The sequence below is a fragment of the Heteronotia binoei genome, chromosome 16 (assembly GCF_032191835.1).
Source record: "Heteronotia binoei isolate CCM8104 ecotype False Entrance Well chromosome 16, APGP_CSIRO_Hbin_v1, whole genome shotgun sequence".
NCBI lineage: Eukaryota > Metazoa > Chordata > Lepidosauria > Squamata > Gekkonidae > Heteronotia > Heteronotia binoei.
In genome coordinates, this window is record NC_083238.1 from 42,149,115 (window position 1) to 42,437,472 (window position 288,358).

A 288,358-nucleotide genomic window follows, 5' to 3' on the forward strand; every position below is an offset into this window, starting at 1 on the left:
CAGTGACAATCAGCATTTCCCTGAGCTTGTAAGAAAGGGCCACAAGAGCTAAGCACTGATGCAACCCTTCCTGCCCTCCTTCTTATGATCTGCCTAAGTTCCCAGAATCAGCATTGCTGTCAGATGGTCATCTAGTCTCTGTTTGAAAACCTCCAAAGAAGGAGAAACCACCACCTCCAGAGGAAGCCTGTTCCACTGAGGAACCACTCTGTCAGGAAGTTCTTCCTAATGTTTAGCCAAACACTTGTTTGAACCCAATGGTTCTTGTTCGACCTTCAGGGAAAACAGAAAACATTTCTGTACCATCCTCTATATGACAGCTCTTCAAATATTGAAGATGGAGATCATATCACCTCTCAGTCATCTCCTCTCCAGGCTAAACATACTCAGCTCCTTCAATCTTTCCTCACAGGACATGGTCTCCAGACCCCTCACCATCTTTGTTGCCCTCCTCTGGACAAGTTCCAGCTTGTCTATGTCCTTCTTAAATTGTGGTGCCCAAAACTGAATGCAATACTCTATGTGAGGTCTCACCAGAGCAGAGTAGAGTGATAGCATCACTTCACTTGATCTAAACACTATGCTTCTGTCGATACAGCGCAAAATTGAATTTGCATCTTTAGCCATAACATCACACTGCTGAGTCTTGTTCAGTGTATGGTCCACTAAGACCTCTAGATCCATTTTGCATATACTACTGCCAAGACAAATCTCTCCCGTCCTATATTTATGCATTGAATTTTTTCCTGCTTAAATACAAAACATTACATTTATCCCCATTAAAATTCATTCATCCAGTTTTCAAGCATGTCAAGATCATTCTGTATCCTGTCTCTGTCTTGTACACGATACCCCCCAATCTAGTATAATCTGCAAATTTAGTAAATATTGCCTCTCACTATAATCCCCTCCATATGCTGCACTCATCATTGTGCAACTATTTGTGGTGCTGGACCACTGAGAGGTCCTCTTGGCTACCACCAGGACAAGGGTCTTTTCCACCTTGGCCTCACCTTGGCAGAATGCCTTGCTGGATGAGATTTGAGCCCTGTGGGGCCTTCTGAGCTACTGCAGGGTTGAATATCAATCTTGCTCAGGGAGGCCTTCCTCAATCTTGGTTGGTTGGCCCTCCTGGAACTCAACCACTCATTCAGGGGTGGAATTCTAGTAGGAGCTCCTTTGCATATTAGGCCACAGCCCCATGATGTAGCCAATCCTCCAAGAGCTTACAAAAAACAGCCTTGTAAACTCTTGGAGGATTGGCTACATCAGGGGTGTGTGGCCTAAAGGAGCTCCTGCTAGATTCCCACCTTTGCCCCCAAAGAAATAGGAACTTACAAGCTAGGAAAATGAGAATGTGGAAAACTCCAAGAAAAGTCTTTCCTGATACTGGATCCTTCTTTTAACTAGGGATCGAAGCAAACCAGGCACAAGGCTGACTGCTGAAACGCAGCTACCCCTAGTGATGCCGAGTGTGAAAATGAGGGACACCACAGGTCCATAAGCCCTCATTTTCATCTGCATAGTATTAAAAAAAGTATGGGATTCAGGACATAAACCATCCTCTGTATATCATACATATTTATAAGCATTTGTCACCTTCTTCAGCTAGGATAAGCCTTCCCAGCTGCTTTAACAAACTAATCTCCCCGAATCTTTTTTTTTTTGCCCCTTTTTACAGTTAGCTGCAATCACTCTGCTCCTGTGGTCATAAAAATCAAAGAACCTCATATTTTGATGATAATGTTATTCTGTTTTATAAGCCAAGCCTGACATTAACAGTTTTAGATAGACAAGCCCGAAACGAATAATTCAAGAATTTAACTTCGGGAAGTGAAATATTTACAGCCTTCTCATCACAGAAACAATGAGGCTGGAAAAGTGCCCAGCTCCAACCAACCTAGTCAAAAAGTTGACAAGAGAAGAATTGATTCTCCGTTTTGCCGGCAAAGCACCCAGAGTCGTTCAGCCTCTACCTTTAGCCCAGGCAACAGAGGTTTTATGGTGCAGTTAATAGGAGAACTACAAACAGAAAATTAATTTGGCAGGAATTGACTGTTGTCGCTGAATTCATGGAAGTGTGGGTCACCAAATAATCCTTCATACAGTGAAATAGAAAATAAAATTTTAGTTTTCTAAAGGCTGGGATATTTACCTTCCCCCCACCCCCCAATACAGAATTAGGCTGGGGTGGTGGGAAGTTATCCACTAGTTTTGAGTAAAGGAAGTCCCCTGTGCAAGCAACCCCGTACTGCAGAGTGGTAAAGCTACAGTACTGCAGTGCAAGCTCTCTGCTCTCGACCTGAGTTCAATCCTGGCAGAAGCTGGGTTCAGGTAGCCATCTCAAGGTTGCCTCAGCCTTCCATTTATTTTTATTTATTTATTTATTCGGGACTTATATCCCGCCCTTCCCACGAGTGGCTCAGGGCGGCTTCCAACAGTTTATCAAGCATAAAATTAAACAATTTTAAGTATAAGCAATTAAATAATTAAACAGATAAAACCTTAAAAACCAGTACGTTTCAATTTCATAAAACAGTAAAACCTTAAAACCAATAACATTTCAATTTCGTATCAACAGATGGCTAGCCAGTTACATGAAGTCTTCATCCCAGCTAGGTGTAGGCTAGCCAGAAGAGGGTCGTCTTACAGGCCCTGCGGAACTGAACCAGGTCCCGCAGGGCCCTCACCTCTTCCGGCAGCTGGTTCCACCATGTGGGGGCCATAACGGAGAAAGCCCTTTCTCTGGTGGCTTTCAAGCGGGCTTCTTTTGGCCCATGGATAGTGAGGAGATTTTGTGTTCCTGACCTCAGTGCTCTCTGGGGAACATGTGGGGAGAGACGGTCCTTCAGGTAGGCAGGTCCCAGGCCATATAGGGCTTTAAAGGTAATAACCAGCACCTTCCAAGGTTGGTAAAATGAGTACCCAGCTTGCTAGTGGGGAAGTATAGATGACTTGGGAAGGCAATGGCAAACCACCCCATAAAAAGTCTGCCATGAAAACATTGTGATGCAATGTCAGCTCAGAACGATTGGTGCTTGCACAGGGGAGTCCCCTGTGCAAGCACCAAGTTGTTACCAATCCATGGGGTGACATCACATCACAACATTTTTGCTGCAGACTTTTTGTTACAGTGTGGTTTGCCATTGCTTTCCCCAGTCATCCACACTTTGCCTCCAGCAAGCTGGGAACTCATTTTACTGGCCTCAGAAGAATGGAAAGCTGAGTCAACCTTCAGCCAGATACCTGAACCCAGCTTCCACCGGGATCAAACTCAGTGAAAGCAAGACCCACAGAGAGTTTGAAGTCCTGAGTTTAAAACCAACAACCAGGGCTGGATTAAGTAGGCACTGGTTTATAGGCTCCCATGCCTTTAGGGGCCCGGGCTGGCTCCACCCCTCCCGCAGTTTCCCCCCAGCTTGCAGTCCTCAGAGCCTGCACACACAGCCAGCAACTGAGCCACTCTTTGCCCGATTTGACAGGTGAGGCTGCTGCTTACCAAGTTTGTCTCTCTCTGACTCTTCCCCACAGCTTTGTCAAAGGGGCTTTTGAGAAGGTGCCCACAGGCTGTGGTGGGGGCAATGGGTGGCAGGGCGGGCACTCGGACTCAGATAATTTGCAATGGGACCCCTGAGATTTTGACTGCCTAGTGGCCTCCACAGGGTTTAGTCCAGCACTGTCAACAACGTTATTAGAGAAAGACTGTTGGTCTGAACGGTCTCACTAAAGGCCTCTGAGGGAGAACTCATTGGGGCCAGTCCTGACTAGGGCCACCAGTTCCAGGTTGGTGAGATATTCCAGGAGATTCTGTGGTGGAGTTTGAGGAGGGAATAGGAGTTAGGGCTTCAGAGTGGGATCTGCCAGACACAAGTTCTTGCTGCGGAAGCCAAATTGGGAGAAGCAATTCCAGCTACAAAATGGTTGCACTATGTCTACAGAATGAATATAGGCTGGAGCTTCCATAGCCAACACATATTCATGACTGTAATGGCTGCAGGTGGAGCCTAAAAGTTGAAGAAGGTCTCTTCACCGAAACTGGTCCTAAGCTTCTTGTTTTGGCTGCAGCATCCTTTCCTTTGTTATTCATCAAATTCGTGATCCACTCCAGGACTATTTTGAAATAGCATTTGGACTGTGCACTGATATTGTTTATGGACGTTAATCTTATGGACAGTGCCTATTTGTCAGCCACATTTATTTTCTTTGTTATAATATACCAGAGGTTGGATACAGAAATTGTTATCATACTTATTCCTTATTGACATATTGTGCTACAGTTTTCCATTGTCTACTAATAATTTCAAACTGTGGTTCTTACTTGGTTTTGCTTGAAAGCAATGACAAAGCGCCCCTTAAAAAGTCTGCCAAGAAAACATCATGATGTGACGTCACCCCCATGGGTTGGTAACGTCTGTTTATAATTAAAGGTAAAGGTAGTCCCCTGTGCAAACACCAGTCATTTCCGGCTTCGGAGTGATGTTGCTTTCACAACGTTTTCACGGCAGACTTTTTACGGGGTGGTTTGCCATTGCCTTCTCCAGTCATCTACACTTTCTCTCCAGCAAGCTAGGTACTCATTTTACTGACCTCGGAAGAATGGAAGACTGAGTCAACCTGGAGCTGGCTTCCTGAACCAGCTTCCGCTGGGATTGAACTCAGGTCATGAGCAGAGAGTTCAGACTGCAGTACTGCAACTTTACCACTCTGTGCCACGAGGCTCTCTGTTTATAATTACCAGGCCTCAAAATATAATAGAAGTCCTCCTCGTAATCGCCTCTGATGCCTGCAGGTTCCTTGGGCATCAGTGGAAAGGCTTCGAGGAAGGCATCCTGGCAACATGGCAGTACACCTAGGTTACTTCTGGGTTAAATGAGAAGTGATATGAGATACTCTAGCATTCCTCAAAAACTCTATGGTAGGAAGTGCTGGCATTATTTCTGGGCTCACAGGCAACAATGTCACACATAGCTGGTGATGTCATGCTCCCTCTCACGTGGTAAGTCTCTCACTTGGTAAGTCTATTCCATGTCTAGCCTGCCTCTATTCATCTATTCCAGGGGTGGCCAACAGTAGTTCTCCAGTTGTTTTTTGCCTACAACTCCCATCAGCCCCAGCCATGAGCTTCTATCCATGTGAAAAGATTGGACCACTACAGATTATTTTCAGATGTAACGCCCAGAAGGAAAAAAGAAAAAAATGTCTTGTAGTACTTTAAAAACTAATATTTGCTTACATAATCAGTTGATATTTATTTATATCCTGCTAGGGTAGCCAGTCCCTAGGGGCAGGGGATCCCCTGGTTTGGAGGTCCTCCCCCCACTAGAGGGTTATCAGAAAGGGAGAGGGAAGAAAATATCCCCTGGGCACTCCATTATACCCTGTGGAGGCTGGTTCCCCATAAGGTATAATGGAGAATTGATATGTGGGTATCTGGGGCTCGGGGCAGGGGCTATTTTTTGAGGTAGAAGCACCAACTTTCATCATATTATTTGGTACCTCTCCTCAGACCACTCTTCCAGGCTTCAAAAAGATTGGAGCAGGGGGTCCAATTCTATGAGTCCCAAAAGAAAGTGCCCCCATCCTTCATTATTTTTAATGAAGGGGAAGAAGAAGAAGATTTAAAAGGAATACAGTCCCTTTAAATGTGATGGCCAGAACTCCCTTCAGAGTTCAATCATGCTTGTCACACCCTTGCTCCTAGATCTACCCCCAAAGTCTCCTGGCTCCACCCTCAAAGTCCCCAGATATTACTTGAGTTGGACCTGGCAACCTTAACCCTGCCTTCCTCCCCAGTGGGGACCCAAAAAGTTTTACAATGTCATTCTCCCCTCCTCCATTTTATCCTCACCAAAATCACCTCGTGAGTGAGGTAGCTTAGGCTAAACCAGAGTGACTGGCCCAAGGTCACTGTGCAAGCTTTCACGTCCAAGTAGGAATTTGAACCTGGGTCTTCCACATCATAATTTAATGTTCTAATGATTATACCATGCTGGAAGTCATGATATGGTGAATCTGACAAAGTCAGTTCTGTCTAGTCCAACAAAGTTTACACCACAATACAATGGCTAGCCTTTGACATGTCGCAAGATGAGATTTTTGTTTTTCTTGTAACAGACCTGCACGGCTACCCCTATGGAATTTCCTCGGATGAATAAATACACAATACATTCTGCTGACAGAAATGGCAAAGTATTAAAGTCAAACACATAAAGCTCAGACGATGGGAAACATCCCCCGCCACACACACAACTAGCCTTGTTGGTTCAAAACAATTGTACTTGTTGAGGTTATTTGTCATTCTGTTCCATAAATACGTAAATACAGTATGTGAATATTTATTTTTATTTTATGTACCTCTCAGTTCAGGTGCACAGCTTAACAAAACTTCACTACCTTAGTCCTGTGCAGTGGAAATCATATCACGGTTCTGTTGAAGGGTCAAGTTAAATAGCTGTTCAGATGTAGATGTCAGAAAGAGAGATGTAAGCAACAAATGCAACACTTCCTTTGAAATCCATAGAACAAGTGATTTCTTTTAGATGGAGTGCACCCAAAAGGTTGTTTCCAAAGTCCTTCGAGCGGAGCTTTGTTCTGTCCATCACATTTTTATTTTGCCCCATGAGCTCAGAAGGCCTACATAATATTTCCATCTCCATTTTATGTTCACTACCCTCTCAGGTTGGTTAGGCCGAGAGAGAATGATTGGCCCACCATCAGCCACTGACAAGAGTGTGGATTTTGGCTAGCTGTTTCCAAGTCCTACTCTTACATTTTAACTACTACACCTTCACAGGAAGAACCAGAGTGGTGTAGAGTGTCAGACTAGCATCCAACCCCATAGCCAGGATTTTTTCCGGGGGGGGTGCCAGGGTGCTGTGGGACCACTAATTAAATTAAATTTAAAATAAACTTAATCAGGGCTTTTTTTGTAGCAGGAGCTCCTTTACATATTAGGCCACACTCCCCTGATGTAGCCAATCCTTCAAGAGCTTACATGGCTCTTAGTACAGCCTTGGGATGTAGCAACTTCCCTGACCTATCAGAGGTTGTATTATTTAGTGGTTAGAGTGTCTGACTAGGATCTAAGAGACCCATGTCTGAATCCCCACTCTGCCATGGAGTCTCGCTGGGTGACCTAGGGCCATTTCAGCCTAACATATCTCACAGGTTATTGCAGTGAGAGGATGCAATAGAAGACAGGAGAGCTGTCATCTAGCTGATCCCTTTGATCAGCATTGGAGTCTGAATGTAGGTTGGCTGGGAAATTGGCTTTGGCTTGATTTGATTTGCCTGCTATGCTTGGATTTCCTGGCAGCTTCTGAGGTGGGGTTTGGTAGTCCAATCAAGCCAAAAGAGCAGTGGTGTATCCCACCTTGGATCACGGCATTTTTTCTCCATCTGTTTTACCTGCTTTTCTGGGCCACACTAGGAAAAGCGCTTAAAATTTGCTTTCCCTAAACTTCCAAAAACCAAAGCCCTTTACGATTGTTCAGATCATCTGAACTGAAGGGGTGGCCAACGGTAGCTCTCCAGATGTTTTTTGCCTACAATTCCCATCAGCCCCAGCCAGCATGGCCAATGGCTGGGGCTGATGGGAGTTGTAAGCAAATAACATCTGGAGAGCTACCGTTGGCCACCCCTGGTAGAAGCTACAAATGTTTGCTGGAAATCTTTGGATCTGCTATAGTGTTGTTGCCTGAGGTGATTCTGTTCTCTCCATTTGTATTTTTTTTTTGGGGGGGGGGGACACAGATTATGATGATTTACAGCATAAATTACTATTTCATTAGTGAAAACCTATTTTAGAAAAAAAATCTCTGCTTAGCGACAACTTCCAATTTCAAAACCTTCCTCTTGACTAGTAAAGTGTGATTTTTTCTGTAAAATATAAAGGAAAGAAATCAGCAAAACACGCTGCCAAGTGAATCAATATTTTAATTAAATTTTATCAGCTAAAAAACAAAATAGAATGCATGTTGCTGACTCTGTTTACAGGACAGGGTTTGATTATGTTTGTGGCTGCAACTGATGACTTGCCGGCTGAAATATAAAACCAGAAATCTTAATTACTACTGTATATTCCCAGTGATCATCTTCCACAGGGTGAACACCGCACAGAAAATGGTATTTTAAAAAAATATATGAAACGTCTCATTCCCAACCACACTGTTGCTGATTTGACTGAATTGCTTATGTGCAGGGCTTTTTTTGTAGGGAAAAAGCCCAGCAGGAACTCATTTGCATATTAGGCCACACCCCCTGACATCACTATAGTTCCACACAAGACTTTTTGGTGGCAAAAGCCCAGCAGGAACTCGTTTGCGTATTAGGCCACACCTTTTGATGCCAAGTTAGCCAGAATGGCATTCCTGTGCGTTCCTGATCAAAAAAAGCCCTACTTATGTGAGCTCCTAACATCTATTAATGTAAGAATCACAAAATGTGAAGAAAACAAAAATGCAGCTTCAGGATTGTAGCGATCTTGTCGGAATATAAAAGCAGAGTTAATGGAGGTGCAGCACACAAGTGTATTTGTTTAAGAGAAAGGCTTTACTGTATAAAAGGAGGGAAAGGTTACATTTGGGACGAAAATAACAAACATCCTATCTAACTAGTTCCAGGTTCCATTTGGAAGCTAAACCTCGTGAGGCAATGGACACATTTACCATGTGTGTACAGTCTCGTTATTTGAAAAATCCAATTGTGGAAATCACCTCGAACATTCATCACAGTAGCCAAAGCCCACAATAAGAAGGATCTTTCCATATGTAATTATTGTAGCTTTGTCTACTGATGAATGTTTGTCTTGATTTCCATATAAAATACAAGTTCTTGCAAATAAGATTGTAAGTGCCTTGGAGTCAGGTTTGACCCCATTCCAAAAGCGATAACAGTTGTTAAGGATTGTAAGCTCTTTGGAGTCCAGTTTGGTCCCATTCCAAAGTGATAGCAACCAACAAGATTGTAAGCTTTCTGGATTCAACTTATTCATCCTTGAACATGAGGAAGATTTGAAACAGTGTACTGGATTGATCTGCCATAGTCCATACTTTATATTTGGGATTTGTCTGTTGTATATACTTGCACACAAAAGACTGGCAATGTTGTCCGGTGGGTAGAGGACCTCCAGGGCGGGAGAATCCCCACTTGACCTGGGGGCTTGGCAACCCTACCCCTGAGGGTCTCTGAGCAACTGGCTGTCATCTGCTTCCTTTTCCCTCTCTTTTAATTCAATGTTTATTGTTGAATCTGAATTGTTTATTGTTGAATCTGAATCTGGATCAGTGTATTTTTGATCTGTGGACACCAGGTGGTGGCTGGAGAGCTCCCAGAATTCTAACTGGTCTCCAGGTGACAGAGGTCAATTCCCTTGGAGAAAATGGCTGCTCTGGAAGGTGGGTGGTGAGGCATTATCCCCCCATTGAAGTCCCTTCCCTCCCAAAACCGCTCCCTCCTCAACCTCCACACCCAAAGTCTTCAGATATTTCCCAACCCAGAGCAGGCATCCCATGCACATTCCTCATTTGACTACTTGGCCAGAAGTGTTGTGAAACCCTAGGATGGAAGATTAGTATTGGGTTTCTGGGATTTTTATTTTTTTTCCATGTATTTAAACATGGAAACAAAATAAAAATCCCAGAAATCCAATACTAATCTTCCATCCTAGGGTTATATTGGACACAATGGGTCAGACCCTAAGGTTTTCCTTCCATAAATGGAAGTGCTTCTACTATAAACAGAAAATTTCATGAGCGGAAGACTCAGGGGTGGAACTCTAGCAGGAGCTCCTTTGCATATTAGGCCACACACCCCTGATGTAGCCAATCCCCCAAGAGCTTACAAGACTCTTTGATACCATATGGTATCATAGAGTTTTACCTCCCAAATTGCTAGACCATCCAGAAAAACCATAGGGTTTTCCCAAATGCTCCTAGAGCGGCTGGTGACGTCAGGGGAGGATCCCCCCACCAGCCCAATGTTGTCCAGTGGGTAGAGGACCTCCAGGGTGGGAGAATCCCCACTTGACCGGGGGCTTGGCAACCCTACCCCTGAGGGCTCCTGTCAGGCCTCTGAGCAACTGACTGTCATCTGCTTCTTTTTCTCTCTCTTTTAATTCATTCCTTGCTTTGCCAGGCTTGCTCAATTGCACAGGAGCTATAAAGCAAAACCTCTATTTTCTCCATTGTATGAGGCTCCTCCCTTGGGGAGGAAAGGGGGAGGGAGAGCTTGCTTTGCCAGGCTTTCTCAATCGCACAGCAGAGCTACTGAGCAAAACCTCTCTTCCTTCTATTGACTGAGGCTTCCCACCCACCCCAGTTCCTGGGGAAGGAAGGAAAGAGCCAGAACTTCCATTGCCCAGTTCCCTGAATCCCATGGGAGAAATACAAAGAAAGCACCTTTAAGTCCAATGAGTGTTAACATTTTAAGCATGTTTTAAGTTTTTAAAAATATATATTTGTGTTTGTCTGTGTCCTTTATACAATTTGTATCTCTGCTACTTAATCTTAAATAGCTACACACATGACCCAGCCCAACATGGCTTGGCCCAACCCAACATGGCCTGGCCCCTCAAGGTCTCATTTAAGTCCGATCTGGCCCTCATAATAAATGAGTTCAACACCCCTCCTCTAGCACCAATGTGCACCCAGAAACCATACAAGCATCAATGAAACTCTAGTATTACAACAGCAAAATATTCCAATACTGGGATAAGACTGTAAAACAAGACCAGTCATGTTCATCAAAATCAATTCCAACCCCCCTCAAAAACTCTTACCAGGTTTTAGCTTTACACGGCTCTCATTGTTAATGGGTGAACAACACAAGGAGTTTTCGCCCTTTTACTAAAGCTTCTAACTAGATTATTACATGAATTACATAAATAGGATTGAACCCTCTATAACAAGTGTGATTTTTTTTTCCTGCTGTGATTCAGCTCTTATGGCTACAGGTCAGGGGAGGTATTCCCTCCCCTGCCCCTTGACAATCAGTATGGGTCAATATATAAGGAAGTGGTAAAGAACATGCCTTTGACTTCATCTCAATTAACCTCCCATTTTTAAATGAGTGTTCGGCTTCCCTCAGTCACTCACTTCCCCTGTGGGGCACCCATTTAGTGGCAGTCCCTCCTGCACTAAATCTACACCCACTGAAGCAAAGCTTTTCTCTTTGTCAGAGTCTCTGCTGCCAAAATGGAGGCTTTATCGGCTAATGACAGCTAGCAGCGGGGGCAGCATGAACTGGCAGATGCTTTTAAAAAACCATTTAGGTGGTCATGAGGTGGGAGAAATCATTCTGTTCCAGGTTTTATCTCCTCACGTCAGAATCCAGCTTTAAAGCAAATCTGGCCAAAAAAAAAAAAATCCTGGGGAAAAAAGTAAGAAGTGAAGAAGAGCAGTTAACAGCCTTGTTTAAAATCATTGTAATAAGCAGTAGGAGGAGGGTGTATTGTTAATTGATCATATTGAAAAATGTTTTTTAAACTAAAAAATGTGGTAAGCGAACTGACTTGAGAGGTCAGCTACATAAGGCCTCCGAGCACAAATATTCAGCCCCTGTGAGCTCTCTCTTGGATGAATAAGCGGAGACAAAAATACCTTATGTAATACTAGAAAGGATCATTCAATACAATTAACAGGCGAGATATCCTAGACAGACCAAACAAAAGAGATTTCCGCATGAGACATTATAAATGTATGAGATTCATTCCCACAGTTGACAGTTTTAAAAAAGGGATTTGACAAATTCAACCATATTCAGGTACCCTGTAGAAGGAAAAGAATCTTCTGTTTTCCTGAGGCAATCCCTGAAGGGTACCTCAGACAAATTGAGGATTCAGAACTTTTTGATACTCTTGATAATGTTGTTGAGCTAGGAGGAAAGAAAAGAAGATTTCCCAGTTTCTCTTTCTATCATGTTCTGAATTTTTACAGTTCGGCACAGAGATGAGGCAGGGATGGTTTGGCCTTGGTTTTGACAAAATTCTCACCTTGTTACATTTGGTTGCTGGTGGGATTTTTGCAACATGTATTAGCTTCCAGTAGAGTGGCATGTATCCTACCACTCCGTCAAGCAAAGTTTGAACCCTTCAGCCTATGGTCCAATCTCCCAGTTTAGGATAGAGGAAAACTCCTCAAAAGGAACTCCCTGAGGTCTACAGAAATAGAAAATATGCGGTCAACAAAGTTACCTGGCAGTTATTTAAAGCTCTGTAAATTTCCACTTGTGTAGTTATTGAATGCTTAGAGTGGTTTTATTGTTTTCTGGTGGTAAGTGGACACCAAGTGGCAAGGACACCTATATTGGGCAGAGTAGTAATGCTGCAGTACTGCAGTCGGAGCCCTCTGCTCACGACATGAGCTCGATCCCAGCGGAAGCTGGTTCAGGTAGTCGGCTCGAGGTTGATTCAGCCTTTCATCCTTCTGAGGTCAGTAAAATGAGTGGATGACTGGAGAAGGCAATGGCAAACCACCCCATAAAAAGTCTGCCGTGAAAACATTGTGAAAGCAACATCACTCCGAAATCGGGAATGACTGGTGTTTGCACAGGGGACTACCTTTACCTTTAATTATAAACAGATGTTACCAACCCATGGGGGTGATGTCACATCATGATGTTTTCTTGGCAGACTTTTTAAGGGGTGAGTACCCAGCTTGCTGGGGGGGGAGTGCAGATGACTGGGGAAGGCAATGGCAAACCACCCCATAAAAAGTCTACCATGAAAGCAACGTCGAAAAAGATTGGTGCTTGCATAGGGGACTTCCTTTTTTTAACAAAATGGCAGCTGTATCATGAGAATGAGCTCATTTGCTTTATAGCTCCTAGTTTTGAGTTCTGCATAACCAATTCCATGCTCTTTCTTAGAGAAGTGTCACATGATTATGTCCTCCCCTGAAGATTACCTTGTGCAGCTATTTATCATGAGAAGAAAGGTTCTAGCCAGTGTTCCCTCTAAGCTGAGTTAGTATGATCTAGCTCAGTTTTTTAGCTTCCAACTCACACATTTTTGTCTTAGCTCAGGACAAATGGCCCCAGAGCAAACTAATTTATGCAGGAGCTCACAAACTTTAATGTCAGTAGCTCACAAAGCAGAATTTTTGCTCACCAGACTCAACATCTTATTAGGAGTATTGGGTCCAGCATCCCCTGGCAATCACAGGACAACATGACTTCAGCAGGACTCACAATGATACACAGCACATTAGGTGACTCCTTTGCATTGTGGGGTTGGGGCTACATTTGTGTTGTATTAGAACAAAGCAGGAATCAAGTTGCACCTTTAAGAGCAACCAATTTTTATTCAGAATGTAAGCTTTCATGCGCTCTCTTAAGCACACTTCATCAGACGAAGGGATCAGGTATTGTGAGCTGAAATCCAAGCAGTCTGGCAAACTAACGGGTCACATGGTCACATAAAACAGTGTGGCTAGGCCATTTGCTCTGGATAGCCATAAAAGGTAATAAAATTCTCTGCCAAATGGTGTTTCTACAAATCTAGGTGAATCACAAAAGGACATGTATATCCAACTTGTAGTCCACCCAATCAACTTATCAACATCAATCTATACATATTAAACATCATTCTAGTCTGCCACTAGAAAACAAGAATACATAAAATGAAAATGGGTTGAGTATATGTGATGAGATAAATAACCAATATCCCTTATTTGAGTATGCCAATATAAAACATTATTCTGATATGCTATTATAAAATGGGTTTAGCATATGTAATAAGATAAAGAGCCAATGTCCCTGTTCAGTCCTGGAGAGGTGTTTGTTCCAAGTTTCATAATAATTTGTAATTCAGCACTTTCTCTCTCCATTCTGTTCTTGAAGTTCCTTTGCAGTAAAACAGCTACCTTGAGGTCACCCGTTGAATGCTTTGGAAGGTTAAAGTGTTCTCCCACAGATTTCTCAGTTCTGTAATTCCTAATGTCACATTTGTGTCCATTTATCCTTTGGCATAGAATATGTAGAATATGTTGTATGTAGAACATCCCAGGCTCAATCTATGGCATCTCTAGTTCAAAGGAGATAGCAAGTGGAATGAAAGACCTCTGTTGAAGACCCCAGACAGCTGCTGGCACTCAAAGTCGACAATACTGACTTTGATAACCTAGGGTCTGACTTGGTATTAGACAGCTTTGTGTGTTCCCTGTATTTCCCACTGAAACACAGAAGCCTATCTTCATTGTAAGTGGAACCGACAGTGGGTAAACAGAGTTACTTACGTCTTCCTACTCATGTAATTTCTGATAGAGCTTAGTGCCTTCCTTATCTTTTATTTGGGGTTTCAAATAAACCCTGTTTATCCTCTGCAAATGTCAGGAACTGATCCTTCAAGGAAAGTTTCAGCAAACTTTGACAGGGTAAGAAAACAGAAGTCACAGCCATTTTGTTACAGCTTGGATGCTGACCTGATTCATGAAGAATTAAGTCGGGGTTCCCACACCACCCACCCGCTTGGATAAACTTAAGTACTTTAAGCATTGGCCAGGTCAAGCGACCCTTTAAGAAATTCAAGCGGGGACAAAAGCACACCAAGCTCAGCAGAAGAAATTTCCCTCCTTCTAAGGTAGCCAGCCAGAGAAGCTGAAAATATTCTCTCCATTCTTTAAGGAGACATTTATATGAACTTTGTTTTTTAAGTTCATTGGCTTGCATCCTGTTTTCGCTCAGCGTTTAGCCAGGCTGACCCTGGGGATTATCAAAAGAGCTGAGAGGCGTCTGCTCTTGCTTTTGGCTCCTTTCCTAGAATGTTTTGGCAGACTTGCCATCCAGAAGATAACTTCTTTGATCTCATTAGAAATCCTCTGTGTGCGCCTTCGCTGGGTTATTTTACTTGCGGCGGGTGTCGGATGGACAGGAAAGGGGTGAAAGAAATGGAACTGGGTAAGGACTTGCATTTCTGTGCAAGGTCAACAGTGACAAACCCAAGTGTTCAGGGTAGTATTGCTCATCCTTCTCAAGCATCTAGCCTAGGGAGAGAAGTTCCGTAGTCTCTGAAGTGAGAGGGGATTATATAACATATGGCTCAAAATTAGCAACACGGCAAGGTGAAGCTGTGGAGCATCCAGAGGACGTTCAGCCAGGCAAAGTTCAGGAAGCAAAGCAAGTCCAGGGGAAAGCACATAGAAAAGGTTTGAAAGATGGCTGTCCCAGACATAATGAGGTGAAGGCTTTGGAGGCAAGACCCTACTTGAATTTAGTCTACAAGCTGAGAAACTGAATGTCCACTTCAAATGCAAGACCAATGAGATTATAAGAGTCCACAGGGAAGCAAGGTTACAGTTACTCTAACTAAGCTTGCGATGCTCCAGTTTGGTTAACGTCCACTAAAAACAGGTTCAGCATTCCATTACTTCATCATTCCATTCTAGCCCTTTTTTAATCCTCTAACGGGATGTGAAGGGCATTTGGGTCAGACACCAATGCTGACCCTTGGTCTAATACCAAAATGTTTCTGCCACTGCCTACATCACCACTAAGGATACACTGACTATAGCTGTGATGACTAAATAATGCACTTTCCATCTACTTTCAGTGCACTTTCCAGCTGGATTTTGCCAGTTCACACAGTAAAATTCAGTCAGAAAGTGGATTGAAAGTGCATTATTTATCATGTATGATTGCTGTTTGAGCAGCAGCTATCCCCAAAGTTTCATTCCCTCTTACTCCTCCTCAGTGTATTTTTAATATTTTCCCTCTTCTTGCCAGCACTTAGGCTTTCTCTATGGGGCTGGCTGCATCTCCCATGGCAGCCATTTTGTAATTGTGCCCACCACCCTGTGTCAAAATTCCAAAGGTGCCCACAGACGCAGAAAGTTTGAGGACCTTCGGCTTACAGGTTCTCCACCTTAGGACAGCAAAAGGATGCACCTTTCCTCCAACTGGGGATGCAAGGACAATACATCCCACACAGGAAAGTAGGCTTGCCAATCCCCAGGTCCCAGTGGGGGTTCTTCTGCTTTTCCAGGCTCCTTCCCACCCCCAGTCAGCTGGCCGGCAGGGGGAAGCCCTGCCCCCCAAAGCCACCACGTGACTTTCCCCCTCTGGAGGCTCCAGTCTCCGATTGGAAAGGCTTCCTCTTGGGATGGGGTGTCTGTGTTATTTGGAAGAAGTTGGCTGCAACTCGTGAGTAGAGAGGCCAATCCCTCACTTCAGAGTGCCAGAAAACGAAGGGGGGGAGGGGGAGTCTGCTGAGCGCTTCATTATTCCCTATGTGGAGATCAATTCTCATAAGGTATAATGGGGAATGGATCTGGAGGTTTTGGGGGCTCTGGGGGAGCTGTTTTTTGAGGTAGATGCACCAAATTTTCAGTATAGTATCTAGTGCCTCTCCCCAAAGTACCCCCCAAGTTTCAAAACGATTGGACTAGGGGGTCCAATTCTATGAGCCCCAAAAGAAGGTGTCCCCATCCTTCATTATTTCCTATGGAAGAAAGGCATTTTAAAAGGTGTGCTGTTCCTTTAAATGTGATGGCCAGAACTTCCTTGGAGTTCAATTATGCTTGTCACACCCTTGTTCCTGGCTCCTCCCTAGGCTTCCCAACCCCCCCGCCCTGGCGGGGGACTCCAGAATTTATAGCCTCCTCCCCCGGTCTCCAAAAGTCCAGAAGCGGGGGGAGGGGGGGAACTTCATGCCACTCTCCGGAGAGAGCCTGCCTGATTCCCTGCACCCACCGAAGGCTCGGCACTGGAGTCCAGTCCTCACCCAGGTATGCTAAGCAAGAGCCGAAAAAGAAGGGAAGGGAGGGTGTGTGTGTGTGTGTCCTGTCCTGTTAGTAAAGAAGATTTGTAGAGGTGGTTGGTGTGTAAATAAACATTCCTTCCAGGCACAGAGAGAGGGAGATCTAGCAAACATTTTCTCGTCACACAAACCTGCTCTGTGCCTTCACTGCAGAACAGAAAGGCATGAGGTGTTCTTGATGAGATTTTGAATGATGCATGAACTGATAAACTGCCTTGCCCTCAACCTGTCAGCAGCAACTTCTGCAGAACTTTGCAGTAGAATACTTATTGAGAACTTTTGGGGTTGTTTTGCCTTTAAGAAGAAAAGCCTCTCTTCCAGAACAGGAAGTGCAGGCAAGGAGTAGTCTTCTGACGCTGTTTTGCTCTGCAACTAAGGTGCTTTCTAAAGCTTGATTTTAAATGATTTAAGGTATCGGTTTAGAGTGCTTAAGTTTTCGTTTTATGTGCTTCTCAGCTGGGCTGGGCTAAGCGCAGTCCCAGCCTTGTGTTCTTGTGGAGACTGTTTATTTTTTCATTGTCTTATCTGATTTATTGCCTCCTCTGCTTTTATTGCCTTTGGCTACCCCATGTTCAGCTTAACTTTGGTATATGCTGGCCCGGGTGTCTGGAACATTCTGAAGAAATTTGTCTTAATTTTTAAAACCTTGCTAAAACTTTGAACCCAGTGGCACCTTTAAGACCAACAAATTTTAATTCAAGGTATATTTTTTCATATGCAAGCATATTTATTCAACTGATTTGCAGATTACAGAAGTCATTTTCACTTGAGAAAATGGGTGTTAAAACTAACCTATTTTTATTTGCTAGCATTGTTTTGCTGAGTTAATTATCCTGCTCTCCTTCCCCCCCCCCTTAAGATATAGCAGGTTTTTTATCACAACAAACACACCAAACAAACCAATCCTATAACGACTGGGGGGAGGGATTTTCCAGGTAAAGATCAGATAGTTTGACAGGAATTGTATTTTTTGTGAAAAGGAAGCAATATAGTTTATTGCATTATGAATATGTTGGTTCTAGATGACTTTTAAACATATTTTTGAGCAATGTTTCCTCTAAGCTGAGTTAGTGTGAGCTAGTTCAGTTTTTAGTCTCCAGCTCACACATTTTGGTCTTAGCTCAGGAAAAATGGCCCCACATGAAATTAATTTATGCAGGAGCTCATGACTTCAATGCCAATAGCTCACAAAGTAGATTTTTTGCTCACATGACCCCACAGCTTAGCGGGAACATTGCTTCTGAGTCTCAGGTGTTCTAAATGCAGTACTGCAGATATTGTTTTGATATTGTGTTCTTTTCTAATCCCACTAAATGAAAAGATGAATAACTGATACTTGAAAGTATTTCCTGGAATTATGGCATATCTCCAGATTACAAAGTCAATTTCTGCTGGAGAAAATGGATGCTTTGGAGGGTGGACTTTGGGAGCATTGTAATCCACTGAGTTCCGTGTCCTCCCCAGGCTCCACCTCCAAGTCTCCAGGAATACCCCAACCTGGAGCTGGCAACCCTACTCCTGCCTCTGGTCAGTGACAGGTCCTGGCAACCCTAGAGCTATTCTATTACATGATGGTAACCAGAGCTGCTTATTAGGATTTTTGGTAGGGGTGATATATGCAAACCTCCACTCCCAATTGCTAGTCATAGAGGAGGACATAATATGCTCTAGTGTGCATATAAGAATTTTCTCTGGTGTGAATTATCTTAAGCTTCCAAATTGCCAAGTTCCTGAAGCATAAAGAGCTACAAATTCTTTTTTGTGGCCAAGAGAATGCAACTGAGAAATACCTGACCACAGAATTACCAGAGGTATGATAGAGCTACTTAGGCTTGTAATTGTGTTTGACCTGAGAAGACAGCAGTAACTAAGTCTTACTAGGTTGGGAATGGCTTCCACTGTTTAAGAGGGAAGCCCATATCTGTTTTGAGTTAAGTGACATTATTTAGCAAGCTTTCATCCAAATTTGTCAATTAGAATCTTATCATTTGAATTGAGTCTAGCACTAAAGTCTCTCCCCCCCCCCCCTTTAGAATCAGGTGTGCTGGAGTATCTAATAAAAGTTCTTCAATAAAAAATTCAGATTAATTACAGCACCTTGCTATATCTGATCATTTTTGCTGGGGAGGGATATATACATTTAGTATTAGAAGAGACCCCATTTTGAAGTGTAGGAGGATAGCCATTGCCCATGGGTTTGAATTTTTTAGATGGACACATTCAATTTAAGTGATGTAGAAATTAGGATTCCTAAACCCCCATGAAGGGTTTTAGAGGTGGGGTTTGATGCAGTGTGCTGGAAGTGATATAGAGGAGTGAAGTTCAGGAAGTGACATCACTTGACCTTTGACTTGGAAGTGATGTCACTTCCTTGCTCCTGGCTCCACCCCCAAAGTCTCCTGGCTCCACCCCCAAAGCCCCCAGATATTTCTTAAATTGGACTTGGCAACCCTACTCCTCCCCCAATGTCTCCTGGCTCCACCCCAAAGTCCCCAGATATTTCTTGAACTGGACTTGGCAACCCTACAGGAAAGCAACTTTGATTTCTGAAAATGGCCTTCTTTCTTCCCTACATACCTAGTCTCTATTGGCTCAACAACTCTTTCTCCCTCAGCAAGCAACACAGCCACACTTCTGGGGGAAGACTACCCACTCCAGTCCTTGCTGCTGCTGGACAAAACCACATGGCCCTCTTTGCCTTGCGATATCAGAGCCCCATAGGAATAAACAATGGGTTTTTGACATATATGAGGCTATCATATACGGATTCTGGCCGTCTGGTTCATTAACAGTCTACTCTGACTGGTTGTAGATAGCCCTTCAAAGTGTCTTTCCCATCATCTCCTACCTAATCTCCTTTAATTGTTCATGTCAATGATTAAACACAGAACTATCTTCATGCACAGCACCACTGAGCTGAAATTCCAACTACGTTGTCTGGTATATTTTTAATCGAACAGAGTGAACTATCATTGGCAAGGTCAGACTAAATGGCTAATGCAGAAGCACCATAATTTACAGGGCTTTTTTTTTTGTAGAAGGAACTCCTTTGCCTATTTGGCCACATACCCCTAACGTAGCCAATCCACCAAGAGTTTACAGTAGGCCCTGTAAAAGGAGCCCTGTAAACTCTTGAAGGATTGGCTACATCAAGGATGTGTGGCCCAATATGCAAAGAAGTTCCTGCTACAAAAAAAGCCCTGAACATAAATATATTCATAGGATTGGGGACAGACTTGGCTTGCCTTCAGGGAAATATTTCAGCCTTACCACAAGCCTTCTATTTTTAAAAAAAATGTTTTCTGTGCATGTGTCTGGAATTATGCCAAGCTTGATGTTGGTGTGTGTGGGAGGGGGGGAGATGAGATTTCCCCCTCACAAAGTCTTGAGGAGCCCACCCCCACACACTTGTTTTCTTCTACTAATGATCCAAGAAGGTCTTAATCCTATTTCGTTCTTAGGTAAAGAGAAAATTTGTTCTTTCATTGAAATGGTTTATGTCTCGAAAATTGTCTGAGTCAGACTTCATGCGAATGCAGTTTCTGAAGCTGCATTATGTTCCCCAGAGAGCACTGTGATCTAGTTCACAAAATCTTCTAGAAATCCCTGGGACAAAGGAAGCCAAATTAAAAACAACTAGAGAGCAGGCCTTCTCTATAAAGGCACCCCAATGGTGGAACCAGCTGCCAGAGGAGGTGCGGGCCCTATGGGATCTTAACCAGTTCCGTAGGGCTTGCAAAACCGCCCTCTTCCAACTAGCCTTCTAAGATGGAACCTAGTAGTAACATCAAGCCACCTTGTACAAACTGAGATTGTAGCACCATTAAGTATACTGTTTTTAGATTATTTATTTAATGCTTAACTTATGAATTGTATTTAATTGTATTATCTTGTTTTATTGTTCTATTGTATAACATGGTTTATACCATGTTATTTAATTGTATTATTTTGTTTTTATTGTTATAACATGGTCTATGACATGTCTTGTAAGCCGCCCTGAGCCTGCCTCGGCAGGGAGGGCGGGGTATAAATAAAAATTTATTATTATTATTATTATTCAATGCAATGAAAGAACTGCTCTATATCATATTATTACACATCTTTATATCAAATAGTGACATGTGGTTCCCATCTGTGGATATCTACATCTGTGGATTGGGGCCACACTGATGAAAAACAGGTTTTCCTACAAACTTGGGTGATTCTCCCCCCCCCCCCACAAGTTTGCAAAAAAAAGGCCTGAAGCCTTGAAAAAAATACATTGGGGTTCTAAATTCCCCCAGGTTTTTTTAAATGTTTTCTGTGCATGTGTCTGGAATTATGCCAAGCTTGATGTTGGTGTGTGTGGGAGGGGGGGGGGAGATGAGATTTCCCCCTCACAAAGTCTTGAGGAGCCCACCCCGCACACTTGTTTTCTTCTACTAATGATCCAAGAAGGTCTTAATCCTATTTCGTTCTTAGGTAAAGAGAAAATTTGTTCTTTCATTGAAATGGTTTATGTCTCGAAAATTGTCTGAGTCAGACTTCACGTGAATGCAGTTTCTGAAGCTGCTGGACCTGAAGATGGCAATTCCATTAAATCCCCTAGAAATTAGCTTGGCACACTCTCTGGTCTGGAATAGCAAAGCAAAAAAGGAAACAAAGATGGCATAAATTAGTCAAAATAAATACAAGGAAAGCTGCAGGAGACTGTGTCTTCTGGCTCCCTTCTTTGCAGTATGAGACTGTGTATTTATTAGGGCTGAAAGTTGTTCTCTGCCAACTCAGATTCTACAAATAATATTCATCAAGACATCTCCATTATGTTTACTTTAACATGTTGCGATGCTTTACCTGAGATTTTGTGGGAGAAGATCCAAGATGTTATATGACCAAATGTCAATATATCTAATATTGACCTGGATAGCCCAAGCAAGCCCAATCTTGTCAGATCTCAGAAGCTAAGCACGGCCAACCCTGGCAGGTAGGAATACCAAATCAGGAGGACAGGGGCAGGCAAGAAGCAAGCCACCTCCCTGAAAATTCCAACAATCACCAGCAATCAATACTCCCTCTAAGCTGTGGAATCTTGTGAGCAAAAATTCAACTTTGTGAGACACTGACATTAAAGTTGTGAGCTACTATATACATTAGCTCACTCTGGAGCCATTTTTCCTGAGCTAGGACACAAATGTGTGATCTGGAGGTTAAAAAACTGTGAGCTAGTTCACACTAACTCAGCTTAGAGGAAACACTGCTAGCAATGCTCCCTCTAAGTTTTGGAGTCCAAAAGGGGAAAAAATCTACTTCGTGAGCTACTGACATTAAAGTTCTGAGCAAACAACTTGGCTACTGCATAAATTAATTTGCTCTGAGTCCATCCTTCCTGAGCTAAGACAAAAATGTGTGTGCTGGAGGTGAAAAAACTGTGAGCTAGCTCACACTAACTCAGCTTAGAGGGAACACTGATCACCAGGGACCTCCAGTAGTCATTCATAACTTCCAGGGGTGTGTGTGTGTAATAGTCCTCCCTCCATATATATATAATAGCAGGGGTGGAATTCTAGCAAGAGCTCCTTTGCATATTAGGCCACGCTCCATGATATAGCCAATCCTCCGAGAGCTTACAAAAAAGAGCCTTGTAAGCTTTTGGAGGATTGGCTACATCAGGGGTGTGTGGCCTAATATGTAAAGGAGCTCCTGCTAGAATTCCACCCCTGTATAATAGTCAACATGGACCCATCTGCAGAAACTTAAATCCATAGACTGAGGCCATATTGAGAGAAAGATGAAGTTTCTCTAGACTTGGAGAGCTCCTGCCACTGACCTCCTATGTCTCTGGATCCACCGCACATAGTTTTTCCCTCCTCCTGGAGGCAACAGCACTGGAAGTGGGTAGGTGGGCAAGGAGAAACAGGAGCCTTTGCCACCCTCCTTCTCCCTTCTGCTGATGATACACTGGGTTTCTCAGAACTGGCAGGGTGGGGAACAAGAGCACTTTGTCTTGCTACATTTTGGACCTTAGCAGGATTGAGCCCTCATGGCACTTCTATGTCAACCATTTTAGCTTTTACAATGGTGGCAGCATCCCAGTGTTGGACACATGGATGCCATCTTGTCTAGGTTGGCCCAAATGTAACTGTGATGAGACTTGAAGGAGGAGGAGGAGGAAAGTTGGTTTTATACCCCACCCTTCACTATCTGAAGGAGTCTCAGATCCAAGTGGGCAGCCATGTTGGTCTGAAGCAGTAGAACAAAGTAGGACCTTTAAGGCCAACAAAGTTTTATTCAGAATGTAACCTTTTGTATGCATGCATACTTCTTCAGATGAGGGGATTGTCGGTGTATGGAGTCCTCCTTCCACAGCATGACAGGAGCAACAAGGAAGCAGGTGGATCTATCTGACAGGTCAGGTCAGAGTAACCTTGTCAGCAAGCCGGTTCTGGCTGGACAATGACTAAGGGGAAGTACCTGCTGGAGTCAGCAAGTATATGGACTGCCTTGATTGGCTGATGTATATATATAAGGACTGCATTGCCTGTATGTAGTTCTCTCACTCGAGAGGTGGATGCTGGCGGAGCACTTTGTCGCTCAGATCTATGTTTGTCACTGCACTAGTAGCTTTGTATATATCTTGTAAATACACTGTTTTAATATTAGGTGCTGGTGTGTGGCTCACCTTCCTTCCGGAGCTTACTATTGTGCGGTTCTCTATTCCTCACTCTGCACACACACACACACCGATAGGGATAGGGTACAGTGGGCTGAAATACATGTAGTTGGTGGGTTAAGAGTGTAAACTGATACAAAGGATCAAATGGCAAAATAGTGTAATAAATTGAAAGATCATTTGGTCTGGATAGCAATAAAAGGTAATAACAGTTGCCTGTTAATTGCTGTTGCTGAATGTCTAGGTAAAACAAAAAGACATGTATTTCCTAGTTCTTGTCCACCTAATTTATTTTTTAACATCTTTTAACTTTTAACATTTTAAAAAACCTTTTTCTGGACTTGCTTCTTTTTTATTTTTAACTTTTTAAACTTCAAAGAATTCCACCCCTGTATAATATGACTTTGAAGGAGTCTCAGAGCAGGTTACAATCATCTTCCCTTCCTCTCCCCACAACAGACACCCTGTGAGGTAGGTGGGGCTGAGAGAGCTAAGAGAATTGTGACTGACCTGAGGTCACCCCACTGGCTGCAAGTGGAGAAGTGGGGAATCAAACCTGGCTCTCTAGATTAGAGTCCACCAACTCTTAACCACCACACCCAACTGTCTCTCCAGTCTGCGGGCACCTGAGAGGCATTCCTTTAGGATTACAGCTGATCTCCAGATGACAGAAATCAGTTCCCCTGGAGGAAATGGCAGCTTCAGATAGCAGGCTATATGGCAACATATCCCTGCTAGCTCACTGCCCTCCCCAAACTCCACCCTCCCCAGATACCACTCCCTAATCTCCAGGAATTTCCCAGTCCAGAGCAGTGGCTTTCCTCTCATGCCATGGTCCTGATCCAAATTCAGATCTGCAGTGTTTGGAATATGTTTCCTCGCAGCTGCTGTCTGGCTGCAAGGAATGGGACCTGGGTTGGGAGCCAGTTTGGTGTAGTGGTTAAGTGTGCGGACTCTTATCTGGGAGAACCAGGTTTGATTCCTCACTCCTCCACTTGCAGCTGCTTGGAATGGCCTTGGGTCATCCGTAGCTCTCGCAGAGTTGTCCTTGAAAGGGCAGCTTCTTTGAGAGCTCTCTCAGCCCCACCTACCTCAGAGGGTCTATTGTGGGGGAAGAAGATAAAGGAGATTATAAACCGCTCTGAGACTCTGATTCAGACAGAAGGGCAGGGTATAAATCTATGTCTCTTTCTTTCTCTTTCTTTCTTTCTTTCTTTCTTTCTTTCTTTCTTTCTTTCTTTCTTTCTTTCTTTCTTTCTTTCTTTCTTTCTTTCTTTCTTCCTTCCTTCCTTCCTTCCTTCCTTCCTTCCTTCCTTCCTTCCTTCCTTCCTTCCTTCCTTCCACTACTGCTGCTGCTGCTGCTGCTTGTAGCTGAAAGTCTTGTGTAGGTTGGTTCTAACAGTAAAATCCCAGGCATAGTTACAATGTTCGAATTCTACCGGAATCCATGGATTTTAAAGAGTGTAACTCTGTTTAAGATTGATCCAAGTAGGCAGCCATGTTGGTCAGAAGTAGTAGAACAAAATAGGAGTCAATTGCACCTTTAAGACCAACTTAAGTTTTATTTAAAACATAAGCTTTCGTGTGCTCTAGGCACGCTTCATCAGACGAGGAATCCGGTACAGTGAGCAGAGCCTGGTAGGCAATGGCTCAGAATGTAAAATGGTACAGATTTAAGAGCCAATGACAGAATAGTAAAATTAACAAATTGAGCAGACCTTTGATCTGAGTAGCATGAGCATGTGCTCATGCTACTCAGATCAAAGATTTGCTCAATTTGTTCATTTTACTATTCTGTCATTGGATCTTATATTTGTACCATTTTACATTCTAAACCACTGCCTACCAGATAATTTTACTATTCTGTCATTGGATCTTAAATCTGTAGCATTTAACATTCTGAGCCATTGCCTACCAGCTATGTATGGTTCTGCTCACTGTGCTGGATTCCTCGTCTGATGAAGCGTGCTTAGAGCACACGAAAACTTACGTTCTGAATAAAACTAAGTTGGTCTTAAAGGTGCAGTCGACTCCTATTTTGTTCTGTTTAAGATTGCGCTACTAGAAACATAGCACTAATGGTTTGTGACTATCAGGAATTCTTCCACTTGAAACTCAAAATTGTGCTGTCCTTCCTAGAAACCTTAGCAGCACACCTCGCTCAGAATAATTCTTTCCCCACCCAACAAATGACCACCCTGTTGATTTCCTTTCATTTCTAACCATCATCCTCCCCTTAACGTGCACATTAAGGGCTTTATCTGCAGCTGTATTAACAGGATTACTTCAAAAAGGACAAATGCCGTGTTCTCGGATAAAAGTGGTAAGGATTATCAAACACATTAAAGAGTTTCATAGAAGTGATTAATAGGTAAATATGCTTCCATTCATCTCTGAAGATCAGAGGTTACAGTCTCTGATCTTTTTATATTATTAAATGTCACTATTAGGATTCGGGAAGTATAAGTGAATGCTTTCATAATGGTGGAGTCTTGACCGTGCTGATTACGAGCTCAGGGCATCGCTGGGAAAGGGAACGAGGAATCCGGCTGTGCTGTTGTTACAGTGCTTAAGCCAGTGATGTAGATCATATCGACCCCTGATGAATGACAGTGGCCACTGAGATGAATTCCTTTGAGATTCCATACAGATCTAAAGAGAGATCAGACTCAAGTGGACACAGTATGGATGGAATGACATTGCAAATTTGGCATGGCAGGGTGATTGCGCACAGGAGATTTGGCCCGACCTAGCCCCGCCTCCCATTTGGATTAAAAGCACACGAGCACATGAGCACATGTGCCATCTGAGCTGCACCCATACTCACCCCATCTCCAGATGCCTCCTATCCGCATCAAAAAGGTACCTGGATTTTCCCGGTAGCATCCCCCTGAATCGGATGTAGGTCACATAATTGGCTGCTGTCTGAATGCCATGGGGCAACTCATAAGTGGAAGAGCTGTTTGATCGTGCCAAGCTGTTTCTGGCAAGGTTGGTGGGTTTTTTTCCCTCTTAACCCCTCTCTGAGGTGTGCTTGTGTGCTTCTCCGAATGAGTGCACACACAGGGGCCTTTTTAAAAAAGACAGCCCTTTCCACAGCTGGTCTGTGGTTGAGCCGGGCTAGTAGTGTGAATGGACAACCAATGACCACTGCCAGGATCCTGCCACTTCAGCAGTGGCTGTCTGATAGCCCAGAAATGGTTCAAACTGAATTGTCAATTTCACAGTGTGAAACCAGCTGCAGTGTCCCGGCTTTGAAAAAGCCGGTTCTCTTTGATGTGAGCCACAGCAATCACATTGCTCCTGCTGGGAGATGCACGGGCTGCACACACACAAGAGGAGCATTCAGACTTCTCCTGTGGGTGCAGGTCACATGTTCAGACAGCTGGGAAATGCGCCCTGCCTGCGTTTTAGAGATTTGCTACAGGGAAGTTCTCAGTAGCTACTTAATCCAGTCCCAGCCTATCCTAAGATGAGGTAAGCACAAGCGGGACTCAGGACAGGTGCATGTGTGTGATTATGCATATTAAATCTGTAGGAGAGGCATGGCTGGGTAAGGCCAAATCTCTAGTGTGATCACACCCTATGTAGAGTTTAGCCCCAGAAGAAAAAAAGTAGGGGCTAACAGACAGCCCAGTCTCACTGGATACCATTTACACCTGATAATGACATGATTGTGAAGTAGGAATTTTGGGGGTCTAGTCTTCTTCCACAACCCTCTACAGAATCTCTTGTCCATCCCCATCAATTACCAAAGTTTTGAAATATGTGACTTTCTTTTCCAACATTTATGCCCTTTTTTTGAAGAAGAGCTCTCTGTTGTCCTTTCCATTTCATTCCTTCCTCATTTTCCTCCCCAAATATGTTTGGCATCTTTTAATTGTATGACGTTCCACAATATTTAGTATGTACTGTGCTTGGTTAAGATTCTTGTGATTTAGGGTTGATTTCCGGATTTCTGTTTGTACACAAACGTTATCTCAATCTTGTAAAGTCTGCTTCTAAATTGAGAAATGATTAAATTTGACTCTTGGAAATCACTTGATTCATGCAAGCTTCTTTTTTTTTTTAAAATGAGTTTTTAAACCATATGCTGAAGGAGAAATCAAATTACATAACAGACCACATTTTAATTGCCAGAAATCTTTGCTGGTCGTTGAAAGATCTAATGCTCATTAATTTGTCTGAGGCAATTAACAGGATGGCACTCCAAAGCTGCCCCGCTGGAGCTGAAAAGTAGAAAGGAACAAATGTAGCAAGAGGTGGATGGCATTATCTCCTTTTGGTTTCTACAGGAAGTATGTGGGGAGAAGCTATGTGACTCAACAGTAATGAAGTATAAAGGGTGGAAACATGTAAATCATCCCTGAATGCTCTGAAGGACTTATTGAAGTATTCTCTGATTTTCCAAGATAAGTTACAAATGTCCACAAAAAGTACTTTTGGTTTCCGGGAATGGCACCTCACTGCAGGGCACACTCGCAGACGTAGCTCCAGAGAGCAGCTCTAAATCAGGCGTTTGGATGGTCCCGCAGACGAGAGACCCTGGCAAAGGTCCCCCCAGCAGGTGGCTTGACAGGGGCAGTGTTATGAATGGCGGTTCAATCCACAGGTCCCTAGTCGCCACGAAGCTCCATTGCTACGACACAAAAAGTACTTTTCTAAAACTACGTTCTTGGCAACATGAAAGAAAACCCATCAGAGACACGGGGTAAGACCAAATTTTGAAAGCTGGCTGCTTTGATTGGCATCTCTCCAGTCTGATGTTTAGATATAGATGAAGGTGGAGTAAAAACTGGCGGAAAGGACATTAACTGTTTGTGATATGCAGATGACACAACATCACTAGCTGAAAACAGTGAAGACTTTAAATGACTATAGATGAAGGTTAAAGCAGAAAGTGCCAAAGCAGGATTACAACTGAATATTAAGAAGATGAATGTAATGATTCTTGGGGAATTACACCATTTTAAGGTTGATGAAAAATTCTGACTGAAAACCTAGCACTAAGAATTCCTCCAATCTCAGTGGTATTTCCTTAGACTACAGTAAAAAGGCAAATGCTATGCTGGTGATTATTGGGAAGGGAAATTCCTCATAATGAGGAAGACACAAAATAAAAGATCCCATGAAAATAAACAGTTAAACTTTCCTAAACATACCCAGGTAGAAAGATCAATTCTGACTTTCCAAGGTGAAAAATCCTGCATTGCTAAATGTAGCAAAAGAATTGGGATGGGGGAGCGGGGCACACAGAGCAAAACAATAAAAATCACTCATAAGTTTCAGTTCCCATTTGGCCTAGCTTGCAGGCTTAAACCTAGAGAGCCAGTTTGGTGTAGTGGTTAAAAGCTAGGGTTGCCAGGTCAGACTCAGGAAATATCTTAGGACTTGCGGGGGGGGGGGGGGGAGCAAAAAGCAAGGTTGTGACAAGCATGAACTCTGAAGGGAGTTCTGGCCATCACATTTAAAGGAACCATATTCCTTTAAAATGTTTTCCCTCTACTGGAAATAAAGGAGGATAGGGGTACCTTCTTTTGGGGCTCATAGAATTAGAGCCCAGGTTCAATCTTTTTGAAACTTGAAAGAGGGGAGGGATTGAGGAGAGGCCCTGGATGCTATGCGGAATGTTTGGTGCCTTTACCTCAAAAAACAGCTGCCACAGAGCCCTAATTACCCATGGATCAATTCTCCATTATATTCTATGGGAACCAATCTCCATAGGGTATAATGGAGTTTCCAGTTGACGTTTCCTCCTCGCTCCCTGCTTTCTGATAACACTGAAGTGGGAGAAGGGCCCTCGAACCAGGGGATCTCCTGCCCCACAATGGAGGATTGGGAACCCTATTAAGGCGGCAGACTCTAATCTGGAGAACCAGATTTGATTCCCCACTCCTCCACATAAAACTAGCTGGGTGAGCTTGAGTCAGTCACAGTTTTCTCAGAGCTGTTCTCTCAAGAGCAGTTCTCTCAGAGCTCTTTCAGCCCCACCTACCTCACCGGATATCTGTTGTGGGGAGGGGAACGGAACAAGTCTCCTTCAGGTAGTGAAGGACAGGATATAAAGCCCAGGGCTTTTTTTGAGCAGGAACACAGTTCCGGCTGGCTTGGTGTCAGGGGGTGTGGCCTAATATGCAAATGAGTACCTGCTGGGCTTTTTCTACAAAAAAAGCCCTGTGTGAAACAATGGTGACATCAGGGGGTGTGCCCTAATATGCAAATAAGTTCACGCTGTCCTTATTCTACCAAAAAAAGCCCTGATAGAGTCAATTCTTCTTCTGGAACTGATGCATTTCAAGTCAGCTTTTTAATGCTCACTTTTGTACAGAAAACCTTCAGGAGGGCTTAACTTTCCAATGAGCAGAGGCCAAAACCTTTCCTACCAGCCTGATGTATAGGTCTCTTTGAGTCCCTGCCCTTTGAATCCTCATTTTTTAAAAACTCTGTTTTATATTAAAGACCGATTATAGATCTGTGAGTTTTCTTTCTCCTTTTAAAGACAGGAAAAGTAAAAGAACTGATTGATTGTAGGAATGATGGTTCTGGGAATGTCTCTCAGCGGCTGCAAAAAAGAGAACTGGCAGAAGAATTGACAGGGAGGCTTAAGAGGCCAAAATGGGTCATTTTGATGGGTCTCATGTTTTATTTCAGATAACTTTAAGAATAAATTTATCTTTCTTCACACCTGTGATTGCTGCTGAGAATGTAAGTATTGTGTGATTTTTGGAACTGGAATTCCAAAAAAAGGCTGTCCTCTATCATCTTTGAAAGGCTTGATATGGCAAGTCTGCAAGTATCTTAAGTAAGAATTTCCTTTGTCATCTTCAAAAAAGAAATGCAATAAAATTAGGAGATTTGGCAGGACCTGCCTTGGGCCAGCCTCAGGGTTATGAATCCCTCAAACCAGCTCTGTGAATTCAACTCAGGGGATAGTTTGACAAGCCAAGTCTGATGGCTATGGAGGGTCAGAGGGACCAGGAAGGACTATGGTTGCCAACTCTGGGTTAGGAAATTCCTGGAGATTTGGGGTTGGAGCCTACAGCCCATATGATTTGGGGAGGGGAAGGACCTCATTGAAACTATTTTTTACAGAGAAACTGGTTTGTATTGTATTGAGAGCAGTTGTAATTTGGTGGGATCTCCACAGCCCACCTGGAACTTGGCAACCCCTCATCCCCATTGCCCACCGTTGCTCTGGTGAACAGCAGACAGGGAAATGGGGGGGGGGGGGCACAATGACATTCCACAATGTCATGATCTCATTTCTGGTCGCATGATTGGAATTGACGCCACCGTTGTCCCAGGATGCACTAGCATTTTCTTGAAACTCTGTGGTAAAGTCCCATTGATCTGGAAGTGAGAATGCTGAGAACGTGCATGAATTGAAATCCAGTCCTGTTGGTTTCCATCAGAAATTCCCCCATTAACGTCCAAATGCCTGAGGGAAGCAACCCTGCTTGGAAGTATGACCTGTTTTATTCAATGGGGCTTACTCCTAGGGGAAGAGGGTTTTTTTTCAGGATTTCAGCCTGAATTACCTGCAAAATTGGGCCCAGTGAATTCCCTGAAGGAGAATGCTGGTTTTAACTTGCCTTAAACATGTCATGCTGAAACCCCCACGGCTGGCAATCAGTCCCTGGAACACCTGACCTTAGCTCTTTTTCCTTGCTGCTGTTTTGCATCTGAGTTTGCATCTCTTAATAGTGCATGCAAGACTATAAATGTGTAACTTTCCTTATATTATGGGAGCAGGGCAGTGGAGAAAAAATAATACTGAAATTGGCATTAGAAGGGAAAGGAATATGAGGAGTGACAGCTGTCATTCAGGAAGATCGGGCATAAGAGACAAGGTCAGTTAGTGGACTGAAAACAATAAGTGGCAGGGGGGGGGGGAGAGAGATGGAAAGGATTATTTTCAGCATTGATTCCTGATGCTCGCCATCCCCGTTGCTCTGTGAGTGGCAGCTCTCGGCTTAAGAGTGGCACCGTGAATGGCAGCTGACGGGTTTGAATGCCAGACGTCCTCCTACTCTTTCCGAGTAATAGCCCTCTAATTAAGAATGTCCATCTTCCTCAGACCCTAAATACATCAGTTTAGATGGCTGTCAAGCAAAGGAGATAGCCATGACGGTGGAGAGGAGGAGCCATAAAACAGAACAATCACAGTTCAGAACGCCTACCACTGTTGTAGGTTTCTTCATTCCCATGGGTGCGAGGTGTAGCAAGGAAATGGCAGGGGAAAGATTTTTGTTTTCAGCTTTTTTTTCCTAGTGTCACTTGTCCAGAAAGTTTATAAACCAAATCTCTTACCCCAGAATACTGATGCATGCATAGAAAAGCATCCACAAATAGTGTGATGACTGTTTGACCATTTGAATTTGTGCTTTTGTTTGCTGTGCCTCCCTCCAGAATATTATTATTGTTATTATTGTTGTTATTATTATTATTTGGCCAAGGACCTGCCTTCCTTAGGTACTGTCTCTCCCCATATGTTCCTCAGATCTGGAATGCAAAATTTACTATCGACCCCTGGGTCAAGGGAGGCAAGACTAAAAACAACTAGGGAAAGAGCCTCCTCAATCGCTGCCCGCCATTGGTGGAACCAATTGCCTGAGGAGGTCAGAGCCTTGTGGGACCAGGCCCAGTTTTGCAAAGCCTGCAAGACGATATTATTTCAGTTAGATTTCAACTCAAATTGCCGAAATGCTAGCTCTAAAGGATGCCTAAGAATACTGAACGCCATCTGTAATTAAATGGGTAATTAGCACAGAATTGTTTAAATTGTTTGTATTGTTTTAACTGTTTTAATTGATGTTTGATTTAATTGCTTTATTGTGACTTCACTGCATGTTGGGAGCCACCCTGAGCCTGCTTCGGCGGGGAGGGCAGGATACAAATAGAATAAACTAAACTATTACCGGTATTATTATTATTACTACTACTACTACTGTAGATTTATACCCTGCCCTTCTCTCTGAATCAGAGTCTCAGAGTGGCTTACAATCTCCTTTATCTTCTTCCCCCACAACAGACACCCTGTGAAGAAGGTGGGGCTGAGAGAGCTCTTACCGCAGCTGCCCTTTCAAGGACAACTCTGCGAGAGCTATGGCCAACTCAAGGCCATTCCAGCAGCTGCAAGTGGTGGAGTGGGGAATCAAACATGGTTCTCCCAGATAAGAGTCCGCACACTTAACCACTACACGTAACCGGCTCTCTATTTCATCTTCTACATTTCATTTTAAGATACCAGCCTCCAGGTCAGACCTGGGGAATCCCCTGGAATTACAGCTCATCTTTAGACTACGGAGATCCATTCCCCTGGAAAAAATAGATTATTGTGGGATAGAGTTTACGGCACTGCACTCCACTGAGGTCCCTGCTCTCTGCAGGCTCCACCCCCAACTCCCCAGGATTTTCCCAAACTGGATCGGGCAATCCTACTCCCTGGGGTGGAATTCTAGCAGGAGCTCCTTTGCATATTATGCCACACACCCCTGATATAGCCAATCCTCTAAGAGCTTACAAGATTCTTTTTTGTAAGCTCTTGGAGGATTGGTTACATCAGGGGAGTGTGGCCTAATATGCAAAGGAGCTCCTGCTGGAATTCCACCCCTGCTACTCCCCCATTTCTCCACCAGTAGCCAGGAACTACTTGGCAACCCTAATATTTCCCAAGGAGCTGAGTGTAGTATAAGTCTTGTAAATCTTTCTCTTTTCATTTTATCCTCCCAGCCATCCTGTGTTATAGGTTAGACTGGAAAAGATTAAGCTTCATGGCAGTAGAGCCTGGTTTCTCTGTTCATAGCATTCTTGAATCACTACACCAGACTGGTTCTCAGTTTATGGCCTTGGCAGTTGTTTGGCTAAAAGCCTTGGATGTTGTCAAGTGTGTTTTTCACTCACTAGACTGAATTCAACAACCTGTTCCCCTCAAAAGACAGTTAGATGCCTCCAGGAAGCCCACAAGCAGGACATGAAGGCTCAGCAGGAACAGTCTTTTCCCACTACTGTTCTGAGCAACTGGGATTCAGAACTACACTGCCTTTGAGCGTGGAAGAGTCTGCTGTCATGGCTAATAACTGTTCAGAGATCCATTCTCAAGGAATTCATCTAGTTACCTTTTATACTCTGCCATTTAGCATCTTGAAGCAGATTCCATATGAGGAAGTCTCTTTCTCCTCTCTTCTCTTTGTTTGTCCTGAATCCATTGCCCACTGGGTTGCCAAGTCCCCTGCAGTCTCTGTTTTCATGTGCGCAGGCATGATGACGTCACTTAGAAGTGACATCATCGCACCAGCAACATTGCATGCTGGCCACTCCAGAAGCATCCAGGGAAACTCTATGGTTTTCCTGGATGCTCTAACAATTGGGGGGGAACTCTATGATACCATAGAGTTTTTCTCCCAAATTGCTAGAGCATCCGGGAAAACCATAGAGTTTTCCTAGACGCTCCTAGAGCAACCGGCATGCGACCTTGCTGATGCGATGACATCACTTCCAAGGGATCCCCCCACTGGCCCAATGTGGGCCGGCATTTTGGGAATTTCCAGGGTGAGAGAACCCCCGCCCAGCCTGGGAACTTGGCAGCCCTAGTTGCCCATCAACTTCATTGGTTGCTTGTAAGCTCTAGTAGACATTGAGGCCACAGCCCACTATGATCAAGATGCATGAAAAGTGGGCTGGAATATGTGAACAGTTAAGAAACATTTACTAAAACTCAGAGTTAAAAACCCAGCCAGAGCATAAAAACAACACAAAACATTGAGAAGCTTAATATTAGGGTGGGGTTGCACTAGAAATTTGCTGTAGCAGTCTCTCAGCTTTAAAAACGTAATTTAAAAAATGAGAAATGGATTTTCCATTAGGGTCTCTGCGCCCAGATAAATAGAGACCCTAATGGAAAATCCATACCATGTTTTCCTTTCAACTTTGTCTGTGCTGCAATGTGTTTCAGTGGAGGGGAGCTCAGTTTCACTTTCCAGTGTTCCTATAGACAGCTGAAGCTGTTGCCTCCTGGAGTTGCGTCCTTGCAAATAAAGGGTTGCTGCTCTGAGCCAGCTTATCTCTGCTGACTGGACCTAAGAATGGGTTCCTATTGAGTATCCTAACCTGGGAACCCACAGTCAAAGGGGGATATTACACTGAAGTGTCATTGCCAATCTGAGTAGACCGAGGGCAGGGAGCAGGGGAAAGTTTGCAATGCCCAGCCTTTTTATGTTTTCCTAGACTCAGAGCGTATTTTAGTTTCTGCTGTGATCTTTGTGCTTCTTCTTGATGTTTTATTTTAAAAATTGCATTGCCAAATCCCACTGTTCTACCTTTCTATTTTAAGCAAAATATTGCAAGAGTTTTAAGCATGTTTATATTTTAAGTAAAAAATATCTTGAATTGTGTTTCTCCATATCCTTTATAAAGTTTATATCTCCACTGCCTTTTCCCTGCAGCCACTGTGGCCGGATCTGCCTGTCCCGCATTGGTCTTGTCAGCCATTAGCGAGCCTGCAGCAGCCGTGGACTACTGCACCCTTCTTAAATCTTCGTTCGCGAAGTCAAGCCAAGAGAGAGAGAGAGAGAGAGAGAGATCTCCACTGCCTGACATATTTTATGACATGCATGGCTCAGTCCCCACAAAGTGTCAGATTTAAGCAGGACTTTTTTGTAGAAAAAGGCCAGCTGGAACTCATTTGCATATTAGCCAGCCGGAACGGCATACCTGTGCATTCTTGCTCAAAAAAGCCCTGGATTTGTCAGATATATTTTCGTCGAAGTATTTATGTCAGATCCAGCCCTTGTAACAAATGAGTTCAACACCTCTGGAACAGAGTGTTTGCATCCATTAAATGAACCACTTCCAGTTCTATGGACCATTGATGTGACTCCATATTCAAATACTTCATTGTTATAGCATTATGAGGAGAACTGCAAACTACCATTTGTCTCTCGCCTAAGTTTATAAAACGATTTTCCTTATCCTGCATTTTTCTTTCACAGATGTTGCACACATTTCAATGTCAGCAGCAACGTCTTTAAATATCTTGAAAGATGTGCTTTAATTTATTTCCAGATAGCATTACGTTTCTCTGCAAGGAGGGAAAAAACATTTCTCATTGTTTTGCTATATCCACATATCACAAAATAGCTCTGTTCAGTGCAGATCTCATATACCAATTTTCAGTGAGTTACATGATTATCAAAAAGAAGAAAAACCTATTGCCAGGCATTTGATGCAATTTTAAACTGTTAAACCTTTTGATGGAGTTCTCAGCTCCGCAGCTGCTTCATCAATAACAACATCATACCCAAAAGAACTCCCCCAAGAAGCTGGCATAGAAAACTATTGTGATGTCTCAATCTCATTTCTCAGCTTCTGGCAACAGCCAATCCATTTTGGATTTCTACATCTGTTTAAAGAGAGGGGTGAACATCTAACCATGACAGCATGACACAGCTCTTCTCAATAAACCCCCATAGATCAGCACCAGCACTTGCATCCAGAAAACAACCAGAAGCCACTGGAGGTTTGGGTTTTTTTGTGTTTTGTATTTTTAAATACATGGAATATACCTTCCTGTTGACAGCAGAAAGGAAGGGTACCATGGAAGAATTTAGATAAACAAACAAATTATAACGCCTGAAATACCAAAAATCAGTTCAACAACCCAGTTAACGTATTCTAGACCAAGTGAAGTTTGCAAATGCTTCCCTCGTGGAAGGGCATTGCAGCGATCCAGCTGGGAAGTTGCCAAGGCAGAAAGGATGCTTGTGTGCAGTAACCAGAGCTGATGAAAAATGGGACTTGCCAGTTGGAGACCAATATGCAAAGTCTGATCTCTCGGCACTTCCAAAAAAAAAAAAAATCTAGCTCTGCTGAGAACAGAACATAAGAGAAGCCATGTTGGATCAGGCCAGTGGCCCATCCAGTCCAACACTCTGTGTCACACAGTGGCAAAAAAAAATTATACACACACACACACACTGTGGCTAATAGCTCCATATTTTTATCTAACCCCCTCTTGAAGCTGGCTATGAATGAGCCAAACATCACCCCCATGGTCAACTGAACTCACCAGCATAAGAATCTCCACTGTGTCTGAGCCAACTGTTTCACCTTATTATCCAATCCATTTAGGGTTGCCAGTCTCCAGGTGACAGCTGGTAAACCCCCAGAATTACAACTGGCCTCTAGGTTGCAGAGATCAGCTCCCCTGGAGAAAATGGCTGCTTTGGAAGGTAGTCTCTATGGTATCCTACCTCACTGAGGCCACTCCCCTCCCCAGGCTCCACCCCCCAAATCTCCCGGTATTTCCAACCCAAAGCTGGAAATCCTGACCATTGCTGACTTTAAAGCAGCCACTGTTTAGGACCTCTAAGACCACACCTGGATTTGATTATTTAGTTGCCAAGAACATTCTTTATCCCTCTTTCTTCCCCAATGGGGATCCAAAGAAAAGCATTTAAATATCCAAATGCAATTCAAAGAAACAGTATAAAATAAACAAGAAAAAGGTATACAAAACTTCCAGTTTTGCATACTCATGGGCAGTCCATCCAGGCCACAAGTAGTAAGCCACAGACTAAAAGCAAGAGTTGGGATGGGCACAAACTGGGAAGGTCCCCCTGCATGCTAGAAACACCAAGCTTATATTGGATCTCCTGCTGACTCTCCTTGGATTTATGCAGTCCAGATTATGCCTCCTCCCAGGCCTCAGATTCAGCAGGAGCTCACAGGAGCACAGCTCCTGAACCTTTCTGAGGGTTCCCCCTCTCCCTCCCCACCTACCCGGTCCATTGAATAGTAGGTGCAGCTGCATAACAATCCCTGGATTAGGAGAGCGGGCAGGCAGCCAGCCACCAGGAGCTTTGCCACGCCCCCAGCAGCCCTCATCAACCCCTGGGGAAGCCCACACCACTCATTCTCCACTTCTCATGTGATCCTGGGCAGCGGGTGGCTTGCTGGCCTTTTGACTGGGGGTGGGCAGCCCAGGAGAGCCCCAGGCGAGTGAGGCCTGCTTGGGCTGGCTGGATCTCTAGCCAGTCCAAGCAGGCCTCGCTTGGCCAGGGCTCTCCTTTCTTGCATCAGGTTGCTTTTGGCTGCAAGGGGGGTGGCATATGCTAATGAGTTGTGCTAATGAGCTCTGCCACCTATTTTTCTACAAAATGACCCCTGCCTCCTCCAAAGAAGGTGCCCCCAGAAAAGTGCTTTCTGGGGAAATGACAGGTGATCATTTTGACAAGTGCAAGTATAGGAGGTTCAGGAATGCAAAGAATGGATCCTGTGCAAGATACATCAAACTCACACGTGATCTCCAGTTGACTCTCCTCTACCTGTCCTCCATGATTGACAAGGATTGGAGTTTTGGAGTCTGAGTTACAACCCCGGAAAGAAGTGTTTTCTGGGGAAAAGATAGGCTGTCATTTTGACAGGTGCAGGCTCAGGAGTTTCAAGAGTGTATAGAATGCATCCTGTGCAAGCTAGAGATATCAAAGTTTCACGGGACCTACCCCAGATGCTCCTCTCCTTGCCTTCCAAGTTTTGCCCCCCTGTTTCTTGAAGTTTTTTAAACATTTAGATTGAGTAGACACAGTCTGTCTGGAAATGTAACCATTCGCAAACTGCCACGAACAGCTGGAAATTTCGTGGGAAGTTCACGCTGGTTGACCTGCCATGAACTTCACTTTGCGAACCACAATTTGGCCAAAATTCATCATAAACTTTAATTTGTGTACGAGTTCATGCCCTTTCATAAACCAGAGCCATGTCCAGGCTTTAAGTACCTGTGTGATGGATAGCAAACAGAGACATGCTTAAAGGCAGTGCTGCTTGGAAGTGAGTGAGTTAGTTGACCTGATTGACAGCCCATGGAACTCACTGTGATTGGGGTCCTGCAGCTGTCAAGAATCCTCAGTAAGTGAAGGGTCATGGAACTCACTGTGATTGGGCAACTGCTTCTAATGATCAAACTTTGGCAGTTAGGAGTCAGAGAAGCAGTTGAAGAGGGTCTGCAGGAGAAAGCAGTGGTTCTTGTGAGGCTCTCAAGCAGGGGTGTCGAACTCATTTGTTATGAGGGCCAGATCTAACATAAATGAGACCTTGTTTGGCCTTGCTATGTTGGGCTGAGCCATACGTGTACCTATTTAAGATGAGATAGCAGAGTTTAGATATAAACGTTATAAAGGACACAAAGACAATTAAAGATTTTTTTTTAAAAAAAACTTAAAACATGCATAAAGCATTAGCACTCACTGATCTTAAAGATGCTCTTTTTGTATTTCTCTCATGGGATCTAGGGAACTGGGCAGCTCTGGCTCTTTCCAGCCTTCCCCAGGGGACCAGGAGGGGGAGGAGCCTCAGCCAATAGAAGGAAGAGAGGCTTGGCTCGGTGACTCTGTTGTGCGACTGTGATAGCCTGGCAAGCAAGCTCTTCCTTCCCACCCTTTCCTTTCCAAGGGAGGAGCCTCAGCCAATGGAGAAAATAGAGGTTTTGCTCTGTAGCTCCTGTGCGATTGAGCAAGTCTTGCAAAACAAGCTGTTACACAGAAGGAAGCAAGAAAAAGAGAGAAGGAAGCAGATTACAGCCAGTTGCTCAGGGGCCTGATAGGAGCCATATGGGGGCCTGATTTGGCCCCCAGGCCAGATGTTTGACACCCCTGCTCTAGCGTGTGTGACAGGGTGTTACAGAAGCAGAGTAAGTTTCAGGGTGAATGTGGCGTAGCTCTGAATATTGGAGACTGGTGGGAGACTGATCCCAGAAATTGTGTACCAAAATAGACATACATATTGAGAGGCACAAAGGTTCCTGTATTAAACCTAGTATCCCAGACTGGTAGTCTGGCAGAGTAGGACTTGGCAAAGGGTTATGAGTTGTCAGAGAGAGGCCCTCAAAGGTGCCAAAGACCAGAGTTATTGCTCTTATTGAGAAGAGAATAACTAGTTTGCCAGAGGAAAGAAATCTAGAAGTGAAATACCTGAGTCTTAACATAAGGAATCAGGCAGATACCCTCAAGCTTGTGTGCCTAGAGAAAGGGAAAGTTCCTCAGAGGTCTAAAATAATTATAAAGATATAAACCTTTAACATCAAGGTTACTTTTAGATGGTGTTTAGCCATCTGATGGAAACTCCGTATTTTGTGAAATAATTTGCCTGTGAAGGAGTTCTATATTCCTTTTTGTTCTGCCTGCCCACAGATTCTAAATCCCTGAAACCTCTGTACAAATCCCATTGCTTCCCTGCCAATCTGTTTTAAATAAATCAAATATTGTTTTGAAATGCTATTGTTTTGAAAGAGCTTGCTTGCCAGGCTATCACAGTCGCACAACAGAGTCACCGAGCCAAGCCTCTCTTCCTTCTATTGGCTGAGGCTCCTCCCCCTCCTGGTCCCCTGGGGAAGGCTGGAAAGAGCCAGAGCTGCCCAGTTCCCTAGATCCCATGAGAGAAATACAAAAAGAGCATCTTTAAGATCAGTGAGTGCTAATGCTTTATGCATGTTTTAAGTTTTTTTTAAAAAAAAATCTTTAATTGTCTTTGTGTCCTTTATAAAGTTTATATCTAAACTCTGCTATCTAATCTTAAATAGGTACACGTATGGCTCAGCCCAACATAGCCATATTTCTGAAGGGTAAAATTTTGACACCTGTGGTAATAGCAAAGGTGATCGATTTGTGGTGTTAGGAAAAAAAGCAGTTGCCTTCCCTTGTCTCATAACACCTAGTCTTAAACAGTGGGATAAAGCTGAGTTCAATCTCTAGACCGTGTGATTAACCAGTGTGAAGTTCAGAAGGAAATCTAGAACAACATCTGTCATACCTTCAGTGAAAGCCAAACATTCCTAAGTCTAAAAACATATCTTGTTTAGTCAGCAACATAAGATACAGTTCTGAGATTATATGCAACTTTCTGTCTACCATTCCAAATCCCAGTCACTGTGTAAATATTGATTTCCATCCCTGCCAGTTTGTTCAAATAAACCTAAACACTGTTTAAATCTTTAAGTGTGCCTAATGTGCTATTTCTGCAGGGGAATTTTGGTAAACTGATGCAACAACAGGGTGCTCATTTTACAGAGGTGACTAATAACATGGTCACCTTTCACAACCTGCAATGGAATGAATGTGAGAAACAGGTTGATTTTATAACAACCTAAGACAATGTCTCAAGGCCTCACCACAGATTCCATCTGATGGCACCTCAACCCAAATTCATGAAGAATCCCAACCAGAAATTTCATAGAAATGTTAAATAGCTTGGGGACAGAACAGAAGACTATGACATCCCATAACATAAAGGTCATGAAGCAGAGAAGATGTCCAGCACCATCTTTGGAAATCTACTCACAAAACAAACCAAGTCAAAGCAATATCTGAGTCAAAGTAGAGGTTGGTAACCTTATCTGCAAACTACTTTGCAAGTATGTTACAGTAAACTGTCAAAAGATCCTTTATCTTATCCTTAGGTTCAGGATATTTCTTATTTCTCAGCATAGCTGTGCAAGGTAGCAGGCCCTGTTCCAGTGACAAAATGTCTCAGCTCCAGTGACAAAGTGTCTCAAATGAGGGAATAAAAAGGTTAGTTTAGTGAACTTGCGAGGAGAGAGAAAGTGACTTTTTAATAGATGATAGATAGATAGATAGATAGATAGATAGATAGATAGATAGATAGATAGATAGATAGATAGATAGATAGATAGATAGATAGATGAGAGAGAGAGAGAATTTTAAATAAAAACTTTTCTATCAATTTAGTCTAAGTGAAAAGGGATAAAATAGTAAGGAGGGCAAATAGTTAAAAATCCTTTAGGTATCAACATGGTGTAACTTCTCAGCATTGTAGCTGCTCAGACCACTCAAGCATAGCTAATTTTAGTTCTGTTTCGATCATAAGGAGGACAAATAGTTAAAAATACCTTTAGGTACCAACATTGCATAATTTTGAAGTGTTGTAGTTGCTCAAACCACTCAAGTGTAGCTAATTTTAGTTCTAATTTTATTTCTATTTTAATTTGGCTGTAGCTGCTCAGACTTTTCATTTTAAAATGGCTCATACTTTCTTGGGCTAGGTTTACTGCAGTACAGAAAGGGTTAAATGGAAGGTTAAACAAAGGACAAAGATTAAAACTGAGGGCACAGGATTATCAAACTCTATTATCACTTTGGAACTTTACTACGCCTATAGATTAAATTACTGATAGGGCTTTTTTGTAGCAGGAACTCCTTTGAATATTAAGGCACACATATGTAGCCAATACTTTGAGAGCTTACAGGGCTCTTAGTACAAGGCCTACTGAAAGCTCCAGAATGATTGGCTATATCAGGGGTATGTGGCCTAATATGCAATGGAGCTCCTGGTACAAAAAAAGCCTTGCTAACACCAGAGACGAGGGACAGCAAGTTCACAAATAAGACTAAACCTTAGGCTGGTTTTTGTAACAGAAAAAGGAAAGCAAATAACAAAACAAACTGCAACAAGGTTTTAAATACAGTTAGAGCCTACAAACAAAACAGGTGTCAAATATTAAACTAAAACTAAAAATTTAAGTTAATTCTCACATTCTTTAAAGAAGGGATTTTCCCCCTACAAGAAAACAAGCAATTGTGTACCTCTATAACTGCCCATGGCTATCCAGATAGAGTCCCTTTTAATCCAAGTCTAGAAGGGCTAAATTAACATTTGAAATTAGATTAGCATTTGAAGTGAAAGGCAGTCTGAGATGGAGAGAAAACTGAAAGAAAAGGTAAGGAGGGTCAAATCCCTTCAGGAGACTTGGAGACTATTTAAAACTACTATCCTAGAAGCTCAGATAAAATGTATACCACAGGTTAGGAGAGGTAAAAATAGGTATGAAAAAGGCCTGCATGGTGAATGAACAAAGTAATGAAAGCTGTAAGAAGTAAGAAGGATTCCTTTAAGTGGTGGAATGTTAGTCCAAGTGAGGTAAATAAAAGGGAACATAGGGTTTGGCAAATAAAATGCAAGCTGGTACATGACAGGCAGAAAGGTACTATGAGGAACATATTGCAAAAAACATAAAGACCAAAAATAAAAAATTCTTCAAACAAATTAGTAGCAGGGAACTAGCCAGGGAAGTAGTGGGACCCTTAGATGACCAAGTGGTGAAAGGATTTATAAAGGATGAATAGGGAAATGCCAGATAAGCTGGATGCTTCCTTTGCCTTTGTCTTCACTATTGAAGATGGGAGCCGTTTGCCCACTCTGGAACTGCCAATTTCAGAAGGAGTGTTGAAAGACCTCAGTTGGATTGAGGTGATGAGAGAGTAGATCCTGACAAAAACTAACAAATCACCAGGTCCAGATGGCATATATCTAAGAGTTCTGAAAGAACTCAAATGTGACCTCGTGTCTCATGACAAAAATATGCAATCTATCACTAAACTTTCCATTCCCAAGAACTGTAATGTAGTTAATGTAAATTCCATCTTAAAAAAAAAAAAGTTCCAGAGGAGATCTAGAAAATTACAGACCAGTCAGTCTAGTGTCAACACCTGGTAAGTTGGTGGAATCTGTTATTGAATTAGTAAGCACACTGATGAGCAAAAGCTATTGAGTATCAGTATTGAGAATCAGTATGGATTCTTGTCTCACTAACCTTTTAGAGTTCATTGAGGAGAACAAGCATGTGGACAAGGGTGACCCAATAGATGTTGTTTACCTGGACTTCCCAAAAGCTTCTGATAAAATTCTTCATCAAAGGCTCTTAAGTAAACTCAGCATCATGGGATAAGAGGACAAGTCCTCTTGTGAATTAAAAACTGGTTAAGCAACAGGAAGTCGAGAGCAAGTATAAATGGGCAGTTTTCACAGTAGAAGGTGGTAAGATGTGGGGAACCATTGCGCTCAGTACTAGGTCCGGTGCTTTTTAACTTGTTCATTAATGATTTGGAGTTGGGAGTAAGCAGTGAAGTGGCTAAATTTGCAGATGATGACACTAAGTTGTTAATGTCATTGAAAACCAGGGAGGACTGTGAGACACTCCAGAGGGATCTGTCAAGGCTGGACGAGTAGGCATCAACATGACAAATGTGATTCAACATGGGCGAGTGCAAAGTGGAGCCAAAACCCCAGTTATAAATACATGTTGATTGGGTCCAAATTGGTGGTAACCAACCAGGAGAGAGATCTTGGAGTCATGGTAGATAACTCACTGAAAAGGTTGACTCAGTGTGTGACTATAATTTTTTTTTAAAGGCAAATGCTATGCTGAGCATTATTCAGAAGGGCACTGAAAACAAATCAGCCAGTATCACATTGCCCCTGTATAAATCTACATGACAAAACAATGATCAATGGTTGATGAGTGGTCCTTCTGTGCAGATCCAAAAATCTGCAGAGGCCACCCAAGCCTGGATTTATCTTTCTGCAAACCTAAAATGACTCTCAGATTTGTACTAAAATATAAAACACTGAATAAAAAAATAATTGGCTGGATTAAATACCTGTTTCCCTATTCCAGTATTTGAGATCCTTTCTTAAAAATTGGCTCTTTTCAGTCAGCTTTAAACTGCTCATATCCACAGCTTCACTCAGCCCAACTCACTCCCAGCTCCCTAACTGCTGTCTTCAACTCTCTTAACTGCCATTTTCAACTGTCCCTCTCACTAACATTCCGTCAGCTCCCATTGGTCAATCTTATGGAGAGGGAGAGCCTAACCTGTCCTTTCCACTACCGTTGAACTATTTTTGTAGACTGAGTGCATTTTTGACAGGACTGCCCAACATATCAAGAAAAAACTTTCTAGCCCTGACCTAGATAGCCCAGGCAAGCCTGATCTCGTCAGATCTCAGAAGCTAAGCAGGGTTGACTCCAGCAAGTACTTGGGTGGAAGACCTCCTTTGAATACCAGAGCCAGGAAGGCTTTATTCAGCCACCTCAATGAATATCCGCCAGGTCCCCAGTAGGGGTCAGTCACCAGAGGTCACCCATGACTTGCAGGTGCAGACACATATGCACACACACACACACACACACACACACAAAAGAAAATACAAAAATACAAAAAAAAACTTTCTGAGAGTTTGCTAGGAAACTAGCAGGCAACAACATTTTCCAGAGGCAGACCAACCTAATTGTTCCCTCACTTCTGATAAAGTTTGACATCCCTCCATGAAGGGCAGCTCAGCTTGTTGCACTAGAACAGTTGGTAAGAGTCCCATAGCCCCTCAGAGAACAACACGTTTTTTGGTGTATGAACTTTCAAAGTCCAAGTTCCCTTCATCAATTCTGATGAAGGAAGCATTGACTTCCAGAAGCACATACGCTCAAAACCAGTGAGGGTTACTGGATTCAAATCTAGGTGTTCAACATCAAAGTAAGTCTGTCCTTCACAGGAATATTGTAAAAATATTTCCCATCCACAGATTGGTACCATCTTGCCTGGAGGGGGGAGGTGTAGGGTTGCCAAGTCCCCCACGGCCTCTGGCGGGGGACTGTTTTTGTGCGTGCTTTGCATGTGCAGCACAACCAGTGAGTGACGTCATTGCGCCAGCAACATCGCACGCCGGCCTCTCTAGGCATTTTTGGGAAAACTCTATGGTTTCCCGGATGCTCTAGCACTTTGGGAGGTAAAAACTCTATGGTACAATAGGTGACATCATCGTACTGGCGATATCAAGGGAGGTTTCACCCTCTGGGGCAATGTGGGCCGGCAATGTGGGAACCTCCTGGGTGGGAGAACCACCCCCTGGCCCAGAACATGCTTGTATGTTCTGTCAGAGACACAGAACTAAAAATACAGCAGGGCAGGCCCATTGTTTTCATTGCAGCCCAATGAAAGTCCCAAGCTGCAGCTGACAAGGGCTGTGATCACACACACTAAATAATGCACTTTCCATCCATTTTCTAACTGGATTTTGCCAGTTCACACAGTAAAATCCAGTTGGAAAGTGAATTGAAAGTGCATTTTTTAATGGGTGTGATCGCTTCCAAGGTGGGTTTTGTCTTGGTTTTTTCAGGTATCTGGTCAGAAGAAACTAAACACAAGCAAAACTATAAGACTGGTGATGCGGAGACTATTGTACTGAGATAAAATAAAAGAGAGAGAAAATGAACTGAATATGCAGCGATTGGTCTATAAATACGAGAACAGTTGAGCGCTTGATAGCTTGATGAACTGTCCCATATGTTGTATTTTTGTCCATTATGTAACAGACAAATGGCTTATTGTTGAGTTAACTTAAAATTTAAAACCTTTAAAAGTCTCAAAACAATTACGAAAGGAGAGATGCAGGTTTCATTTCGCAGTTGCTGTGCCACAGTTCCCTTTTATTAATTCAACTACAAAACCCCATGTGGATTGAGAACTGTATATTTGGGCTTTTCAATATTCAATATTAATTAGAATTTTAACTGATATATGAATGGTTATTTTAAGCACTTTTCCTTTGTCCTCATGTCTGTTGCAGAAAAAAAGAGACCATCGGGTAGAAAAGAGCACAGCTTTTTTTTTTTTTAAAGCAAATTAACAACCTCTGTCTTTCAACAGCTAAGACCCCAATTTTCATAATCCCTTGCAAAAACAAGTATTTAGGCTCACTAAGGACAACTGTATATATTGTGTTTTCCCTGCACCTATGTGTGACCACGAGAAAAAGGTGAGGGTTTTAAAAAATGTTTTTATTTATATTTTGAAAAAGAACAAGAAGTGGGGGACTTGAAACCCAGTAACTATTTTAAAAAAAAGAAAAGAAAAGAAAAAGACAGGAATTGTGTATATAGATTGGAAATAAAAGAATATATTTACAGTGGTAGTATGGCAAGACGCAGGGCTTTTTTGAGAAGGAATGCACAGGAACACAGTTCCGGCTGGCTCAGTGTCAGGGGGTGTGGACTAATATGTAAATGAGATCCTGCTGGCCTTTTTCTACAAAAAGCCCTGCACAAAACAATGGTGATGTCAGAGGGTGTGGCCTAATATGCAAATGAGTTCCTGCTGGGCTTTTTCTACAACAAAAGCCCTGGGCAAGACGCATTTTTGACAGAGTTTTTAAACAAATCCTTATGAAGAACTTCCTGATAGAGCAGTTCCTCAGTGGAACAGGCTTTTTTGGGAGGTGGCGGATTCTTCTTCTTTGCAGGTTTTTAAAAAGAGGCTGGATGGCTATCTGACAGTAATGCTGATTCTATGAATTTAGGCAGATCACAAGAAGGAGAGCAAGAAGGGTTGCATCAGAACTGAGTTCTTGTGGCCCTTTCTTACACACTCTGGGAAATGGTGTTCGCCACTTTGGGGTCAGGCAGCAATTTTTCTCCAGGTCAGTTTTCCCGGAGGTCCTGGAGGGTTTTGTTTTGTTTTTCCATCTCCTGAGTGTGTGAAGGGGAAGGTATTTGTGAATTTCCTGCATTGTGCAGGGGGTCAGACTAGATGACCCTGGAGGTCTCTTCCAACCAGGGCTTTTTTTGTACCAGGAATTTTTTTGTACCAGGAATCCCTCTGATGTAGCCAATCCTCCAAGAGCTTACAGGAATCTTCGTATAGGGCCTACTGTAAGCTCCTGGAGGACTGACTACATCAAGAGTATATCGCCTCATATGCAAAGGAGTTCCTGCTATAAAAAAGCCCTGCTTCCAACACTGTGAATGAATGAATGAATGAATGAATGAATGAATGAATGAATGAATGAGATGCTCACCCTACAGTGTCAAAGCTTCTTAACATTTTGACTTGGGGTTGCCAAGTCCAATTAAAGAAATATCTGGGGACTTTGGGGGTGGAGCCAGGAGACATTGGGGGCAGAGCCAGGAACAAGGGTGTGACAAGCATAATTGAACTCCAAAGGGAGTTCTGGCCATCACATTTAAAGGAACAGCACACCTTTTTAAATGCCTTCCTTCCATAGGAAATAATGAAGGATAGGGGCACCTTCTTTTGGGGCTCATAGAATTGGACCCCCTGGTCCAATCGTTTTGAAACTTGGTGGGGGGGGGTACTTTGGGGAGAGGCACTAGATACTATATTGAAACTTTGGTGCCTCTACCTCAAAAAAACAGCCCCCCCCAGAGCCCTTGAAACCTCCAGATCAATTCCCCATTATACCCTATGAGAATCGATCTCCACATAGGGAATAATGAAGTGCTCAGCAGACGTTCCTCCCCCCCCCAAGTTTCTGGCGACTCTGAAGTGAGTGACTGGCCTCTCTACTCACGAGTTGCAGCCAACTTCTTCCAAGTAACACAGACACCCCATCCCAAGAGGAAGCCTTTCAATCGGAGACTGGAGCCTCCAGAGGGGGAAAGTCACATGGTGGCTTTGGGGGCGGGGCTTTCCCCGGCCGGCCAGCTGACTGGGGGCGGGAAGGAGCCTGGGAAAGTGGAAGAACCCCCGCTAGGACCTGGGGATTGGCAAGCCTATTTTGACTTCAGCCTTTCCTTCTAGATTTGGTATTGCAGCATAGCGTAAAATCTCACAATCCCAAAGATCCTTGCAGATACCAGAGGCAAAACCGGTTGACAGGAGGACAAAGCAGTAGCCAAGGAGGCCTTCTGGAGCTTCTTCTCTCCCCATATGGTCTACTATACAATTTCCATATGCAGCTACGAAACTCAGGCTAAGATATTTGCTCATGCCTGGGCGAGGAGCCCAGCCCAGCCGTATCATTCTGTTTGTTCTTTTTGAGTGATCTAACGTGATTTTTTTTTAAGGGTAATAGTGAAAATGAGATGCTAATAGAATATAATTCAATGTCTAGCACGTGGCTTTAGTTTTCTGTAGCTGAAGCTGCAAAACGAAGACATTCATCCTTCATTAACTATCAATCCTTCATTAACTAAAAATCCTCCCCAGCTGTCCTCTTGCCTCTTAATTAGCACAAGTCATCCTAAAGCCAAAGATACATATACAGTGTGTTCACACGACACTAAATAATGCATTTTACATCTGTATTTTCACTGTGTAAGAATCGCAAAAATCCAGATGTAAAATGCGAATGCATCACTAAGGTTGCATTTGTATTTCGGGACTGTTTTTAACGCAGAGATTCTGCCCATCGAAAGGAGTGTTGAAACCAGGCCTCAGATTCAGCAGGAGCAGCTCCTGAATCTTTCTGACGGTTCCCCCTCCTCCCCCCCCACCTACCTTGCCCATTGAATAGTCGGTGCAGCTGCATAACAATCCCTGGATTAGGAGAATGGGAAGCCAGAGGCTTTGCCACACCCCAAGCAGCCCTCATGAACCCCTGGAGAAGCCCATACCACCCTATCTCCACTTCTTATGTAATTTTGGGTGGCAGGTGACTTGCTGGCCTTTTGACTGGGGGGGAGGAGCCCAGGAGAGCCCCAGGCCAGCAAGGCCTGCTTAGGCTGGCTAGATCTCTAGCCAGCCCGCTTGTCCCGGGCTCTCCTTTCTTACATTGGGTTGCTTTTGGCTGGGAGGACATATGCTAATGAGTTATGTTAATGAGTTCCACCACCTATTTTTCTACAAAACAACCCCTGGTTAAAACCATTTCACAGAACGGAGAAACACACTGCATCCCAGAAACATGCATCAGAATTAGACGTGGCTATCCAGACGCATACAAAGAAGCATAAACTGAAATACTAAAAATCATCTGGTGTTACCAACAGAATTGATCTGCTCAGCAACAGTTAAAGTTGGAGCACGGAATAAACTTGGAAGCTTTCGTTAGCTTTAGTCCATCTCTAGTAACAACAGTGCCACCTATAGGGAAATAGCTTGCTCTTTTTTCCCCCTCTCTGTCATTCCTATTTCAGCAGAAAAAGAGAGAGAGAGAGAGCCGAATTTCAAATTTATTGATTTTGGTATTGTGTGTGTATTCATATATCTTTGTCTGACAGCTTCATAGCCGTTGTAAACCGGCGCAACTCCTTTGGCTAAGCTTGAAAGCTGTAGATTTACATCAGCCAGAGATATGACCTTCATAAAGAAAATATGACCTTCATAATAAAACACATTTTGACGATTCGAGACTCCGAAAATGAATGTTGTAGGGAAAAAAACCAAAATGTTTAGGTTCCAGTCAGGGCCACTCTCAACATCTGTCCCGTAATTTGGACATTTATTATGACAAGTTAGCAACCTGAGAAGCAAAGCTGGAGAAATGAATTATTGGGAGATTTCTTCCTGCTTTAAATCTCCCCCTCCAGAATACTCCAGGGGACCTGAGAAGGCCAATTTCCCCATTCTCTTCTATTTTCTTTCCACTCTCCCTTTTAACACTCAGTGCCTCGTAGAGCCCCCTCAAACCTCATCAAGCTGTTTGGGAGTTGTGAGAGTTTTTAAATCTGCAGACCAATATTTTTGCATAACTAGGTATGGCCTCCTCGTCTCTCTGGCCTGCAAATAGCCACTCAGCCATCAAGTCTGGGAGCTCCGTGGCGTGGAGTGGTAAAGCTGCAGGACTGCAGTCCGAGCTCTCTGCTCACAACCTGGATTTGATCCTGGCGGAAGCTGGGTTCAGGTAGCCGGCTCAAGGCTGACTCAGCCTTCCATCCTTCCGAGGTTGGTAAAATGAGTGCCCAGCTTGCTGGGGGGGAAGTGTAGATGACTGGGGAAGGCAATGGCAAACCACCCCGTAAAAAGTCTGCTGTGAAAACATCATGATGCAACGTCACCCCAGAGTAAAAAATGACTGGCACTTGCACCTTTACGTCAAGTTTGACATTAGAGGGAACAAGGAATTGCAGGGAGGTGAACACTGATACCCCCACCTGTTTTCTCAGTGGGAACCTAAAAAGGCTTGTGCCATTCTTCTCTCCTCTATTTTATCCTCACAACAACCCTGTGAGGTAGGTTAGGCTGTAGGGTTGCCAAGTCTAATTCAGAAAATATCTGGAGACTTTGGGGGTGGAGCCAGGAGACTTTGGGGCGGAGCCAGACTTTCCCATTTCCAAAATAAACACATAAAAATACAGCACTGCAGTTCACCTGAATAGTCATCATTTCCTCATCCCCCAATAGCTGCAATTCTAGTAAATGAAAGTGTAAACACACAAAAAGCAGCCAAAATGTACAAAGTCTGCAAGCTCACATTTTTGTGATCTCACTGGGGCTTTACTCACAGGAACTGCTGTTCTTCAGCCTAACACAGGCAAACAAAAGAGAGAGGTGGAATTTTCTTCTATCCCATAAACAATGCAAAACAAGCACAGAGACAGGCACACACTATTACTGCCTTTCTACAAAGACTTCTGAAAAGTACTCTCTCTCTCTCCCTCACTCACTGGGTCTGGTTCTTGCTGCTCTCTCTTTCTCTCTGTGAAACAAAAGCAAAACAAATGGAGGCTCTGCTTCCCACCCTTCCCCATGAAGTACTTTCTGCTTCCTGCTCCACTTTAAAGGGGCACACACACTCAAAGAGGCATTTTAAAACAGGACCTGTTTGCAGGTTTCTTAACCTGCAGAAGATCTAGAGGTACTAGTGGCTGTGGGGGCATGGCTTCCCCCTGCCGGCCAGCTGGCTGGGGGCGGGGAGAAGCCTGTAAAACAGGGGGATTCCCCGCTGGGACCTGGGGATTTGGAAGCTTATTAGGCTGAGAAGATGCAACTGTCCTCAGGGCATTTAGTGAGCTTTCAAGGCAGAGTAGGGATTCAACCCTGGGTCTCCCAAATCCTAGTCAGTCACTCTGAACATTACACCATGCTTGGAAATCCCACACACATAAATCTTGTCCCCCAAGATATAAGTTCTTAGGTTTTGAGGCAGGGCTTTTTTTTGTACTAGGAACTCCTTTGCATATTAGGCCACACACCCCAGTATAACCAATCCTCCACGAGCTTACAGTAGGCCTGTACTAAGAGCCCTGTAAGCTCTTGGAGGATTAGCAACATCAGGAGTGTGTGGCCTAATATGCAAAGGAGTTCCTTCTACAAAAAAAAGCCCTTTCAAGGGCAACTCCTATGAGAGCTATGGCTGACCCAAGGCCATTCCAGCAGGTGCAAGTGGAGGAGTGGGGAATCAAACCCTGTTCTCCCAGATAAGAGTCCGCGCACTTAACCACTACACCAGACTGGGTCTCTGTGCCAGGCCCTTTCCATAGCCACATGCTATTATTAGATTGTCCCGACCACACAAATACATTTTATTTTATTTATGAATCACAGTTGTGGGGCTCTATGTGATGTACAGCACTATAAAAACAGTAAAACCATAAAAACAGTGCCTTGTGGATATGGGGGAGGGAATTCAGTCAGAGAGCAAAGAAGGGTGCCAGCCATGATGTAAACCACCGTTGCCCCCAACCAAACGCCTGGCAGAAGATCTCTGTCTTACATCTCTGCCTATCATTCTTTGTCTTTCTTCAAGCCAGTCACTTTTCCTGGTTTATATATCTATCAGGGTAGCTCTGTCATCACACAAAAGAGGAGTGAGCTTAACACCTTCTTTCTACCACATACGTAAGTTCCAGTGTCAATGGGGTATTCCATCAGAATCAGCACCAGGCCTAGACAGTCTGGCACCCTAGGCAAAGGCTAACTTCTGGTGCCCCTTCCTGCGCTAATAATGTAACTGAGTCACGTGGGGGGTGCCCAATTTGGTGCCCCCAGAAGTCTAGCGTCCTAGGCGATCACCTAGTTTGCCTAGTGGCAGGGCCGGCCCTGATCAGAATGCAGAGGCCTAGTCTGATACATAATACCTAATATTTTTCTCTGGTAGGAAGGGGGAAAAAAAACGCTGCCAGCTTCTATGATAGTACATTAATTTCTGATATAACCCAAAGTGACAGCAGGTAGATCTAGGAATTGCTGGAAACTCTATGATAAATCCCAGAAGATGTACAGTGATGCTGGTAATGTTGCTAATGGCACATGCCCCCCCTGTCCTCGCCTCCAACCCTCCCACTGGTTGCCATATTCGGCCTGGCAACCCTAAGGGGGTCTAGGAAGTAATCTCCAACTCTACAGCCTGTTTAAATTGGCTGTGTTCACTGAGGCGGGTTTTAACAACAGCTCCACTGCAGCCCATGTGCTAATCTTCTCACAAATTGTTTCATGCCTTTTATGAAGTATTTATGCTGTACCAAATCCACAGTGGGTGTATTTGCCTGTATATTAACTGACTATTCCAGTCCATTTCATTCAAGTTTTTTTTTCATTAACACAGTTAATCTTTTGTTCATTATTGCATATTTATTTAGTGCTTTTTAGTGCTCCAAAGTCCTCAAGGGTAGTATGTGGTTCTGTCCACCTTCATTTTGACCTCTGCATAACCCCATGAGGGAGGTTAGGCTAAGAGGAAACAGTTGTTCCAAGGTCACCCAGCAAGTTTCACAGCAAGTTAGGACAATCATTTGCTAATTAGAGAAGTTTTTTTAAAAAATCCTGAACTTGCAGGTGTCAGGAGCCCTGCAAGGGTTAACAGACCTGGAAGAGTTACCTACCAGCTCCTCAGCCGAACAACCAGCAGCTCGTCCATCAATCACTCTCCCCACATTTCAGGCACCAGCTTCCACTGTGGACAATCAATCTCCTCCAAGCTCTCCACTTCCCATCTCAAGAGTTCGGAGCCGGCTTCGGAAGGAACTTTCAGAGCAGAGACATGAGGCACGCTGATGCTTCAGATCTTTCAGTCCTGAGTTTTAGCAGAGTCACGGCCACCCAGGGAGCAGGCTGATTATATCTTCCATATAACTCACACCCAGGACCTGGCAACCTCGTGGAAGCAACAAGTCGATTCTTTTGCTTGCATCCACGCTCCTTCCTGACTTACTTGAATTCCTTGGCACCCTGACCCTTTGGTTTTCAGACACTGACTTCAGATTCCGGTTTGTGATTTTGCTTTGGTGACTTGGCTCCTGCTTGATCTCCTGGACTTTGACCTTGAACTGGCTTTGGACTCCCGCCTGCCTGCACCCTGTGAACGAGACAGCAAGCTACATTGATACTACAGAAATGAGATTAGACTATTGTAACTCTCTCTACGTGGGGCTCCCCTTGACCCTGCTCTGGAAACTCCAGCAGGTGCAGAACACAGCAGCCTAGTTGTTGGCATCGAGGCCAACACAGGCATGGATGCATCCAGTGCTTCGTGAAATGCACTGGCTACCTCTTGAGTACCGGATCCGGTTCAAGGTGTTGGTCCTTACTTTTAAAGCCCTTTATGGCCTTAAAGATATGCAGGGACTTTAAGGCCCTTTGCGGCCAGGGGCCTGCACATCTTCGGGACTGCCTCTCCCCATATGAACCCCCAGGCTCTGAGGTCTGCCGCTCAACATCTTCTCATAGTCCCTGGTCTTAAGGACACCCAGCTGGGTTCAACTAGGGCCAGGGCCTTTTCGATCTGGGCCCCTACCTGGTGGAATGAACTCCCACTGGAGATCTGGGCACTGCAGGACTTATCAAGGTTTTACAAGGCCAGCAAGACAGAGCTCTTCCACCAAGCTTTTAATTAATCCAGCGGGCATCCTCTGAAAGTCATCACTTCCCCCAGCATTTTACCATTAGGGTGTTATGTTATGCTACTAGCCGTCAGCTGCATGCTGTTTACTGCCTATGTCTGTAATATTGTTTTACTGTGCTGCTCCTGTTTTGTAATGTCTATTTGGTGTAGTGGTGAAGTGTGCGGATTCTTATCTAGGAGAACCAGGTTTGATTCCGCACTCCTCCACTTGCACCTGCATGGCCTTGGGTTAACCATAGCTATCACAGGAGTTGTCCTTGAAAGGGCAACTGCTGTGAGAGCCCTCTCAGCCCCACCCACCTCACAGGGTGTCTGTTGTTGGGGGAGAAGATATAGGAGACTGTAAGCTGCACTGAGTCTCTGATTCAGAGAGAAGGGTGGGGTATAAATCTGCAATCTTCTTCTTTTTATGCTATTATTTTAACTGTTGTTTTATTGTTGTGAGCTGCCCTGAGCTCGCTTGTAGGGTAGGACAGGGTATAAATCTAAAAATTAAATTAAATTAAAATTAAGACAATTTTTACTTTTTGTTTCATTTAAGATATTTTACCACTTTCCAGTGTTTTAGAATCCACAAGGCAGCTAAATCAAGATACTTCTAGGGACCTTGCAATATTCATAGCAAACCAGATGTCCCTTAGAGGACATTTCCAGCTCTCCAGTTTACCTCACTCACGAGGCGAAGACTGAAGGAGCGGGAGCAGAACTAGCCGTTAGCGCATGTAGCTCCGCCCCCGATTCCCATCATGCCCTGCCCGCTCTTCCTCATCACGAGGAGGCAAAACGGCCCCAATCGGCGGTGGGAGCCACATTCTTGAGGCTTATGCAGGGAACCTCTGGATTTAGTTTTCCTGAACATGTTTTATTTTTGAATTCACTGCATGAAACTGTCACAAATGCTTTTAGAAAAAACAGACCCAGCTGCCTCAGTATTTAAGCCCAGGTTGTTTTCTCTCATCCACAGCGAGGCTTATACTGTAGTTAGACATTTGACTGCAGTTCAGAGAGATTTTAATCCAGCGGCAGCCATCTGAACCCGTATTCAGTTCAGCATCCTAAAAAGGCTCTCTCTCTTTTTTCTTCCACACTGGCAGCCCTTTTGCAGTTTGTCCTGCCAACACAGTCTTGTTGGATTCAGATCTGTTTAAGCTATCAAGGTTGCCAGAATAGCTGCAGGAAGTTAATTTACCAACAATTGAAATCTGATTATAGCAACTGTGGCAACTCCACTTTTGCCAGCCCAAGATTAAAGCTTTCTCTTTTCTAGAACACAAGCAAAGCATGCAAGATGAGAAACAGTCTACATTTTCAGGGCTGGTGGAGATCACAAAGAGATGTCTGTTGTTTTTTTCTTTGCAACTTTCTAGAGATGATTTGAACACTGAACTTCATTGACAAAAAACACCAAGGTGTTGAGGAGGAAACTAGATTGTGGGAAACGGCGATTCTAAGGACTGAAAAGGAGTTGCAGAAAGATCTAAGTAAGAGCAGGGTGAATAACTATTTACATTTAGCTTGTTGAATATATATTTAATAGTTAAAATGTTATATTGCTGTATTTGCTTAGTTACAGTTTCCACATTATATATTGTGATCTCATCATTGTATATTGATTTCAATGGGACTTAGTTTACAAAATGTTTACCCATTTCTGTTTTGTGATCAAAATTAGTGTTTTAGGGAAGAAGGAATATTGCCCAAACTACGCTAAACTGAACATGTGTTCCCCTTTTTTTCAGTCCTATTTGCTTCTATTATTTCCTTCATTTACTGCTCTTTTGGCATCATTTTCTTTTCATCAGGGGTGGAATTCTAGCAGGAGCTCCTTTGCATATTAGGTCACACCCCTCTGATGTAGCCAATCCTCCAAGAGCTTACAAGGTTTTTTTTTTGTAAGTTCTTGGAAGATTGGCTGCATCAGGGGTGTGTGGCCTAATATGCAAAGGAGCTCCTGCTAGAATTCAACCACTGCTTATCATTCTTGCCTCATTCTTCCCCCCACTTCCACTTATATATGCACATGGATAATCCCAGCCCGATCCATTTTATAGATCAGCTCTAACTGCTGAAAGGGTGGGGGGTTTTGTTCCATATTACTGAACACATTTCTAAAAAGGGCTCCATTTCAGCGCAGATATATTTCTGGATGGCTTTGAGTGCAGTTCCGGTGTCCACCACAGAGCAATGCCATGTGTCCTGAGGAACTATCTGTCTTCCAGACAAACCAAATTAGACCGGAACTAGTCATTATGGCATGTGTCTACGGTTGCTACCCAAAAGAACATCCCTGTATCTTCTCCTTTTCTCTCTTCTATAACATCTAGTGAAGGGAAACATATGACAGGATGCTATCATGGTGTGGCTTTCATGACCCCCTCTAGCAGTAGCCAATTAAATGGAGTGGGACAGAGAAACTCATGGTGCACTGATCATGCATTTTTTATATCTTGATGTTATGAGGGAAAGAGGAGCAGATGTGGAGGAGCTTTTCTTTCCCCCACAGCAGCTGCGCATATGTTGTCATGTCTATCTAAGGCACAAGTCTAGACTGCTCTGCTGATAGAATCAGCACCCGCTTAGTGTCGCATTAAGTAATTTACAGAGTTTTTCTAAACAGAGTTACACCTTCCTAAATCCACTGAAGTCAGTAGACTTAGAAAGGGTGTAATTCTGCTTAAGATGACAGCTTGGTTTCTGCAACCTGTTTAAGTAGAATTAATCTTCAAACCCATTTTTGGCACCCCTTTCTCCTCTCAGAAAGAGAGCCTACCTCTCTGCCTCGGGTTCAGGGTTGCAGGGTCAAGTTGTGACACATTGGGTGATAACAGACGGGCAGTGTGAAGCGGTTGGGAGGCGTTCTGAATTGGGCTGACTCAAAAAGAGCCACCCTGACGCTTCCACAGAAGCCGGACTGCTCTTTTTCTTCCTTGAGGAGTCAATCGCTTATGCGCTCAAGTGCTCTGGTTAGGTTTGGGTGAAGAAGGACTTCCTTTTATCCGTTTTAGCCTGACTGCTCAGCAATTTCATTGAATACCCACGAGTTCTTGTATTGCGATAAAGGGAGAAAAGTACTTCTTTCTCTACTTTCTCCATCCCATGCATAATCTTGTAAACCTCTATCATGTCACCCCGCAGTCGACGTTTCTTCAAGCTAAAAAGCCTCAAGCGTTTTAACCTTTCTTCATAGGGAAAGTGTTCCAACCCTTTAATCATTCTACTTGCCCTTTTCTGGACTTTTTCCAATGCTATAATATCCTTTTTGAGGTGCAGTGACCCTTCTTGCAGCTCTCAAACATCTGACATTCATGCCTTGTAACTCGCAGACATCTGACATTCATCCTATGTGGCTCTTGCGTTAAGCAAGTTTGGTCACCCCCGATCTAGAACATGGAATTAATTGTTCCACTTCCATGATATATGATGGAAAGAAATGATCATTATTATTCTTAGAAATTCAGTGGCATATGGTAGCCAAAATACAATTAAAAAGTAAACAGTAATGAATGTAATTAGACAATTCCTTTCAATCCCAGCGGTTGAATTCATATAATTCAAAAGTATATGAATATCTCTGAATTCATTTTACACTGGGTAGCTGAGGGATTTAAAAACCAGCTTCATGTACCATGAAACGAAGTGCAATAAATTACTAGTAAAATTAAGTTATGAATCAATGATTCCACTAACAGAGCAACAGGTTTGAAATAGAAAGCAATTTGCTGCAAGACGTATAGAACTTATACAGGGAGAATTCCTTTAAAATTTGAAACATCATCCCCATCTTCAACAGCAGGAACATGTGCACTAGTGAGAAGAAACCCTTGTAGTGCAGAGAGCCACTGTTTTCTGACAAAATCAGAGAAGAAGTAGAAATATAATCTCGAGGACTCAAAGCCTAATTATTCTTATAATACTCCAAAGAGCAGCAATGGGAATAAGCTCAATGGAAACTTTTAAAAAGTGTTTTTTTTAATAAGCTCTCTAAGGACTGAATGGGCAGGCCGCATGTAACGTCATCATTGTGGTATTTCAGCTGATCAGAGTACTGGCTTTCAATACTTCGAATGTTTTATCTCAGGGGTAGCCAAACTGTGGCTAAGGAGCCACATGTGGATCTTTCATACATATTGTGCAGCTCTTGAAGACCCCACCACCCCTTTGATGAGGTTGGAGAAGGCATTTCTCCCTTTAAATCATTTCGCCAAGCCAAGCTAGCTAGAAGCTTGAAGAATGCATTTAAAGTTGCTTTATTTCCACCTGTTCTTCCTTCCCTCCCACCCTCTATTTTCCTTCCTTCCTTCCTGTCTTGCAGCTCTTCCTGTCTTGCAGCTCTCCTGTCTTGCAGCTCTCAAACATCTTGTGGGTCCCTACATCTACAGATTAGGGCCATGAACCAGACAGGACAGTTCAACAAACCTGAGAAAAGCCCTTAGTTTGCAGACAAATTTGAAATCTGATATATAAAAAAAGAAAATGCCCTGAAATAATAGAAGCAGCACCTGTTCCATTAATAAATGGATACCTCTGAGATCTCAGTGGTCATTGTAGAGGTTGCTAAGTAACCGCAACAATATTACCCACTCAATGCACAGCAGCCAAGAAGGTCAGAGCGCCTGCTCCGACTGCAACGCCACTGAGGATGTTCTCCGCAGCTGAGAACAAAACGTCTGGAAGGAAAACTTTCTCCAGTAGAACACGGCACTTGAGCCCGAAAGATTCTACAAACCCTAATGATATTACCAGCCATGAAAACCTGAAATCTTTGATAATATTGGCTGACTTCAAGCCTTGGTTTTGTAGTAAGAGGCAGAGCTCTTTCAGAGGTTGCTTTGGCCTCCAAGTCAACCCTTCTGGAGATAAGAACTCATTGGGTCCAAGCCCAGCAGCATCCACTGAGTGACTCACTAGCATGAGTCATCTACACATTAATGGCAATACTTACTTCTGACTTGACTTGCGGCTCATGCTTGCCAAATAGATTGCCTACCACTATCCTTAACATCTTGCAGAGAAGGGCTTCTTTCTGCCTTTGCCACAAAAGCATCAATGAAGAGGTAGCCATGGGCTGGTTACAGATGGCTGGTTTAAGCCACCCCAGGGAGAGCAAGTGAGTGCCCCCCCCCCAAAAGCGTGTCTACACACACATATCTGCCTGCCATCCCTGTCCTGCCCCTGAGCTGTCCCCGACTTACCAGGAGCTGGCTTAAAAAGGCACCACTTTCAGAGTTGTGCCTTTTTGCTGGGGTGCCTCCGAGGCACCTCCCAAGTCATCTGGACATCTGGGAAGTGCCCAGAAAGCACTCGGGGAGCTGCAAATGGGGTACATGAGTGCTCTAGATGTTCCCAGGGCACCCGGGGCCCATCCCTCTTCACTCCCAGGAACTCCTTTTCCAGGAACTCCTTTTCCAGGAACTCACTTCTGGGTCAGCCTGATCCCACCCTGAGCAGCCATGTTAGCAGCCATGAAGACTTTCCCAAATGTCCATAGTATAATAGATTTAATATCTTTTTTAGAAGGCAGTGTGTTATGGCTAATGCTGATCCATCTATGAAAAGGCAATTGGTGCATTCATGGAGGAAACCCAGGGAACTCTTATAATATTAAGGCAAGGCTATCATCGAGTTACAACTGCAGACCCATCAATGCAGGTGGATTATACATATCTTTCTGCTAGCAATGGCCATCAGAGGATAAGAATGTAAAACCACAAAGCACCACACCAGGAAAAATGATCTGTCTAGCCCTATAGCACTAATTTAATATTTCAGGTAACAAACATACATTATACTCTGAAGTATCTCACCACCACTTTAAATGAAGTCTGTTTTCTTGCTTCGTGTTATTGGTGAATGATACTGCCAGCTCCCTTTAGAAAAAGAGACGGCTCTCTGAGATTGATAAATCCACATGACTCAGCTATCCTCGGAAGTTGCAAAACTAGCATGAATCTTCCATTACCTTTTTACTCATGAATTTTGTGATTTTTTTTTTAAAAAGAAGTAACCATAAACAAAGCGGCTGATTAATAGCAAAGCTGACTATTGGAGCATGCATGTGTTTCTGTTTACTCAGAGCACATAGACCTAACACACAGTTGTATGGATTTATATCATTGCCCTTTGAATGCCCTATATTGCCCAAGGTAATATAGACCTCGGTTTCACTAAGCTCTGCAAAAATTCTTCTTCTGGAAGAAGGAGGAGGAGGAAGAAGAGTTGGGTTTTGTACCCCACTTTTCTCTACCTTCAGAAATGTCAAGGTGGCTTACAATTGCCTTTCCTTCCTCTTCCCATGATAGGCATCTTGGGCTTGTCAGATTCTTAAACTGTAGGTCAGAGTAAGCACTTTTGCAACTTTGGAAGGCTTTACTATTCCGTATAAATTATTGGTGAGGAAGAAATCCCAGTCTTGAAAAAGAACTTACTTTTGGTGGAAACGATTATGGAACAAAGGACCCCAGGAGCAAGAGACTTCCGCATCTTTCTAAGAGTTTCATTGTCTTCCAGAGTGTTTTGTCTTGTTAAATAACTTCTTGAGCTCTCTGATTGAAGGACTTTTGTAGAGTGGACTTGTTTTATGAGATGTACTTTGCTACTGCTGGAGACATAGGATTTGAATATTTTGTATTAATAAATAGAGTAATTGCATATGGCTTTATATTTATTGTTGTACAAAACATATAAAGTTCATTGTGATATAAGATGTTGAATTGTATGAGTGCATTTTCCTGTGTTTTATATAGCTGTGCAGTGTTTTAACACAGGAGCCCATTTTCGCTATTGTTTCTCTCAGATATTAGTCATTGGAGAAAATGGCTGCTTGGAAGGGTGGCCTCTATGGCATTGTACTATGCTAAGGCCCCTCTCATCCTGAAACCCCGCCCTCTCCTGGATCCACCCCCAAAGTCTTCAGGTACTCTCCAACACAGTCCTGGCAACCGTAGGTTAAATGCACACAAATAAAGCAGACCTTTGTAAAAATGTATAAAGGTTTATTGAACAGACTTTTTGAAGGACAGAATGTTATTATGCAGTTCAGTCTCCACCACGTAGCAGCAAAGACAACAACAAAGCTAACTTTTTATCTAATACGTTCAGTGCCTAGTATTAGATGGCACACCTCAGAATACAAGAATCCAAGTCTTAAGCATTCTCTACATAACAGTCCACCGGGATGTAGAGCAACATAAGAGTAATAGCATGGCAAAATCATAACATTACCGCGGCTTCCCTCTGGCCTATGAACTAATTATAGTCATTGGCCATTTGGCATCAGGTAGTCTTCCAAACCCGATTAGGGAGCTCACTGGATGGAACTCTCCAGAAGATCTTAACATCCACTCCTACTTCTCTTCTCCCATCCAGTTACACAGCTGAACACAGGTTCTCGCGATTAGCCAGTTGCCACGTTCTTGAACCCAGCCTTGAAAGAGATAAGTCAGCAGGAAGGCCCAATTGTGGACACCTACAAGTTGGTGCAGGCCTGCTAAGAATCATGTTCAGGTGTGTTTTTTTTTTTTAAGAAAAAGCCCAGCAGAAACTCATTTGCATATTAGGCCACACCCCCTGCTGCCAAGACAGCCAGAACTGCAACCCTGCTCAAAAAAAGCTGTAATCACTTTAAGCCTTGAGGGGAATCAGTGCACTTTGCCTCACAGCTCTCCGTTACTACTTGTAAGTAATGAAAAGAGCTTTGACTCTCAAAGAGTTATACCTTCCCCCCCCCCCAAAAAAATCTCACTTGTCTCTAAAATGCTCCTGGGTTCGAATCTTGCATTTCTACCGCAGACCAACATGATTACCCACCTGAAACTACCCCTTAGGGTTGCGTTTCCTCACAATTTGTAAACACCAGGGACAAACAGTAAGAATTTTAGAGTTTTGCATGGGTGGCATTATTTTAGAAAAAATACATTTAGAAAATGGCTATGTAACGTTTGATTTTTGTCATTGCTTTCTTAATCGTGATTTTTTTAAAAAAAAAAAACCACCTTATAAATTAAAGACATTAATAAATGTAATAACTATTTCATCCTGGGAAAGATTTTGTTTCGGCATAAGAGTTGGTGTGTTGATGTAGCATGTTTAGGCTGTATCGTGTTTCCAGCCCAGCCCTCTCTCTGAATAAGCAGGACCCAAGCCTAGCCTTCTTTCTAATTTGTAAAGGTCATAGCAAGAGAATTGTTTTCCAGAATGTTAGCCCTCAAGAACAATGATTAGCAATTTCTCCTTGTAACCAGAACCTCCTTTCCCGTTAGCCCTTTATTGTGAAAATGTTCAATCTATTACAGTTCTGACGGCGCCTAATCAGACTCACCTGGACCAGCTAGCAGCGGGGAGCTTTCAAAAATAGCACTGCGTCTCCCCATTAGTATCACAGCAGTCATCTACAAAAGAGCCCTTTGGGTTAACAACCAGCCATACAAACGCAATAACGCTTCGTACTTGCCGATTGCCCACAAGCCCACGGGCAAGGGAAGGAAATGGTTTTTCACAGGGGTTTTTTGGGTAGAAAAAGCCCAGCAGGAACTCATTTGCATCTTAGGCCACACCCCCTGTCGTCACCATTGTTTCACATAGGGCTTTTTTGTAGAAAAAGCCCAACAGGGACTCATTTGCATATTAGGCCACAGCCCCTGACACCCAGAACTGCATTCCTATGCATTCCTGCTCAAAAAAGTCCTGGTTTTTCATGAGGAGAAGAGAAGGTTTTTATACCTCGCTTTTCTCTACTTTAAGGAGTCTCAAAATGGCCTACAATCTCCTTCCTTTTCTCTCCCCTCTACAGCCATCTTGTGTGGTAGAGTTCTGAGGGAACTGTGACTGGCCCAAGTTAGGGTTCCCCAGGGCTTTTTTTGAAGCAGGAACTCCTTTGCATATTAGGCCACATGCTCCTTTTATGTAGCTAGGATTGCCAAGTCCTCTTCATTCTCCGGCAGGGGACATTCATGTGCATGATGCACGCACGTACGATGAAATGATGTCACCCGAAAGTGACATCATCAAAATGGTGGCGCCCGTGCGGGGGCTGCTCTAGGTGCTTCCGATGCTCTAGCTATTTGGGAGGTTAAAACTCTATGGTACCTATTGTACCCGCACAGGGGCCGCCATTTTGATGACATCACTTCTGGGTGACATCATCATGCCAGCGACGCAGGGGGAGGTTCCCCGCCCGGAACAGGGGCTTGGCAGCCTATATGTAGCCAATCCTTCAAGAGCTTACAGGATTCTTCTTATAGGGTCTACTGTAAGCTCTTGGAGAATTGGCTACATCAGGGGTGTGTGGCCTAATATGCAAAGGAGTTCCTGCTACAAAAAAAGCCCCGGGATTCCCATTTCCCAGATCAGGTCTTCTGCTCACAGCTGGCCAGCTGGCCGGAGGGGGGAACCCTGTCCACAAACAGTGATATTGCACAGCAGCGTCCCCAACGTGATTACATCACCGAGAAATGATGTCAATATGTCAGCAACATAGTGTGACATCCCCTTCCCCTCCAGAAATGCCCCCTAAATTCCCCCAGTAAAAGTAGAAACTGGCAACTCTAGCCCAAGGACACCCAGCAGGCTTTATGTGGAGGAGTGGGGAATCAAACCCAGTTCTCCAGATTAGAGTCCACTGCTCTTAACCGCCAAGGTGGTGCCATGGTCGGATCACTTTGCCCTCAAGGCCCGTGTAGATATGCCCCCCCCCCAAACCTGTTTAGGCGAGGAGCCCATTATGGCTCGCCCGCGGAGCCTGATGGACCCGGAACGGTTCCAAATGGCTCTGCGGGATCCCTGGCCCTCTGGCATTTCTTTTGATGGCCTGGTTGAGTCCTGGAATAACCGGCTCTCTAGGGCCATCGAGGAGATTGCACCTCGACGCCCTCTGCGACCTCGGACTAGGCCTGCTCCATGGTATACCCCGGAATTACGCTGGCTGAAACAAGGCCTTAGACGGCTAGAGAGGCAATGGCGACGTACCCGTGACGAAGCGACTAGAACATCTTATAGGAAGTTTATGAAGTCCTATGAGATGGCAATCAAGGCCGCAAAGAAAACATACTTTGCGACCAAGATTGCATCTGCAAATTCGCGCCCAGCTCAATTATTTAGAATAATTCGGAATCTCACTTCACTGCCACAGGGCAATTCAAAAGCTAAGGAATTGGAGATAGGCTGTGAGGCTTTTGCGAAATTTTTTGCAGATAAGGTCCAATTGCTCCGCCATGACTGCCCCGCCAATTTAGATGCAGTAAGTGAACTTGAGGCCCAATGCGTGTCTTCTGATTTAATCTTGGATTGCTTCGACCCACTCAGCTTGGAGGAAGTTGACAGAATTCTTGGCACTGCGCGATCCACAACCTGCGACCTGGACCCATGCCCCTCCTGGTTAATTAAGGCCTGCCAGGAGGAATTGAAATGCCCTATACGGGACATTATAAATCGATCTCTTTCAGAAGGTGTTTTCCCAACATCCCTGAAGGAGGCAGTGGTCCGCCTCTCTTGAAAAAAGTTACATCAGACCCGGCCGTATTGGCACATTACCGGCCGGTCTCAAATTTGCCCTTTTGGGGCAAAATTATTGAGAGGGCTGTGGCGTTGCAGTTGCAGGACTTTCTGGAGGACGCTTCCACCTTAGACCCATGCCAGTCCAGCTTTCGCCCGGGCCATGGGACGGAAACAGTCTTGGTCACCCTCATAGATGACCTCCGACGGCAACTGGATCGAGGCGGCTCGGCGGTACTGCTGCTGCTCGACCTGCCGGCGGCGTTCGACATGGTCGACCATTATTATGCTGTAAGCCGCCCTGAGACACTTAGGTGAGAAGGGCGGGGTATAAATCCTAATATAAATAAATAAATAAATAAGCTGCTGACCCGCCGCCTCACCAACGCAGGAATCCGGGGGCTAGCCTTACAGTGGCTCTTCTCCTTCCTTGAAAATCGGGGACAAAGGGTGGCAATTGGGGGGAAGCTGTCTCAGAGACACTCACTCCATTGTGGGGTGCCTCAGGGGGCAGTTCTCTCCCCGATATTGTTTAATATCTTTATGCGCCCCCTTGCCCAGATTGCACGGAGGTATGGGCTTGGTTGTCATCAGTATGCTGATGATACCCAGCTCTATCTATTGATGGAAGGCCGGACTGGCGATGTCCCGATAAATTTGGACCAGGCGTTACAAGCCGTGGCTGGCTGGCTCAGGCTGAGTGGGCTGAAGTTGAACCCAACGAATCTAGATGGCTTAGGCTGAGTGGGCTGAAACTAAATCCGTCGAAGACAGAGGTCCTTTGCCTTGGTCGCCGTGGTCCGGGGAGGGAGATTCCCTTACCGGCCCTCGATGGTGTGCCCCTGTCAGCGGCGCACAGGGTTAGGAGCCTGGGGGTGCTATTGGAGCCTACTTTAATTATGGAGGCCCAGATAGCGGCCACTGCCAAGTCCGCATTTTTTCATCTTAGGCGGGCAAGGCAGTTGGCCCCTTTCCTGGAGGACGACGACCTGGCAACAGTGATCCATGCAACGGTCACCTCGAGGCTGGATTACTGCAATGCCCTCTACATGGGGCTGCCCCTGTGCCGAACCCGGAAGTTGCAGCTAGTGCAGAATGCCGCTGCCCGGCTGTTGTTAGGGCTCCCTAGATGGGAGCACATTCAGCCGGGGCTTCGGGGACTGCACTGGCTGCCGATAACATACCGCATTCGGTACAAGGTGCTGGTTATGACCTTTAAAGCCCTTTATGGCCTGGGACCTGCCTACCTTAGGGACCGTCTCTCCCCACATGTTCCCCAGCGAGTGCTGAGATCAGGGTCCCAAAACCTTCTCACAATCCCTGGGCCAAAGGAGGCCCGTCTGAAAGTGACTAGAGACAGGGCCTTCTCGGTGGTAGCTCCTTGTTGGTGGAATCAGCTCCAGGAGGAGGTGAGGGCCCTGCAGAGCCTTGAACAGTTCCGCAGGGCCTGCAAAACAGCCCTCTTCCGGTTGGCATACAAGTAAATTGCTATCGGAATGCCTGAACATCTAATCTCGAACATCAGACTATCTAATATTGGAACACTGAAGAACTGATTTGAAGAATGGCAGCATAGTATATATTGATGTGAGCTCTACGAGCTTTATGTGTTTTATGTATTTTTATATGTATTTTAAGTATTTTATTGTATAATTATAATTACTAATGTATTTTTAATATATTTAAATTGATTTTGTTGGTTTTATGTTGTAAGCCGCCCTGAGCCCGCCTCGGTGGGGTAGGGCGGGATATAAATCGAATTTAAAAAAAAAAACGAAGACTGAGGTCCTTTGCGTGGGCCGGGACGGACCAGGAGGGGAGATCATCCTGCCGGCTTTTGACGGTGTGCCACTGATACCAGTGCGCAGGGTCAAAAGCTTGGGAGTGCTACTGGAATCCTCGCTATCAATGGAGGCCCAGATAGCTGCCACTGCAAGATCCGCCTTCTTCCATCTCAAGAGGGCGAGGCAGTTGGCTCCCTTCTTGGAACGCGATGACCTAGCAACTGTGATCCACACAACGGTCACCTCAAGACTGGACTACTGCAATGCCCTCTACATGGGGCTGCCCTTATGTCGAACACAGAGACTTCAGGTAGTGCAGAATGCGGCGGCCAGGCTGTTAGTGGGACTACCTAGATGGGAACACGTGCGGCCTGTGCTGCGGGATCTGCATTGGCTGCCGGTCGTCTACCATGTTCGCTATAAGGTGCTGGTTATTACCTTTAAAGCCCTATATGGTCGAGGACCTGCCTACCTCAGGGACCGCCTCTCCCTATATATTCCCCGGAGAGCACTAAGATCTAGCTCCCAAAACCTCTTACAAATCCCTGGGCCAAGAGAGGCTAGACTGAAGACAACTCGGGAGCAAGCGTTTTCAGCAATGGCCCCTCGTTGGTGGAACCAACTCCCAGAGATGGTGCGAGCCCTGCGGGACTTGAATCAGTTGCGCAGGGCTTGCAAAACCTTTCTCTTCCAGCTCGCATTTAAATCAGGACCGGACCAAATTGATTAAACTGTTGTAACCTTAACCATCTTATGCACAACTGAAACTGAATGTATGACAGTATGTATAACTGTGATTGACAGTAGATATAGCACCTGTTTTATTTATTTTAACTAATTTATGTAATTGAACCGTACTTAAATCATTGTTTATTTGTTTTAACTAAATCATGGCACGCCATGTCTGTGAGCCGCCCTGAGCCCGCCTTTGGCGGGGGAGGGCGGGATATAAGAATAAAAACTAACTAACTAACTAACTAACTACACCACACTGGCTTTCAGAGAAATAAGACTGGGATGGGTTTACTTTATTTGGTACAGAACTTCAACCCACATGAGTAGGACCACATTTGTGAAATTTTGGAAATTACAAACACAAAAAAGAATATCTGACAAGGGTTAAAACAAATCCTGGAGATAAAGGATTAACATTCAAACCCATGTGGGGAAGCAATTTTAAACAATCTCTCATGGTTCGATAAACTAATCTACTAGGTCAGATTCCTGACTGCTGCTTCACTGAAAAAAGACAGGAAATTAGTTTTCTGTGTGGAAATTCTGGTAATTGGATAAGAAGGAAGATCAGTTGATTGAGCTTGTCAGTATTCATTTGAAAAAGAAAACACTCGTGACAGAGGACACTGGGTTGTTCCGAGCTGAAATCTGGAACAATCTCTAACATTGCTCACTTTTTAAGACCGTTGGGTTGGATGTAACAGGGCTATTCTTCTAGCTTCACAACACTTACACCAGCCTAATGGGACTTCTGTTGGTGGAGAAAAAGACCACTATTTTTATCAACTCCCTTCATCTTCAACCCTGGTTTGCTCAGGCTCCAGCCCCAAATCTCCAAGTATTTTCCAACCTGGAGCTGGCGACCCTATTAATATACTCAAGACCACTTATTTTGTCGTGTATTTCTTTGTTTTGAACATGATGCCATAAATATAATTGTGCCAGTTCTCTCCATCTTAGGGTTCCCATTCCCCACCCCCCGTGGGCTTTCCCCCAATTTTGGGACCTCCAACCTGCTGGCACAGAGATGGCCAGTGGGGAAGCTCCGCCCCCCCCCAAGAGTTTTCTCGGAAGCACCTAGAGCAGCCCCCGCACGGGCGCCACCATTTTGATGACGTCACTTCCGAGTGACATCATTTTGTCGTGTGCGCGCGCATCGTGCACACGAATGTCCCCTGCTGGAGGATGAAGAGGACTTTATACAGCATTTGTAAACAGACACCAGGTCTCAGTATTTTTTACAACTAGCAACCGCTCAGATCATGGCTCCTCTCACCTGGAGGCTAGCATCCTTATCAAAACCAGCTATCCTTTGCGGATGACACAACGCAAGATCCATCTGTAACAGATGCATAATTAAGAGGTGACAAATCTGTTGCTCCACTAAGAAGATGAACGCAGAGCCACCACCACCACCACCCCGCCCTCCCAATTCAACCAACCAAGCAAGCTCATTATGCCATTTCTATTCCAGAAGAAATTAATTTTATGAACCGCGGGAGTTTGAAGCAAACATGTGATTGCTAAAGAGACCTATTGTAGCCTTCTCAGCATGAAGGGAAGATTGAAAGCTCTGTCAAAAAAGAAAGGTTACCTTCTTCTTGCTACAGTATGTATGGGCAATTTTTCCCCTCTTTTAGGCTTTTTGGATGGGGAGAGAATAAATGGAGAGCTGCATGTCTTCACAGCCGAAACATCTGCTCCTTAAAAGTGGGCCCTGAAGGATAATCTTAGGTGACACGCCTAACCTCTAAATAAGCGACAAATCTGAAAATACATTTTTAGTCCAGCAGAGGAGGGGAAATGGCACCATCAACAGGGAATATTGTAATATACACATAGAATGTCCATTTATATATATCTCCCCTGGAAATCTCATTTTGTAGGTTCCTAAGACCAACATATAATTTTATTATGATGTTCCAGGACTGTTACATGCCGATAATTCTCATTTATATTGGGATGAGTGTCAGTTACAAGGGGAGGAGAAAGAAAGAAAATGTAAAAGGAATATCCCACTAAACCAGGCAAGTTGAAGGACTAACATCCACATTTGTGTATAGAGCTGCCTTATTCTGAATTCAAAGACTCTGATTGCTTTTATCCCCCTTGGTCTTTCAAATTTTGTATTGTCTATGCAGGCTGGCAGCAGCTCCCCAGGGTCTCAGGCAGAGGTCTTTCATGTCATCTGCAGTTAGATTCTTTAACTGGAGGTGCTGGGGATTGAACTGAGGACCTTCTGCATGCCAAGCTGTTGTGGTACCACTGAGTCATAGCCCCTCCCCTCCCAATGCCCTACTGAGCTGCAGAAACCCCTGGTCTTAAATATTGTAGGGTATGCACAGGGGTGCAGGGAGCTGGTGGGAGAAAAGAAAAAGAGAAGAGAGCCACTTCTACAAATCACCTCAATTCACAGGAGCTTGGCTCTTTGAGATCCATATTTAGGGATGTGTATGAACCAGCTCATAGATGTAAGTCATGACTCGCTTTGGCTGGTTTGTGATTCATGAACCAAAGTTAATGAACTGAAGAGCTGCCAGTAACCTCCATGAATCTTAAGGCTGTTTGTGGCAGTTCATGAAGAGCAGAAAGCAGTGGGTTAAATAGCTCCAAACCCATTTAAACACCTGCTTTTTGCTCCCCACCGCTTGGCTGTTTTCCACCTGGAGCAGAAAGAAGGGTTTTAAATGGCTCCAAGCCATTTAAACCCATGCTTTCTGCTCCCCGCCACTTTTCCATTGCTTGCTGCTCCCCATAAAAAGCAGCAGGCAGCAAAAAGCAGGAGTTTAAATGGTTTAGAGCTATTTAAACTCTTGATTTCTGTTCCCTGAGAAAAGCGGCAAGGAGCAGAAGGAAGGGGTCACAAACTGATATGAACCGGTTCAGTTCTCAAACCAACCTCCTCCTGGTTTGTATCAGTTCATGGTTCAGGTTGAGCCAAAATGAACTGCAGAAGTGCTGTTCATGCCCATCCCGATCCATGTTTTCATTCTTTCCCTGAAGAATCCAGCAAGTGCATAAAGTTATCTGTGCGGTAGCAAAGTTCGTGTCCATTCCTTAATTTATTATGAAATCATGTCAGAGTCTGTTGCCTGTGGAAGCCAGGTTACTCACCCTGCATGTCTGAAATATGCAAATATTGGCAGTTGACTGCAGTAGTGAACCCAACTTGAAAATAAAATGTATTAATTGCCTCTCTTATTCGGGGAACAACAAAACAGCATGCTTTGTGCAAGATCTAAGGAACCACGGGATGCCAGGCGCCAAAGAATAAAACAAGTGTGCCTAATGAAAGGCCAACCATCGTGAACATCAATTCAAATTGCTCTCAGTGAGTTGCTGTTCTGTGGTCAATACTTTTCTGATTTTTTTTTTTTAAGTTTGAAAATTGCTAAGGCGGGGATGACAATATCTATTAAAGAAACTGCTTTTTAATGACACACTCAATTTTTATTTTATACACAAATCATTTTGATTGATCTTTTTTTTTAAAAAAAAGGTTTTTTGCTGGAAAGAGAAAAATCTGATCTCCGTACAAATGCTGCCTGTATGATGTGCTAATCAAGGGAGGGACATCTCAATTCTCAGCAAGAAGTGGGAATTCAAACAACAGCCAGCGGAGACAGCACAGGTTTTGATGCTTTCATTCCTGCAAAATGCTCAGTAACCTCCTGACTCCAATTCAGCGATCAAAATGGAATGATCATTTTTAATAGAGATGTATAGTCACCGTTTCAAGTCTCCGTTCCTCAAGAATATTTTGCACTAGACTTCCTCTTAAAAGGGAAGCACAGGTATCAATTATCTAATGAATTAAATCCTCTAAGCAGGGGTCGAATTCTAGCAGGAGCCTTTTTGGATATTAGGCCGCACACCCCTGATGTAGCCAGTCCTCCAAGATCTTACAGGGCCTACTGTAAGCTCCAGGAGGATTGGCTACATCAGGGGGTGTGGCCTAATATGCAAAGAAGCTCCTGCTAGAATTCCACCTTTGCCTCTAGGTAATATGGAAGCTACTGAGACTGCTATTCAGACACCCAAAACAGACAAGTCCATGCCTTTCTTGGTGGTGGAAGGTGCCATCAAGACACAGCTGACTAATGGCAACCCTGTAGGGTTTTGTATGAAAAAAGACATTCAGAGGTGGTTTCCCGTGGCCTGCCTCTGTATCACGATGATCCTAGTATTCCATGGTGGTCTCCCATTCAAATACCAGCCAGAGCTGACCCTGCTCAGCTTCTGAGATCTGATAAGAATAGATTAGCCTGACCTATCCAGGCTGGGCCTGTACCCTTCCAATATGGTGTAGTGGTTAAGTGTGCAGACTAGGAGAACCGGGTTTGATTCCCCACTCCTCTACTTGCAGCTGCTGCAATGGTCTTGTGTCAGTCATAGCTCTCACAGAAGTTGTCCTTGAAAGGGCAGCTGCTGTAAGATCTCTCTCAGTCCCACTTTCCTCACAGGGTATCAGTTGTGGGGGAAGAAGGTAGAGGAGATTGTGACTGCTCTGAGACTCTGAGATTCAGAGTATACGGTGGGATATAAATCCAATATCATCTCCTTCTTCTTCCATACTTCTCTAGCTCACAATCCAAACTGTAAAATTTGGTTTGGGAGATCACACTTTCATAAAAGCCCACAAAATTTGCCACCATCTTGGAATCCAGCTCTAGATCTGATGTTGCCATCCACAAATAAGGTGCTTATGAAACTTCACAATATGATTAGTCCTGGTCATAGCTCTGGTATCCTTTCTAGTGGGATATGAGATTGGAGGGAACAAATCCCATTCGAAGGTCTGCCCTTCTGTGTTTATTTATTATTTATTTATTTGGTTCACTTATATTCTGCCCTTTCCCAGATGGGCTCAGGCGGATCACATACAGATAAAAACCAGTCACATATAATAAAACCAGTAAATACAGTTAAAACAACAACATTATATCAACATTAAATAGAGGCAGGTGGCAAATAGTGCGACTTTAGGTGTGATCATTCAGTAGCCCAGATATAAAGGTTCAGATGATAGATCACTGGGCGGGGGGGGGGGGCAGCTGATGGTATAGGTAACAGAGTAAAGAACGCCCGCCTGCCTCAACTAAACGCCTGGCGGAACAGCTCTGTCTCACAGGCTCTGCGGAAGGGTAACAAATCCGGCAGGGCCCGCACCTCCACCGGGAGCTGATCTCACCAGGTTGGGGCCAGGGCTGAAAAGACCCTGGCCCTAGTTGAGGCAAGTCGGACATCCTTGGGGCCAGGGATGACCAGAAGGTGTTGGTTGGCCAATCGCAATGCCCTTCAAGGCTCATAAAGGGAGAGGCCGTCCCACAGGTATGTCGGTCCCAGGCCACATAAGGCTTTGCATTTCAATACTGAAACCCTGAAATGGATCCGGTACTCAACCAGTAACCAATGCAGTGCGTACAGCATCAGTCGACTGCTTGCCCGTATAAGCAATCCAGTTAGGAGCCGCACTGCCACATTTTGCACCAGTTGAAGTTTCCGGATCAGCCTCAAGGGCAAGCCTGCACAGAGTGAGTTACAGTAATCCAACCTGGAAGTGACCGTTGCATGGATCACTAGCTAGGTCTTGGGATGTCAGATAGGGCATCAGCTGTTTGGCCTGCCACAGATGGTGAAAGGCAGATCGTGCAACTGTTGTGACCTGGCCTCCATAGAAAGGGAGGCATCCAGTGTCACCCCCAGACTCCTCACCTTCTGAGCTGGCACCAAAGGGATGCCATCTAGGGTGGGTTGTCGGATGTCCGATCTTGGTCCCCCCCCAACCCAGGCACAGGACCTCCATCTTAGTTGGATTTAGCTTCAGCCGGCTTAACTGCAACCAACCTGCCATGACTTCTAACGCCCTGGTTAGATGGTCTGGGGCAGCGTCCAAATGGCCGTCCACCAGCAGATAGAGCTGGGTGTCATCTGCATATTGGTGACAACCCAGCTCAAAACCTCGGGCAATCTGGTCAAGGAGGCGCTGTGTTTCTTCATCATCAAAATATAATGAGGGGTTTGCTGTTGATGGGAGTATCTTGGTCAAAATGCAATTTGGAAGAAAAGTCTCTTCCAAATAGGATGCCAGCAGGGCCAGCCTGGCTAGTTGGAAAACGAGGCAATTGCCTAGGGCAGGGGTGTCAAACTAATTTGTTATGAGGGCCAGATCTGACATAAATGAGACCTTGTTGGGCCGAGCCATGTCAAGCTGGGCCATGTGTGTACCTATTTAAGATTAGGTTGCAGAGATATAAACTCTATAAGGAACACAGACAAACACAATTAAAGATTTTTTTAAAAAAAAAAACCCTTAAAATAAAACGTTTAAAGTATTAGCACTCGTTGGTCTTAAAGGTACTTTGTTTGTATTTTTCCCATGGGATCCAGGGAACTGGGCAAAGGAAGCTCTGGCTCTTTCCTTCCTTCCCCAGGGGACCAAAAGGGGAAGGAGCCTCAGCCAATAGAAGGAGGAGAGGCTTGGCTCAGTAGCTCTGCTGTGCAATTGAGAGAGCCTGGCAAAGCAAACTCTCCATCCCCCCCTTCCTCCCCAAGGGAGGAGCCTCAGCCAATGGAGAAAATAGAGACTTTGCTCTGTAGCTCCTGTGCAGTTGAGCAAGCCTTGCAAAGCAAACTGTTATGCAGAAGGAAGCAAGAGAGAGGGAGAAGGAAGCAGATGACAGCCAGTTGTTCGGGGGCCTGATAGGAGCCCTCTGGGGGCCTGATTTGGCCCCTGGGCCACATGTTTGACACCCCTGGCCTAAGGCATCAGCCTTCTGGATGTACCAAATGGGGTGCCCCCATGTGATTCAGTGATGTTATCAGTGGAGGGAGGGCACCAGAAGTTAGCCTCGCCTAGGGTGCCAGGCAGTCCAGGCCTGACCCTGTGGATGCCAGAGGGTTTGCCTCAAGATCAGGAAGGACATCCAGTGAATCCGTTTAAGAGCTTGTCGTGAAGGGCAAAAGAATTGATTCCCCTCATTTGAAGGAAACACCAAACTGCCTCACAGCTAATGCTAAGACACCATTACCAAATAGTTAGCCTGACATCCAAGTCAAATCCGGGTGCTATTTTTATAGTCTCCACACAGGAAGCTAGTTGGAAACATTTGGACTCACTATTTATATCCCTGGAGTTCCAAAATGAGAAAACGAAGGAAAGTGAATGCACGAGAATCCATCACTTTTCCTTCTGGTGAGAGCATACAAAGGAAAGGATTTAGGCTATCTACAAAAATCTTCAGGGGTGAATGAAAGCAGTAGCAACCACAAAATTCCACCACCACCACCACCCTTGGTTGGTTTGAAATTTATTTTTAATATCTTGCCAGAAATATGGTTAAATCATGTGGAAAGGAGGAATCGCACTAAAGGGAAGAGGGCCCTTAAATGAAATCTAAACTGATAATCTCTCTGCCATTTGTCTAATGTCTCTGACAGAAGAGAAACATTAACTTGCTTTTACAAGTCAGCTTGTTATCGTGCGCAAGTAATTTCGGAGCCGTTTTATGGTAATAATATATATTGTATATCTGGTTAAGTTTATGTCCCATGTTTGCTATATTAATTCTTTGACCAGCTTATGCAGCCATTAAAAGCATAGTAAATTAGATTTAATAAATTGAGCCTGGCAACATTTTCCCCCTTCTTTTTAATACTTCACCTTTATCATGCAGCACAGAAATCACAGAAGATCATAGTCTCACAACCATTGTGGCATGTCAGGCATGTCCAACCATCACTGGCAGTAATTGATGCAACTATCTTAAGAACATAAGAGAAGCCATGTTGGATCAGGGCAATGGCCCATCCAGTCCAACACTCTGTGTCACACAGTGGTCAAAAAAACCATGTGCCATCAGGAAGTCTACCAGTGGGGCTAGGACACTAGTAGCCCTCCAACTGGTTCCCCCCCAAGCACCAAGAATACATTGCAACAGACAGAGAGTTTCATAGAATCATAGAGTTGGAAGGGACCTCAAGGGTCATCTAGTCCAATCCCCTGCACAATGCAGGAAACTCACAAACACCTCCCCCTAAATTCACAGGATCTTCATTGCTCTTCATCTATCCTCTGTTTAAAAACCTCCAAGGAAGGACAGCCACCTCCCAAGGAAGCCTGTTCCACTGAGGAATTGCTCTAACGAGGAATCGCTCTTCCTCTCCAGGCTAAACATCCCCAGCTCCTTCAACCTTTCCTCATAGGATTTGGTCTCCAGACCCCTCACCATCTTCGTCGCCCTCCTCTGGATCCGTTCCAGCTTGTCTATATCCTTCTTAAATTGTGCCCAAAACTGAACACAATACTCGGGGTGAGGTATTACCAGAGCAGAAAGCTATACCATCACATCACGTGATCTGGACACTATACTTCTGTTGTTACAACCCAAAATTGCATATGCCTTTTTAGCCACCGCATCACACTGTTGACTCATGTTCAGTGTATGATCCACTAAGACCCCTAGATCCTTTTCGCTACTACTGCTAAGACAAGTCTCTCCCATTTTATAACCATGCGTTGAATTTTTCCTGCCTAAATGCAGAATTTTACATTTATCCCTGTTAAAATTCATTTTATTGGTTTTAGCCCAGTTTTCCAGCCTGTCAAGGTCATCCTGGATCCTGTTTCTGTCATCTTCTGTGTTTGCAACCCCTCCCAATTTAGTATCATTCATAAATTTAATAAGCATTCCCTCTATTCCTTCATCCAAATTATTGATAAAGATGTTGAACAAAACAGGTTCCAGGACAGATCCCTGAGGCACTCCACTTGTCACTCTTCTCCAAGAGAATGAGGAACCATTCACAAGCACTCTTTGGGTGTGATCTGTCAACCAGTTACAGATCCACCTAACGGTAACAGGATCCACATTTTACCAACTTGTCAACAAGGATAGTATGTGGAACCATATCAAAAGCCTTACTGAAATCAAGATAAACTATGTCTTCAGCATTCCCCCAATCCAGCAAGGTAGTCACTTTCTCAAAAAAAAAGAGATCAGGTTAGTCTGACATGACTTCTTCTTGAGAAAACCATGCTGGCTCTTAGTAATCACATCCATTCTTTCTAAATGTTTCAGGACCAACTGTTTGATAATTTGTTCTAAAATTTTTCCAGGTATAGATGTCAAGCTGACGGGTCGGTAGTTACCCGGATCCTCTTTTTTCCCCTTCTTGAAGATGGGGACAACATTCGTCCGCCTCCAATCTTCCGGCACCTCTCCTGTTCTCCAAGAATTTTCAAAAATAATAGCCAGAGTCTCAGAAATTACATCCGCAAGCTCTTTTAGAACCCTTGGATGCAATTCATCTGGCCCTTAGGACTTAGTTTCATTTAAAGAAACTAGGTGTTTATGTACTACCCCTACGCTGATCCTAGGTTGGAACTTCATACCCAAGATGTTCTGTTTTTGCCATGTTGAGCACCATTCCCCTCAGAAAAGAAGACTGAGGAAAAGTAGGAATTGAGCAGTTTCGCCCTCTCTTCATTACCTGTTACAATTTCACTTTCTTGCCCTCGCAATGGGCCTACCATGTCCTTGCTCTTTTTCTTACTCTGAACATAAGAAAAGAACCCTCTTTTGTTGTTTTTAGCATCTTTGGCCAGCCTAAGCTCATACTGAGCTTTAGCTTTCCTAACTTTTTCTCTACAAGCACTGGTGATTTGTTTATAAGGCCCTCCTTGGTTATAAGGCCCTCCTTCCAATTCCTAAAGGAGTCTTTTTTATTTCTCAAGTCTTTAGAGAGCTGTTTATGGAGCCACTTCAGCTTCTTTAGGCTTTTCCCATTTTTTCTTCTCATAGGAATGGTCTGTGATTGCGCTTTCAGTATTTCGCTTTTAAGAAACTCCCACCCCTCCTGAATCCCCTTCCTCCTAAGTATTTCTGATCATTTCTGATCATATATATCCTGTGGCTAATAGCCACTGATGGTCCTCTGCTCCATATGTTTATCCAGTCTTACATGTACATTATGACAGCTGTCATCTAGTCCAACCCACTGCCCAAACAAGAAGAACGATAATATCCCCAACAAGTAACTATCCAAATCACACTTTAAAACCTCCAACAACAAAGAATCCACCACCTCACAAGGGAGATTATTCCAGTGTCAAACACCTGACTGTAAGGAAATTCTTCATAAAATTTAGTCGTAACCTACTTTACTGTAGTAGTCCCAAGTCTGTAATCCAACATGACAAAAACATATCTGCCTCATCCCCCACATATCATCCCTTTAGGTATTGGAAGGTGGCAATCATATCACCTCACAAGTATGTCTTCTCTGACATAGAGATTCTCATGTTCTTCAACCTCAATTCATAGGACATGGGCTCAAAATTCCTCACCAGCTTTGCCACCCTCTGCTCAAGTTCTTCTAGAATATTTGAATTAGCCGGTATAGTATAGGCTTCCTATTTACCTATCCAGCATTGGGAATTTCTAGCCCCCAGCTCCAGTTTCCCACATCCAGGGAACTGAGGGATGGAAGAAAATATGGCTCCACATAGTGACACTACAGGGATTTCCCCTAGTCTTTGTGGTTAAGACCATAGAGACTAGATAGCCTAGAACATCACCTGGAAGTGACATCACATTGTCCCCAAACACTGCTCTTCCCTGGAACCATCCCCTAAATCTCGACATTTGCTGAGGCAGTGTTGAGAACCCTAATGTAGTACAGTGGTTAAAGTTCTAGACTAGAATCTGGAAGATCCAAGTTCAAATCCCTACTCCTCCATGAAGCTCAGTGGATAACCTTGAGCTCTTTACTCTCTTTTAACTAGCTTACCTCACAGAATTGTTTAGAATAAAATGATGAGCCTTGTTTGTATATCGCTCTGAATGCCTTGAAGGAAGGGTAGAAGTGAATGTACTTTTACATTTCAGCTATAAAATTAATGGCATAGGGGAAAGGATATATTCGACTTACAACCAGGTTCACTTGTTTCATTTTGTTTTTACGAAGGTAGGCACATACATGCTAATTGTCAGAACTCTTTTGCATAGCACCATGGCTTTTTTGGTAGAAAAAGCCCAGCAGGAACTCATTTGCATATTATGCCACACACCCTGACACCAAGCCAGCTGGAACTGCATTCCTGTGCGTTTCTGCTCAAAAAAGCCCTGCATAGCATGCAGGGGTGTCGACAGGCCTCGGATTCAGTGGGAGCTCACAGGAGCACAGCACCTGAACCTTCCTGAGAGTTCCACCTCCTTGTCTATTGAATAGTAGGTGCAGCTGCATAACAATCCCTGGATGAGCTCCACCACCTATTTTTCTACAACATGACCCCTGGGTGTCGAACTCATTTGTTATGAGGGCCAAATCTGACATAAATGAGACTTTGTTGGGCCGGGCCGGGCCAAGCCATGCCATGTGTGTATCTATTTAAGATTAGGTAGCAGAGATATAAACTTTATAAAGGACACAGAAAAACACAGTTAATTATTTTTTTGAAAAAGCAGCTTAAAATAAAGGATGCTTAAAGCATTAGCACTTCTTGATCTTAAAGGCATTTTCTTTGTATTTCTCCCATGGGATCCAGGGAACTGGGCAAAAGAAGCTCTGGCACTTTCTTTCCTTCTCCAGGGGATGAGGAGGGGGAAGGAGCCTCAGCCAAAAGAAGGAAGAGAGGCTTGGCTCAGTAGCTCTGCTGCCCAATTGAGAGAGCCTGGCAAAGCAAGCTCTCCCCCTCTTGTTCCTCCTCAAGAGAGGAGCCTCAGCCAGTGCAGAAAATAGAGGCTTTGCTCTGTAGCTCCTGTGTGATTGAGCAAGCTTTGCAAAGCAAGCTGTTATGCAGAAGAAAGCTAGAGAGAGGGAGAAGGAAGCAGATGACAGCCTGATAGGAGCTTGGGGACCTGATAGGAGTCCTCCAGGGACCTGATTCGGCCCCCAGGCTGCATGTTTGACACCCTGGTCTACATTTTGGTTTGAAAGAAAGGTCTGCGTTTTACTCTAGAGGCACCAAGTAAATATACAGCTCAGGACCTGAGTGTGGAGAAACTTGATGAGACCAATCATTGATCAGCTGCTCCCCTGTGACAGAAGCCCACAGAAAAGTTCAGAGCAATGAAAGAAATTAACAAAATGGCTCTCTGGGAGGAAGGATATAATGGAAGGTTAATGTAAAAGTTTCACAGTGCTCAGAACAGAGCAAATTGGTGTGAGAGAGAGAGGTTAGCGTCTTAAATGTTAAGATCATAAAGCTAAGAGTTCTCTTGATTTATTGTCAATTGAATGCCGCTAATGTAAATTCTAGGTAACTGCAGAGGGTCATTCTAGACTGAATTAAATGTTATCCACCAATATGACATTAATAAAACATTTTAGAGTCCCATTGATTAAGGGCCATTTTGAAATGATACTGTGTATAAAAGGAGCCAATCTTATAAGGAGTCCAGTAACATTTTAGAACCAGGGCTTTTTTTGTAGCAGGAACTCCTTTACATATTAGGCCACACCTCCCTGATATAGTCAATCCTCCAAGATCTTACATGGTTCTTTGTACAGGGCCTACTGTAAGCTCTTGGAGGATTGGCTACATCAGGGGGTGTGGCGAAATATGCAAAGGAGTTCCTGCTACAAAAAAAGCCCTTCTTAGAACTATTTGACAGTTTACTGTGCATGACCTAAATTAGGAACAGGGCAGCTTTCTGGATTCCACCAGGACCCCTGAATATCTTCATAATCTGTATAATTGTATTCTGGTTTATTTGGAAGGCTGAAGGCACAAAACATGGCACATCCCCTTCTCACAGAGCTAAGTCACCAGGAGAATGTTTTTATGATTATGTATTATACTTAGCATTATCATCAATCATCATTATAATACTTTATTATCTTGGTGATCAGAATTTACAAAAGTTGTATAGATAGTGAGAAAGTATTGCTAGTGGTTTGTGGCAGAAGCAGTAACGATAAAACATTTTAATCGTTCCTTTTATGTTTTGTAAGTATTTTAACATTCTTTCTTGTTTTAGTGATGTGTGTCTGGGGGAGTTGATTTTAATGGCCTTAAGACATGATGTCATCACTTATGGTTTAAATTGTTAGCTGCCCTGGTGGCCCTTGTAAAGGCGGAGAGGAGGGATACAAATTTTGTAAATAAACAAATTAAATAAATAAATAAAGCAAACTATAATCAGGGCTTTTTTGTAGCAGGAACTCCTTTGGATATTAGGCTACACCCCTCTGGTGTAGCTAATCCTACAAGAATTTACAGGGCTCTTCTTACAGGGCCTACTGTAAGCTCCAGGAGGATTGGCTACATCAGGGGTATATGGCCTCAGATGCAAAGGAGTTTCTGCTACAAAAAAAGCCCTGACTATAATCACCATAAAACAGCAAGAAACTGGCCAACACTATCATTTGAACACAATACAAACTTATGCTTAGATTAACTACGTGCAAAATAGGGTTGCCAGGTCCCCCTTGGTCACCCGCATGGAAAGAGCGGGTAGGATTTCAAGATCCAGAGTGAGACATTCCTAAAGATTTGGTGGAGCCTGAGAATGACAGGGACCTCAGAAGGGGACAAAGCCATAGAGTCCACCCCCTAGTGCAGGGGTGGCCAACGGTAGCTCTCCAGATGTTTTTTGCCTACAACTCCCATCAGCCCCAGCCATTGGCCATGCTGGCTGGGGCTGATGGAAGTTGTAGGCAAAAAACATCTGGAGAGCTACCGTTGGCTACCCCTGCCCTAGTGCATCCCTAGAGTTCAGGGGGTGAGTTGGAAGCAGGAGGAAATGTGCAGTTAGTTGTGTCAGGGCTTTTATTTCTTTTGTACCACCTTTACTGTTTTTCACTTTCCCTGTTGCACTAATAATTAAAGCCACTTGTTCTTGAGCACTTGCAATAAATGTATTATTGTTATACTGCCTGCGTCCTGCCAACTCTTTGGTCATGGATAGAAGGTGTTTGTTAAGAAGGAAGACCCAGGGGTTAGGCAGGTGCTCTTGGTCCTCCCAGACTGACCTGTAACAGAGGACCTCCCTGGTCCTCTACTTGTGACAGCCTGTCATGAACGTTTACATCAGTTCTAAAACCAGCGTGTGAAAGATGCTGCATTTCTTGTTTTCGAGCAGCATTCCCATTCTGAAATGGCAGAATCCAACCTTTAAAAGAAGCCCTCTCTTCCTAACACACACACTTTTTTCCAGAGGAGATTCTTGAATTGAAGCCATTATAAATAATTCACCGCGTTCTGATGTTCATCTGCAAAAAGATGCTGCTGCTGTATTTGACAGCCGTCATGATTTGCAGCACAAGCTGATGGTTTCTCGTCTGGTTTCTCGTCTGGCCGTCAGCAGCCTCACTACCACCGGGGTCCGAACTGGGGATCAGGCTTTGTGTTGAATGCCTGAAAATCCCATCTCTCCGAGTACCACCTCGCTCGGTCACATTAGATTCGTTGGCAAATTTTTATCTATAGCCACCTTTGGCAGTGTATTCTGTCAGCCCTGTTCAACTTGTCGTCACTTTGGCATTTTTCACACTCCTCGGGAGCTGAAAAGAGGGCAGGAGCCTCCAATATTACAGATTTAATGGACTGAGAATAGACAGTTACAAATCTGGCAAGAACACTTTTCTGCTTGTTCTTTTTTTTTTCTTCTTCAGTCTTTCCAATGATTCAAGCTTACGTTTCAATGCCTGCAATTTCAACCTCTTTAATTAAAAGGACCTAATTTCAATTTTTTCTTCATCTGTGCACCTCATGGGTGGAGTTCTTCCAAATATGCCCTTGATAGTACAGGCAACCAGGCATGGTTTTAAGTATCACAGTTATTACCCTGCAGCGAAAACCAATAATCAGGAAGCCGGATTCCACTATCTCTTAATAGTGGTATCATCAACATCCATAGGGGTGGATGTGAGGAAATGACCCCTCTTTCCCCAATATTATAGTCACAAGCATGGTTGCCAGGGCGCCTGGAGAAGTGAGCTTGCACACGTCTGGCCAGAGAGTGCGAGCAAAGCTATCCAGGAACTAAACGGGACTCATGTATACAAGCAGCCGACGTGTATAAGTATTCTAAACAGGCACAGAGTGCTTGCCAACACGCACGGACGTTTCCCCGCTACTGCGTGGAGTCCGCCATGGTGGGGAAGAAACTACGCCGCCACGGAGCTGTCCAGGCGACCGGTGTTGAAGCGCTAAGCATGGAAGCCACTGTGTTTCGCTAACACCACTTGTAGCCATCTTCCTGCCTGGTTGGGCTTCATTCCTTCTCAATGGGAAGCTCACGTACACACCTTGAGTCATTCCTAGCCTGCAAGCAACCCATCCGTTTTATGAATGGATTAATAGCTCGACTGTTGATCCTAATTGCTCAGCAATATCCTGAACAGCAGCTCTGGTCTGAGAGCTGAGGAGAAAAGAGGAAGGATCTCTCCTGTCACATCCTTTTGTCTACACCGGGGATATGCTCCTTATTTTCCCTTTTGTCCCTTTTTTATTCCGTATCCCTTTAAATGGTAGAGATCAAAATATGTATTGACGAAAGAGGCATTTCCCCATTTGTACCTTTTCTCAACACCTTCCCATTTTACCACGTATTGCAGAACTTGCAATACTATATCGCTTCCCTTGAGTGGTACCTTGCCTTTAAAGTCCGGGTGTGCTAATCTTTTCTGACAGCCAACTAAAAGCGAGTGTGAGCCACTGAGCGAGGAGAAGAGAACCATTATTGTCTCCGACGCTTACGACGTCCTTTATCATTTAATCGAGAACACCTCACCTATGTTCCATCTTCCCCATCTCTCAGGAAGAGCAATGGCAGGGAAGGGGAACTATGTATGTAGCTCTTTAATTACAGAATTAAATAGTCACAGAGATTAACTGGTGAAAGATGCCTTCGCTGTACAGTCGAAGTAAGATAATAGTGGCACTCCGATTTTCTTCCAATTAGGGCCCCTTGAATCAGGGCAAAAAGAAGTAATCACTGCTTGTAATGCTGCAGTCAGGAGGTTAAGCTGGAAAGATTGATTTCATCCAGCATCCATCTTAACCAACTGATTATAGGACTGCTGAAAAGCACTTTAGTCGGTTAGTTGTAGCAAACAGGATAAAATACAATGTGTTGTTCTCTGCTGAGAGTACAGCATCTGTCACGGACGTTGAGTGTCAGTCGCTTCCCAGGACAGAAGATGCTTCTGATCATTTCTCCAAATTTAGTTGCTGATGGCCATGGAAAAGGTCACCTGCTTCCCACCCCCTACCTTAATAAATGACCACAATTTGCCCCACAGGTAAAAAAAGCTAAAACTCATGAGTTTCAATAGAGAATCAGGCCAATAATTTGAAGGGTGGTTTAATCTGTGCCAGCTCAGATGTTTTATCATCAAAGATGAATCTTTTTTAAAATGGTTAACATCAGGGCTTTTTTTGTAGCAGGAGCTCCTTTGCATATTAGGCCACACACCCCTGATGTAGCCAATCCTCCTGGAGCTTACAGGGCTCTTAGTACTGGGCCTACTGTAAGCTCCAGGAGGACTGGCTACAGCAGGGAGGTGTGTCCTAATGTGCAAAGGAGTTCCTGCTACAAAAAAAGCCCTGGTTAATATCTCTTGGCCTCCAAGATAAAACCAAGCAAGAGAAAAAGTTGACCCACTGACTCCCTTTGCCTCCTCCAGTCCACTCGTTAATTAAGATGACTCAGTAGCTCTGACAAACTGAAAATCATTCCGTTCCTGGCAAAACTTAGGTCAGTAACTTGCTTTAACTTATTGGCTGACTCTAAGCTGATCTCTTCCTTACAACATCATATCTAGACACATTTGTTAAGACCACTGATCTCTAGATCTAGAAGCAAGGGGGCTGGCTGTGGTTGATCCATGCATCTGAAACGTATTCTATGCATGCTCAGAGCTACTGTCTGCTTTACTATTAGTGACATGTTCTAGCCAGGTCTTTTGAAACAAGCTCTGGCCAATAGATAGAATTGCCAGTTCTAAGTTAGGGAATTTCTGGAGATTTGTGCGTGGAGTTTAAGACTGGAAGAGTTTGGGAAGGGAAGAGGCTTCAGTGAGATATAATGCCATGGAGCCCACCCTCCAAAGCAGCCTTTTCCTCCAGGGGAAATGTAGTCTGGAGATCAGTTCTAGTTCCAGGATATCTTCAGACCCCACGTGAAGGTTGGAAACCCTGCCAATAGGAAACTTCATTTTATAGATCCTTATTGACCATAGATTTATTTTCAACACCAAAGCAATACACAGGGTGTGGTCAGAAAGGCAGGTTGAGTTTATGTCCATCAGACAGTGCCCCATCAGCCAGCATCATAGCACCGCAGGCCCGTGGTTGGGTGTCCACATCGCTAAGTGCCACAACCATGGATCTGTGGCTAGAGAGTTTTTTCCCCCTTCAAATTCCCACTATGCATGTGCAGAAGCAGACAATTCTATGGGGTCACTGAAGCACATGCTGAAGTGGAGCTGGGGGAGGGGGGAAGGATGGACTGAAAATGGAGTGGAATGATCACACCAATCATGTGTTTCCATATTGCATGCTGGGGCAATCAAACAGCTGGAAACCCACCATGGAAGGGCTTTGCTGAGGAAGCCACTGGAATTGGCCAGTGGCTAATCCTTGTGGGAGTCATTTAGCACGAGATAAGGATGTGTGGGGCACAAGAACCAGATGTGCCCATTTGAGTGTGCCCATTTGATCCAGAGGGGAGGGGTAGCTATGTCGGGCCAAATGTCTCATGTGGTTGCACTCACAGTTTGGAAACATTTATCCAGCAATATTAAAGGCACACTTTGGTACTTTGCTTTCAGTGAACAACAGCAAATTGAATGGGTCATACCCAGGGGTCATTTTGTAGGGGAGAAAAGGTGCAGGAGCTCAGTAGCAAATCTCATTTGCATATGCCCTGGGATTTGTGTGCAGCAGAGAGAGAAGTTTGAGCTATCCAGCTCCATTCTCCCTCCCGCAAATCCTTTCCTCCTGAAACACCTTTAGAAGAAAGAGTCATCACTGCTTAGAGTTTTTCCCATGACCCATTCTGCAGCCTTGTTCAGCTCATCCATGTGGACATGCTCATGTGGTCACACCAACGGTTTTGAAACATTTGTCCAGCAATATTAAAGGCATACTTTGGTACTTTGCTTTCAGCAAACAATGGCAAATTGAATGGGTCATACTGAGGGGTCTTTTTGTAGAAAAAAAAGGTGCAAGAGCTCAGTAGCATATCTCATTTGCATATGCCCTGGGATATGTGTGCAGCAGGGAGAGAAATCCCCACTGCATACAGACCTTGACTGGAGGTTCAGGAGCTCTGCTTCTGTGAACTCCTGCTGAATTCAAACCCTGGTCATACCAGATATAAAGAGAGTTTGAACTATCCAGCCCCATTCTCCCGCCCGCAAATCCTTTCCTCCTGAAACACCTTAAAAAGAAAGAGTCGTCACCGTTTAGAGTTTCCCCCATGGCCCATTTTGCAGCCTTGTTCTGCTCACCCATGTGGACATGCCATGCTATGACAGCTGTTTGCAAAAAGAAAAGAAAAAAAAATGCTTGCCATTGTTTGACCTTAATTTGTTCACATTGCAATATGCCCATTGAGCAATAAGAGCACATGCCTTTAAAAAGCCAACTACCCACATAATATCAAAACACAGTGTAAGATACTGCGGTCGCTCAGGTGTACACTGAAGGTAATAAACATTGTGCAGCTTTATCCATGACAGACAAAGGAAAGAACACCAGGCCTACCAGAGTCCTTCATAACAACTTGTCTCCCCAGGGCCCTGCTACTAGGCAAACTAGGCAATTGCCTTATGGGGGCATCAAATTGGGCAACCCCCCCCCCCATGTGGATTTGGTGACGCTATCAGTGAAAGGGGGGGGGGCAGAAGTTAGTCTTGCTTAGGGTGCCAGACAGTCTAGGGCCAGCCCTGTGTTTACCCAGCTTACCCCATGCTGGAATTCCTCCAGGTTCTGCTACCCTTGAACTGTAATAAGCCATTCAATGTACACAATTGACTGAACATTGCCTACGGCACAACTTTAAACATTTTTAAAGAGAAGCCAAAACAGTCATGACTGTGCAACTGTGTTGTTATTAGCATGTAAAGGAGGAAGACAGGAAGATGGACTGGCCTTTGAAGCCCTATTTTTCCATTCAGACATAAAAAACAGGGTGCAAAACCAGGTCTTGATGAGCAAAACAAATTGTGTAAGAACCATTTTCTTGGTATAAGTTCCACTGAAAAGATCAGAGTAGAATCCTTAGTTCCCCTGTTTAGCATTGATCTCTAAGTTGGGTTAACAGTCAAGTGCTGATAGCCAGTGGGAGATGTAGGGGGACCACCCAATGGGACCACATTGAGGATCCCTCTTTTTCTTTTTGTGTGTACATGCACCCCTTGGAGTCATGGTGACTTCTGGGACTTCTATTGGGGCATGAAGAAAGTTCAGAGAAGCATCTTGATACAGCCTGCCTCTCCCTCCAGTTCCTGGTATTCCTTGAAGGTTTTCCATCCAAGTGTTTGTCAAGGCTTGCCCTGTCTTGGCTTCTGAGATGTGATGAGATCGGGCTTATCTGGGCTATCCAGGTCAGGGAGAGGAACCCTCTTCTATGGAATCCAACCCATTCTCTTTGCAAAGGAATGGTAATCTTTGCCGTCACTTTGTTTTCTAAAAGAATCTCTAAAACTTCAGTAACAAGCTGAGACCCGCAAACATTCTTTTTGAAAGCTTGCGCATTTCCATCTCTAAAACCCAACTTTTCTGAGAAAGGAATTATGCCCCGATTTTCTTTTCCCATCCCCGCTATTGACTGCCATTATGGAAATTTCACTTTTTGACCTGTGATCCACAGTCACAAACAATGACTGGTTTCTACCAGCAGACACCACGGGGAGGGCCCATTATACCTAGGCAGCGAAACATCAAAAGACGGGCGAGTGACACTTCAGAGATCACAGCTAATATTATACAAGACGTTCTCCGTAGGTGTTTTAAATCCTATAATGGTTTGAAGGAGGAATTAAAAAGAACAAGAAAATAAGGCTATCAGGGGTCCCTGTGATTTAGTGGCATTACAGGACTTCTGAAATACAGTTCCGGAGGAAATTGTTTGGTACCGAGGATCACAAGCCATAGCTTAAGTTGAGATGAAAAGGGGGATCTGAAAGAACATTTTCTCTTCAAAGGTTTGCTGCTGTATGAGAGAGAGGGCGGGGGAGGAGGGGAGGAGGAAAAGAAAAGAAAGGACCTGAATATGTTAACTGGAAGGCTTTTGTTAAAGTGGCATTTCAAGGGAAGGTGTCTATTTTTAGCCTCCTGCGCTCTTCTTCCCTTCCATCTTTCATTTCCACCGTAATTAGCAGGCAATTAAAAATAAAGGGTTTTATAACAGCAAATAAGTGTGTGTTTTTTTAAAGGAAACAGGAATATCAATGATGTTAATTAAATGGCAGGTAATTATAGCATTCACCTTGATTGCAATGGGCCAGGGGGCGCTGGCTCATTATACTTTTGTCTTTGGGAAAACATTGTTTGCAGAGAGGGCAGGACACCCCCGCCCCCAAGGGAAGGAAGCTCGGTCATCTGCAATGCACCGGCTGCTGTCATGCAGCCATAACTGGGGCTTGAACGGCTCACAGGGGTGCCATTCGGATGCTATCTGCATCCACCAAAAAACACTGCACCTGTCATGGCAAATGTTGGTATCCCGTGCTTTTACTGCTGGCTTTTATCCCTTGCATTTCCAACTTTCTGCATTGTTTATAGCATGCCTTGCCTTCAATTGTCATTCATTTGCCTTGTTCTCTAATTCCATAATCCTAATTCCACCTCCTTGGATCCCCAACCTGCTTTAGATGAATCCAGAAGGCATCCTCTTTTCATTGGTTATCTTGTGCTTTTCATTGGTTATCTCGTGCTGTCTGATTGCACTATTGGGTAACCCGTAATCTGTCTTGGGTCTCAATGAGAAAGGCATGCTACAAAGGAATTAATAAATAAGCAAATACCTTGATTAACTATTTTCCAACAGCGTTACAGTTCTGCAGGGCTTTTTTTTGTAGCAGGAACTCCTTTGCATTTTAGGCTACACCTCCCCCCCCCCCCCCCGATGTAGCCAATCCTCCAAGAGCTTACAGGGCTCTTCTTACAGGGCCTACTGTAAGCTCTTGGAGGATAGAATCATAGAGTTGGAAGGGACCTCTAGGGTCATCTAGTCCAATCCCCTGCTCAGTGCAGAAAACTCACAAACACTTCCCCCTAAATTCACAGGATCTTCATTGCTGTTAGATGGCCATCTAGCCTCTGTTTAAAAACCTCCAAGGAAGGAGAGCCCACCACCTCCCAAGGAAATCTGTTCCACTGAGCAATCGCTCTAACTGTCAGGAAGTTCTTCCTAATGTTGAGCCGGAAACTCTTCTGATTTAATTTCAACCCATTGGTTCTGGTCCTACCTTCCGGGGCCACAGAAAACAATTCCACACCATCCTGTATATGACTTGAAGTACTTGAAGATGGTGATCACATCACCTCTCAGGCTAAACATCTCCAGCTCCTTCAACCTTTCCTCTTAGGACTTGGTCTCCAGACCCCTCACCATCTTCATTGCCCTCCTCTGGACCCGTTCCAGCTTGTCTATATCCTTCTTAAAATGTGGTGCCCAAAACTGACCACAATACTCCAGGTGAGGTCTTACCAGAGCAGAATATTTATTTATTTATTTATTTATTTATTTATTTATTTATTACATTTGACTTATATCTATCTATCTATCTATCTATCTATCTATCTATCTATCTATCTATCTATCTATCTATCTATCTATCTATCTATCTATCTATCTATCTATCTATCTATCTAATCTATCTATTTATTTATTACATTTGACTTATATCCCGCCCTCTCCGCAAGCGGACTCAGGGCAGCTCACAGTATCATATATACACAGTTAAACCAATAAAATATATAAAAGCATAATTTACATTTTTCAGTTTAAAAACATATTACAATTTTTTAAAACCATTATATAGTGCTGAATCCATACATTATAAGCGGCATTAAAAATTCCAAGCAGTGATCACCGGCATTCTGTGTGATGTCCGGTGGCAGCCGTCTTTTCGTCAAGCATCGAAGGCCTGCTTGAACAACTCGGTCTTACAGGCCCTGCGGAACGCAGACAGATCCCGCAGGGCCCGTATGGCTTCTGGAAGGGCATTCCAAAGCTCTGGTGCTGCCACTGAAAAAGCCCTAGATCTTGTCACGCATAACCTGGCTTCTTTTGGTCCGGGAGCAGAGAGTAGGTTTTTTGCCCCTGAACGCAGTGCTCTCTGGGGGATATATGGAGAAAGGCGGTCCCGTAGATATGCAGGTCCCTGACCATAAAGGGCTTTAAAGGTCAATACCAACACCTTGAAGCGAACTCGGAACACAACAGGTAGCCAGTGCAGCTCTTTCAGCACGGGCTGAATGTGCTCCCATCATGGCAGCCTCATTAGCAGCCGTGCCACAGCATTCTGCACTAGCTGTAGTCTCCGGGTTTGCGTCAAGGGTAGCCCCATGTAGAGAGCATTACAGTGATCTATTCTTGAGGTGACCGTAGCATGGATTACCATCGCTAAATCATTGTGCTCCAGGAAAGGAGCCAGCTGCCACACCCGCCGAAGATGAAAAAAGGCAGATCTAACAGTGCCTGCTACCTGGGCCTCCATTGTAAGGGAGGACTCAAGGAGCATGCCTAAACTCCTGACCTAAGGGACCAGTGTTAGTGGTACCCCATCAAGAGTCGGCAGATGGATCTCTCCCCTTGGACCACCCCGACTCAGGTAGAGAACCTCCATCTTTGTCGGATTCATTTTCAGTCGACTCAGTCTGAGCCAAGATGCCACGGCTTGTAGAGCCAGGTCTAGATTTTCTGGGGTACAGTTGGACCAGCCACCCATCAATAGATAAAGCTGGGTGTCATCCGCATATTGATGACAACCCAGTCCATACCTCCTGACAATCTGGGCAAGGGGGCGCATATAGATATTGAATAGCATCGGGGATAGGACCGCTCCCTGTGGCACCCCACAACTAAGAGAGTGCCTCTGGGATACTTTCTCCCCGATCACCACCCTTTGTCCCCGATCTTGGAGAAAAGATCCACACAGCCACTGTGAGGCAGATCCCTGAATCCCCACATCGGCAAGGCAGCTAGTCAGTAGCTGATGGTCATAAGAACATAAGAGAAGCCATGTTGGATCAGGCCAACGGCCCATCCAGTCCAACACTCTGTGTCATACAGTGGCCAAAAATTTTATATACACATATACATAGCCATTGATGGACCTCTGCTCCATATTTTTATCTAAACCCCTCTTGAAGGTGGCTATACTTGTGGCCGCCACCACCTCCTGTGGCAGTGAATTCCACATGTTAATCACCCTTTGGGTGAAGAAGTACTTCCTTTTATCCGTTTTAACCTGTCTGCTCAGCAATTTCATCGAATGCCCACGAGTTCTTGTATTGTGAGAAAGGGAGAAAAGTACTTCTTTCTCTACTTTCTCCATCCCATGCATTATCTTGTAAACCTCTATCATGTCACCCCGCAGTCGACATTTCTCCAAGCTAAAGAGTCCCAAGCGTTTCAACCTTTCTTCATAGGGAAAGTGCTGCAGCCCTTTAATCATTCTAGTTGCCCTTCTCTGGACTTTCTCCAATGCTATAATATCTTTTTTGAGGTGTGGCGACCAGAACTGCACACAGTACTCCAAATGAGACCGCACCATCGATTTATACAGGGGCATTATGATACTGGCTGAGTCAACCTACTGGTCAACCGTATCGAAAGCAGCTGACAGGTCTAATAACAACAGCACCGCTGAGCCGCCCTGATCCAGATGTCGCATGAGGTCATCTATGAGGGCGACCAGAACCGTCTCCGTCCCGTGACCTGGCAGAAAGCCGGACTGGAATGGATCCAGTGCGGAAGTGTCCTCCAGGAACCCCTGTAGCTGAATTGCCACCGCCCGCCCTATAACCTTACCCAGAAAGGGAAGGTTCGATACCGGCCAATAGTTCGCCAATACAGCTGGGTCCGCTGATGGTTTTTTTAAGAGAGGGCGGACCACTGCCATCACATCACATGATCTGGACACTATATGTCTGTTGATACAGCCCAAAATTGCATTTGCCTTTTTAGCCACCGCATCACACTGTTAACTCATGTTCAGCGTATGATCCACTAAGACCCCTAGATCCTTTTCGCACATACTACTGCTAAGACAAATCTCCCCCATTCTATAACCATGCATTGGATTTTTCCTGCCTAAATGCCGAACTTTACATTTATCCCCGTTAAAATTCATTTTATTGATTTTAGCCCAGTTTTCCAGCCTGTCAAGGTCATCCTGGATCCTGTTTCTGTCTTCTTCTGTGTTTGCAACCCCTCCCAATTTAGTATCATCTGCAAATTTAATAAGCATTCCCTCTATTCCTTCATCCAAATCATTGATAAGGATGTTGAACAATACAGGTTCCAGAACAGATCCTTTAGACACTCCACTTGTCACTTCTCTTCAAAAGGATGAGGAACCATTCACAAGCACTCTTTGGGTGCGATCTGTCAACCAGTTACAGATCCACCTAATGGTAACAGGATCCAAACCACATTTTACCAACTTGTCAACAAGGATAGTATGTGGAACCTTATCAAAACCCTTACTGAAATCAAGATAAACAATGTCTACAGCCATCCACACCAAATCCCGAGCCACATACAAATGTGGGTACAGCCTTCCTGCCTTACATAAAATCTGTCACCAACCACATTGGCAAAATTCTCAAACGCCATAATGTTGACACAGTCTTCAAGCCCACACAACAGATCCGCCACATGCTGCACTCAGCCAAAGATATGAGAGATCCACTTTCAACCCCTGGAGTCTACAAAATACCCTGCTCCTGTGGTGTAGTCTACATTGGCACTACCTAATGCAGTATCAACACCCGTCTCACCGAACACAAGAGACACTGTCGCTTGTTTTAGCCAGAAAAATCAGCTGTAGCTGAACATGCACTTCAAGAAGGAGACCACGTCATCCACTTTGAAAGAACTGAAGTCCTTTCTACGGTCACATTATCATACCCGCCTGAACAGAGAAGCTATTGAGATTTACAAACACCAGCACAATTTTAACAGAAAGGAAGAAGGCATTTTCATCCACCAATCTTGGTACCCAGCTCTGCAAAACACCCTACAGACTATAAATTGCAGAAAGTCTCAGAACAACCAGCAAATTCCACAGAACAATCAGCACAGTCAACAACCATCTTCCTTATCTTCAAACCCCTTCCAAACCTCCCAGCAATTAACACAGAACAATGGTCACATTCAACAGCCAATTTCCTTATCACTACCCTTCCAGGAATGTATGTGGAACCTTATCAAAACCCTTACTGAAATCAAGATAAACAATGTCTACAGCCATCCACACCAAATCCCGAGCCACATACAAATGTGGGTACAGCCTTCCTGCCTTACATAAAATCTGTCACCGACCACTTTGGCAAAATTCTCAAACGCCATAATGTTGTTCAACAGCCAGTTTCCTTATCACTACCCTTCCAGGAAGCCCCACCAAACAATGGGCACATCCACAAACCAATTGCCCTTTCATCACACCCCCTCCAGCCTAGAAATAGCAGCTCTCTAGCAGCCCTGGCCCCACTCAATGCACAGCAGCCAAGAAGGTCAGAGCGCCTGCTCCGGCTGCAATGCCACTAAGGATGTTCTCCGCAGCTGAGAACGAAACGTCTGGAAGGAAAACTTTCTCCAGTAGAACACGGCACTTGATCCCGAAAGATTCTACAAACCCTAATGTCTACAGCATTCCCCTGTTCCAGCAAGGTAGTCACTTTCTCAAAAAAAGAGATCAGGTTAGTCTGACATGACTTGTTCTTGAGAAAACCATGCTGGCTCTTAGTAATCACATCCATTCTTTCTAAATGTTCCAGGACCGACTGTTTGATAATTTGTTCTAAAACTTTTCCAGGTATAGACACCAAGCTGACGGGTCGGTAGTTACCCGGATCCTCTTTTTTCCCCTTCTTGAAGATGAGGACAACATTCGCCCGCCTCCAATCTCCCGGCACCTCTCCTGTTGTCCAAGAATTTTCAGAAATAATAGCCAGAGACTCAGAAATTATATCTGCAAGCTCTTTTAGAACCCTTGGATGCAATTCATCTGGCCCTGAGGATTTAGTTTCATTTAAAGAAACTAGGTATTTATGTACCACCCCTACGCTGATCCTAGGTTGGAACGTCATGCCCTCCTTATACCTTCTGTTTTTGCCATGTTGAGCACCATTTCCCTCAGAAGAGAAGACTGAGGAAAAGTAGGAATTCAGTTTCGCCCTCTCTTCATTACCTGTTACAATTTCACTTTCTTCCCCTCGCAATGGGCCTACTGTGTCCTTGCTCTTTTTCTTACTCTGAACATAAGGAAAGAACCCTCTTTTGTTGTTTTTTGCATCTTTGGCCAGCCTAAGCTCATACTGAGCTTTAGCTTTCCTAACTTTTTCTCTACAAGCACTGGTGATTTGTTTATATTCATCCTTGGTTATAAGGCCCTCCTTCCAATTCCTAAAGGAGTCTTTTTTATTTCTCAAGTCTTTAGAGAGCTGTTTATGGAGCCACTTCAGCTTCTTTAAGCTTTTTCCATTTTTTTGTTCTCATAGGAATCGTCTGTGATTGCACTTTTAGTATTTTGCTACATCAGGGATGTGTGGCCTAATATGCATGGCTTTATTAACAAATAGGCCAAGTAGGCACCAGTCTGTGGCCCCCCCATGCCTTTACGGGCCCCAGGCCAGCTTTTCCCCCTGGTTTTCCCCATTAGAATCCCTCCCAGCCTGCATACACAGCCAGCAACTGAGCTGCTCTTTGCCCGATTTGCCTGATGCGGCTGCTGCTGGCAGCCTCACCAACTTTGCCTCTCTCTACCTCTCCACCACGGTTTGTCAAAGGGGCTTTTGAAAAGGTGCCTGCAGGCTGCAGAGGGGCTGTGGGTGGTGGGGTGGGCACTCCAACTCTGAGATAAATTTCAAGGGAGCCCCCAAGTTCTTGACTACCAAAGGGCCTCCACAGGGTTCAATCTAGGGTGGCCAGACCGTCCCGGTCTCCCGGGACATTCCCGGTTCTGGCCACCCAATCCCGGCTCCCGGGCTGCCTATACCGGGACCATTAAAGGTCCCGGTTTAGCCAGCCCCGGAGCCGGTGGGCCGCGGGCGCCGGCGGGGAAGGCGGGGAGTGAGGGAGGGAGCGTCCCTGCGCCTGCGCAGGGCCCCTGCGCACGCGCAGGGACGCTCCCTCCCTCACTCCCCGCCTTCCCCGCCCGCGCGCGGGGCCGGCAGCGGTGGGGGAGGCCTCTCCGCGGCCTCCGCTGGTCGCTGGGGGCCTTCCAGAGTGTCTGGAAGGCCCCCAGCGACCAGCGGAGGCCGCGGGGAGGCCGCGGAGCACCCGGCGCTGGTCCGGGAAGGCCTTCCAGAGCCTCTGGAAGGCCTTCCCGGGCCAGCGCCGGCCAGCGAAGGCCTCCCCGCGGCCTCCGCTGGTCGCTGGGGGCCTTCCAGAGTGTCTGGAAGGCCCCCAGCGACCAGCGGAGGCCGCGGGGAGGCCGCGGAGCACCCGGCGCTGGTCCGGGAAGGCCTTCCAGAGCCTCTGGAAGGCCTTCCCGGGCCAGCGCCGGCCAGCGAAGGCCTCCCCGCGGCCTCCGCTGGTCGCTGGGGGCCTTCCAGAGTGTCTGGAAGGCCCCCAGCGACCAGCGGAGGCCGCGGGGAGGCCGCGGAGCACCCGGCGCTGGTCCGGGAAGGCCTTCCAGAGCCTCTGGAAGGCCTTCCCGGACCAGCGCCGGCCAGCGAAGGCCTCCCCGCGGCCTCCGCTGGTCGCTGGGGGCCTTCCAGAGTGTCTGGAAGGCCCCCAGCGACCAGCGGAGGCCGCGGGGAGGCCGCGGAGCACCCGGCGCTGGTCCGGGAAGGCCTTCCAGAGCCTCTGGAAGGCCTTCCCGGACCAGCGCCGGCCAGCGAAGGCCTCCCCGCGGCCTCCGCTGGTCGCTGGGGGCCTTCCAGAGTGTCTGGAAGGCCCCCAGCGACCAGCGGAGGCCGCGGGGAGGCCGCGGAGCACCCGGCACTGGTCCGGGAAGGACTTCCAGAGCCTCTGGAAGGCCTTCCCGGGCCAGCGCCGGCCAGCGAAGGCCTCCCCGCGGCCTCCGCTGGTCGCTGGGGGCCTTCCAGAGTGTCTGGAAGGCCCCCAGCGACCAGCGGAGGCCGCGGGGAGGCCGCGGAGCACCCGGCGCTGGTCCGGGAAGGCCTTCCAGAGCCTCTGGAAGGCCTTCCCGGGCCAGCGCCGGCCAAGGAAGGCCTCTCCGACGCCTCCCTGGCCTCGCCGCCGCTGGACTCGCCGCCGCCGCCCGACCCGCCGCCGCCGCCCGACTCGCCGCCGACCGCCACCGCAGGTAAGGGGGCCGAAAGCGGGGGGGGGCGGCCTTCCTTTCTTCCCTCCCTCTTCCCTTCTTTCCTTTCTTCCTCCCTTCCTTCCCTCCCTCCCTTCCCCTTCCTTCCTTCCCTCCCTCCCTCCTCCCTTCCTTCCTTCCTTTCTTCCTTCCCTCCCTCCCTCCCTTCCTTCCTTCCTTCCTTCCTTCCTTCCTTCCTCCCTTCCCTCCTCCCTTCCCTCCCCTCCTCCCTCCCCTCCTCCCTTCCTTCCCTCCCTCCTCCCCTCCCTCCTCCCTTCCTTCCTTTCTTTCTTCCTTCCTTCCCTCCTTCCCTCCCTTCCTTCCTTCCTTCCTTCTTCCTTCCTTCCTTCCTTCCTTCCTTCCTTCCTTCCTTCCTTCCTTCCTCCCTTCCTCCCTTCCCTTCCCTTCCCTTCCCTTCCATTCCCTCCTCCCTTCCCTCCTCCCTTCCTTCCCTCCTTCTTATGTGGCGCAGAGTGTTGGACTGGAGGGGCCACTGGCCTGATGCAACAGGGCTTCTCTTATGTGACACAGAGTGTTGGACTGGATGGGCCACTGGCCTGATCCAACAGGGCTTCTGTTATGTTCTTATGTGACGCAGAGTGTTGGACTGGATGGGCCACTGGCCTGATCCAACAGGGCTTCTCTTATGTTCTTATGTGACGCAGAGTGTTGGACTGGATGGGCCACTGGCCTGATCCAACAGGGCTTCTGTTATGTTCTTATGTGACGCAGAGTGTTGGACTGGATGGGCCACTGGCCTGATCCAACAGGGCTTCTGTTATGTTCTTATGTGACGCAGAGTGTTGGACTGGATGGGCCACTGGCCTGATCCAACAGGGCTTCTGTTATGTTCTTATGTGACGCAGAGTGTTGGACTGGATGGGCCACTGGCCTGATCCAACAGGGCTTCTCTTATGTTCTTATGTGACGCAGAGTGTTGGACTGGATGGGCCACTGGCCTGATCCAACAGGGCTTCTGTTATGTTCTTATGTGACGCAGAGTGTTGGACTGGATGGGCCACTGGCCTGATCCAACAGGGCTTCTGTTATGTTCTTATGTGACGCAGAGTGTTGGACTGGATGGGCCACTGGCCTGATCCAACAGGGCTTCTGTTATGTTCTTATGTGACAATACTGACTTTGGTGGACCCAAGCACTGATTCAGTGTAAGGGAGCTTTGTGTTTGTGACTGGAGTGGACAATACTGACTTTGGTGGACCCAAGCACTGATTCAGTGTAAGGGAGCTTTGTGTTTGTGTCTTCTGGTGCAATTTTGTTCTCAGATCCTGTATTTACTTCATCAGTATATGGGATAAGGCACTTTCTCAACTGTGCTGCATAATGCAGCCTATTTATTTTGTCCTGTTGGCTCTGTTGGCTCTATCTGCGCCACCTTCATCACTTTCGGGGTGTGGATCCCCCAGTGGGGTGGGCTCCCGACTCCCTCTGCCGGCTGTTTCTGATAGCCCTGCGCCCCCTCTTTCATTTGATATGTGTCCCGTGCGGGTGCCACCCTCCTGCCGGGAGATGCCGCAAAATGAGCCCCCTTGAGGCTTATGGCGGCAGGGCTCGGGGGAAGCAAGCTAGACTGCTGTTCTTTTGAGGGGTTATAGAGTGTTTCGAGCCCCTCCCTGTGGCATCGGTCCCATCGTTGTGGGACCCAGGGGGCCGGCGCAGCGGCCCGCTGAAGCAGCCTGTCAGTCACTTCCGCATCTCGACCTGTGTTATTAGTGACAGGCTGCTTCGGCAGGCTGCTGCGCCGGCCCCCTGGGTCCCACGACGATGGGACCAATGCCACAGGGAGGGGCTCGAAACACTCTATAACTCCTCAAAAGAACAGCAGTCTAGCTTGCTTCCCCCGAGCCCTGCCGCCATAAGCCTCAAGGGGGCTCATTTTGCGGCATCTCCCGGCAGGAGGGTGGCACCCGCACGGGACACATATCAAATGAAAGAGGGGGCGCAGGGCTATCAGAAACAGCCGGCGGAGGGAGTCGGGAGCCCACCCCACTGGGGGATCCACACCCCGAAAGTGATGAAGGTGGCGCAGATAGAGCCAACAGAGCCAACAGGACAAAATAAATAGGCTGCATTATGCAGCACAGTTGAGAAAGTGCCTTATCCCATATACTGATGAAGTATATACAGGATTTGAGAACAAAATTGTTTCCGGCGGTGATATTTGGGGGATTTTTGGGGACGTCACAGGAAGTGCTGTGAAGTCACTTCCTGTTTCCGGCAGTGGCATTTGGGGGAAATGATGCCATTTGGGGGAAATGATGTCACAGGAAGTGATGTCACTTCCTGCTTCCGGCAGGTGGCGCGGGGGAAATGATGTCACAGGAAGTGATGTCACTTCCTGTTTCCGGCGGTGGTATGACGTCGCCGGAAGTGACGTCGCCGGAAGTGACGTCACTTCCTGTTTCCGGCGGCACGCACGCTTTGCGCGCGCGCACTCCTGCCTTCCCCCCCCCCCCCCCAAGGTGTCCCTGGCTGGCCTTCAGACATTATGGCCACCCTAGTTCAATCTGGCACTGCTAATATGTAGGGTTGCCAAGTCCAATTAAAGAAAAATCTGGGGACTTTGGGGGTGGAGCCAGGAGACTTGGGGGGTGGAGCCAGGAGACATTGGGGGTGGAGCCAAGAACAAGGATGTGACAAGCATAATTGAACTCCAAGGGAGTTCTTGCCATCACATTTAAAGAGACAGCACACCTTTTAAAATGCCTTTCTTCCATAGGAAATAATTAAGGATAGGGGCACCATATTTTGGGGCTCATAGAATTGGACCCTCTGGTTCAATCGTTTTGAAACTTGGGGGGTATTTTGGAGAGAGGCACTAGATGCTATACAAAAAATTTGGTGCCTCTACCTCAAACAATAGCCCCCCCAGAGCCCCCAATACCCATGGATCAATTTCCTATTATTCCCTATGGGAATCGTTCTCCATAGGGAATAATAGAGTGCCTAGTAGACATTTCCCTCCCCCCCCCACACGCTTTCTAAAGGGGGGGAGGGCCTCCAAACTAGGGAATCCCCTGCCCCCTCCCTCTCACACACACACACTTACCAGATCTTCCTCTGGACAACTCTACTTCCTGTGAAAACGAAAGCAAAGAAAGGGAGGGGCCATTCTCAGAAGCCCTTTCTGCTTCCTGCCCAGCCTTAAAGGGACAGACATTTTGCAAACGGCTCAGGAGCTCTACAACATGAAGTCTAAAGGTATGTTCTCCCCCCCCCTCCACCCCCCCACCCCCGCTTCCAGAGTTTTGAAGAGCGGGAGATGAGGCTGCGAACCCAGAAGTCTCCCGCCAGAGCAGGAGGTTTGGGAAGCCTACTAATATGCGATGTAGTTCCTGCTACAAAAAAATGGCCTGCAGTTCTGTCTTGCTCCTATTTGCATATAAGTTAAGTTAAAGGAGGGGGAGGGCTCATGCTTTTCCAATAGAACTTCCCTGGAGCCAACAACAAATCACTTCTGAGTATACTTTTTTTAGTAACAGCAGGGGTGGAATTCTAGCAGGAGCTCCTTTGCATATTAGGCCACACACCCCTGATGTAGCCAATCCCCCAGAGTTTACAAGGCTCTTTTTTGTAAGCTCCAGGAGAATTGGCTACATCAGGGGTGTGTGGCCTAACATGCAAAGGAGCTCCTGCTAGAATTCCACCCCAGCGGTTAGTAATGCAACAACTGATATGGGAAACAGATCCCAACTGGGTACTTGCAAGCATCTGGCAAGGTAGGGAGTAACAGAATATAGGGAAGGAGACTTCCTAAACTGTCTCTGTGTTGTGAAACCCAATTATCCTGGCTGTGGTGTCCATCAATCGATTTCCTATCACCTGTTTCATTCTTGAATCTTGGGGATAAAGTTTAAAGGGCTTGAATGGAATGGAGGGAGGGAACTGGAGAGCTTTAGATCGCTCCTGCCAGCTGATTGTCTAGTTCATCTGGGTCAGAGCAAGATTCAAGTCCAGTAGCACCTTACAGACCAACATTTCCAGGATATGTTTCAGGTGCCCTTCGTCGAATACAAGTAGGCAGGGATGGAATTCTAGCAGGAGCTCCTTTACATATTAGGTCACACACCCTGATGTAGCCAATCCTCCAAGAGCTTACAAGGCTCTTTTTTGTAAGCTCTTGGACGATTGGCTACATCAGGGGTGTGCGGCCTAATATGCAAAGGATCTCCTGCTAGAATTCCACCCCTGCAATTAGGAATGGAGTTCTTCCAGTATGTCTTTGGATTTGGCAATCTCTCCTTGCGAATTGTTGAGTAATCTTCCAAGTGACATTGTAGAGGGCAGGTACCAAACTGTCCTCTCTCTTTTTTTCTTTTTTCTTTTGAAACTGCAACCAAACCACATCTTTCCCCCAAAGCGGAGAGTTCTAACCCTCACTTTTTCCTCCTCCTTGGATCACAAGCTGCTTTAGGTAAACCCATAAAGCTTCACTTTGCAATGCCAGTTCTAAAGCCGGTGTCTTTTTGTAGGAAAAAGTAAAGATAGTCCCTTGTGCACGCAGCAAGCCATTACGGGGATTAAAGGAAACTGGTACGTGTGATTCCATCATATTGGTAAGATAGTGGCCTAAAGTGATAGAACTCATCTTCTGCTTTGACACCCTAAGAGAGCCACTGGTAACAAGAAATTTAAGATACTATCTCTCCTGACAGGACTCTTGGCTTGAAACTTGAAACTACCACTGTGGCTTAGCGGTAGAGCATCTGCTTTGCATGCATATATTGTAAATGTTCTTGGAGAAATCTGTTTAATTACAGTGCTTGCTTTGACCCAAAGGTGGGACATGTTACTGTTATATCCTGACATCTAACCAGGCTGATTCTGCATCTTTCCAGCAAAGCTATTGTCTCATTTCTCTGTGTAACCAACAGATTGGGAATGAAATGCACAGTTCAAGAAACACAATGGCTTGTTAATTAATGCCGAAGAATTTGATTTGATGTCCACTTGGGGCAAGAGCATCGCCTGGGGGAGGTTTTCACGGTTGCTGATAAGCAATTTCTAGAACCATTAATACCATTCTAAGTTGCGGATGGAATTTGCTGCTATTAGGTTCTTAGATTTGTGTTCTAATAATCCACTCACACATCTGCTAATCTGTGTAATCATGAACTTTGGGAATAATTACATTAAAATTCATCAGGCACAAGATTAAGTACAGATGGGTAATGTTCCCAAATATATTTGTAGTAGTCTACTAAGCAAGGGAAATAAAGCATTCCAGCATGGTCGAGCTAGGGAAGGCCTTATTGATTAATAACCTGTAGATAGAAACCAGCTGACCAGGGATAGGAATGGGCCTGGAAAACCATTCAGAGCTGCTCTTAGAAATACAAGAGGAGCATCACACAGCTCCTGAATAGGGGTGTGTATTCAGCTGTATCTGAGCTGGGTGGGAGGGAATACCACAAAAAAACCTTCCCCACACTTCAGTTTCTACTGCAGAGATTCTCCGGGGCATTCTGCTGGACTTCTGTTGATTTGCTGTTTCCTCCCATTGGAAACAATGGATGATGGGGGCATCTTCTTTGGGTACCCATAGAATTGGACTGCCTGCCACTGGCTTTCAGCCCTCCCTCTATAGCAGGGGTGGTCAACGGTAGCTCTCCAGATGTTTTTTGCCTACGACTCCCATCAGCCCTAGCCATTGGCCATGCTGGCTGGGACTGATGGGAGTTGTAGGCAAACAAAATCTGGAGAGCTACCGTTGGCCACCCCTGCTATATAGCATACTGGTCTTTTGTTGGATAATCCATGTCAAATTATTTATTCCTTTAACATTTATATCCTGTCTTTCCTTTTGGTCCCAGAAGGTGTCCTTTGAACAAAGTTAGAGTCCAGTGGCACCTTTAAGACCAACAATGTTTTATTCAAGTTTCTGTGTGCAGCCACACTTCCCCAGAGACATAGAAATGGAAGGCAGCCTGTGTCCTTTGCTAGTCTTTTCAATCTAGCAAATGCAGGGCTTCTTTTGTAGAAAAAGCCCAGCAGGAACTCATTTGCATATTAGGCCACTCCCCCAACACCAAGCCAGCCGGAACTGCATTCCTAGGGGTGGAATTCTAGCAGGAGCTCCTTTGCATATTAGGCCACACCCCTCTGATGTAGCCAATCCTCCAAGAGCTTACAAGGTGGTTTTTTTTGTAAGCTCTTGGAGGATTGGCTACATCAGGGAGTGTGGCCTAATATGCAAAGGAGCTCCACCTCCTAGAAATGTGCGTTCCTTTGTGTTCCTGCTCAAAAAAAGCCCTGCTCAATGTCACTATCCTCCCTGAGCACATTTTCATCTGGTTTTCACTACTACAACCACCACCCCATTTCATGTATTTATTCAGTGTAACAAATCTCTGCAAGCTTCACAGCATCCAAGCTCAGTTGGTTTTGTCCACCAATGGTGTACTGGTAGGCTTCCCAATCCCCAGGTCCCAGCGGGGGATCCCCCGTTTTTACAGGCTTCTCCCAGCCCCCAGCCAGCTGGCCGGTGGGGGAAGCCCCACCCCCCAGAGTCACCATGTAGTTTTAGAGCTCCTGCAGGTCCATTTTTAAAATATGTTCCTTTAAAGCTGAGCAGGAAGCAGGACACAGGAAGGGCTTCAGAGAACGGCCCCTCCCTTTGTTTTGCTTTTGTTTTCAGATCAAGTAAAGTTCTGCAGGAACAAGACCCAGTAAGTATTTGTGTGTGAGAGAGAGGGAGGGGGCAGGGGATTCCCTGGTTTGGAGGCCCTCCCCCCGCTTTAGAAAGCGTGGGGTGGGAGGGAAATGTCTACTGGGCACTCTATTATTCCCTATGGAGAACAATTCCCATAGGGAATAATGGGGAATTGATCTGCGGGTATTGGGGGCTCTGTGGGGGCTATGTTTTGAGATAGAGGCACCAACTTTTTAGTATAGCATCTAGTGCCTCTCCCCAAAATACCCCCCAAATTTCAAAACGATTGGACCAGGGGGTCCAATTCTATGAGCCCCAAAAGATGGTGCCCCTATCCTTAATTATTTCCTATGGAAGAAAGGCATTTTAAAAAGTGTGCTGTCCCTTTAAATGTAATGGCCAGAACTCCCTTGGAGTTCAATTATGCTTGTCACATTCTTGCTCCTGGCTCCACCCCCAATGTCTCCTGGCTCCGCCCCCAAAGTCCCCAGGTATTTCTTGAATTGGACTGTACTGGGCAGATAGAGCTCTTTGTCATTGGCCTATGTAGAACAGCTAGCAAATCAAAATGATAGTTCTAACTTGACCATAAAGGGGCCATTTTATTATTTCCTGCACATACACACTGTAATTTAGGCACTCTGTTTTATTTGCTGGTTATCCAAATGCTTAAGGCAGTCAGCAATATCTTCAAAACAGAAAACTTGACAGTTCCAATGGAACGGATAAAAGCTTTACAAAGATTTTATTAAGCCAATGTTCGTATAATTCTGTTCCTAGTGTATTAAAGCTAGCCAAACTCAAACTCTCTTAACAATTAAAATCAGATAATATTTAATGTAAAGGCACATACATTTTTTTTGTGGGGGGGAGTGCCATCTGCCATGATTTTAAAAATAACCCATTGATGACCTAATAAATGATTAATATGTGTTAGGGTTGTCAAGTCCAATTCAAGACATATCTGGGGGCTTTCGGGGTGGAGCCAGGAGACTTTGGGGGTGGAGCCAGGAGACATTGGGGTGGAGCCAGGAACAAACGTATGACAAGCATAATTGAACTCTAAAGGGAGTTCGGGACAGGGCACCTTTTAAATGCCTTCCCTCCGCTGGAAATAATGATGGATTGGAGTACCTTCTTTTGGGGCTCAGAATTGGACCTCCTGGTCCAATCCCTTTGAAACTTGGAGGGTATTTTGGGGAGAGGCACTGAATGCTATGCTGAAAATTTGGTGCTTCTATCTCAAAAAACAGCCTCCCCAGAGCCCCAGATACCTGCAGATCAATTTTCCATTATACCCTATGGGAATTGGTCTCCATGGGGAATAAAGCAGTGCCTAGCAGACATTTCCCTCCCCCCCCCACCTCCACTTACTAATGACCCTGAAGCAGGGGGAGGGCCTCCAAGCTGGGGGATCCCCTGCCCCACCTCTAAATCATTCACATTCAAATAAATGTGAAATGTTCCTAGAAGTATTTTGGATGTGTCCAACATGGTTTTCCTAGTTTTACTTGCATGGAAGAAGTTTTTCTCTGTAGGAAAAATCCAGCCTATGAAGCCACCCTGAAGCAGGTCTTGGGTAGAAACAGGTCAATGCAGAAGAGATTACTGCATTACACATTATAAATAGATCAACCACGTCTTTTTAGTGTTCGGGCTTTGTTGTCGAAAGCCACAGGGCATCCATGTGATCTTCTGTTCCAGAGGGAGGACAATATATATATTTCTGTATAGACTTCATTTAGCCACAAGTAACACAGCTAGTGTGCTTTTCTGTTAAGCCATATCCTTCATTCACACGTCAAGAACAAACTTCAGTTTGAAAAGTTAGAAATGTAACATGGGAGCTTTGTTCATGATGAAAATCAGCTTGGTTTAAACACATCTCCTCTTTTCTTCTTTTGTCTCCCTTTCCCTTAGATAATAAATCAAGATGGAAGAAAGTAACTGTATTTTATTGTGAATTCCCAATTGAAGCCTTCAGGGCCTTTTTTCTTTTGGTAGAAAAAGCCCAGCAGGAATTCATTTGCATATTAGGCCACACTCCCTGATACCAATCCAGCTGGAACTGTGTTCCTGCGCATTCCTGGTCAAAAAAAGACCTGGAGGCCTTTAACTACATTCTAGTTGGATTCTTGTCTACAAATCTGGATTCCAATGCAGGAGGTGGCTTAGAATTCCAGGCTACAGGCAAGAAACCAATCACAGTTTGCTAGAGGACCCTAATTCCAATGTCACAATAAACTCCAGTTACTTTCAGGGGTGGAATTCTAGCAGGAGCTCCTTTGCATATTAGGTCACACACCCCTGATGTAGCCAATCCTTCAAGAGTTTACAAGGCTCTTTTTTGTAAACTCTTGGAGGATTGGCTACATCAGAGGTGTGTGGCCTAATATGCAAAGGAGCTCCTGCTAAAATTCCACCGCTGGTGGGAGGGGTAAACTGAGTCCATTGTCATTGCAAACAAACAAGAGTTTCTTCCTGAGGTATGAATATAGATTAACAAAGTCATAGTTTACTTTTAGTTACCATGAGGATGTGAACCATTCCTGTCAAGACAGATGAGACATTTGTTTAGAGAAAACCACATTCTAAGATGGCTTTTCATGGTATGTCAATGATTAGCCAAGGATTTTTTTTTTAATTTTTAAAAAATTAAACCATTTCTTGAAAAAGAAAGGAAGAAAAATTGGGTTCTTCATTGGCATGAAAAGGATGTGCTAATCCACTAATCCAAACCATTCTCAGCGGATAGATAAATGAAGCAATAAAACAATAATAATAATTTGTGTTTTCTTAATGCTTCCTCTAAGAGGATTTCCAGGGAGGCTTATAAATATTAATGAAATAAGCCATGCAAAACTCTTCAGCTAAGGACGGAGAAGAGACATTTGTCATTTGTTATTGATGTGCAGATTGTGCCACAGTAAGAATAAGACTACAGATGTGCATGCACACACACACACAAAGTGCTGGTATTTATGTTGCAGCCAGGGCTTTTTTTGAGCAGGAACACAAAGGAATGCAATTCCGGCTGGCTTGAACATATGAAGCTGCCTTATACTGAATCAGACCCTCGGTCCATCAAAGTCATTATTGTCTACTCAGACTGGCAGTAGCTTTCCAGGGTCTCAAACTGAGATTTTTCACACCAATTTGCCTGGACCCTTTTTTGGAGATGCCAGGGATTGAACCTGGGACCTTCTGCTTACCAAGCAGATGCTCTACCACTGAGCTACAGTCCCTCCCCTTGCTATCAAGGGGTGTGGCTTAATATGCAAATGAATTCCTGCTGGGCTTTTCCCACAAAAAAGCCCTGTGTGAAACAATGGTGATGTCAGAGAGTGTGGCCTAATATGCAAATGAGTTCCTGCTGATCCTTTTCTACATAAAAAGCCCTGGTTACAGCATCAACAATACCACCCCCCAAAGCCACCACCTACCTCTAGATCTAGGGCAGGTTTACAAACCTGCAAATAGGTTCCAAAATGTGTGCATGTACCTTTAAGTAAGATCAGGAAGCAGGAAGTACTTCATTGGGAAGAGTCAGCAGTGCAGCTCATCAAAGCAGTCCGTCCGTTTGTTTTGCTTTTGTTTTAGAATAAGTGTGTGTTAGGGTTGCCAATCCCCAGGTGGGTATACTTGAAAAAAACGAAGGGAAATGCACAGAGAAGGAAAGACTATGAGGAAACCGTGCTTGTGTCATTCAAAATGCATCAGTCTAAATGCAATACTTCTTACAATATACATTATACATGCAACATGAATACCAATGAGCTGCTTAATGCTTCTTTGTGAACATACATAGGGATAACAAAATATGCAATACATATACTTAGTGGTGACCTGGTAAGTCCGCAATGCATTCATATAAACTACAAAGTCCACAATGTTTACACAAGCCAGTATTAGGCAAGGTAACAAAATAGGATGCCCCAGAAAGAAAACAAGTTGAAGTTGGACACGCTTCCAGTAATAGGCATGTTTCGATGGTGTGTCTTCGTCCACAACACAACTCTTCTGGAACTAAACATAAACAGTCAAATACAATAACCAAATCAATAATACATAACATTAAACCATACTGTTCAAAACAACACATCTCCATAATAAACAATTTACAAAAAGGATTTCACAGCATACTCAACTCGCCCACAGAGAGGCTATTCTATAAGTATGTGCATGTCAATTTCCAAGGCAATCACTTTCCAACGCAGCCGTGCGCCGCAGTCTAGAATTCTTTTATCTGGAACTAAACAAGAACATGGTGTTGATAGAATCAATCCCTTATGTACATACATAAACCCAAAAGAAGTTAGCCCTTTCTAGGAATTGCAAAAAACTTTGTATTTACCATAGAGTTTTGGCCAGTTCCTAAAGTGGTACAATGTCACTTTTGGGTTTTCCAGAAGTAATGTCATGCTATGGGCCAAAGGCCAGTTTTTAATTTTATTTTTCTCACAACAGTGGAAATGCTAGCCAACCCTAAAAAGTTAAAGGTAAAGGTAGTCCCCTGTGCAAGCACCGAGTCATTACTGATCCAAGGGGTAATATCTGTCAAGCTCTGTAAGGTTTATGAATATAAACTGCAACATACTAACCATATGGACTTTTGATACTAACCCGTAGATCTTTCATGCCATGTAGTCTCTATGCATATCAAAGAGACAGCCATTAATGTGTAAACATTGTTGATGCTCCCAGAGCACAAAGGAATGTGACCGTTAAAAGATAGCTTGGCCACAAGGGAACTTCTCAGGGGAAAGAGATAAGCTGAAGCCTGTGTGAAAGTTTGCACCTCCAACTCCTTGATGTCTTGGGAAAGGGAGCTTGGTTTAGAATTGCTTTGATGTAGAATCTTTTAAGAGTGACCAATGCCTAGGCATCGGTATTAGTCTCAATCTTTGTAACCAGCTATGAGTTTCCAATAAAGTGACATTTTGTTTCAAATGAACATTGCCTTGAGATTCCATCGCCTGACAATATCACAACATGTCGTTTTCTTGGCAGACTTTTTACGGGATGGTTTCCCATTGCCTTCCCCAGTCATCTCTACTCCCTCCCAAAACTGCCATAGGTGAAGGCTACACATTACAGATAGAAGCATGTACTAGCCCTATGTATGTTGAAGCCGTGTTGGATTTGGACAACGGATGGAAAAAGGAATGAGCAGCATTCTCTCCCTTTTTTGTAGCACTTCCTTTGAGCCAAATGTCCTCTTTTCCGAATACTTCGAAGATGAAGGGAGGTATAATATAGTGGGTTCAATGCATTGAGGAGGTGAGTTTGTCGTGATAATCAGCTCTTTATTGGATACAGCATAGTATAGGGCTGCACTCAAAGACTGATTAACAGGGCCAATGGGGCCAACTATATACAACTCTGGGTTCCCGCGCAAGCACGTTATTGGATCATTCAAACCAGCAGGGGACCCATGATTGGAGCAGGGCAGCAGGGGTTTGGATCCTGCTGCCCATTATTCCCAAATCTCCAAGCCCAGTCCTTCTGGCTCCAATGAGCCTGGCAGGAATACCCATCACAGTCTTCACTTTGGGCCGCATACATAACAGGAGGTTTCCTCTCTCCACTGCTGAAATTGCCTCTGAGAAGGAGGACTTCTTGGAGGCCTATTGCTGAGAGAAGAAAGAGGGGAAAATAGGAGGAGTTCTTAGGGCCCTTCCTTTCCTCTACAATCCCGTGTAGCTTCCCATTTGTATATATTCAAAAGGGGAACAGTAATCCCCATTACAGAATATTCATATAGGGTTGCCAGGTGCAACTCAAAAATATCTGGGGACTTTGGGGGTGGAGTCAGGAGATTTTGGGGGTGAAGCCAGGAGCAAGGTTGTGACAGGCACAGTTGAACTCCAAAGGTAGTTCTGGCAATCACATTTAAAGGAACCACATGCCTTTTAAATGTCCTCCCTCTATTTGGAAATTATTTATTTATTTATTTATTTATTTATTTATTTATTCGGGATTTATATCCCGCCCTTCCCACAAATGGCTCAGGGCGGCTTCCAACAGTTAATCAAACATAAAATTTAAACAATTTCAAGTATAAAACAATTAAATATTTAAACAGTTAAAACCTTAAAAACAGAGTAATTCAGTTTCCTGTAAACAGATGGCTGGCCAGTTACATCAAGTTGTTATCCTAGCTAAATATAGGCTAGGTATAGGCTAGCCGGAAGAGGGTCGTCTTACAGGCCCTGCGGAACTGCGCCAAGTCCCGCAGGGCCCTCACCTCTTCCGGCAGCTGATTCCACCATACGGGGGCCATAACGGAGAAAGCCCTTTCTCTGGTGGCTTTCAGACGGGCTTCTTTTGGCCCAGGGATAATGAGGAGATTTTGTGTTCCTGACCTCAGTGCTCTCTGGGGAACATGTGGGGAGAGGCGGTCCTTCAGGTAGGCAGGTCCCAGGCCATATAGGGCTTTAAAGGTGATAACCAGCACCTTGTACCGGACTCGGTATATCACTGGAAGCCAGTGCAGAGTCCGGAGACCCGGCTGGATGTGTCCCCACTTTGGGAGACCCAATAAAAAGCCGGGCCGCGGCATTCTGCACCAGCTGCAGTTTCCGGGTCCAAGACAAGGGCAGCCCCATGTAGAGGGCATTGCAGTAGTCCAACCTTGAGGTGACCGTAGCATGGATCACTGTTGCTAGGTCGTCGCGCTCCAGAAAGGGGGCCAGCTGCCTTGCCCGCCTAAGATGAAAAAATGCGGACTTGGCAGCGGCTGCTATCTGAGCCTCCATCTTTAAGGAAGGCTCCAATAGCACCCCCAAGCTCTTGACCCTGTCTGCCGCCATCAGCGGCGCACCATCAAAAGCCGGCAGGGGGATCCCTCTCCCCGGGCCGCGGCGACCCAAGCAAAGGACCTCAGTCTTCGTAGGATTTAGCTTCAACCCGCTCAGTCTGAGCCACTCAGCCAAGGCCCGTAGTGCCTGGTCAAGATTTTCCGGGGCGCAGACAGGCTGGCCACCCATCAGTAGATAGAGCTGGGTGTCATCAGCATACTGGTGACACCCCAACCCATACCTTCGGGCAATCTGGGCAAGAGGCCGCATGTAGATGTTAAATAACATCGGGGAGAGAACCGCCCCTTGGGGCATGCCACAGTCGAGTGAGCGCCTCCGGGATAGCTCCCCCCCAATTGCGACCCTTTGTCCCTGACCTTCCAGGAAAGAGGAAAGCCACTGTAAGGCCAACCCCTGAATCCCCGCGTCGGCGAGGCGGCACGTCAGTAGCCGATGGTCGACCGTGTCGAACGCCGCCAACAGGTCTAATAACATCAGCACCGCCGAGCCACCCCGATCCAGATGCCGTTGAAGGTCATCCACCAAGGCAACCAACACTGTCTCCGTCCCGTGTCCCGGGCGAAAGCCGGACTGAAATGGGTCAAGGACGGAAGTGTCATCCAGGAAGGTCTGTAACTGCATCGCCACTGCCCTCTCAATTAGTTTACCCAGAAAGGGCAAATTTGAAACTGGCCGATATTGTGTCAATTGGGCCAGATCTAAAGATGGCTTTTTTAAGAGGGGTCGGACCACAGCCTCTTTAAGTGGCGTTGGAAAGTGCCCTTCCGTTAGGGATCTATTTATGATATCCCGCACGGGATATCTAAGATCCCCCTGGCAAGATTTAATAAGCCAGGAAGGGCATGGGTCTAATTTACAAGTTGTTGGGCGAGCAGATACAAGAATCCTGTCAACTTCCTCCAGACTGAGGGGGTCAAAGCCATCCAGAGTATAATCCGAAGACAGGCTCGGGGCCTCAGGTTCGCTAACTGTCTCCAAACTGGCAGGGGGGTCGGGGCGGAGTGACGCGACTTTATCCGCAAAAAATTTCGCAAAAGCCTCACAGCCAATTTCCAATTCAATAGAATTTAACCTGCCTTGCGGCAGCGTAGTAAGTCCTCTAATTACGTCAAATAATTGTGCCGGGCGCGAAGTTGCGGATGCAATCTTAGCCGCAAAGAATGCTCTCTTTGCGGATTTGATTGCCATCTCATAGGCCTTCAAACTCTCTCTATAAGATGTTCGGGTCACTTCGTCTCGAGTACGCCGCCATTGCCTCTCTAGTCGTCTGAGCCCCCGCTTTTGTTGCCGCAGCTCCCGGTTAAACCAAGGCGACGGTTTCGGGCGGGGGCGCAGAGGGCACCTGGGTGCGATCTCCTCGATGGCCCTGGAGAGCCCATCGTTCCAGGACTCTACCAGACCATCCAGGGAATCGCCAGCGGGCCAGGTATCCCGTAGAGCCGTTAGGAACCGTTCCGGGTCCATCAGGCTCCGCGGGTGAGCTAAAATACGCTCTCCGCCTAAATGGGTTTTGGGTGACACCTCCATACGGGCCTTAAGGGCAAAGTGATCTGACCATGGCACTGCTTCCATTGCAATATCAGTCACTGATATTCCGGCCGCAAAGACCAGGTCTAACATGTGTCCCGCCTGATGAGTGGGTGTTGTAACAACCTGGGAGAGTCCTAGTGTCGCCATGGATGACACCAGGTCCATCACCTGGCTGGATGCCGCGTCGTCGGCATGGACATTGAAGTCACCCAAGACCAAAAGCCTTGGGTGCTCCAACGCCCAGCCCGCCGCGGCCTCCACCAGGGATGGTAAGGCGCCGGCCGGTGCGTTAGGCGGTCGGTACACCAGCCAGATCGCCAACCCCTCCCCAACATCCCACATCAGGCCAACACATTCAACGCCTGGGATCTCTGGAGCCGGAAGAGCCCTAAAGGAGTAAGCCTCTCGTATGAAAAGTGCCACCCCGCCCCCCCCGCCCGCTAGTCCGTGACTGGTGAAAGACCGAGTATCCCGGGGGGACGGTCTGGGAGAGAGCTACCGTCTCCCCTTCGCGCACCCAGGTCTCGGTCACGCAAGCCAGGTCCATGTCCTGTTCAATCAGGAACTCCTGCAGGACAGAGGTCTTATTATTAATGGACCTGGCGTTGCATAACACCAGTGACAGAGGCGAGTAATTCAACCTGGCCCCACTACCTGTCACCGTCGGGATGGGACGAAGGCTGGAAGGGGGTCTAGCACTGTTGTGTCTCGATCTCCTTCCTTTATAATTCTGCCTTGTCCCACCGTCATATATTCCCCTCCCCAGGAGCACTGGAATCCCCAGGCCAATCATCTCCTGTTAATGTCCCCCTAGATTGATGGAACCGTCCAACTACCCTCTCTTCCGCCCCCTCCTCCCAGCTGATCTATCTATTTTTAACTAATCTGCCATTTACTAATTAGCTATTTAACTAAATCCCCTCTAAACTTCCCAACAATTATTAGCTAGAATTTAAATTAATTTAGTCTAAAGGCTTATTAATTATAAAACCCTCCCCAATAATTATCTTTCCTTAATCAATTTGCCACAGATCAGTTTTTAGTTTCAGAAGCTCCTTAATCATAAAAAACCCTCCCAATAAATTCTTCCTTAATTAATTCGCTATAATTCAAACTCTCACTTTAGCCAATAAATAATTTCCAATTTAAATAGCCTATAAACCACAACTAGTAATAAATAATATCTCTCAATTGGCAGTTCAGATCTGATGGGACGGGGGATAGGAACAGGGGGATGTAAACAGTTGAGTAATAAGCAATGGTTTTAAAGTGCTAATGCCTATGAGTGCAGTGTTCTTATTTTTGCCGTGTTCTCATCTTTTTCCTTCTGGCGTACTGGTGTCCATATGGAGCCTGCTTCTTGTAGAGCGGTAAAAGGGGGGGGGGGGAAATTGCCGAAAAGTGGATAGCTGGGTAAGGGTCATTGAAAGGGTCAAATAATGGTGAATAGGGACACATTCTTTGGGGAGCTCATAGAATTGGACCTCTTGTTCCAATCTTTTTGAAAGTTTGGGTTTGTTTGTTTGTTTTTGTGGAGAGGCACTAGATGCTATATGGAAAATTTAGTGCATCTACCTAAAACACACACACAGAACCTCAGACACCCACAGATTAATTCTCCATTATACCCCATGAGGACTGGTCTCCACAGGGTATAATGGAATGCCTAACAGACGTTTCCCTCCCCTGCCTCCACTTTCTGATAATCCAGAAGTGGGAGGGACAGCCTCCAAACCTGGGTATCTCCTGCCCCCAACTGGGGATAGGTAACCCTTTCATATGTGATTTCCCTTTGAAAACAATGATTTGTCAGTATAATGAAACATTAGCTATTCTAGAAATTTCTGGAGTTTCCGTATCTGAAGAAGCCTGTCTAAGGAACTACCCAATGTTTAAAATCAAAAGTGCAGAATACACAACATTTTTTCCCCTCACTCTCGTTCTTTGAAATGAACCTATCTTCTCTGTAGCTTAAAAACATTGTCAGTTTGTACATCTTGGCTCACATCCAAACTCTTTCCAGCTACCTGCGGACAGCTGGTAATTCAGGATTTTGCAGCAAGTAAGCAATTCACAATCACATATGCCAGAGTGCAAGCAGTTATTTCCATTAAATATCCCAACAGTATAATAAAACGGATCCAGTGGTAAATATTTCATGAAGTTCTGGCTGCTACTGATCAGAAGAGAGGGGAGCAACAACCTGGGTTCTAATTGGTGTAGAAACTTAATACTTAACAGCTCTCAGCTAGGGTTGCCAACTGACCAAACACACACCGCAAAAGACCTGGTGTTTTGCTTTAAAGCCAGATGCTAGACATTCAAGGGAAATGCCCTGTTTTAACCCCTCAGCTAATTTGTTTTCCCTGCTGTAACTTCAGAGGAAGAGCCATGCCTGAGTGATGATGAAGCGCTGGGCTTTTTTTGTAGAAAAAGCCCAGCAGGAACTCATTTGCATTTTAGAGCACACCCACTGACACCAAGCCAGCTGAAACTGCGTTCCTGTGCATTCCTGCAAAAAAAAAAAGCCCTGATGCAGTGTATATTTCACTTACAGGAAGTCTCAGGTTCAATCTCTGGCATCGCCTGTTAAAAGTATCCCGGGGTCGTTTTGTAGAAAAAAAGGTTGTGGAGCTCATCCAGCTGCACCTACTATTCAATGGACAAGGTGGGAAGGAGGAGGTGGAACTCTCAGGAAGGTTCAGGAGCTGCGCTCCTGTGAGCTTTCGCTGAATCCAAGACCTGAAAGTATCTCAGGAAAGCCCGATCTTATCAGATCTTAGAAGCTAAGTATTCTGGCAAGTACTCGGATGCAGCCAATCCTCCTGAAGCTTACAGTAAATGCTGTAAGAAGAGCCCTGTAAGGCAGAGGTTCCCAAACTTATTTGGCCTAATGCCCCCTTTTCAGAAAAAAACATTACTCAGCGCCCCTCTGGACATCTACCTTCAAGAAGTGGACTAAAAGATGCAGTGACATATTTGCACAAAGAGTAAACAAAGATGTTGTAAAGAAGACACTTTGAAGCGTGAAATCCTAAAATGATTTTAGAAAATCAACTATAGTAACATTTGCATTCAGAGAGAATTTTTGAAATTTCAATTCCAACTGGCAGGGACAGGAGGTCATCTAGTTTGACAGGTATTTGACAGGAGAAGATCTAGATGGGCCCAGCTAAATTGGTTGTTTTGTACCAATGATTAGTTGCACAATTCTAGCACTTTGGCAGCTGGTCAGGGATTATAAATGGATTAGTAAAATATCAAGACTCAAGAAGAGGAACAGAAGACCAGCGCCGGCGCTAGGGGTTCTACCACCCTAGGCAGAACCCCACATGCGCTCCCTTCCGTGTGCTCCTAAGGGGGGATATTCTTCACATGCCGGTGATGATGTCATTACGTCAGCCAGCAGACAAGCCCAGAGCCCCAGGTGGTGCACACAACTGCTGCCACAATGCTGCTTTTCTTCACAGGGCAAAAGTTGTCTGTGCTTGTCAGAGCATTCAAAAGAAGCCTCCGAAGAGTGCCCAGTTTTACTGCTGCCTGCTGCTTTCGGAATGGGTGGGCGGCACCTTCCCGTTGTGCTTGTCAGTTCCAACTAGTGCAATGGGAAGGTGCTGCCACCCAGCCACTTTTAACCCGAAAGCAGCAGGCAGCAGTAAAATGGAGTGCTCTTCGGAGGCTTCCTTGGAAGCCTTTGACTAATGCAGGCAACGTTTGCCCTTCAAAGAAGAGGCAACGTTTGCCCTGCCAAGAAAACTGCCCAGGGCCCTCGGCTTGCCTGCTGGCTGGCACAATCATGCAACGTGTTTACTCTGTCTGCATGGCTGGCACCATCATGCCACATGCCCATAGTAGTCGCCTACCCTGCCTACTCCCATGCGCTGGCCCTGCAGAAGACACTGTGTCTGGGGCACTGCAGTTGGCTGAAATCAACAGAAGCAATTAACTGGTAACCAGAGGACTGTAAGAAGTTTGACACTCTGCAGAAAACTTTGTGAGGAGAAAGCCACAGGCTGGAACTCTTCAGAGAGGTTTGTGCAATTGCCTCAGTGCTTCCACTGTCCTGATTTAAACTGTATTGCTGAGAGAGAAACTGCAAGCAACCTTGAGAAGCTGCTATCTGTGACAAGTATGGGCTAGGATAGACTAGTAAGGTTTTTTTGCTTCTGTGTTTCTTGTTTGTCTGTACACCTCTATTTTTTTATTCTGTTTTGTAAATAAACCGCATCCTTCTTGTATTTTAATTGGACGGAGTTCTGGCCCTTATTACTAGTCTAATTGAGTGAATTCGCACTAAGTAGCAGACAAAAAGGAAGCCTCTATGTTTGTTAATTGGAATTTTTCTCTAAATTAGAAATTCTGGACCCAGAAATGTAATGTTTTGACACCTCCTACCCTCTCCTCTCCTCTCCTCTCCTCTCCTCTTCTTCCTTTATGCTTCCACCCCCCCTTATTTTTATTTACCACCCCCCAATTGCACCCAAGGCTACTACCACCTCCCTGGATTGTTCCAGCGCCCCACAGGGGGCAATATCGCCCACTTTGGGAAACACTGCTGTAAGGTCTTGGAGGATTGGCTACATCATGGGTGTGTGGCCTAATATGCAAAGGCGTTTCTGCTACAAGAAAAATCCCTGGGCATAAGTGTGTCTAAAAGTTGCCTAATATAAGCATTTTCTAGTGCTATGTGAAACCATCCACAGTAAAGCTGGGGGAGGTGCCGCCCCGAGATTACACTGGCTTTGCTGCTTTGTCCTACCACGTTACCTGTCTGTGAATAAATAATTCACCCAAATCACTTACATTATTTCATTCGGTTGAGTTCTTCTCTGAGTAAATACAGGATTTAAAAAAAAAAAATGTAATATTTCACTATTTTGTTTTGTTTTTTATCAACAGGGTATTGTTTTCAAAGAATGGGGTGTTTGTTTCAAAGACAATGAAGATTTGGGTGAGTGAGCAATTTGAATGTCTTGATGTCAAAGACAATAAGCAATTTACTTTCAAGCGTGTTGCCTCCAAACTCCGCTTGACCACACATCGCCTGTCTGGGTTTACCTTACACTGTACCTAAAAGCATTTTAGACCTCAGGTTCAGTCCACTTGTACGTCAGGCAGGGGGAAAAAACTGGGGAAAACAGAACCATGCTCAAGTTTTGTGTTTCCCTGGGGGAATAAAAACAGTTTGATGCAATTTGTCAAAAGCTAGAATGGTGCTTTAATGGACAATTTGCTTTAAATGGTTGCCGCTCTTGCAGAACAAAAAGACCACAGCCGAGGATAAAAAACCATTTTCAGTTGGTTTTACTCAGATGGATTTAATTTGAAAAGATTAACTAATGATGTCGGTGCCTTTTATATCCCCCCCACGCTTTCTATCTAGAAGTTATAAAAGAAACAGCAAAAAAGAAAGCAAAAAAACAAAGGCACCAAAAATCACATGCACTGTCAAAGCTGTTCTTCCATTATTGGTATGGATTGTTTTTAGTGTGCTACTACTAATGCCATTAATATATTCTTTGAACACAATAAAAATTATAATGAAATGCACGACTGTAAGTTGGCAATCATTTTATTAGCACTGTTGCAAGCATTTAAAAAAAAAAAACACTTGTTACCAGACAGTCTGGTGAATCTTCTCGCCTGTAACTTTGCTTATTATCAAAGTGGGTTATTCTATATGAACATGAAGGCAAAAACTGAAATTTTTAATGTTACGTATAAAGTAAGATCTCTAAACATACATATTTTGCACAAATAAAGCCAATCATCTGATGTGAAATGGCAGCCATCTTGAAATACTCCTGTACTACTCCTGTACTAAGGTTGCCAGGTCTGTGTTGGAAAATACCTGGAGACTCTGGGGGTAGAGCTGAAAGAGGACAGGGTTTGAGGAGGGGAGAGGCCTCAGCATTGTACAATGCTATACAGTCCACCCTTCAAAGTAGCAATTTTCTCCAGGAAAGCTGATCTCTGCCAGCTGGAGACCAGTTGTAAAAATGAGAGATCGCCAGACCCCACATGCAGGCTGGCTATCCTATGGCATGGACCTAAGACTGCCAAACTCCTGCTGGGGGTGGGGGATCCCCTGATTTGGTGGGGCCCAACCCACCAGCAAGGAGGAGACTGCGGGGGGGATCCCTGCCCCCAAAGAGCCCTGTCACCGCCTGGCACATGCGACATGATGACATCACCCAGAACTGACATAATCAAACCAGGCATATTGCACAGAGGGAAGCTCTAGGAATCGTGGTAAAACTCTGTGGTATCATAGAGTTTTACTGCAGTTCCTAGAGTGTCCCCTGTGCAATGTGCCTGGCATCATGTGCACACAAAGCGTGCATGAGATAAGTCCCCCGCCGCAGCAGCAGGGGGACTTGGCAACCCAACCTGGACAAATGTAACATGAGTTGTAGCACATGAATTACTTTGTATTCCCCTTGTTGGTGGCCATTATGATTAGCAGTGCTTAGCCCATTAACTCCAATAGATTCAGAAGGTGTTATCCTGTTTAGGATTGAGCAGCAAATGCTGGTCATTGAATATGTTGTTTTTGATTTCACGGCTACACATATTCTGAGCAGAACTGTCACTGTCTGAAGTGGCAATCCTAACATTAATCTGGATTTATTCTTTGGTGAGATCAATTTCCCCCCTCCCCAACTGAGTGGAAACAGAACTGCAATATTTCAGTTCACCAAATTTTGGCAGCCTAATTTGTATGTAATGCAAACTGATTTCCAGTAAACCAAAGACATTCATTGTTGCACTGTTAGAATCAATAGCAATTGATAAATGAGGGTAAATATATTTCTCTATAAATTAGGGTTGCAGTGCATACTCTGCCATTTTGATTTAGGGGTTGAATATTGCTATTTTGTTGGGGAAGAAAATTTGTGTTGAAAACCACTTAGGACATAATCTGGTTGCAACTAAGCACTTTTAAATCCATTGAAATTGATGGGATTTAGAAGTGCCTAACTTTGGATAATTTGTGTTTTTAGATTGGCTGAATACTCAACATTTAAAGATTCTTTTCCAGTTCTAGCTGCCACTATTCAATGCCCCCCTCAAATGCTGCTTCTTACCTATGTCTGAATTAGTCATAGGGTTGCCAGCCTACGGTTGGAGAGCCAGTAGCAGAGACTTGAGCACGAACACGTTGATCCGTGATTGAATTCTTTGTACTGTGGCTCCAGTTAAAACAGTATTGAAAGAAGACTGACGAAGGGTAAAACCAACGAAACCGTAGGGAATCCAGGAAATACGGTCTTTTGATCTCTTTGTGAGAAGTTGTGCAGAACGACGCCCCTGTCTCCACTCAGATTCTGAACTGCAAGAAGTGGCTGAAGGCAGTGACTCTGAGACGTGACTTTAGAAAACAGTCTGGGGGAGTGTTGTGTGGGTGTTGGTTCTATTATTTTGCTGTATGGACTTATTATAAACTGTGCACTAAATGTTTGTTTACACACATTTTGTGTGAGTGATAATTCAACCAGTGAGGTTTTGAAGGATATATTCCCCTGGAGAAAATGGCTGGTTTGAAGGTTAGACTCTATGACATTGTACCATGCTGAGGCCCCTCCCTTCACCAAACCCCGCCCTCACCCAGACCAGGTTTTTTCCAACACAGACCTGGCAACTAGGGCTGCCAAGTTCCCGCTGGGGGCAGGGGATCTCCCAGTTTGGACATGGAGCAGGCAGCTAGGGAGATCCCACTCCAAAATGGCCCTGTTGTTGTACAATGTGTCCTGTGCAATAACATCACCAGGAAGTGATGTCATCACACTGAGCACATTGTGCTGGGGACACTCTAGGATTGACAGAAAAACTCTATGTCACCATAGAGTTGTTACCGTGAATCCTAGAGCGTCCCTGGTGTGATGTGCCTGCTGCAATGATGTCCCTTCTGGGTAATGTCATTTTTCCATGTGCTCTTTGTGTATACAAGAAGAGTCCCCTGCAGCAGCAGCGGAGGGACTTGGCAACCCTAGTCATATATGGCTTCCCGTCCATTATGGGTCATAGAACGAATGGGCTAAAATTACAATGGCAGGTAGTCTGTCAGATTTTGCTATACAATGCTTCACAAATGGCAAATAAAGGCAAAGGGAAGTGAGAGCAAGTGAAGGCCACATAAATGGATAGATAAAAATATTCACAGGGGATGCCAAATGAACATAAAAAGGGACCATCATATAGGGTTGCCAAGTCCAAATCAAGATATATCTGGGGACTTTGGGGGTGGAGCCAGGAACAAGGGTGTGACAAGCATAATCGAACTCCAAGGGAGTTCTAGCCATCACATTTAAAGGGACAGCACACCTTTTTAAATGCCTTCCTTCCATAGGAAATAATGAAGGATAGGGGCACCTTCTTTTGGGGCTCATAAAATTGGACCCCCTGGTCCAATCATTTTGAAACTCGGGGGGTACATTGGGGAGAGGAACTAGATACTATACTGAAAATTTGGTGCCTCTACCTCAAAAAACAGCTCCTCCAGAGCTCCCGAAACCTCCAGATCAATTCCCCATTATACCCTATGAGAATCAATCTCCACATAGGGAATGATGAAGTGCCCGCTGGGACCTGGGGATTGGCAAGCCTACCATCATATTAAAACTGCCCAAAATGTGGTCAAGAAATGATAGATTTTGCTCCGTTACTATCTATATATCTGGATCTATAGATGTAGGTATCGCTTTCTCACACAGATGACACACTCACTGTAAACCTGGAGAGCTGTGGCTTACAGTAGGGTTTCCAGGCCTGATATCCAGGGGAGGGGCCTCAGCATGGGATAAGGCCATAAAGTCCAACCTCCAAAGTAGCCATTTTCTCCAAGGGAGCTGATCTCTGACAGCTGGAGGTCAGTGGTCAAAGCGAGAGATCTCCAGGCCCCACAAGTAGGCTGGTAACCTTAGCTTGCAGACACAGCTCCAGGCCCACCTGCAGTGGCAGCGGATGCCATGAGTCCCACCTGGGGCAATGCTGGGCCCAGCCGTGGCAGACTCTGGGAGCCTCTCTAGCCTTGGAGCGGCTCCCAGACACCATCACCACTGCGGCCGGGTTCCAAGGTGATTGCCAATCCCCAGGTGGGGGCAGGGGATTCCCCGGTTTGGAGTCCCTCCCCCCGCTTCAGGGTCATCAGAAAGCGGACAGGGGGAGGGAAATGTCTGCTGGGCACTCTATTATTCCCTATGGAGACTGAGTCCCATAGGGTATTATGGAGAATTGGTAGAGGCACCAAATTTGTAGCATAGCATCCAATGCCTCTCATCAAAACACCCTCCAAGTTTCAAAAGAATTGGACCAGGCAGTCCAATTCTATGAGCCCCCAAAGAAGGTGCCTCTATCCTTCATTATTTCCAATGAAGGGAAGGCATTTCAAAGGTGTGCAGCAATGTTCCCCCTAAACTGAGTTAGTGTGAGCTAGCTCACAGTTTTTTAGCCTCTGGCTCACACATTTTTGTCTCAGCTCAAAAATGGCCCCATAGCAAACTAATTTACGCAGTAGCTCACAGCTTTAATGCCAGTAGCTCATGAAATAGGATTCTTGCCCACAAGACGCCACAGCTTAGGGAACATTGGTGTGCAGTCCCTTGAAATGTGATGGCCAGAACTCCCTTTGGAGTTCAATTATGCTTGTCACACCCTTGCTCCTGGCTCCACCCCAAAGTCTCCTGGCTCCACCCCCAAACTCTCCTGGCTCTAACCCCAAAGTCCCCAGATATTTTTTGAATTGGACCTGGCAACCCTAGTGAATGGTGAGGCCTGCAGTTGTACCAGTCAGCGATCGGGGAGCAGGGGAGATGCGATTCCCCCTCCCATGAGTCTTGTGATTCCCCCCACTTGTAAATACGACTGTTAAAAAAGAGGGATGTGTTAAAAGCAAAAACACAGAAACCTGACATAGCAAAATATTTTAAAAGCTCTCTCTAAAAGGCTAGGGGAAAAATTAATTCAGCTTTACAATCATTTCCACAAATAGCTTAGCTCCCTAATTAAAATTTATATTGCCCTTTGCTGAACCAAACTTACTACAACAACAATGTATCTTCAGGATTAACTCAAAGGTTTCTGGTTCAGATGTGCTGGTAGAGATTAAACCATTTTAAAGAGACATTTATTTCACTGTCTCATTAAAGCCCGCTTTGAACCTGAAATGCTGAAATAAGATTTCCCGGCAAATAAACAAACTCTTGGGAGAAGGAGGGGCTGTTTGCCTCAGGAAATCAGCCCATTTTAGACTCAACAAAATAGCTCGGAAGGCCTGAGATAAAAGGCCCCTCACAGAAAAAATTGGGGTCAAAGCCCTTAGCACATAGCAGATAAATCCAGAATCAATTTAAGATGTTCCATAGGCTCAGAGTGAAAATAATTGATATTTGATCAATGCCCCTGTTGGAAGCAGGCCGGTTTTCGGGCATTTTCTGCAGTGAATCAATAGCCAACAACTTTCTAAACTTATCTAATATAGCAAATGGCAACCAATCCCAAATGGTAAAGGCTAAATGGTAGGACACAAAATAAATTGGGCACGTAAAGAACCATATGCTGCACTGAATGCAAAAAGATAGCACTTCTTTTGTTTTGCAAGAGATGATGAAGACAAGGCCAGCCCAACAGAGTGAAGGGTCATGTTAAACCCACCTCTCTGATGAGCATAGACAATTGGTGGCTTGCTAGTGGAAGGAAAGCAGGAACCCAGCACCAATAACTTCGGGTTGTGTGAGCTGCTGTTTTATTAAAGGAACATGGCAGAATATCAGACCAGCATAGAGGAGATGGCTATAAGTCTTCCTGTTGTGAAGTCCAAGGATAACCATGTGAAAAGCCAACTGGGAAGTTCCTTCACCCAACACAACTCAGCTCACCCAAACCTGTACCTAAATTATTCATCCCCTTTGTAGAGAAAGGTTTGCTGTGGAAAAGGTTCCCTAATGGACCAACATCCAGTATCTGTTGCATGTACTACTATATCTTCAACACCAAAAACAGTCTTCTGCCTTTCTACTGTTTTCTGGATCTTTCAGTTATTGAGAGCCAGTTTGGTGTAGTGGTTACGTGTGCGGACTCTTATCTGGGAGAACCAGGTTTGATTCCCCACCCCTCCACATGCAGCTGCTGGAATGGCCTTGGGTCAGCTATAGCTTTTGTAGGAGTTGTCCTTGAAAGGGCAGCTGCTGTAAGAGCTCTCTTAGCCCCACCTGCCTCACAGGGGGGAGGGAAGGTGAAGGAGATTGTGACCACTCTGAGACTCTAAGATTCAGAGTATAGGGTGAGATATACGGTAAATCCAATATCATCATCATCATTATTCCAGAATTTATTATGGATTTTTTTTTGGGGGGGGGGTTCCCCCTGAGAAAACCAAGATACATTTGGGAAGCCAAAATATACCTGAAAAATATGTGTCAGAACTTGGACAAACTTCAGACGAGTCCAATACTTATTACAAGTTAGGATCTTTATTGAAGAACTACAGTACTAGAGCAACTAAATAACAGTAATGCCAACTCCTGGCAGTTGGTTACATTTTATGCCATCAGTAAAGCACAATAAAGCAATCATTCACACGGTTTCAAACAAGCATTTCTTCTTCCCAGACTCCGTTATCAGAAGGGAGGATGCTCCCCTGTTGTGAAGGCCAAACGGCCTGTCTTCAAAGGGCACCTGTGGATGCTAAGCAGAGACTATCTGTCGCCTGCCCTATTGCCCTAAATATTTGGCATAGCACAGGGGCCAGGGTTAATTGCAGTAGTCAGGCACTCTATGTTATTACTAAGGTACAGCATGGAGTCGGTTTGGCTAAGGCAAATAAAGCAAAAGTTACAAGTTCTGACAATATGGTCCCTTGCAGTTTGATAACCAGAGACACAGAGTGAGACACTTACTTGGGATTTTGCAGATTTTGAGCAGATACAATTTAGTACACCTTCTGGTGATGTCAGAGGGTGCGTGGCATATGCTAATGAATTGTGCCAATGAGCTTCAGCACCTCTTTTTCTATGAAATGACCCGTGTATCAGACATGTGGAGTCCTTGTTCTATACTCATATGTACTAGCAGCAGGTTCTTCCAGAAAGCACCAACAAAATGACAGCTCTATAATGGCTCTCAACCCAGCAGGTCAAGCCATGTAATCTAATTGAAGAATCTGACCTGTGGCTTGAAGACCTTTGATGTAGAAGGCATACATACAGTGCCTTAATTTTAGGGAGGATGAAACCAAGCCCATCACAACCTTTCAGAATAGGGTTTCCAACACTGGGTTGGGAAATTCCTGGAAATTTGGGGATGGAGCCTTGAGAGGGAAAGGTTTGGAAAGGGGAGAGACCTTAGAGGTATGATGTCATGAAGTCCACCTTCCAAAGAAGCTACTTTCTCCAGGGGAGCTGATCTCTGTCATCTGAAAAACAGTTGTAATTTCAGGACATCTCCAGGCCCCACTTGGAGGTTATAAGCTCATTGAATAAATGCCTTCTAGCCAGGGCTTTTTTGTAGCAGGAGTTCCTCTGCATATCAGGCCACACACCCCTGATATAGCCAGTCCTCCTGGAGCTTACAGTAGGCCCTGGACTAAGAGCTCTGTAAGGTATTGGAGGATTGGCTACATCAGGGGCGGCCTAAAGTTTCTGCTACACAAAAAGTTGTGCTTCTAGTTATATAACAATACCATTTTCCTCTGTTACACAGTTAGTAAAGAAAACCAGGTAGTGCATCCATAAGAAATCTGTCAGAAAAAGAACCTTTGCTGCTGGTGCGGTTAGAAATAAGCAGCAACTAAAAATAAATATATCTTTGAGAAGCAGGATCTGCAGCCCGGCTTAAGGCAGAGGTCCTGCAGAATCCCTCCTTCCCCCAATCCAATCGGACCACATCCCTGTTAAAAGCAACCCAAAATTGGTGTGTCAAACTCAAGATAAGCAAAAAAAGAGAAAGGAACCGCAGAGCTGCCCTGGGAAAACGGAGTGATTTATGACAAAGATAGCAGTAGAAGAAGAAGCAACAGTAAAGAGATAAAACAAATAAGGATGTCCAAGAGACAGCAGCTAAAGGATGTCAGAGGAGGTGATATGGGACAAGAGTGGTTGTGTTTTTACAAGACAGGAAATAAAGGGAAAGAGAACCTGAAGGGGGGGGGGGGTGAGATAATGACGTGCTTCTCATACCGAGTTTTGGAAAACTAACAAGCAAGCAGGGCCATCCCTTCTCAGAGGTAATGGGCACTTACTGAGATTTCATTTGTTTTCTTAAATCCATATGCTCAGGGGTGGAATTCTAGCAGAAGTGCCTTTGCATATTAGGCCGCACACCCCTGATGCAGCCAATCCTCCAAGAGCTTACAAAAAAGAGCCTTCTAAGCTCTTGGAGGATTGGCTACATTGGGTGGGTGTGGTCTAATATGCAAACGAGCTACTGCTAGAATTCCACACCTGCATATACAGCTTTTTACAAAATTCTCAATGTTGCATGACAATAAAAATGAAAGGAAATTCACCCTACCATTTTCATCAGCAATGCTGGAAAATGCCATCAAGTTGCAGCTAACTTATGGTGACCTCATAAGGTTTTCAAAGCAAGAGACATCCAGAGGTGGTTCACCACTGCCTGCTTCTGCACCCTGGTGTCCCTTGGTGGCCTCCCATCGAAACACTAACCAGGAGTGACCCTGCTTGGCTTCCAAGGGCTTCATCAATAATAGCAGTAGCAAAATAACAGCAAAGAACCACTAGGACACTGAACTATTAAATATCAACAGAAAGAGAAAATTCTGCAGAGATGAAACTAGGTGGGTCAGTTGAGGGAAGGCATTCCAGAACTCTGGCGCAATCATGCTGAAGGCCCTGACAAGCAGAGGGGGGTGGGGGGGAGAGAAGAAGAAGAAGAAATTGAATTTATATCCCTCCCCATACTCTGAATCTCGGAGTCTCAGAGCAGTCACAATCTCCTTTACCTTCCCGCCCACAAAAGACACCCTGTGAGATAGGTGGGGCTAAGAGAGCTCTTACAGCAGCTGCCCTTTCAAGGACAACTCCTATGAAAGCTATGGCTGATCCAAGGCCGTTCCAGCAGGTGCAAGTGGAGGAGTGGGGAATCAAACCCGGTTCTCCCAGATGAGAGTCCGTGCACTTAACCACTACACCAAACTGGCTGGCAGAAGATGGATATCCTTCTGGCATGTTCTTTTAGGCTTTCTTCACTTCTCAAAGCCCCAGGTTGCTTCACCATATTCCAAGCTGCATCTCACTTATTCCAGGAACATATGAAGCAGACCATAGGCCATCAAGAATGGTCTTGTCTACTTGGATAAGCAGAGGAACTACAGAGCCTCAGGTCTTTCACAAACCAGCACAAACCAGCACCCTCCCAAGGCTGCCTACATCTGCCTAGTGTGCTGCCCAGCCCTGCAGCCAATGTGCCACTGGCAACTGAGATCAAAATAATTCATGCTATAGTATTCCCCTATTACTATGTATGGGTGAAAGTCGGATAGTAAAGAAAGCTGACAGGAAGAAAGTTTACTCATTTGAAATGTGGTGGTTGAGTTAGGCTTCCCAACCCTCCCGCCCTGGCAGGGGACCCCAGGATTTCCAGACTCTTCCCCCGCTCCCCAAAAAAACAAAAGTGGGGGAGGGGGGAAACGGCGCCAAGGAGCGTGGCGAGCCGGCCCATCTCGGAGCGGGCGACGCCGCTGCGCAGCTGCCGCCTCTTCTCTGCTTCACCGTAGCTGCTCCTCCGAGCCCATCTCAGAGGAGCAGCTAAGATGAAGCAGAGAAGAGGCGGCGGCAGCGCAGTGGCATTGCCCGCTCCGCCTCTGAGGTGAAATCAGAGAAGGGGAGGGTGGAGGGAAGGAAGGCATTTAAAAAGTTGTGAGGTTCCTTTAATTGTGATGGGCAGAACTCCCTTTGGAGTTCAATTGTGCTTGTCACACCCTTGCTCCTAGCTCCACCCCAGTGTCTCTTGGCTCCACCCCCAAAGTCTCCTGGCTCCACCCCCAAAGTCCCCAGATATTTCTGGAACTGGACTTGGCAACCCTAGGTTGAGTAGAGTTTTACAGATGTTGTGGACTGCAAAAAAGAGAAATACATGGGTTCTTGATCAAATCAAACCTCTTCCTAGAAGTCAAAATGACTAAACTGAGGCTATATTATTTTGATCACATTCTGAGAAGACACTGGAAAAGACTAGGCAAAGTTGAAGGCAGCTGAAAAAGAGGAAGAACCAATATGAAATGGAGGGCTTTTTTTTGAAGCCCTGATGAGATGTATGGACTCAGTCAAGGAAGCCACAGCCCTCCGTGTACAAGACTACAGCAAGACTGTTAACAAGAGGACATTTTGGAGGTCATCAATTCATAGGATTAGAGCCCCACGGTGCAGAATGGTAAGCTACAGTATTGCAGTCCAAGGTCTGCTCACAACCTGAGTTCAGTCCTGCTGGAAGCTGGGTTCAAGTAGCTGGCTCCAGGTTGACTCAGCCTTCCATCCTTCTGAGGTTGATAAAATGAGTACCCAGCTTGCTGAGGGGAAAGTGTAGATGACTGGGGAAGGCAATCGCAAACCACCCCATAAAAAGTCTGCCGTGAAAACGTCGTGAAAGCAACGTCACCCCAGAGGCAGAAACGACTGGTGCTTGCACATCTTTACCTTTTAATTCATAGGATTGCCACAAGTCGGAAGCAACTAACAACACAGGCATATATCGACCTAACTACACTAAAAGCAAATGGCACTCTCCCTACTCATGGTGAGTATTCAGAAGGTTGAGTATAACAAACATAAAAATATTACTAAGCAATTTTTACACGATGTAGCAATTAACAATAAAATCAAGATACATGCTTATGTATCTATCTTGTTTTTAATTTTTAATTCTTGCACTGTGTAATAAATACTTTGTTATATTTTTTGAATTTTTTATACTCAGCCTTCTGAGTGCCCACCTTGCTGTCATGGCTGGGTCCCTCCATCCCTCTTTTTTTGCTCTCCTTACTCATACCCACCCACATTTGCAGACATTTTGATAATATTAGCTTTAGCACTGCAATAACAGCTTATGATCCTCCTCCAGAACTTGACTGTTCTCCGCCACAGAACAAGTCGTGACTTTCACTAGGAAAAAAATCACAGCATTAGGGTCACTCTAAGGTCAACGGTGCTAATAGTCTCTGAAACTCTGAGTAGGCGTGGGGTTTTTTTCTAAAAAAAAAAAAAAAAACCAAACATTAACCATATACTCAGAGAGAGTTGAAGATATTCCGTGAGAAAAGAAGTTGTTGGGTAGGAGATCAAGAAAAAGAGGACGAGCGCGTCTGAGTAAATTGCCTTTCATCCGTTCATTAGCATCTTTCTGCATGCAGGCCACAGAAACGCATCATCTGCTTTCAAGGCAAGGAGGACAGTTGAGGACATATCAAAATATAACGGCAGTTTAGCCTAAGTGACAGCCCTGGCTGATGTTTCGCTGATAATTCTGTGTGCCTGTGGAAAAAAAGGTTTCGCGAGTTTTTCTTCTTCTTTTAAAAAAACAATGCAAAGGGCTGGAGGGAAAACGTGTCTGCCTCGGTTGAAAAGGACAGAACAAATAGATCCCTTTGCTTCACAAACTAAACCCTGCATCTCTCCCTCTTTCAGTCTCTCTCGATTTGTCTAGTGCAGCATATGTAAAACAAATAATGAAAATGAACCCAATTCAACAGGGGTATATCCACAGGAGTTCAGTTTCTTACATTATTTGGTGTGATTTTTTTTTTTAACCCAACTAAGAGAAAGGATTGAAGTGGTAAGGGACAAGGGAGAAGAGAGTGACAGTGCCACTCTGAATTCAAGGTCAGAAGGTCAAGAAGACCTGGGTCTACCTAATATTTTAAAGTGTAGATGCATCCTACATAGTTATTTAGGGTTGCCAAGTTCCTCCACTGCTCCAGCAATGCTCTAGGATTTGCAGTAAAAACTCTATGGCACCATAGAGTTTTACCACAAATCCTAGAGTGTCCACGGTGCGACGAGCCCAGAGCAATGATGCCGCTTCTCAGTGACATAATTGCACAGGGCACGTCACACATCAATGGGGCTGTTTAGGGGCAGAGATCTCCTCTGACAGCCTGCTCTGTGCCAGAGGGTTCGGCCCACCAATGGGGGATCCCCACCCCTGGTGGGAGCTTGACAGCCTTATAGTTATCCAAGCTGCCAGCTCCAGTTTAGGAAATATCTGGAGATTTTTGGGTGAAACCTGAGTAGAGTTGTCAAGTCTCCCCTTTCCACCAGTGGGGGATGTGGGAGTGTCGGGTTGCCAGATGCAGATTGGGAAACTCCTGGAAATTTGAGGATGAAGCCTGGGGAGAACAGTCTACCTTCCAAGCAGGGCCGGCCCTAGACTTTCTGGCAAGGCTAACTTTTGGTGCCCCCTCTGCACTGATAATGTCACTGAATCATATGGAGGGTGCCCAGTTCAGCACCCCCCAGAAGGCTGGCACCCTAGGAATCATCTGCAAGATGCCACAAGTTCTCTAATGAAAAATGTAGGACATAAACACACAACAAATGTAAATATAGTATTAAGCAGGGGTCCCAACACCTTTCCTGGAACCTACCAAGTGTTTTAGGAAGTGGGAAGGGTCAGGTAGGGCCTGTGCCCAGCAGGGCTTCTGATTGGCTGTGCAGATTAAAAGGCATCCTTTTAAACAGAGCTTCTGCCTTAAATATTGAAGGGTTATCCTGAGAGTTCTGCATAACCTGCTTCCTGATTATTTAGGAGGCTCTGCCTCCTTTGGAAGCCATCTTGTGGTTGCACCTGTCAGAATTCAAAAGGTGCCTGCAGAATCAAATGGATTGTGGACCCCAGTACAGATATAAGACTGGAGAAGAAAAGAGAAAAGGGCAATCTGCTGTCTGCCGACAACCAGAAAAATAGGTCCTATAGGACAGTTATAGCACTTTCATCCAAGCAAATCCAGCCTGGGAAGATCACTCTGGACCAACTGTGCAAACAAATAAAAAATAAATAAAAATAAAAAAGTGAAGGTTGCAAGGTACCCCCAGCCATCAGTGAGAGATGGGGGGGGGGGGGTAGGATAGCCAGATCCAGTTTGGAGAACTCCTGGAGAATGGGGGACAGGGTCTGGGAAGGACAAGGACCATAGTAGGGTACAATGCCATAGAGCAGGGGTGTCAAATGTGTGGCCCAAGGGCCAGATCAAGCCCCCGGAGGGCTTCCATCAGGCCCATGAGCAACTCACTGTCATCTACTTCCCTCTCCCTCTCTTACTTCCTTCTGCATCTCACCTTGCTTTGCCAGGCTTGGTCAGTCGCACAGGAGCTACAGAGCAAAGCCTCTATTTTCTCCATTGGCTGACCAGCACATGAAGCAGTTTATGTACAAAAGCTTGCAATGCCCAGCCATTTCATGTTTTCTCCTGTGTCTTAGGCTCAAAGCACTGACCATGAGATTTCTGTAAGGAATGTCAATAAATCAAAAGTAGGTTTGCAACTTACAGCTACACACCTAACAACAACCGAACAGCCTACTTAAGATTGCTGCAGCACAGATGTTGTCTCCAGATTTTGATGCAAAAATTCAGAGCAAGAGGTATCAATTATCAGAAACTGTTAAATACACCAAATATTGCAAGAGTGCTTTTAAGCATATTTTAAATTTTTAAAATGTCTTTACTTGTGTTTGTATGCATCCTTTATAAAGTTTGTATCTCTGCTACCTGTCATTACATTTTATGGCACACATGGCCCAGCCCGGCCCAACAAGGTCTTATTAAGGTCAGATCCGGTCCGCATAACAAATTAGTTTGACCCCCTTGCCATACTATCAGATAGATAGATAGATAGATAGATAGATAGATAGATAGATAGATAGATAGATAGATAGATAGATAGATAGATAGATGATGATAGATAGATAGATAGATAGATAGATAGATAGATAGATAGATAGATAGATAGATAGATAGACAGACAGACAGACAGACAGACAGACAGACAGACAGACAGACAGATAGATAGATAGATAGATAGATAGATAGATAGATAGAGAGATAGAGAGACAGACAGACAGACAGACAGACAGACAGACAGACAGACAGATAGATAGATAGATAGATAGATAGATAGATAGATAGAGAGATAGAGAGACAGACAGACAGACAGACAGACAGACAGATAGATAGATAGATAGATAGAGAGATAGAGAGATAGAGAGACAGACAGACAGACAGACAGACAGACAGACAGACAGACAGACAGACAGATAGATAGATAGATAGATAGATAGAGAGATAGAGAGATAGAGAGACAGACAGACAGACAGACAGACAGACAGACAGACAGACAGACAGACAGACAGACAGACAGACAGACAGACAGATAGATAGATAGATAGATAGATAGATAGATAGATAGATAGATAGATAGATAGATAGATAGATAGAGAGATAGAGAGATAGAGAGACAGACAGACAGACAGACAGACAGACTGACTGTAAGCCTGAAGTCAAGGCCTTAACTTTTTATTGATATAAGCTGCTTTGTCAGATGATTGTCTGGTAAGTGAGATAAAAAACCAAGCAAATCAATAAAATAATACACAAGGGCAATTGTATTTCATTAATATTAATAAATTGCAATAAATTACAATCGTAATGGTGTTTTATTAATATTCTTTTATTAATATCCATCACAATAAAAACCAAAACAGAAAATACCATTGTCGTCGCTCGCACTTTAGGAAGTGACTACATATCTTCTTGTGTTGCTATGCCAGTGGAATACAGTGGCTAGAGTGTCAGGCAAGGATTTAATAGAACTAGGCTTAGAATTCCCGTTCTGCCTTGGAAGCTTTGGACCAATCGCATACTCTCAGCCTAACCTATCTCATGGGGTTGTTGTGTGGATAAATAGGAGAAGGGGAGAATGCTGTAAGCAGCTTTGGGTCCCCACTGGAGAGAAAAGAGGGGAATGAATGAATAAGTAAATAAAGAGGATTATTGCTGGGGCAAAGAACGCAGCAGTGCCGAGGGCAAAACCATGGGAAAGAGAGCAGTAGTGCTGCAGAAGAAAATCCTTGTTCTGCTGAATTTTATATGGTCGCAAAGTCTGAGTTGGGAAATACCTGGAGATTTCAGGGGTTGGAGCCCGAGAAAGGCAGGGTTTGGGAAGGGACTTCAATGGGGTACAATGCCACAGAGTCTGCCTTCCAAAGTGGCCATTTTCTCCAAGTGAACTGATCTCTGTTGTCTGGAGGTCAGTTGTAATCCGAGAAGATCTCCAGATACAGCCTGGAGATTGGCAGCTTTATGCACTTACAACCCAAAAGCCAGAAAATAAGTTTGCAGCCTGCCATGGCTTTACAAAGTGATGGACTCTTAATGCAGTCCTAAACAGAGTTACACTCTTCTAAGTTCATTGGCTTCAATTAACTTAGACGCATGTAACTTTCATTAGGATGGCACCGTAAATCACCCTCCTGTTCTACTCACATTTCCCCAAAAGCAATCAGATTGCTGTAAATTTGGGAACTGGTCTCAAAAGATATTCAGCAGTGTGCCATCATTAATGTGTTTTTTTTTAATGAAATATTAAGTCTGCTGTAACAGAATGTACATGGAAGGACTGGTTTTAGCAGCAGGCTAAGCCATTTAAAAAAAAAAAAGAAGCCCAGAATAAGCACATAAATGATGAAGTCGTAGGTCTTCTCGGTTCCTAGGAGACAATGGAAGCCAGCCACATCAAAAGAATCAAGCCGTATCTAGTTACTTAGACAGATTAGGTGAGATTTGAACCATGTTTCTCTAGTGAGCAATACAGGCAAAGTGCCGGATCGCTTTATTCTTCTCATGTTTTCTAACTGCAGGCTCAAATTACCAATTTCTTCTGAAGTCACTAGCTAGATCATGTTGCTTAGCAGCGCTAAAATACATATTTGGAGAATTCTCCGGGTCTTTTTCCTTGGTGGGAAAACAAATTGCAGTTTCCTCAGATGCATCTGTCATTTATGATTCTCGGTCCTGGCAGTCCAGGAGGCAATTAAATGTGAGCATTTGCAATTCTTGAGTCGCTTTGCTTAGACAAATGTGTCATGTCACCGCAGGCACGTTCAAGTCCCTGGGTAAAGAAGCAGAAACATTTGGATTGGGTTTCTGGTATAAATACTTGGACACATGAAGAAAATTAATCTATTAAGTGCAACAGCTTTTCAGCCAGAGATACGATCCCATGAAGCAGTTCTCAAAATATGGGTCCAGCCACAGAAGCCAGTGGGGAATCTCTCACAGGTGTGTCGCATGGGCTGGAGGGGAGAGGAGGGAAAGTTCAAGTGCAAATCTGCATTTTCCTAGTCTGTACAGGGTGCATAATGGCCATAACATACAGTTATTTCAGTCGTGCTACATATAAATACTAAATACAAAAAGTTAAAACTGTTTTCACCAATGAGAGATTCTTGGTTTTATCTCAGGGTACTGGTACCTGGAAGACCCAGGCTAGACTGATCTCATGGAAGTTAACCAGGGTCAACCCTGGTCAGTACTTGGATGGGAGACCACCAAGGAAGTCCAGGATTGCTACACAGAGGCAGACAATGGCTAACCACTTCTGAATGTCCCTTGCCTATGGGGTCTCTGTAAGTGAGCTGCAACTTTGATGGCACTTCTACTGCCACTGGAAAGTAGCATAGCTGCACTCTTCCGCTAACTCCCTGTTTGACTAATTAGGAAATTTCTTCTTTCTATAGAAGATCTATCCCCTTTCCATGGCCTGAATGGCAGTCTTCACCTGCTTCCCAAACTTCCTTGCCAACTTTCCCCAGTTCTTCTGTCTGTGTTAAACTACTCTCAGTCAGAGCTGAATTCCAAAACTGTCAATACTTGACTCTTCTTGGCTAGGGCTGAAATCAGACTCAATTCTCCTCTGCATCAAGTCTTTCTTTGCTCAGTTGATGCTAACCAGTCAGCTTTCTTGGAACACCCTATCACTCAAGGTTCTCTGGCTCTGAAGAATTAACCCTTCATAGTCCTTTACGCAGCACTTCTTTTAAAAGTGCAGTCCATCACAACTGTAATACATTACGACCAATTTTATGTGTTACCAATGCTGATTCAGTGCTGATTCAGTGAACTTAGGCAGATCATGAGAAAGAGGGCAGGAAGGGTTGCATCAATGCTTAGTGTTCATGACCCTTTTCTTACATGCCCAGGGAAATGCTATTCACCACTTTGGGATTTTTCTCAATTTTTCTCCAGGCCATGCCAGTTTTGCCAGGGATATCTTCTGGTCATGGAGCAGGTGTCACTGGGAGTTTGGGCGAGGGGGAGGTATTTGTGAGTTTCCTGCATTGTGCAAGGGGCTGGACTAGATGACCCTGGAGGTACATTCCAATTCTATGATTCTATGAATGGAACACAATATCTCCTGCTTCTCTCTCCAAAACTAAAACATACAAAAATCCCCACCTAAAGAAAATTCCTAAGACATAAGAATGGAGACCTATTAGTCTAACCACTTATGAAGATTTGATAATAGGAGCAAAAAATGCTAATAAAATATTATTCAGAATTAACAAATACAATATATTCAAAAATTTAGCAAAAGCTAACACTGACTGTGCCGGCAAGAAAAAGTCCCTTGTAGCATTCACAAAGGAAACATAAGAACATAAGAGAAGCCATGCTGGATCAGACCAATGGCCAATTCCCAGGTGACATCAGGAGGCCCACCAGTGGGGCCAGAACTCCAGAAGCCGTCCCACTGTTGCCTCCCAAGCATAATTAAAGGGAGACCAATTGTTACAATTTTATGCAGTGCAGGCAAAAATATGGGAACTGTTAATTATGGACAAAACAGCTGACAATCTCCAGATTTGATACAAACAGGAGGAATTCTAGCAGGAGCTCCTTTGCATATTAGGCCACGCCCACCTGGTGTAGCCAATCCTCCAAGAGCTTACAAGGTTCTTTTTTGTAAGGTCTTAAAGGATTGGCTACATCAGGGGGTGTGGCCTAATATGCAAAAGAGCTCCTGCTAGAATTCCACCCCTGGATACAAATATAGACTCTCCTACTCTCCTTGACAAACAGTACCCTTTGTTGAAATTTGACTGAAATTTCAGTTCATTTCAATCATTTATTCCAAAATATTTACATCACAATCTTGTATTATACTTACAATTTCAACTATGTTACCAGCGAAACTGGGGATTCCCCCCTTTTATTGCTCCCTTTAGATATATCCTTTTTTTTCTTGGGTATATTGTTAGATTATATTTAAAAAAAAAATTGGGTCTGTATTGCTATAAATGTTAGTTTATATTTGTTTCTTTATAACTGTACCTACCACCCCCAATGGTTGTCTGGGGCTCTGCTTTCCAAGCGGGGGGTGCCAGCTCCCACCTTGCAAGGGGTGATTTTGCCTCTTGCAAGGCAGGAGCCGGTGGCCCCCACTTTTCCCCCAACCGTTTAAATGGAAGGTCCCCGTTAAATGGTTGGAAAAAGAGCAGGGGCAAGCCTGAGCTACATTGGGGACATGATGATGTCACTCTGTGTGATTTCATCACACTGGGGTGGTCACACACCTTCCTGGAATGCCCTCCAAATCCCCTTATCTGGGAAAAGACTGAACCTGGCAAATCTAACATTGTGTTAGAAGTCTAAAAGCACCTAAAGGCTCAAATGAGTTGGCGAGCCCTGCTGTAAACACTTGCTGTTTTAGAGGGGGATTGAGCACAGGGTAAACTCAGTCTATTCTGGGTCCCAGTGAGGCTGTATGTCTTCCCATCTGTGTAAATCTTCCATGAGCAGAAGTGCATCTTGGATCTATGGCCAGTGCGTGGGAGTAGGCCAAGTAGGCGGCCACCTAGGGCGCTACCTGGTCTTGGGGGCACCACAAGGCACCCCCCCTCCCCACTCACAGCATGTGTGCTCCTTGGAGTCTGCTTTCCCCAATGGAAAGGAGGCTCCATGAAGTGCAGATGCTGCCCAGCCAGTTTTGCGTTCCTTGGGTCTGTTACACAATTTTTAAAAAAATTAATTTAAAATAAAAACTGTAAATTAAAAATGTAAATAGTTTCAAGTTTTTCATTTCTCCTACAATTCTCTTGTTTTTTTAAAAAAAAATTGGGGGTGGCGCTAGCGGTGGCTCACCTAGGGCACCAAAAACCCTAGCACCGGCCCTGTTTGGATCCAACCCATTCGGTCACTGACTTCCATCACATAGAGGATGGTGTGGAATTGTTTTCTGTGGCCCCGGAAGGTAGGATCAGAACCAATGGGTTGAAATTAAATCAAAAGAGTTTCTGGCTCAACATTAGGAAGAACTTCCTGACTGTTAGAGCAATTCCTCAGTGGAACAGGCTTCCTCGGGAGGTGGTGGGCTCTCCTTCCTTGGAGGGTTTTAAACAGAGGCTAGATGGCCTCTGGTATCACTTTACTCTGCTCTCATTAGACCTCACCTAGAGTATTGTGTTCAGTTTTGGGCACCACAATTTAAGAAGGATATAGACAAGCTGGAACATGTCCAGAGGAGGGCAATGAATTTGGTGAGGGATCTGGAGACCAGGTCCTATGAAGAAAGGCTGAAGGAACTGGGTATGTTTAGCCTGGAGTAGAGACGACTGAGAGGTGATATGATCACCACCTTCAAGTAATTGAAGGGTTGTCATACAAAGGATGGTGCAGAATTGTTTTCTGTAGCCCCAGAAGGTCAGACCAGAACCAATGGGTTTCTATTAAATCAAAAGAGTTTCCAGCTCAACATTAGGAAGAACTTCCTGACAGTTAGAGCTGTTCCTCAGTGGAACAGGCTTCCTCGGGAGGTGGTGGGCTCTCCTTCTTTGGAGGTTTTTAAGCAGAGGCTAGATGGCCATCTGACAGCAATGCTGATCCTGTGAACTTAGGGAGGAGGTATTTGTGAGTTTCCTGCATTGTGCAGGGAGTTGGACTAGATGACCCTGGAGGTCCCTTCCAACTCTATTATTCTATTATTCTATTCCTGAGACAATCTGAAGACAGGGGAGGAAAGAACAAATTCACCTTGCATTTCATCATTTCATTAACTTTGGCCTGGGTGAGCTATTAAAAAGAAGATATGAACCCTAACATCATCATGATGGCTACACAGATCTGATTACTCCCCGCAAGTCAACCTTCATTGACTTACATATTCCATAAGTCATTCCATCATCTCCGGCACAATGTTTCGCACCTCATGCCGCCTTAATGAGCAAGGATTTACAACGTTTTAATCCATTTATAAATGGATTAGAACATGGTAAATCTTTGTTTGTTAAGGTATTGCTGACTACAGTGCTCGGCTGCTTAGTGACTTAATTATGTTAGACAGTCTAAATTGTTTCAAATGAACCTTTACAAAGGTTCTTAATAAGATAAAGCACTTCCTTTATTTCACCCGATCTGTTGGCTGCCAAAAGATGCTCCCAGATCACTGATGTGGTTTGTTCGCCTTCTAGTCAATGTATAAAAGTCAGCTCGCTACCGGACAGAACGTGGAAAAGACATCTTTCCCGCTAACCACACCCAGGATGGCCCAACCTAGCCCAATCTCATCAGATCTCAGAAGCTAATCAGGATCGGTCCAAGGTTGCTACACAGAGGCAGGCAATGGCAAACCACCTCTGAATGTCACTTGCCTTGAAAACCCCGCTGGGGTCACCATAAATTAGCTGCGATTGGATGGCACTTTCCATCATGGCCAGAGAGACATTGTCAGAACGAAGTACTAGGATTTTTCCTCTTGGATCCGTTGCTTCTATTCAGGACTTTTTTTCTGGAAAAAGAGGTGCTGGAAGTCTCGTGAGGGAAATGAAAGAGAAACACACTCAGAAACTTGTAAATGTCTTTTGAGAACTTTGCTTTCAAAAAGAGGTTCCAGAATTCTGTTCTGCCGTGTTTCCCCAAGGAAAAAAAAGCCCTGCTTCTATTTCACTGTGTCAAGCTACTACAGCAGTCTTTGGAGATGTGCTCTGAGTACAATGAAATTCTACACACGAATTCATTTATTTTTATTTATTTGATTTTTAAAAAATTGTTGTGGCAACTTGTACCACTTGAAATCCTGTTTAAATACACATAAAATCCTACTTTGATACGTCAAATAGGGCAGGCAAAAAGGCAGGACCTCTAGGTAGCAGCTTCTTTTAGCAGTCGGCGGGAGGGGGGCGGAGCAGGTGGAAAAGCTTAGCAGAGATGGCAAAGTCTCCCCAGGCAAAAAGGCCTGTCTTAGACAAGTTCTGGGTCTCCAGCGGCTCTCAATGTGCCAGGTCATAATGGAGGCTAAGATAGCCTTTCCCCAAGCATAAGAAGGGAGAACGGCCATGGCATGCAAAAGATCCAAAGTTCAATCCCCAGCATCTCCAGTTAATGGGCTCAGGAGGTGAGCTATGTAAAAAAACCCAGCATCTATTTGAGAGCCAGAAAAGTCGCTGCCTGCCAGAGTAGACAATGCTGGCTTTGATAGAACAGGGGTCTCCATTCAAAGCAGGGTCAGTTCCTTTCATGACAATAATCATGCCTTCATTACTGGCAACCAACTACAAGTTAACGTGCAAATAGATTTTATAGAGCACTGGTATGTTTTGGGGGGAAGTAGGAAATGATGAAAAGCGTGGATGACGAAAACTTTGGAATGAGCGTGATTTCCCTGGTGAATCTGACTTTCTTGCTTAAATGAGAAGCGGTCTCTTGATAGGATTACCTTGATTTTTTCCCCCCCTTTCAATCAAAATGCATTTCAAACACCTCGCCAAACAGCTTTGCAGCTCCATAGCGGTTGATTGTGATGGTTTTGCTTTCTGTTCCACCATGGAACTTGCTGGGTGACCTTGGGTTAGTCACTTCCTCTCTCAGCCTGACCAGGTTTACATACAGATAAAATGCATGCTGCCCTGACCTCTTTGAAGGGAGGAAGAGATCAGATGCACTTCCTGAGTCCTTTAACTGAAGATGCTGGGATTGACCTTTGAACCTTCTGCACACCAAGGAGATGCTCTGCCACCTAGCTTCTTTAGATCCCTAGACTTTTTTCTTTAGTTCTTTAGTTCCTTAACCCTTTTTCTCCAAATAAAATGTATTTAGGCATGTGAATGATGTAGTCTTAAGCAGGACATTTTTTTTCTGGGGGAACTTAGCGTAACAGAGTTCCGAAACCTCTTGGGGAAAACAAAATCCTTAAAAAATGTTTAAAAGTTCATGAGAAACACCTGTGCGTTACTCCTTCATCTCCCTCATGAGAGTGCCAGAAAAAAAAAATGCCCTGGTCTTAATGATCGTCAGAGAGGGCAAGTCCTGACCTGGATAGCCCAGGCTACTCCAGTCCAACGTTCCCTCTAAGCTGCAGAGTGTTGTGAGCAAAAATTCTGTGTGAGCTACTGACATTAAAGTTGTGAGCTCTTGCCTAAATTATTGTGCTCTGGGGTCACCCCTCCTGAGCTAAGACAAAAAAGTTTGAGCTGGAGGCTAAAAATCTGTGAGATAGCTCACGCTAACTCAGCTTAGAGGGAACACTGCTCCAGTCCCACCAGATCTCAGAAGCTAAGCCCTGGTTCATACACAGATGGGAGGCCACCAAGGAAGCTAAGCAAGGCCAGCCCTGGTTTGTACTTGCATGGGCGACCACCAAGGAAGCTAAGTAGGGTTGCCAGCCTCAGGTTGGAGAGGACGATCCCGATTTCACAGGCTCCTGACCACCACTGGCCAGCTGCCTGGTGGGGAAAAGCCATGTCCCCACCAGTCATGACCAGGGGTGCAGCCACACCTCACATTAAAAGCGGGTGTGTAGCGCTCAAATTTGAACCGCTGAATATTGATTCGATGCAGGGCTGTTCAGACGAGCATCCAAGAATGCGACTCATTCTGTTGTTGAGCGATCACACATCCAAAACTATCACGCTCTTTTCTTGGAGCATGCGTGATCAGATGCTGATTTCTGGGAGGGGGAGGGTCCACTGAACATGCACCCTACTGTTTGGGGGTGGGAAATCAAACAATGCTTCAGAGGCAGGGGGGAAGGGGGGAAATTTCCGGAATTAACATTGCAGTTTCAAACCAGGGAACTGCCAGGAATTAATTTCCTAGAAATTGGCAGTGACAATGATATCTGGAAATCCTCCACATTGAAAAAAAAGAATTTTTTTCCTGCTCTGAAGAGTGGGATAACGTTTTCCCCCCTCTGATCCTATGTTGATTGAAGAAGCAGAAGCGTCACCTCAGATTCCCGGATGATCTGGCAATGTGCATGTCTGCTGTGGCTTTTAAAAAAAAAAAAAAAGTGGGAGGGGTGATAAACATTCCAACGCGTGAGCTGTCCAAACAGGAAAAAGCCGATTTTGTGCCACTGTTTTGAAAAAGGGCCGGACTTTCTGCGCTGTCAAATTAATGCGGCACTGATCCGCAGCAAGTTGGAATGACCCTGGATGACGCTCGATTGCCAGATGTGGATGTCTGAACGAACACATTTAATCCATCAGCGAGGCAGAGCTGTGTCGCCACTAATGGTACGTCTGGCTGCACCCCAGGAGTGACATCTCCAACACAATGACATCACACAGAAGTGACATCACCACACTGGGATTGTCATGTGGCAGCACTCTGGTATGTGGACCAAAAATCTATGACAACCATAAAGGCTTGCTCAAAATAACAGAGTGTTGCCATGCGACATACCCAGCATGATGACATCACTTCCATGTGATGCCATCACAACAGAGATGTTGCATGCAGCAACGTCACCCCACCCCCTCATTGTGGAAAGTTTCCTCCCACCCCCAGCAGGCAAGAGTGAAGAAAGTGGCAACTCTAAAGCTAAGCATGGTTAGCCCCAGTTAGTATTTCTTTCTTTGTTTATTTCTCTTCACTAAGCCACCCTTCCCTGAAGGCAAGGCTCAGGGCGGCTTACAATACATCGTAAAATTAAAACATTAAAATCCATTAAAATGATTAATCAGAAAAGCAATACTGTCTCCATGATGACAGATAATTTCAGTGCCCCACCGGCCCCCTGGGTGGATGGAATGTGTCCTCAACCAAATGCCTGGTGGAACATCTCTCCCTTGCCAGTCCGACAGAAAGGTAATAAATCCTGTAGGGCAGGGGTGGCCAACGGTAGATGTTTTTTGCCTACAACTCCCATCAGCCCCAGCCATTGGCCATGCTGGCTGGGACTGATGGGAGTTGTAGGCAAAAAAACATTTGGAGAGCTACCGCTGGCCACCGCTGCTGTAGGACATGGATGTGAGGGACCACCAATATGTGGGGGAACCTCCCCAGCGTACTTGTGGGGGGGGGGGGGGACCACCAATGAAGTTAAGCAGAGTCATCCCTGGTTAGTACTTACATGGGAGACTGCCAAGGAATACCAGGATTGCTATGCAGAGGCAGGCAATGGCAAACCGCCTCTGAATGTCTCTTGCCTTGAAAACCCTACAAGGTTGCCGTAAATTGGCTGACTTGACAGCCCAAAAAGAGTGGGGGGGGGGGATCAAAAGGGAAATGGAGGGACAGAAAGACATGGAGACGGCAGTCAAGTTGTGCAGAGATAATTATTAGCACAGTCAGGGTGCTGAAAGTCTGCCTGAAGTAACTACTGGGGCAGTGATGCTCAGTCTTCTTGGTGCTTGGAGAGGGCAACGGTGGGAGGGCTTCTGGAGTTCTTGCTTTGCTGGTGGATCTTCTGGTGGCCCTTGGGTTTTGACCACTGCATGACCAGAGTGTTGGACTGGATGGGTTACTGGCCTGATCCAACATGACTTCTCATATTTAAGAGCCAGTTTGGTGTAGTGGTTAAGTGTGCAGACTCTTATCTGGGAGAACCGGATTTGATTCCCCACTCCTTCACTTGCAGCTGCTGGAATGGCCTTGGGTCAACCATAGCTCTTGTAGGAATTGTCCTTGAAAGGCCAGCTGCTGTAAAAGCTCCCTCAGCCCCACCTACTTCACAGGTTGTCTGTTGTGGTGGGGGGCAGGTAAAGGAGATTGTGAGTGACCACCTGAGACACTGAGATTCAGAGTATAGGGTGGGATATAAATCCAATATCTTCTTCTTCTCCCATGAAGTTCTGCTCTTCTGCTACGCTCCAAGAATTATATGGAATATATCTATCTTTCTATAACTTTTTTTTGTTCAAGGACACAAAGTCTTAAACAACTCAAAACCATAGAATAATGACATACGTCTAAACACTTTTAATTTAACTTTACGCCTTCACACATAGAAGAAGAAGAAGCTATCCAAAACTTGGCAACAACCATTGTACAATCATTAGTTTACATCCAAAAGTAGGATTTGGGGAATCTAGTGAGATGTTATTGCACACCAAAATCCACCTCTGGATCTACTCTCTCCCTTTTTTAGAAAGAGGCAGTCTACCATTATGTGTGAGATGGTACCGATAATGCCAGAACCACATTGACAAAGTCTTTCTGAAAAGGATGATATGGAAGATAATGGGATGGGGCACCGCTAACCAAGTAGGCAAACCCATTAACATTTGAAAAGGAAGAAGTTGTTAGGTATGTAATTATTAAATAATAGCATCCACTTATATCATACTAATTTTTTTTTTAAAACAAATGAAGGAAAGCCTGCTTTTTGCAGATCTTTATTGTAGATAATTATCCCATATCAGATCTCACCAGCATAGCAACTTTCTTTATACGGTGGAGTTATTTCTTCCAACAATAGCAAATCATCCACTCAGCATTGCTGCACAACTCAAAACATATAATTATCTAAAGATTTAAGTAATTACAGGACAAAACACTTAACTAGATACTTAGAATTTTTTTTGAATTATTTCATAGAAGATAAATAAGTAATTAGGACTTTAAGACAACCATAAAGCATTGTAAAAAAAACCTATTTGTAAAGTAATTCTTTACCAAAATTAGACTACCATTCCCACCATTTCTCTGCATAATTACGAAGATTCTTTCTTTTGATGTGACACATAACATAGCAATTTCCAGGAAATTAGCTTGCTGCAAGAGAAAAAACACATAAGCTTTGAATTCCAATGTATTCCTTTGTCAAGCTATCGAAAAGGTAGTTTTACTTACATACAATAGAACTTACACCACACTTCAAGAGAGAGTCACTTTTCTGTACTTTCCAATTTTCTTGCTTTATCTTAGAGTTTGCTGTTGGCATCAGAATCACCACGGCAAGTTTCTTCAACAGGAGTCCAGTAAATCAGGAATAGTATCTTGTGAATTTACATGACTCATAATTCTTATAAAAATATTTGCTGATGGATGTGGTGAAACCTATGATGCAATGATTCATGTGCTGAATTGTCTAAAATAATACACAAGGAGTTGGGAACTCTCTCCCCTGTGATTAAATACAGGGCAAGTAGAACATCTGTGCCAGATGTATCCACTGTGGCACCTCTGAGTGCCATGGCACCCATCAACACTTTTCCTGGTGCCCACTGAGTGTTTTTAGGAACTGGGTGGGGTGTTTTCCCAGCAAGACTTCTGATTGGCTATTGGAGATTTGGTTGCTAGTGCAGCTTTTTAAAATGTTGCTTCGGCAGCCGCCACCACCACAAGTCGATGGTCTTCACTAGGTGACTGAAACTAAGCTGTGGCAGCCATTTTGTGGTTGACTCCACCTTCTGTAGTGGCCATTTTGTGGCAGCCATTTTGTAGCTGCACTCATCACGCTGTGTCAGAATTCCAAAGCTGCTTACTGGCACAAAAACATTGGGCACACACACCCCCATTTAGATTGGTTTCCACCCTGATTTGCCCATACACAGTTTTTACCCTCATGTACATACCTACCAAATTCTAGACATGTCCATGATTTTCCTTTTTCTTTTTAATAGCAAACATAGTCTTTATTTTTTTGTTTGTTTGTTTAGATACAACACAGTGATTTCAGCTATGGTACTCTTCTATTATTTTTGCTTCTGTGGGAAACACTTCCAGCTATAACACCTTTTTTTGGATATTGTTAATGGACAAAGATTTGAAGGATTGTACTGCTCACCCAAGGGATCTTTTGTGGCAAATTTCAGATGGATAGGGGGAAATATTCCTTTTTTTTAGGCAATTAACAGAAAATATAAATGAATTAGAGGTGTTCATGTTTTGATGTGAATTCATTTTCAATATCTTAATTACATGTAATCTGAGCTATTTTTGTAGAAAAAGCCCTGCAGGAATTTATTTGCATATTAGAAGAAGATGATGATGATGTTGGATTTATACCCCACCATACCAGAGCCGGATTAAAAATTAGGCCAAGTAGGCACTGGCCTATGGGCCTCCATGTCTTTTAGGGGCTCCAGGCTGGCTTCCCGCCCCCCCCCCCACCCGTTTCCCCTAGGGTTTCCAAGTCCAATTCAAGAAATATCTAGGGACTTTGGGGGTGGAGCCAGGAGACTTTGGGGGTGGAGCCAGAAGATATTGGGGTGGAGCCAGGAACAAGGGTGTGACAAGCATAATTGACCTCCAAGGGAGTTCTGGCCATCACATTTAAAGGGACAGCACACCTTTTTAAATGTCTTCCTTCCATAGGAAATAATGAAGGATAGGGGCACCTTCTTTTGGGGCTCATAGAATTGGACCCCCTGGTCCAATCATTTTGAAACTTGTGGGGTACTTTGGGGAGAGGCACTAGATACTATACTGAAAATTTGGTGCCTCTACCTCAAAAAACAGCTCCCCCAGAGCCCCTGAAATCTCCAGATTAATTCCCCATTATACCCTATGAGAATCGATCTCCACATAGGGAATAATGAAGTGCTCAGCAGACGTTTCCTTCCCCCCGTACCCCCGTTTCTGGCAACTCTGAAGCAAAGGATTGGCGTCTCTACTCACGAGTTGCTGCCAGCTTCTTCACACAGACACACCATCCTAAGAGGAAGCCTTTCAATCAGAGACTGAAGCCTCCGGAGGTGGAAAGGCACATGGTCCTCTGGGGGCGGGGCTTCCCCCCCGCCGGCCAGCTGACTGGGGGCGGGAAGGAGCCTGAGAAAGTGGAAGAACCCCCGCTGGGACCTGGGGATTGGCAAGCCTAGTTTCCCCCCTGCTTCCAGCCCTTCCAAACTGCACAAGCAGCCAGCAACTGAGTTGCTCTTTGCCTGACTTGCCTGGTGCGGCTGTTGCTGGTGTTGTCACCAAGTTTGCCTCTCTCTGCCTCTCATCCGCAGCTTAGTCAAAGGGGCTTTTAGGAAGGTGCCTGCAGGCTGCAGTGGGGGCCATGGATGGTGGGGCAGGCACTCAAACTCTGAGATAATTTGCAAGGTGGCCCCCAAGATTTTGACTGCCTGGGGGACTCCAAGAGTTTAATCTGGCACCGCACCCTACACTCTGAATCTCAGAGTCTCAGAGCAGTTTGCAATCTCCTTTACCTCCCCCCACCAACAGATACCCTATTAGCAATGTTCCCTCTAAGCTGCAGAGACTTGTGACCAAAACTTCTACTTTGTGAGCTACTGGCATTAAAGCTGTGAGAGACTGCATCAATTAAGTGTGTGGACTCTTATCTGGGAGAACCGGGTTTGATTCCCCACTCTTCCACTTGCACCTGCTGGAATGGCCTTGGGTTAGCCATAGCCCTGGCAGAGGTTGTCCTTGAAAGGGCAGCTGCTGTAAGAGCTCTCTTAGCCCCACCCACCTCACAGGGTGTCTGTTGTGGGGGAGGAAGGTAAAGGAGATTGTGAGCCGCTCTGAGACTCTTCGGAGTGAAGGGCGGGATATAAATCCAATATCTTCTTCTTCTTCTTCTTCTATTGTGCTCTGGGGTCATCCTTCCTGAGCTAAGACAAAAATGTGTGAGCTGGAGGCTAAGAAGGAACACTGCCTGAAGGAACACTCAGCTTAGAAGGAACACTGCCTGTGAAATAGGTGGGGCTGAGATAGTTCTCCCAGAAGCTGCCCTTTCAAGGTCAGCTCTGTGATATTCCAGCAGCTGCACACCCTGATGCCAAGCCAGCCAGAACAGCATTCCTGTGCGTTCCTGTTCAAAAAAAAAAAAAAAAGCCCTGCATGCAGGGGTGGAATTCTAGCAGGAGCTCCTCTGCATATTAGGCCACACACCCCTGATGTAGCCAATCCTCCAAGAGCTTACAGGGCTCTTTTTTTGTAAGCTCTTGGGGGATTGGCTACATCAGGGGGGGTATGGCCTAATATGCAAAGGAGCTCCTACTAGAATTCCACCCCTGCCTGCATGTAATACATGGGGGTTTACAGGTTCACATTTGGAAACAAATGCATATTCTAAAAATGCAGAGAGAGGAGCTTCCTCCTCTCTCTGTGCACCAAACTCTAAGCTGACATCCTTGTCCTGGAAGTTCTCCTTTGTTGCACGCTACAAACTGTCTGTATTCCCCCAAGCAAAGAACCCTTTTCAATAATTATGATTTTGGCACTCCCACATCACATAATGGGAAAATGCACTCCCCATGATTCTCCTGATAAATGCCATCGCCGTTTTGTGTGAATCGGATGCCCTTTCCAAGTTCAGTAAGTACAAATACATACAGTCAAGCATTTGATTCTCCTATTGTGTATCCAAAAGCTGGGAAACATATGTGCTTGTTTAATTATTTGCCTTATTTATGGCCCACCTTTCTCACAAAGTGGATTACACAGAGTGAGTCAGTGCAATCAACAAAATGGGGCATTCAATAACCAACACATTCGGATTTTAGAAGTCTGGAACCACTGGAAAGAACTGAAACATAGCAAAGGTATTCACATGACACATCAGGCAGTGCAAAAATTACACAATAGGTAGGCCTCATTTTGGGCAGGAGCTCACAGGAGCGGAGCTCCGGAAGCTCTAAATTTTATTATGTTCTTTCTTTCTTACCACCATTCCTCCCTCCAAAAAAAAATACTTGCTTCTGGGCTCCATTGTTCTAACACCCTGTGAGAATTCTGCTGAAGTCTAAGATTTGACAAACTTTCTAATATTTTTCCCTACAAAATATGGGGAAATATTCAAAACATATAAAGCAGGAAATCTTCATCATGTCACTGTGGCCACATAGGAGAAAGATGGGAGTAAGGTGGCAATTGTAATTCAGGAAGCATTTTAAGATAGATGCTGAGCTGATATAATTTAGTACACCTTCCAGTGATGTCAGGAGTGTGTGGCATATGCAAATGAGTTGCGCTAATGAGCTCTGGCACCTCTTTTTCTACAAAATGACCCCTAACAAACAATAGGATCCTACTTTATAGACCACAGTCCCAATTGTTTATTCAAGTCAGTTTGTGAACCATTTTGTGTAGTGCATCCCTCTTACCTAATATGCAAAGGAGTTCCTGCTACAAAAAAACAAAACAAAACAAACCCCCTGGGTATTGCTATGGTGGCTACAAGAGCACCACCATATCTTGTTTATTCCTGAGTTTCTGTATTAAGAACATAAGAGAAGCCATGTTGTATCAGGCCAATGCCCAACATCCAGTCCAACACTCTGTGTCACACAGTGGCCAAAAAAACCAGGTGCCATCAGGTGGTCCACCAGTGGGGCCAGGACACTAGAAGCCCTCCCACTGTGCCCCACCAAGCATCAAGAATACAGACTATCACTGCCCCAGACGTGAGTTCCATCAATACTGTAAAGTACTGGATTCGGAGGCTTTCAACAGCAATTATACTTTATTAACATCCATACTACAAGACAACATTGCCGGGCCGGGTCCCTGTTTACATGCATGCACCTGGAACAACCCCCTTCTCAGTCCAGTCCAATCCTGAACTGTTAAAGTTCGTGCCACAGTTCTTAATAGGTGGTCAGTTAAGTCCTTCCCTAGTCAGGTGACCCGCAGTCTCCCGTGGTTCACCTCTGTGCACTAGGTATGCTGTGTTGGAAATTCAGGGACCAAAATGCAGTACACAACAAATACCCTGTGGCTAATAGCCACTGATGGACCTCTGCTCCATATGTTCATCCAATCCCCTCTTGAAACTGTTTATGCTGGCAGCCGTCACCACCTCTTGTGGCAGTGAATTAGGAGCTCTTTCTCACAAGCTTCTGATTTATCTTCCTGTAATGAAGTCCAGATCTGGATGGCCCCAGATCTGTTGAAAGCCTCCGAATCCAGTACTTGCTGAGCAGACAGGTTAAAACGGATAAAAGGAAGTACTTCTTCACCCAAAGGGTGATTAACATGTGGAATTCACTGCCACAGGAGGTGGTGGCGGCCACAAGCATGGCCACCTTCAAGAGGGGGTTAGATAAAAATATGGAGCAGAGGTCCATCAGTGGCTATTAGCCACAGTGTGTATGTGTATGTGTGTGTGTGTATATATATATATATTTGGCCGCTGTGTGACACAGAATGTTGGACTGGATGGGCCATTGGCCTGATCTAACATGGCTTCTCTTATGTTCTTATGTTCTTATGGCCCCAGCTTTCAGATTTTGGAAGCTAAGCAGGGCTAACCCCTGGGAGTATTTGGATGGGAAACCACCAAGAAAGTCCAGGGTTGTTATGCAGAAGTGGGCAATGGCAAACCACCTCTGAACATCTCTTGTTTTGAGAACCCTACATGGTTGCCACAAGTTGGCTATGACTTGAAGGTACTTTCTTCCCCCACCAGTCAATGGTTGTCATCCAGACGGAATACATGCCCAGTTATTTTTATCCTCATGCAAAGGAATCCTGTCACATACCTTCAGCCACTTCTCTGGACCCCTGAATGGATAGATTCACTAGATATTTATTTAGCTTACTTCTATTTAGCTTACTTCTATTCTTTCTTTGTGCCTAAATTAATAGTGGTTTACCAAATTATGGATGGGATAGAGAAGGTAGAGATAGAAGTACTTTTCTCTCTTTCTCACAATACAAGAACTTGTGGTTGCACAATAAAACTAATGAGCAGCAGAACTCAATGAAATTAATTAGAACAGATAAAAGGAAGTACTTCGTCACCCAAAGAGTAATTAACACATGGAATTCCCTGCCACAAGAGGTGATGGCAACTACAAGCATAAAGGGAATTGGATAAACATATGGAGCAGAGGTTCATCAGTGGCTATCAGCCACAAGGTATAGATGGAGCACTCTGTCTGGGGCAATGATGCTCTGTATTCTTGGTGCTTGGGAGGCAACAGTGGGAGGGCTTTTGGAGTTCTGGCCTTGCTGATGGACCTCCTGATGGCACCTGGTTCTTATGGCCACTGTGTGACACAGAGTGTTGGACTGGATTGGCCTGATCCAACATGACTTCTCTTAGGTTCTTATGAAAAGGCTTATAATGACAACATACAACAATTGGGGTGGGGTATTAAAAGATCATATTTCGACATCCCTAAAATAAATAAAGGCAGCGACCAATCATAAAAGAACCATATATAATACCATGTAGGAGTCCATTCACTGTGAAGTTCTTTGCCAAATTCTGTGTTGAAGAAGCTTCCAGGAAAGGAAAAGTGCTTCAGTGATCTATTCATTTCATACTGGATGCTGGCCAATCCTGTCAAGTCTCACTCTGGAGACCCAGTTTGGTGTAGTGGTTAAGTGTGCAGACTCTTATCTGGGAGAACCGGCTTTGATTCCCCACTCCTCCACTTGCACTCCTCCACTTGCAGCTGCTGAAAAGGCCTTGTGTCAACCACAGCTCTCTCAGGAGTTGTCCTTGAAAGGGCATCTTCTGTGAGAGCCCTTTCAGCCTTACCCACTTCACAGGGTGTCTGTTGTGGGGGAGGAAGGGAAAGGAGATTGTAAGCCGCTTTGAGACTCTGATTCAGAGAGAAGGGCAGGGTATAAATCTTCAGTCTTCTTCTTCTGAATGGAGAATACACCCAGCATATTGCAGGAGAAGAATGCTGATGCTAAACATCTTGATCTTTCAGAGAATTTTGCCTCCTATCACTGTCATGGAGAGAGAGAGAGAGAATAAGTTTATTGTATTTGGCCCATAGGCCTTTACAATCCCATTGCGATATATCATAAAATGTACAAAAACAATGGCAAACATACCATTTTAAAATGCATACATCCCTAAAATCCCTAAGACCAAGCAGTTTCAATTGATCAATTGTTTATATGTTTTTCTTAGCTTTCAGATTTGCTCTGATCTTTTTTTTTTTTTTTGCTGCCAGAGCAAAAAGTGCCATTATGTTGGATATAAAAGGGTCAGTGTCTGATAGTCTGAAAGCTAACTTATCAGAGTCAGATGTGGAAGAAGCACTAGATAAAATGTTGGCAGGTAATTTTTCCCTAGGTTCCAGATACAGAGGAAAACGTAATGAGGAAGGTCCTCTACTGAACTTCTGCAGATACAAATGCATTGATCCAGAGGTCTTTTTTGATAGCGTATCCCTGATAAGATTCTGAGGGATCTAAGCAACCTCCCCACAAAAAACAGCTTCTGGAGTTTTAAAACCAGTATTCTAGATAATGGATTTACCTCAAGTTCAGATGATGTAAGCATACAGGGGGAAATTCAGATGTAAGTTTCAAGCTGTGGTCACACAAGAGATTGGGTGCAGCAGTATCCCCGCTCTGAGAAAGCTGGTTCTCTTTGATCCATGCCACAGCATTGCCACAGCCCCCACCCTTCTCATGCATGTGCGGGGCAGGTGCACCATGAACCCCAACCATTCAGACAGCCAGGAAATCTGCTCTATATATGTTTTATGTTTGGTGTAGCCTGGTGTAGTGTATTGTGCTTAAGTAAAGCACCACGCGGCCATGCAGCAGAGGCGACCAGGGGAAATCCCCTGGTCACTCGGCGCAGCACGCGAAAGGACTCCACCAATCAAGATTTGTGGCGGGAAGTTTGACTGACCAGGATTGGACTGGGCCAGCTGGGGGGCCATTCCGGGTAGAGTGTATATAAAGCGGGTCCCGACCCGCGTTGCCTGTTCTGTGATGTACCATCCAATAAAGCATGTTGCCTTCAACACGTCTCGTCTCTGAGTACATCACACCTGGTGTAGTGGTTAAGAGCCAGTTTGGTGTAGTGGTTAAGTGCGCAGATTCTTATCTGGAAGAACCGGGTTTGATTCCCCACTCCTCCACTTGCAGCTGCCGAAATTGCCTTGGGTCAGCCATAGCTCTCGTAGGAGTTGTCCTTGAAAGGGCAGCTGCTGTAAGAGCTATCTCAGCCCAACCTACCTCACAGGGTGTCTGTTGTGGGGGGGGGGGGGGGAGGTAAAGGAGATTGTGACTGCTCTGAGACTCTGAGATTCAGGGTATAGGGTGGGATATAAATCCAATATCATCATCATATTCTTCTTCTTCTTCTTTAGAGGTTTGCTACCAGGAAATTTCTGGGAGCTATTTAATCTAGTCCCAGTCCATCCTAAAATGAGGTAAGTACGGGTGGGACCTGGGGGACAGATATGTACATGTGATTGCAGACATTAAATCCAAATCAGAGGCATGGCTAGGTCAGGCCAAATCTCTTGTGTGATCACACCCTTAGTGTGCTTGTTTTAACAGACCATTATTTCAGTGTGTGCATACTAAGTGCCATCAAATCATTTCTAACTTACAGCAACACTATGAATTAATGTCCTCCCAAATGTCCTATTGTTAAAAGCCTTCTGGACGGTCCTTTAAAAATGTTAATGTTTAGCAAAAAAAAATTAAGATGGTTGTTTTAGTTTTTCCCCCCTGGGAAATGTTGGGGATTCTATGTGAAATATGAGCATCCCCTTGAGCATTATGAGCTCTGCTTGTGCTGAAAGCATGAAAAGAAATAAGTTTTAACTGCAGATAAAGCCTGCATGACAAGATGAAGTTTTATCTCACTGATTCCCTACATGAACTCATTATTCTTTGGCTCTTTACTTCCTTGCATGCCAAGAAGGGGAGCATTCTACAGGCAATGTGAGGTTTTTACAGCCAATACATCTGAATAACTTGGTTGTCTGATTTTCAGGTTGCAGTTGTGGAAAGTGTCACAAACAGGGGACCAGGGAGGGCCTCTACTGACTGCCACCACTAGGGCTTTGAAGTCTTACCTGGGGAATCTTCTTTGCATGAACTTTGCACACACAGCATGATGACATCACCCACAAGTGACTTTATTGTGCAGGGCACCTGGTGGGGGGGCGCTCTAATCCTATGGAAAAAACTCTAGAGCACACTGCCCCCCCCCACACTGTGCCCAGCATAATGTCACTTCCAGATGACATCATCTTGCCAGGCACGTCACGACATGCCAGTGCTCTTCAGGGATGAGGTTCCCCCACCAGCCAGTGCTGTGGCAATGGGTTGGAAGCCCTGAAATAAGGGGGACCCCCATCAATGGTGGGAGGCTGGGAACCCTAGCCACCACTCTGGTATGGACAGGGGTGGAATTCTAGCAGGAGCTTCTTTGTATATTAGGCCACACACCCCTGATATAGCCAGTCCTCCAAGAGCTTACAAAAAAGAGCCTTGAAAGCTCTTGTCAGATTGGCTACATCAGGGGTGTGTGGCCTAATATGCAAAGGAGCTCCTGTTAGAATTCCACCCCTGGGTATGGATCTGTATTGGAGGGCCCAGAGCACCCACCTGACCCCTGTGTACCTTCTCAGTAATCACCTTTTAACTGTGACCGAAGAGGTGTGCAGCCCCAGGCAGTATAACAACAATGAGTTTATTGTAAGTGTTCAAGAACGAACAAGTGGGTTGTAACTCTTAGTGCAATAGTGAACATGAAAAAAACAGTAAAGGTGGTACAAAGCAAAATAAAATCCTGGCACTACTAACTATACATTCCCTTCCTCTAATTCCAACTGACTTACCACTCTTCGGATGAGGGAACTCTCTCTCCAGCAGCCCTCTCTCCAGCTCAGCCTTTCCAGAGAGAACAACACTCCCTCTCTTGCTGGGCCTTTTATTTCCTTCCTTCCAGGTCCTACCCCTCTGGTCTTTACTGGGTAAGTGTTCCCTCCAAAACTGCTGCCCACCCAATCGGGGGGACAAAAGGGATCCTGGGAAATGTAGGCCCTGTAGCTGCTCTGATACAGGCTTTCCTGGAGCCTGTAGACCTCACTAAGCCTAGGATCAAGACAGAAAGTTTCGTCAAGTCACACAGTCAACTTATAGCCACTCCCTCAGGTTTTCAAGGCAAGAGACATTTAGAGGTGGTTTGCCATTGACTGTTTCTGCATAGCCACTCTGTACTTCCTTGGTGGTCTCTGTTGTAATTCTGTATCTGTTATGCATGTCTTTAGCAATGTTCTAAGTTCCAGTCATTATAGGGTTAAAACTGTTTCCCTGTTCTCTGTTGTCTGCTTGACCTAGGAAGAGGAACTTGGCTGTCGGCCAATGAAGAGAAAGCCCACAAAAGGTCTGCTTGTGTTGGTCACTTAATCAGTTGACTTCCTTTTTCTAGGTAGCAAGAGGTCAAGGAGGAAAAGGGATCACCATCTTAGCGATGTGACTTTCTTAGAGAGATAAGATGTAGGTTATAGAGTTTCTTATTTTCCATCCCAGTTCCCCCTCTCTGTAGAAATAAAGTTATGTTTTTGCTTTTATACTAAAAGACTCTCAATCTCATTTCGATTCAACGATCCATTGAACTGTTAGGAAGGAAGGAAGGAAGGAAGGAAGGGAGGGAGGGAGGGAGGGAGGGAGGAAGGAAGGAAGGAAGGAAGGAAGGAAGGAAGGAAGGAAGGAAGGAGGAAGGAAGGAAGGAAGGAAGGAAGGAAGGAAGGAAGGAAGGAAGGAAGGAAGGAAGGAAGGAAGGAAGGAAGGAAGGAAGGAAGGAAGGAAGGAAGGAAGGAAGGAAGGAAGGTGGTGAGCTCCCCTTCATTGGCAGTCTTCAAAACGAGGCTGGATGATGATTTGTCGGAGATGCTTTAGGCTGATCCTTCATGGAGCAGGGGATTGGACTAGATGGTCTGTATGGCCCCTTCCAACTCTATGATTCTATATAGAAATTGATTTTCCGAACAATACCTCTAACCGTCTCCCACTCAAATAGTAACCAGACCTGATATTGCTTATCTTCCAAAATATGACAACATCTAGCTAGCCTGGACCATTCAGACTTTAAGACAACTTATTTCACTGCTGTTGCAGTCATCTGTAGCCGATCTTTTACAAGTTTTATTTGCTTGCTTTGTTTTCAAGTGGATCTAATTTCTGCTCTTCTTACTTGAGAACATAGATCTTATGCAATCCCCCCTCCCCCAAAAAATGTTTCAAATGACTTAGCAACAGACTGCTTGCTAAAGCTTAGGAACAAGCTTTTGCAACCAAGATAATAAAAGCTGAGTTTATAGAGCACAGTTCAAGGCTCTATAAAACAACTCCCAAAAGGAATGGAATCCATCTATATTTAGCTTCCCAGTTCCCAGATCAGTGGTTCTGCAGTCTCCAAGTGACAGATCAATAAATGCCTTTTTAAGACTCTCAAGAAACAAACTTTTAAAAAGTACAAAAATAATCTTCTAGAGAATACTTGACCCACGTGGGGTAGACCGAACCCATGCTCCTTCATAAAATATAGTAATTTGTTAGCACCTGAAGCATTTTTGTTCCTGGTGCTTACTTCTAGATACATGAAAATGCTACTGTAGAACAGTATATTTTGGTATATTGATTTGTAGGGCCTTTTTAGCCGTGGCGCCAACCTAGTGGAACACTCTTCGGGGAGAGATCAGGGCACTGTGGGACAGGTACAGTTCCACAGGACCTGCTAAACAGAGTTGTTTCGCCAGGCTTATGGTTGTGGAAATCAATGACTTCCTTTCTGATAGGATTAGTCTCCCTTTAGATTCATCTAGGATTGACCTCTCCCTTCTTCTCCTCCCTCCCCCTTTACTTCCCCCCTTTTCCTTCTTATCAGATAATTATATATTGCCCCTCCACTCAGGGCCGGCTCGCCCACTAGGCAAAATAGGCGGTTGCCTAGGGCACCGGGAAGGGGGGGCGTCAAATTGGGCTCCCCCCCTTCTGGTGCTCAAGTCAAGTGTTGTCATGGCAAGCTGGAGTGGGGAAGAGCAGCAGAAGGGAAGGGAAGGGCGGGGGCTGGCAGCGGCGGGGGGGGAGGCAGGCAGAGTCCAGCGTCGTTGCGGTGAGCAGGGAGGAGGAGGAGGGCAGTGGTGCACACGCATGATGGATTGTGGCAAGGGGGCCGCCAGGCAGGGAGCCTGCCTGGGGCACCATGCACACCAGGGCCGGCATTGCCTCCGCTATGATCTTACGCCTTCTTTTAGCTGCATAGTAGTTGTATTGATATTACTGTATTTATCGTAATGATTTAATTTGTTAGTATATTTATTAATATGATGTTTTAGACTGCACGTTTCTTAAACTGTTGTTACTTGCCCTGAGCTGGTTTCAGGGGAGAGCAGGTTGTAAATCTATTAAAAGGATAAAAATAATAATAGGTCAGGGTCTATGGTTTGTCTCTCAGCTTTGTCTCTCCAGGAGGTCTATGGTTTGTCTAGCACAGGGATCCCCAGCCTTTTTAAGCTGGCTGGCACCTTTGGAATTCTGACACGTTATGGGGAGAGCACAACCAGGAAATGGCTACTTCAGGAGGTGGGGGAACATATACTTAGGACATTCAAGTGAAGAGGGGTAGTTACAAATGCACTGGGGAAAAGAGGCGAGAAAGAATGAAAGAAACTCTCTGGTTGCAGCTACCACTGAAACAGTGTCATTTTAATCTGCATAGTGGATCAGACCTTAATATAAGAGAAGTCATGTTGGATCAGGCCAGTGGCCCATCCAGTCCAACACTCTGTCACATAGTAGCCAAAAAAACCCAGGCACCATCAGGAGGTCCATCAGAGGGCCAGGACACTAGAAGCCCTCCCACTGTTGCCTCCCCCAATCCCAGGAATACAGAGCATCACAGAGAGTTCCATCTATATACCCTGTGGCTAATAGCCACTGATGGACCTCTGTTCCATATGTTTATCCGATCTCCTCTTGAGACTGGCTATGCTTGTAGCCACCACCACCTCCTTTGGCAATGAATTCTTCAAAAACCCTGCTGGGTAAGAGGCCTACCTGGCTCCACCCTCTTTCAAAAAACACTTGGTGGGCATCAAGAAAGGTGTTAGTGGGCACCACGGCACCCAAGGGCACCATGTTGGAGATCCAATATGGTGATTCCAGACAGCTGACATAAATAGACAAAGCGGCCCAGCCCATTAGCAGTGGAGAACTCCACGAAGATCCAAGGTGTAAGAGAGCCAGGATTTTATGCAGAAAGTGAGACATTCTTCACTGCTGTCTTTCCCCTTTCCTTCCTTCCTTCCATTTGATAGCCATTTGGTGTAGTGAATCTGAGACTCAGACTCAGAGTATAGGGTGGGATATCCAATATCATCTTCTTCTTCTTCTTCTAATACAAGGTACATATGAAATCACTGCTCTGTGTCATTCTGAAAAAGCCAGACACAATGTTTGTTCCTCTGGGTTCCAAATATTCCTTCCAAGGCTGGAGTGGTACTTCATCACCCAGTCACATCTTCCAACTACTAGCATGCAGATCACTGCTCTGGGTCACAGCCAGTGTCAAAACACAAGTCTGATCTGTCTAATCCCCTTTTAAACCTGTTTATTCCTATGGCCATCACTACATTCTCCGGCGGCCAATTCCACATGTTAATCACTCACTGAGAAGACCACAGAGGCCATGTTGGAGATCACGGGGCCTGCAGGGACAAAAGCAGAGATGTATGAGAATAAGAAAGGGGATTTGGTGAGACTTGGGAGGGGGGAGATGGTGGGATTCAGCCCATAACGTGTTTGTAAAGTATCGTCAAGTCAAAACAAAACAGATTCATGGCAATTCCAGCAAAGGGCTTTCAAGTAGGGTTGCCAGGTCCCCTTACGTTTCCAGCAAGGGGGGTGGGGAGCAGGGACCCAGATGATGTTTTGGACCACCTCTAGTAAAACCTAAACTAGCTGCAAGCCTTCTCAGCGATCAGGGTTGCAGAAGGCTTACAGCCATTTGAGTGGTTCTTTTTGCTTCCACACGCAAATGGCTGCTCTGGGGCTGCAATTCCGGGTTTTAAAGCGGCCTGAAAAACCTCATTTTGGGATGGGATCCCCCCCCCCCCGCAACCACTGGCCAGCAGGCTGGTGGCAGGAAAGCCCTCCCCAAATCAGGGGATTTCCCCGCTGGAATTCCTACTTTGAAGGCGAGTGAGAAGCAGAGGTGGTTGGCCATTGTCTTCCTCTGCAGAGTCTTGCTTGACGGTCTCCCTTCCAAGTACCAACCCTGTTCAGCTTCTGACAGGATCAGGCAATACCAAACCTCACTATATGGAGGCTCAGATGTTGTTAGAAGCTCAAGCCTGGCTTCTGACAATCAAATTTTGGTTTCGCCTTTTGTTTAACTCTGATTCGAACTCTTTCACTTTTTCTAATGCTGACAAATTATCATGAATCTAATTGGCTGGAATTAGTCCATTAAAAATTAGATCTATAGGCATACCTCTAGATTCCTTATATCTGTCATCTGTCTCAACAGTATTCCAGATAATCAAATGCAGGTTTTTAGATATTCAGTTTTCGCGCCTGACAGAGGCAATGAGGAAAACTTGCTCTCCAACTCATCTGGGATTATTCCCAATTCCCAGTCAGTCTGCTCTTTAATTGATTCTCCCCAAACTGACATTCTACACTTGAATCATGGAATCATAGAAACCAACTCTATGAGTTTATGGTTCTATGATTCTAGTGTAGAAAATCAGTTTGGGGACAAGGCTGGACCAGGATTAAAGGTCTAGTGAGGAATTGGCCAAAGAAGGGCATTCATGTTGGCCAGATTTAGCAATCTCCCATCAACCATCTTCTCTGGAAGATGTCATAAAATTCCCAATGAATTGATGATGCCCCTGTATTTTGGGAGATATTAAATCCATTTCCCACATTTTATTAAACTGCCCATTCTGCATTAAGTTCCGAGAAAAATTTCTGTACTCCCTTCTCTGTACATGATGCGGCCTTTCTAACAGAGTTAAGGTCCAGTGGTTACTTTCTGGTCATAATTATTTCCAGGGCTTTTTTTGCAGTAGGAACTCCTTTGCCTATTAGGCCACACCCCCTGATATAGCCAATCCTCCTGGAGCTTACAGGGCTTTTAGTACACGGCCTACTGTAAGCTCCAGGAGGACTGGCTACATTGATGGGGTGTGGCCTAATATGCAAAGGAGTTCCTGCTACAAAAAAACCCTGATTATATCATAATGCCTAATGTCACCTGCTTTCTTCAGTTTGCAATTTGAACCAGGGAAACTATCAACTGATGTGTCTTGTTTATTGCTCACTTTGTTTTTCCATTCTATTTTAAACTTTAATGTATTTTCTCCAGGGCTTTTTTTTTGTAGGAAAAACTCAGCAGGAATTTATTTTCATATTAGGCCACACCATCCCTAGTGTGTCACACAGGGGGGTTAATAGAAAAGGCCCAGCATGAAATCATTTGCATATTAGGCCACACCCCCGACACCTGACATCCCGAGTGTTAGGGTATAATGGAGAATTGATCTGTGGTATCTGGGGCTCTGGGGTAGCTGCTTTTTGTGGTAGAAGCACCAAATTTGCCACATAGCATCCGATGCCTCACCTCAAAACACCCTCCAAGTTTCAAAAAGATTGGACCAGGGGGTCCAATTCTATGAGCCTCAAAAGAAGGTGCTCCTATCCTTCATTATTTCCAGTGGAGGGAAGGCATTTAAAAGGTGTGCAGTCCCTTTAAATATGATTGCCAGAACTCCCTTTGGAGTTCAATTATGCTTGTCACAACCCTTGCTCCTGGCTCCACCCTCAATGTCTCCTGGCTCCACCCCCAAAGTCCCCAGATATTTCTTGAATTGGACTTGGCAACCCTAGTTGTGAAAATTACATTTTCCAAATCTGAATCTGTTTTCAGATGGGGGTGGGCAATTTGCAGCAGCCGCCTGGAACATATGTATGGTTGCTGAAGGAAAGTTGCTATTCCTGTGTGTAAATCAAGCAAGAGAGAGAGAGAGAAATCAGTCATCCATGCAGTGAACAGCTGCAATCTATTCAAACTAACAAAACCATGAATGCCTCATTGAGTCCCTTGCATATTTGCATGAAGGTTAATTCTCAGGGGTGCCCTTTTCTGACAACAAAAGAGAAGAAAAAGGTCACGAGTGAAGAGGGGAATGTGATTCTACACACATACACCCCTCCACGCACACACACAACTACACATTGTTGCTAAAAGCTGTTAGAGCAACAACAAAAAACCCTTTCCCATTAATAATATTAATTATTCTAATTGCTTCCTAAACTAACGTTTTCTCAACGACTTTTGAAAATACTTCTTCTGCTGAACCACTACAAAACATCTTGCTGTGCAAGGAAAGAGAAATATTTGCTTTCTTGATTTAATCCAGTCCTCCCAGAGAGGAAGGGGTTTTTAAATATACTATTATTTAATTAATTTAGAATATTTGTATGCCAGCTTTTCAAAATCCTGCTGAAGGCAGCTTACAATTAAAAAAAAAGAATTAAAACATAAACCATTAAAAACTGCAACCATTAGAAACATAAGCATAAAAACTCTCCATAAAACAGAACAGAAAATTAAAAAGCTGGTAAGACAAATCCATAATTAAAAGTCTGAGTTAAAAGTTGAATTTTAGGCTGGGGCGTTAAAAAACAGTAAGTTGGTGCCCACAAGCTTCAAGGGAAAGGGGCATTCCAAATGTTGTGCCACCACAAAAAAGGCTCTGTCTTTAATCACCACTCACCTCACCTCTGAAGGTGGGGGCACAGAGAGCAGGACTTGAGAGCCAGAGCTTACAGCTCTTCAAAGCTTTTTTCGCAGCAGGAACTCCTTTGCATATTAGACCACACACATTCTGATGTAGCCAGTCCTCCTGGAGTATTCAGAAGGCCCTATGCTAAGAGTCCTGTAAACTCTTGGAGGAATGGCTACATCAGGGGTGTGGCCTAACATGCAAAGGAGTTCCTGATACAAAAAAAAGCCCTGCTTACTCTACGCAGAAGGAAGAGAGCGACTGCCATATGGCACTATACATTTAAAAATACTTCAATGCCCAACAGTTAGCTTTGAATCTGGCAGCACCTCAGAGACCAACAAGAGTTTCAGGGTATAAGCTTTCAAGAGTCAAAGCTCCCTTCCTCAGACATGAGTAGGAATGGTGATCCAAGTTCTTATTATCCCAGTCAGAAGGTGGAAGGGGAGGGATGTTGTCAGGGGTGGAATTCTAGCTGGAGCTCTTTTGCATATTAGGCCACAAACCCCAGATGCAACCAATCCTCCAAGAGCTTACCAGGCTCTTTTTTGTAAGCTCTTGGAGGATTGGCTACATCAGGGGTGTGTGGCCTAAAATAAAAGGAGCTCCTGCTAGAATTCCACCCCTGGATGTTGTCAAGAATGCTGGTAAAGGATGCAAAAGTACAATGCATACTGTAATCGGCTTGATTAGAGCACAAGGGAAATACTTGATGGCATTTGGTGTCCAAGTCCTTTCAATAGAATCATAGAGTTGGAAGGGGCCTCCAGAGACATCTAGTCCAACTCCCTGCACAATGCAGGACACTCACAGATACCTCCTCCCTGAGTTCACAGGATCAGCATTGCTGTCAGATGGCCATCTAACCTCTGCTTAAAAACCTCCAAAGAAGGAGAGCCCACCACCTCCTGAGGAAGCTTGTTGCACTGAGGAACAGCTCTAACTGTCAGGAAGTTCTTCCTAATGTTGAGCCAGAAACTCTTTTGATTTAAATGCAACCCACTGGTTCTCGTCTGACCTTCTGGGGCAACAGAAAACAATTCTGCACCATCTTTTGTATGACAGACCTTCAGGTACTTGAAGGTGGTGATCATATCTCAGTCATCTCTACTCCAGGCTAAACTCACCTCTCAGTCATCTCTACTCCAGGCTAAACATACCCAGTTCCTTCAGCCTTTCTTCATAGGACCTGGTCTCCAGATCCCTCACCAAATTCATTGCCCTTCTCTGGACATGTGCAAGCTTGTCTATAGCCTTCTTAAATTGTGGTGCCCCAAACTGAACACAATACTCTAGGTGAGGTCTAACGAGAGCAGAGTAAAGTGATACCATCATTTCACACAATCTGGACACAATGGCTGAGAACAGACGGGCATTTGGGGGCGGCTGGGAGGCATCCCAAATTGGACTGGCGCAAAAAGAGCCGTTTGGGGGCCTCCACACACTCACCCGCAAGCCGCCCGCCTCCAGCCCATCAGGTGGCTCGGCACCTCCGCATGGGAAAGTGACCTGGAAGCCGGATTTCTCTTTGATCCCCCTCAGGGGAAGCACTGATGTGCACAAGTGCTCTCATTGAGTTCTTTTATAAAAAGAACCCAGAAACAACTTTGGGTGACTTGGGTTAAAACAATTTTATTTGGTAACATATGGTGACAAATTATATTTCTAGCATCATTAATAACTTATTTTATCTATCCCATATATTACTTTCTACCCACCCCTCCCCCCATTACTTGACCCCCGACGGTGTTATTTACTTAAAGTACTAATGTTTAAAGGTACCCTTAACTAATAAAAACAAAAATTAATATTCTTCTTTTTTCAAAGACTTAATCATTATCAAAAATTGTCCAATGTCCTTTTATTTTCCACTCGTTTTCTACATATCTTCTGAACTTTTTCCACTCAATCTTAAAAACTTCTAAATCATAGTCTCTTAAAATTCTTGTTAATTTGTCCATTTCGCTCCATGTCATAACTTTTACAATCCAATCCCATTTCCCTGGTATTTTTTCTTGCTTCCACAACTGCGCACATAATGTCCTAGCAGCTGAAAGCAAGTACCAAATTACAGTTCTATCTTCTTTTGGAAATTTTTCCATTTGTAATCCCAACAGAAAAGTCTCTGCAACTTTCTTAAATTCATATCCCAAGATCCTAGAAATTTCTTGTTGAATCATCTGCCAATACTTTTTTGCTCTTTCACAAGTTCACCACATATGGCAGAAAGAACCTTCATGTTTTTTACATTTCCAACATCTGTCTGGTATCTTATTATTCATCTTTGCCAATTTCTTAGGAGTCATATACCATCTATACATCATTTTAAAACAGTTCTCTTTAATACTATGACACATCGAAAGCTTCATAGAGTTCTTCCACAAATATGCCCAAGTTTCCATCTGTATTTCTTTATTTACATTAATTGCCCACTTAATCATTTGAGATTTCACTACTTCATCTTCCGTAGACCATTTTAAAAGTAATTTATATAATTTTGAAATTAATTTTACGTTGTCTCCAAGCAGAACTTTCTTTTGCTCTTTTCTTATTCCTTCAGTTTTAATGTCATTCTCCACCAAGCTCTTTATTTGTTGCATTTGAAACCAATCATATTTATTATTCAGCTCTTCAGCAGTTTTCAATTCTATTTTGCCACTTTGTATTTTTAATAGTTGATTATATAACAACCACTTTTCTTTACCCGTCTCAGCTGTTATTTTTATCACTTCGGCTGGCACTATCCACAAAGGTTTTCTCTCATCTCCATATTTGTTATATTTCATCCATGTATTTAGCAAGCTGTTTCTTATATAATGGTGAGAGAAAAAGCCGTCTATCTTTTTTTCCCCATAATACATATAAGCGTGCCAGCCAAATTTATTTCCATTACCTTCCAATGCTAAGAGTTTTTTGTTTAACAACATTATCCATTCTTTTATCCATACTAAGCAAACTGCTTCATGATATAATTTTAAGTCTGGTAATTGAAATCCGCCTCTCTCTTTTGCATCTTTTAAAATTTTCATTTTAATTCTTGGTTTCTTCCCCGCCCACACAAACTCTGAAATTTTTCTTTGCCATCTATTAAATTGTTTACTGTCCTTCACAATCAGAATAGTTTGAAACAAATACATTATTCTTGGTAGAATATTCATTTTAATTGCGGCTATTCTACACAACAGTGACAAATTAAGTTTATTCCACGTTAACATCCATTTTACGCCATAGCTTCTCATAATTATTTTTGAACAAATCAATATTCTTCATTGTTATCTCCACACCCAAATATTTTACCTTGGAGGTAACTTCACAACCCATTTGTCTCTGCAATTCTTGTTGCTTATTTATTTGCATATTTTTACATAGAAGTTTTGATTTTTCTTTATTAATACAAAGTCCCGCCAACTCCCCATATTCTTGTATTTTGGCTAACAACAAAGGTGTGACTTGTATGGGGTTTTCATTTATAAACATTATATCATCTGCAAATGCTCTGTATTTGTAAGTAAATCCTTTTACTTTTAATCCTTCTATTTCTTTATCTTCTTGAATTTGCATCAGTAATATTTCAAGAGTCATTATAAACAACAGTGGGGAAAGTGGACAACCTTGTCTTGTACCTTTACTAATTATCATGTCTTCTGTAAGATCAGCATTTATACATAGCCTTGCATGTTGTTCAGTATATATTGCTTTTATCATTCTTATAAAGCTTTCTCCCAGCTCCATTTTCTCCATTACTGCAAACATAAAATCCCAATTTAAATTGTCAAATGCTTTCTCTGCATCCGCAAAGAATAATGCTACTTCCTTTTCTGGATGTCTTTCATAATATTCTACAATATTTACAACAGTTATAATATTGTCTCTTATTTGCCTTTTGGGAAGAAACCCAACTTTGGGCGGCTTGGATGTTCCACACCGTCAAGCTGCCTCACTTGCACCCCTCCCCTTCCAGATGGCGGGGAGGTGACTACCAGCCGACTCAAACATTTGCAACCACTTCCAAAATGGCTGCTTTTCGAGCCGGATGGAGTGGCCAGAAGGACAGGGTGAGTGCAGGCTGGGGACACCCGGCAGATGTTTCTGTGTGGAGGGATTATTTGGGCCGACTTCAGAGGCGTCTCTGAGTCAGCCCAAAGTGCCGGTCTGTAATCAGCCTATACTTCTGTTGAAACAGCCCAAAATTGCATTTGTTTTTTTTAGCTACTGCATCTCATCTTCAAAACATGACTGGATGATTTATTTGACGGAGATGCTTTAGGCTGATCCTGCATGGAGCAGGGAGATGGCCCCTTCCAGTTCTATGATTCTATGATCACATGGCTGACTTATCTTCAGTGTATGGTCCACTAAGACCCCTAGATTCTTTCAACGCATACTAAATAATGTTAGCAGCTTTGGTTAAATGCATAGGTTCCTGAAGAAGTGAGCAGTGACTCACAAAAGCTCATAGCCTACCACCAATGTTGTTTGTCTTTAAGGTGCTACTGGACTCTTACTCTTTTCTGTCGCTAGGTTTCCAAAGTGCAGGTAGACCTACCACAAGCAGAGCTGCCAAGAACCACCACAACAAGATATCTTCTGCCCCTCACACCACTCTGACCCAACCAAAGCATTATATGAAAAAGTCACATGGGTTATCTATCCCATGGGCCACAAGGAGATCCTGGAATTTTGTATCCCTAGTCCTCCTGGCTAGCAGCTAAGTCCTGAGAAAAAACCGAAGACATCTGAGGCTCCATCTACGTTACAAAATCCTTGTGCTTGTTGGGGAAGAACACAAGGACTTAGTATCATATATGAGATGGAAGCAGGGGCCATTTTGTGGAGAAATAGGTGGCAGAGCTCATTAGCATAACTCATTAGCATATGCCCCCTCAGCCAAAATAAACCCAAAGCAAGAAAGGATAGCCCCAGAAGAGTGAGGGCTGCTTGGGCTGGCTAGAGATCCAGCCAGCCCAAACAGGCCTTGCTCACCTGGGGCTCTCCTGGGCCACCCCTCCCCCAGTCAAAAGGCCAGCAAGCCACCTGCTGCCCAAAATCACATAAGAAGTGGAGAAAGGGTGGTGCGGGCTTCTTCAGGGGTTAATAAGGGCTGCTGGGGGTGTGGCAAAGCCCCTGGTGGCTGGCTGGCTGCCCACTCTCCTAATCCAGAGATTGTTATGCTGCTGCACCTACTATTCAATGGACAGGCTAAGTGGGTGGGGAGGAAGAGGGGGGGCCTTCAGAAAGGTTCAGGAGCTGCACTCCTGAGAGCTCCTGTTGAATCTGAGGCCTGGATGGAAGTTTTCAGTTTTCATCTCTTCTCAGGCTGCAACCACAGCATGCATGGAGAAGCAAGTGTCCTCAAACTACCCCATAAAGGCGCTATTGGATTTTTTAATAAAACTTGTGTTACTTAAGTGGCTACACATAAGCTTCACAAGGGAACCAACGGCTTCTGTTGGCAAATCTTTGAAATGGTTAAGATAGGTCATGAGGTTTCCTTTTTCCATTAACGGCAATATAGCATCTGGAGTCACCATTCTCTGTAGGGAAAAACAGATCAGATGCTGACTAGGATTGACTGGGGAGCAGGGATTAGAATGATTTGGATCCCCAGAGTTCAGAATATTCAAGAAACGCTAGGACATTTCAAAATCCCGTGGTTCAATGGCAAGTTAAGCCAACCCAGATGTTCATGCTTAATTTTGTCTGTACTGTGCTTCAGTGTGGAGTAACAACGACATTAAGGAACTGCGATTTAAATGAAGACACAACAGGACAAATTATGCGGAAAGTTCTCTCAAAGAAGGCCAGACCAAAAGCGTATATGTAGTCCGCCTAAAGAAGTTAAACTTACATTTCCCTCAGGTTAAAGCAACAACCTTATACTTTTAACGGGTTTGTTGAGTCTAAATGGAAAGAAGTAAAAAGAAAGTTATCACAATACTATCGGCACTTTTAAAGGAACAAATCCCATTTGACTGGTTAAGCATCAGAGCTAAAACGTGCTTTTGAACCCACACGTATGGCCTATTCTCCAAAAAAGTATCCATCTACAAAAGGCCACCAAAGAATGAAAGTTTGCCTTTATATACAAAGGAACGCTCAGACAAAGTAACGGATTCTTTGCAAACTCCCCATATGCGAGGAACGGCAAAGGATTAATGTCATCAACTGCCGTCATTGGGGCCGTTCACCTTTCGTTCCCTTCAGTTCTAACAATCCGAGCAGTTGAAAAACCCTTCCCATTTTAATCAACTGCTTTCAATGGACAAGAATAGTTTTTTTGCTGTCATTACAGCATATGGCATAAATCTGACCTCCTTGAGGAATTGAAAGCTTTGGTGAACTCCCAACTTGGTTGGATGTTTTGGACGGAAGGTTTGTTACATAAATTACCTGAATGTGATTCTCTCTGTCTCTCTTATATGGGAAGAATCAAGAGCAGTGAACGAACAGGTTAAAAATTATGTGCAGATACTCAATGGGCCCCAGTCAAAGCAGTTTCTAAATGTCCTCATTAAAATCTAAATTAAAGATAATTACAAAGGAGGGGGGGAGCCTGTAGAGAGACTTCCCTTTACACCCACTATCAACACCCACCGGTGGTCAATAATGTAACTGTGCCCTATTAAGTATCATCCGAAGTCAAAATCTTCAGTTTTCCTTCCCCCCCCTTCCCCGCTATGCAATTAAAAAGTTCAGTGCTGACATTCAAGATGTGGTGATGAAGGGAAACTCAACTAGGGGCATAAAGTGGCATGTTTTATTGCTGTAATTCCCACATGCTACAGTACAGGAGAGATGACTCCGGGGAAAAAAGGCCTTGGGTTTTGATTGAGTATGGATTAGCGCTCAGAGGAAACTCATTCGGGGCAAGATTAAAATTCATGTGGTAATGAGAACCCCACACGTTCGCTTTTCCGCAACACCGTTACAATACTGGGTACCGTCGCTCCTAAAACATTTCCTTCTCAATTTCCCTTCCCCCTGGAAATAACAGCCCCTTTGTTACAGCACTAATTCTAATTCCTTCATGTTTAACATTTTGCGTGTGTGTGTGTTTGTGTGTTCTTCTTTTTACCCTCAGCAACAACCCTGAATATGTAAGCAGAAGAAATCTGAGGCTTGAAGGAGAACACAAAATTAAACAAATTTGTTTCAGCCCACTGGGTTTATAAATCTTTTTTTTTTTTTAATGCACGGATCCAGCTGAACGCTATTCTCTCTAGACCTGCATGCAGTTTTGAGATTGACATTATCTACATTGCCTTGGAAATTTTTCCAGCCTAGCAAATTGAATTTTAAAGACAAGAAGAGCTTTCCTATAAGGAACTAATACATTACGTTCATTTGATAGTCAATGGAGTAACATTATGCATAATGAATGTATTTGCTATTTATGCCCACGAATAAACTCAAAACTTTACACAAGCTGGTCTCCTTTTTTTTTATTTTAAAATTGCATTTAAAAAAAAAAGTGTTTGATTCTTCCATGTTGTTGAAAACACATTGATCTAAAACAGATTTTTGGAAGACTGTAATGGGGAGGGTCATAGGGTTTTGTGGGGAGAATCATGCCCTCCAAATGGCGGTAAAGCATTACACTTATGTGCCTCATACCTAGGGTTTTATTTCAGCCCCACTTGGTTGCCACTTCAGTTCAGCTTTTCACTTCCTCTTCACGATATGCAAATAGTTCTCATTGGAGCCCCTACGGCCAATCCAGGGTTTGAAAATAATCAAATAGAACAGTGTGCAATTTAGGGTCCTGACAACAAGTACAGAAATGTTGTTTTATGCTTGAGGGCGCTGTGCGGAGACCATCTGCTGCTTTGGTGACTCTCATGATGCCTGTCAAAAGAGAGCATGCACTGGGGTGGGGGGGGGAACAGGGTACGAGACAGGAAGATGTTATTGTCTCGCTTGGTATCGCAACCTGTGAGAGGCCTTGGTCTTCCTGCTGGACATCGCTTTTGATGATAATTAGATCCATGCAGAATATTGCAAGCTCACCGCCTTCCTCGCAGGGAATTTTCATTATCAGGATGCCATTGGATATTATGCATGGCATGATTTGAGAGACCATCAAATGGCAACAGAACGTAGGGAAATGAGGAATGGAAAGGAAACGCTTCAAACGGGCTGTCTTTGGTGAGGATTTTGAAATGGGAATTTGACTCCTTTTGCTAGAGGAAGTTGTGGCTGTATTGTTGGGTCCCACAGAAATGGAGTTGGGAAAAATCTGGCACAGCAATGATTTTTGGAGCCATGGAGAGGGGGGGGGGGGAAAGCTGGCAAGGACCGTAGCCTGACTGATTTGTCATTCTCATGAAACGCAACAGATCACCCTCCATAGATCACCGCTGAGGCTGAGGGGGTCCATCATAAGGGATCCAGGCTCTCTTCAATCCAGAACATATGACTCCAAGAAGGGAGCCAAGACACACTAGAGAGCAAAGGAGAAAACAAAAGAGTAATTAGAGACTTGTTTCAGGGTTGGATTCACATTTGCCTGTTTATGATGGGAGACTTCCAGGATCTTGTGGATCTTACCTGCCAATGCTCACCTGATCAGCAGGCAGAAACTGGGGACAAACACTGGGGGGCAATCATCCTTGGGAGAAAAAATAAAAATAAGACCTCATCTAGTTACAGGAAGTTCTGGCTATAGAGTTCTTGGCTATTCCTAGATAGGGTTGCCAGGTCTGTGTTGGAAAATACCTGGAGACTTTGGGGTGGAAAGGGCGAGGTTTGGGGAGGGGGGGGGGCTCAGCATAGTACAATGCCATGGGGAGTGCCTCAGCAGCCATTTTCTCCAGGGGAGCTGATCTCTGCCACCTGGAGATCAGTTGTAAAAGCGGGAGATCTCCAAAACCCATCTGGAGGCTGGAAACCCTATTCCTAGACCTGTCTAAAAGTCACAAGGGTAGCTCTAGAAATCACCAGAAATTCCAAGGTAAGAGTACCATAGAGTTTCTGGTGATTCCTAAAGCTACCCTTGTCACTTTAGGCACTGCCTGGCAACCCTGATTTAGGAGCACCATTTGTAAAAGGATAAGAGGCCTTCATCTCCTGCCCTTCTACACACAGAGAGAATTTCACACTACAATTGATGGTGTCCCAGATATACCCCTGCTTCTGGCCAGGTCAGTTTGTTTATTTATTCATTTATAGTCTGCCTTTCACTGGAACTCAAGGTGAATTTCATAGAATAAGTCAATATCATCTACAGTATGAGACATCCATTAAACAATGCAAAGGGATTTGTATTGTAGAGATCTAGAACCAATCTGAAAACAGAACTGAAAACATAAATATATAACATGGCATTTAAACAATGCAAAAATTATATAGTAGGATCCTACTTACAGCAAGCAGCAGTACAAGCTATACACAGTAGTGTAGATCACAGTTCCTAACCCTTTACCTGAAAAACTTTCTGGACCATCTTGTATAGTACAACTCTGGGTGTTTTTGTTTAGAAAAAGCACTCTTGAATAATTTAGTTTTGCATAGTTTGCAGAAAGCCAAGAGTTTGTTCTTTACTTACTGAACAATTCATGAAATGGGTTGATATACCAAAAGGTAGCCAATCTGTTCATGTATGTTTCAGTTGGCTGCTCTATGATTGATTGATTGCATAATAAATGATTGATTGAATGATTGATTGCGTACCAGAAGGCATGAACCTGTTCATGTCAAAGGAAAAAAAAGGTTACTGATTAGTCCATGTTGATAACATGATTAATATGAGACTTTAAGAAAACTAACCAAACTATACTTAAAATACACCATGCACATGCAATATAGTGGTTTTATTTATTACTATTTTACACAAACAATTTATACCTTGCCTTTTTCCTTGAAAAGCACTCAAAGCAGCTCATCATTTTTTAAAAAAAAAATCAATAACATTTACATAAAAGTTATTAAATTATTGCTGTCCTTCTGGAGATCAGTCAAATGTTTATCTCACAGAGGGTCTTTAAGGAAGATTAAATAATGCTACACTCAGGCCTTTATTTGTAGCAGGAACTTCTTTGCATATTAGGCTACACCCCCTGATGTAGCCAATCCTCCAAGAGCTTAGTAAGAAGAGCCCTGTAAGCTCTTGGAGGATTGGCTACATCAGGGGTGTGTGGCCTAATATGCAAAGGAGTTCCTGCTACAAAAAAAGCCATGGCTACATTCTAACCTGGATGGTCTTACCAAGCTTCCAATGAGGGTGCTCCCAGATCTATCCTGGGAATTTCTTGCACCTGTGCAAAGCATACACAGTGCAATGATGTCACCTGGAATTGATGTCATCACATCTGGCACATCACACATCGACACTCTAGCATTTGGGCCATTTCAGCCAAAATGCAGCGACATGAGATGTGTTTGGTGTGTTATGACATCACTACCAGGTGCATCATTGTGCTGACATGGATGCAAGAAGGGGCTGCTTGGGGGTGATGCTTCCTTGCCAGACAGCTGGTTGGCAGCAGATGGAAGCCTCCAAAATTGGGGGGAAACCCACCCTGACCAGGGCTTGAAAGTAGAATCCCCACCAGGCAAAGCAGGAGGGGGACTTAGCAGGTGGTCAGGGGCCCTTGCCAGTGATACACAAACATCAACAGCAGCATGCTGATGTCACTTCCTGTGTCCACCAGAAGTGATATTGATGCATCACCAGGGGCATTCTGGCATCTGAGTCAAACTCCATGGTTGAACAATACAGCTTTGCCCAAATTCAACAGCATCTGTGGCATCCCCCAGCAATGCAGTGACAACACTTCTGATGTTACCACACCAGGATGTTGCTGACATCCCCCCTCCTGATTCTGGTACCATTTTATCCCTCCCCAGACAGCTGAGCAATGGTGGGCAGCATCCACTGGGGGTAGGGAATCCCTTGCCCCAGCAGTGCCTGACAAACGTACTTGAGTGAGTTCAGCCAGCTCTGAATCAACCAAGAACACTTTATTGCAAGAAGAAACAGTCACAAACAGCACAGGCATTTCACTCTTTATGTATACTGTGGCTGAGTTAAACACACCCCCTTTAGCAGGCCACAGTTTCTTCTGTTGGCTCACTCCAGAATCCTTCATTTGCATCTCTTTGTTACAAGTTATTACATGCCTAACATCCTGATTGGCCAGTTCTTCCAGGCTTCAGGATCCTGGTTTGCAAGGAGTGCCTGTCTCAAGCTCAGGCAACAAGAACCCAGTAAGATGCAATACTTAACACAGCAAATACGTGTACAAACCCAAGTTCTGGTCTCCACTGTGATTTTGTGTTACCTTTCTGCAAGCCAGGGCTTTTTTTGAGCAGGAACACACAGGAATGTGGTTCCAGCTGGCTTTGTGTCAGGGGATGTAGCCTAATATGCAAATAAGTTCTTGCTGTGTGAAACAATGGTGGCATCAGGGGTGTGGTATAATATGCAAATAAGTTCCTGCTGGGCTTTTTCTACAACAAAAGCCCTGGTGCAAACTGTAGTAACATTGTGTTGTTGATTATGAGGCTAAATCGGTAAAGGTAGTCCCCTGTGCAAGCACCACATCGCATTTTCACGGCAGACTTTTTACAGGATGGTTTGCCATTGCCTTCCCCAGTCATCTACACTTTCCCCTCAGCAAGTAGGTACTCATTTTACCAACCTCGGAAGGATGGAAGGCTGCGTCAACCTTGAGCAGGCTACCTGAACCCAGCTTTCACTGGGATCTAACTCAGGTTGTGAGCAGAGAAGCTTAGACTGCAGTACGGCACCTTTACCATTCTGTGCCATGGAGCGCTTGATTATGACGTTAAAGAGAGGCAAACACACTGAGAGACTTTTCTCATATTGACTTCTGTGCCTCTGCAGTACAGCTCTTTGTTCTGGTAACTCGAGAAGGCCCTGGTCTATGCTGCCGCTTGACACTGTACCCAGCATTGCTCCAGTATCCAGAAGAGATGCTGGTATGGGAGGAGCAGCCCAGTGGGTCCCTTCAAAATGATCTGGGGCTGTTTTACTCCATCAAACATCACGTAAGAATACCTGAGGAGAGAATAAAGAGCTACATTAGTCATAGGCCATCCAGGCCTAACTGGCAATGGAACATGGATGAAGATTTCCTGTAACTGCAAGCAGAGAACTTTGTTAGCCCTGTGTCAAAAGATATGTTGAAGATAGGCTAACTCTGTCATGAGGCTAAATTCAGTAGGGCTTGGCCATTCCTCTACATCAGGAGTCCCCAACCCCCAGGCCATGGACTGGTACCAGTCAGTAGGCTTCGCTCCCAGTTTGCAGCCCTCAGCTCTAATCTTGAGCCCTCAATAAAATGAGGGAAGAGAGGAAAATGGCCTCCATAGTTGTACTCTAAGAATTCCCCATCTATAAGCTTCACCTCAAAGTGACACCATGCATCATATTAGGATTGCCAGATCCCCTGACCACCAATGGGGGAAGGGAGGGGAAGGTTGCCAGATGTGGATTGACATTTGGGAAACACCTGGAGATTTGGGAGTGGAGCCTGGGGAGGACAGAGACTGGAGTGAGGCACAATGCTATACAGTCCACCTTCCAAAGCATCCATTTTCTCCAGGAGAACAGATCTCTGTAACCTGGAGATGAGCTGTAATTCTAGGGAATCCGCAGGTCCCAACTGGAGGCTGGCATCCCTACATCATATCCTCCCCAAATGCCACCCTCCCCAGCAATGGTCCCTCTAAGCCAGGGGTGGCCAACGGTAACTCTCTAGATGTTTTTTGCCTACAACTCCCATCAGCCCCAGCCAGCATGGCTGGGGCTGATGGGAGTTGTAGGCAAAAAACATCTGGAGAGCTACCGTTGGCCACCTCTGCTCTAAGCTATAGAGTTTTGTGTACAAAAATTCTACTTTGTGAGCTCCTGGCATTATAGTTGTGAGCAACTGCATAGATTAGTTTCCTCTGTGGCCATTTTTCCTGAGTTAAGACAAAAATGTGTCAGCCAGAGGCTAAAAAACTGTGAGCTAGCTCACACTAACACTGCTCCCCAGGCACTACCATGCCAGATCTCCCAGCATCTGTGTAATATAGTCACTAGTGGGTTCTTAGGCATTGATGAGGCGAAGTAGAAGTGATAACAAGCTCTTTATTAAGTACAGCATGGTAGGTGGCTGCAATAACAAGACTTAGAACTGGGACAACAGGACCAACTTATATACATCTCTGGGTTCCCATGCAAGCACATTATTGGGTCATTCAAACCGGCAGGGGCTTGCGATTGGACCAGGGCAGCAGAGGTTTGTATCCTGTTGTCCATTATTCCCAAGTCCCCAAGCTCAGTCCTTATGCCTCCAATGAGCAAGGCAGGAATACACAAAGTCTTCAATTGAGTCCACATACATAACAATTTGCCTAAGCAGTGTTGAGAACCCTAGTGACAGGTGGACAAACTGTGCTATGTGGTGTGTGTTTTTAGAGAGAGATTCCATTCTGTTCTGCATTTCAGAAATGGACAAAACTAACACAACAAATGAAAAGGAGAGGAGGAGAAAAGCAGATGGTAGTAATTTGTCGATGCAGACGCTGGTGGCTGCTTATTGAGAAACGTGACAATTTAACTATATCTCAAACCTTTCCCCACTTTTCAATCAAGTTTTATAGGTCTGTAATTGAAAAAGTCACAGCCAAGCTGGAAAAAACCAATCAGTTCCAAAATCGGGGGGGGGGGGGGGGAGATGGGGGCACACAGCACCCCTGATTTAAAAAAACAACAACAGTATATTTGGATCATTAAATTATCCCTTAATTGGTATTTTCCTTTGCCTAGATGCTCCCGTAACTATAGAAGAATTGTTATCCTGGGGTAATAAATCATCTCCTTGGCAGAGACCATGCAATTTCCTTCAGTGGTAACTCAGATACCGCAGACAGCTCTATCGCTTTGTGTCAGTCGAATACACAGTCCAAAGCAAAACGATTCCATTTTGCAAATTCTGTACGAGGCTGCTCCTTTCAACCTTCCAAAAAATTCCCCGAGACTGCAAAAGAACAAGCCTGCTGATCAGGTCTCAGATTCAGCAGGGGCTCCCATCCTTTTTAAATGACTTTCTCCGATGTGGCCACAGTGGCATGATGAAGATTTCCATCTGCCTGCTTGATATCTTTTGGTTATTCTCCCATTTTTTCATGGGGGGGGGGGAATATTAGCAAATTTGTCAAATCTTAGAGTCCAGCAAAATTCTCACAGGGGTTGGAACAATGGAGCCCAGAAGCAAGTATTGGGGGGGGGGGGGGGCAGGTAAAGAAAGCAAGAGCACAATAAAATGTAGAGGTTCCGGAGCTCTGCTGCTGTGAGCTTCTGCCCAAAATCAGGCCTGGCCATGTCCATTTCACCCAAAAACTGGAGTAAGAAACCTAAAAGGTTAATACGCAATTAAAGGTCCGAACATTAAAAACAAAGTGTAAAAAAATCATAAATCAACATACATGTATTTATTGTTGAAAGCTAAGACCATTTAAGGGCCCATCATAAAACCACAATGGGAACACACTCAACTTGACCTAGACTGGTCTTCTTCAGAGGTCAGAAAGGTAAGTACACATATTGGCTCATAATACAGAACAGAATAAAATAATAGAACAATTCTGGACCAAAGAATTGATCAAGTAAAGTCAGAGCCTATGTGCCAACTCTTGGCACATAGGCTCTGACTTTACTTGATCAATTCTGGAACACGTGGCATACAAAAAAAACACTGAATGCTAAAGGTATGCTCTTGATTAAGACATAAGGCTATAGAACAAGAGGCCTCAAGAATATCTCTAAGCCTTTGTCACTTCACTAAATTTCCTTGTGGTCCAGCATTGTTCTATTGTTTTATTCTGGTCTGTATTATGAGCCAATATGTTACCTTTCTGACCTCTGAAGAAGACCAACTTAGGTCGAAATGGGTCAGGTCAAGTTGAGTGGGTTCCCATTGAGGTTTTATGATTTTACATAGGATAGAGGCTTATGAAGGGCCCTTAAATGGTTTTAGCTTTCAACAATAAATACATGTATGTTGATTTATGATTTTTTTACACTTTCTTTTTAATGTCTGGCCCTTTAATTGCATATTAACCTTTTAGTTTTCTTACTCCAGTTTTTGGATTAAGTTTCTTTCTTTCCTTTCTTTGTTTTTCTTTTCTCATGTTATTTCACTCCAAGGTCCTCTCTTTCACTTACAGGAACATCAGCAGCCAGGGTATCTCACCCTCCTTTAATACCAGGCCCTCCTCACTCAGAGTTATTGGGGTTGGAGGCTCAGATACTGTCTATTCACAGCTGCCACCATCAGGGCTGGCCCACCCACTAGACAAACTATGCATTTGCCTAGCGTGCCGGCAGGGCAGGGGCGCCAAATTGCACCACCACCACCACCACCACCACCCCCCCCCCCCCGCACTCCCTAGGCAATTCCCAATTTGCCTTCTCCTTCCCTAGCCCCTTTGTCAAAATTTTAATGCCTGGGAATGGCAGTGAAGCGCGCGCTCACAGGCTCTCTAAAGGCCAACCCCCCCCCCCCCGCCCATCAGCTGATTGGCGGGTAAAACTGTGTCGGGGGCTGAGGGTTCCTATGCCACCCCTTGGGCACGCTCAAGATCAGTGCTGGGGCAACTGCTGAAAGAGTGGCCACGCCACTGCCTTCTCCCCACTTCCTTCCCACACAATCCGGAAAGGAAGTGGGGAGGAGAAAGTGGCGCGGCTGCTCTTTCAGCTGGCTTGATCTTGAGTGCACCTGAGGGGTGGTATAGGAGCCCCCAGCCCCTGGCATGGTTTTACTCGCTGATCAGCTGATCAGCGGTGGGGGTCGGCCTTTAGAGAGCCTGGGAGTGTGTGCTTCACCGCCATTCCCAAACATTACAATTTTGATGAAGGGACGAGGGAGAGAGGGAGGAGGCAAGCAGTGGCACAGGGGGCAGAGGGTGGCGAGGCTGCCTGGGGCACTATGCTTCCTAGGGCTAGCCCTGGCAACCATTTATTCATATCCTAAACATCTATATAGACCAGGGGTGGGGAACAGTGGCTCTCCAGATGTTTTTTGCCTACAGCTCCCATCATCCCCAGCCATTGGCCATGCTGGCTGGGGATGATGGGATTTGTAGGCAAAAAACATCTGGAGAGCCACTGTTCCCCACCCCGGATATAGATCAAGATATTAACATGTGGTTTCTTTTCCTGAGACGCACAGATTTAGCAAACAAGGAGTTAACTTTTAGTTATGGTTGGAATATAACACTGAAGGAAATAAGGTAGACTTTATAACATCTTACTTCCATTGAACTTTTGAACGGTGTGTCTGTTCCCACAAGTGGAATCCTTTGTTAAAAGTTATTTTCAGCCAGCTCTAAGCCGCTCTTCTCCACAGTTTCACTAAGTCAGACATCCTCTTTTTGCCTCCCAACTCCCTAGCTGCCAACTCCCAAATTCTGTATTCCAATTGTCAACCCCCAACAGTCTGTCAGCTCCCATTGGTTGCACTTAAGGAGAGGCAGAACCTATCCTGTCTGTCACACCATTGTTAAAATAAACCATAATTTCACATTATGTGTGAATCAAGGCATGGCAACTCCTCTGGGCTTTACAATCAGAAAGGTTAATAAAGGTCTGGAGAAACCTCTCCCAGGTCCAAGGCTAATGTCCTAACTGCTAGGTCAGGGGTGTCAAACTCATTTGTTATGAGGCACAGATCTGACATAAATGAGAGCTTGTTGGGTCAGGCCAGGGGTGTCAAAAAATGTAATGCCAGGTAGCAGAGATATAAATTTTATAAAGGACATAGACAGAAACAAAGTTTTTTAAAACTTAAAACATACTTAAAGATTAGCACTCTTGCAATATTTTGTTTATTTAACAGTCTCTGATAATGGACATCTCTCGCTCTGAATTATTGCATCAAAATCTGGAGACCATGTCTCTACTGTAGCAATCTTGACTATGCTGTTCAGGTGTTGTTCTGGTGTGTATCTGTAAGCTGCAAACCTACTTTTTGATTTATTGATATCCATTACAGAAATCTCATGGTTAATGCTTTGAGCCTAGGATCCAGAGGAAAACATGGAATGGCTGAACATTGCAAACTTTTGTGCATAAGTTGCTTAATGTGCTGGTCAGCCAGTGTAGAAAATAGAGGCTTTGCTCTGTAGGTTGACTGAGCAAGCCTGGCAAATAAGCTGTGGTGCAGAAAGAAGCAAGAGAAGGAGAAGGAAGCAGACAACAGTGAGTTGCTCGCAGGCCTGATGATCTGGCCTTTGGGCCACATTTTGACACCCCTGTGCTAGATCATACTCTCTCACCAATCTGCAGAATTCAGACAGAGGATTACATTACAAGATGGTCACTTTGTCTGGAACATCCTTGGATTCTTATACACATTCCAATGACAACTGAGATCTGCAGCCAAATCTCCATTTTGTATCCCATCACCTAGAGACAGTGGCATGCTTTGGGCTTAGGTTCTATAAATCAATTTCATGTTGATCAAAGAGAAATTTGAAGGAAAGAGGGGCAGGAAGGGAGGGTCTGGAATTTCACTCTGTGGATGCTCAGAGGCATCTTCCTGCTGGAACACTGCCGTCTGGTGGGTAACATAAAACAACTGCAAGGGCTGAAGTTACAAAAGAGTGCGTTGATTTATTTTCAAAGAGAAATCAGAGAGAAATTTCTTTTTCAAAAGAGAGAATAAGAGGGATCAGACCAATTGCTACATCAAGGGAATTTCAGAAAAAGAAATCCCCCATCCCATAAATGTTCTGCTTCTCTTTTTTGTCTCTCCAAAACCCCTTTTTGTCTCTCCAAAAACAAGTGCTCTGCTTCCACAAAGAGATGTTGTCTGCCCACATCCCTCAGCTGGGAACCCTGATGGATACTAGCAAAGAGTCATTTCCTAACTGATGTGATATCTGCAGTCATTAAGGAACATTATCCTTCTTTTTCTCATAGGCTCTGGTTCCCCCAGGCAAGCCACTTAAGAAGACCAAGTCTAGAGAATTCACAGATTCACAGTAATTAGATTCCAAACCCTTAACAATATTTAATGTACATTTGTATTGTAAAAAATACTATAAACCTCTCAGGGCACTATTTTTGGTTCCTCTCCCTTTGTTTTAACGGTGGGGTAGAATTCAGTAAATAAATAAAATGAAAGCAGTACTAGAAAGCTTGGGTTTTGGTTCAAAGCAAAGTCTCATAATCTGTTCCCAAGGATCTCTGGATAATTCCAAAACCAATGGGCCTAATATCCATGTTAGAAGAAGATGAAGATATTGGATTTATATCCCGTCCTCCACTCTGAATCTCAGAGCGGCTCACAATCTCCTTTATCTCCCCACCCCACCCACAACAGACACCCTGTGAGGTGGGTGGGGCTGAGAGAACTCTTACAGAAGCTGCCCTTTCAAGGACAACTCCTACCAGAGCTATAGCTGATCCAAGGCTATTCCAGCAGCTACAAGTGGAGGATAGGAAATCAAACCCAGCTCTCTCAGATAAGAGTCCGCATATTTAACCATTACACCACTGCACCAAACTGGCTCTCTGTAGTTTTGCCATCCTGTGTAACCACTGTCTTCCTTCCCTTCCACTTTGGTCACTGCCGATGCTCTGGGTAAAATCTGTCCCTTGTCTCTCTAGCAGCATTGTTGCCCAAAGTCAGTCTCTTGGGGGTATCTTTCAGTGGCATGCTGCAAGGTTTTGCCCAAGTTCAACCACGAGACTCCTTAGGTTGGTTCAAAAGAAGCTTTTAATGATGAGGTTTGAAGCAAATATTAATGGCATGCAGGGCTTTTTTTGTAGCAGGAGCTCCTCTGCATATTAGGCCACACACCCCTGATGTAGCCAATCCTCCAAGAGTTTCGAGGGCTCTTAGTACAGGGCCTACCGTAAGCTCCAGGAGGATTGGCTACATCAAGGGGCGTGGCCTAATATGCAGAGGAGCTCCTGCTAGAAAAAGAGCCCTGATGGCATGCATTCGAAAGACCAGGTCTTGCCAGATTGAAATGAATCGAAAGCTGTCGGGCAATTATAGGTTACAAATTAATAGCTCCCCTTTTTCCTGCATCCACCGGATTTTAACATGTGATGATTTTATCCACTCTTGTGGCCCTTTATAAGCTATGCTTTAGATATACATTCATTTTCAAAGTGTAACAGCCACAAGCATTTTGCTGTTCTCATGGCAATCTCCAATCACAATGCTGCAAATAGGGTCAGCAGGGCTTTTTTTGTAGCAGGAGCTCCTTTGCATATTAGGCCACACACCCCTCATGTAGCCAGTCCTCCTGGAGCTTACAAGGCTCTTTAGGGCCTACTGTAAACTCCAGGAGGATTGGCTACATCAGGAGGTGTGGCCCATGGGTGGAATTCTAGCAGGAGTTCCTTTGCATATTAGGCCACACACCCCTGATGTAGCCAATCCTCCAAGAGCTTACAAGGCTCTTTTTTGTAAGCTCCAGGAGAACTGGCTACATCAGGGGTGTGTGGCCTAATATGCAAAGGAGTTCCTGCCACAAAAAGAGCACCGAGGGCTGGAAATTCTTGGAGATATGGGGGCAAAGCATAGTGAAGTCAGGGTTTTGGGGAGAGGCGGGACCACAATGGGGCACAATACCACACATCTCCCTTCCAAAATAGCCATTCTTCTCCATGGGAACTGATCCCTGTTGCCTGGAGATCAGTCGTAGTCTCGGGAGATCTCCAGAGCTCACCTGGAGGTCAGCAATCACAGCTGCTACTAAGATTTCAATTTTCCATTATGTAGAAAACTATAATGGTGAAGGATCTATTCAGTCCCTCCCCTGAGTTTTAAGCTCACAATGGACGGATGCTGTAAGGGACAACAGCAACACTGTGTTGCCTGTTTGCGTTCAGTTTGGCCCAGGCTTGCTTATAACAATAGAGTGATTAACAGACATTCGCACACTTTGACATGTTACTGGTTTATTGGTTTCTCATGCTCATGTTACTCAGATCAAAGGTTTGCTCAATTTGTTAATTTCACTATGCTGTTAATTTTACTATTCTGTCATTGGATCTTAAATGTGTACCATTTTGCATTCTAAACCACTGCCTACCAGCTATATGTAGCTCTGCTCACTGTACCTGATTTACTGTACCTGATTCCTCGTCTGATGAAGTGTACTTAGAGAGCACACGAAAGCTTACATTCTGAATAAAACTTGGTTGGTCTTAAAGGTGCAACTTGACTCCTACTTCGTTCCACTGTTATACCTCAACCGTGTTTTTTATCTGCATTCGCTGCTTCTCTTTCTTCCATAAAGGGGACTGATCAAATTCCAGTTCTCAAATTACTTAACACTACAAGTAATAATTTATTCTGCAAGGTGGGAGGGGGAATTATGCCAACTGACAGCATTAGTGTCCTCTGCACCATTTAAGGTCAAAAGTCAATAAATTTAACACTACTTAGCAGTCACAGATACCCACAAGTTGTTTGAAAGACACCAAGTAACCAAGGCATAATTTTGGAGCATTAAACTGGAAAAAAAAGAGAAGTTCTTGACAACGCAAGTGGTACAGTGCAGTTGTTTGGCTGATTACACCCCCAGCTGCTTTTTATGAACAAAAAGCAGCAGTCTTCCATTAGCTGAACAGTATAGCCTTTTATATAGTCAGGCATATTTATAATGCAATATTCATTTGTTTCCAGGATAAAAGAAATTAGCATTTTTTTTTCAGCATAACATGGGAAGAAGAAAGAAAAACTCCATTTAGAAAAAAAAGCCCTGCCACCCTTCTGTGTTTAACAACTTGTATTCCAAAGACAGCTTTAGATCAGTACTCTTGATTTTGGGGAACATCTGCCTGTAGTTCAAAAGCTATTACTTCTAATAGTATTAACAGACAAAAGGCTTAGAGACTAGTAAAAGGCTGGGGCTAATAAAAAGAACAGACATGGGAATCTTCATAGCCTTTCCCTCCTAGCCTTTTAGCGATGCTGCATATGAAAAAGCACTAGTACAATAGTGGAGACCAAAACCATTTCCACTGACTGAATTCAGAAGAACAAACTATGGGGAGAGTGGAATCCTGTGACTGGAACTCCCTAAACTTTTAGTCTTAAAAAGCAGATACTGGGATGGTGAAATGAATTGGACCATTACTCCGAGGAGACAGGGTTCCCCGAGGATTGTGTCTGTGACAGAAAATTGCCTCCCTTAGACAAGGCTTTTTTTTTTTGTAGAAAGCCCAGCAGTAACTCATTTGCCTTAGACCACACCCCATGACTCACCATTGTTTCACACAGGGCTTTTTTTGTAGAAAAAGTCCAGCATGAACTCATTTGCATATTGGGCCACACCCCATGACTCCAAGCCAGCTGGAACTGCGTTCCTGTGCATTCCTGCTCAAAAAAAAAGCCCCGCCTTTGGACTACTTTAAGCCTAGGTAAAGGGAAAGGATTTAAAAACAGCTGGGAGGTAGGATTTTTGACAGTGGAAATGGTACATGTGGGAGTTAAAATCCTTCTTCCCTCATAAGGCTGCCAGCTGTGGCCTGGCAAATGTCTAGAGATTTGTTGATGGTTCTTGCGGGAGGAGAAGACTGGGAAGGGATTTCACCTAGAATCTGCAGTGTATCACAAAGTTTGCTCTCTGAAGCTTTTACTTCCTCCAGAGGAACTGATCTCTGTAGTCCAGGGGTGGCCAACGGTAGCTCTCCAGATGTTTTTTGCCTACAACTCCCATCAGCCCCAGCCATTGGCCATGCTGGCTGAGGCTGATGGAAGTTGTATGCAAAAACATCTGGATAGCTACCGTTGGCCACCCCTGCTAGTCCACACACAAACCTCATGGCAGCTTTCAGGGCTTTTTTTTCTGGAAAAAGAGGTGCCAGAACTCTCATGACTGCCCTTCATGAACTTTTAGACCGTTTTCGCACATAGCTTACCTCACAGTCACAATCCTGTTCCCTCCGCAGCGTCTGTCGGATTTCCCACCATCTGCGCAGGAGTTACAGGAAGTGCCGCAGCTTTTGCGCAGCAAACGTAAACTGGGTTTTAGCGGTTTATGTTTGCTACGCAGAAGCCGCAGCACTTCCTGTAACTTCGGCGCAGATGGTGGGAAGTCTGACCAGATGCTGCGGAGGGAACAGGATTGTGACTGCGAGGTAAGCTGCATGCGAAAACGGTATTAAACTTTTTTTGAGAATTTTGTTTCCACAGAAGGATTTTGGAACTTCATTTCATCATGTTCCCCCAGGAAAAAAAAACAACAGAAAACTAAATCCTGGCTGCTTTTGAAGGCAAAATAACACATCTAAACTTCCTGTCACAGAATTTTAGTGTCATATTGCAGTGCAGCCCAGTCTTCCCAGAACCCCAGAGAAGCAAACATGAACTGCTGTCACTTTAGTAAAAATGACTTTGGTGCAGTGGAAATGACATCATCACAATGCCAGAGAAGTGGGTAAGAACTTTCTTGTAGAAGTCATTTTTACCATACTAATTTTTCCTCAAATACCAGAATTTCCCCTATCACTCATCACTTCCAGCTTATGCTGTATCACTGGTAATGCTGGCCTAGGCCTTCCTTTGCTGCCAGTAAATCTAGGACTTTTTTTGTTTTTAGCAGAAACACACAGGAACATAGTTCTGGCTGGCTTGGCATCATGGAAAAGGAAAGGTCCCCTGTGCAAGCACTAGTCGTTTCCGACTCTGGGGTGATGCTGCTTTCACAACGTTTTCACAGCAGACTTTTTACGGGGTAGTTTGCCATTGCCTTCCCCAGTCATCTACGCTTTCCCCCCAGCAAGCTGGGTACTCATTTTACCAACCTTGGAAGGATGGAAAGCTGAGTTAACCTCGAGCCAGCTACCTGAAACCCCAGCTTCCACAGGGGATCGAACTCAGGTTGTGAGCAGAGCTTAGGACTGCAGTACTGCAGCTTTAACACTTTGCACCATGGGGCTCTTATATTGGCATCATGAGGTGTGGCCTAAGATGCAAATGAGTTCCTGCTGGGATTTTTCTACAAAAAAAGCCCTGGGTAAATCTTCCTGCCAGCCAGCTGGTTGGTGCCAGAAGTGGGGCAGATCTCCCACCCCAGTGGGGGCCTAGCAAACCTGATGAGGCAAGGCTGCAAATGGTTCAACTTCAGAGTAATATTGTCTGAAACCAGGGCTTTTTTGTGGAAAAAGCAAACAGGAAAGCATTTGCATATTAGGCCACACCCCCTGATGTCACCACTGTTTTGCACAGGGGTTTTTTCATAGAAAAAGCCCTGGAGAAACTCATTTGCATATTAGGCCAAACCCCCTGACACCAAGCCAGCCGGAACTGCATTCCTGTACTTTCTTGCTCAGAAAAAGCCGTGTATGAAACCAACCTTGCTGTAGCGTTACTGTTGTGCATTGGTTGTTTTGACTGCTTGTTTGTTATGTCTGTTGTTTGACATGAAGCATAGTTCATTGCCCTCCTGAATCCTGATGCCTACATTCCGATTGGCTGTTCTTTTAGAACCAGCCAATCAGGATACAAGGCATTTCTCTCAGGAAATGCAAATGAAGAATCCTGGAAAGACCAATAGGGTGAATTGCTGCTCACATAAGGGGGCATGGTTAATTCAGGCTAAATGGATAAAAGGAGTGGTGTGGCCTGTTTATGTTCAGTTCTGCTCTTGTTCAATAAACGTTCTTGCTTACCTCAAGCTGGCTGAACTCACTATATAATAATTACCATAACTAATGATGATTACTCTTACCTGCACAGCATCCTAGTAATGCATGGAGCAATTGTGCATCTAACCAGGGCCTGCCTTGCTGGCTTGGTGTCAGGGGATGTGGCCTGATATGCAAATGTGTGCCTGCTGGACTTTTTCTACAAAAGAGCCCTGTGTGAAGCAATAGTAATGCCGGGGGTGTGGCTTAATATGCAAATGAGTTCCTGCTGGGCTTCTTCTTCCAAAAAAAGCGCCCTGGGTACATCCTTGATATACTTGCAGAAAGCCAACAAGAAATTAATTGTGTGTATTCCCAGGTACCTAGCAGAAGCTGCTCTTTCTCCCCCACTCATGACTGTCTTTTGTATGCAAATATGGCGAATTACAACTGAGGCCTCCGTCAATCAGTGTTAAGTCCCACAGAGTTCAATGGGGCTTACTTCAAATTGTATATAAGCCTGGAGTTTCTTGCATCGGCTGTGACCGAGCTTCACTGTTTGCCTGGCCACTTGCAGAAATATTTAAGAGCAGGTGATGTATTAGCTTGGCAGCAGTTAATTTAAAACAACACAAAATGGATGTCAGTAATAAGTGAACTCTATTGTGGCAGGAGGAGAAATAGAATTCCGGGCAGCTTTATGTTTATGAATAAATATTTTTTTAGTCATTACAGAATGTCAAATGCAGGAGCCGGGGTGGAAAATGTAGTGTATTTAATGATTGGCATTAACAAGAGGAGTGTGATGGAAACTTCAGCCGATATTGTGCAGCATGGAAAATCAAGATCCGTATTAAAATGTCTGGATGATACATGAGATAATCTAAAGTCTGTGTATTCTAGGTTAAAGGAGAATTGCCCTATTACAGGCAAAGGTAATGCAAATCGGCACAGATGAGAACGTTCAGTGTTCTCACTGAAGATGACTTTAATGCGCTGTGCATTATTCAGCTGCACCAAGTATATGTCAGCCGGGGAAATTTTGACAGGGGCCGGTCATGCTAGGCTAAGAAAATGAAGAGTAATACAAATCGGGGCGGGAAGAACATTGTCCTCTTTCACATAGTATGTTTAACTCCACAGAAGATTGTGGTCTTATGTTATAGCGATTGAATATGGCTATATTAACTGTACGGCTGCCAGACTCCCACTGTGGGTGGAGGACCCTGGGCTCCCAGCTCCTGCTCAGAGCAGGAGCTGGAAAAAAAATACAGAAGAAGAAGAAGACTGCAGATTTATACCCCACTCAGAGACTCAGAGCGGCTTACAATCTCCTATATCTTCTCCCTCCACAACAGACACCCTGTGAAGTGGGTGGGACTAAGAGGGCTCTCACAACAGCTGCCCTTTCCAGGACAACTCCTGAGATAGCTATGGCTAACCGAAGGCCATTCCATCAGCTGTAAGTGGAGGAGTGGGGAATCAAACCCGGTTCTCCAAGACAAGAGTCCACAGACTTAACCACTACACCAAAACATGGCCATGGGGTCAACAGTGCGACATCACTTCTGGGGAAAACCCTGAAGTGATCATACCTCTGGAAAAATCACTGGAAACTCTATGGCTTTACCATGGAGTGTCTGCTGATTTCTAAGAGAAGTGTTATGTCTCGTCCAGATTTTCCTCAAAAGTGACATCCTACAGTCATCAACAGTCTCTGATCCCTGCTGTCTCAGTGGTTGCCAGGTAGGACTGCCAAGCTCCTGCCAGGAGCAGGGGATCCTCCAGTTTGGGGGGGGGGGGGCCCAACCCACTGGCACGAAGCAGGCCACTGGGCGGATACTAAGCACAACATTCCCTGCATGTTGATATCACCTGGAAGTAACGTCATTGTTCAGGGCACATCAAGCTAGGGACGCTCTAGGATTTGCAGTAGAGTTTTTACTGTGAATCCTAGAGTGTCCCTGGCACGATGTGCCCTGCACAATTATATCAGGTGATGTCATTGTGCTGTGCATGCAAAGTGTGCATGAGAGGAGTCCCCCACTGCATCGGCGGAGAGACTTGGCAACCCTAGTGCCAGGCCATGCCTGGCAAATCAAATAAACTGCCTCTTTGCGGTAGCAGCCCTTCAGTTTATCCAAACATGCTATTTAGAGTGGTGGAAAAGAACAGTCAACCTTCCAGCCTTACATATGTCAGAGTACAGATGATTATACCAGCATTGGCTGGGAGTGGACTAAGATCTGGGTTCATACTCCTAGTCTAACATGAAGCTTCATATGCCCCTTTGGACCAATCATTCTCTCTCAATCTAGCTTACCTTGGGTCGATCACTCTTTCACAACCTAACTTGTGAGTATAAAATTGGTTTTATGCTGCCCTAAATAATATAGGATGAACCTTTGACCATATATGCATGTCATTGCTAATTGTATCTTACCATATTAAAGGAGTTGTCACCTGCTATGTCATTCTGGACAGGAGAGGTAGACACCATTCAATGTAAACACTAGGAGCAGGGCTTTTGCGGAAATGCACAAGAACGCAGTTCCAGCTGGCTTGGCATCATGGGTGTGGCCTAATTTGCAAATGAGTTCCTGCTGGGCTACTTCTACAAAAAAACCTGTATTAAACAATGGTGATATTAGGGGGTGTGGCCTAATATGCAAATGAGTTCCCGCTGGGCTTTTTCTACAAGAAAAGCCCTGACTAGGAGACTCACTCTGATGTAAAAAAACAAATTGGGGACATGGCTCTGTGGCAGAGCATCAATTTTGAATGCAGAAAGTCCTAGGTTCACTTTCTGACATCTCCAGCGAAGAGCATTGTTGAGATATTCATTTAAAATTCAGAATGGAGACAAGACACACACTTTAAAAGATTACTGGGAAAAGATTAGGGGAAATGTACTTGGGATGAAAGAAAATAAAACAGAGCATTCTACCTTGCTAGCTACCTCCTCATAGTTGCATGGCTATTTCTGTAATGTGGTCCTTATTGCTTTCTCTTTCTCAGCCAGCAACACAGTCCAGAAGATCAGCTGTTAAACTTGCCTACAAGATCAAAGCATTCTTACAAACAAGGTGTTAACTGGCCAATAGTAAGGTTACAGGTCAACACATTTCCTCCTTGGTTTTCCCAGACTTACTACAGACAGTTTCTAATTGGATACAAATTACATAACATCATATCCTGTTTATTAGCTACTAACATTTGTTAATTGCAAAAGCAAGACCTGGAGCTGATCGTGAGCCACTCTGGTCATGAGATACTCATCGCAATATTCAGGCTTAAACTGAAGAAAACTGGGGAAGCCATTAGGCCGTTCAGGTTTGACCTTGATCACAACCCTTATGAATATACAGTGAAAGTGAAGAATAGGTTTAAGGAACTAGAGTTGATACACAGACTGCCTGAAGAACTATGGATGGAGGTTCGTGACATTGTACAGAAGGCAGCAATCAGCACCATCCCAAAGAAAAAGAAATGCAAGAAAGCAAAGTGGCTGTCTGATGAGGCTTTACAAATAGCTGAGGAAAGAAGGAAAGCGAAAGGCAAAGGTAAAAAGGAAAGACTCACCCAACTGAATGAAGATTTCCAGAGAACAGCAAGGAGAGATAAGGAGGCCTTCGTGAAGGAACAATGCAAAGCAATAGAGGAGAATAATAGAATAGGAAGGACAAGATCTATTCAAGAAAATTGGAGAAATCAAGGGAACCTTTCATGCAAAGATGACCATGATAAAGGACAAAAATGGTAGGGACCTAACAGAAGCAGAAGAGATCAGGAAGAGATGGCAAGAATACACAGAAGAATTATACAAGAAGGATCTCAATGTCCCAGACAACCATGACAGTTAAATCGATGACCCTGAGCCAGACATCCTGTAGAGTGAAGCCAAATAGGCTTTAGAAAGCATTACTAACAACAAAGCGAACGGAGATGACGATATCCCAGTTGAGCTATTCAAAGTCCTAAAAGATGATGCTGTTAAAGTGATTCACACATTATGTCAACAAATTTGGAAAACACAACAGTGGCCACAGGATTGGAAAAGATCGGTTTATATTCCAATCCCAAAGAAGGGTAATGCCAAGGAATGTTCAAACTATCGCACCATTGCGCTCATTTCACATGCCAGCAAGGTCATGTTAAAGATCCTACAAGCTAGGCTTCAGCAGTATGTAGATCGGGAACTACCAGAAGTTCAAGCTGGGTTTTGGAGAGGGCAACCATTTTTTAGGGGCATTTTGTTAGTTTTTATTTTTATCTCGGTTTGCAAAATGCCTGGGAAGAAAGGGTCTGGGAAGCCTAAAGGCAAGCAGCTGGCACCCAAGGCCCCTAAGGCCCCACCAAAAAGGCCAGCCCCTCTTTCATCTTCTTAATAATAATAATAAATTTTATTTCTATCCTGCCCTCCCCACCTCGGCAGGCTCATTCTTCCGATGAGGAGGGTGATGAGGGGGGTTAATACAGCGATTCTGCAAAGGCTTTTGGCATTGGAAAAGGTGGCAGGCATTCCTTCCTCACAGAGGTCAGGCTTGGGCTTGGGAAAAACCTCTAAGGTGGCATTGCAGGCTGATACATTAACTAGGTTGTCCATCCTTGAGGGCAGGTCTGCAGGACTCGGCGCTGGAGGAGTCGAGGGCACTGGTGCTGCAGATGGAGGTGCAGCTTTGTTTCCAGCAAATGCCGGAGCAGGGTCAGCACTGGTGTCGACTGGATCCAGGGGTAAGGCTGGGGGCACTACACAGTCATACATGGCCATGGAATCCTTGGGCCCCTGCTTCTCAGGCGGTGCCAGGTGCTGCTGCTGGGACTTCAGGTACCTCTCCCTCCATGGACACTGGTCCGCAGCAAGCATGGTCATGGCCAACAGGCCAGTTTGGCCCCTATGGACCCTGGCCTGCGGCCGGTCAGCAAGGGTTGCCATGCCCCTTTTCGGGGGGATGGGGCTGTTCCCCTCAGTTCGGTGCTACATATGGGTCGGTTCCATTTACTGCCATGCCTTTCAGGGACGTAGCGTTACCTTTAAGCGATCATTTGTTGACTGCAACAAAGGATAAAATCCTAAGGGGTGAATATGTTGACATTTTCTTCCTCCCCTTCCGTGAGTTGGAGAAGAAAGGTAAAGAGGAGATGGATGACAAAGAAAAAGAGAAATTGAAGAAGCGCAAAGTGGACCAGACTTGGGCCAATTGGCTGCCTGGGTTTTTTATATGTGCTGGCGTGGTTGCACGTGCCCGGCCTTGGCGGATGGCTGCACTCATCCAGTATATGGATATCATTTATAAGGTGTACACGATGTTTAGTGGGCCCGCCTGGTGCACGGATGCATGGCCAGAGTCATGGGCTCAGGCAGGTTTGAACCGAGATTTAATGTTTCTCAAGTTTGTTCCCATTCTTGTTGCAGTTTGGCTGTGGGGGAATTATATGGCCAATCACACAATTCATTTTTGGTGCTATAATATGGCAGTGGTCCATGTCATTAATTCCCTTTCATCCAAATCTCAAAAGGTTATGAAATTGGTGAGGTCCTTCACTCTGCGCTGTCTGCGGCTTAACATACTGTTTTTAGCCAAGCATGTTTCTGGGGTAGATAATGGGGTAGCTGACGCTCCCTCTCGTAAACAGATGGAGAGGTTTCGTCAGCTGGCCCCAGATGCTGATCGAGAGCCAGCGCCAATGCCCCAGGAGCTATGGCTGATTGAAGAGCTGAGGCCTGCAGAGCGATAGGCCAAGCAATTGTACCTAGCACCAGGAAGTCTTACGAAGGTGCTGTGTGGCAGTTTGAGGACTTCAGAGCTGAGGTAGGGTATCGTATTGTTTGGCCCCTCCCGGTGGAGCAGTTGCTCCACTACTGTGTTTCTCTAAAAGGTAAGGGATTGGCCATGCAATCCATTAGGGGACACCTGTCTGCTCGGGCTTTTGCTAGCGAGACGTTGGGATACAAGGAGGAAACAGCAGACTTTCAGCTTCGAAAGATGCTGGAGAGATGGGCCAGAGAGGCTGGGACTAATCTCGATACTAAGAAGCCTATTTCCCCTCTGATTTTTAAGGGTTTGAGGGGGGTTTGGGGCGCAGTATGTGCAACTTATTTTGAGTCCACACCATTCCATGCTGCTTCCTTGGTCACCTTTTTTGGAGCCCTTAGAGTTAGTGAGTTAGTGGTGGGCTCCAGAAATTATGTTTCTGGTAATGCTTTGTTGCTATGGGACCTGAGTTTAGTTGAGGGTAAGGCGGTCATTGCTGTTCGATGCTCTAAGACTGACCAGCGTCGCAAACGGACTGTGTTGGAGCTAGGCACGTGCTCTGAGCTTGAGTTGTGCCCGGTTTCCACTTTGGCTGCTTATTTGGCAGTTCAGGGGACCAAGGATGGTTTTTTTTTTTTTTGTCACCTTAACGGCAGCCCACTGACAAAGCATCAGTTTTGGGCCGTAACTTCCCAGGCTTTAGCTAAGCTGGGGTTGTCTGGGATGTGGTTTGGTACTCACTTTAGAATTGGGCAGCCTCTACAGCTGCTGCTCTGAGATATCCTTCTTCCTCCATTCAGCGCCTGGGCCGTTGGTGGTCATCGACCTATAAATCTTATGTTCGTCCTCTGCTCAGTTCCTAGCTTCGTTGTTTGTAATTGAGATGTTATGGTTCTTGTTTTTAGTTTGACTGTTCTTTTTAGATGCTGTTGTTCCTGGCCAGAGGAGCCGAGTTCTCATCTGTGGACACAGCTTTGTGTTTTGGGCCGCACATCAGGCTCGGAGAACTTTGGTCGGCTCTCAGCTGGGACTCAGCCAATACGTTACTGTCGAATGGCAGGGCCGCCGGGGTTTTCAGTGGCCTGGCCTACTGCCATTGTTATTTCATGGGAATGCGGGCCCTCTTCCTGAGGTTTTAATCATTCACCTGGGAGGGAATGATCTAGGGCTAGTAAAAGGCAAGGCTTTGGTCTTGCAGGCCCATGAGGATTTTTGGCACATTAGGGAGAGATGCCCCGGAACCACTATAATTTGGTCAGCCATGATCCCCCGCCTTGTTTGGCGTAGTGCTTGGGACCCTGCAGGTATAGAGAGGGTCCGTTATAAAGCTAACAAAGAAATTAGGAAGGCATTGGAAGGGGGGTTGGGCCACTTTCTGCCCCACATGGATATTTCTATGAAATTTCCTGACCTCTACAGAGGGGATGGGTGCATCTCGCTGAAAATGGTAACATGCTTTTCTTGAGGGATCTCCGGCAAGGGCTGCAAGTGGCCTTGGGCCTCCCGGTGGGTGCTAAGCCCTAAGTAGAGCCTTGGCCTTAGTAGTGGCAGGTTGTTAATGTTTTATGGTTCTATGAAGCTAGGGGAGGACCAGAAAGCATTCCCCTTTTCGGGAGTTAGGGGTCTGGCAGGATCAACTTTGGGTTTGATGACCTGGGGTGTGAGAATGGAGACCATCCTGGAGGCTCAACTAGAGGGTGCCTTCTATTGAGATGTGCATCTGGTGGTTGGGCCCTCTGGGGCTTGCCTCCTTGCTGGGCCAGCCTGGCGGGAGCTGTGCCACACCGCTCCGGCTGGGAGGCTGGGTCTCTCACCCGTTAACAGCAGGGGAGCGGTCTGTTGAGACCCCTGGCCCTGACCAGGCTGCAGTACTTGTTGCCCTTGCCATTTATTATTATACTTAATAAAGTGGCCCTTAGTTATACCAATACCTTGTGTCCGAATCTTCATTCCTACTTGGGAGGCAATGTATGGCTATGAGAGCTGGACCATAAGGAAGGCCGAGCGCAGAAGAATAGATACTTTTGAGATGTGGTGCTGGAGAAGAATCTTGAGAGTCCCTTGGACTGCAAGACGATCAAATCAGTCAGTCCTAAGGGAGATCAACCCAGACTGTTCCCTGGAAGGTCAGATGCTGAAGCTGAGGCTCAAATACTTTGGCCACCAAATGAGAAGGGAGCACTCCACGGAGAAGATCCTGATGCTGGGAAAGACAGAAGGCAAAAGAAGAAGGGTACGGCAAAAGATGAGATGGCTGGACAGTGTTACTGATGTAACGAACACGAATTTGAGCAGACTTCGAAGGATGGTGGAAGACAGGAGGGCCTGGCGTGACTTTGTCCATGGGATCACAAAGAGTCGGACTCGACTGTGCGACTGAACAACATTTGTCAACCCCATAATCGCTAAAATGTAAACTTGGATTCCAGCAAATATTAAGTTGTGGATGGTTGCTTTGAAGATAAAATAGAAGGCAGAGTCCTATATACTTCTATATACTGCCTTTGAAGAAAGGTGGGATAGAAATATCATAAGTATTATTTTATTTTATTATTTTGTACATTCATAGTCCACCCTTTCCCATAAAGGCTCAAATAAAGCACCCAAATAAATTGATCTGTGTGATATTGCAGTAATAGCAAACACATTTAGAGTTTGAAAAATATTAAGATGGGATGGCAGGAAAGAGCAGAGGACACTGACTTCCCCATCATATATTCAGATAGACAGATCTATCTATCTATTTATCTATCTATCTATCTATCTATCTATCTATCTATCTATCTATCTATCTATCACAGGGGTAGCCAAACTTCCTTAATGTAAGAGCCACATAGAATAAATGTCAGATGTTCAAGAGCCGCAAAACATAAATGTCAGATGTTTGAGAGCAGGCAGGCAGGCAGGAAGGAAGGAAAATAGATGGGGAGGGGGAGAGAGATGTAGAAATAAAGCAACTTTTAATGCATTCTCCAAGCCACCAGCTGGCTTGGCTTCAAGAAGTGCATTAAAGAGACAAATGCCTTCTCCAAGCCAGCTGACAGGGCAGTAGGGGCTTCGAGAGCCACACAAAATGTGTGAAAGAGCAGCATGTGGCTGCCGAGTCACAGTTTGGCCACCCCTGATCTATCATCCATCCATCTATCCATCTATATCAGGTATGTCCAACAGGTAGATCGCGATCTACCAGTAGATCACGGAGGGGTCAGAAATAGATCACCAGCCCCACTTGATCTCATGGTTTGCTGGACAGGTGTTTGGGGGGTTTTGATGATTGTTTGGTGTGGTGGTATTTGATTATTGGTGCCAGTATGTTGAATTCTTATTTTTACTAAATTGGCTGCACAGCAATAGTTGATGGTGAAGCCAAGGTCACATTTGGTCAATGCAACCATGGCATCCTTCAAGGTCAGCAACCTGATCACAAAGAAATGCAAACCTTTCAATGAAAGAGAATTTGTAAAAGATTGTTTTCTTGAAGCAGCAGACAATCTTTTTGAAGGATTTAAGAATAAGAAAGAGATCATAGCTGCTGTTCAAGATGTACAATTGTCAAGAAACACCATCGTGCGGCGAATAGAAAAGATGTGTGGAGACACAACTGAACAATTGTTGGAGGATGTTTCAGTTTGTGTTGCTTTCTTACTCCAGCTGGATGAATCTACAGACATAGGAGACATAGCACAGTTATTAGTCTTTATCCGGATGGTTTTTGAAGACTTCAGTGTTAAAGAAGAACTACTTGGAATGATTTCTTTAAAAGGGAGAACTATCGGTCAGGAAATATTCAGCTCTTTCCATTCTTTTGTAACAAAGTGTAATCTTCCATTGCATAAACTTGTTTCCATCACTACTGGTGGAGCAAGAGCAATGGCAGGTGAGGTTAACAGTTTCATAGGCCTCTGTAGACAGCATGACGACTTTCCAGATTTCCTTTCTTACCACTGCATTATTCACCAGCAAGTTTTGGCAAGCAAGAGACTCAATACAAAGACTGTCATGGATATCACTTTCAAAATTGTAAATTCAGTTCGTGTGTAGAGTATCGGACTCTACACACGCGCCGCGCGTCCTCGGGCGACCAGGCACAGCGCGGGGAAAGTCACGGCCAATCAATGTCAAGCGCGGGAAGTTTAACTGGCCAGGATTGGGCTGGCCAGCGGGGGGGTTGTTCCGGGGTGTTTGTATATATTGGCGGACCCGGCCGCGTGTTCCCCAGTTCCGTAATGTACTAGCGAATAAAGCCTGAAGTCTTCACCACGTCTCGTCTCCCAGTACATTACACTGGCGACGAGGATGGGATCGAGCTAGGTCCGGCCGCCCGAGGGGAACCAGACCTGGCCGGAGACGAGGAAGGCGGAGACCGTAGGATCGCACAGCCCGCCGCCGCCATGGCGAACCCAAGTGTAACGACGGGCCATCTTGCGGAATTCAACCCGGAGCACCCCGAGAGATGGGAGACCTACACAGAAAGGGTCGAATGCTACCTGCGTGCGAACCTGATCGAAGATGACGACAGGAAGAGAGACGTCCTGCTGAGCGTCTGTGGAGAAGAAACCTTCGAGATCGCACGGGGTCTCTCCGCTCCGGCGAAGCTGACTGAGAGGACCTACGGGGAGGTCGTGAGACTCCTCACGGGCCACTTTTCGCCCCAACCGTCCATCGTCGCCCGCCGATTCCTCTTCCACAAGAGGGACCAGAAGTCGGGGGAGACAGCGGCGGTCTACCTGGCGGCCCTTCGGCAGATCGCCGGGAACTGCAGTTTTGACAAGAGGGACGAAGCCCTGAGGGACCGTTTCGTCTGGGGCCTCCGAGACGAGCGACTGCAGCAGAAGCTCTTCGCAAAGGAGGAGCTCACCCTACAACAAGCCTTCAACGAGGCGACGGCGTTCGAGAGGGCCACCAAGGCGTATGGCCAGCCGCGGGGAGAGGCAGTACACCAAGAAGAAATGGGACCAGAGGACCGAGCAGAGGAAGAAGCGTTCCAGCTCCGACGGCCACAGAGGACAGAAACTCGGGTCCCCGCGAGACAACGAGCGACGGAGAGGGCCCCCACCAACCCCAGCTCCAAGTGCGCCAGCTGCGGCGACCCCCACGAAAGGAGGGACTGCCCGTACCGAAACCTGGACTGCAGAAGCTGTGGGAAGATGGGCCACATCGCCCGGGCTTGCCGGGCCAAGAGCAGCCGTCGACCACCGTCAGCGCATCACGATTCCATGGACACCCACACGACGGCATCCACCAGCTTGCAGGTACTGAACTTGCCCCTCGCAGCCCCGGACAAGGTCAAAATGTCTGTCCGGATCGAGGGCGCCCCCTGCGTCATGGAAGTAGACTCGGGTTCCTCGATCTCCATAATTTCAGAGGAGACCCTTACGAGACTATGCCCCCGCCGCCGCCTCCAAACGAGGCCAGCGGATTTCGTACTGAGGGACTTCCAGAAAAACCCGGTTCACGTCGTGGGGTGGGCCCAGGTGCATGTGGAGAGGGGAAGCTTTAAGGGGCCCCTAGACATACTGGTGGTCAAGCGCCAACTGACCACCCTTCTGGGGTTAGCTTGGTTCCAACCACTGGGGATCAAGCTGGTAGGGGTGGAGCACGTGCAGGCCAGCAACTTCGAAGGGGTCTGCCAGGAGTTCCCCGAGGTTTTCGATGGGTCCCTGGGGAGCTACAAGGGGCCGCCCATCACCCTACCGATTGACCCCATGGTCCGGCCCATACGGCTCAAAGCGAGGCGCGTCCCGTTTGCCCTAAAGCCGAAAATCGAGGCAGAACTGGATCGCCTCACGGCCCAGGGCGTCTTGGAGCCTGTAACTTATGCGGCTTGGGAGACCCCCATTGTAACGCCAGTGAAACCGAACGGGGACGTAAGGATCTGCGCTGACTACAAGTGCACGATCAACAAAGCGCTCCAGGATAACCCGTATCCAGTCCCCGTAGTCAGCCATGTACTATCGACACTCGCAGGGGCACGGGTTTTTGGCAAGCTGGACTTAGCACAGGCATACCAGCAACTGCCAGTCGACGCTAAGACAGCAGAGGCGCAGACGATCGTGACCCACAGGGGGGCGTTTAGAGTTAAACGATTGCAGTTCGGGGTGAGCGTGGCTCCGGGAATTTTCCAAAGCATAATGGACTCTCTCCTTAAAGGAATTCCCGGAGTGCAACCCTTCTTCGATGATGTTTTAATCGCCGCCCCGAACGAAGAAGAGTTCAAAGGCCGCCTGCGAGAGGTCCTCCGGAGGTTCCAAGCGGCGGGGTTGAAAGTGAAGAAGGAAAAATGTCTGTTGGGGGTTCCGCGGGTGGAGTTCCTGGGATTCGCCGTGGACGCGGCTGGAATTCACCCGACTAAGGACAAGACTAGGGCCATTGTGCAGGCCCCCGCTCCCAAAAGCAAAGCGGAGCTACAAAGTTTTTTGGGTTTGCTGAATTTTTATCACTCGTTCCTGCCCCACAAGGCCGCCGTGGCGGAACCGTTACACCGTTTGCTTGATAAACAAGCCCCGTGGGTCTGGGGGAAGCGCCAAGCCGCGGCGTTCCAGGCAGTCAAGGACCTATTGGTCTCGAACGCGGTTTTGCACCACTATGATGAAACCCTGCCACTGATCTTGGCTTGCGACGCCTCCCCCTACGGGGTGGGAGCGGTCTTGGGGCACCAACTCCCGGACGGGAGGGAAGTGCCAGTAGCATACTATTCACGGACCCTATCCCCAGCGGAGCGGAACTACGCTCAAATCGATAAGGAGGCCCTGGCGATCGTGGCGGGGGTGCACAAGTTCAACGACTACCTCTACGGTAGGCGTTTCACCATCGCCACTGACCACAAGCCGCTCCTGGGCCTCCTAGCTTCAGACCGTCAGACCCCCCAAATCCTATCCCAGAGGGTCCTGAGGTGGAACCAGTTCCTGAACTCCTACACGTATGAACTGGTACACCGCCCGGGCAAAGCCATGGGACACGCCGATGCCCTCAGCCGCCTGCCGCTCCCCATAACAGAACCCGATCCCGCCCCCGCACACGGGGTAATGCTCATTGAATCTCTCCCTGAGCGCCCACTGCACGCGGCAGAGGTAGCCCGGGCGACAGGGAGGGACCGCATCCTGGCACGGGTCAGGGACTGGGTGGGGAGGGGGTGGCCGGCAGGCAAAGTGGAAGAAGTGTTCAGACCGTTCGCGTCCAGGAAGGACGAGCTATCGACACACAAGGGGTGCGTGCTTTGGGGCAGCCGGGTGGTGGTTCCCCCCCCCTTGCGCAAACAGGTACTGGAAGACCTCCACGAGACCCACCCGGGCATCGTGAGGATGAAAGCCCTGGCCCGTAGTTATGTGTGGTGGCCGGGCATGGATGAGGAAATTGAGGGGTGGGTGAGGAGGTGCCAACCCTGCCAAGAATCCCGGCCCGATCCCCCGTCAGCCCCGGTCCACAGATGGGAGTCTAACAGGCGGCCATGGTCCCGCCTCCACTTAGATTTTGCCGGCCCGTATCAGGGCCAGATCTTTTTTATACTTGTGGATGCCTACACAAAATGGTTAGAGGTGATTCCGGTAGCCTCAACCTCCACGGCGGCAGCCGTCCGAGCACTCAGGAAGGTCCTATGCACGCACGGGATCCCAGACACCCTGGTGACGGATAACGGAACGGCCTTCACCTCCCGGGAATTCCGGGAGTTCACGGAGAGGTACCTCATACGACACATAAGGTCCGCACCATTCCATCCGGCAACCAACGGCCAGGCGGAGCGGATGGTGCGGACCACCAAGGAAGCACTGGGGAGAATAGTACAGGGGGATTGGGACCACCGCCTCTCAGCCTTCCTGTTCCACAACAGGATCACCCCAAACCCTATAACGGCATCCAGCCCCGCGGAACTGCTCATGGGGAGGAAACTGACAACCCGTCTAGACAGGCTGCACCCAGACCGGGCCCCCGAGGTCCGCGGGTCCCCAGAGGTCCGGGAGGCAGTGCGGGGGTTCTCTCCGGGTGACCCTGTATACGCGAAGAACTTCGCAAGCGGCCCCGATTGGGTCGCGGGGAGAGTCCTCAGGGTGACAGGTTCCAGGTCATACGAGGTGACCACCGAGGGGGGCCAGGTACTAAGACGGCACATAGATCAGCTGCGCCGCCGCACCCTACCCGAAGAAATGGAGGAGGCAGGGAATAGGGAACAGCTAGCAACAGAAGCGCCGGGGGGGGCCCCGCCAATACAGGAACTACCTACTTATGATGCCCCCAGAGACACCGAATCAGAGCCGGAGCCAGAAGCAGACCCCAGCGTCCCACAACCAAGAGCGGCATCGCCCACACCAGAACCAGACCCAGCTCCACGAGCGACCCCGAGGAGATCGACACGGGAACGGAGAGCACCAGCATACCTCCGGGACTATGTGGTCTGAACTAGGGGGGGAGGAGTGTAGAGTATCGGACTCTACACACGCGCCGCGCGTCCTCGGGCGACCAGGCACAGCGCGGGGAAAGTCACGGCCAATCAATGTCAAGCGCGGGAAGTTTAACTGGCCAGGATTGGGCTGGCCAGCGGGGGGGTTGTTCCGGGGTGTTTGTATATATTGGCGGACCCGGCCGCGTGTTCCCCAGTTCCGTAATGTACTAGCGAATAAAGCCTGAAGTCTTCACCACGTCTCGTCTCCCAGTACATTACATCGTGGAAGATCACTTCAAAGACGGCTTTTCAATCTTACTCTTGATGAAGGGGCAGCGGAAATCATTTTGTACACAGATGTAAGGTGGCTAGGTAGGCACAAATTTCTGCAAAGATTTCGTGAATTGCTGAATGAAATAAGAAGGTTTTTGAAGGAGAGGGGAGATGACAAAGCAGAGTTGGAAGATGAGGAGTGGTTATGTGATTTGGCATTTCTTGCTGACTTTACAGGCGAACTGATATGAATATTGAACTACAAGGTAAAAACAAATGCATTGGCGAGATGATGAGTACAGTTTCATCCTACAAGAGCAAATTTGAGCTAATGATGACTGACCTTGCAAACAATGATGCACTACAAGGTAAAAACAAATGCATTGGCGAGATGATGAGTACAGTTTCATCCTACAAGAGCAAATTTGAGCTAATGATGACTGACCTTGCAGGACCATCTAGGACAATATCCAAATTTTGTTTTTCAGAACAAGAAGTATGTGACAAAAATCTGCTCTGTTATCCAGGAATTCAAAAAAAATTCTGTGACTTCCAAAGAATTGAAAAAGTTGTGGAGTACTTGTCATACCCATTCAAAGCAAATATGGACATTAAGGAAATTGCAGCTGCTATCAGTAAAAATTACTCATTGAACAAGGCATCTCTTGAAAACGAAATAGTAACCCTTAAAAATGACATTTTTCTCAAGGCCCGTGCTGAGCAAGAATCGTTTTGGAAGCTAGTGCCTAGAGACAAATTTCCCAACTTGAGAAGATGCAGTGAAGCTGTACACTCCTGTTTCGGTTCAACTTATTTGTGTGAATCTGCGTTTTTCCATCTGAAAATGACAAAGAGTACACAGCGTTCCAACATGACAGATGAACATCTCCAGGATTCCCTGAGACTGGCCCTCACGCAATATTCACCCAACTTCAAAAAGCTGGTGGATGAAATACAGGCTCAGATGTCTCACTAATTAGCAAGAGTGAAGTTTTAAAGATTGCGCAAGATCAGCCTGGATCAATACTTGACCTACATTTAACACAAATTACTCAACAAAAGTTAAAGAAAGTTATTAAGACAGCTAAAGAAAGTTATAACAACAAAAAAATTAAGAAAAACTGTTCGCAGTTCTTTCTGGATCTTCGTCTCTCTGTTTTGTTTTTGCTTATTTTGCTTATCAGTAAATGATAGAAGGTGCATTGTAAATGGGGGGGGGGTGGCAGTGGAACCCAACTTTGGCGGGTTAAAATCTAATTCGAAACTAATTTGAAACTTAATTTTCATGGTGGTAGATCACCAGCACTTTTGTCCAGAAAAAATAGATCACGACCTGTTCAAAGTTGGACATGCCTGATCAATATCTATCTGTCTGTCTATATGACTATATGATGGGGAAGTCAGTGTATATACAGTATACACACACACACACACACACAGAGTGCATATGCGCCAAGGTTTATTTTCCTGCCGGAGGCAAGTTAAAATATATTTGACCCTTGCAATCCACTTAGACTATAAAGAGAGTCACTTAACATTTGCTGCCCTTATTGTGTCTCTGCTCCAGGCAAACACCTGCACGGCCTCTTTGGAAGATTCAGCCTCCCTCCTTGGGGAATAAGAGAGGCTGGTTTTATCCCCTACCCCTTTCATTAGCATACAATTTCATTTTAAAAAATAGCCCATGAGGGTTTGCTCCCATTCCCATTTTTGCTCAATGACTGGAAGCACTCCTCCTGAAAAGAACTGTCTTTAAAGGAACAGTATAGCTTTGCAAAGTGTCTTGGAGAGCCAGTTTGGTGTAGTGGTTAAGTGTGTGGACTTTCATCTGGGAGAACTGGGTTTGATTTCCCACTCCTCCACTTGCAGCTGCTGAAATGGCCTTGGGTTAGCCATAGCTTTCACAGGAGTTATCCTTGAAAGGGCAGCTGCTGGGAGAGCCCTCTCAGCCCCACCCACCTCACAGGATATCTGCTGTGGGGGAGGAAGATAAAGGAGATTGTGAGTCACTCTGAGTCTCTGATTCAGAGAGAAGGGCACGGTATAAATCTGCAGTCTTCTTCTTCTAAATGTGAGCATAGAAGGCAGGTCGGAACTTGGCTAAGTTGGCCACATAAATTTCCATAGCATCTTTTGTAGAAAAGTGACACAATTTATGTCCAGAGTCTTCAAAACAGTCAGTTCCATAATCCACCTTGAACCATTCTTGCAGCTTGTGTAGAGACGGTTTTGTGCAAAACTTACAGATACAGAAGTCATTGGGTATTAAAAGAAATATTAATTATCACAACATGACTCGCTCATAACTCAGGATGAGATCTGATGTGCTGGAAATTCTCCGGGAAGATTTTTAAACTGAAAAACAGTGGTGATTGTGGTGAAGGTGTAGAAAGTTGCAGACCAATGCAAACCCACGAAGTTGTTTCCTGCTGGGAACGCAGAATATTAATGAAACCTTGGCGCATTACAAAGATACTATATGATCGTTTCAGTTCCCAGCATGTATCGTATCAAGGTGCTTTATATTATTATTGACATCTGTAGGAGGGCCTCACACTTGTAAAAGTTAATCAGTGTCATATAGATGACTTTCATCCATCTTTTTGCTGTGGAGGGTTTGTGGACGGTATATTGAGTTTGACAATAAATATTATATTAAACATTGTATAAAGCCTTTGGCAATTAAGATGAACAGTAAAGGGCAAGAAAATGTAGTTTTTGTTAGTAAACTGTAAAAAAATTGCGGATTTTTGTAGAATCGTTTTTTTATTAGAAGAAGAGATTGGATTTATATTCCGCCCTTCTACCTAAAGAACTCTCAGAGCAGTTTACAATCACCTTTCCATTCCCCTCCCCACAACAGATAGACACACTGTGAGGTAGGTGGAGCTGAGAGAGCTCTGACAGAAACTTCTCATGAGACGAACAGCTCTGTGAGAACTTGTGATTGACTCAAGGTCACATCATCAGGAGCATATGGGAGAGTGGGGAATCAAACTCGGTTCTCCCAGATAAGAGTCCACTGTCTTAATCACAACACCATACTGGCTTATTGAGGGATAGTTTGAGGGGAGGACTTACTTTATTAATTATTTAAAATAGGTATAGCCTTTCTTTCCATTTTTCAGCTGTTAACAAAATCACACAAGCACACAAAAAACCACTCAATTGTCTGTAATACAGATGGATGGATGGATGGATGGATGGATGGATGGATGGATGGATGGATGGATGGATGGATGGATGGATGGATGGATTAGCCAGGGTTGCCAACTTCCAGGGGGAACCTGAAGACCTGGAATTACACCTGATCAGAAGAAAATGCTCGAGTTGAGGCCCTTCACCAAATCCTTCTTCCCCCCCCCCAGGCTCCTCCCCCAAATCACCAGGAATTTCCCAATGGGGAGTTGGCAGTTTGCTAGCATGTCGTAGTTGGAATATTCAGCTAATGAAAGGAAGCCCTGCATCTTGTGTCATGGAGAAAACTGATAGTTAAGCAAATGCCCAAAGGGCACTATTTTAAATTGTTAAACTGAGTGTCAGAGAAAAAGGGAGTGTAGACTGTAAACAGAAATGCTGGCTGTATCCAAGCTATATGGGAAGAGAGTTGGAAAGGATCCATCTTTTTCTTCTTTGGGTAAAGGATAAATATCTTTCCAGATACATCATGATCTATAAACCTGAACAAAGGCTAAAGTGAGAGATGTTGAGATCATAGAGAAAACACACTATTGTGATATGTTTTGCAGGAGTGCATAGCTATGAGAACTCATGCATTGTGATGTTCAAAAAATACAAGGCAAATTTTCTTTTGTGTTGTCATTGTTTGAGTTTTTTTCCCAAACAGCAAAGGTCTAAAACTATTGAAGTCTTATATACAATAAACCTCCATCAGTACTCTGAAGTTATCTTTAGCTCAGACTGAATGCCTATCTTTAACATCATGCTGACAGGGAAATATACCTTTGGAAGAAAGAGGCTCCATTGACTTATTTACTTCAGTTTTTCAATGCATTTAAGTTGTTCAAAACTCTAGCAAAGCTCAAAATGACGCAATCCATATGAATCCTCAATGACCGGACAAGAGTATGAACACAGAAGTACTAGTAGTGAGTACAGTATCACCAGAGCTTTTTTTGTAGCAGGAACTCCTTTGCATCTTAGACCACACACCCCTGATATAGCCAATCCTCCTGGAGCTTACAATAGACCCTGTACAAAGAGCCCTGTAAGCTCTCGGAGGATTGGCTACATCGGAGAGGTGTGGCCTCAAATGCAAAGGAGTTCCTGATACAAAAAAAGCCCTGAATTATCAGTCTATTTCCTCAACTAATAGGAAGCCAAAATGGAGGGTGGTGGTAAGTAACTGGCAGAAGTCTCAGAAGTGCAGGGGCTCACCAATGATGTAATAAATGCACTGTTGATCTGATGATGTCACTTCTGGTCATGCTGGAAGTGATATCATTGCATCAGGATGCTGGTAATTGCCCCGTTTTCCCCACTTCCTCTCACTGTCCAGATGCGCAACTCCAGCTCCTGGTGAGGCCTGGAGATCTCCCAGAATGACAAAGAATCCTCAGACAACAGAGATCCATTCCCCTGGGGGATATGGCAGCATCAGAGGGTGGACTGTATGGCATTATACTCCACGGAGGACTCTCCCCTCCCCAAGCTCTACCTCCAAATATCCAGGAATTTCCCAACCCAGAGCTGGCAATCCTATCTTGGTGTGGCACAATAAGGAAGGATGTAATCTCAGGTTTGGCTTGCTTCCAGCTGGTGGCAGTAGAATCATAGCATTTATTTATTTATTTGATTTATACCCCGCCCTCCTCGTCGAAGCAGGCCCAGGGTGGCTTACAGCATAAAATCCCAGAAACCATAAAATTAATAAGTATTAAAAGTACATATTCGGTAATAAATAGCAATGATTAAAACAGTTAAAACAATTAAAACAGAAAAAACAGACTATTAACTTGGTGCTATTCTGATGGTGACGGCCTTTTTCCACAGCTCTTAAATACCGGTGCCAGTCAATTGTATGCCAGCCAGAAGAGGACAGTCATAGAGCTAGAAGCGACCTCCAGGATCATCTAGTCCAACCCCCTGCACAATGCAGGAAATTCACAAATACCTCCCCCTAAAATCACAGGATCAGCATTGCAGTCCGATGGCCATCTAGCCTCTGCTTAAAAACCTCCAAGGAAGGAGAGCCCACCACCTCCTGAGGAACCCTGTTCCGCTGAGGAACCGCTCCAACAGTCAGGAAGTTCTTCCTAATGCTGAGCTGGAAACTCTTTTGATTTAATTTCAACCCATTGGTTCTGGTCCTACCTTCTGGGTCCACAGAAAACAATTCCACACCATCCTCTATGGCAGGGGTGGCCAACGGTAGCTCTCCAGATGTTTTTTTGCCTACAACTCCCATCAGCCCCAGCCATTGGCCATGCTGGCTGGGGATGATGGGAGTTGTAGGCAAAAAACATCTGGAGAGCTACCGCTGGCCACCCCTGCTCTATGGAATGGTGTGGAAGATGATCGTAGATGCTCTGTCTTGGACTTTCAGCTTCTGCTATCAGCAGTGGGCTAAACTGACATGTTTGCACATTGTGCCAGCCTGTGGCATGGCTGTTATCCTAACCATTTCCAAACTGACATTATGGTTGTACCCTTACTTTCATATATCTCACCCGTTTCCAACATTAACAAGGAATGCCACCTGTCGAGCTGCTGAATGCCAAAGTCGTTGACTGTCAGCACTTTTTCAGTATTGTCCAAACCTCTTGAGAGTCACATGAGAGGAGAGTGAGCCACACAATTAGGAAAACATAGCAAACCATTCGAAATGCCTGCCTGACCAGAAAATGTCAGAATTGTCCTCAATATATATGTATATGCTTAATTCTCGCTTGTATGGTTTTTTAACCTGGCTCCAGGCAGTTTTTTTTCCTTCCTTTTGAGAGGCAATAGGTTGAAAAGTTTTTAAAAAAAGGTATTTAAATGAGTGCTTTCACAGTGTCTCAATATTTCCTTTATCCTACAAATGTCAAGATTCCTCTGAGGTATTCTGAGCAATACAGATGTTGCCTTATGACCTTCTAGCAGAAGGCAATAATTTCCTAAGATTTACTAAGACTCAAAAATTGTCTTGCATGGTGAAATTGTTTCTATGCAAAGTGAGTGATAAACTGATTATCTGTATCACTACCGATGGTTTAATACCAATTTAATTCTCCATTAACTTTTTGAAAGTGTGCAATTCAAACCTTTCTTTGTACTAACAGTAAGTTCATTTTTAAAAAAAATCAAAGGAACATTGTTAGATGCAGGGCTTTTTTGTGGAAAAAGCACAGCAGGAGCTCATTTGCATATTAGGCCACACCCCTGACATTGCCGTTGTTCCACACAGGACTTTTTTGTAGGGAAAAAAACTGCAGGGACTCATTTGCATATTAGGCCACACCTTCTGACACCAAGTCAGCTGGAGCTGCGTTCCCGCTCAAAAATAGCCACTTAAAGAATATCATGCCCTGTGACAGTTTTAAAATATTTTTTAAATATATTTTTTTAAAACTATTGCATTTTGGAAGCGACACCATTTCTCAGCTTTACAAGGCTATCAGGAGCCAACCAGGGGGGCCTGAATAAAGATTCCCTCTCCTCCCTCTTCCAATTTACATATCATAAGCAAACAAACTACAAGACTTCCTCATGATTGTTTATTAGGTAGTAAACATTAAAGGTGGTAAGAGACATTGTACAGACCAAATGTAACTTATCTGTGACTGTTTATTTGTGATGTGTAACAATTTGAGCCCAGTCACCCAGGAAAGGTTGCCAGACTCACCAGTGGAGGTGTGGGGTCCCCTACCAGCAGGCCCTTCCCCCAGCAAGTGATCAGCTGGTGTGGGGGGAACCTACCAGTAAAAAGGCCTAGGCTAAGTTGTCAGCATCACTCTTGACGTGACATCATCATGCTAGTGACTTCCAGGTGATGCTCAGGTATTTGGGCAAAAACCGTATAGTAGAAGCTGGTTTTACCATAGAGTTAAGCCCGAATACCATAGCACCATCCAGAAGTTTCTGGGATGATGATGTCACTTCCTGTGCAACAATATCAACATGGAGTGTTTCTCTTTCTCCTGGTAAGTCCCTTCCATACCCCTACTGGCTGCCAGGGTGGACCCGGCAACCCTACACCCAGGCCACTGCAAAAAGCTTCCCATTACTGTGGGAACATAAGGAGTGCCTCCAAGTTCCCCAAACAATTCTCAGCCCTGTTAAGGAACTCAACAGGTTTCGTTTACACATACAACACTTGGACCTCCGAAGAATGGGTGCTTGTAGTAGTGGATGATATAAGCAAGGTTCTTTTGGTAACAGGAGCTCCTCTGCATATTAGGCCACGCCCCCCCTGATGTAGCCAATCATCCTGGAGCTTACAGTAGACCCTGTACTAAGAGCCCTCTAAGCTCTTGGAGGATTTGCTATATCAGGGGGACATGGCCTAATATGCAGAGGAGCTCCTGCTAGAAAAAGAGCCCTGGATATAAGACATATTGGAATTGTATATTCTTTCCCCCGCCCAGAACTCAGCCTCTTTCCTCCACCCCACGCTGCAGGGAAGCAGAGCAGGGTTGGGCGTTTGCTCACCGGGTTCCCAAGAAGAGCCCGGCGTGCAAACGGGGCCAGATCCGGATGCCTTTAAAAAAAACTAGACTCTTGGGAGGTTTCCAAGGAAGCCTCCAAAGAGTGTAGTGGAGCGGGAAAGTGGCCTCACAATGACATCACATAGTGACGTCATGTAGCGCATGCCACAAAACATAAAAAATGAGAGAGATGGGAGGGTGGAGGGCATGGCACAGGGGTCTGCCTCTAACGGCAGAACCCTTAGCGCTGGCCCTGATTGTGTAGTATGTTGATTTTCAGAGTATTTATTTTATTTATTTATTTACTTTAAATTTCTATCCCGCCCTCTCTGCAAGCAGCTGGACTCAGGGCGGCTAACAACATTCATATTTACAAGTTAAAACTAATAAAACATAGTTGCAATTTAAAACCATTTCGTGGTGCTGTACCACTGCAATATAAGCGAGTTCTTCTTTTCTGATGGTGATCACATAGTAACTCTATAATGATGTGGGGTGGCAGTTCTCTCCTGGCTAGATATCAAGGGCCTGTTGGAACAATTTGGTCTTGCAGGCCCTGCAGAAAGTAGAAAGATCCTGCAGGGCCCTTATGGCCTTTGAGAGAGCATTCCACAGTTCTGGTGCTGCCACCGAGAAGGCCCTAGCCCGTGTCAAACGCAACCTAGCCTCAAGTCCAGGGATGGACAGTAGATTTTTTGTCCCTGAACGCAGTGTTCTCTGGGGAACATGTGGAGAAAGGCAGTCCCGCAGATAGACAGGCCCCTGACCATAGAGGGCTTTAAAGGTCAATACCAACACCTTGAAACGGACTCGGAACACAATAGGTAGCCAGTGCAGCTCTTTTAGCACTGGCTGAATGTGCTCCCATCGAGGGAGCCCCATTATCAGCCATGCCGCAGCATTCTGCACTAGCGATAGTTTCCGAGTCAGCGTCAAGGGTAGCCCCATATAGAGAGCATTACAGTGATCTATTCTTGAGGTGACGTTAGCAATGGAGCATTGCTAAGTCGTCATGCTCCAGGAAAGGGGCCAACTGCCGCACCCGCTGAAGATGAAAAAAGGTGAATCTAGTAGTGGCTGCTACCTGGGCCTCCATTGTAAGAGGGCTCCAGGAGCACACCCAAGCTCTTGACCTTAGGGGCTGGTATTAGTGGCACCTTGCCAAGAGCCAGCATAGGGAACTGCCTCCGTGGACCACCCCAGCTCAGATAGAGAACCTCCGTCTTCATCGGATTCAGCTTTAACCAACTCAGCCTGAGCCAAGATGCTACGTCTTGAAGAGCCAGGTCTAGATTTTCCGGGGTACAGTTGGACTGGCCACCCTTCAATAGATAGAGCTGGGTGTCGTCTGCATATTGGTGACATCCCAGCCCATACCTCCTGACAATCTGGACAAGGGGGCGCATATAGATGTTAAATAACATCGGGGACAGAACCGCATCCTGTGGCACACCGCATATAGGTGGGTGCCTTTGAGATGATTCCTCTCCTATCACCACCCTTTGTCCCCGACCTTGGATAAAGGAGGCCAACCAGTGTAAGGCGGACTCCTGAATCCCCACATCGGCAAGGTGGCTAGTCAGTAGCTGGTGGTCAACCGTATCAAATGCAATTGACAGATCTAATAATAACAGCACTGTATAGCAACCCCAGCCTGGTATTTCTTGGTAGTCTCCCATCCAAATACTAGCCAGGGCTGACTCTGCCTAGCTTGCAAGATCTAACAAAATCAGGCTAGCCTGGGCCACCCAGGACAGAGCCAAAATATTCTTCGCATTACTAATATTGATTATATGCAGGCCTTGAATTCAGCAGGAGCTCACAGGAGCACAGTTCCTGAACCTTTCTGAGGGTTCCCCCTCCTCCTCCTCACCTACCTTGTCCATTGAATAGTAGGTGCAGCTGCATAACAATCCCTGGATTAGGAGAGCAGCCAGCCAGCCAGCCACCAGGAGCTTTCTGGGATGATGATGTCACTTCCTGTGCAACACCAGCAACTTCCTGTGCAACACCAGCAGACCTCATTAACCCCTGGAGAAGCCCACACTACCCTTTCTCCACTTCCTATGTGATTTGGGGCAGGGGGTGGCTTGCTGGCCTTTTGACTGTGGGGGGGGGCAGCCAAGGAGAGCCCCAGGTGAGTGAGACCTCCTTGGGCTAGCTGGATCTCTAGCCAGCCAAAGAAGCCTCGCTCGCCCGGGGTTCTCCTTTCTTGTCTAGGGTTGCTTTTGGCTGGTGCGGGGCCAGCATATGCTAATAAGTTATGTTAATGAGCTCCACCACCTATTTTTCTATAAAATGACCAGTGATTAAATGTATACAATAGACGAGGCAGTATGGCAGGGTTTATGTACCTTTCCCTTGAAATCAGAAAACAGTACTAAACTTCTGGTTTTGAAAAATTCAACTTCCTTTAAATCCCGTGAATACTAACGAAAATAGAAGCTAGCTGTGCTGGGCTGCGAGGGAGGACAAAATCTAAAAGCAAGAGAAGAGTAATTAGATTAAATTAGGTTAGCCCCTACAGCTTTCAGGTTGCGCCTAGGGCTACCTGGACAAAGAAGCAGGCTACAGCTATTCTGCTTCTGCAGGTGAAACCCCTGCAGCACTCTGAATCATCTGACTCCGAAATAGTGATTGAAGGACACGCAGTCTCTCCCTACAGCCCCATCCATGGCCAGTAGGAATTTCACAAGGGAGGGAAGCCCATTCAGCTTGACTTTTAACACACCGCCTCGAATTAATTAAAAATCACCTCTCCGCTATTTTTTTTTCCTGGGCTTCTATTCTGCTTTATGAGAGAGTGGCGTGATCTAATTAGCAACTGAAGCAGATCCGAATCACTGCTAGAGCGAATATTGTCAAATGCAGGCCAATCGTTGCCTTTTCAGGGATGCTAATTTAGGCTATGGAGGAGCCCAGTGGCACACAGCGGTAAGGTGCAGTACTGCAGTCCAAGTTCTGCTCACAACCTAAGTTCAATCCTGGAGGAAGCTGGGTTCAGGTAGCTGGTTCAGGGTTGACTCAGCCTTCCATCCTTCCGAGGTCGGTAAAATGAGTACCCAGCTTGTTGGGGAAAGCAATGGAAAACCACCCCATAAAAAGTCTGCCATGAAAACGTTGTGATGCGACGTCACCCCAGAGTCGAAAACAACTGGTGCTTGCACAGGGGACTACCTTTTTTATTTAGGCTGCAATACTATTCAAACTTCCGTGGGCGCAAGACCCTATTGAACACAGTGAGGCTTACTTCAGAGTCATCGTGCATAGAACATAAGAACATAAGAGAAGCCATGTTGGATCAGGCCAACGGCCCATCAAGTCCAACACTCTGTGTCACACAGTGGCAAAAAATTTTATATACACACATACACTGTGGCTAATAGCCACTGATGGAACTGTGCTCCATATTTTTATCTAAACCCTTCTTGAAGGTGGCTATACTTGTGGCCGCCACCACCTCCTGTGGCAGTGAATTCCACATGTTAATCACCCTTTGGGTGAAGAAGTACGTCCTTTTATCCGTTTTAACCTGTCTGCTCAGCAATTTCATCGAATGCCCACGAGTTCTTGTATTGTGAATAGGATATGCTGTAAGTAAGAGTGATAGGGTTGCCAACTTCCAGGTGGCACCTGGAGATTTTTTGCTGTTATCGTTCATCTCCCGATGACCAAGATCAGTTCCCCTGAAGACAATGGCTGCTTTGAAGGGTAGAACTCTATTATGCTCCACTCTCCTCAGCATCCGACCCCAAATTTCCAGGTGTTTTCCAACCCAGAACTGCCTACCCTCCTTCATTTCATGTTAATACTACTATCAATTGGTATTTTCTCAATATGTCCTTTTGAGGGGGCTTAATATACAGCTGGTGAACCCAAAATCATGCTCGGCGTGATTTGTTTCCATTTTTCCCAATGAAGCTATTAGAATAGAGGAGCTTATTCTGTTCAGCCGTACCAGACTGTAAGGGAAGTTTGGTTATAGACACTGGCTTGGAGCTAGCCATGCCAACTCCAATTATGGGAATTCTTGGAGATTTGGGGGTGGGGCTTGGGAGGAAAGGGAGCTCAGTGGATGTGTGACTCCCTCCGAAGCTGTGATTCCCTGTGAGCTGATCTCTGCAATCTGGAGATGGCATTTCAAGGAGATCTCCATGCGCCACCTGGAGGCTGGCACACACATTACAGGAGCAATTTCTTGGGTCTGGAAAGAAGCCTTATATGGGGATTACTACTTAATAAAATTCCCAGGTACCCCCTCGCCGTTGGAGGGGGCTGGGGGGGGGGGGGTAGGGTTGTCAAATCCAGTTGGGAAACTCCTGGGAATTAAGGGATGGAACCTGGGGAGAACAGAGACCTCTGTGAGGTATAACACCATAGAGTCCACCCTCCAAATTTGCCATTTTCTCCAGGGGAATTGATCACTGTAGCCTGGATATAAGCGGTAATTCCAGGGGATCCCCAGGCCCCACCTGGAAGCTGGCATCCCTACCACTTAAGGATAGGGTTGCCAAGCCCCCACTGGTTGCCATGCATGCACATCATGTGCAATGCAGTGATGTCACCCAGAAGTGAAGTATCATGCCGGGCACATCACACAGGGATGCTCTAGGAATCCAGGGGGAAACCCTATGGTAACGTTATGGCACGATAGAGTTTTCCTTCAAATTGCACGATACATCACTTCTGGGTGACATCATACCGCCGCACATGAAGGGGTTCTTTGGGGTGGGGATCCCATCCCCGGCAGCCTGCTTCATGCCAGCAGGTTGGGAGTCTTGAAACTGGGGGAACCCCTGCCCCTGGTGGGAGCTTGGGAAACCTACTTAAGGAAAAGAAACAGAGAGCAATATGGCCGCCAAGAGCCCCAATCGTTTGTTTAGGTGGCAGCATCAAGAGCAAAATGGGTCCTGTATAGTTTTGTTGGCAGGAAACCTCTGCCTTGATTTCCAGTCACTCTTGTCTCCAGCATTATGCCTGCAGCTACTGCTTTCTAAGAGGATTTGTGCTGAAGGCCAGATTTGCAGTTACCTTGAGTACGCCCCTCACACACACACACACACAGTTTCACCACTATATACGAGAAAGAATATTATGTCGGATAACCTGAGGAAATAGATATAGGCCAGCTATAACAGACAGAGGCAGCAGAAAAAAGCAAGAATCCAGTTGCACTTTAAAGACTAACAAAATTTGTGGCAGGGTATGAGCTTTCGTGAGTCACTGCTCACTTCTTCCCAGGCAGAGGCAAGATGGGAAATTGGTTCTGTGAGGTGTTTCTCTGTGTCTGCGGAGGTAAGCCATGAGGCAAGCATGTCAGTGACCCGTAAATCTGAAAAGAAACACACTCTGCCGAAATGATGAATGGGAAAAAAGGAAGCAAGACAGGTCAGTAGAGAAGCCATGCCTTAAGCCACCTAATAACACAGCGAGTGGGAAAATGCAGCTCTCAAAGGTCACAGAGAACACAGGCTTAAAACATCTAAAATGTAAACTAAAAAATGTGCTTTTGGAATCTCCGAAGTTGATATACTTGCAGCGTTATGGCATACCATCAGCTATCCAGCGGGGGGGGGGGGTGATTTGCTTATTTTCACACGACGAGTCATTTCTAGATTTAATTCATTTACCTATATTCTTCTCTCAAGTAATGCTGCGAAGGATAGGGCTGTAGGGTAGAATTGAAAACTTGGGATAACTGGGGAATGGGCCATGGCAATTAATCAGCATTTTAATTACTAAAATGGGAGATTCAGAAATTACACCTGCCTGCAAATCACTCCCTCCAGTATAGAAATTCATCCCCCTAAACTAATACAAGGAGTTGGCATTCAGAGCATGGATTATTCTTGGCTCAGATGTATGTAGATCCTTCCAGAGACCTTCTTTTTCTGTAGTCAGATGTAGTGGGGCAAAAGATTTCCTAGCTGCAATGCCCCCTCAGCCTTTGGGCCTTCTGTAATAAGGTACTTATTCTCTAGTGAGAGGTTCAGGGATTTTAACCTGCCTGAGCTGCTTCAGTCCTTTAGCCATAACCCCAGATTTGGGGAAGATAGGAGTCCCCATTACCCTGGTGAGGGCATGGTATCCCCCACTCCCTGCTCCTGGTGCCTACTGCCTCTCTGAGTAGAGGCTGGAGAAAACCAGAAAAAGGAGCATTGTGTGAGGTGCCGTGTCACTTCCCATTAAAAAAACCCAGATGTGACATAGATAGCTCTAGGAATCACTAGAAATTCTATGGTAAGGCCAACGAGTTTTCAGCAGTTCCTAGAACTATCTTTGTCAATTTTAGGGTTGATAATACAGCCAGTGTCATGCCCCCATGTAGCCCCACCCAGAGCCCTACTACCAATTTCCAGACATTGCCTGGCAACCCTAGGGGAAGATGAGAAGACAGTCAGTATTCATTTGTGAGTTATATGCACTCTACTCATGTTTGGAGGCACACATCCTTTCACAAAGCAACTTGCAGTATGGCAGCTTGCCCATAATGTTTAGAGTAAGATACCAGGCTGCATGAAACTGAACATTCATTTCACTGTTTCTGCCCCTCATCCAATGGCCCTCACCTACTCCTGAAGAAATTTCTCCCTGAAAACATAGGAGTCAACTCAAAAACAATTTAAATATTAATCAGACTTTCTGCCAAATGTTCTCACTTTGTCACTGCTGCTATTGGAAGAAAGAGAAAGAAACAAGGAAGATGCAAAGGGTGCAGAGAGAAAAGATTAGGGAAGGCAGCAAATGAAGCCTGAACTTCTTGCAGTTCCTCAGGAAGTCTGATGGGAAACTGCTTGAACATTTCTCCCTATACTTCCAGAAAGAAAAATGCTAGAGATCTGGGAGAAAGAAAGAAAGAAAGAAAGAAAGAAAGAAAGAAAGAAAGAAAGAAAGAAAGAAAGAAAGAAAGAAAGAAAGAAAGAAAGAAAGAAAGAAAGAAAGAAAGAAAGAAAGAAAGAAAGAAAGAAAGAAAGAAAAGACTCTGTGTCATTATACCCAGCTGAGGTCTCTTCCATCCTGCTTTGGTCTCCACTGTAGACAAAGATTGTCCTTTTCCTAGGTAGAAGCTGCAGGAAGGGGGGAGGAGATGGAAAGCTGAAGTCACATCAGTTCCCCTACAGAAAGCAGCCACCTTGAGGCACATACTCTATACTATACCATAACACAACTAAGCCAAGCAAAACACCTCAGATTATACCACAAGCTCACGCTGATGCAAAATGCCACAAGTCTGAATATGACAGGAAAAGATGTCAAAAGAAATGCTGAGCTTCAGCCTCTGAGTGACTGTTGTCATGCCCCCTCCCCACACCCCCTGTAATTATTCTTCCTTCTCTCCATTCTGGGCCTCTTTCAAGGCTTTCAGCTACCACAGACACAGGGGCACACACACATATGCGGGGGAGGGGGGTCAGCATCTTTTTCAGCTGCGGGGTGGGTGGGAAGAGAGCAAGGGTGGGGTAACTGAATGTCATGGCTTGGGGGGATAGTACTTGCCAAGGGTGTAGGGTAACTGAGAGGAAGTGGTGGTTGGGGGATGAGTAGTATTAGCATGGGGGTTGCGGGGTGGGAAGAAACCAAGGATTGATGGAGTGAATGCTTTGACTTGGGTGGGTGAATGGGAAGACAGCAAGGGTAGGGGGGTACTCACCATGTTGATAATCACACAGACAAATCACCTAAAAAAAAAAGCCACTTCATTTTCCAAGTCATGCATAGCATAAGTACCCAAGCTGATTTGGAACAAACCCCGATTTGACTATTTTAGGCAGGAATCACGATTCATATTTCGATTTGTGCCAATCCCTACTCTCCAGTCCCTTTTCCAGATATCTCTGAAAGTCTCCCTGAAGAGCCAGAAATCTGTGACAAAGGCCCTCATCTTGTTTTACATGTCATAATTCTCTCAGTCCTGGCTCCCTGACTAGAAACTTCTACATGTTCTAGTTTTTCATGCTGTGTTTTTATGAACAGCCTTGTGATTTACAGCTTTATTGTGACCATGAGGCTGCTGAGTTTTCATAGCTGTAGCTTGTCGCAGTGTTGATGTTTAGAAGTTTGTCCCATGGGAAACCATAATCTGTTGCTGGGCAGACTAGATGCTGATACACTGGAAGGAAAAAGGCAGAGTAGAAAGGGGAAAGAAAGATGGAGGGGAAAGTAGAGCCAGGGCTCTAAGAAGGGCAGAAGAATAAAACTTTGTGTTAATAATCCTGTCTTGTGTTTTCTCCTTGCCTGTGCCAACAAAGGCTAGTAATGAAAACAGATTTGGAAGCTCAAACCAGGGCTGGTCAAGTACACCGAAGTATCTTCTCACGAATAATCTATTTCCCAATATTTTGGCATGTGAATATTGATGTAAAGATTTCAGATGTGATAGACAGTTACCTTGGTTCAAAAACACACTATGAGATATTATTTTTCCCCTAACCATAAGGCCTGTGTAAAGCAAACTGTATAGGGCTGCCAAAAACAGCAAAAAACAACAAACTTATTGGGGGAGTTTACCGGCCACATGATATCATTGGCAAGACACTGATGTCACTCCCTGTGTGTCAGGGGATGCCAAGACCCTCTAGCATTTGGGCAAAACCAGAGCTTTTTTTGTAACAGGAGCTCCTGTCCATATTAGGCCACAGAACCCTGATGTAGCTAATGCTCCAAGAGCTTACAGTAGGCCCTATACCAAGAGCCCTGTAAGCTCCAAGAGGATTGGCTACATCAGGGGTGTGTGGCCTAATACGCAAAGGAGCTACTGCTACAACAAAAGCCCTGGGCAAAACTCTATGATTTAACCAGGGGTGGAATTCTAGCAGGAGCTCCTTTGCATATCAGGCCATACACCCCTGATGTAGCCAATCCTCAAAGAGCTTACAAAAAAAATCCTTGTAAGCTCTTGGAGGATTGGCTACATCAGGGGTGTGTGGCCTAATATGCAAAGGAGCTCCTGCTAGAATTCCACTCCATGGTTTAACCATAACCCAGCAATGCAATGGTGTCACTTCCTGCTACATGGAGAATGAAGACAGAGACCAAAGCACACATGTGATCCTCCAAAGTTTTCTGTGTTTCCCCACCAGCAGCCAGCTGAGCAGCAGCAGGAAGTGCCTGCTGTTGACAGGGGGATCCCCTAACCCCATCAGGGGGGTGGCTGTCTTATGATATAGCTAGAAGAGGAAAGCTGCAGGCAAACATACCACCCTAACCTTGCTCAGCTTGGCCTTACCTTTGCAGCTTGTCATCTTCTGCTGAATGTTCTTCATGTGGGCAAAGGGTTTTTGTCATCCGTTTATGTTTTGTTCCTGGGTTTTTGGTGCTTTTTAAAAAGATTCCATATTTTAAAATAAGTTTTTTCTGTCTATTCTCTTTCCCCCACAAAGGGTACTTCTGCAGTTGTCCATTTTCACACATTAAAACATCTATTAAAGAGACAGGGCATCTTCCTTCAGGCCTGCTAGCAAATTCCAGGTTGGCAGGAAAGACAGCTTATAAATATTTCAGTAAGCGAATGGAATATTGTATTTCATAACTGTTGTGAGCTGCTTTGGAGGCTCCAGTCATAGTTTTTTAAAGAGACTATTGCAAGGATTGATTTATCATTGCTTAAAGGCTGTCCTTTGTGCCAACCAGTCAAAGAAAGTTCTTCCTTGTTTTGTCTAAAAGCTTCATTTCTAATTTTGTGTTCTGTATTTTATTAGCAATTTTAACTTTGCTGGATTTTAATTTGTGTAGTCTTGTGTTGTTAACCTCCCTGAGCACTGTGAACTTAGAGAAGGGCGGTATACAGGGGTGGAATTCTAGCAGGAGCTCCTTTACATATTAGGCCACACACCCTGTTGTAGCCAATCTCCAAATGCTTACAGGGCTCTTTTTTGTAAGCTCTTGGAGGATTGGCTACATTGGGAGGGTGTGGCCTAATATGCAAAGGAGCTCCTGCTAGAATTCCACCCCTGGCAGTATATAAATCTAAATTATAAATAAACATTATCCTGTGTTGCCTGCTCCCCTCAACTCTGCCAGTCACCCACAATTATCTCGATGTTTAGGCAATAATCAGGGTCATTATTTAAATTTTAGCCCATCTTCCCAGCCAGTGAAGTCAGTCTACAATGGTCATTGGTGACTTTAGAACTTTAACGTGATTGATTCTTCAGGCCCTTTCTGTTTGATAGTTCTTCCCTTATGAAGAACACAGTGACTTTTGAGTTATTTTTGCTATCTCTTTGCTGACAAGAAGAAGCCTTTTCTTTTTTGGACTGGTAATTATCTTCTGAGAGCCAAGGCTAGAAGTGTCTAGTTGTTATAGGATGTCATCAGAAAATTTAGATATGCTTTTCAAGTGAAGGCTATAAATGAGAGAGAGAAGTAGAGAGAGAGAGAGAGAGAGATTCAGGCTAATGTTCAAAGCTGTGCTGATATTCTTGCAAATAAATAATTTAAACATCTATCTTGGACCTGAACTTTATATGTTGGACATTCACAATTAATTAATACCCTGCTTTTCTCCTCAAGGGGCAACCAAAGCAGCTTCTAATATCATTCTCTCCTTCTCCATTTTTCTTTGCCAAGACCCTGTGAGATAGAAGAAGAAGATATTGGATTTATATCCCACCCTCCACTCTGAATTTCAGAGTCGCAGAGTGGCTCACAATCTTCTTTACCTTCCTCCCCCACAACAGATACCCTGTGAGGTGGGTAGGGCTGAGAGACCTCTCCCAGAAGCTGCCCTTTCAAGGACAACTCTGCCAGAGCTATGGCTGACCCAAAGCCATTCCAGCAGCTGCAAGTGGAGGAGTGGAGAATCAAACCCAATTCTCTCAGATGAGAGTCCGCAGACTTAACCACTACACCAAACTGGCTCTCCAGTAGCTTTTACTGAGAGAGAATGACTGACCCAAGATTGCCCAAAGGGTGTCCATGGTAAAGTGGGGGTTCAAAAAAGAATTTCCCAGAACCCATTACAGCACACCCATCACAACCACAGCACACCCATTACAACTTGGCCCACCCCTGGTTCTCCTTCTGTTTATATATATGGATCCTGCCAGCCTCTTCACTCACACACTAAATAATGCACTTTCAATGTGCTTTGTGTTGGAAGTGAAGGACTTTGTGTTGTGTCTTAGGGTGCAATCACACGAGAGATTTGGCCCGACCTAGCCATACCTCTCATCTGAATTTAACATGCTCAATCACATGGCGCATCTGCCTCCTGAATCCCACCCATACTCACCTCATCTGAGAACAGGCTGGGACTGGATTAAGCCGCTACCAGGAACTTCCAGGTAGCAAACCTTTAAACCGTATGTAGGGCGCATTTCCCAGCTGCCCAAATGGTCGGGCACATGCTGCTCTTACTCTGCACTCACCTGGAATGCGCATGAGCAGTCTGAATGCTCGTCTTACGTATATGCAGCCCGTGCCTCTCCCAGCAGCAGGGTGGGGGTTGTGTGAATGCCAGGGCACAGATAAAACAGAACTGGCTTTCTCAGAACCGGGATACTGCCACACTAAATCTCTCATATGATCACACCCTTATCTTGGCCTTCAGAGGGGAATATGAGAGATTCAAAGAGAGAGATAGGCTAAGACATTGCATATCCTATGCAGTTGTTTCAGTATGGGAATGGAACAGTCCCTATAACTAACCCCCGACAGTGCCCTGGCCATTGCATTCTGAATCAACTGAAATTTCAATCAGTTTTCACAGGCAGCCCCATGTGCAGCAAACAGCAGTAATGTAATCAGGTTATAATCACAGCATGACTTACTGTGGCCAGATCTTGCTTTCTGAAGAAGGGCCACAGCTGGTCTATCAGCCATAGCTGATAAAAGGCACCAAGAGCCAGGGATGAGACCAAAGCCTCCAGCTGTAGGCTGGCATCCAGCAGCACCTCCAAAGCTCCAAACCTGCTCCTTCGATGGACAGATCCATCCCTAGCCAGCATGGCCAATGGCTGGGGCTGATGAGAGTTGTAGGCAAAAAAGCATCTGGAGAGCTACCGTTGGCCACCCCGGCCCTAGTAGAACATATCCACAAGATCCAATCACAAAAATATTCACCTCGTTGCAATGCATATGCTTGCACCACATCCACAGGGTGGCTGCAGCCATCTGGCAAGATGGAGCTCAGCCCCTTGACTGGATATTTGCTTTTCATGCCCTCTCAAAAGCTGCTTTCATTCGGAAACTACCCCACCATGTCTGGCTTCATGCCGCACTCTCAGATGTTTGCAATGCAATTCGTCAGTTTTAAAGGGGAAAGTATTGATACTCAAGTCTTCCTGAAATCCTGTCCTCCACCATGGAATAGGGTTGCCAGCTCTGGGTGGGGAAATACCTGGAGACCTTGGGGGTTGGATCTGGGAGAGGGCAGGGTTAGTCAAGGGGAGGGACATCAGCATGGTACAGTGCCACGGAGTCCACCCTTCAAAACAGCCATTTTCTCCAGGGAGCTGATCTCTGCCAGCTGGAGATCAGTTGTAAAAGTGGGAGATCTCCAGGCCCCACCTGGAGACTAGCAACCCTAGCACTGGGTTTTAATGCCAGAGAGTCAACCTTGCAAAGTGGCCATTTTCTTCAGGAGAACTGATCTCTGTCACCAGGAGATCAGTTGTAATCCCAGGAGACCTCCAACCGTGGAAACTGGGTTGTTTTGTCCACTTGACAAAATGGCCAGACACCAAAGGTCCATTGCCTGCAAGGCCCACCGCTAGAACCTCTAGCAGCAGCAGTTGTGTCCTCTTGATACGGGTTTGCTGAAGAGTCTACTGCCTTTCTTGACATTGGAAGCTGCAGGATTGCCATGTGTGTCGCTCCAACTTTGACCTCAACTAATCTCTTGCTTTTAAGTAGCTAGGCAAACTGTATGACTGAGCTGAAACTCAGCAAAGCTAGGACTCTCCTAGCAAGGATCTGGATCTAAAAGATATAGAAAATGCCTTCCTGCACTTTTCCTGATCTCTCCCCATGATTTTTGTCTACAAATTGTTGTGGACGGCCCAAATCTTCTTCATTCCACTAGACTGCACACACAATTGTGGAGGTTTAAAAACTGGCTTACCACACAATTTATCTGCGTCCTATCAAGTTTATCTCTCTCCACCAAAAGAAATGTGTGGCCACGTAACCCTGGGCCGTGCTTTCAAAAGAGCCTGCCTTCAAACATGACAGTCCTCCATTTTGTATGAAGAGAGCATCCCGAGGATTCGGTTGCCCAGCGACCATTTCACCACCTCCCCCAAAGCGAACACTTCCTTCACTCAGTAAGGAAGTTTATCACCAAACAAACTTGCCTTATGTCAGTAATGACTCCTGGATCCCTGACGGGTAACTTACACTTAACCGGCAACATTCTGGGATGCTTCTATTAGCCGCAAAAGCTTGAACAGCTTGAAGTTCAATAAAATGCACAGCAAATGACTGAGCTAATTCAACCTCATTAATCCTCCGCCCAATACAACCGTTCGGTGCCTTCCCAGCTGCCGGTTCACAACCTACAGAACATAAACACGTCCCTGTAGGAAACGCAACACCCAGAATGGGTAGCGGCTCCAGCGTCTAAGTTGCCAGTGTGGGGTAAATAGCTACGTAATTGCCAACTCCAGCGCACCACACGAGTCCCACAGTCTTATGGTGCCTTGTTAGGGGGGTGGGGGCAGAATAGTTCCCACCAAAATAGACGTTGGATAAACAGGCTGTTACTTATACACTTTGACAAGGAGGCAGCGATTCCTGATGTTGTTCGTCCCTGACATTCAGCACTTCATCATGGGTTTTAATACGAATACAGGTGGAATTGAATTATTGCACTGGGAGCAAACTAGTTTAAAGGTGCTTCATTGTAACTGAGTACTGAGCCCCGTTCTGACACCAATCCCACAATAACAAGGCCTGGCTTTTCTCGCTTATCGCCTCCTGCCAGGAAGAGTTGAATCAAGCCTCCCAATACGCAGGCTTGGGACTCGTTTAGTGCCTCACTTAGTGCCTTAAGGCTTCCTGGACTCGTTTAGTGCCTCACTGAAAGCTAAAGTGTAAAGTTCATAAGGAAGAAGTAGCTTCTTCAGGTAATTTAAGGCCATCCTTATTTAGGGACGCCAGTCCCCAGCAGTATTCCCTCTAGGCTGAGTTAGCGTGAGCTAGATTACATCTTTTTAGCCTCCAACTCACACATTTTTATCTCAGCTCAGGAAAAATGGCCCCAGAGTAGGGTGGCCAGACCGTCCCGGTCTCCCGGGACTTTCCCGGTTCTGGCCCCCAATTCCCGGCTCCCGGGCTGGGTATACCGGGACCATTAAGAGGTCCCGGTTTAGCCAGCCAGAGAGCCGGGGGCGGCGCGCCCGGGCGGGGAAGGCGGCGAGTGAGGGAGGGAGCGACCCTGCGCGTGCGCAGATCGCTCTGCGCACGCGCAGGGACGCTCCCTCCCTCCCTCGCCGCTTTCCCCGCCCGCGCACGGGGCCCGGCGGTGGCGGCGGAGGCCCAGGAGGGCGTCGGAAAGGCCCGCGGGGGTCGCTGGAGGCCCTCCAGCGACCCCCGCGGGCCTTCCCGAGGCTTCCCGGGCCTCGCAACCCCCACCCCCCGTCCTCCTCCGCCCGGGAGGGCGTCGGAAAGGCCCGCGGGGGTCGCTGGAGGCCCTCCAGCGACCCCCGCGGGCCTTCCCGAGGCTTCCCGGGCCTCGCAACCCCCACCCCCCCGTCCTTCCCCGCCCGGGAGGGCGTCGGAAAGGCCCGCGGGGGTCGCTGGAGGCCCTCCAGCGACCCCCGCGGGCCTTTCCGAGCCTTCCCGGGCCTCGGAACGCCCACCCCCCGTCCTTCCCCGCCCGGGAGGGCGTCGGAAAGGCCCGCGGGGGTCGCTGGAGGCCCTCCAGCGACCCCCGCGGGCCTTCCCGAGGCTTCCCGGGCCTCGCAACCCCCACCCCCCCCGTCCTTCCCCGCCCGGGAGGGCGTCGGAAAGGCCCGCGGGGGTCGCTGGAGGCCCTCCAGCGACCCCCGCGGGCCTTTCCGAGGCTTCCCGGGCCTCGGAACGCCCACCCCCCGTCCTTCCCCGCCCGGGAGGGCGTCGGAAAGGCCCGCGGGGGTCGCTGGAGGCCCTCCAGCGACCCCCGCGGGCCTTTCCGAGGCTTCCCGGGCCTCGGAACGCCCACCCCCCGTCCTTCCCCGCCCGGGAGGGCGTCGGAAAGGCCCGCGGGGGTCGCTGGAGGCCCTCCAGCGACCCCCGCGGGCCTTCCCGAGGCTTCCCGGGCCTCGCAACCCCCACCCCCCCGTCCTTCCCCGCCCGGGAGGGCGTCGGAAAGGCCCGCGGGGGTCCCTGGAGGCCCTCCAGCGACCCCCGCGGGCCTTTCCGAGGCTTCCCGGGCCTCGGAACGCTTACCCCCCGTCCTTCCCCGCCCGGGAGGGCGTCGGAAAGGCCCGCGGGGGTCGCTGGAGGCCCTCCAGCGACCCCCGCGGGCCTTTCCGAGGCTTCCCGGGCCTCGGAACGCCCACCCCCCGTCCTTCCCCGCCCGGGAGGGCGTCGGAAAGGCCCGCGGGGGTCGCTGGAGGCCCTCCAGCGACCCCCGCGGGCCTTTCCGAGGCTTCCCGGGCCTCGGAACGCCCACCCCCCGTCCTTCCCCGCCCGGGAGGGCGTCGGAAAGGCCCGCGGGGGTCGCTGGAGGCCCTCCAGCGACCCCCGCAGGCCTTTCCGAGGCTTCCCGGGCCTCGGAACGCCCACCCCCCGTCCTTCCCCGCCCGGGAGGGCGTCGGAAAGGCCCACGGGGGTCGCTGGAGGCGACCCTTCCTCCTTCCTTCCTTCCTTCCCTCCCTCCCTCCTTTCTTCCTTCCTTCCTTCCTTCCTTCCTTCCTTCCTTCCTTCCTTCCTTCCTTCCCTCCCTCCTTTCTTCCTTTCTTCCTTCCCTCCTTCCTTTCTTCCTTTCTTCCTTCCTTCCTTCCCTCCTTTCTTCCTTTCTTCCTTCCTTCCCTCCTTCCTTCCTCCCTCCCTCCCTCCCTCCCTCCCTCCCTCCCTTCCTTCCTTCCTTCCTTCCTTCCTTCCTTCCTTCCTTCCTTCCTTCCTTCCTCCCTCCCTTCCTTCCTTCCCTCCCTCCCTCCCTCCCTCCCTCCCTCCCTCCTTATGTTCTTATGTGACGCAGAGTGTTGGACTGGAGGGGCCACTGGCCTGATCCAACAGGGCTTCTCTTATGTTCTTATGTGACCCAGAGTGTTGGACTGGATGGGCCACTGGCCTGATCCAACAGGGCTTCTCTTATGTTCTTATGTGACCCAGAGTGTTGGACTGGATGGGCCACTGGCCTGATCCAACAGGGCTTCTCTTATGTTCTTATGTGACGCAGAGTGTTGGACTGGATGGGCCACTGGCCTGATCCAACAGGGCTTCTCTTATGTTCTTATGTGACGCAGAGTGTTGGACTGGATGGGCCACTGGCCTGATCCAACAGGGCTTCTCTTATGTTCTTATGTGACGCAGAGTGTTGGACTGGATGGGCCACTGGCCTGATCCAACAGGGCTTCTCTTATGTTCTTATGTGACGCAGAGTGTTGGACTGGATGGGCCACTGGCCTGATCCAACAGGGCTTCTCTTATGTTCTTATGTGACGCAGAGTGTTGGACTGGATGGGCCACTGGCCTGATCCAACAGGGCTTCTCTTATGTTCTTATGTGTCGCAGAGTGTTGGACTGGATGGGCCACTGGCCTGATCCAACAGGGCTTCTCTTATGTTGTTATGTGACGCAGAGTGTTGGACTGGAGGGGCCACTGGCCTGATCCAACAGGGCTTCTCTTATGTGACAATACTGACTTTGGTGGACCCAAGCACTGATTCAGTGTAAGGGAGCTTTGTGTTTGTGACTGGAGTAGACAATACTGACTTTGGTGGACCCAAGCACTGATTCAGTGTAAGGGAGCTTTGTGTTTGTGTCTTCTAGTGCAATTTTGTTCTCAGATCCTGTATTTACTTCATCAGTATATGGGATAAGGCACTTTCTCAACTGTGCTGCATAATGCAGCCTATTTATTTTGTCCTGTTGGCTCTATCTGCGCCACCTTCATCACTTTCGGGGTGTGGATCCCCCAGTGGAGTGGTCTCCCGACTCCCTCCGCCGGCTGTTTCTGATAGCCCTGCACCCCCTCTTTCATTTGATATGTGTCCCGTGCGGGTGCCACCCTCCCGCCGGGAGATGCCGCAAAATGAGCCCCCTTGAGGCTTATGGCGGCAGGGCTCGGGGGAAGCGAGCTAGACTGCTGTTCTTTTGAGGGGTTATAGAGTGTTTCGAGCCCGTCCCTGTGGCATCGGTCCCATCATTGTGGGGCCCAGGGGGCCGGCGCAGCGGCACGCTGAAGCAGCCTGTCGGTCACTTCCAGGTTCCTGTTCTGCATCTCGACCGGTGTTATTAGTGACAGGCTGCTTCGGCCCCCTGGGTCCCACAACAATGGGACCGATGCCACAGGGACGGGCTCGAAACACTCTATAACCCCTCAAAAGAACAGCAGTCTAGCTCGCTTCCCCCGAGCCCTGCCGCCATAAGCCAACAGAGCCAACAGGACAAAATAAATAGGCTGCATTATGCAGCACAGTTGAGAAAGTGCCTTATCCCATATACTGATGAAGTATATACAGGATTTGAGAACAAAATTGTTTCCGGCGGTGATATTTGGGGGATTTTTGGGGACGTCACAGGAAGTGCTGTGAAGTCACTTCCTGTTTCCGGCAGTGGCATTTGGGGGAAATGATGTCATTTGGGGGAAATGATGTCACAGGAAGTGATGTCACTTCCCGTTTCCGGCAGGTGACGCGGGGGGGGGAATGATGTCACAGGAAGTGATGCCACTTCCTGTTTCCGGTGGTGGCATTACGTCACCGGAAGTGACGTCACTTCCTGTTTCCGGCGGCGCGCGCACCCCTACCCACCCACCCACCCCCCAGTGTCCCTGGCTGGCCTTCAGACATTATGGTCACCCTACCCCAGAGCAAACTAATTTATGCAGGAGCTCACAACTTCAATGCCAGTAGCTCACAACTTCAATGCTAATACCTCACAAAGTAGAATTTTTGCTCACAAGACTCCACAGCTTAGCAGAAACTTTGGTCCCCAGATGAAGGCATGGGATCTTCCAGTTTCACGGGCTCCTGCCTACCCGCAGCCAGCTGGCCAGCAGGGGAACCCCTGCCCCCAGTAGCAAACCCTGGTGACCATCCCTCTTGTTCCCCTCCTGTGAGATTTAAAGGACTCTCTGGCTGACTGATGGAAGCACATGACCCGCTGATCAACCAGAGGGCCCTTTAAATCTTGCAGGAGGGGAGGGAGAGGGCAGCCACCAGCTACACACCAGAACCCCAAGTGCTGAGTGTGTAGCCCCCGCTTTTTACAAAAAGCATTTAAAGCAGGGGTGGCCAAGGGTAGCTCTCCAGATGTTTTTTGCCTACAACTCCCATCAGCCCCAGCCAGCATGGCCAATGGGACCCGTTAAATGCTTTTTGCAAGAAGCAGAGGTCATGAGCTTTCAGACATGTGGGGTGCCAAGCCCCAATGTGTTGAACCACTTCTGCGTGATGTCATCATGTTGGGGATGTCCCTACCCCCTCCAGAAATGCCCCCTAAAGTCCCCTGCCAATGACTAGGAAGGACCGGGCAACCCTATCCTTATTGCAAGTCCAGTTGAAAATCTGCTTACTTATTTAATTCATTTGTACCCAGCCAAAGAGGCTTGCATTATTCTTTCCTCCATTTTATCTTCACAACAATGCTGTAGATAGATAGATAGATAGATAGACAGACAGACAGACAGACAGACAGACAGACAGACAGACAGACAGACAGACAGACAGACAGACAGACAGACAGACAGACAGACAGACAGACAGACAGATAGATAGATAGATAGATAGATAGATAGATAGATAGATAGATAGATAGATAGATAGATAGATAGATAGATAGATAGATAGATAGAGTGTGATTGGCACAAGGTCGCCCAGCAAGCTTCCATGGCACAAGTGTGGGATTCTGACGTGGGTCTCTCAGATTCTTAATCACTGCACCAAACTAGCTCTCGGTTTTAGATTTTTTTTCTAGACAGGGTTGCCAACATTCAGGTAGGGCCACGAAATATTGTTGAATTACAATAGATCTCCAAACTAGGGAAATCAGTTCCTCTGGAGAAAATGGCTGCTCCCTATATATTCAATTGCCTGGGCCAACCCTAGACTGTCTGGCACCCTAGGCAAGGCTAACTTCTGGTACACTGATAAAGTCACTGAGTCACATGGGGGGGCAGCCAATTCAGCACCCCCCGAAGGCCACGCCCTAGGCAATCTCCTAGTTTGCCTAGCGGCAGGGCTGGCCCTGCCAATTGCCATTTAATGCAAAGAAGCCTTCTGAATTTGATTTCAATAATAAAGGACCGGAAATATTAAGACAAGGGGGGAAGAGAGAGAAACCTAGAAGTGAATCGAGATGGGAGGCTGTGAAATAAGATGACAACAAGGGAGATGCTGGAGGGATAACAGAGCTAAGTTTTGCAGACAGCTTCAGATGGTGATCGAGGGTTGACAAGTCTCTTGAAGATGACGGCGGGGAGGGGACTGTTCCAGGAGCCAGAAGTGTCTTCGCACGACATTCCTGTCTCACCGGAAATGATATCGCATGGCATGCCTGCATCACCCATGTCAGTGACATTGGGGGTGACTCTCTTTTTTGGGCAAAGCTTTATGGTAAAATCAGCCTCAATCCATAGAGTTTTATCCCAAAGAGACAGTTTGGTGTAGTGGTTAAGTGTACGGACTCTTATGTGGAAGGACTGGGTTTGATTCCCCACTCCTCCACTTGCAGCTGCTGGAATGGCCTTGGGTCAGCCATAGCTCTTGTAGGAGTTGTCCTTGAAAGGGCAGCTGCTGCCAGAGCTCTCTCAGCCCCACCTACCTCACAGGGTGTCTGTTGTGGGGGAGGAAGATAAAAGAGATTGTAAGCCACTCTGAGATTCAGAGTATAGGAAGCAGGGGTGGAATTCTAGCAGGAGCTCCTTTGCATATTACGCCACACATCCCTGATGTAGCCAATCCTCCAAGAGCTTACAAAAAAGAGTCTTCTAAGCTCTTGGAGGATTGGCTACATCAGGGATGTGTGGCCTAATATGCAAAGGAGCTCCTGCTAGAATTCCACCCCTGATAGGAAGAGATGTAAATCCAATGTCTTCTCCTTCTTCAAAACCAGAAAGTCACCTCAACATCACTGATTTGTCAATGTCAGTGATGTGCCAATGTCACTTTCGGGTGATGCGGGCACATCATGTTTATTTCTCTCAATGCTGCTGTTGGAGGGGGGAGTTTCCTCCTGCTGGCCAGTTGGCCGGCGGTGGGCAAGAGCCCCCAAAAGCAGGGGGTCTGCCACCCCCAACTGGGGAATGGTAACCTTTACACAATCTAATACACTGGATGATAATGTTCATACACTAATACCAGGATTCTACCTGTGCTGGACTGTGCAAGGACTTTATATCAAGTAGTTTCCTTTTCCAGCTACCAGAATGCAGCTTTTACTGGGTCTTCTGTTTCTTACCTTGGATGCACAGGGGTGGAATTCTAGCAGGAGCTCCTTTACATATTAGGCCACACCCCCTGATGTAGCCAATTCTCCAAGAGCTTACAAGGCTCTTTTTTGTAAGCTCTTGGAGGATTGGCTACATCAGTGGGGTGTGGCCTAATATGCAAAAAAGCTCCTGCTAGAATTCCACCCCTGCAGATGCATACCTATGTATGGCAGAGACACCAACTCTATAAGTGTTCAGGTGACCATTAGAATTTTTGCCAGTCAGATGCAAATTGAATTTGCCTGGTACATCTCTGATGTAGCCAATCCTCCAAGAGCTCACAGGGCTCTTTTTTGTAAGCTCTTGGAGGACTGGCTACATCAGGGGTGTGTGGCCTAATATGCAAATGAGCTCCTGCTAGAATTCCACCCCTGCGGATGCATACCCACGTATGGCAGAGACACCAACTCTATAACTGTTCAGGTGACCATTTGAATTTTTGCCAGATGCAAATTGAATTTGTCTGGTACATTTTTACTTTAGGTGTTTGAGTCCTGACTAGGTAATCTATGATTTTAAATGTTAACTGGAAGACTGCCAAAGGCCATTTCTACTTTTACAATCCAACAGTGTGTAGTATTTTTTTTTAAAATGAGTTCCTCTTCTCCAAAACCTTCAAGCCTACAACAGTCTACAGAACTTCGTTAACAAGCTCTGGATGTTCATTAAAAATCCACTCAGGGGCAACATTTTACGACCTGCTTTATTTTGTAACATCTTATAATCAACTACGTTTGTTTTTTCCAAACAGAATCATTTCCCATTATTATATTAGTAGAAATGTAACTGTTTCCCTTGTGACGCTTACTACCTAGTTTCACATTAGGGTTGCCAATCCCCAGGTGGGAGCAGGGGATCCTCCAGTTTAGAGGCCCTCCCCCCGCTTCAGGGTCATCAGAAAGCAGGAGGGGGGAGGGAAATGTCTGCTGGGAACCCTATTATTCCCTATGGAGACTTATTCCCATAGGAAATAATGGAGAATTGATCCACGGGTATCTGGGGTTCGGAGGGGGCTGTTTTTTGAGGTAGAGGCTCCAAATTTTCTGTATAGCATTCAGTGCCTCTCCCCAAAATACCCCCAAGGTTTCAAAAAGATTGGATTAGAGGGTCCAATTCTATGAGCTACAAAAGAAGGTGGCCGCTATCCTTCATTATTTCCTATGGAAGGAAGGAATTTTAAAAGGTGTGCATTCCCTTTAAATGTGATGGCCAGAACTCCCTTTGGAGTTCAATTATGCTTGTCACACCCTTGTTCTTGGCTCCACCCCCAATGTCTCCTGGCTCCCCCCCACCCAAAGTCCCCAGATGTTTCTTGAATTGGACTTGGCAACCCTATTTCACATCCAGTGGGCAGAACAGACAGATTAGGGGGTAGCTCCCATTCCACTCTGACAAAATTCTGTTGTTTCTGTATTCCACAGTGGCCAAAGTAAGGGGAAAGTATCTGCCTCAGCTACATGTTCTAGCCACAGACACTCCCACCCGCAGAGCAGAGCCCCTGACCTTGAAAGGGTATTAATTTATCCCCTTGCAGGATTTCAATATTTCTGGCATGTAATAAAAGTAGGCTTCTCAGGTAGTATTGGAAGAGGACCCCCAGACTGTGTATTGCCCTGTTTACCACTCTGACAGCCCTACATAATTCAACACACATGTAGGGAGCAATTCTAAGCAGGGCTACTCTAAGGCTAGCAGCCACCACGTGGGACTTGGAATTACAAGTCATCTCCAGACTAAAGATATAAGTTCCCCTGGAGAAAATGGATGTTTTGGAGGGTGGATTCTGTGGCAATTTACTCCACCAAAGTCCCTGTCTATCCCAGGCTACGTCCACGAATCACCAGGAGTTTCCCAACCTGAATCTGGCAACCTTACACATCGTGCACCACCAGTGGTGCTAGGGACCTAGCTGGCAACCAGGCCTCAGATTCAGCAGGAACTCACAGGAGCACAGCTCCTGAATCTCTCTGAGGATTCCCCCTCTTCCTCTCCACCTACCTTGTCCATTGAATAGTAGGTGCAGCTGCATAACAATCCCTGGATTAAGAGAGTGGGCAGCCTGCCAGCCACCAGGGGCTTTGCCATGCCCTCAGCAGTCCTTATTAACTCCTGGAGAAGCCTGTGCCACCCTTTCTCCACTTCTTATGTGATTTTGGGCAGCAGGTGGCTTGCTGGCCTTTTGCCTGACGTGGGGCGGCCCAGGAGAGCCCCAGGTGAGTGAGGCCTGCTTGGACTGGCTGGATCTCTAGCCAGCTCAAGCAGGCCTCGCTCACCCGGGGCTCTCCTTTCTTGCATCAAATTGCTTTTGGCTGGTGGGGGGGGCAACATATGCTAATGAGTTACGCTAATGAGCTTTGCCACCTATTTTTCTACAAAATGGCCCCTGCTGGCAACCCTCCTCTATTCAGATATAAGCCCCATTTTATTCCATGAATAGGGTTGCCAACTCTGGGTTTGGAAATACCTGGAGATTTTGAGGTTGACACCTGAGGAGGGAGGGGGTTGGGGAGGGGAGGGACCACAGTGAGGGGTGATGCATAGAATCTGAAGCAGCCGTTTTTCTTGAGGGAAACTGCTCTCTTTCGCCTGGAGGTCCCTTGTAATTCCAGGAGATCACTAGATCCCACCTGGGGAATGGCAATCCTTTTTTGCAGCATTAAACTTTGGACCTAGCTGTGTCCTGCGATGCTCTTGCCATAAAGAAAAGGAAATTATTACATAGTACCTCTGGGGATAGTTTGGTAGACATTTTCAAGATCTTTTACACCCTGCATATTTTTATTTATCATCTGCGAATAAATTGTAAGGAAACATAATCTTTTAGTAGCAGTTCTTTCGTAACACCAACACCGCCGTAATGGTACATAAGCATCATACATTTTCAGGCTTATGTTATAAATGCCTATGTCGAAGTTAGGGATGGGGAGTGAGGAGAAATGCTTCAAGACACTCACGATCTTCTACTGGCAAAGCAAAGCAGACATGAGTTTACCTGACACACATGAAAGCATTTTAATATTAGAAGCAGAACCTAAATTAAAAAACATTCTTGCTTGACTGGATTCCTTCAACAGTTTTACCAGGGAAGAAAGTCCACCATCGAGCGAGTTTTAAATAGTTATTTTCCCTCTCCGTTTCTTCTCGTGAAACATGATTTCTTTGAGCAGGTTGCTTTTGACAAATCTGGAATGCCAGTGTAATTTTCTGGCTCTGGGCAGCCTCAGATAATGTTAGATTTTTAAATTGCAACGGATCGGAATACAGTTTTATACCCAAAACAATTTGGAAAAATAACGTAATTTGAGAGCGATAGGAATCAGCCATAAATATTGTGAATGAGGGATTTTGGTGGAGATAAGCTATTCCTTTAAAGCAGCAAGACTGAATGATTACATTTCCAAAGTGCAGGGCATGCCGTCTTTTAAATTACTTCCAAGATGCTGAAAATAAGAAAAATACATAACCCTGATGGTGGAACATGAACACTTATTGCTTCTGTTCATCTCTGGGAAGCCAACGGAAATAAGTTTAGGTGGGGTTTTTTTTAATCTTCTTGTTACAAAGTCACTACCTCATCTTTACCGGCAATGAAATAAAATTCAAAATGGTGTAAGGACTTGTGCAACTCTTATACCGAGACAATCGGAAACCAAGAGGCTGCAGTTTTGCCATCTATATTTTGAAGGATTTTAAAAGATTTAAACAACTTTGCTTATCATCGCAGGTTTCGTTCTGGTTGTATAACTCCAGCGTTTGGCCCATATAGAACAAAAAATGTCTATGAACTGCTTAAATCCAGCACCAATAAAAATGATTCCAAAAAGCATAATCCAAAAAGCATAATCACTACATTAAAAAATGTTTTCAATCATATAGAACAACAAAAACCAGGGCTTTTTTGTAGCAGGAACTCCTTTGCATATTAGGCCAAACGTTCCTGATGTAGTCAATCCCCCAAGAATTTACAGAGGGCTCTTAGTACAGGCCCTACTGTAAGCTCTTGGAGGATTGGCTACATCAGGGGAGTGTGACCTAATATGCAAAGGAGTTCTTGCTACAAAAAAAGTCCTGACAAAAACTAATCCAACCCCCCTCCCAAGTAATAACCGATGAAGTCAACGGTTGGTTTCTATATTCTGCTCCACTAAAAGCATTGCCTTCCTCTAGATGTGAAGATCTAACCTTTGATGAAAACTGAAACAAGATTGTCAAGGTTTAAGCTTTCGAGAGGCAATTGACTCTCGAATTCTTGTATCCCAAAAATCCCATTGGTCCCTAAGGTGCTACTGGTCTCTAGCTCCATTGATGGACATTTCCTTGATGCTGATGGAAGACTCTGCTACTAGCAGAATGTAGGATAAAGCCTGACCGATTTCCCACTCACCTTACGCCGCTCTCACATTCCTCTTCCCAGTGGGGCTTCCTTCCGATTTCCCACTATCTGTCCCGGGGCTTCAGCTAGCATCAGTGTTTTCATGCAGCAAACAGAAATTGTTTTTTTAGCAGTTTCTGTTTGCTGCATGAAAAAGCTGATGCTAGCTGCAGCCCTGGGACAGACAGTGGGAAATCGGAAGGAAGCCCCACTGAGAAGAGGAACGTGGGAGCAGCATATGTGGAGGGACAGTGGCTCAGTGGTAGAGCATCTGCTTGGGAAGCAGAAGGTCCCAGGTTCAATCCCTGGCATCTCCAAAAAAGGGTCCAGGCAAATAGGTGTGAAAAACCTCAGCTTGAGACCCTGGAGAGCCGCTGCCAGTCTGAGAAGACAATACTGACTTTGATAGACCAAGGGTCTGATTCAGTATAAGGCAGCTACATATGTTCATAAGGTGAGTGGGAAATCGGTCGCTGTAATACAATCTCTGACATCTCCATATGAAAAGACCAGGTAGTGAGTGATGTGAAAAAGCTCTGCCTGAGACCCTGGAGAGCCACTGCCAGTCTGAGTAGACAGTACTTGATGCTCCAAGGGTCTGATTCAGTATCAGGTAAATTCATGTGTTCATGTGTTTTTAAAACCAGATTAAGGGTGTTTTTACATTCAGTTTGATCCAGAGTTTGAGAGTCTTCAAATTGCCTGCCACTGCTCCGCTTTAATTATTTTCCTTTTACATTCAAGCATTTCAATCGGGGGTGGGGTGTCTGTGATCAGAGGGCAGCCATAATACCAGTGCTTAGTTAAATGTATACGATTGCTTGGAAATCGTGTCAGCACTGCAAAAACAATACAAATTTAAATCACTAGATGAGGCAAGCAATGATATGGAAAAATTTCAAATGCTGTCAGTTCTCATGCAAATTACTGCACCTTGTGGTGGCTTTTGGAGGAGTCTTTTAAAACACAGGAAAACTTTTACAATACAAGTCTCAATGTCTGTAGAGAAAAGGCCAGACCAAAACTAGTCTCGAGAAAAATGCTTTTGTGACGTCGTCAAAACCCATCTCACTGAAACAAGTGTAAATGCCTCAAGAAGCAACGATGCAAAACAGTTATGGAAACGTTATGTGATGTAAAAGGTGAGTTTCCAATGCAGAGATAGTCTCAAACTGCCAGTGTAAAAACACCCAGAGTTTCCAGTTATCTTCAGGGTTACAGCTCAGATGGTGGGGTGAATTCAGTAGGGAAAGTAAGAGTCTAAACTGCAAAGGTCAACTGAAAATCCCCCAAAAAGGAGATAATTCTAAGGACCAGTTTCTGGTGATTACTTGTTTACACCTCACAGAAAGCAGAGAAATATCAGCATAAGTCAACAACTCATCCTTTTTTAATAGGGTTGCCAAGTCCAATCCAAGAAATATCTGGGGACTTTGGGGGTGGAGCCAGGAGACTTTGGGGTGGAGCCAGGAGACTTTGGGGGTGGAGCCAGGAGCAAGGTTGTGACAAGCACAATTGAACTCCAAAGGGAATTCTGGCCATCATATTGAAAGGGAACCTTTTAAATGCCTTCCCTCTATTGGAGAGAATGAAGGATAGGGGCACCTTCTTTGGGGGCTCACAGAATTGGACCCCCTGGTCCAATCCTTTTGAAACTTGGAGGGTGTTTTGGGGAGAAACACTGGATGCTATGCTGCAAGTATGGTGCCTCTACCTAAAAACCCTAGCCCCCCAGAGCTCTAGATACTTGCAGATCAATTCTCCATTATACCCTATGGGAATTGGTCTCCATAGGGAATAATTGAGTGCCCAGCAGACATTCCCCCACCCCTGCTTTCTGATGAACCTGAAGCGGGGGAAGGGCCTCCAAACCAGGGGATACTCTGCTCCCCCCTTGGGATTGTACAACACACAAAGAGTATCACGGCAAAAGGAACAGAAAATCAAAAGCACATAGCCCACCGTGAAAAACCAGCTTCTATTATTAAATTACACAAATCCAACATAAAATAACACAATCGTATATAAATTTCACCAAAGCAACCATAACACTCAGTCCTTAGTACAAAAAGGAAGCATTGACACCAAGAGTCCTTTTTCATTCTATGGTAAAACTATTCAGTTCATTCCATGGAATCCTGGTGTAGCACTCCAGATGATCAATGTCTGTCAAAAGATGCGGCCAATAATCCAAATTTCCAAGACAAGGTCATACTGGAACCCTTGTTTCGCGTTAGCTTCTTCAAGCTGCAATAATCCTCTTAGCAATTTCCTCAAATCTTAGGCCAACATAGCCAACTTGTTTCTAAATGAACACCACACCGGTTTGGGAACTACAATCACACCTGCATTCGTGAACTGGACTTCAGGAAGTCCTACAAACGAAGAAAAACACTGTATATTGCAGGGCTTTTTTGGTAGAAAAAGTCCAGCAGGAACTCATTTGCATATTAGGCCCCACCCCATGATGTCACCATTGTTTCCCATAGGGCTTTTCTGTAGAAAAAGCCCAGCAGAAACTCATTTGCATATTAGGCCACACCCCCTGATGCCAAGCCAGCCAGCGCTGTGTTCCTGTGCGTTCCTGCTCAAGACAAGCCCTGGTATGTTGTAAAATGGACTGTGAAATAATTTCAAATGATTGTGGAAATATAGTGATTTAAAATATTGTTTAAAATATTGTTTTCAGTATATATTAGTTAAAGCTCTCACGGAGTGTTCTCCTATATACCTTACAAAAAACGCCCTGGCTGTATTCCTTAATGGTACCACGGTTGGAGAGGAACAGGAAATGAAGGAATATCCTGCCATCTCTTAGCTGCACTCTCTTTCCTGACTCCGACTCTTGATTTGCACCAAACTGTTCTTACTTAGAAACAAAAGCCATAGCAACTGACAGAATGCTGTAAGATGAAATAACTTCCTTCAGTAACAGAGATGATTAAACTTAGCGAAGCAAGAACGTCTTAATTTAGACAAGTCCAGCCACTGATTATTCAAGGTAGGCCATAGACGTTTGCCTAATTTGTTTCTCACATCTGTTTTATTACTGTAATGTGCTTTGATAGATAATCTTTGCTTCAGAGGCAGCGGCAGCCTTAAACGAATATATTTCTTTCTCGGCGTTTTTCATCATTCTCAGCATCTGTCTGCTCCTTCATTATTTCTCTTAAATGTTGAGGAAAATACCGATGCAGTTTCATCACTATTCCACCTGTCACATTGAGTGGCAAAGTCTAAACTACGTGTTTTATTTCTAATCTTTATTTCTAATCTCGTGGGCCTACTTGTCATCCTAAAATCCATTCGGTTGTGAAGTAACCAGATGATTTTAAAGTCCACAGATAGAAGTTTGTCCAACATTCAGACAAGCAAATGGGCATTTCCAGCCCCCTCCTCAGCTTCTTCTTCTTCAGAAATTTGTCTCTAAATTCTACGGTACACAACAAATAGCTTTTAGAGAGGGAAAATAGGGTTGCCAACTCTTACTTGGGAAATTCCTGGAAATTTTGGGGAGGAGCCTGGGGGTAGCAGGGTTTGAGAAGGAAAGGGACTTCAATGAGGCACAATACCATAGAAAAGACCAGGACTTTTTTTGTAGCAGGAACTCCTTTGAATATTAGGCCACACACCCCTGATGTAGCCAATCCTCATGAAGCTTACAGTAGGCTCTGTACTAAGAGCCCTGTAAGCTCTTGGAGGATTGGCTACATCAAGGGGTTGTGGCCCAATATGCAAATGAGTTCCTGCTACAAAATAAAGCCCTGGAAGAGACCATCCAAATCAACCATATTCCCCCCCCACCAAGGGAACTGACTTTTTTTTTTAGACTCAAGATCATTTGTGATTCTGGGAGATCTTCAGGCTCTACCTGAAGGTTGGCAGCCCTAGGAAATACTGGAGTGAGCACCTGCTGTTTCCTGCCCCTATTTCCCTATTTAGATTTGAGGTAGGTGGGGCTGAGAGAGCTCTCACAGAAGCTGCCCTTTCAAGGACAACCTCTGCCAGAGCTATGGCTGACCCAAGGCCATTCCAGCAGCTGCAAGCGGAGGAGTGGGGAATCAAACTCGGTTCTCCCAGATAAGAGTCTGCTTAACTACTACACCAAACTGGCTCCTAGGGCAGTTACTGTATGACAAAGGACTAAAGATGTTAACATTCAGTGTTTTGTACATCATATTGAGTTATTTTCATTATGACTTATGCAGCATACAAACATTATCTCAATTCAGTTTAGAAATGTACAAGCTGAATAGATATTTCAGAGGCAAAGAAGCAAGGAAACACACAGAAGTAAGAAAACATCATTATCCCAAAGGAACACCAATCTAGCACCCTGAAATCCCAAAGATTTCCCTAGCCAGATCCAAAGGCTACAAGTTTTCCATCTCACCTGGTCTGGGGCTTAGGTACAGAACTGAGAAATACATGCCTGACTTCCTGACCTTTAAATAAAATTATTTTAAAGTGCAAACTAGTCATGTCCCCACTGAAAGTGCTGCAAACTTTATAACTGATAAATAAAATGGGCAGTTTATATATTTACACCCCACGCTACTGGATGGGCTTATTCTGACAAAATTAAACAGACTGTGATATACACCAAGGGGCAAAAACTCTCTCCAGACCCTACCCCTTGATCTGTACATATGTAGCTAACTCCTGACTGTGGTGTAACAGAAGAATTCAAGCTGCTCCAATCAACTTCTGTTGTCAAGAATGTTACCGCAGATCTATATTGTACTCCTGAATTCACAGCATCTTAGGGCTGTGCTTTGAATTTAGATTACTGGCACCAGCAATTCTTGCATACAAGCTTCTAGTAAGTTTGTATGTGTGTGTGCGCGCAAGTGCTGATTATCCAAGTTAAATGGAGATGTTCCTAATAGACTTAATTTATTTTCATAAGAGCCATTTAAACAAGAGCAAGATCCCAACATTGAGGGATCTGTTGTATACTATCTGACATTACTGAAACCCATAAATACTTGGAGTTTATATTTTCTGTACCTTACTGTAGAAGCTAAAGGAAAACATCTGATTGCTTGACTTTCAGGTGATAAGTACTGATTTACACCATCCCTGGTTGACAGGTACATTTGGCAACTGGTGTTGTGTTTCTCCGAAACTTATTTAGCTTATTCTTATCACCCCAGCCTGATAAGTAAGACCATTAGATGTTACGTTTTGTCTTCTAGATGCCATAGATCATAGATGCTTATGGCTCAGTCAGATATACTCTTCCAGGTAGGAATTTTTTATTGATGTGTTGAGAAAATGTACAAGCAGGTTAGCCAAAAGGACTTGTGGGAGGCATATAGTTTCCCCCTGTTATCTCTTCCCCATTATTTTCACTTTCCCTTCCATGGCAGCCTTCATAGCGTCCCCTTTTCCTGCTTCCTTTTCTCCTTCCCAGCCAGCAGCCAACCTACCTTGATCCCCTGGCTGGTCCCCTGTCTTCAGTTTTCTCTCTTTCCCTTCCCCTGGCAACCTCTCCCTGGGAAAAGTGTGGCAGAGCAGCCAACCTACCTTGATCTGGTTCCCTGTCTTCAGCTTTCTCTCTTTCCTTCCCCCTGGCAGCCTCTCCCTGGGAAAAGTGTGACAGAGTTGCACAGTGAATTCCAGGCCAAGATAAGATTGCCAGTCCCCACATCCCAGTGTGAGTTCCCCCAGTTTGGGGGGCTTCTCCCTGCCACTGGTCAGTTGGCTGTTGGGAGAAACCCTGTCCCCGACACGATGATGTGACCTGAAAGTGATGTCATCACATCAGGGACATTGTGCAGTGATGCTCTGGTTTAAGGGCAAAAGCCAGTTTTACCATAGAGTTTTGTTTAAAAACCAGAGCGTTGTTGCATGACATTCCCAATGTGATGACATCACTTCTGGGTGATGCAATTGCTTTGGTGATGTCCCAGAATGCTCCTCAAATGCTCCTCAAATAAGCCCCATGTAACAGTGTGGAATTTTCTTCCAGATAAACCTGTTTAGGATTGATACCCAACACTGCAATCTTAAAGAGAATCACACTTTTCTAAAGCCATTGAAGTTTATGGGTTTTGAAGGGTGTAACTCAGTTCAGCACTGCGCACTTCAAAGGTTGCCAACTCTACCCTGGGAAATTCCAGGAGATTGGGTGTCCAGAGAGTAGCATAAAAAGTATAAAAACATTGTAAAGTGGGGGGGGGGGGTGCCAGGGGAAAGATGGAGTTTTGTAAGGGGAGGAAGCTAAGCTTCCATTAGGTCCACTATCCAAACCTACCATTTCCTCCATGGGAAACCAGTTTATGTAGGCTAAAGATCAGCTGTATTTCCAAGAGAACTCCTGGGGATTGGCAAACCTAATGTGTTAGTGCCTATAAATGGTAGGTTTTAAAATCCAGATTTTCACCAAACTCTTATGTTAGGAACATATGATTGTTGTTGTGTTTTTAAAGGAACTATGTCACTGCTATGTCCTGCGAGTTCATTGTTTATTACAGTATACACGAGAGCATGAAAACTGAACTAAATACATCTGTACTGTTAAAAATCACACTTCATTAAATAAATTCATTGCCAGTGTTGTATATATGAATTTGATTTGCCTGCGATTAAAAAAAAAATTGGTTTGAAAGACTAAAAGCATTGCTTGGCAAAAGGCATACAGCATACACAACTGAAGTATCACCGTGGAAGGTTTCCGTTTTCCAAATGTTAATTTACTTGTTGCAAACAGACATCATTTTGGTATATCTTAAAAGCTTCAAATAAAATTGTAGCTTAGGGAGATAGCAAGCATCACGCAAAGATGGTTTTGATCCTGATCTACAGCACTGTGCACTTTTGCATGGTTGCAGAAAGCATAGGGTGAAATAACCAGGACTCGGATTCAGCGGGAGCTCACAGGAGCACAGCTCCTGATCCTTTCTGAGAGTTCCACCTCCTCCTTCCCACCTCGAATAATAGGTGCAGCTGCATAACAATCCCTGGATGAGCTCCACCACCTATTTTTCTACAAAATGACCCCTGGAAATAACTACTTACTAAACAGACACAATTCAAAAGACAGCCTCACATACTAACCTGGAGGTTGAAAATGAAGAGACATAAACTGTGAAAAATAACAAATACTAATGCACTTGAGACTTAGCTGTCCTGATTTGAATGAGATGGACTTCGGCTCATGCCTCTTTGCAGGGCTTTCTTTGTAGCAGGAACGCCTTTGCATATTAGGCCACACCTCCCTGATGTACCCAATCCTCCTGGAGCTTACAGTAGGTCCTGTACTAAGAGCCCCGTAAGCTCTTGGAGGATTGGCTACATCAGGGGTGTGTGGAGTTCCTCCTACAAAAAAAGCCCTGCACTCTTTGATAAAGACTTGGGGAGAAACGGATATGTAGTCAGCAATACTGTTAGAGGTTTCTATACGGGTCCATGCCAACATTGGAATGTGAAATTGACAAGACGCAACAACTGGATTATTATAAGCACTTTATTTATTTATTGGGACTGGCATAAACACTTTCTGTGAAGACTGAAGAAGTGGAAAAGAAGACCACTATACCTTGAGAGTTGAGAACAGCAATGCACTTTTGAAGCCTTACAGAATATTTTCCTCAGGTTCTCTATGGACTTTGAATATGAACTCGATTGTGGTGTTATAACATTGTGCTGACAGAGACACCGGAAATAATATTTTTGGAAAATGTGTCTCTAATGGCATTAGTTATTTTTCACAGCTTATGTCTTTTCACTTCCAACCTAGAGGTTGGCAAGCCTAAAGGAGAAAACTGAAAGCAAAGAATGCAACCAAGTCAGCGCCAGCTGAGTGCCCAGGTCAGCTCCATACTTTTCACAGAGTACCCAGAAACAGGGCCTTTTCTGTAGCAGGAGCTCCTTTGCATATTAGGCTACATACACACACACCCTGATGTAGCCAGTGCTCCAAAAGCTTACAGTAGGCCTAGTAAGAAGAGCCCTGTAAGCCCTTGGAGGAGTGTGGCCTAATATGCAATGGAGTTCCTGTTACAAAAAAAAAGCCCTGCCCAGAAGTAAACACAGATACTGGATGAGCTGTGGATCCAGCACCATGCATGCCCCTGACTTCTTGGCCCACTTGTTTAAAACATTTATATACTGCCTCACTGGACTCCAGTTTGAGACAGGACAGACAACAGAAAAGATAGTCATAAAACAGAAAATCATTAAAATGAACCAGTATTAAAACACCAACCACGAAAACCCAAAAGCATAAAAATGTACCAAAAACCCAGAAGCATAAAATGTTTATTGATCTATTGTGATCTCATCGGATCTCGGAAGCTAAGTAGGGCTGGCCCAGGCTAGTATTGGGATGGGAGACCTCCAAGGAATTCCAGTGTTGGTATGCAGAGAAAGGCAATGGCAAACTACCTCTGAATGTCTCTTGCCTTGAAAACCCTACGGGATCACCAAAATTCAGCTGCAACTAATTAATTAAGAACATAAGAGAAGCCATGTTGGATCAAGCCAATGGCTCATCCCGTCCAACACTCTGTGTCACACAGTGGCCAAAAAAAACCAGGTGCCATCAGGAGGTCCACCAGTAGGGCCAGGACACAAGAAGCCCTCACACCACCACAACATTAATTCATTAATTATTGAATGGCAGCATATGCATTATAGCCAGGAGACCCTAGGACTGTCTGGCAGACAGAAGTTTTAATACTTTTGTGGCGAGGTGGGCTTATAATGGGCTGAGAGAGTTCTGAGAGAACGGTTACTGACCCAAAGTTACCCAGTTGGCTTCAAGTGGAGAAGTGGGGAATTGAACCCAGTTCTCCAGATCAGAATCAGTTGCTCTTAATCACTAGTCCACACTGGCTCTCACATCAGCATCGACTAGATGGCATTTTCCACCACTGTCTTCTTTTGTACAGGTCCTAGAGTGGCCACTGATGGACCCAATCATGACCAGCCCATCAAATGTAGATAGATCCAAGTGGGCAGCCGTGTTGGTCTGAAGCGGTAGAACAAAGTAGGAGTCCAGTTGCACCTTTAAGACCAACAAAGTTTTATTCAGAACGTAAGCTTTCGTGTGCTCTAAGCACACTTCTTCAGACGAGGACTCAGGTACAGTGAGCAGAGCTACATATAGCTGGTAGGCAGTGGTTTACAATGCAAAATGGTACAAATTTAAGATCCAATGACAGAATAGTGAAATTAACAAATTGAGCAAATCTTTGATCTACGTAACATGAGTCTGAGAAACCAATAAAACAGTAACATGCCAAAATGTGAGAATGTCTGTTAATCACTCTATTGTTATAAGCCTGGGCATTTCTTTCTCAGAAGCTTTCCCCATCGAACCAATTTACCTTTTAACATGTAACATACATAAAGTTTGCCATTAGAAGAAAAATATATTAAAATATAGTGGAAGATAGATTTAGTATATGTAATAAGATAAACAGCCAATATCCCTATTTTGGTATGTCAATACAGCTAAAAGAGAAATACATTGGATAGTGATGTTCTTGTCCACCTAATTTATATTTAACATGTAAACGTCATTCTAGTTTGCCTTTAGAAAAAAAGAATACAATAAAATATAGTGAAAATGGGTTAGGTATATGTAATGAGATAAACAGCCAATATCCCTATTTTGAGTATATCAATACAAAAAAATGATTCTGATACACTATTCTAAAAGAGAAATACATTGGAATACTATGGCTGTATGACTAAACTTAGTGAGATTGGGTTTAGCATATGTAATGAGATAAAAAACCAATATCCCTGTTCAGTCCTGGGGAGGTGTTTGTTCCAAGTTTCATAATAATTTGTAATTCAGCAGTTTCTCTCTCCATTCTGTTCTTGAAGTTTCTTTGTAGTAAAACAGCTACTTTGAAGTCACCCATTGAATGCTCTGGAAGGTTAAAGTGTTCTCCCACAGGTTTCTCAGTTCTGTAATTCCTGATGTCAGATTTGTGTCCATTTATCCTTTGGCGGAAGGTTTGTCCTGTTCGCCCTATGTAGAGAACTGAAGGGCATTGTTGGCATTTAATGGGATATATAATGTTGGAAGATGAGCAAGTGAATGAGCCTGAGATGGTGTTAGGTCCAGTGATTGCGTTGTCTGGGTGTATGTGGCAGCAAAGTTGGCACTTGGGTTTATTGCAAGCTCTGGTACTGGTGCCCATTCTCAGATGAGATGTATTGTTGTGGGTGAGGAGTTGTTTTAGATTAGGCGGCTGTCTGTGTGCAATTAAAGGTTTACGCATCTTGGTTTTAGCATCTGTATGTGTGTAAAGTGCAATCGAGTCACAGCCGACGCATGGCAAATCCCAGTGGAAGCAGAGGAGGTTGGCCATTGCCTTCCTCTGCAGAGTCTTCCTTGGAAGCCTCCTTTCTAAGTCCTGGCCTTACTTAGCTTCAGAGATCTAATGAGATCAGGCCATGCCATGCTAACTTCCCTCCTGATCGTATTATAAAGCCCAGCATTGAGAAACGTTCAGGGTGCTTCACCTGCATCATCGAAATAAGCCTTAACAACCCCAAAATGTAGGCCTATGTCATTATGCCCATTTTAAATGGACGAGAGCGATGCTGAGAGATCGTGGCTTTGCCAAAGACAATTCATTCCGTTAATTTTAATTGAGAAAGCAGCAAAGCTTTCTTTTCACTTTGGTCCTCTGACTTCAGCCTTTCTTTTTTATTCTGGAACACGTAAGATCCACCAGGAGAAGTTCAACATTTCGTTGTTGCCAAGATGACACTGAACCCCAGATACCTTTCCAGAATCGGTGGGGAGAACCTGAACTTCACATAAAAGTATCGAACAACCTGCTTCATTAAAAAGGCACCAGCTTGCAGAAATACCAGAGGAATACAGATTCCAAGACTGCAGCTATTTCAAAATGCCAGGTTAAAAGTCACCCCCCAAAGTGCCCACCCCACCTTTGAGGAGACCAAATTCTTGGGATGTGGTTTCAGTCTAGGGAGATCCTTAGCAAAATATGACATTTGAAAAACAGCGTTTATGAATGTGATGGCTTCACTGTGTTTTCTCTCACACACTTTACATACTTTTGACCACCTTGCCTGTTCTTTTAACCTAGAAAACAAGGCAATCTATACTTTAGTCCCTGGACAAAATCAGAAAGTCCTTGGGATTGCCATCTGTTCTAAACTCTTTGTTGTAGGATTTCTAACGATTTGGAAATCTCACACTCTCTTGGAGCCTCTGGGAGTTCAGCGTTGTACAGTTTCATGTTTTATGCCGGTAAAGATATTGATTGACTGACTGTTTCACAGGAGGTCACAAAGTCACCTCCAGTCACATAACAGGAAGTGACATCATATATCATCAGGATACTCTAGCAGTCCTCCAAACTCTATTATTTTACCACAGAGTTTGGGGTGATTGCTAAAGTCATGTTCTTTTTTAAGTTTTTAGAATTCACTTGGAGCAAGTGATCATCTGTTTATGACATGTAATGAATCCAGTTCTAGTTTGCACAAGGGTTGCCAGGCTGAACCCAGCAAGTGGAAAGAGGGCTGGGGATGGGGACAAGAAGGGAAGACGTCAACTGCATCACCACATCCCTTCCAGGGAACTACAGAGTTTCTGGTGATTCCTACCCTACATCGCTTCCAGATTTTCTCTGGAAACAATGTCATGATATAGATGTCACCTTTTAAAAAATTATCATGTTGCCACTCTGAACTGTTTTCTGATCCGATTGAAATGTGTTTTTATGATGTTGTCTAGGAGCTTCCAGGAAAACTGTATGGTTTTCCTGGATGCTCTAGCAATTTGGGAGGGAAACTCTATGGTATCATAGAGTTTTCCTCCCAAATTGCTAGAGCATCCAGGAAAACCATACAGTTTTCCTGGAAGCTCCTAGAGTGGCCGGTGCACGACGTTACCAATGCAGTGATGTCACTTGAGAGTGACAGCATCATGCCAGTGATGTTGGGAGGGGATCCCCCTGCCGCCTCAATGTGGGACGGTGGGTTGGGGACCTCCTAAGTGGGAGAACCACCGCCTAGCCCAGCAGCTTGGCAGCCCTATGTTCTACAGGGTCTTCTATGTTCTACGGCCCCTTCAGGTGGGCAGGCCAGCATTGAACTGACTTCTATGTTCATGCTGTTCTCTGCCCAGAAAGAAAAATCTTTTAAAACTCCTGATGAAAGTTTTATTCAGTTCACACCTCCACATATCTTCACAGAAAATATTAGAGTCAGGTGTTTCTGCTAACCTTGCAAGACACTCTATGCAGTTCCTCAGGCTACCTGGGGATTTTACTCACAAGCTACAGCAAGGCTTAGAGAGATATATAGGAAGGAAAATGATCCTGCTCCGCCAAAGGGTTATATGGCAATATCCAAGGGAAAAATTAATAATGTTCAAAATTCCTGTGTTTCATATTGCAAATGGCTTGCCAAATTCAAGCAGCATTTGATAATACTCCAATAAAAGCTCATTTTTAAACTGAGAATTCCATTTTGGATTGCATGGGTTTTTTTCTTCATAATTAAAGAGATCTTAACAGCGGCCCCGTGGCACAGAGTGGTAAAGCAGCAGTACTGTGATCTGAACTCTCTGCTCACGACCTGAGTTCTATCCCAGCGAAAGCTGGTTCAGGTAGCCAGCCCAAGGCTGACTCAGCCTTCCATCCTTCCGAGGTCGGTAAAATGAGTACCCAGCTTGCTAGGGGAGGAGCGTAGATGACTGGGGAAGGCAAAGGCAAACCACCCCGTAAAAAGTCTGCCATGAAAACGTTGTGAAAGCAACGTCACCCCAGAGTCGGAAACGACTGGTGCTTGCACAGGGGATCTTTCCTTTCCTAAGAGCATGTGCCCTTGAATTTTCATCCTAGTCAATTTGAATGATCAAAAAAACACCTTTTGGAGGAATCAACGTTACCTCTAGGGTTTTTTTTAATTAATTAATTAAAGAAAAGCTTCTGCTACAATGGAAATAAGTGCATTTTGTTCTCCTGTAAAAAAAAGTTTCAACAGAAAATTTCTATGCATTTTTATTCTTTAAAATGCACAATTTAAAAATAAATTCTTTTTAAAAAACTGTCTCTCAGCATTCTTGATTTAAATTACAAATCAAAGATTATGAGGAACAGGGGAAGATTTGCCTCAGAATACAGCAAAGTGATTAGAAGAAATCAAGACAGTGTCTTGGCGAGAGGGCTCTATAGGCTTTGAGGAAGCTAGAGGTCTTTTGAGAAGTCTGATTACAAGGAAGGAAATGGCAAAGGAGGAGAAGGAGGAGGAGGGATTTTTATACCCCACTCTTCACGGGGTTTATAAAGCCAAACCCAGGCCAGTGCCAGATTAAACCCTGTGGAGGCCCCTAGGCAGTCAAAATCTCGGGGGCCCCCTTGCAAATTATCTCAGAGTTGGAGCCCCTGCTGGAGCCTGCTGGCACCTTCTTAAAAGCCCCTTTGACAAAGCTGCGGGGGAGAGGAAGAGAGAGGCAAACTTGGTGACAATGCCAGCAGCAGCCACACCAGGCAAGTCGGCAAAGAGCAGCTCAGTTGCTGGCTGTGCGTGCAGGCTGGGAGGGCTGCAAACAAGGGGGGAAGTAAGGGGAAAGCCAGCCCAGTGCCCCTAAAGGCATGGGGGCCCATAGTCCAGTGCCTACTTGGTCTAATTCTTAATCTGGCCCTGGCCCAGGTTGATGAAATGTGTGCCAGGTTCTCTCACTGCCTGGGTAGCATTGCAACTACTTTCCTTTCCCTTTCTCCTCAATACCTTGTCTCAGATTTCTGCCGCATGGACTCCCCATGATCCTCAGTTTCTCACTTTGGGTCAGTATTGCCCCTCTAAACATCCTTCCTTCCCTCTCCTTGTCTCACCCCCATCCTTACCCCAACCACATAGTGTGTGCTTGTGTGCAATTGGGAGGAAGTAGGGAGTGGTCTATGATGGTTTGTTGTGGTTTAGTGTAGGTTATTGTGGTTCATTTGTAGTTCACTCGGGCTTACTAGTAAATAAAGAGTTCATTTCGTTTGGATCAATTGTTCTGTGTTACATTTCCTTTGGAACATTGCTCTGGAATAAAAACTCTGTATACCCTTGTTCACCATCCAGTAGTAAGCTAATTCCTTCCCTCTCCTTGGGTCCAGTTCAAGTAACAACTCAGCACACAAAGTAGGGACCCCGGATCCAACTTGTTAGGGGTTGTTTTGTAGAAAAATAGGTGGTGGAGCTCATTAGCATAACTCATTAGCATATGCCCCCTCAAAATAGCAGCCCAAAGCAAGAAAAAAAAAGAGAGTCCTGGGCAAGCAAGGCCTGCTTGGGCTAGCTAGAGATCCAGCCAGCCCAAGTAGGCCTTGCTTGCCTGGGGCTCTCCTGGGCCGCCCCCGCCCCCCCCCAGTCAAAAGGCCAGCAAGCCACCAGCTGCCCAAAATCACACAAGAAGTGAAGAAAGGGTGGCGTGGGCTTCTCCAGGGGTTAATGAGGGCTGCTGGGGGTGTGGCAAATCTCCTGGTGGCTGGCTGGCTGCTCTCCTAATCCAGGGATTGTTATGCAGCTGCACCTACTATTCAATGAACAAGGTAGGTGGGGAGGAGAAGGGAGGGGGTATCAGAAAGATTCAGGAGCTGTGCTCCTGTGAGCTCTTGCTGAATCTGAGGTCTGCAACTTGTATTTCCTAAACATTTCTTTGAAGATCCCAGACATATTATAGGGAGGTAAGAAAAGATAATATAGTCCCAAAATCAGGAGATTTCAGAAAAGGTTATGGACTGTTGACAAATGGTTCCCAGTGGATTAAAGGACGGTTTGCATAGAACTGTGGGTACAAATACAGTATTAAAAATCCTAATGAGAAGTAGTCTATTAGCTCATCAGGACAGGGCCACTGCTAATATTTGGAAGTGAGAGGATTCAGAAATGAGCCGCAGCAGAACAGAAATGTTGTCAAGCTTAGAATGTAGAGTGTTAGAGAGTAACCCCACCCCAAATTTTGAAAACATCAAACTTAGAATCATAAAATCACAGAGTTGGAAGGGTCCATATAGGCCAGCTATTCCAACCCTCTGCTCAATGCAGGATCAGCCAAAAGTAGGGTTGCCAAGTCCAATTTAAGAAATATCTGGTGTCTTTGGGGGTGGAGCCAGGAGACTTTGGGGGTGGAGCCCGGAGACATTAGGGGTGGAGCCAAGATCAAGGCTGTGACAAGCATAATTGAACTCCAAAGGGAGTTCTGGCCATCACATTTAAAGGGACGGCACACCTTTTCAATTCCTTCCTTCCGTAGGAAGTAATGAAGGATGGGGCACCTTCTTTTGGGGATCATAGAATTAGACCCCCTGGTCCAATCTTTTTGAAACTTGGGGGATATTTTGGGAAGAGGCACTAGATGCTATACTGAAAATTTGGTGCCTCTACCCCAAAAGACAGCCCCCCCCCCAGAGCCCCAGATACCCACTGATCAATTCTCCATGATTTTCTATGGGAATAAATCTCCATAGGGAATAATAAAGAGTTCCCAGCAGACCTTTCCCTCCCCTCCCCCCCGCTTTCTGATGACCCCGAAGCGGGGGGAGGGCCTCCAAACCGGGGGATCCCCTGCCCCCACCTGGGGATTGGCAACCCTAGCCAAAAGCAAGGGTCCCTAATCCCCAGGCCATGAACCGATCTGTGGCCTGTTAGCAACCAGCCATGAGTTGTATAGTTATTTCATTATATATTACAATGTAGTAATAATAACAACGTCGACGACATTGGATTTATATCCTGCCCTCTAATCCAAATTTCAGAGTCTCAGAGTGGTTTACAATCTCCTTTACCTTCCTCCCCCACAACAGATACCCTGTGAGGTGGGTGGGGCTGAGAGAGTTCTCCCAGAAGCTGGTTTTGATTCTGCACTCCTCCACTTACAGCTGCTGGAATGGCCTTGGGTCAGCCATAGCTCTCGCAGGAGTTGTCCTTGAAAGGGCAGCTTCTGGGAGAGCTTTCTCAGCCCCACGTACCTCACAGGGTGTCTGTTGTGGGGGGAGAAGATATAGGAGATTGCTCTGAGTCTGTGATTCAGAGAGAAGGGCAGGGAATAAATCTGCAGTCTTCTTCTTACTGGCCACCTTGGGGCCACCACCAGAAGACCACCTCTACATTCCACATGGGTGGCACAGAGCTGGCAAACTGCCTCCCCCAACTCCCCACTCACACCAGGCCCCGGGCTGTAAATACGGCTTGGGTATGTCAGGACCAGCTCTTCTTTTAAGTTCAAAGCACACAAAAGGAAAACGGGTTGATAAGAAGCCAACATTCATTTTGGTTGTCAGAAATTCTATAGAAGTAAGCCGGTGCTTCAAGTTTGTTAACAGGGAAGTTTGGATGGAGTTGTTAGAAATGGTTTCTGCAGGTTAAGAAAGGCTTTTAAAGCTGTTGTTTGAAGAGCTGGAGCCAAAAATAAAATTAAAAAAAAAAAAACCCTGTAGGAAAGCTCTCACATCAGGGGCTCAATCGTTCCTTGTTGAGATTATTTGTCTTAATGCTTATTTTTCTGTATGTTCTTTTGCCTCACAATAAACCAAAAAATGAAAAATCTGTGAACTCCACTTCCAGACACCAAAGTAGGCTATTTCTCAAGATGTCAATATGCACTCTTACCAAATGCAATCTATTGTGAAGGTGCATTATGGTTAATGAATAGAATCCTGGGGTTCAGGTGCTCCTTAGAAGTCCCTGCTTTTATTCAGAGTTCCGAGCTGCAAAACAGTTCGCTTTGCCCTGCAAAAAGGAACATTTTAAACAAAAAAGATCTTGAAACTTCCATTTCTAATCCCTCCCACCACCAAAAAAAAAAATCTGGTAATTACTGTAAAAAGTTGCATAAGCACAATAACTACTCCAGTCATTAAGAAGCAGACAGAAGTCATCTGCGATGCTATGAAAGGATTGCCAGGTCTGTGTTGGAAAATACTTGAAGACTTTGGGGGTGGATCCAGGAGAGGGCGGGGTTTGGGGAGGGGAGGAGCCTCAGCAGGGTACAATGGCATAGAGTCCACCCTTCAAAGCAGCCATTTTATCCAGGGAAAATCTGTACTGGTATGCACAGGGCTTTTTTTTTGTAGAAAAGGCTCAGCAGAAACTCATTTGCAAATGGGCCATACCTGCTGACACCAAGCCAGGCGGAACTGCATTCCTGTGCATTCCTGCTCAAAAAAAGCCCTGGGTATGTATGACATTGTTATTCTACCCAGGGCTTCATTTGTAGCAGGAACAACTTTGCATATTAGGCCACACACCTGATGTGTGTGGATTTTGCCAATCCTGCAAGAACTTACAGGGCTCTTAGTACAGGGCCTACTGTAAGCTCTTGGAGGACTGGCTACATCAGAGGTGTGTGGTCTAATATGCAAAGGAGCTCCTGCTACCAAAAAGCCCTATTCCTACCATTTTCCCAAGAAGCACTAAGCAGTGTGCATTTCCTGGCTCTCCGTTCTTGCTCTCCTCTCTACAACTCTTTGAGGTGGGTCAGGTCATCCAGCAAGCTTTACAGCAGGGTGGGGATTCAAACCCAGGTTTTCCACTCTCGCTGCTACATTACGCTGCCTCGCAAATCTGCTTAGAGACCAGTTACAAATTGGTGCAATGGGGAAAGAATTCTTTATTCTGAATATCAGTATCCATATGTGTTTCGCACCAAGCTTCCTCAGAGGGTTCTATACATACATGAAAAACGAAAGAGAAAAGAACCTACGTATAGGTAGTTTGGTGTGAAACACATAAAGGTAAAGATAATTCTCTGTGCAAGCACCAGTCATTTCCGACTCTGGGGTGATGTTGCTTTCACAACGTTTTCACGGCAGACTTTTTACAGGGTGGTTTGCCATTGCCTTCCCCAGTCATCTACACTTTACCCCCAGCAAGCTGGGTACTCATTTTACCGACCTCAGAAGGATGGAAAGCTGAGTCAACCATGAGTAGTGTCCCCTCTAAGCTGAGTTAGTGTGAGCTAACTCACAGTTTTTTAGCCTCTGGTCCACACATTTTTGTCTTAGCTCACGAAAAATGGCCCCAGAGCAAACTAATTTATGCAGTAGCTCACAACATTTATGTTAGTAGCTCACAGTTTTAATGCTGATAGCTCACAAAGTAGAATTTCTGTTCACAAGACTCCACAGCTTTGAGAGAACATTGACCATGAGCCAGCTACCTGAACCCAGCTTCCACCGGGATCCAACTCAGATCGTGAGCAGAGCTTGGACTGCAGTACTGCAGTTTACAACTCTGCACCACAGGGCTAGTACTGATATTCAGAATAAAGAATTTTTTTCTCACTTCACTACTTTTTTCTTTGTCTTTGCTCCTATTGGTTCTTTTCTCAAAAAACCTGATTGCCTACATGGCACCATGATACCATCATGCAGGTTTCATTATTCCTGATTGGCTGGATCACAGAGCATGAAGAAGAAGTTCTCTTTTTTTACAGGGGTGATTACAAAATCCTATCAGGATACATTTCATGACTGAATTCTTGCTTTAAAAAGCCAGTGAAACAAGTCAAGATTCCCACATAATTTTATTTACACATCCCTACTTCCGTATTTGCCACTTCTTCCCAGAAGACCAGTACCGTTTTCACACACAGCTAACCTCGCAGTCACAATCCTGTTCCCTCCGCACAATCCGGTCGGATTTTGCACCCTCTGCGCCGGAGTTACAGGAAGTGCCGCAGCTTTTGCGTAGCAAACGTAAACTGGGTTTTAGCAGTTTACGTTTGCTACGCAAAAGCCGCGGCACTTCCTGTAACTCCAGCGCAGATGGTGCGAAATCCAACCAGATGCTGCGGAGGGAACAGGATTGTGACTGCGAGGTAAGCTGTGTGAGAAAACGGTACAAACCTTCGACCTGGCAGTGGCTCCTTCAGCAACATTTTGTCAATACTTGGCCTGAAACATTTTCTTCTTCTCCCTGCCTGTAATGTATTGGCTGAAATACGCGCCCACGCGCAGAGGCGGCTGGGTATCCCAGGCACCTCTAGCGCGGGGCGCGGAATCCCCGCCTACTACATCCACGGCGGGAAGTTTAACAGGCCAGGATTGGCCTGACCTGTACAGGAGGCTGAACCGGGTATGTACATAAGCGGGGCCCGGCCCGCGTGTTCGCTCTCTTGCAACGTGCTCCTAATAAACAATGTTGCCCTACTCTCGTCTCCGCCTCGAGTACGTTACACTGGCGACGAGGATGGGATGCTAGCCTCATCGGCTACAATCGGAGACCTTGGGCAATGAACGACCGGCCACGACCGCCGCCGCCACCATGGCCAACCAGAGTGGGAACACCGGGTACATCGAGCCCTTCGACCCTGCAAATCCTGAGGGCTGGGAGTCCTACTCGGAACGGGTGGAGTTCTACCTCCGGGCCAACAAGATCACTGACGCCGGATCAAAGAGGGATGTTCTCCTGAGCGTCTGCGGGCCAGCCACGTTCGAGATCGCCAAGGGTCTCTCGGCTCCCGCCCGCCTCGCGGAGAAATCCTACGATGAGATCATCAGGCTCCTCACGGGCCATTTCTTGCCGCAGCCCTCACGGGTGGCCCGCAGATTCCTGTTCCACAAAAGGGACCAGACCGCTGGAGAATCAGCCGCGGACTACTTGGCGGCCCTCCGCAAACTCGCCGGGAACTGCAACTTCCCCCAGTTGGAGGAAACCCTGGCCGACCGATTCACGTGGGGCCTCCGCGACGAAAGGCTCCAGCAGAAGCTCTTCGCCAAAGAAGAGCTCACCCTCCAGGGCGCCTTCAGCGAGGCGGTCGCGTTCGAGAGGGCTGCCCGGACCTTTCCCCGGGTCAAGACCGAGACTGCCCACCATGAGGAGCTGGACCCCGAGCACCAGGACGAGGGGGAAGCCTTCCAGACGCGACGCGCCGCAGGACCAGCTGCCCGAGCTCCACAGCGCCCCCGAGCCAGCGAACGGCCGAACCAGCGAACTAACGAAAGGGCCAAATGCGCCAGCTGCGGCGACCCCCACGATCGGAGGGACTGCCAGTACCGGACCTGGGACTGCAGGAGCTGCGGGAAGACCGGCCACATCGCGCGAGCGTGCCGAGCCAAGCACAACCGCCCGCGACCGACCGCACACCACGAGGCCACAGAGACCCACTCAACAGCCTCCACCTCACTTCAGGTACTGAGTTTGCCCCTGACCACCCCCAACAAGATAAAGATGGCGGTCCTCATAGACGGGGCCCCCTGCGTCATGGAAGTGGACTCGGGCTCCTCCATCTCCATAATCGCGGAGGAGACCCTGAGAAGGCTACGCCCCGGCCAGGGGCTGCAGCTGCGACCGGCAAATTTCATATTGCGGGACTTCCAGCAAAACCCGGTCCAAATAGCGGGGTGGGCACGGGTGCAGGTGGAACGGGGGTCCTTCAGAGGCCCCCTAGACATCCTGGTGGTCAGGCGGCCGCTTACCACCCTCTTGGGTCTTGCATGGTTTGGCCCCTTGGGAATCCGAATAGAGGTGGCGCGCACGACCACCGCGGGAGGGTTCGGGGAGGTGTGCAGAGAGTTCCCCGATGTATTCGATGGGTCGCTGGGTAGTTACAAGGGCCCGGCCATCTCCCTACCGCTCGACCCGACGGTCAGACCGATCCGGCTCAAGGCAAGGAGGGTCCCCTTCGCCTTGAAGCCCAAGATCGAGGCAGAGTTGGACCGCCTAGTAGCACAAGGGGTCCTGGAGCCGGTCGATTACGCCATGTGGGAGACCCCCATAGTGACTCCGGTCAAACCCAATGGGGACGTGCGTATATGTGCAGATTACAAGTGCACAATTAACAAAGCGCTCCAAGACAACCCCTACCCAGTGCCGGTGGTGAGCCACGTCCTGGCTGCTCTAGCGGGGTCTAAGGTCTTTGGGAAGCTGGACCTGGCCCAGGCCTACCAACAGCTCCCAGTAGACGCCAAGACGGCGGAAGCCCAGACCATAGTGACACACAGGGGGGCCTTCCGGGTGAAGAGGCTACAGTTCGGGGTAAGCATCGCTCCGGGGATTTTTCAGAGTATAATGGACGCTCTCCTGAAAGGGATCCCCGGAGTGCAGCCGTTTTTCGACGACGTTTTAATCGCCGCCCCCGGCCCCGAAGAGTTCGGAAATCGCTTGAGAGAGGTGCTCCGCCGGTTCCAGACAGCGGGGCTCAAGGTCAAACGGGAAAAATGCTTGCTGGGGGTCCCACGGGTGGAGTTCCTGGGTTTCGCCGTAGACTCCGCGGGAATCCACCCAACAGAAGAAAAAACTCGAGCCATCCTGCAGGCCCCGGCTCCCACCTGCAAGGCGGAGCTCCAAAGCTTCTTGGGGGTGCTGAACTTTTATCATTCGTTCCTCCCCCACAAGGCAGCCCTCGCTGAGCCCCTCCACAGGTTACTGGACAAAAAGGCCCCGTGGGTGTGGGGAAAAAGGCAAGCCGCCGCATTCCAGGCGGTCAAGGACATCCTAGTATCTAATGCAGTGCTCCACCATTTTGACGAGGGTCTCCCCATCATCTTGGCGTGCGATGCGTCGCCCTACGGAGTGGGGGCAGTCCTGGGGCACCAACTCCCGGACGGGAGGGAGGTCCCGGTGGCATACTACTCCCGCACGCTGTCTCCAGCCGAGCGCAATTACGCGCAGATAGACAAAGAGGCACTGGCAATCGTGGCGGGGGTCCGCAAGTTCCACGAATATCTGTACGGGCGGAGGTTCACTATTGCCACCGACCACAAGCCTCTCCTAGGCCTGTTGGCCCCTGACCGGCAAACCCCCCAAATTCTCTCACAGCACGTGTTGAGGTGGAACCAATTCCTCAACTCCTACACGTACACACTGGTGCACAGGGCAGGCAAGGCCATGGGCCACGCAGACGCGCTCAGCCGTTTGCCGCTCCCAGAAGTAGGCCCAGACCCCGCCCCCGCACACCAGGTCATGATGATAGAGAGCCTCCCGGAGCAGCCCGTCCACGCGGCGGAGGTCGCCAAGGCAACACAGAAACACAAAACACTGGCGAGGGTGCTAGACTGGGTGATGAGGGGCTGGCCGGAGGGGAACATGGGGGAAGAATTCAAACCATACACGACCAGGAGGGAGGAGCTAGCCGCGCACAAGGGGTGCCTATTATGGGGAAGCAGGGTGGTGATCCCGCCTCCGCTGCAAAAGCGAGTCCTGGAATCCCTACACGAGACCCATCCCGGCATAGTCCGAATGAAGGCGTTAGCCAGGAGCTACGTCTGGTGGCCGGGAATGGACGGGGAGATTGAGACGTGGGTGCGCAGGTGTCAAACGTGTCAGGAGTCAAGGCCTGAGCCCCCCAGCACCCCCGCCACACGGTGGGAGTCCACCCGGAAGCCCTGGTCGAGGCTCCACATCGATTTTGCGGGGCCATTCCAGGGTCAAATCTTCATGATCATTGTGGACGCCTATTCCAAATGGCTGGAGGTCATTCCCGTAGGGTCCACCTCAGCGGCCGCCGCCATCAAAGCGCTGCGCAGGGTCTTGTGCACCCACGGTATTCCGGATACCATAGTCTCAGATAACGGGACAGCATTCACAGCGGCGGACTTCCAAGGGTTCCTCAATAGATACCTGATTAAACACATTCGCTCCGCCCCCTTTCACCCGGCCACCAACGGCCAGGCGGAGCGGATGGTCCGCACAACCAAGGATGCCTTAAGCCGCATCGTTCAGGGAGACTGGGACCACAGACTAGCTGCGTTCCTTTTCGATAACCGGGTCACCCCCAACCCGGCCACAGGGGTCAGTCCGGCCGAGCTCCTCATGGGGCGCAAACTCATAACACGGCTGGACCGACTACACCCCGACAGGACCGCTGACCCCAGCGGAAGTCCCGAGGTCCGGGACGCAGCAAGGGGGTTCTTCGCGGGCGACCCAGTTTATGCCCGGAACTACGCTAGGGGACCCGAATGGGTGGCGGGCAGAGTGTTACGAGTAACGGGGTCCCGCCACTACGACATATCGACCGAGGGGGGCCAGGTCCTACGGCGGCACATCGACCAGCTACGCCGCCGGACGCTGCCCGAGGACCCAGCGGACATAGAGGAGGCGGAGCCAACCAGAGGCCGGCCAGACGACACGCCCCCAACGACAGCAGGGCCGCCGCCCGAAGTGCAGGGGCCCACCGAGCCCGACCGGCCCGAGGAACCAAACCCGCCGCCGCTGGTGGCACCACAACCCCCGGACATGCCCGCCAGGGAAGCAGCGCCCCCCCCCACAGGACCTTCCCAGACGGTCCACCAGGGAGAGCCGCCCGCCCGCGTATCTTAAAGACTATGTTCATTAACTAGGTGGGGAGGAGTGTAATGTATTGGCTGAAATACGCGCCCACGCGCAGAGGCGGCTGGGTATCCCAGGCACCTCTAGCGCGGGGCGCGGAATCCCCGCCTACTACATCCACGGCGGGAAGTTTAACAGGCCAGGATTGGCCTGACCTGTACAGGAGGCTGAACCGGGTATGTACATAAGCGGGGCCCGGCCCGCGTGTTCGCTCTCTTGCAACGTGCTCCTAATAAACAATGTTGCCCTACTCTCGTCTCCGCCTCGAGTACGTTACACTGCCCCTTCCTCCATTTTTAACATCCTGTCCTGATGAAGCATTCTGGGATACTTAAAAATCCACACACCTTTTCATTTTCTTTGCTTACCTTGGTCAGCCTTAATAAGAGGTATTACATGGTTTTGATTTTTAGATTTTGCTTTGAACCCACATGACTACCTACAATCTTTGTCTACAAAACCATCACCACTTAAAGGGGCTTTTATTTGTACTTTTGAGACAGGATATATCCACTGTGTTTGAAGAAAAATGGGGTTTATAAGAGCCTCCTGAGGGGCACAGTGATTGCCTCCTCTCAGGGAAATCTCGGGGGTCAGTTTTAGTTTATGGTAGTTGTGTCTCAAAAGTAATGTTTTAAAGAACTTCTCTACCACACAATGCTTCCTGGAACCCCCTCCCCATGTTAAACTCATATCTCCCTTCCCCACTGTACTGCAATTGATAGAATTTAAGCTAGAATGAGGTAATTAATGAACAGATTCTTCTTACTTTTTTCCACACACAAAAAAAAATGTATAACAGATTAGGAAAGGAAAGCTCCCCTGTGCTTTCCGACTCTGGGGTGACGTTGCTTTCACAATGTTTTCACGGCAGACTTTTTTATGGGTGGTTTGCCATTGCCTTCCCAGTCATCTACACTTTCCCCCCAGCAAGCTGGGTACTCAGATTAGAGGCACTTCTAAAAATAGATAGATAGATAGATAGATAGATAGATAGATAGATAGATAGATAGATAGATAGATAGATAGATAGATAGATAGATAGATAGATAGATAGATAGATAGATGGATGGATGGATGGATGGATGGATGGATGGATGGATGGATAGATGGATAGATAGATAGATAGATAGATAGATAGATAGATAGATAGATAGATAGATAGATAGATAGATAGATAGATAGATAGATAGATAGATAGATAGATAGATAGATAGATAGATAGATAGATAGATAGATAGATAGATAGATAGATAGATGGATGGATGGATGGATGGATGGATGGATGGATGGATGGATGGATGGATGGATGGATGGATGGATGGATAGATAGATAGATAGATAGATAGATAGATAGATAGATAGATAGATAGATAGATAGATAGACAGACAGACAGACAGACAGACAGACAGACAGACTTAAAGAGGCTTACAATCTCCTTCCCTTCCTCCCCTCACAAGAGGAACCTTGAGAGGTAGGTGGCGCTGAGATGGTTGTGGTAAAGACAGACATATATTTCCTCCATCTCTTTGGAACAGTAAGTGTGCTTGGCCCTGCCATGTTACTGCCACATTTCCATGTATGCCCACTGCAGTCACTGTGGCAAAAGCAGAAGCTCTTGATAGTCCACAGCCATCACTAAACTGTGGTAAAACGGGCATTTTTTTGATGTCGCCTGGCTACAAAACCCCTTGAAGTAGCCAACAGCCTCCTAAGCAGTTTCATGGAACAAGGGTGACTAATGGTACAGGCCAAGCTGTCTCCTCCGTGGGATGTTGTGGGGCACTCTTGCCATTTACGATTTACCACAGCGGTACACTCTGGTTTCATTTCCATTCACCTTTCCCAGAACAGTTTCGTTTGCTGACCTTGTACCAACCACTCTTGTTATAAATAGGTTACACAATGAGTAATAACATTGAGGTCGGGACATTAGGAACCCTGTAGGCAGAACTGAGACAAGGTGTTTTGTCACAGTACGCAGGATACAGTTCTACTCATGCACACATACACCCCCATGTACTCTGCTGTTGCTTCCTAAACAGTACAATACGGCTTCATGGAAATAAGTTTTCTGCCGTATGATTTTCTGTTTTAGTTGTCTTCTAGCATTCAGTAGGCAATACTTATTAATTCTTTGCCAGAGTTCAAAACTCTATGGCTGAACAAATTTTTAATGGGCATTACAATCACTCTCTTTCCCTCTAAACAAGAAGCAGCCTTGTCCACCTCAAAAACAAGCAAACATACTGAAGCCTAAATAACTGTTGAATTAAAATTTAACAGGGGATTTATTTGAATTAACCAGGCTGACCGGTTATGTATGTAACTGACATAGTTATAGTTGTTGAGAAGAGTCTCTCTGTTTGCCTTGTGCATTTAAAATTTGCACAGAAATGCCAGAAGCTTGCATTTCAAGGCTTTTAAACCTCATCCTTCACAAATTCTCCCCCCCCCCCAAAAAAAATCTCTCTCTCTCTTTCTCTCTCTCTCTCTCTTTCTGTCTCTGAGGAGTCACTTCATACATCTGATGAAATAGGGTTCCAGCCAGGGAGACTTTTCTGCAATCCATCAGTTAACCTTTAAGATGTCACAAAAATTCATTTTAGGTTTTGCTGCCTAGGCTATTCGATCTCACCAGATCTCAGAAACTAAGCAGGGTCATCTGTGGTTACTAACTGGATGAGAGACCACCAAGGAAGTCCAGGGTGGCTACGCAGAGGCAGGCAATAGCAAACCACCTCTGAACATCTGTTGCCTTGAAAACTCTACACGGTTGCCATGTTGGTCTCTAGAAGGCACTTCTTACACACAGCAACCTCTGTGGAATTTGCATTAGAGTGAATTACTTAATCTTTCCCTAGACTTCACCAGGTAGTAAAAACATCTGTTTTGTATTTAACATTGAAGTTTCTGGAGGAAAGTCAGCAAATCCTTATACAATCCTTATTTATTGTATGCATGGTTCTTTGCATACTTCAATAACTTATATGCAGGGCTTTTTTGTAGCAGGAACTCCTTTGCATATTAGGACACACACCCCTGTTGTAGCCAATCCTCCAAGAGCTTACAGGGCTCTTAGTACAGGGCCTACTATAAGCTCCAGGAGGGTTGGCTACATCAGGGGTGTGTGGCCTAATATGCAAAGGAGTTCCTGCTACAAAAAAAAAAAACCCTGCTTATATGAACAACAATTATAAAGAAAAAGGAAAGTGGAGTTGTGTCAATATAACCTTGGGTTTCAATTCAGATAGGTATATATATATATACTTGAGAACTGTAGCTATTTGTGAGGTTGCTGACTTCAGCTTTACTGAAAACCATAGAAAAGTCCTCTTCTGCTGCCCAGATGTGCAGGTGGAAGAAGGAAAAAGCAATGATGGGGAAGAAAGCCTAGAATGGTACCTTTTGTTGCTATGTCACCTGACACTCCTGTTTGTGCATAAAGCCACCACACAGTGTCTGTAGGTCACTTTCCACCAGCTTTGATTGATTAATGGTCAGGTTCTCAGTTGATGGTTTTTAGTTGTCTTGACACTCAGGATGGGTCCACTATAATATTTCTTCCTAGAACCTTCTGGTACATTTGGAGGGGTTTCAAGGCAAGAGACGGCTTTGTAGGACAGCTTATCTAATAGGACACCTCACAACCGTAGGTTGACAATTACCACCTGTCAATTACATCTTTTCTCACCTGCCATGAAAGAAGCTCAGGTGCTTCATTGTCCCTTCTTCCATTTTACGTCCACAAGCCATGTTAGGTTAAGAGAAAAGCTCTGAGATAGTGCTACCGGGCCTACTGCTAGAGTGGGAGGCCTCTTACTGGTGGTCCTCTTTGCCCACTACCACTCCAAGCAGTGGCAGGATAGAACAAAATTAAGTGCTGGAGTCATCTGCATCACTACGTCAATTCTGGGGAAAACCCAGAAGCAACATCCAGTAGCTCTAGGAATGGCCAGGAATTTACCATAGAGTTTCCAGTGATTCCTAGAGCTACCCTTTCAGGGTTTTCCCCAGAAGCAGCATAGTAATCCACAGGATAGCATTCCCCCCCCCCCATGTCTTCATCCCTGAGTCTCCTGCCAGTTTACTTTACCCAAAAATCGCTCACAGTGATTCAGCAGAGTTGCATCCTTCTAAATCAATTGAAGTAAATCGATTTAGAAGGGTATGAGTCTTCACTGTCAATGGGTTGCACAGTTGAATGGAGATTTAAACTTTACAGTAGAATCCTAAAGACAAATGCTACCATCTAAGCTCAAAATAGACAGGGCTTTTTTTGAGCAGGAACATACAAGAGCACAGTTCCAGCTGGCTCCATCAGGGAGTGTGGCCTAATATACAAATGAGTTCCTGCTGGGCTTTTTTATAGAAAAAGCCCTGTGTGAAACAATGGTGATGTCTGGGGGTGTGGCCTAATATGTAAATGAGTCCCTGCTGGGCTTTTTCAACAAAAAAGCCCTGGTTACAGTGATATTAGAATAATGTTTGTAATACTATGTAACATAGTAGGATAGATTTCTTTGACGGACAGAACACTGTTAGGCTGAAGTCCAAAGAACACTTTCCCAGGAGTAAGCCCCATTGAACAAAATGACTTACTTCTGAGTAGAACTGTTTAGGCCTGTTTTGTAAATCTCCATAAAAGGTAAAGGTAAAGGCAGTCCCCTGTGCAAACACCAGTCGTACTCTGGGGTGACATCACATCATGACTTTTTATGGGGTGGTTTGGCATTGCCTTCCCCAGCCATCTACACTACCCCACAGCAAGCTGGGTACTAATTTTATTGACCTCGGAAGGATGGAAGGCTGAGTCAACCTTGAGCCAGCTACCTGAACCCAGCTTCCACTGGGATCAAACTCAGGTCGTGAGCAGAGAGCTCGGACTGCAGTACTATAGCTTTACCACTCTGTGCCACAGGGCTCTTTCTTTCCTTAACCCTTGGTTAAATTAGACTTTTGGTTCATCTCTCTCTACAAATGTGTTTTTCTCTCTGCAACTGAACCCCATGAGAGGCTGGAATCCCACAAGAGGCTAGAACCTCAGACTTTCCTTGCATTAACTAAGTGAAACAGCCACGTTTGTGCCCATGCCTTACATGCGGATGTGTTTGGAATAATTTACTACAAAACTTTACAGTGTCATGACAACGCCACCTCTTTCCCTCCTTATGACTGTGATTATCAGGGCTTGCTATGTATTAGGCCACACCCCCTGACACCAAGCCAGCCAGAACTGCATTCCTGTGCATTCCTGCTCAGAAAAAGCCCTGGTGGTTATTAATTTTGGTGTGAAATTTTCATACTATGAACCTGCAGAAGTAGGGTTGCCAAGTCCCTGGCGGCCTTGGTACCATAGAGTTTCCCTCCCAAATTGCTAGAGCAGCCGGGGAAATCATAGAGTTTTCTCGAAAGCTCCTAGAGTGGCTGGTGCATGATGTTGCCAGTGTGATGATATTACTTGCAAGTGATGTCATCGCGCTGGCCATGTTGGAAGGGGATCCCCCCGCTGGCCCAATGTGAGCTGGTGGGCTGGGGACCTCGTGAGCGGGAGAACCCCTGCCCAGTCTGGGAGCTTGGCATCCCTATGCAGAAGTGAGACCTGACTCTAAACTTCTGGAGAGGGAGTGACCAGGAATCTCTGGACTTCTCTATGCATTTTGCATGGATTTACAATGGAGAAAGCACTCAAAATTTCCCCATTATAATACCTCTTTTCTGAAAATCGGTTGCCAGGGTTGGTGTCCCTCCATAGTATGCCAAAAAGTTGTACTAAATTCCCTGTTTCACAATAAGATGGTTATTGTACTAACAGGGTTGTATGACAGGGTTGTACTAAATTCCCTGTTTCACATAAAGAGTTTCAACGAGCTTCATAGTCCCCTTATACATTTTTCTAAAGAGCAAAGCTTCAAATTCTTGGCTAGGGAATTGAGTGCAACCCTGTCGCATTGTATTTGTGCCTTGCTGCGCAGGAGTTTTCCACTAAGTTATTGTGAAGAAGATTTGGAGCTGAACTCTACTGAAAATTATTCCTCTGCCAAAACCTGGACTTCTACACTATATTTATGGACGTTTTTTTCCACCTTTTTGAAATTGTGGTGTGGGTGTGGTTTTCATAAGTTGTGATTAGGTTCACTTTATGTCATTTTTTGTCTATAAATATTTATTCTTTTTCTACGTTTCTGCTGTTTTGAGGCTGGTCACTCGCGGAGGCTCTTACCTTTTTCCTGCCTCACCTGGGGATTGGCAACCCTACGTGAGCATGGTCAAATTATTTTAAAAAGGTAGGTGTTCAGTACATGGAACTCCCTGTGTATTGTGCAGTCTTGCCATTCCTCCACTGGGAATGAAAACAACAATTGGGAGAGTCATAGACAGAGGATAAAGCAACAGACCAAAACCGTGACTAACCAAAAACACAACCCATATAGTATAACACTGAATCTTATATATTTAGACTTCCACACTTGTTTAGAACCACAACTTCAATCCACAACTTCAGTATTTCAATTCATAAACACATATTAGAACTGAATAAAGCCCTTAAAGTCCATCTAGACTTGAAAGATAGAAAGTGCTTGTAGTAGGAAGTGCTTGTAGTGCTCACATGTCCATTCTTCCTGTGGGTAAGGAACCTCTCATGCCTCCTCCTATGGAGATGCCAGCCTCAGTGAGCCTCCATTTCAATGAGTCTTTATCAAGGAGTGGTTGAGAAGAAATCCAAAACTCCAACACTTTCAGATTGCGTTCAAGCATTAAAAGGTAAAGGTAGTCCCCTGGTGCAAGCACCGGTCGTTTCCGACTCTGGGGTGACATCGCATCACAATGTTTTCACAGCAGACTTTTTACGGGGTGGTTTGCCATTGCCTTCCCCAGTCATCTACACTTTCCTCCCAGCAAGCTGGGTATTCAGTTTACTGACCTTGGAAGGATAGAAGGCTGAGTCAACCTTGAGCTGGCTACCTAAACTCAGCTTTCGCCGGGATCAAACTCAGGTTGTGAGCAGAGAGTTTGATTACAGTACTGCAGCTTTACCACTCTGCACCATTACAAGCACCAATTCTTTGGAGAATCTCTCCCCCGCCCTCACCAGCAAGCGCATCGCCACTCAGCTAGCCCACAGAGGAAAAAATGGTGGGAGGGAATGTTGGAAGCATCCCGACGCACTGATGTAACTCCTTCTTCAAAAGCGATGTTAACACATCTCTGGGAGACACCGATAACTGTCCCCCATTTGGAGAAAACTCTATAGTTGAACTGGCAACTCTCATGTTGTATTGTTCAGGCCCCAGCCTCATGCAAGCCACCGTCTCTCAACCTTAACACAAGAATGAAATGAAATGTAAAGCATTTTGTATACTGAAAAAAGGATACTAAAAATATCAATATGCAAATTGCCCTTCCCCTCAGAAGCCCCTGTGTGGCATAACCAGGGGTGGAATTCTAGCAGGAGCTCCTTTGCATATTAGGCCTCATGCCCCTGATGTAGCCAATCCTCCAAGAGCTTACAAGGCTCTTTTTTGTAAGCTCTTGAAAGATTGGCTACATCATCAGGGGTGTGGCCTAATATGCAAAGGAACTCTTGCTAGAATTCTACCACTGGGCATAACAAGCACAACCCATAAGCAGGTTCAGTCAAGAGGTAATTAACTGGGAGGTCTTCAGACAATCAGCTCAGCTGCTACCTTGCATTCGAGTGCTATTATAATGCTATAAAGTGAGATCTTTAGCCCAGTGGGGTTCTGCTGGTGGAAGGGTGATAGGAGGAAACCTTCTGAGAGGCGGAATGGCTCCACCCCCAAACACCGATGTCTTCATGTGACATCCCCATCCCCACAAAAGTGATCTCATCATGTCGGTGACCTCACACACTCTAGTTTGAGGGCAAAACTCTATCAAACAATAGAGTAATGTCCTCAAACTAGAATGTCCTCACACAATGTGGCTGGTGTAATGCTACTTCCACATGATGTCACCTCACCACAATAGCAATGTCGCTGTTTGGGGGTGGGATTTTCCCCACTGGCCAGCTGGCTGGCGGCAGGAAGGAAACCATGAAATAAGGGGATCTCCCGCTCTCACCTGGGGACTGGCAACCCTAGAGAACAGGCATATCCATGGCAGTGCTCTTGTTCAACCAAGCTGGCAACATGCAGTACCAATCATGATTAGCCACACCAACCATGCAAACCAAATGTGTGTGTTCCTGCTACTTCCATACTTGTTCCCACATTCTGCCTCCAAACATATGAACATAAGAGAAGCCATTTTGGATCAGGCCAATGGTCCATCCAGTCCAACACTCTGTGTCACACAGTGGCCAAAAAAACTAGGTGCCATCAGGAGGTCTACTGCCCTAAACCTCAACACCATATCTCAATTGCTGCACCAGTTCCAGGGTGGGCTGTGAAGATAAAAAGGAGGTGAAAAGAGCCATGTATGTCACCCTAATCGCCTTGAAGGAAGCACAGGATTAAAAAATGTGCCAGATGCATAGGTCAACTGTGCTATTGATGAAAAATCCCAATTGCAGACAAGTTTGTGTCAGAAGCTGGAAATGGTGTGGCAATTGGGGAGATACTGGAAATGTCTTCTACTGGGTGACATAGGGTTGCCAACCTCCAGGTCGAGTGTCCAGAAGGATACCACCAATAGCCACCCCACAATTTTCCTTTACTTCGGAGAAAACAAGGTATCTATTTTTCTCTTGAGTAAAAAAGGGAAATGACGGTTACACAAGTCATGCACAGATTGGCCACAACGTGATCTGGACATTCATCCCATTCATCAAAGGAGGATTTTTGCTGATTGCGGGGGGGGGGGGGACACCTTGCATGGAAACCGCTTTACATCTAGTTCCCAGCAGCCTCTTATCTAGACAGCGCATAGAGGCAAATCCTCTCAGCTTCATTTATAGAACTGTGTCATGCGTCTTTGGACTAGCCTATAAGCTCTTCTATCCTATCCTCCTAAATGTCTGCTCCCATTTTTCTGAAACCATGGAAGTTGGACACCTGTAACCCAAAAGAACAATCCTGACACATTAGGTTCAGTGATGCATAATCACTCTGTGCTCACAAAATTCTTCACTTGGGATTTCAAATGTTTTGTGGGTGGGCCCAGTCTCCATGACAGCTATTTTGAAAGTTAACTGTGGGCCCCCCATGGGAGCCATTTTGTAGGTTTGCCAAGTGAAGGCAACAAGCTGCCCAGGGTCTTACCAGGAGACTCTGGGAGAGGGAACAGAGGGTCAGGGAGAGGGGAAGGAAGAAGGGTGATTAAACTCTGAAGCAAGTTCCGGGTGAGCTGCTATTGCATTTAAAGGGACCACGTTCCTTTTAAATGCCTTCCCTCTGTTGCGAATGAGGGCGCCTTCTTTGGGACCACATAGAATTAGACTCCTTGGTCCAATCTTTTTGAAACTTGGGGAGGGGTTGGGGAGAGGCACCAGCAGCTATGCTGGAAATTTGGTGCCTCTACATCAAAAAACAGCTCCCCCAGAGCCTCAGATACCCTCAGATTGATTCTCCACTATACCCTATGGGGACCAGTCTCCATGGGTATAATGGAGTGCCCAGCAGCCATTCCCCCTGCTTTGTGATAGCCCTGAAGTGGGGGAGGGGCTCTAAACCAAGGGATCCCTGCACCCAACTGGGTAAAGGCAACCCTAGCATTTTGTAGTAGCGTTCTGCTCACTACCTTGGCTCAACATTCCCAAAGTTGCCACAGATTTACCGAAGCTGGGGGATCCCTGTGCAGCTTTTCTAATCCATGTGCACATTTTCCACCTACGTTTTCCCTTTTCCTGAAAAGTTCAGTTTTTAAGAACACAATTCAGCGGCAAATGCTTATTTCATTGGTTTCAACGTTTCTAAAGTTTGCATCACTTAATCCTGCTTTTCTTTTCTCCTGGAGTAAGAGCAGCTATTTGTTAGGATAACTTTAAAAATCACGTCTATGTGACACTTCTAGGAAGTGTGTACTGAAGAACACCAGCTCCTATTCCTCAGCTGAACATTCAGAATGAAGCTCTTGAGATAAAATCTCCTTTTAGAAAGTGTGTACTTAATAGAACGGCGGCGCAATTTCCTCATGCTGCTATTGAATGACTTCCAAAAGAAAATTTGCCATCTTATTTTTTGTTCCAGATTTTGTAGAATATAGCGACCTCAGTTTGTGCAAGCCATGAAGTTGGAGATGGCCCTGTTGCAGCTGGAAAAGTTCAAACTCGGGATTTGTGATTCACAATCCCTTAAATTTTTCAAGAGCTTCCTGAAAGATTTTGCATAATGTCTGTGCTGCATTTCACCTAATTGTCATTTCTGTCGAAGTTAGCTCCCAACAAAACTGCACTGAGATGTTGTATCCACCATCTCAGAATCAAACATCCTTTGGGACACCAAAGCAGGCCATATGCAGAGCACTAATCCCCAGTTTGATCCTTGAGTCATCCAATGCTTTAACCCATGTTTTACTTCAGTCCTAAATACTTCCGCAAAAGCAAGATTAATGTCTCATTATGCCAGAGCATTCTTTAACTTGGATCAATAGCCTCAGCTGCCTACAGAAATGCCACACACTGTACCGTGCTTTCAAAGAAATAGTATAATGAGATATCCAGGGCTATACATACAGGTTTGTTTGTTTAAAATATGAATAATCCATGCTTTAGAGTTCTGTGATGGCAAACAGAACAAGGCTGGATACATATATCTTAACTGAAGGATAGACTCCTGGGGGAGTAGGTGGTGCTTCTTCCAAAGGAAATTAATAGTGAGAGACCAAGCACCATTCTACAGATTGAGGGAGGAAGGCGATAAGGTCTTCTAATTGTGGTGATTGATGCAGAGATGATCTAATGAGAATATACTATTGTATAGCAGGGGGGTTCTTATTTAAAACAACAACAACAACAGGATTCAGGTCAGAACACCAGGACAACCTCGGCAGTCAAAATGCACATATGGGAAGAAACAGAAGTCATTTTATTAATTTGTTTTCTTTTTTGCCCCATTTTTTCTGCCAAAACCTGTTGGGAGTAAGTGGCTAGTTAGTCTAGCATCCCATTTCAAACTCAGCAGAGTGCACCTTGGCTACACATAGTAGAAGCTTTGTTCTAAGTGTACTGACAGAGTTACATAGTTACATAGAGCCACGTATCAGTTTCAAGACTAATAATAGTCCTTTTATTTTTGGGAACTACATTCTAGTTCATAAAGTTTAGAGACAGAGATAGAAGCTAATCTAAACTACCTTGGATGGACAAGGAGTGGCAAATAAGAGAGCAGCATGCCCCTTCTTTGTTGGGCGTGTGAGAGAAGAGAGAGAGTGAGAGGGCAGAATGGAAGGAAGGGAGTTGTTTGCCATGTAATCTATCAATCTACATCAAAGGGACAGTGGCACGAGAAAAAAACAGGAAGAAAAACCCACAGTTTGCCTGTCTGTCTCACTGACTTGTTTGCAACCCCCCTTAGAGGCTGAGGGTTGAGACAGGGAAGTCTCCTAGCTCCGCCGCCAAAACCTAGGCCTTCTCTTCCAATAAAACCTAGTTCCCAAGATGGTTTATAGCAAGTAAAAACTAAGGTGAAAGAGGGATGTAATCAGTGCCAGATTAAACCCTGTGGAGGCCCCTAGGCAGTCAAAACTTGGGGGCCCCTCGTAAATTATCTCAGAGTCGGAGTGCCCACCCCATCACCTGTGGCCCCCACTGCAGCCTGTACGTACCTTCTCAAAAGCCCCTTTGACAAAGCTGTGGGGAAGAGGCAGAGAGAGGCAAACTTGGCAACAATGCCAGCAGCAGCTGCACCAGGTAAGTTGGGCAAAGAGTAGCTCATTTGCTGGCTGCATGTGCAGGCTGGAAGGGTTGCAAGCAGGGGGGGAAACGGAGGGAAGCTAGCCCGGGGCCCCTAAAAACATGGGGACACATAGGCCAGTGCCTACTTGGCCTAATTGTTAATATGGCCCTGGATGTAATGTGTTTGGAGCAGAGGTTCTTAGTGAAGTCTGAGTCCGGGCATGATCCTCTGGCCTCATTATTAGAAATGGTAGCTGGAAAGAAGAGACTCTCAGTCAAAGATGGAGCCATATATAATAGAGACATGATGGAAACATATGAACACACAAAGCTGCTTCATACTGAATCTAGGGTTGCCAGGTCAAACTCAGAAAATACCTGGGGACTTTGGGGGTGGAGGCAGGAGACCTTTCTCATTCCTTAAAATAAATAAATAAAAATACAGCAATGCACTTCCCCTGAATATAATTTTCATTTCCTCATCCCCCAGCAACTGCACTTCCACTAAATGAAAGTGAACACACGCACACTCTCACACACAAAGCAGCCAAAATAAACAGTTTGCAAGCCCTCACTTTTGTGATCTCACTTGGGCTTTACTTACAGGAGTTGCTGAATGCAAGAATCTGCTGTATTTCCACCAAATTCTTCAGACTAACACAGGAAAGTGAAAGGACAGCGAGGTCTACTCTAGGGGGTGGAGTTTTCCTCCATCCCATAATCAGGTTCTAATTAACTCTTTACTATCCATTCAACTATACAAACCACTTCTGAAATGAATGCAGGGACTATGCTGATCTCCTCTCACACACACTCACCAGGAAGAGCCATGTGGCTTTGCCTGCTCCCCCTCCCAATGAAGCTTTCACATCCAGCTGAGATTTAAAGGCGCACACACATTCCAAAACACAAAGAGTTTGCAGGCTTCTTCTAAACCTACAAAGATCTAAAGGCACATCCTGGCTGTTGGGGCAGGGCTTCCCCCGGCCAGCCAGCTGTCTAGTGGCTGGGTGGAGCCTGCAAAACTGGGGGATCCCTTGTCCAGACCTGGGAGCTGGCAAGCCTAAGTCTGAATTAGACCCTTGGTTCTTCAAGGTCTGTATTGTCTACTCAGGTCAGTATATTGTTTATTCAGATTGGCAGCAGCCCTCCAGGGTCTCAAGTCTTTCACATTACCTCCTACCTGATCCTTTATGTTGGAGATGTCGAGCATCGAACCTGAGACCTTCTGCATGCAAAGCAGATGCTCTACCACTGAGCCACAGCCCCTCCTGAAAACGTATGTGGCAGCTGCTGCTTCTCCTTCTGGCCCTTCTGATGGCTGCTGGTACTTGGGAGGAAGAGTTTCCCATCTGGAGTTGGGTACAGGATTGATGGAAACATGCTTGGCTGCAACTTTTTGTCTCACTGGCCATGCTAGAACACTGGAAGTAGGAGTCTCAAGAGAAAGATTCTACAGCTGTAATTGACTGGTATGGCTGCCACTCTAAGTTGCCCATCTGTACCCAGCCAGCTGAGTCTCAGCAAGAAAGGCGAGCTATAATTTTTTTTAACTCATTTCTCATCACTAAAGAAGCATCGCAATGCAAAAGTTAAACAAAGCACCATTTTTTTTTTAAAGGTAGAATAAGCGATATGATCATGCCAGAAAATTCCACCCATGAAAAGAAAAATGTCAGACATAATTACTCCTTAGAAAGCCCAGTGTGATGTATGTTATTTCTGATTTTAAACCTTTTTCTAACATGTCCAAGCCCCTTGAGTTCTAATCCAGCGCTGACCTGTCCATACAATTGCTTTCAATGTGATGTATCTATATATTGCTTGACAGCTAAAAAAAATAAATAAATCTGTTCTTCTGCTGTGTGTATTTGTTTTCGATTCTAAGGAGAGCTCCTAGCGTCTGTCAAGGAGGCCAGCTGACGGTACATAATATCTTCATTCCAGAGCTCTGAGAGCTTCTTCATGCTACGATGCCTTCTCCTCCCCCCTCCCCTTCTAGATCAATGATCTCACGGGTCGTAAAATACACTCCCAACCAGCTCCGAGGTCAATGACTATTCTCGAAGCCACCAAATTTGCCAAACCGTGTAAACGCAGATCCACTCTGCCCTCTCCGCTATTGATTGTTGGCCTCCACTCTCCATCTGTCACTTTAAGAAAACAGGAAGATCGAAAGAGATGACCCCCCCAAGTGGCTGAAGATGACCTTCCCACTTAACAAGCACACAACAAGACAATCAGCATTCCTAGCATGTGCTAAGATGGTTGCAGGCATTACTTGTCTCACTAAATAAATCCCTACCCAGTAGGGTTGCCAACCCCCAGGTGGGGGCAGGGGATCCCCCGGTTTGGAGGCCCTCCCCCACTTCAGGGTCATCAGAAAGCCGGGGGGGGAGGAATGTCTACTGGGCACTCCATTATTCACTTTGGAGACCGATATCCATAGGGTATAATGGTTAATTGATCTGTGGTTATCTGGGGCTCGGGGAGGGGGGCTGTGTTTTGAGGTAGAGGCACCAAATTTTCAGTATCCAGTGCCTCTCCCCCAAAAAACCTCCAATTTCAAAAAGATTGGACCATGGGATCCAATTCTATGAGCCCACAAAAAAGATACCCCTATCCTTCATTATTTCCAGTGGAGGGAAAGCATTTAAATGTGATGGCCAGAACTCCCTTTGGAGTTCAATTATGCTTGTCACACCCTCACTCCTGGCTCCACCCCCAAAGTCTCCTCGCTCCACCCCCAAATTCCCCAGGTATTTTTTGAATTGGACTTGGCAACCCTACCACCCAGTGATGGGAACATTTGGAATCTGGCTGGGCTTGCCATAGAAGTGGATGGACTATTTAACAAACAAGATAATTTTCCCATAGCCTAGAATTGTCAAGTCCCCTGGACCACGAGCAGGGGTTGGGGAGTGGGGTTGCCCGCTCTGGATTAGGAACCTCCTGAAGATCTGGGGGTGGAGTCTAGGGAGGACAGGGACCTCAGTGGGGTAGAATGCCATAGAATCTTCCTTCCAAAGCATCCATTTTCTCCAGAGAGACTAATCTCTGCAATCTAGAGATGAATTGTAATCCCAGGAGATCCCCAGGTCCCACCCAGAAGATGGTGTGTAGGGTTGCCAAGCCCCCTGCAACCTCTGGTGGGGGACTGTTTTTGTGTCCCTCCCCTCAAACACAGGCTGTTATCTTTCTTTGCCTATCTGCTTACTCTAGATCACAGCAGTGAAGCAGCTCTAGAGGACCACACAAGCACATAATCATATCGAGCACCATTGTAAGAGCTGCTTAAGAACATCAGAAGAGCCCTTCTGGATCAGATCAACAGTCCATCTGGTCCAGCATCTTGTCTCACACAGTGGCCAACCAGTTCCTATGGTGGGCCAACAACAGGGCATAGAGGCCAAGGCCTTCATAAGAACATCAAAAGAGCCCTGCTAGATGAAACCAGTGGTCCATCTAGCCCAATATCCTGTCTCACATGATGGCCAACCAGTTCCTCTGGAGAGCCAACAACAGGGCATAGAGACTGAAGCCTTTATATTAACATTAGAAGAGCCCTGCTGGATCAGACCAGTGGTCCATCTAGTCCAGCATCCTGTCTCACACAGTGGACAACCAATTCTTCTGGAGGTCTAATAACAGAGCATAGAGGCCAAGGCCTTCCCCTGAGGTCTAGGTTCGCCAAGTCTGGGTTAGGAAATGTCTGGAGATTTTGGGGGTGGAGCCTGAGGAAGGCATGGTTTGGGAAAAGGAGGTACCACAGCAGGATATAATGCCATAGAATCCATTCTCCACAGCAGCCATTTTCTCCATGGGAAATTATCTTGGTGATGTAGAGATCAATTGTAATAGAGGGAGATCATCAGGGGCCATCTGTAGGTTAGCAGCCCTACCCAATGTTGCCTCCTGACACTGGGATTTAGGGGTGTACTACCTCTGAATGTGGAGGTTCCATTTAGTCACCATGGCTAGGAGCCACTTGCTATTTTCTAGCACAAGTTTAGCCACCCCACTGGTTATTCCTCTGACATATTCCTAGAAATTGCCAGTCCAGTACGCCGTTTATGCCAGGAGTATCCACCATCAGGATTCCAGTTTTAATTTATCCTTTTTTTCAAAGAGCTAGGGGACTTAGTACTTTATTGTGTGTGTCAAGTAAGAGCTCTCTCAGTCTCACCTACCTCACAGGGTGTCCGTTGTGGGAGTGGGGGAGGTAAAGGAGATTGTGAGCCGCTCTGAGGCTCTGAGATTCAAAGCATAGGGTGGGATGTAAATCCAATATCTTCTTCTTCTTTTGTTTTCATCCATCAAGTTCAGCAGACTGCTGACCCCAGCAAGCAGGACTTTTTTTTGTAGCAGGAACTCCTTTGCGTATTAGGCCACAAACCCCTGATGTAGCCTGTAATATAGTGGGTTCTATGCATGGATGAGGCAAGGCGGTAGTGATAACAAGCTCTTTACTGAGTACAGCATGGTAGGTGACTGCACGACAAGACTGGAGAACCAGCCAACGGGGCCCAAACTATATACAACTCTGGGTTCCCGCACAACACGTTATTGGATCATTCAAAATGGCAGGGGCCCTGTAATTGGTGCAGGGCAGCAGGTATTGGGATCCTACTGCCCATTGTTCCCAAGTCCCCAAGCTCAGTCCTTCAGGCTCCAATGAGCCAGGCAGGAACACCACTAATAACACATTGACTCTCATACATAACATACCCAATCCTCCAAAAGCTTACAGGGCTCTTAGTGCAGGGCCTACTGTAAGCTCTTGGAGGATTGGCTACATTAGGGGTGTGTGGCCTAATAGGCAAAAAAGTTCCTGCTACAAAAAAAGCCCTGCCAGCAAGGAGCTTTCAAGGCAAGCGAGAAGCAGAGGTGGTTTGCTATTGTCTTTCTCTGCAGTCTTCCAAGGAGGTCTCTCGTCCAAGAACTAACCAGGACTGACCCTGCTTACCTTCCAAGAACTGACGAGACTGTATCATGCCACTTTCCCCCACAAGTACTGAATTAACAAGGTCAGGGCTCTTTTTCTAGCAGGAGCTCCTCTGCATATTAGGTCACACACCCCTGATGTAGCCAATCCTCCAAGAGCTTAGAGGGCTCTTAGTAAAGGGCCTACTGTAAGCTCCCGGAGGATTGGCAACATCAGGGGGGCGTGACCTAATATGCAGAGGAGCTCCTGCTAGAGAAAGAGCCCTGAATGAGGTTCAAACCCCATCAATGCGCTAGGAAGCCATGCTTCACCATGTTTCCTTGTACATACATTTGTAGAAAATACAGGCCAGTGCCATCAGTTCATGTGGCAATCGACATATACATTATGGGCCTATATAGACATGCTTTCCCTGACAGGAGTTTTGCCGCATTTCCAAGATGCTTACTCTTCCATTTCTTAAAACGACCTTTTCTTTCTCGGCGCCGCAGCAAGTGGTAACGTGTAATCACTACTGACAGGGAAACGTGAAGAACATCAACCCCTTTCTTTTTTCAAATAAAAAAGGGGGGGGGGAACCTTTCCCGCAGCCTGCTGGAATCTCAATGTTGGCGAAATAAAATTATTTCTTGATCTCTTGATTCGATGAGAAATTGTTTCTGAGCCGCAAGTGTTGTGGGCGACAGCTTGATTTCCTTGAAATTCTGTCTATTAAAAAGGTTACCAACTATGAGCTCCAGCAAAGCACATCCAAACAGTTCTGTGATTAGGTCATTAGCTCGATGGTAGGCCAGCGTGAGGCCGTTTATCTAGGTAGATTTTTTCTGTCAGATTCTATGCATTTTCTGTTTGCGGAAGCACAAAAGAGATGGCGGGCGTGACTGACATCCAGTCCAGTGCATGTAGCAATTTTCCAGTGGCTGACAGCCTAAAGACAAGGTTTCAGTGAAGTGTTTTCTTTCACACAGCTCCAGAGAAAATTTAGTGAGATTAGGAGAGACACAATGAACCCATGGGAAGGCTACAGCCATTTTTAGACCATAACTGCATTACGTAAACAATACTGACATCTTCTGGCCGTGTGCCGTTTTTGGACTGAACAGCAGGCTTTCCAGACCAACTCAGACTGGCTGATCTTGCGGCTTTCTAAAAAACCACAGCGAATATTTGATGGTTGTTTTGTTCTTGTTGCTTCTAAAGCAAAATCAATTTGAAATGAGGCATGATTTTTAAAATATCCCCAGCCTAACCAGAATGCTATGCCATCATTCTAAGAGTTTTATGGCATAGGGTCATAACCAGGGCTTCTTTGTAGAAAATGCCCTGCAGGAACTTATTTGCATATTAGGCCACATGCCCTGATGCCAAGACAGCTGGAACTGTGTTCCAGTGTGTTCCTGCTCAAAAAAAGCCCTGGTCACGATGAAGACATACTTTTGTCAATACCTTAGGAATAGAATCTATTGAGAGGTGGAATTCTATGCAAGATGGTGGTACTTCCCCATTATTTGGAGACTGCTGTAGTCTATTTAATCAATGGGGTTGTGTATGAGATGTTTTTATTAAATGAAAACTTCAAAGTTTAATTTTTTAAAATATTTCTGTTGTTCTTTGCTACTCTAAAACAAGTAGATGACTGTCATGAGAACATAACTGGCCTCCCAACGTCGACTACCATCTGGATTGGAGGAAATCGGGCCGATATAACTGGCATCTTCGGACACCTAAATTAAGTGTCTAATCCGTGCTGCCTTAATTTACATTAAATCCGAGCTATTGGCTCAACTGTTAATTGTCTTAAACGTTTAACTTTTAATATGTTTTAATTGTTTAACTGTTTTTCTGTTTATCTATTGATGCATTGTTGGTTTTTAACTTTGGAATCTGCCCTGAGTCCTTATGGAAAGGGTGGAATACAAATCCACAGAAATAAATAAATAATAGAAACAAAGAATGACATGAGACTCCAAGATAATAACAACTAGGTGGACAAGAATTATTTAAAATATATAGGGAGGAATGACGCCCCCATCCACCTCCCTCGCTCAGAGGCAAGATTTTCACTCCGTTTTTCTTTCTCTTTTGTGAATGATCCACCTGAGTTGTCTGTTTTCTTCTTTCCTGAATAATTCTGGCTGTTCCACCCTGTCACACTATAATATTTTGGCTGTTTATTCAGCCCAGGAACCTGAAGAAAGGAATGAGAGCCCCCTTTAACTTATACAACTTAAATAGCACTTGAGAAGTTTTTATATTCCAAATTAACAAAATATTTTATTCAACATACAGGGGAAAGGTCAGGTGAAATCAGGGGTAAGATTTCTGTGGAAAGTCAATATTGTTAACTTTGAGGTAAAAATCAGTACATGCACATCTTATGTTTCAGGTTAATGAAAGTTTCTCAAGCTATTTACAGTAACTTAAAATCTTTTATGTGAAGAGACTTTTGTTCCAGTGTTTTCCAAACACTCCAGTGCCCTTTCTTTGAGTATTCTCTTACTCTTTTGATTTCCAGAAGGCTGGGGCACTCTTTCCAATATCCGAATCCCATCTCTTGAAACATCAGTACTCATCTTGAGTTTTTAACCAGCACCTCGGGAGGTGGTGGGCTCTCCTTCCTTGGAGTTTTTTTCAACAAAGGCTAAATGGCCATCTGACAGAAATGCTGATCCTGTGAAATTAGGGGGAAGGTGTTTGTGAATTTCTTGCATTGTGCAGGGGGTTGGAACAGATGACCCTGGGGGTACCTTCTGACTCTATGATTCTTAAAATCTCTAAGGCAGTTTCTAACCATGCCAGACTAGGGATCTGTGCACTCTTCAGAGCTAACTTCCTGCTTGACTGGGTGGGGAAATTCTCCTCTCACTAGAAGATCTATTCCCTTCCTTTGGCCCAAATGGGAGTCTGTATCTAACTACCCACTTATCCTTGCCAACTTTCCCCAGTTCCTTTGTGTTCAACTGTTCTCAGTCACGACTAAATTCCAAAAGAATTCTCCTCCTCAGCATTCAACTGTAAAGTCTCTCTCTGCTAAACAATCAGATTGCTTGGAGCAGCTTGTCACTCAAGGTTCTCTGTTTCTGTAAAGAATTAACCCTTCATAGCCTTTTCTCTGTTTGTATAGCATGTCTAAGCTTTTAAAATGCAGTCCATCATAGGAGGCTTATCCTAGAATCCACTCTTGCATCCCTCAGTACAGGGCCAATTCACATGTGCATATAAATCACAAGGGCCTTTTTGTTTTGTTGTTTAAAAACAATTTCAGCACTTTGCAATTTGTAGCTGAATATATCAACCACCTCCTTGGGAAAAGTGATGTGTGAAAGTTCTGTCTGAGGCATCTGACACACAGTTCGCACATGCGGGCCATTAAGTGATAAACTCGTATGTGAGAACCAGTCCTCTATGGTTTCATCACCTTAAAAATATGTCTAGAAGCACATTTTAGTTTTCCTCTGCCTAACGCCGGAATCCCACATAGCAATACGAGAATACTAGCTTTCCCTTCTGAATTAAAAAGAAAAACCAAGCCATATTTTGACAGCTACATATTGCACACTTAGTTTGAGACTGTATCTAAGCTCTATGCAGACACAGTATATCCTGGGCTAACAGAGGAACCGTTTGTGCTAGCAGAATGTAATGATTCTTCAGTTTACTAGCAGAGACGCTATTTGCGTCGGCAAAAACGTAATTCCTTCTGGCCTGCCATTCCGTGCCGTTGGACCTTTTGCTTAAGAAGTATTTGTGCAGCCATTAATTCTGCCCTGCTTTCCCCCATTCCTGCTTTCCCCCATTCCTGCTTCCAACAGCTACAAACAGCTGCCTGCGCTCATTTATCCTTACCCACAGGAATTGGTGCGCAAGAAAGGGACCTGATTGATTTTGCTTCTGAATTAACTCACCAGTATCATCTGCATAAAACTAGCTTGCTTTTAACTATTGAGGAGGAACTGTTTCTCTCCACTTCAAAGTTGCATCGCGCAATTATTTGCTTTCTCTGGTCCTGCATTAAGCTATTTATCGGCTCCTTTGTTGCTCTGACCAATTAGTTTTTCAGATGGAGGATTATTTCCTTTCCCTGTCTACTTGTCTCCCTTAAGAGGCTTGACTGTCTCTTGTCTATGGAGGCTTCAGCTTCTTTGAAGCAGGAGATGCTGTGTAGCAAGGAAATGCTATGAAAGAGAGCCTGTTCTACATAGTAATCTGGCTGAACTTTATTTCCAAAGCACCTCGAATGCCATTTATTGTCTAGCTTCTTAGATTTCAACTACCCTAGTTCATAGTCTTTTTCTTAAAAAGGCAAGAATTACTACATAAGATACTAATTCAAGGGTGTCAAGCATGCAGTCTGGGGGATGAATCAGGCCCCTGGAGAGCTCCTATTAGGCCCCCAAGCAACTGGCTGTCATCTGCTTCCTTCTCCCTCTCTCTTGCTTCCTTCTGCATCACAGCTTTGCCAGGCTTGCTCAATCACAGAGGACCTACAAAGCAAAGATTCCCCACTGGCTGAGGGTCCTCCCTCAGGGAGGAGGGGGTGGGAGGCACAGCTTGCCTCGCCAGGCTCTCTCAATTGGACAGCAGAGCTATTGAGCCAAGCCTCTCCTCTTTCTTTTGGCTGAGGCTCCTCCCCTTCCTGGTCCTCTAGGGAAGGAAGGTAAGAGCCAGAGCTTCCTTTGCCCAATTCTCTGGATCACACAGGAGAGATACAAAAAAAGCATCTTTAAGGCCAATAAGTGCTAATGTTTTAAGCATGTTTTATTTTAAGGGTTTAAAAAAATCTTTAATTGTGTTTGTCTGTGTCCTTTATACGGTTTATATCTCTGCTACCTGGCATTACATTTTATGATACACATGGCCCAGCCTGACAAGGTCTTATTTATTTCAGATCCAGCCCTCATAACATGAGTTCGACACCCCTGCCCTAATTATTTCCCAATCTTGCTGAGCAGCCTTAGTAATCCAGACCAGCTCAATCTTGTCAGAGTTTAGAAGCTAAACAGGGTCAGAACTTGGGTAGAAGACTATCAAGGAAGACTGAGGCCAGGGCTTGAATTCAGCAGGAGCTCACAGGAGCGCAGCTGCTGAACTTTTCTGAGGGTTCCCCTCCTCCTCCCCACCTACCTACCTTGTCCATTGAATGGTAGGTGCAGCTGTATAACAATCCCTGGATTAGGAGAACGGGCAGCCAGCCAGCCACCAGGGGCTTTGCCACACCCCCAGCAGCCCTTGCCACCCTTTTTCCACTTCTTATGTGATTTTGGGTGGTGAGTGACTATGGGGGGGCAACCAAGGAGAGCCCCAGGTGAGCCAGGCCTGCTTGGGCTGGCTGGATCTCTAGCCAGCCCAAGCAGGCCTCAATTGCCCGGGGCTCTCCTTTCTTGCGTCGGGTTGCTTTTGGCTTTTTTGGGGGGCGGCATATGCTAATAGTTATGCTAATGAGCTCCACCACCTATTTTTCTACAAAACGACCCCTGACTGAGGCTTCTATGCAAAGGCAATGCTAAACCATCTCTGCTTGTCTCGTGCCTTGAAAACGCCACAAGGCGGAACTTCATGGGGTCACATGAGACAATTGTGACTCGACAGCACATCTTTACCCTTATCGTGCCAAGGGCCAGTTCACACTTGAGTGAGCATCACTTGATTAATCTACAGCTGAAGTGTGGCAGTGGGATATGTGAATGCATTACCTTTGAAGAGGTGACGTGGAACCTTCCATATACAGTGATAGATCTGTGCTGACTCATACACACGTCACTTGATAGGAGAGTGGTTGTGATTATAAGGCATGGACAGATCCCTTTGTTTTGAACAGTTCCCTCATAGCAGGGCTGTTGAACTCATTTGTTACGAGGGGCAGATCTGACATAAATGGGACTTGGTGAGGCTGGACCATTCATGTCCTAAACTGTTATGCCATGTAGAGGAGATATAAACTTTATAAAGGATATGGAGAAACACAATTAAAGATGTTATTTTTACTTAAAATACAAACAAAACTCTTGAAATATTTTGCTCAAAACAGAAAGGTGGGGAGGGACGGTGGCTCAGTGGTAGAGCATCTGCTTGGTAAGCAGAAGGTCCCAGCAGGTTCAATCCCTGGCATCTCCAACTAAAAAGGGTCCAGGCAAACAGGCATAAAAACCAGATTAGAGGCTGCTGCTCTTACTAATGAGTTGGTTTCATACTAGGGTTCCCGTTCCCCCACCCCTGGTGATTCTGAGGCCTCCAACCCACTGCCAGGGAACCAGCCAGGAGGAGACCTGCCCCTGAAGAGCGGGGTTATCATACAGTTTTTCCCCAAATGCTAGAGCATCCCCCCATGTGACATGCCTGGTGCAACAACGTCACTTCTGGGTGATGTAATTGAGTCCCACACCCAAAGAAAGACCCAGGGAGGAGGGCCATCATCCCCCGCTGGGAGCCAGGTAAGACCTATTTTACACCCTGTTTTTCTCTACTGTGAGAAGTCTCAAAATGCTTACAATAGCCTTCCCCTCCCAAGCCTTCCTGGGCAGTCCAAGCAAGCCTAATCTTGTCAGATCTTGGAAGGTTGGCCCTGGTTAGTACTTGGATGGGAGACCTCCTTGGAATACCAGAGCCCAGAGATGGGGCAGGCTTTATTCAGCCACCTCTCTGAATATCCTCCAGGACCCCAGTATGAGTCAGTCACTAGAGGTCTCCATGACTTCTAGGCGCATGCACATGTGTACACACATGCACATACAAATACCACTTCCCCCCCCCAAAAAAAAATAGCCTTCCCTTCCCCACAACAGGCACCTTGTGGGGCAGGTGGGGCTGAGAGAGTTCTGAGGGAATGGTGACTGGCCCAAAGTCACCCAGCAGGCCTCATGTGAAGGAGTGGGGAATTAAACCCAATTCTCCAAATTAAGAGTCCACTGCTCTTAACCACTACACTATATGTGATGGTTTGCAAGGTCAAATAGGTCAGCAAGATCTTAAACCTGTTGAGTTAGAGTTTGGGTTATGCTTCAGTTCGGGAAATTTCTGGAGACCTGAAGGCTGAGCCTCAGGAGGGTAGAATTTGGGGAAGGAAGGAAGCTCTACAGGGATGTTATCGGGGCTTTTTTTGTAGCAAAAGCCTAGCAGGAACTCATTTGCATATTAGGCCACACACCATGACACCAAGGCAGCCAGAACTGCATTCCTGTTTGTGCCTGAGAGCCAGTTTGGTGTAGTAGTTAAGTGCACGGACTCTTATCTGGGAGACCTGGGTTTGATTCCCCACTCCTCCACTTGCAGCTGCTGGAATGGCCTTGGGTCAGCCATAGCTCTGGCAGAGGTTGTCCTTGAAAGGGCAGCTCCTGTAAGAGCTCTCTCAGCCCCACGCACTTCACAGGGTGTCTCTTGTGGGAGGGGGTGTAGGTAAAGGAGATTGTGACCGCTCTGAGATTCTGAGATTCAGATTATAGGTTGGGATATTGTAATGTACTGGGAGACGAGACGTGGTGAAGGCATAGGTCTTTATTGGCTAGTACATCACACGCAACTGAGAACACGCGGCCGGGTCCGCTAATATATACATGCCTCCCGGAACATCCCCTTCGCTGGCCAGCCCAATCCCGGCCAGTCAAACTTCCCGCCCTTGGTCAGGATTGGCAGTGGCTTTTCCCGCGCTGCGCACGGCGACCCGAGGGTGGCTCGGGTCGCGCGGCGCTTGCGCTGAGTCCGATACACTACACTCCTCCCCTCCTAGTTTAAACTACATAGTCCTGTAGGTACGCTGGCGTCCTGCGTTCCCGTGTTGATCTCCTCGGGGTTGCCGTTGGTGTGGGGCCCGATCCCAACGTGGGTGGCGCCGTTTCTGGCTGTTGCCGGCCCGGGTCGGGTGCTGGCTCCGGTTCCGGTCCCGCGGCTGCCGGGGCCTCGTACGTGGGTAGCTCCTGTATTGGCGGGGCCCCTTCTGGCGGTTCCGTTGCTAGCGGTTCCCTACTCTCTGCCTCTTCTGCCTCCTCGGGTAGGGTGCGGCGGCGCAGCTGGTCGATGTGCCGCCTCAGCACCTGGCCTCCGGCGGTGGTTACCTCGTATGACCGGGAGCCTGTTACCCTCAGAACCCTTCCCGCCAACCACTCGGGGCCGCTTGCGAAGTTTTTCGCATACACTGGGTCGCCCGGAAAGAATCCTCTCACTGCTTCCCGGACCTCGGGGGACCCGCGGACATCCGGCGCCCGGTCCGGGTGTAGCCTATCAAGACGAGTGGTCAGTTTCCTCCCCATGAGCAGTTCTGCGGGGCTGAAACCGGTTACAGGGTTTGGGGTGATCCTGTTGTGGAACAGGAATGCTGAGAGGCGGTGGTCCCAATCCCCATGTACTATACGGCCAAGGGCCTCTTTGGTGGTCCGCACCATGCGCTCCGCCTGGCCGTTGGTGGCTGGATGGAATGGGGCGGACCTTATGTGCCTTATGAGGTACCGGTCGGTGAACTCCCGGAATTCCCGGGAGGTGAATGCCGTGCCGTTGTCCGTCACCAGGGTGTCAGGGATCCCGTGTGTGCAGAGGACCCTTCTGAGCGCCCTGACTGCTGCTGCGGTGGAGGTCGAGGCCACCGGGATTACCTCTAGCCATTTTGTATATGCGTCCACAAGTATAAAGAAGATCTGGCCCTGATACGGCCCCGCGAAATCCACATGGAGGCGGGACCACGGCCGCCCGTTCGACTCCCACCTGTGGACCGGGGCGGACGGCGGATTGGGTCTGGACTCCTGGCATGGTTGGCACCTTCTTACCCACCCCTCTATTTCCTCATCCATGCCCGGCCACCACACGTAGCTCCGGGCCAGGGCTTTCATTCTCACGATGCCCGGGTGGGTCTCGTGGAGATCCTCCAATACCTGTCTGCGCAGGGGGGGGGGCACCACCACCCGGCTCCCCCAGAGTATGCACCCCTTGTGTGTCGATAGCTCGTCCTTCCTGGACGCGAACGGCCGAAATGCTTCTTCCACCTTGCCCGAGGGCCACCCCCTTCCCACCCAGTCCCTGATCCGTGCGAGGATGCGGTCTCTCCCAGTCGCCCGAGCCACCTCGTCCGCGTGCAGTGGGCGCTCGGGGAGCGACTCAATGAGCATCACCCCGTGTGCCGGGGCGGGATCTGGGTCCGTTGTGGGTAGCGGCAGGCGGCTGAGGGCATCTGCGTGACCCATTGCTTTACCGGGGCGGTGTATCAGAGCGTAAGTGTATGAATTCAGGAACTGGTTCCACCTTAAAACCCTCTGAGACAGAATCTGGGGGGTCTGACGATCGGGGGCTAGGAGGCCGAGGAGCGGCTTGTGGTCAGTGGCGATGGTGAAACGCCTACCGTAGAGGTAGTCATTGAACTTTTGCACCCCCGCCACGATCGCCAGGGCCTCCTTATCGATCTGGGCGTAGTTCCGCTCGGCAGGGGACAGAGTCCGGGAGTAGTAAGCGATCGGCGCCTCTCTCCCGTCCGGGAGTTGGTGCCCTAAGACCGCTCCTACTCCGTAGGGGGAGGCATCGCAAGCCAGGATCAGGGGTAGGTTTTCATCGTAGTGATGAAGTACCGCGTTAGAGACCAAGAGGTCTTTCACTGCCTGGAACGCCGCGGCTTGGCGTTTACCCCAGACCCACGGGGCCTGTTTATCTAACAAGCGGTGCAACGGTTCCGCCACGGCGGCTTTGTGTGGCAGGAATGCATGATAAAAGTTCAATAATCCTAAAAAACTCTGTAGTTCTGCCTTGCATTTGGGGGCAGGGGCCTGGACTATGGCCCTGGTCTTGTCCGCCGTCGGGTGAATTCCAGCCGCGTCCACGGCGAACCCCAGGAACTCCACTCGCGGAACACCCAACAAACATTTCTCCTTTTTGACTCGCAGCCCCGCCGCTTGGAACCGTCTGAGGACCTCTCGCAGGCGGCAGCTGAACTCTCCTTCGGTGGGGGCGGCGATTAAAACGTCGTCAAAGAAGGGTTGAACTCCGGGGATCCCTTTCAAGAGAGAGTCCATTATGCTCTGGAATATCCCCGGAGCTACACTGACCCCGAACTGCAGCCGTTTAACCCTGAACGCGCCCCTGTGGGTCACGATCGTCTGCGCCTCCGCTGTCTTAGCGTCGACCGGCAGTTGCTGGTATGCTTGTGCTAAGTCCAGCTTTCCAAAAACCCTCGCCCCGGCTAGTGCTGCTAGGACGTGGCTAACCACCGGCACTGGGTAGGGGTTGTCTTGCAGCGCCTTATTGATCGTGCACTTGTAGTCGGCGCAGATCCTAACCTTCCCGTTGGGTTTGACTGGCGTTACTATGGGGGTCTCCCATTCCGCATACGTTACAGGTTCTAGGACGCCCTGGGCTGTTAGGCGGTCCAGTTCTGCCTCTATTTTAGGCTTAAGGGCGAACGGGACGCGCCTCGCTTTAAGCCTTATGGGCCTGACCATTGGGTCTATCGGTAAGGTGATGGGCGGACCCTTGTAGCTCCCCAAGGACCCGTCGAAGACCTCGGGGAACTCCCGGCAGACCCCGTCGAAATTGCTGGCCTGCAATTGGTCCACCCCCACCAGCTGGATCCCCAGTGGATTGAACCACGCCAACCCGAGAAGTGTGGTCAGTTGGCGCTTGACCACTAGGATGTCTAGGGGCCCCCTAAAACCCCCTCTTTCTACCTGCACCCGGGCCCACCCCACGATGTGTACTGGGTTCTTCTGAAAGTCCCTCAGTACGAAGTCCGCTGGCCTCGTTTGGATGCGGCGGCGGGGACATAGTTTCTTGAGGGTTTCCTCCGAAATGATAGAGATGGAGGAACCCGAGTCTACTTCCATGATGCAGGGGGCGCCCTCGATTAGGACCGACATTTTGACCTTGTCTGGGGCCGAGAGGGGCAAGTTCAATACCTGCAGACTGGTGGATGCCGTCGTGTGTGTGTCCAGGGAGTCGTGATGCGCTGACGGTTGGCGGCGGCTGTTCTTGGCCCGGCAAGCCCGGGCGATGTGGCCTGTCTTTCCGCAGCTGCGGCAGTCCAGGTTGCGGTACGGGCAGTCCCGTCGCTCGTGGGGGTCGCCGCAGCTGGCGCACCTGGAACCGGTGGTGGCGGTGGCCCTCTCCGTCGCTCGTTGTCTCGCGGGGGCCCGTGTGTCCGTTCTCTGAGGCCTCCGGAGCTGAAACGCTTCTTCCTCTGCTCGGTCTTCCAGCTCTGTTTCCCCTTGGTGGACTGCTTCGCCGCGTGGCTGGCCGAACGCCTTGGTGGCCCTCTCGAACGCCGTCGCCTCGTTGAAGGCTTGTTGTAGCGTGAGCTCCTCCTTAGCGAAGAGCTTCTGCTGCAGTCGTTCGTCTCGGAGGCCCCAGACGAAACGGTCCCTCAGGGCTTCGTCCCTTTTGTCAAAATTGCAGTTCCCGGCGATCTGTCGCAGGGCCGCCAGGTAGACCGCCGCTGTCTCCCCCGACTTTTGGTCCCTCTTGTGGAAGAGGAATCGGCGGGCGACGATGGACGGTTGGGGCGAAAAGTGGCCCGTGAGGAGTCTCACGACTTCCCGGTAGGTCCTCTCGGTCAGCTTAGCTGGGGCGGAGAGGCCTCTTGCGATCTCGAAAGTTTCTTCTCCACAGACGCTCAGCAGGACGTCTCTCTTCCTGTCGTCATCTTCGATCAGGTTCGCCCGCAGGTAGCACTCGACCCTTTCTGTGTAGGTCTCCCATCTCTCGGGGTGCTCCGGGTTGAATTCCGCAAGATGGCCCGTCGTTACTGTAGAGTTCGCCATGGTGGCGGCGGGCTGTGCGATCCTGCGGTCTCACGCCTTCCTCGTCTCCGGCCCGGTCAGGTTCCCCTCGGGGCGGCCGGACCTATCTACATCCCATCCTCGTCGCCAGTGTAATGTACTGGGAGACGAGACGTGGTGAAGGCATAGGTCTTTATTGGCTAGTACATCACACGCAACTGAGAACACGCGGCCGGGTCCGCTAATATATACATGCCTCCCGGAACATCCCCTTCGCTGGCCAGCCCAATCCCGGCCAGTCAAACTTCCCGCCCTTGGTCAGGATTGGCAGTGGCTTTTCCCGCGCTGCGCACGGCGACCCGAGGGTGGCTCGGGTCGCGCGGCGCTTGCGCTGAGTCCGATACACTACAGATATAAATCCAGTATCTTCTTCTTCTTCCTGCTCAAAAACGTCATGTCATAGAGTCCACTTTCCAAAACAGCCATTTCCTCCAGGGGAACTGATCTCTGTAGTCTGGAGCACACACGTAATTCTAGAAGGACTCAATTCCCCACTTGGATGCTTCCAATCATATTTTAAGTAGAGCTTGTGCTTTGAATCGATCGGAGGCTTACTTCTTTAACTACTTGCGCAACTTAACATTGCCTAAAAGACTGGGAAAGCGTATTCATTTGGAGAAGGTCAGGGCTTCTTCCCCATTACGTGATGACAATCCAAGAATGCTCTACAGTGGTATCTCAAAGGACTAATTACTGTTGACAGACCTGGTTCATAGAACTGTATGTTCTCCGAAACTCAGATATCAAGGGTGTTTTTTCTTTTTTTTTCTTTTTTTTTAAATAGCACCATCAAGCATTTTCTCTAATTTGAGTACTAACCGTGTGCTTCATCGCATTTAATTCAGACAGACAGGCATGCAATTAACCCACAGTTAGTTCTGCAATCCATAGTCAACAAAAGGTTCTCCGATCTGCCGAGCAACTTGAAACCCAAGGGGAGATAAATCAGATTCAGTGGTTAATTAATGGTTTAGTATGTTTGCCGAAACTGGGACTGGGTCACAGCAAAGCCTAATATATTTTGTTGGAGGCAGGTCAAGGGAGTTTGTTAAAAGCACACACAACAAAAGCTCCCAATAAGATATACACAAAAATCAATCAAAGCGCTGATTAAATGGGGGAGGGAGAGACTTGTTTTAATGAGTACAAGCAACATACTCTGAAAGAAGCTCAGGAAATGACCGGGACTTTCCTTGATTGCAAACTGCTTCTCATGAGAAGAGATACCCGTGTCCCTCCCGACTTCTGTTGGGCTACTGGAAGATGATCTCTAAGCCAACCAAAAGCTTAGAACATGGGTGGCCAAACTGTGGCTCAGGAGCCACATGTGGCTCTTTCACACATATTGTGTGGCTCCCAAAGCCCCACCGCTCCATTGGCTGGCTTCTCCAAGCCAGCCGATGGCTTGGAGAATGTAAAGTTTCCTTCCTTCCTTCCTTCCTTCCTTCCTTCCTTCCTTCCTTCCTTCCTTCCTTCCTTCCTTCCTTCCTTCCTTCCTTCCAACCAACATCTGACATTTATTCTATGGCTCTTACATTAAGCAAGTGTGACCACCCCTGGCTTAGAATAACGTTCTTGGCCTACACTGTCAGATGAGTAATCTTTGCAGGATTGGTCATTGGTTGATGGCATGCTTAACATTTCTGTATGACTCTCCATCACCCTGAGCAACATGCAGCCCCATAGCTAGGGGCCACGGTGGGAAGAGGATCATGGGAGGACTATGGGGGGATGGGTGAGAGCAGAGAGCTGTAGAGGCTGGGGGCCACCCCTCTTCCTCCCCCCTCCTGTGTGATTTAAAGCTAGCCAATAAGATGATTGGCTCTCCCTTTAAATGGAGCAGAACAAGCAACGGTGCCCGTACTGTGAAATTAAATCACACAGGAGGGAGAGAGGCGGCCCTAGGATAGGGGTGAGGGGCCCTCAAAAGCTGTCCTGGGGGCAAGCCCTGTGGACCCCTGGTTAGCTACGGCCCTGAGAACGTGTCTTTCATTCTATGCGCCATCATAGTAGGGTCAAAGTAAAGCAAGCTTGACAATGATGATGATAAAATTACGGTTCCATCATCCTATCAGTTCTGAACAGCTTTACAATGAGCCACAACAACTGACTGACTGATTAATAGATTGATTGATTGATTGATTGATTAAATTTATGGATTGCCCAATCCTTGCCATAGCAGGGCTCTGGCTGACGTTCAATATATTCAGACAGTTACAATAAAACAATTATAGTAAAGCATAGTTTAAAAAAAATACAAGATTATAACAATATAAGAACAAATGATGAAAAATAAAATATTGGGGGGGAAATTAGCTAAGGCCCAGATGACTTTTGTTTGTTTGTTTGTTTCTCTCTCAGAAGCCGTGCCATTCTAACAGGGGGGTGATCCGCAGGACTAACCTTCAAGAAGGATCCGGGCTGGCAGCTGTGTTGGTCTGAAGTAGTAGAACCAATTTTTGAGTCCAGTGGCACCTTGAAGACCAACAAATAAATAAACCTTTGTTAGTCTTAAAGGTGCCACTGGACTCATAATGTGTTCTTTGAGAGGGACAATTAACTCATTTCTGTACTCTGAATGGAATCAGCAGTCAAGTAGAATATGATTTATAGACTCTATTTTCCCAATGCCACACTGGCATAACCTTTCTGAATGTGCTTAATGCCCACTGATAACTGCACTGGGTAGTATGTTTAGACATCTGAGGAGAAAAGCTCTTCTAAATTTTGACAACTTTAATGTAATCCAGCATCTTTTGGGGAGGTGGAATTCCAACCCCAACTGAGGAGCAGGTACATTTTTAAAAAGCTTCTAATAGGGTATCCCTCCTGTCCTATATGTAAGAGCCCCATGGTGCAGAGTGTTAAAGCTGCAGTACTGCAGTCCTAAACTCTGCTCACGACCTGAGTTCAATCCCCAGCAGAAGCTGGGTTTTCAGGTAGCCGGCTCAAGGTTGACTCAGCTTTCCATACTTCTGAGGTCGGAAAATGAGTACCCAGCTTGCTGGGGGGGAAGTGTAGATGACTGCAGAAGGCAATGGCAAACCATCTCATAAAAAGTCTGACGTGAAAACGTTGTGAAAGCAACATCACCCCAGAGTCAGAAACGGCTGGTGCTTGCACAAGGGATCTTTCCTTTCCTTCCTATGCTTTATACATAAAGTGCTGTCAAGTCACAAGTGATTTATGGCCAACTCAGCAAGGGGCTCTCAAGGCAAGTGACAGGCAGAGGTGGCTAGCCATTGCTATGTTGTGCAGAACCCTCCTTGGTGGTCTCCCATCCAAGTACCAACCCATCTTAGCTTCCGAGATCCGATGAGATCAACCACCATACCGTTCCACTCCTAATATATACATATATACAGGTTGGATCCTGGGCAAAATCTTCATTGATGGAAAGGATTTTCATCAGCAGAGTGAAATCTCTCTGCCTCCTACCTAGGGTTGCCAAGTCCAATTCAAAAAATATCTGGGGACTTTGGGGTGGAGCTAGGAGACTTTGGGGGTGGAGCCAGGAGACATTGGGGCGGAGCCAGGAACAAGAGTGTGACAAGCATAATTGAACTCCAAGAGAGTTCTGGCCATCACATTTAAAGGGACAGCACACCTTTTTAAATGTCTTCCTTCCATAGGAAATAATGAAGGATAAGGGCACCTTCTTTGGGGGCTCATAGAATTGGACCCCCTGGTCCAATCGTTTTGAAATTTGGGGGATACTTTGGGGAGGGGCACTAGATACTATATTGAAAATTTGGTGCCTCTATCTAAAAGAACAGCTCCCCCAGAGCCCCCGAAACCTCCAAATCAATTCCCCATTATACCCTATGAGAATCAATCTTCACATAGGGAATAATGAAGACGTTTCCCTCTTCACCCCCCCGCCCCCCCCCCGCCGGTTTCTGGCAAATCTGATGCAGGGGACTGGCCTCTCTACACATGAGTTGCTGCCAGCTTCTCACAGCAACACAGGCACACCATCTGGGCACTTTATGGCATGGAATAGGAAGCCGGCAGAACTCACTCACCTCCGGAGGTGCAAAGGCACATGGTCCTTTGGGGGTGGGGCTGGGCTCCCCTCCCTTCACCGGCCAGCTGACTGGGGGCAGGAAGCAGCCTGAGAAAAAGGAAGAGCTCTAGCTGCTGCGATCAGGGCTGGGTGGGAAGGGCTGCCATTCTCCCCCCCTCCCGCTTTCCCTTTTTTGCCGCGCGGGGGGAGGAGGCTCCAAATCGGGGGTCTCCAGGCCAAGCGGGGGATTTGGGAAGCCTACTCCTACCCCCCACTACAGGCCTTAATGCCCTTCCAAAAAAGGGAACAGTGGGGGGCGGCGGGCAGGGAGCCTGCCTGGGGCACCACACGCTCTAGAGCCAGTGCTGGGTGGAGGCGGGGGTCCCCCCTGTCAGGCTCCATCTCCCCCACCACTAAGCTAGCCAACAGGGAGGAAGGTACTCAAAAAAAGAGGAAGATCCTTCTGATGTAAAGGTCAAATGTATCACAGAATTTTTGCCCAAATACAAGAGTGCTAGTCTGACATCCAGGATGTGATTATGTCACTTCCAGGTCACATGGGCAGTGACATGGACACTTCGCTGTACATTGGATAAGCCTCCCTGCTGCTCCTGCTAAGTCTCTCCCATCCCCCATTAGTTGCCAAGAGAGATCTGGAAACCCTAGGCACATTTCATAGTTACAAGGACATACGTTTTCATCAATATTCTCAAGCATGATCTACAGTTTAACCTCCTTGTAATCTGGGTCACCCAGGCCCAGTTCCTGTTAGAAGATATCCACCCATACTTAGGTTCTGTGGGAACAGAATTTTACGGGACTATGCCATGGGATGGGAAATATACAACAGGATTTAATTTTCCCTGGTTTTTTTTTTTTTTTGGAGCATCTGTACTCCTTCAAAGGGGCATTTTCTCTAGGACTCTCTCTTGAGGACACAACTGATAATTATGTCTATCGATTCACCGCTGCTTTAATCAGGACTTCTTCATTGACAGGAGCACTGTGGTACACAGTAGCTGTTAGAACAGAACGGCTTGTACAATGTTCCCTGTACAGAGCGCATTGCTACATTAAGAGGAGGCAATACAGCTAGCAAGTCAGACGGGTCAGTTCCTGTATCCTTCCACTTATCCACTACACTTTCTCTGTATGCCCAGAATGCTACTCTCAAGGACTTCCTTCTTTCCAGCTAACTTCCTTCTTCTTCCTGATCTCCACGAGAGTGAAGGGGAGACCCCTGAATAATTAATGAATAACTCTGTATAATAATAAATGAAAATATGGTTTTTGTGCCTTCAGAAGAGAATGTCTGATTCAATATTTGAAGTAGCTGTAACTGTTAAAACCAGGCAGCCCAAATGTGTGTGAGTCACAAATGTGTATTGATAGCAGGAAACTCCTTGCTGAATAAGATAAGCAGACACACTGGAAAACTACCAGGGAGAAAGGGGAGGGGGGAAGTTGAATCTGATAACTGTGAGGGCCAGCATGCAGACATGCTTTTTGCTTAAAACGGATGGTTTGAGAAGTGTGCGGGGTTCATTATGTTTGGGAGCCTTGCTGCTCAAATGAACCTGCTCAAAATACCTTGGCCGTTTTCCCACTCACGTTTTACTGGCGCCACGACCATCCTGACGCCGGCGAATCTGCCTGGATTTCGCATCAGAAGCTCCGGCGCTCCCAGAAGCGCCGGCTACTTCCGTCGCTAAGCCAGCGCAAACGGAAATCGCAAAGATGCAGGAAAACGTTTGCGCTGGCTTAGCGACGGAAAGCGCCAGCGCTTCTGGGAGCGCCGGCGCTTCTGTTGCGAAATCCAGGCAGATTCGCCGGCGTCAGGATGGTCGTGGCGCCAGTAAAACGTGAGTGGGAAAACGGCCCTTGTTTTCAATCAGTAAGTGTGTGCCTTGTTATTTCCCTGCTACAAGAGCAGCACATGCAGCAATCCCTCACCATTCTTGCTTAGATAGATAGTATCTGGTTGCCAGTGGGGGATCATAGAGGTGGAAGGGACCTCCAGGGTCATCTAGTCCAACTCCCTGCACAATGCAGGAAACTCACAAATACCTCCCCCTAAATTCATAGGATCCTCATTGCTGTCTGGTGGCCATCTAGCCTCTGTTTAAACACCTCCAAGGAAGGAGAGCCCACCACCTCCTGAGCGGTAACCGGAAAAAAACCCAAAGGAAAAAAGCACAAAGGAAAAATGCCCAAAGAAAAAACCGCACTGACATAAATGCTCACAGGAAAAAAGCCCCCATGGAAAGAAGCCCATAGTGAAAGTAGCCCACATGGAAAAATATGTAAAACACCAGAGGTTTTTATAATTGTGGATAACCATTAATAATATTTTGTTGTTATTAAAGTATGTCATATTCACATGCAACAAAAAGTGACCATTTTGTTGTCAATGAACTTTATTAAGAAGGAAAAACAATAATAGAAATTAAACTCTACATGGAAATATATTTAAATAAAATGAAATAACTTTATTAATTTACAATTTGTCAAACTTTTTAATGTTAATACCTTGTGGTACACCCAGTGACCATGACAAAAGACTATCTAACCCTCATAGTAAAAGCAACAATTATTTAACAACAGTAATAACTCAGATATAATTCTTCATTGCAAATTAGCCAATCTCTTGACGTAACTAAGTTTATCTTCCACCTGCTCATGTTGCTGCATAGAAGTGGCAACCATGCCATGTAGTGCCTCCTATTCCCTCTTTTTCACCTCTAAGTGACCTGCCTGTGCATTGGGGGGGGGGGGGAACTAAACCACAAACAAATGATCACCAGTGTTCCCTCTAAGCTGAGTTAGTTTAAGCTAGCTCACAGTTTTTTAGCTACCAGCTCACACATTTTTGTCTTAGCTTCGGAAAAATGGCCCCAGAGCCAACTAATTTATTCAGTAGCTCACAACCTGGCCCCAGAGCAAACTAATTTATGCAGCAGCTCACAACTTTAATGCCAGTAGCTCACAAAGAAGAATTTTTGCTCACAGGACCCCATAGCTTAGAGCAGGGGCGTCAAACTCATTTGTTATGAGGGCCGGATTTGACATAAATGAGACCTTGTCGGGCCGGGCCATGTGTATCATAAAATGTAATGCCAGGTAGCGGACATATAAACTTTATAAAGGGCACAGACACACAATTAAATATTTTTTACTTAAAATAAAACATGCTTAAAATATTAGCACACTTGCAATGTTTTGTTTTACGGTCTCTGATAAATGTCACCTCTTGCTATGAATTATTGCATCAAAATCTGCAGTGTCTGTGCTGTACCAGTCTTGAATATGTGCTGTTCAGGTGTGCACATCTGTAAGTTGCAAACCTACTTTTGATTCATTGACATTCATTACAGACATCTCATGGTCAATGCTTTGAGCCTAAGACCCAGAGGAACATGAAGCAGTTGGGCATTGGGAACTTTTGTACAGAAGTTGCTTCAGGATCTGAATAGTAAATAGCCTGGGTCACACCAGGCTAATCCTTTTATATCTGTGGTCCCCAAACTGTAGAGACTGGTGTGATCCAGCAGGGTTCTTCTTATGTCAATTATGATGCTTTCCCCCTTCAGTTTCACCCCTGCCTCCTTCTCCTGCTTCTCTTTCTTAAATAACAGAGGTAGTTAAGGCCTCATAGATCTAAGAAGCTAAGCAGGACTGACTCTAGCAAGTATGTGGAAGGAAAAAAATCAATAAACATAGTTGGAATTAATAAAAAAATGGTATAATGAAGAATTGATCCTTGGGTATCTCGGGTTCTGGGGAGCCTGTTTTTTGAGGTAGATGCACCAAATTTGCAGCATAGTATCCAGTGCCTCTCCAAAATATCCTCCAAGTTTGAACCAGGGGGTCCAGTTTTTTGAGCCCCAAAAGAAGGTGCCCCTATCCTTCATTATTTCCTATGGAGGGAAGGCATTTAAAAGGAGTGTGGTCCCTTTAGGTGTGATGGCCAGAACTCCCCTTGGAGTTCAGTTGTGCTTGCCACAACCTTGCTCCTGGCTTCACTCCCAAAGTCCCCAGATATTTCTTGAATTGGACTTCA